This window comes from Topomyia yanbarensis, chromosome 2 (assembly GCF_030247195.1).
Source record: "Topomyia yanbarensis strain Yona2022 chromosome 2, ASM3024719v1, whole genome shotgun sequence".
Classification (NCBI taxonomy): domain Eukaryota; kingdom Metazoa; phylum Arthropoda; class Insecta; order Diptera; family Culicidae; genus Topomyia; species Topomyia yanbarensis.
Window position 1 is genome coordinate 400486428 of NC_080671.1, and position 288358 is coordinate 400774785.

A 288358-nucleotide genomic window follows, 5' to 3' on the forward strand; every position below is an offset into this window, starting at 1 on the left:
ATGCAATAAATTCCGTACTTTCACTTACATAGTTGTTTTCGCAATTAAAAAACGAAGAAAATGATATATTATAAATTTCTATAGTTTGAATTTTTACCTGCGAAAATTGCGTTCAAGCGCGTCATTTGTACCCCAGTGCAACGTTCTAGGGTAGAAAACGCAAGTGCAACGTTCTAGGGTTAAAAATCGTTTTTCTGAAAAGTGATACATGGCGCTTGTCATATTTGTTTCGACAGCTTTTTATCAAAAGAAACGATTTCAATATCCTTTGAATACTTGGCAGGTCACGTTTCTGTGACGTTTGATCTAAATTGAACATTGACTTGATTTGGCTACCTGTTCATTTTACCCGCCATGTTCATTTTATCCACAGTTACCCTACCGCCTATCACTTTTTAACGATTAATATGTCACATCAATAATTTGTTGACAACCTTATTGTAATGCCTTTAATACAGCCCCCGTCTAGGCGGCCATTTTGTCCTAGCCAACATCTGCCTTTGTTGAAATCAAAACAACCCAATGCTAATGCATGGGCGACATGGGCCTAGAGCGGCTAGGCCCATCATATGTTGACTACTGTCAAAGTATGTATATCTACATAGCCGATGACAGGAGCGACACCCCAATATGAGAATGTGAGCAGTTGACAAAATAGCAGGCACGTAGTCTGAGGGGGTTGGGGGGGGGGGCTTGGAGGCTATTGCCCCTCCCGAAACTTTTGTGACAAAAACAAATTTCGACTAATCCTAAACAACTTGTAATATACTAGAGGATACTCAAGAACTAGTTCAAACATCTTAACGTGAAAATGTTGTAGAAGATGATATATAGAAGACTTTGCGATTAAATTTCTAAAAGCAATTCTAGGCCGCTATTGACTGCTACGATCATAAACAACAGATAATTACTTATGAAGACATTCAATAAAAGTTAAACTTGTTGACGAATCTAGTCATGAGCAGGGTTATCATATTCACAGATTTTTCTGTAACGTCTCAGATTTATTTTCACAATTTCTGATCACCGATTCTTTTTCACAGATGTTAGATTTTTGGCATTTTGGTAAAAATTTCACAGATTTGCACAGATTTTTGTAAATTTATCACAGATTTTGTTCCTGGTTAGTCATCCCAGATGGTAAAAAGATTTTTTTTTGGCGAAACACAGATTTCAATGTGGCATCACTGGTCCTGAGAGCCTATGGTGTTTTCATGTTAGCAAGAATTGAGTACGTATATAGTAGTATAGGACAAAATGTTTAAAGGGAGGTACTCATTCAAATTTTCAATAATTTGATTTTTTGAATTTTTTGAAATGTAAGGTGTCTACTATATTTTATTAAACGAGTTTTTCGTTTCGCGCATCTACAGTTCATTGTTCAAAGCGGTGTCCTGGCCGCCACAGGACGCTCATGGCGCTCCTCATTTAGAAATTTTTCATGACATTATGAATGTTCTTAGAATGCTTCGCGTTGCACTGTACATATGTATATGTTTCGAAAATGTATTTCACGGCTTAATCTGTATAGGCATCGCAGACTAATCGTGAGTTATCAAACAACCACAGAAAACGGTGAAAAACGAAATATGTTGGTCAAAATTGTTTAAGTCACATTTTAGTCAGCCATATTAGAACGTCAATTTTTATTGTTTTATACACATAAACCCAAATTCTTGTTTATACATCACAAAACCTTTTTTCTCGATTTTGGATGAAATACTTACAGATTGGATCGGTCATTTTGAATTTAAAAAAAACGGACTTTAGATTCGTAATCAGCGATGTCCAAAAACCACAATTCTATGCAATATTGGAATTCTACACGAATAATTCATCGAAAGTGTTCTCAAAACCTTGTTCAATGGAGGAAAGACCTATAAAATCTACAAATTCTTTGATGAACTATATTTAATGAAGTCCATAAGTTGAAAAAAATCGATCTGAGATCGCACCAACTCGTCAAATTTTAAATTTTTATCCGTTTTTAAGAAGGTCCTCCAAAAAAATTAGGCAAAATAGTCACCATAGGCGCCATTTTGTTTTTTGTCTTGAAAGAGTTTGTAAATGAAAACAAGAATATAAGATTTTTGAATCCTAAAACTATTTTCATCTATCTATATCTTAGGTAATTTTATCATGAGGAACTTATTGTTGCTATCAGTGGCAACATTTTACTCGTTTTACACGCAGGCGCAATGTATGATAACACTAATCAGTCAAAAACCAGTGATGACCAAGACAAACGTATTAGTCAAAAGCTTCGTCCGGTACTCCCAAATAAATAGCCAGCAGGAAGCTAATTCCAAATACGGCTTGTGATCCGTAAGTTGAAACAAGGAAGAACATCTGAACACGATCACCATCACAGTATTGACGATGGCGATAACGGCATCGAGAGTGATTTGGATGACCTCCAAGGTACAGTCGCGAGGAAGCCCTTGTTTCTCCCAGATGTAAGAAAATTTCCACGCCAAATAGCAGGTTGCGTGTGCGTTATCTGTCGGACACCCACTGAAATTTTTACACATTGTAAATATCTGATAGATCCATGGCTTCGTTAAGCTAGCGCATTGAGCCGTCTTGCGAGTGTTTAAATATTTAAGTTGATCGCAAATACATAGACTTAGACAGCGACGATACTTTTCGAAGATGGAACACTTTGTGAAACATCGCTACTTGGCTTTAAAGATGTCTAAAGTTACTATCAGGTCCTATGAGTCATTAAAATTTGCAAGTTGCCGATACATTGTGTTCTTTTACGCTCTAACCAATTCAGAATCATCTGACTAAAATACTATTAACAATTTAGTGTATGTACTATTTAGAAATAAGCCGTTTATTTTTAATTGCGGTTGCGCATTATTAGTATTGTGGTAATAAAAAATTCACAAATAGGATCAAGAGTTATCGAATATGTATCACGTGAGTTTACTGAGCAGATTAGTTTCATTTATGTTTTAGTATTTACCACCCCCAATTTTGATATTAGCGTATGAATTAAGTTGGATAGTCTATCGGCCCAGGCGATAATTCAAACATTTACTTGTTTTAATTCAACCAAGATTAAAAAGAATTGGAAATTTCTCTCGTATAAAGAATGCAAAAAGTTCTCCTGCATTAGATGTGACAAGTAGAATTCAATGCCAGTTTTACCACACCTATAAATCACCCACCAGACAAGAATTTTTTTTTGGCGAATTTCTAAATGTTATTCTTTTGAACATACTCTGAAATGCCTAACTTATTCTTGTTAACGAAGTAAACTAAAGTTAATTTTTGCACAAATTTTGTCATCGATGTAAATCGAACTGGAGAGTAACTGCAATTTTGAATATGAACTTTTGCGATGAAAATTCGGTTAGTTGCCTCTTGCCAGGAGCGGATCCAGAAAAAAAAGTCGGGAGGGGTCCGAAATTTTGATTTTGGAATGAACATTGTACAATACGTTATGCGTCCAAGCCTCATTTAATGAAAATCAGTTTTGGTGCTCAGATTTGGTTTCAAATAATTTTAAGCTTGAAACTAATATAGAATTGCCACTGTCTCCTGCACCTTATTTTATTTTGCAACTTGTAAACAAGTGTTGTTTCCATTTAATGAAATTTCGAAATATCATTAGGTTTTCTGGGACTATGTGCTCGGTCATCTTAAATCGTAAACACTATTAAAAATACATATTGGTTAGCCCCTCCCGAAACAAAATCCTGGTTACTGGCCTGCAAAATGGGTACCCTTTAGTAGATACCTTTATAATTACATGCATTCACACAGAAAAAGGATTTGTAGGTTCAAAAAAAAATGGATTAAATTCAGAAAATAAAATTATTGCTTGGGAGACAATAAATTTATTTATTGAATTCGCAAAAAAAATTATCGTTCCGGTTTTTAATTATTATTTTACTAACTTTTTTATTGAAAGCAAAAATTTGTTGTTCTAATAAAAATATATTTTCAAACCAATAAGTTTGTTGGTTAAAGTGATAAGCAATAAATGATTGGGCACGTTGTCTGGGTATGCGCCGGGTATTTGGACGCCAGGTCTCAGTTAAAGGATTCCCTTCGGGCCCGAGGTAGACCACCCAATGTCCCAGTCCGAGATATGCTGGCAAATCGTGATTTCCCCTATATGTCCCTTATTTATACTTTCATAAAAACGATAAATATCCCAATTTAGCCCCTCTCTTTTTTTTTTCACGTTTTTAGAAGTTTCCTCTTGCCGTGTGGAACCGATATGCTTCAGACTGCCACTATGTAACCGCCGTCGCCCTTATCACTACGGAATCTGAAGCGAGAGCGACTCGAGGTCCGAAGGATTCCCTTTGAAGGATTCCCCGCGGGTCCGAAGAATACCATCTGCCAATCCGACCTACTAGACTGAGGCGCAAATTTGTTTCGCTGATCTCCCGTTTGCCCGAAAGTTGCAAGTTTTGCTCTTCTCTACCGGTCACCATCTACGCCTTCTCTCCCCTGTCCTTGATACAACTATTTCTACAACCGATTTTGGAAATGACCAAGCATAAGTATCCGATAAAAAATCAAATTTGTATTCCGTATTCCTAGTTTTAAGATAGTTGTAATTTCTACTCTTTGTTAAAACTATTGTCCCCCATCTTGTAAATAGAATTGTATCCCTAGTTTTAAAACATCTGTGAAATTTTTCATAAATATTTGTTCCCCCTTTTGTGTACCAAACTATATTGTTAGTTTTAAGATAACTGTAAATATTTCCTAAAAAACTATTACTATTGAATTCCTTGTTTTAAAATTTTTCATAAAAAAAAATCTTTTGCCCTCTCTCTTATATATAGATTTTTTTTTCTAGTCTTAAGATAGCTGTAAATTTTTTCTCTTTTATAAAAAAAATATTTCAACATTGTAACCTCCTAGTTTTAAGATATTCAAAATGTAAAAACAAAAGAATTCGGCACCGCCAAGCTAACGCATTTGTGCCTATCAAATAAACGAAATGAAAAAAAAAATGATTGGATTCAATAACACATTGTTTTAGTTAAAATATGCTAAATCTTTCTGCGTGTTGAAGTGCATCTACACGGTACGATTCCAATGAATTGGCCTTTTCATGCCTATTGTCTATATTTCTTTTCGCCGTTTGTTGTTTATTTGCATTTGTTTGAATACGACACTCATTAATCTGACATTGTTCTCATGATTCCACCTAACTCTCAATTTATTTTCGCTATCAAATTCATAAAATTGCGCACCCCTTCGATAGCGCAAACATGAAAACAAACACCGATATCGGTTATCGGATTATCCGCCAATTGCATAAATGTAGGCTGATTGCATCTTCCATCTGATCGAAAACAGACCGAAAAATGCCGTTCTCGCTTCCACCAAACAAGTTAGATTGTTCGTTATAAAGCCTACCTTTCGGCTTACGTTCTCATACGGGATAATCCCATCAGCCAGCCGTTGTATGTAGGACGTAGGATACGATAGGGTCCTACTGCCTATGCTAGTTAGTGGCTCTATGTCGTTCTGCGGAAGTGTTTACACAGATAGTCGAGAGTTTTTTAAAGGGCGATACTAGCAACGACTACATTGTAGACAAGCACATCAACGCATGTTTATATGAGTGGGTTTTGATACATATTTAGGAACGTTTGTGTTATTTCGTTTTAGTTCGATTAACTAATTTCATAGTTGACCAACCCATTTTGAGCATGTGATTTTTCCTTGCATTAATTGAGTAAATTTCGGCAAATTTATGATAAGGGCGCAAAGGCTAATAGTCAAAATTCACTTTGTTGGAAAATGCCAGTCGAACCGTTGTCGGGTAAGCATTGCTCCAAACAGTTGCACACTAATCATAACTTTGTAGGAAAAATTAACGTGCTCCTTGTTCTTTTCTGGATCTACCGTAGCAGTAAATAAAATTTCACTTCTTATCCTGTACTATCTACCCATGACTGAATTAATCAAAATTCCAAAAAAGAATTGTTCTCTTATTTATTGTATGTATTACTTCAATCGAGAGATTCTCTATTACTTTTGGTATTTACAGTAACGATTATCTGAGAAATATCTTGTTTATTTTGCAACGCAATCCTTTTACTTCCATTCCTAGTTTAAGTGCAAAAGGGCTTGGCAAAACTCAAATAACTAATCTAATGTGCTCCGGTAGCGTGACATCATTGCAAATAGGACGGAAGTAAATGTGTTAACCGGCTGTAGTTTTTATAACATCTTTTTTTTCGTAATTGAATTGAAAAGTTTCTCGTGCCGCGCGCGTTCATTCCGGAAAACACACTTCGTACCACCAGCGAGCTTATGGTAGATCAGGATTTTCCTAGAATAGCGGAATAAGGTTAACATGATGGGAAAAACTATTTTTATACTCGAAAAAGGATAGTGTTTTATTTAGCCACCGTAAGAGAACATTGTATAGCGGTTTGGCGGACAGTGCACAGAAATTGGAAATGTGTCGAAAATGCATTTACAACATTAGTTTTTGTATAGTTTCAGAAACATTCTGAAAACTGCTAATAAGAATACAAACTTTTTCTCAACACTGGTAAACTAAACTAGGGGGAAAAGGGACCAAGACGTTGCTGCTAGCTATTGGCGTAATGAATCTTGTGCAAGCAAACACATTTCGGAGAAGAAGTGATAGTGCAAGAGTGCACCACAGACTTCAAAAGTTTCGATTGAATGTGCCAAGAACATGCAACCGCATCTGTACGGGTAGTAATTAGAGTTGAAAGGCGGAGAAAGAACTTTTTTGATTTTCGCATGAGATGCCGCTGTAAAGTCAATATTGTACGTTTCGTTGGAGAGGCGCTTTTCAAGCATTTTGATGCTATTATATCGGAGCGTTCGTTAATAAATCCAAAGAAACTTCGAAAAATGTGTATTAGCCAGGACTTACTTGTGCTAAATGGCAACGACAACTGTAATTGTTTACAGGGCCGGCGGAACAATTTTTTCCCGAATGGGTAGTAAGATTCAGAGTGATTTTCGTAACCCAATTCCCTGGATAACAGCATATAGCTATTTGGTAATACCCTTTGTTAACGAGTTGTATGACCGATGGCTCAGCGAAAATGTGTTTGTTGATTACTGATACTACAAATGTTGCACAACTAAGTATGAGTAATGGATACTTAGTTGTTATATTCTTTTAAATTTCGTCGCGTTAATTTTCCGTTCCCACCGACAGTGATGGCATTTCACCCTAGTGATGCACTGGCGCGTAAGTGTGATGCCTACACAGAGGATACAATGATCACACACCACAGAAAAAAGCAGAACGCTCTTTCTTTCGGAGCTGTATAGACCGATTTCAAGTGTGCGCTGGTGTTGAGGTAGTTGGGTGCGAGATAACCGTGCTCTCTTGCTCTTTAAATTCTCTGTGGTGCGCTCAGATAAAGTCACCACCGCGCGCGCCCCAGAGTCGCTGTGGTGTATTCACTGGCGTGGTTTCACTGGCGTGTATTCACTGGCGTGTGATCTTTGGTTTATTTTCGTCTTACAAGCAGCATTGCGACTGAGATTAATTTGATTTGCACAGGTTGTTGCGATTGATTTGATTTACACAGGTGTTGTGTGGATGGTGGTAGCTTATTTCAAGCTTATATTATTTTCTACTGAAGATTTCATACAAGTTGCTTGGTAAAGCGAACGAGTTTATAAAGTATTGTTACACTACCTGCAAAACTAAAAGTACTCAGTCCTCGGAGCAATTTGGGAAAACTTTTTACGTATCATCGTATAGAGAGTTTTATAATGACCAGAGGAACCTGATATGCAAACTCGTGTTATAAGTATTAATAGTTTTATTATAACTTAATCCTACAAGTTTAAAATTAGGTATACGCTTGTGACGATAATTAATTTACATACAACATCACAATTGAGCATACACCCGTTATTCATTTTTTTATTTGTCTATTATTTTGCGTGGAAATAGTTTAAACAGCAGGCGAAAGCGAATGTTTCAAGAGCATGGGAGCTAGGACCGGGATTCTGCGCGTCAATGAGTGAAATAAATTGGCTCAGTTTCGGGGTCAAGAAAAAAGGTCACTAGTGTTCACGCTTATTTTAAATGAACAATGAATCTTGTGTTCCATAAAAGTATGTTATAAATGGGTCAGCAGCAACAATGTTTATTATACGTATTCTAGATTTTTGCGTCAGTTAGTATTTTAGACCGTAATTATAATGCACGGATTCATTGCACGTAATATCAACAGCAAAACAAAGTATTAGGTATCTGGTAGTATCTGTCGGAATCTCTGTCAATCTCTATGAAATTTTCGTATTTTCAAGTAACAAGTAAGGTGTTTCCTCAAGTTTAAACAAGCGATTTTTGTGTGATAAATTATTCCTCATTATAACTTTCTTGAATGAGGTGTTTTATCAAAAAGGTAGTGTTGGGAAAATATCAAAATATCAATGTTCACAACAGAATCTTTTCATCGCCGATTTTCTAATAAAAAGTTCACTGATATAAAATATCGCTACGGAAAAAAATCGTCAGTGAGCTTCAAGAGTGCCGATGTTTGGGAACATTATTCGGTTCAAGCAAATATCGAAAGAAGAAAAGATCGCTTGCGAACTTTTATATCAACGAAAATATAGAAAAAAGTTCGCCTTATGAAAACATCTTGCACGATCTTCGAACAGGGGATTTCCGAGGGATTTTCAAAGATTCCAAAAACCTTTAGATTAACATGATATAAAAAACTACGTTCTATAATATTACGGCGACAGCTCAATAGGAGAAAGCGTCAGGCTACTTCAGTGTCAACGAAGCTTTCTTCAGAAGCCATCGTGTAAAAAAAACATCAATCGACAGAATTAAAATGGGAAAGAATTAAAATGGTGCTTGAATGGTATGTTGTCAAAATATATATATATATATATATATATATATATATATATATATATATATATATATATATATATATATATATATATATATATATATATATATATATATATATATATATATATATATATATATATATATATATATATATATATATATATATATATATATATATATATATATATATATATATATATATATATATATATATATATATATATATATATATATATATATATATATATATGTGGAAAAAGACAAATTCTGGTATGGTGGCCGGTTCTTAACAAAACGGTGTTTGTATGACCGAGTATGAAAGTTATATATAGTTGAGCTAATGTATCTATAGTTGCATGTCCCATAGGAGCCGTAATTAGCAATGGCTATATTAATGATACATGGTAGTGGTAATGGTACAAGAAGTTTCACATACATAAATTGGTTAATAAACAATCTTAACATTTTTTATCATTTTTGGGATTAAATGCTTTCGTTTAATATATTGAAATCGCCCATAGAACTTCATCGATTTTTTAGCAGAATTTTCACTCAAATATTCTAGTTCTTTGCACACATACCAAAGATACGTTGAATGATTTCCCATATTTGCAATTAAAATTCTAGGGCAGTTCATAAGACACGTAGAACAACTTTTAACATTCTGCTTTTATTGCACTATATTATTAGTCTAACTAATGCTATCGTTGTAATGCAGTACAAGTGTAGATTTTCAAAAAAATTATATTAGAATTAGAACGAAATATTTTTTTTGCATCGCTATGTCGCTCGAGAATAGCCAAAAAAGCGTAAAATATTTGGCTTTTACTGACCCAAGCATGACTAAAATGCGACTCACACCTTAAGTGCGGAACTATTAAACTATTATGTATTTACTTTGTTAGCATTACTAGAGCATTCGAAATTGATAAATTTTGAGAAGAAAATGGAATATGTTGAGGATAATTAGTAATGTCTGATATAATTTTACTAAATATCCATAAAAACTTATTTCATCAGGAATCAAATCCTATATTTCTGTTTATCAGAAAATTTGAATCACCTAATTGGACTAAGAATAAAAATCACGGAAGTGTACTCGATAACGTGTATGCATGAATACTTACATGTGAATTGATTAATATATGTATAGAATACGAAGTTTACGTTAATTTTTGGGATAAACGTAGATCGTATTCCTTTTTCGGATCGAAATGAAAACAAAAGCACATCCTCACGTCACGAAATCAACTATAGGTTCAAGGTTTACACAAGAAGATTTTTATTCGGTGAGGTCATAAACATCCTCTGATACATAAACTTAATATTATAAGTTTTACAAATTATAAAAACACGGTAAACAGATAAACGTTCTTTGGAACAATTTAGTATGCACTGCAAAGACGGTGGATTTGCCATTTTGAACTTCTTTGCTATACTCGTACCCGAACATGTTAGGTTTTAATTTTAATTCTCTCTCTTATTATTCCATCGCATGGAAATTCGAGAGAAAACCAGCTAATTTATGTAAATGATGGCACAGAAGAAAAATGCCATCAAAAGATTCCAGAACTAATTATTGAGGGGTTACACCACTATAGAGCACGAAAAATAGGCATATTTCGGGAATTTATCTTGACGCAATAATGAGATGAATCGAGATCTTGTTTAACTTTTCGGCAGTGCACGCTGCTCTGAAAATCTAGCGAACCCGTCTTAAAGCATCAGCGGCTGCTCGTTCAGTGGGCCATAAGTGCGACTTCCAGAGGGTTAATGAGATATATAACATTATTGCAAAAAAAAAATGATTTATTCGAGTAATTTCGTCACAAGTTGGCGGCTGTGCAGCACTTTCCCGTCGGGGAGTTTTTTTTGGAAGCGGTCCACGGCCGGAACTCTATGTCCCGTAATTTTTGATCCAGAGCCAAAAACCAAAGCTTTTTAAACTTCTTAGAACGACAGCAAGCAGCATACGTAAGAAGCCGTGTGGTGTCCGGCGGGCTGAAATCTTTTTGCACTATTTCAGCCAAGAATAGAACCTCTGGGAACTGCTCCCATGTCGTAAGAGGCGACTAACAACATGCTAGAAGTTCCTAGGTCGAGGTATTGCTCCGTACCGAAGACTTAACCTGGGCGAACCTTAAGGTTCAGAGTTGTTAATCGATAATTAATCGTCATCGTCGATAACGTTAACCACCCGTCAACGTCATCGGAAACTCCGTTAACGATAATGTATCGTCGGATTCATCGTCATCGTCGATAATTCATCGGTGGTTATCGCGATACATTTTGCGTTACTTTCCCGTTTATTGGAGTTGAAGTTGATGCGGTTAAATTTCAATTGTTTGGAAATAAATAACTATTGAAGGACATGTTGTTGGCAGTTGAAAATCAATAGTTTTGGACATTTTCTAAGCAAAGGGGGGGGGGTCCGACGATGTGTCAAAATCGAATTTTTTGTCAACTTTTCGGGAGTGTTTTATATTGAAGGGAAAGTTATTGGTAGTTGACAATCAATAGTTTTGGACATTTTCAATACACAGGAGGTTCGACGATGTGTGAAAATAGATTTTGTTCAACTTTTGGGGAAAGTTTATTATATTGAAAAAGCTATTGGTAAGTGAATAATCAGCTCCAATAAGACTTTAATTTGAGTAGTATCGATGAACGCGGATCAATACGTACTGAAAATTCGCCGCGTCTGTTTTAATGAATCTAATTTCAAGTTCCGTTTCTGGTAACAAGCCCGTCCATCAGGTTAACGATCCTTTGTATTTCCCTTCAATGTTCGATATAATCGTTCGTATACATGTATTTCACAAACAATCCGATATTAGAAATAGGAAACACTTTCGCTGATTTATAACATCTAGAGCTATCATAACTCTTTGTATAACGTGTTATCACTCGATAGTTTGCAACCCAAAAAATATATCGTAGAGAAGGAATAGCGAAGTTAGTCTAAATAATGTCGCAATAAATAGTGATCCGGCCCATTAAGCAGATAAGATTAGTTTTTCTGGGCAATACTGCCACGATCGGCTGTGTGGAGTTGAAATTGCTTTTGTTTAGAAAACATAGGATACTCTCGGTAGCCGGCTACCCAGATTTTAGAAGAACAAAAAACTTAACAAGATCTTTTTCGAGCGATCGTGTTTTCGAAAACTAACTGAACTACAAACTAAGGGATCATCCATAAATGACGTAGCATTATATGGGGGAGAGGAGAGTTTTGCATTTTGTGATGATGTGTGACGACTGGATGGTAGGGGGTCATGTCAGGCTATGTAGCTTTTTCAAAGGGGAATAACTAACATCGGTTTTTATTTAAAAAAATCACGGGGACAGGGGGGGGAGAGTTACCGTCAAGCTACGTAATTACCAGGGGGTATTTAGAGGTTTGTGACGAAATGCTACGATGGGGGAGGGGGCTGGTAAAAATTGCTCAAAAAATGCTACGTCATTTATGGATGATCCCTAATAAACTATGCTTTACAGGTCGCATCGCTTGCTTGGAGCGAATCCTAGACCCTATTTCCTTCCAAACTACCAACTCCGCGACACCTATGGAAGAGTCTGATGAACCTTCGGTATAAGATTCCTCATTTTATTCAAACGATCGCCGGGTAAAATCAGCACCGACACGATAGAAACCACGAATAAATTCGTCGCGTGATTGAATATTATTAAAAAATATAAGCAGTGCTCCTTATAGCCGGCTATCCGGAGTTCAAGTTGCTTATTTTGCTATTCGTATTAATACAACAAATGATAAATTTCCCAAATTCTCGGCAGCCGGCTGCCCAGAGCAATTATTACATGATAACGCTATTGGCACACTTACTAACAACTCTCCCCTTCCCGTGATACATGTGGAGATGCAGAGGATTCCTCGGTCTCTAGTAGCAACATGTATCGGACTAACATTCCTTCCTTTCCCAGAAGATCTGCATTCGGACGTAGCCGGCGTCGGTATTGATCAGCATGCAGGGATCGGAATAGATTGTACAATGTGGCTCATCATGTTATTCCCAAGCATGTTGTTCCAATCAACATTTTGCAACCTAATTTGGTTCTGGTCAATAACGGAGTAGCAACTACGGGCGATCTCTTATGCTTATGCTTATGCTTATGCTTATGCGACAGCAAGCAGCATACGTAAGATTTTTTCTATGTCTTGATTTTTCGCGAAATGGCACATTTTTTAGTCGAAAAACGCTGAAAATGTGTTAAAAATCGACACAAAATTTGCTTATTAAAAATTATGCAATGAAAAAATTAAATCCCTCGTACATCGCTGGAGAAAGTAATCTTGAACATTTACAGCAATTTTAGACTCATCAAAAATCATTTGTTCGAGTTACATTTCCGGCCAGATCAAAAAAAAATTATTTCGAGAAAAATACGGTTAACGTTTTCAGTATACTCGAGGTATACATAAGGGGCGTTGCGAAAAAAATTGAATATTTATTTATTGTTTTCGCGATTAATTTTTTGGAATATCATTTTCAGCATTCTAAAGCACCAGTAAACAAAATTCAACCAATAAATAAAAATTAAATGTTTTAAAAAATCTACAGTGCTGTAACCCCTTGAAAGCACTGTACCGGTCAAATAGAAGCGCTTCTAAATTGGCACGTCATTATTTTTAATAACGCGCTACAGAGAAAAACAAGTAACAATGTGAATTCTCGTGAACGTTATTTTGTTTTATGTGGACTTTATCTCGGAAAAGTTGGACATCGGATAAGCCTCTTCTCGCGTGAGTGAGAGAGAATTACAATGCCTGCGTATGATAATAATCGAAAACGTGTGTAATACCAGGACATTACTTGTAATGGATCACTTTACTTTTTGGCGTCTCCAAATTCGCAATCAAAATAAGTTAAATTACCATTGAGTTATTCAGTCGAACAAAAAATAGGCCGTTCCTAATGTGGATGTACAAATTCCGTCTTACATCTGTTATACGATTAATCTGATACTACAGATCATTATAAAACTTTGTTTATATCAGCCGATACATTGATACGTAAAACGTTTTCCTTGTTTGCCCCTAGGCTCGAATACTTCAGGTTTCCCACGGTAGTGTAACAACACTCTATAAACTCGCAAGCTTTACCAAGCAACTATGAAATCTTCAGTAGAAAATATATAAGCTTGAAATAAGCCACCGCCATCCACACAACACAACGCAATAACCTGTGCAAATTAAATCACTCACCCGCAATGCCGCTTGTAAGACGAAAACAAACCAAAGATCACACGCCAGTGAATACACGCCAGTGAAACCACGCCAGTGAATACACCACAGCGACTCTGGGGCGCGCGCGGTGGCGAATTTATCTGAGCGCGCCACAGAGAATTTCAAGAGCTCTTCTCCACACTCTAGATCGTTCCAGTGTTGGGTGTATGAAAATTTACCTCTGCCATCAACGTGCGCTTACACATATCAAATACGGTGGTGTATATGAACGAAAGAGAAGCGCTCTCGTTTTGCTTGCCAGAGTGTGGGGAGCAATTTCAATTTCTCTTTACTGCACAGAGGATAGGGACATCACTGCCCACCGATAGAATCTTATTTTGGAGGGCCATACACTAATTACGTAAGGGCATATGGGGGGAGGGGGAGTTTCAAAATAACTTACAAATTCTTATCTATATATCATAAAACAAATTTAATAAATTAAATCCATAAGGAAAATATTATTTTTAATAAGAAAAGGGAACTATTTTCATTTGTACCATATAATCCTTGTATATCAAACAATATGAGTAATGTTTTGGCTCTTGGTTGTACATTGTTCTGCTTGGGAACTGGAGTCACATATTCGCCTTACAAGTTAAGAAGTGTTGATACCCTTCGTGTTGTTAGACCGACTTTGTTCTTTCCAAACGTTCGATTCAAACCCGCAAGGTATCTGAAAATGTTCTAACATGCGATTGTCAAAGATCTTGAATGTCTAATATTTCCAGAATGTGAACTGTATTTTAATTCAAGAAAATTCGAAGATGGTTAACTCGGAGCTATGCGTACGATAAGCGTCACAGCTGGAACTCAGAATAAATTCATGCCAGAAAAAGTTAAAAACTCTTTTAAATATATATATATATATATATATATATATATATATATATATATATATATATATATATATATATATATATATATATATATATATATATATATATATATATATATATATACATATATATATATATATATATATATATATATATATATATATATATATATATATATATATATATATATATATATATATATATATATATATATATATATATATATATATATATATATATATATATATATATATATATATATATATATATATATATATTCTACATCACAAGAAAATAGATTCAAAGGAAGTGGAATATAGCAAAGCAGATCATGTGGACCAAATTGGAGTTACTAAATATCTGACAATAGTTATTCTTTCTACTGGGCGAGATTGGCATGCAATTAAAATTCTGCAGATGATTACAGATAAATTTTGTCATGAGTTTTCTTGTAATATTTCTATACATATCGTTTTCGCTATCTTATTATTTGATGAATTAACAATCCGATTTTTTAATTACGATAATCATGATAAGATCTTATGTAGGGGGAGGGGGAGTTCACCAAAATCTTACGAACTCTTATCTGGAGGGAGGGGGAGGTTGAAAAGCTCTAAAAAAGCCTTACGTAATTAGTGTACGGCCCCTTGGCGGGTACCGAAACTTGCATGATAGTGTCGGCTAATGGACTTTCTTCGAGGACCTGCAGCCCCTCAGGCGCAATGGAGCTCTATTTGAATATTTCTCCGATGGCAAAAATAATACCGAGAAGTGTTCTTTTCGATACAAATTATATCCATCTAATACAACCGGCTCCTGGATGGTCTACTTCCGTACCAAAAATAAACCATTTAACATCATTGATATATGCGTGATCTAACTAAACAAGACACGGCCGTGTACGAAGAGGTATCTTGTATACGTACCAGCCCGGGCAGTACAGATTGACGGTGTAGTCTCCAACAAAGGCCTTAAATTCGAAGTATGGGGTTAGCTCCTTCATGAACCTTTTGCTTCAGTCAGCTAAAAATTTTGGATTGCAAGCAATTACGTTCAGCAAAAATCGAGGAGTAAAGGAAAACAACTTATTACCCATCAGCCTCAGCTCGAGTCTTTCGCCGGAACTACTCTTTCAAAATTTGTTTTTTTGAACGGGGCTAGTCTACCTGTTCGCCTTATTGTGCCACAGGGATTGAATGGCCTTCGTTTCAAACAAAACTTTTGTGGCTGAACTATGGTAGAATACACTTAGTACTGTAAATTCAAATGATTTTTTTTCAGTTGAATGGATGTTACTAGGGTAGTGGTACCGGTAACACCGGTACCGAAAATCCCGGGAATTCCAACCCATTTTTGGTACCGTAATACCGGTACTGAACAAAAGCCAGTACCGGTATTTTCGGTACCATACAATTTTTTAATGAAAAATATGTGGACTCTCTAGGTGGACCTGTTTCAAAATATCGGTCTACTAGATGACTATTAATTATATTCATTACCTTCTAGATAAATCGTTGAGCAACACCTTTGTGGGTGAATGAGGTGGGGCCATCATCACAATAATTCTAAAAGTTAAACATTACTAGCTCCCGTTGTACTGAAGGTATGTTTTAATGCACTATTTTGTCGAAATAAATTTGTAATGATCTTGTATTAAATTTCAAAATATTCACATCTAGCGTAAGAGACGTAAAAATTTGCTATGATTTTTTTATTAGCGACATTCTGATTGCTTTCCATTGTTCACTGGACGGCGCGTAATAAGACTATGGTCTAAACCATGTCTGTATTTGGTTGGCTCTTAAACCTTTATCTATAAAAGAACGAACAGCGATTTTGTAGCTAACAATTTTAGACTTGCAATAGTAATAGTAGGCAAACGACGTTGAGGTCGAAATCACTTTACAGAAAAGCAAGAGAGAAAATACGAGCAACCTGCTCGGATTTACTGCAATTCTCGCTTTGATTTACTGTTGTTAATAGGGTTTCTTACATTTACCATCTATTGAAGTCGACAAAAGTCGCAGTTATTAATTTCAAAGTGGCCTAGATTTCGAAATAAAAGAAGGCGCCGCATACGAAAAATATCTTCTGCTGAAATGAGTCATGCCATTCCGAAGCAATTAAAATCAATAAACATGTTTTTTTTGATCAGCACAAATCAATCATCTGAGAATTAGGTTATCGGTTTGAGCATTTAATTTCACTTTGAAACTTTTTTTGAACTTTTTAAAAAAAATATTCGAGTACCGGTACTTTACCGGTACTACCGGTACTGAGGGCTTCAGTACCGTAGTACCGGTTCTCGCCAAAAAGCGTCGGTACTGCGAACCCTAGGTGTTACGGTCAACTTTTTTTGGTTTATTTTTCGTCGGTCCCCGTCCGCACTGAGTGTCTATCACTGACACCAGAGATATGACTCCACAACCAGCTGTCGGTTCATCAACACATGGACCGGGACAAACGGCTCTACTTCCCTTGCGAAAGAAGACTTGATGCAGCGTTTTCACATCAGAAAATCTCTACGGATTGAACCCAGACCCACTCAGCTGAGTAGCAGTCACACTTACCACTCAACTACCGGCGCAGCCTATGATCAAAATTTGGTCAAACAAGAATGCATGTAAATTGATTAATTTTTTATAGAAAAGCATTTTTTTCATAAGTTCAATTAGTAGGGGAATCCGGGGCTATTCGGACCTACCTATACAGATTGCTCTGTTAGGTGGAAAGATGCGATAGAACTTATCGGCCAAAGCTCCTAATTGTTAGTTTGAAACCTCAGCTACATTTTGGTATTAAAGAAGTTCATTTCCACCACTTTATGGCAGGACTAGGCGATGATTTGCAAAACTACGTTTTTCTATCCTTTTATAATGTAGGGGTAATTCGGACTTCTCCACGGGGCAATTCAGGCCGCCATTGTTTATTATTTTTTTACAATGGAATTTTGATTGGAGAAACTCCTTAAGAAGCAAAAAATAAATAGAGAGACAAAAACTTAATCAGGTAAGACACAGCTGTCGATTAGCGCATCATGTATTTTCTTTGCTGTGGCGTGTGCAATCGTGTGCGTAGCCGCATGCCGCTGAACGGTGGTTGATGGAATAGGGGGTCCGCATAGTCCCGTACGCTCATTTCGCACAAAAGTGGTGAGCGTCTTAAAGATATCTGTGTTTTCACCCAAACAAAAATTATTTTATAAAATAAAGCTTTCCAAAATTCCTGTTACTTTTTTCACTTCTAATTGTTGATTCAATGAAGGTTTTACCAATATAATGATTTGAGTATGGAAAAAAATAAAACACGTTATGCCTCATTTCTAAAAAACCAAAGAATTAGTTTCAGCTGTCGAAATTAATGTTTCAGAATAGCGGTTCAACGAACATGTACGACAGTCAGAAAGTCTTACGATTTTCTGAGAAATTGAGGGAGTCCGAATTACCCCCACGGTCTTAATGGCCCTTGGTCCCCTAATACTTTTCTATAGTCCTGCGCAAGTATGTCAATTATTTTCCAATATGCAATATTATACTACAACCATTCCCTATATTTTATCGAGAGGTGTTCTACTGGAGCAGCATAGCGTGGGTCTCAGCAGAGCTACTAGTCAGAATCACTCACTACAATTGCAGACGTCGTGGGAGATGTCACCAGCTAAAACACTGCTTCAGACCAATTGCCGTGATTCTAAATGTGATATTCATTGTACGGTTCAGATAAGTGCGGGCGTAGGGACATCCTGATCGCGTGTTTCAACGCGAAGGGCACTAGCATTTGTACGTTAACCTGTTCGATCGCCTGGGTGTTTGTTTGTCACGTATACTAGCGTGTATGTAACTTCGCATGTATAAATTCGATTCTATATCTGTGTTTCAATTCGAATATTCGCGTGTGTTCTTGGATGATCGCGCGCGGACCCTGAAATTGATACTTAATTTTCGGTATGCGGTGCAGATGCTGAAGGGGAGTGAGTTCTTTCATATCACTAGAGTTCTCCGTCATGTCGCCATGGAACATGTTGTCTAGTGGATTAGAGTGTCCTTTTTTATTAGTCCAACTGTATTCATGATCGCGCCAACACGGGCGTTTGTAGGTTCACTTTTGGGACCGCGTTTGTAAATTTATAAGTGCTAAAACATTCACTTAGTCGCCGGGGTGTTATCCTGTTTGCGAGATAGCGGACGTAGATGTGCGCGGAAGATCGCGAAGGGCTCGAGCGTTCGTATGTTAACGTATTTGTCGCATACGCTAGCGTGTAAGTAACTTCGCGTGTATAAACTCGATTTTATAACAGTATGGTCATTCTCATATTCGCATGCATTCTCGAATAATCGCGCGCGGACCGTGAAAATAATGCCTAATTTTTAGGGTATGATACAGATGCTAGAAGAAAGCACTAGAATTTCCGGTGATGTCTCCATGGCACGTATTGTCTAGTGAAAATAAGCGTCATTTTTTGATTAGTCCAACTGAAGGCATAAGTCTAGGCTGCGAGGAGCGAGGGTTGAGACTTCCGGACGCGATCGATTCATGATCGCGCGAGCGGTGGGTTAATGCTTGAGAGCGCGTTTGTAAAATTATAAGTGCCAAAACGTTCACTTAATCACCGGGGTGTCTTAATGTTGGTGAGATCGCCGGTGTAAGTATATGTGGATAATTGAAATTGCATGTTCGAGTTTGTGATCTGTTTTGTGTTATCGCGAACGCCACGAGCGCTTGTACGTTTGGAATGAGAGAAATTGTGAATGTATATGGGAGATTGAGCAATTTATTGTGTTAGTGAGTATATGAATCTAATTTAAGATATAGTAATGAAAGGGAGCATAACATACCGAATAGAAGAAAAAAACGTGCAAAGAGAACAACACATGTATTCTATCATATACGCCAGTTCTGCATCCATTCTCTGTCCTAGCTGTCACAAATACTCAGACGAACACATACACAATTAGACGTACGACTAGCACATAACAATTGTATACTAGTACTAAAAACTACAATTATTACTACTCTAACACTCATAGGTCTCTACTTTTCCATTTCTTTAACTAGCCTGTGCATAATGACGAAGCCGACCGATAAGTTGACACACAATGACCTCCAGTGCGAGCCGTATCCACCAACACAGCCATTAAGCTGTTGAACAGTGTTTGCAAACACGGCGCACAGCAAAAATCAATCCACGGTGACCCGCCAGTCGGCCGCGCCAGTGTGTACAGGCTGTAAGATGACCGTTAGTTTGGTCTGGTGCAGAACATGAAAAAACACAAAACATAAAAAGGCTCAAACTGATAAAATAGTGATTTGTTATACTTTTTGAGAATATTCTTTTATTTTTGTGTTGAAAAAAAAAAACACAGGAAATGAAAATTTTAACGGGTATTCAATAAAATATGAGAATAATTTCAATACCTTTCTTTTCGCTTGGATGCTGTCAGTCCAATCGAAGATGGCGTCGAAGCAGCAAGCACTCCGCGAGCGTGTTGTACGGTTTTACGAAACGCATGGTCATCGTGGAAAAAAGTTTACGGTAAACCACTTTCGACACAAAAACGTGCCCGTGAATACATTTTACCGGATCTTGCCATCTCTGAGCATGGAGCGGAAGGCCAGTAGCGGCCTTCCGACGAAGATAATGACGTAGAAGAAGAAGGAAGCATTGAAAAAGCTGTTCGACAACAAGGATGGAACGGGTTTGCCGGCCGAAAATATCACTGCTCCCATAGCTTGATTCACCGAACCCTCAAGATGGAGGACATCATCTGTCGGAAGAAGACTCGGTCCCCCGAGTACACGGACGAGCAGATAGCGATCATGAAATCGCAGTGCCGAAGAACTACCGCTGGACGTCGTTCGTGCTGAACGACGAAAGTTACTTTCCGCTCTCGAAAACCCACATTCCAGGAAATGACAGCTACTATTCCAGCAAAAAGTGGGCCACATCCCCCAAAGTAAAATATAAGTTTTAGCATAATTTTGAAAAAAAAGTTATGCTGTGCATCGCCATATCGGACAGAGCGATTTCAAAGCCGTGGTTCAAGCCGAGCCTTCTGGCCATCAATCAACAAGTGTACCAGAAGGAGTGTGGACAATTCTTCTGCATTCTTCAAGGAGCATTATGCGGATGGGAAGTACGTCTTCCCATTACGCCAAGAAGGCACTGGAGTATCATGAGCAGAAAAAGATACCGTACGTGCCGAAGGAAAGGAGCCCGACCAACTTGCCTAAGTGCCGTCCCATTGAGTATTTTTTCGGCTCCCTCAGTGCCATAGTATACAAAGATAATTGGCGAGCCAAGGATACGAAGCAGTTGACCACCAGGATCCGGAATTGTATCCGGAAGATGGACGTCAGTCCCGTTCACCGCTTTTGTGAGACCTTCGCGACTACGTTGCGTCGTACGGCTGACCAGGGCCCCTTCTCCAATATTCATTGACGTTTTTTTGGAGAATAAACATTATGTTTTGATAAAAAATACTGAATCAGTTGATTTTTTTGTTTTTTAACTGCATGACTGAAAAAATTCTCATTTTTTTATTGAACACCCGTTACATTGTCTTTTTTCCTATAGTTCCTAAAGTGTCTGTTTTCTCTGCAACGAATAATAAATTTTATTTGGAATAATAAATTCCTATCGAGTTTTTATTTTTCTTTATACACTGATGCAGTGCTGAGCTCCATCACGGTACTGATGGAAAATCTGCTCGACAAAAGAGAATGAAACGGTTAGCAGTTAAGGTTCAAGTTACCTTTTTTAAGCATGTGTTAGAATTGAACGCTTGGTAGTGTGCGTAGGAAAATTTGTGTTCAGCTTTCCCACCGGATTATCCATTTAAACCTTTTTAAAACTCTAAAAGAAGAATATCAGTCGATTTATTAGATCATCACGATTCAATTCATGCAAAATACCTGCTGGAAAAACCATCGGCTTAGCTAAATGGTGCTTTTGAAAAAGTGGCTGTGGTTTTTTCATTGCGCAGTTGTGTTGCGTACCCCAGCTCGGTGTGGTAGTGTGATAAAAAATCACAGCCACTTTTTCAAAAGCACCATCCAGCTAAGCCGATGGTTTTTCCAGCAGGTATTTTGCATGAATTGAATCGTGATGACCTAATAAATCGACTGATATTCTTCTTTTAGAGTTTTGAAAAGGTTTAAATGGATAATCTGGTGGCAAAGCTGAACACAATTTTTCTTACGCATACTACCAAGCCTTGAGGTAACTTGAGCCTTAAAACAATAAGTAATGCTTATTGAGTTACAGCTCTCATTCTAATGAATTGACAACAGTCAGACGGTTCTCTTTTGAAACTCTCACTCATTGGAATCATTATTGAGAGGAAGGCAAACTGACCGTCATTTTATTAACAATATAAATACGGTTATGACGGTCATCTTATTACAAACAACGAGCTAGAATTAACAAATAGACGGTTTCACATACAAGCTATGCATAAAATAAACTGAAAAGTGGAGAAAAAAGGAGCTTCTCTGAGAGATAGTTAACTGAAACACATCCATGGAAAACGGAAATGAATTAACGGTAGATTTTGTGGTGATACGGTCACTTCATATTTACCGTCACAATTCAAAGACCATCGGGAGACTGCCCAGCACTGCACTGATGTACCAAATATATTTTTAGAATCTTACAAAGTTATTTTTTTTTTTTTTTTGGGAAACAAGTTTACTTTTTTTTAAAACTATTTCAAGTTTCAATTTACAGCACTTTTTTCTAATCAATCCTTCAAAACGGTAAAATGAATGTAAAACATTAATTGATAGACCACTGAAATAAAAGTAATTTAGCGGTTGAAAATGTTTTAAAATTCTTTTACTCTCATTGGACATGAGTTGTGTGATTTTTGGTGAGTAAATTTTTACAAAATATTCCAATACTTTGTTCAATTCAGATTGACATATATTTCACAATGAGTAGCTCTGCAAAATTAGCTCTTGAAACTGAATCAATTGGCCCATCGCTAGGCACATACAGGAACAAGTAGAGCTTGAGCGTATTTTATATACTTTTGTAAGAAATGTAAAAAAGTCAACTTGAGCGCATTTCCGCTAAAGTTAATTCAATCCCTCGAAAAAAATGATCAGTCTATCAATAACCGCCTTCATCAACTGATTGGTTGGATCCAGTCATCGCACATAATCCAAAATGATACCAAGTGGCAGAATAAGCCCGCAGCAATGTACCATTCTTCTAAATCCATGCCCCTCAATGGAAAGTGAAAACAACGCCACAATGGTGATTAGGACGAACAGTAATCACTGACATAATCGAAAAAAGCCGTCATGATGGGACTCAGTCGACTATCGACGGACTGCTGCGCAACGAGGTGCCATAAATCAATTCCGATCGTCACCAACCAGCGTTTGGATGGCGGGTTGCGAAAGCTGCCGTAGAACATGGAACCACCGAACCCCCCACGCTACGCACTCTCGCTGATTGACAGATTCCATTGTTAAGCTATCAAATTCAACACTCGGTCCTTCGTCGATTGGACGCCAATTCGTTGTGGCTTTCAAATTGGCATTGACGTTGCGATGCTCTCTCGGCGACTTATCTGAGTCCGGTTTGGGGGCACCTACTCTTATCGTTTCGTATCAAGTTTGATTTCATCATTTGGACATGTTATTTATTACAACTGTCCAGAACTGCCTGTTGGTATCAGTAGACCATCCGTTATGCATGTGGCGACAGCATCTACTCTGTGCTTAGCACTGGATTTGCTTAAACTGAATTTTAAAACAAAGCAAAACTAAAAATTATAGCACTGGAAACTGTTGGGCTACAGAATGAAACTTGGTGGTGGCATAGTCGATAGTCTGGTTGATTAATTGATTTTATTTTACTTTGTGGCTTGTATTCAACTAACCTGGTTTCGGTTTTCAACTACCGCACATAGAGTGGGACATTTTTCTAACATAAAAAAAGCAAATGACTATAATATTAACTCTTTAATAATTTAAAACAAAATTAAACATCTACCGGTAATTGTTCACGTTTGAGGATCTATATATTTACGATTTACTCTACAAGGATATTGACGCAAAAATTACAAAAACGCTCGATGTTGGTTTATGTTTACCTATATTATCAAAATTCTGCCAAAATCGTAGAACAATTTTCCAAAACGGAGGAGATTAAAAAATTGTGAAACGAATTTTTATGGCAGTTCCGTGTACTGGAGCGTTAAGAATTCGAAATTAGAATGAAAATTACGTTTAAATGATTTCATTTATAAGAAAATTGGAACGGTGGTAAATCCATAATTTCATTTACCGACGCATAAAAAAATTGTAAATGATCAGAAAAAGTGTCCATCTAATACAAGTATCATTTTGCTTCAAATTTTAAATCAGTAAAGAAACAGCAAAAAGTGAACAAACACAGCACCATTCCGCATGGAAGCTTTCCATTATGTCACGCGTGACTATGAAACTGCTGCCGTTTTCCATGCCAATAATTCGCGCTAATTCATCGGAATTAACTTCTCGCGTCGTTTCAATCGTGTGGGGTTTCGCCCAAGGCAGGCAGGGTTATTGTGCAGTGATAAAGCGCAAGCAAAATTGTTTGTTTACATGCCGCTTGCACAGTGCCATCTAACTGATTGGGTTACCCGAGGTTCGCAAATGGCAAGCTGCAATTTCGGTCGTGGTTCTTCGGGGGGCTTTGCAGAAACAGTCTTATATACATTATTCGCCTGCCAAGTGAGCGGTAAAGTTTTTTGCAACCAGATGTTGCAATATACTAATAAATTGGAAATGCCAAATCATTATTAGTCACAGCTTTGGTACTTTTGTGCTGATTGGGGTTTTTTCGGTTGCCCGGATTTCGTAGCTCATTCACTTCCGAGACATCTCTTTATTTCCTGGTAGACGCACCCTAATTTATCTGATTCTCTCTATTTTTATGAAGATTTAACTTTAAACAATAAATACAACATCTCTACAAAAAATCAATCATTTAAGGAGTGGAATAAATTACTTAAAATTTTGCTAATCTCATTCTTCAAATTGGCATTGGATAGTTATTCGAAAATAATGAGATCAATTCGTTTTTTCCATTTCAGACTATGAAGTTAACGAAGAGATGATTTTATTCACAGGCGGAATAAGAGAGCCACTAAGAGTGGCAGAAGGATAACTCCCTATCTGAGGGAAGCAGAGAAGCTTCACCATTCAAGTGATTCAATAAAGAGGACCGATATCCTACCTGATAGCGACACAGCAGCGAAATCATTTGGCAGCAAAGCAGGAAGTAGGGTGGTGACTCAAGAGGGGACGAGAAGCTGTTTTGGAAATTTATTTTAAGATCGTCATAGCAAAACTATAAGTATTGTTTTCCCATTGTTTTTAAACTTATATTTGTTTGTAAATTTTGTTGCTTTTTGATTTATTTAAAATGGTTGGTGATCCAGGAGATCCTTCTGCATGATCATGATCTTTCCATTCTTGAAAATGATACTCAATTTTCTATACCGAATGGTCAAAATTTAGAATCTGGAATTAGAAAATATCTTTTATCAGCCAAAGGTTTTTTTTCTGTTTATTTCAGGAAAAATGAAAAACCAATTAATGTTCTCTTTATTTCTGCCGAAATTTATAAACAATTAGAAATTAAAAGAAAAAAATCTCTTTAAACAAATTAAGAATTATTTTTTCTGATTATGATGAGGCAAATTTATTAGTCACTTAACAACTTTTTGCTAATATATACCGTGTTTATATTCCATGCAATCTCGTTGAGATTGATAGGGTAATTTTTGATGAAACTATTGACTGTAATGATATTATTAATTTTGGAACAGGAATTTTTAAAAACAAAAACATTTCTTCCGTTCAAATATTACAAAGTGAACGTCTATATAAAAATCAAACGAAGATATTAATCAAAAGCGAAATCGACCAAAAATGTCATTTTTCACCAAAAAGATGCTATTTTTCAAAAATGTCACAAAACATTGGTTTTAAAGTGTGAAGTCCCGTTCCAATTTTTTCAAAAATTTCTTCACTATGATTTAGTTGGAACCCTAAATCCCTGCCATCTTTTTATTTGTTCTGCTCCCGAGCTCAGTTCGTTGGGAAAATACGATCAAAAATGGCAATTTTCGCCTAAAACATGCTATTTTTCAAAAAAAAAAAATGACAAAACTTTGGTTTTAAACTGTAAAGTCCCGTTCCAATATTTTTTAAAAATTTCTGCACGATGATTTAGTTGGAACTTTAAATTCCCGCCATCTTTTTACTTGTTCTGTTCCTAAGCCCAGTTCTTTGGGATTTTTTTTTGCAATCATAAGACATTTCAATAAACTTTCCGATTTTCGAATCAGTTTTTCAAAAAATTCCAAGTCTCTAGAATAAAATTTAAAAAAAATGTTTTGTAGCTATTTTCGTTCGTTCTGATACCAGATGCCGATGTTTTATTCGTTTAACCAAGTTTCACAGATACAAAATATATCTACATTATTATTAACAATTAATGCTTTTAGTCTATCAATTTTGGGATCATCCATAAATGAGGTAGCATGTTTGAGTGATTTTTAACACCCCCTCCCCCGTCGTAGCATTTCGCCACAAACCTCTAGATACCCCCTAACAATTACGTATCTTGATGGTAACCCTACCCCCCCCCCCCCTTGAACCCCGTAAAAAAATAAAAAAAATGGGTTGGTAATGTCAGAGACATAACCGGAGTGAAGTAGAATACACTTCGGATTATTTATATGGATATGTAGGTTATCAACAGGATTTTTCCGGAAAAAGGGAAAAACTTCTAATTAATTCTTCATTAAAATAATGGTGGTCCTGAAAAGGACCGTTTATGTTCGCTTTGGCGAGTGATGCGCTGGATTTGATTCTCGTTGGATGCTGCTGACTTTTGCTCTTTATTTCCGGATTGAACTGTTGTCCATGGGTGAGATACTGACATGATTGGTGTAGCTGTAGCGTTATAAACCGTTTATGATTTCTTTCTGCATCGTATGGTGAAAATTTTAAATTGCTGGATCAATTAAAAAAAGATGGCGTTTGGAAATTTTCAAATGATTCGTTATGATAAATATGGTTAGGAAATTAAAAAAATTAAAACTGGGAATTGTTTTCCATCGTCAACTAGTTTTCTTCCTTTCAAATCTGCAACATTCTTTGAAAATATTGTTGAAATTTTATTGATGAAGCGCTGAAAATGCGTTTGGCAACACTGCCCACTAAGTGGATGGTGGGGGAAAGACGCGTATTCGTTTAGGTTATGCTAGTATTAGTAGCAGAAAGGAATGAAAAGTGCATGGCACGAAAACGAGCGAGCAAGAGAGTGATAGTAGTGCGTATTCGTGCGTAAATATTAGTTTTCTCATCATTCGTTGTACACCAGAATAGCAGTAATTTCCGCGCCATAGCCCGTACCAAACAGACCGTCCGCAAGCAGACAGCAACGAACACCATCCGCGAAAGTACCTCAACCGTTGGTGACGTTGAGGAGCCAAATACTACGGAACAGGAACTGTCACCCTGTGAGAAATTCGCCGCTATCGGAAGTGAACGGTATTTTCCTCCCACGATAAAACAAACCAATGGTCCTTTTCAGGACCAACAAATTATATTGCAAGAATTTTTAATTGAAACTCCATATCACTTCGGTTGTCAGACTTTACATGCTCGTCTTTTTTATTGGAACTGAAAAGTGCATAATCTGTTTACCGAGGAGAAAAATCCGCTAATTATTATCACAATTTGTTCGAATAGGTGAGCGCTGGTCAGGCTAGAAGCATTAAAAATAGCATTAACTGAAAATTTGCACTAGTAGATTTTGTTAGTCCAGCATTAATTAGCCGTGCTTTGATTGGTGGTTTACTTGTTAGCGCCGCCTTTTTGACGATGAACCACATCTGAGATAGGTAAAACGAATTGTCTATAGGAAAATGTTTTCAGTTTGCATTTGGTCCAGGGATGCCATTATGCCAGATTTATCTGGCACAGCAAGAATTTTTTGCAGCTTCCAGACAAAAAGACGAACCTCTCATTCTGCCAGATTTTTAAATTAAAGAAGTGTTTGGACTCACATTTTGAAAATTGGGGGCATATTTTCCAAAATTTATCAAAAATCGATTGGTAAATATTGATGACTTTGAGATTTTGCCAGACATTTTTAGTTAATCTGCCAGATGGAAAAAAGTGGCAGCACTGCCAAGTCGCTAGAAGGTGTTTTTATTTTTCTCCAAACTTTTTTAAAGTTTTTGAGTGAAATACAGTGTAATTTATCTAAAAACGAAACCAACCATTCACTAGGTCGTGTCTACCATTAACCCTTGTGAAGGCAAGCTAAAATCCTAACATTAAAGGGCAAGCCGGGCCTCTCAGGCCCGTCTAAATTCAAGCTCCTTTTTGCCGTTCTCATATAGAAAGGTTACGCAATCGGTCGAAATTTCGACTTTTTAACCGAGACCCGCAGGGCCAAATCTCTTATACCATTCGACTCAGTTCGTCGAGATCGTAAAATGTCTGTATGTGTGTGTATGTATTTATATATGGATGTATGTATGTGGCAAACAATCTCACCGATTTTTCTCTGAGGGGACTTGACCGATTTGTACAAATTTAGTCTCAAATGAAAGGTGCAGCCTTCCCATCGGTCGCTGTTGATTTTTTTATTGATCCGACTTTCGGTTCTGGAGTTACGTGTTGAAGAGTACAATCACACAGCAAATTTTCATAGAAACTGATACCACCATGATGTCCAAATAATGCAATATATATTAAAATATGTGCAACATTACTTGGCTTTGCATGTCTAGATCATTAATGACCCACCGAAGGCACTTCGACCACATTGGCCAGCTATGGCGATTCTTGATGCCCCGGGGGAACTTACCAAGTTCCTAAGATAATGTCATACCTATTTCTCAGCGAATTCTTTACCGATTTTTACAAACATGGTTTCAAATGAAAGGTACAGAATTCCCATTGGCTGCTATTGAATTTCTTATTGATCCGACTTCCGGTTCTGGAATTACAGGATGATGAGTACGAATACGCAGCAAATCCCGATTTCAGTGTATAAGGCGATGGATGTAAAAAGGTCAAAATTTTTTTCCAAAAGGTGAGTACTCGGAAGATCACGTCGATTGTCGATTGGTTCTGAGCTCCATTTCGTTTGAACACGACCAATAAATGTTTCTGGGTTGCTATTAATTTCTTCTGATGCATAACCGGATTACATATTCATATTTTTCTGCATCAGATTCATCGTCGGAAGCAATATTATTCACATCTTCTTCTGTTGAATTTGCTCCAATTTCTTCCATTATTTCAGATTCTTTGGGACGATTGAAAACATGGGCATATCGTCTTATAACCATTTGAATTTTTGTTGCTTTTAGATCCTACAATTTGAATAATTACGACAACTATAACACAAAGAATTGACAACCAAAATAGACAATAACGACAGAGTTAGGTTATGTTGTATCCAAATAATTGTCAAGTAGACCACAGTGGGTGAAATAAAAGTATTTACCCAAAAAAATATGACACACGTCATTATCGTATGCTATTTTTACATTTTTTTTATAAAAGAAATGAATAGAATTCGCTCAAACTTTCAAGATTTTTTTCTTATAAAAAAAGGTAAAAAGATAAAATCAATCAAAACATGAAAAAAAATCCTGCTAATATGAAGATGAACTCATCAAAATGTTTTTTTCCGATAAATATTAATGTATAATATATTCCGTGGTATTCTTAGTAAATATTGCGTGCATACCGGGCCTACCAGGCCCGGCTTGCCTTTTTGTGCATGTAAAAAATTCAAACATAACTGCGCATCACTCCATAGATGAAAATTTCCCAATTCTTTATTTTTGTGATAGATTTCAAAGCTACTTATCAAAATTTCCATGCCCAGGCTTATACTGCATACACATTTTTTTGTAACTAAAAAATTGTAACGTGCCGGGCCTCTGAGACCCGGTTGCCTTTTTGAGGGTTAAGCTGTGTATTAGTTGGTGAAAATGTCGCGAGAATAGCGCAATTTAACAAAAAATATCGTTATTTTACCAAGTACGGGTGTGATTCTAGCCACTAAAATACACTCCCGTTCGTTCTATTCAGTGCCTGCAGCGCCATCTAAACCTGACTTTAGGGTTCATCGCTTTGGTTGATCGATGATAGAGGAGAAAATTTCGCAAAGGAAAGGCATCCCAGTTAAACCCATTCCGGAACCGGTTCGGATTTCTGAATGGAGTCGGAGTGGATTCCAGCTCAAATGCAGCAACCGATTCCGAATCAATCGGTTTCGGCATCGGTTGTTGCGTTTGAGCTGGAATCCATACTGACTCCATTCAGGATTCCGAATCAAATTCCGAATGGTTTGACCGGAATAGATTGATTGATTGTCGGTGAGATCGTTTTATTTGATTTTTGGGTGTATAGGGTAGTGAGCCTATTTTCACCCTGTTTCTCTTATCATCCTACCTATTTAAAACAACAGTTTCAGCCGACAGCGAAATAAAAAGAACAGGTAGCTTCTAGGGAGATGGACGGGTGTCGATGGCCAACCTACCCCACAGGAATATACCATACGGGAACTGGTTTTGAAGAAACCAGCGGAAACTGAAGGAGGGATTGCGCTGTACCTGCAAATGTGAGAAAGAGAAAAGATTGCTCGGGCTGTTTGATGCGTGAGAAAGAAGCTGGAGATTTTGAGGATATCTGGAGAAGGTTTGGAATGGGACGCAAAAAGGATACGCAAGTATCAGTCACTCGCGTAAGTAGGAGATGAGGAAGGAAATAGAAAAACTGGTATATTTTTCTACAGACATATTCTAATTTATATATACAAAAATCAAATAAATACACTAAATACGTGTCGATTTCTTACCTCACGTAAGGAATCGAAAGTCTTATTGTAATGTTATAATCCATTTGATACAAACATTACAGTAAGGCGGGGCTGGTTGATGGAACGATGACCTCGGAATATGTCTGGCGCTGTACACGAAATGGGTCATCGGAAAGTCAATTGAGCTAACCTACCTAAATCCTTGAACCAAGTTATTTGCATGGATATGTTAAAATACATGCAAACATCTTTTTTCTGTAAATCACTACCAGCTAGTGGGAGTTAGAATGGTTAACACACACACATTTTTAGTTAATCTGCCAGATATTCTTTGAAAAATAGTGGCAACCCTGATTTGATCATCGTTGAAATCAGTTCGTTTGTCGCCGGCGACCCGCTTCGTTAGTTCCTGGAAGGAATACTCCCCGTTAGCAGCAGCAAACAAAGGCGCTCTCAAAATTGCCTCCATCACTAGACGTGTCCAGAAGTCGCAGTATTTTTGCAACGAATCGGCGATATAATCACAACAAACGGTCCTTATTAGGACCACAAAATCGTTCTCAGAAGAACTACAAATGAAATTTCCATTTCGTGCTTTGGAAAATAACTTCCCTCTTATCGGGTTAGTTATTTTTCATAATAATATCCGAAAAATGTGCGATAAAACAAATAAACTGACCAATTTGACGGAAGCAAGAAAATACCTACAAAAATTTGAATCAGAAAAGTGACATTGACGGGAAAATGATTGGATCATTTCTAAGTGTTTGGCAATTGAAGTTGCAGATTTGTTTTCCAACGTCAATTATTTGCGCGGTGCTGTACAAACAGATTTTTGCGCGATTTGTTGGGAAATAATCAAAACAATGTGTAGTAGATTCCGTAGAGGATACGATTTGTTACCTTTTGTGTGTAGTCCTAAATAAGTCGATGGCATTACAGAATGTATCCACGAATAATATGGCTGGCTTACAAAAATGGTCGCAATTTTAATGTCATCGTGGTCGTGTCTTGTACACAACCCTTTAATTTTTTCTTTTACATTTACCATGCTCTATTTTTATAGCGGAATTAACAGCTTTGTTCTTCGTATACACGTATATCGTATTAGCATTGAATTGTCAAAATTCTAACAAACCTCATCATGAACATAATTCATGCTACTACGTTCCACTAAAGTTGCTCTTCTAGACATTGAAAAAGCTTTCGTCAATGTTTGGCACAAACAATTAATTGCCAAAATGTGGGATTTCAATTTTCCAATTTACATAATAAAGGTCACTAAAAATAATCTTACCAATCAGACCGTCTAATCAGAATTACAAATCTAATAAGTTACCCGTTAAAGCACGCGTCCCTCAAGGGTCAAGCGTTACTTCAATCCTATATAATATGTTTACCTCTGATCATCTTAAGCTACCCGCAGGCCTCAGATAAAAATTTGAAAGATGTTTTCAATCGACTACAACGAAGTTTGGATATTTTCAATGACTACCTGATGGAATGGAAAATTTCCACTAATGCGGCAAAAACACAATTGATTGTGTTTCTGCATAAACCGAAAGCTTCTTATCTTAAACCAAATAATAAACACATTATTAAATTTAATGGTTTGAATTTAACGTGGTCATATTTAGGATAAAAAGCATACTTTTCACATTGAAGAAATCCAAGCAAAATGCAAAAGATATATAAAATGTTTATACTCCAATCAAAAAACTTTATAAACAAATATTTAGACCGGCAGTGCTATATGTAATGCCATTTTCGGTAAGTTGTTGAATTACCAGGAAGAAAACGCCTTAAAGGATTCAGAACAAAATTCTGAAAATGGTTTATAAGCGTCCTGCCTTGTTTAGCACAAACGAATTGCACAGACTCGCAAACATAGAAGCATTGGCAATTATGTATTATAAGCAATTTCCGACAAAAATCGTGCTAATCATCAATTACAGCGATGTTCTTTTTATAGTTTTACTGCTCTGCTGTCCGAATAACGGAAAACGCATACACACAAAAGAAGGGAAAAATGCTCATACCTCGACGAGGTGGGGAACGCGCAAGATAACCTTGAAAGCGGATTAGCACTATTTTTTATATCGTTACACTGCATGGACTGGAAAGATCGACTTATCGGTCCGAGAGTCACCAAACAAATGATGAAGTGAGTTTATTTGTTTGTTTACCTTTTGATTGATACTGTACCAGTATTCGAAATTCTTGTAGAAGCATTTTGACCACCCTGTCACATAGAGTCAGCCGGGCAAGTGAATTGAAACCTTAGCCGCTACTTGAATCATTCTGCCGCCCAAAACAGCTTATTACACAGGGACTGATAAGAAATAAACACAATAAAAGTGTTTCTGTGTACTACTACTTTTGCCATAATACGATAAGAGGGTAATTGAAATATGACATAGATCCATCTAAACAGTGCGTCAGCCTTACCTCTACCAAAAGGATATTAAGGTTAATAGTTTATTTGTTGAAGATATTAAAATTTATAATTTCTGTTCAAAATCCGGGTCCCTCCAATAATCCATCATTGTATTTCCCTCCCTCTCACAAGGCGGTCCTGATTATGCTACACGCTTGTAACGCGCCAATTTCATGCAAATCCGCGAGCTGCCAATATTCGCATATGACTATGGATCGGTTCAATTAAGGAGACTAGAATAACAAAAAAACGACATATGTTCCATTTGAAATTGCAATTCAGCGACTGAACATTCACAGCTGAGTTGAAATTCCAAATGAAACCTGTCGTCGCTTTGTTATATCTACACCAGCCTCTTCGGTTCAATGATATTTTTGCCTCCTGTCGACACGGTTTGCCTATAGGTACGTGTGCCAATCCATTGTGCCACGCACGACTAAATCAAATCGAATCACATTCAGACACAAACTTCGAGGTACATAATTGTCACAAGCGTGTCTGCATTCAGGAACTGGTCGGTTCATTGTCTAGAGAAACTGCAGTGTATTGAAGAGAATGTATGCGAATTCTGTTTCTTTAATGCTTCATTGATTTTGTTGGTTTTCAGTTGACACGTTCAACAATGGGTTCGATATCCTGGTAGAGTTCAGTTCAGAACACGGACTATCGAAAGAATCTACTTCAATGCAATAATACCTTCCAAAATATTGTATTATGTCATTTTAGACATTTATCTACTCAGCGTTTCCTTTTAAATCGTTCGCCATTAATCACTTCACCGTAGCTTAAGTCTGAGTAACATTGAAAGGGTCATGCAACAAACTGCACCGTCACCAGGGATTTCCAGACCTCAAGGCTCCTGCCGCCGGCGGTGGTTAATCTGAGGCAGCGAACGTACACTGTGAGCAATGGTTTTCTTGCTTGCAAGTTTAAGCGCCACTAAACGAGTTCCCGCGCAGAGGTCACGGCAACGGTAATTCCAACATAATCAGCAATAAACACCGACTTATACAAGCAACTTTACTACTTGAATCGTAACACAATCAGCAATTTTGCGCTTCGTGGCGCGTGTTGATAACAACGAACGCACCGGGCCGGGCGAACGGAGAATCCCACGTTGCGCGTTGCTCGATTGTGTTTTGCGCCTTCAGTGCCGCCACAGATTCTATACACGTTCGTTCTACGCTCTCTGCCGCTCTCTCGCTTACTCACCGCTTCTCTTCTCTATAGATAAAACAGAGGCGCGCGGCCGGCGCAGTGCTAACTAGTGCCGAAACGGTTGGGATCGCAGTGACCCGGCCCGGCCCGGCAGTGCATCAGTGAGTCGGGCTCCTCGTGAAAAAACAGCAGAACAGGTAGGTGGTACACACCGGCCGCAGCAAGCAAATCAGATACGCACGACGCGGTGGTGGCTTTGGGTGCTTGGCTCGGCTGCCCGATTCGGCTCAGTTGCCCTCAGTATTGTTTGACACGTGATCGCGATCAATTGTGCGCGCGGCGAACAGGTTTCGGACCTTTTCGCGGTTCATTGGCTTTCTTCGGCAGTAGTGCGGATCGTTATCCTATCGCATAACGTGTCGCCGTTCGGCAGGTTTTCGATTGTGAACTGTCTAAAAGTGATATATAAGTGATATACTGGAAGTAGCTTAGCAGTGGTCGCCAATTTCTGACAGCAGCAAGAAAATCGCGCATGTAAGTGTTGTGTCTTATTTTGTCGGATTGTTCTAAAACAAAAGGTTAAGTGCAATAGGTATAGTTAATATCTAATAGAGCTGTAAATACGGTTGAAGAGTATCGCGTGAGCGGCCGGTACCGCCTCTCCGAGGGCAGATGATATTGGATAGTGTGTTTTGATCGATAGTTAACTTTGCGAGTGTATTTAGCAAATATATGTCGGATCTGGGTGAAAGCACGCGAATAAGACACGAAAGATTGATTATCATGTTTCCTTCGTGCGGATGTGGGAGATGGATGAGGTGATCTTGTGATTATCGGTTTTTTTGTTGTGTTGCATCTCGCCGGTTTGTTATGCAACAACGCTATGACGAAATTGTATCATGCTTTGTAATACAGGATTGTTGAACCAAGTAGGAATATTGTTGGTAAGGTTTTCAAACTCACAAACTGTGAGTTTGCGACAACGAAATAAAAATCGATGATCGTCAAATGATAAAACGGGAGTAATTTGACGTGGTAAACAATAAAAGTGATTGATATTTCCCTTGAAAACCTGAGATTGATCAAAGGAAGAAGGAATTTGTATAATAATTAAAAATATACCGGGGAAGTATACCTAAGGCCGCAATTAAAATAAATGCCGCGAGTATCAGTTGAGTAGCGTTTTTCATTGAAAAAGCGTCGGGGTAGTTGCTTGAACAGGTGTTTTATTTTCGTGCAAAAATGTAAATGCAAAATGACCGTGGAGTCTGAAGTGCACAATTAGGGTGTCAGAGCAAATACAGACCAATGCGTAATCAATTTTTGCTTGAAAGTGCAATGTTAATGATATTAACTGCACCACCGCTGTTCGTCAATAACATACGGCAAAAATTTGCGAGGAATAAAAATAATCAAAGCCAGGGAACTGCGATTCCTTTGAGGACTGTTCATCTTCCTGTTTCGACAGATTTCTCATCCGTTTCTTATTATTTTTTGAACTCCGCTTATGAGATAATTGGAAGCAAATGTATTTCGCCGCACTGCAGTATTTCTAGGAAAATGCTGGTTAATCCAGATTGTTACACTCCGCAGCAGTAATTGCACAAATTTTCGAGCTGAAAGAAACCAGTAAAACAGAAGTTTATTTATAAACTGTATAATCCCTTTAAAAAGTTGGTATTGAATAAAGATACTAGAATAATAATGAGACGCCATGTTTCGTTTGGAGTTTCAATTTAACTGTCAATATCATTCCAAATGAACAAGAGAGTTGTCAATCGTAAATGCTATAGCATTGTGGCATTGTTTTACATTTCTTATAAAAGAAATATATAGAATTCGCTCAAACTTTCAAGATTTTTTCCGAGGCCCGGAGGGCCGAGTCTTATATACCAATCGCCTCAGCTCGACGATTTGGGACAATGTCTGTATGTGTGTCTGTGTGTATGTAACGGACAAACCTTTATTCGTGTTTCTCAGCAATGGCTGAACCGATCTTACCCAAACCAATTGCAAATGAAAGGATACACACCCAGAGATAATGTTATTAATTTGTTTTTGATTCTGATGTTTAGTTCCTAAGATATGGATGTTTGAATGTCGAAAAATGGCACTTTTCGCAGTTTTTTTTTAATTTTAATAAACACTTCTTGATCACTTATCAATGTGCAATCTTTCCTTTGCAAGCACCTTCTGATAGCTATTTTTTTTTTAACTTATGACCATTTGATAGATCTAAAATATATCTCGGAAAACGAGAAACGAAATAAATGGCTTCAAGTAACTGGAAACAAAATCATTATAAACTCGTCCACAAGAAACTTCTTCGAATACTGTCTACTTGAGGATTATTTTTGAGGATATCTTTTTTTCTATTGCATCGAACTATACCAACTACACGATTTTTGGTTCTTTGTTAACCCTAGAACGTCACAAAACGATCAACAACTTCTAACCTGATAGCTTACACTGCTGAGTTGTTTCCCGCCGTTGAGAAGCGTCATCAGGTGGACGCAATTTACGTCGATTTCTCAAAAGCTTTCGACAAAGTACCGCACAACATCGCAATCTTGAAATTAAAGCGTTTGGGATTTCCCACCTGGCTGACTAACTGGTTGCAGTAGTATCTTTCCGATCGCTCGGCATTCGTGAGTGTAAAAAACACGCGTTCAAGCACATTCAGAACACCCACAGGTGTCCCGCAAGGCAGTCATCTGGGCCCGCTTATTTTTATTCTGTTTATTAACGATATCTGTAGTCGGATCAAGTCATGGAAATTGCTGTACGCGGACGATCTCAAAATCTTCCGAACTATCGCTTCTGCACTTGACGCCGTGCACGCTTAACGGAATGGAAGTCAACGTTAATAAATGCAAAGTAATCAGTTTTGGACGCTTGCTTACTCCAGGACGTTATGAATACAGCCTAAAAGGAAGAACAATTGAAAGCGTCGACTCGATCCGTGACTTGGGAGTGCTCTTCGATAGGAAGTTGAGCTTTTCCGACCATATCACCGCGACAACAGCTAAGGCTTTCGGAATGCTGGGCTTCTTAAAGCGGAACACGGCGGACTTCGATGATTTCTACGCACTAGAAGCACTCTACTGTGCCCTGATCAGTGTTCTGGAGTATGCTGTGCAAGTGTGGGCACCATACCATGCCGTTCGAATTGACCGACTAGAGCGCATACAAAGATGTTTTGTGCGATTCGCCCTCAAGAAACTTCCATGGAATGATCCAGTTGTGTTGCCTCCTTATGCCGATAGATGTATACTACCCGGTCTGCAGGCTCTGGCGATTCGCCGTATCTTCCTGCAAAGAGTTTTTGTTTTCGACTTGCTGTCAGGTAATATCGACAGTCCCGATCTTCTCTCGGGCGTTAATTTGTATGCGCCTTCTCGTGTTCTCCGTAACCCCACTCTGTTGTGGATCCCTAGACACCGTACTTCATATGGGCAAAGTAATCCCCTGGAAAGATGTTGCCGCAGATTTAACGAAGCTTCTTCAGTGTATGATTTCAACGTTTCCAAGCATAGATATAAGATATTAATAAGAAATATATAGTCTTAAAATGCGTCTGTACGGTGTATACCGAAGATAAGGAAATAAAATAAATAACTTGCGCTTTTCACCCTAGAACGTTGCACTGGGGTATAAATGTACCCCATGCGTTTGATCGCAATTATCGCAGGTAAAATGCTAACAAAATAAATGTCTAATACATAATTTTCTTCGTTTTTTAATTGCGAAAATAGCTGTGTAAGTGAAAGTAAGGAATTTATTGAATCAATGATACACAAATTGGTTTGAACAAAATAAAAAAAGAAAAAATCGCGGTTTTGACTTTTTTCACAAAAATTACTATAATTTTGCGAATTTTCAACCGATTTGCAAAAAATCAAATGATTCTTAAAGTTGAAAGAATGGTATTGAAGCGGTTAGAAATGGAATTTCGATATTTTTGAAGAAGTGCAAATATTTTGAGTGTGTTGAGTGAAAGTTTAAAAATCGTGTTTTGGAAAATACCACAAAATGGGGTGGAAATTGAAATGAAAAAATATTTCTGACCAGTAATACAGTGGTAACACGCAACGTTACTGTTACAGCAGTTACTGTGCGCAAATTATACTTGCGAGCCATTGCTTTGAAAAACTATAAAAAATAAACAATAAAACAATAAGAATCTGCAAAAATGAGAACGATTTTTTATTCCGCTTCAAAATTAAATTAAATTAATTAAATAAATGATTAAAAACGATTATATAACACTACGTGTTACTTACGTAGTAAAACAACTGGTATTTAAACTGGTATTGTCACGAATCACCTGACCTGATAAGACGCTAACGGCAACCGTACACTGGGGTACAAATGTACCCCACGCTAACTTTGACACCTGCTTCCACAAAGGCTATAAGCAAACTGGCTATACCACCTGTTCCTACTCTTACTAGGAACTTTAAATTGAATCATGGTTAGGGTCCCAGGTCGGTAAATGTCGAATTCTCGTCTTCACACGGTTCCAAAGAAGCCGTGGGGTGCATTTTTACCCCAGTGCGACGTTCTAGGGTTAATAGAATAATTTCACGGTTTCTTTGAAAATTTGGCGAACTTTCTTCCATTTGTTCATTTTAGTTTCTGTTAAAAAAGTGTCCTAAATTAATAGGTGGTAGACCTCTTTGGAAGACAAAAAAGAGGTTTGTTTTCATGATTTTTTGAAAAGGACAAAAAACGTCCTAACTTTTTGGTAACTCATGTGTACTCGTACACACATTTGGAAAGTTGAAAATAAAAATTTTCCTTGGAAAACTTCACACAAAGACGGAGTAGATGAATATTTTCTTACTGGAAAAGTGAAATCAGGCTGCGATTTCCAACTGATTTCGATACTTTTGTGTGTTTTGGATTCAGGAGCTTCAGGACCTCTTTTAGACTTGGTAAAAATGAATCAGGTAACTTCATCCGGTTCCCGATAATCCGGATTACCGGAGGAATGTTCCAGTGCTGGGATACTATTTGTGAATTTAAAGGGAATACTGGCAATATGGGTATCAACATTTTTGGAATTGCTTCAGTAGGCTGTACCATTTGGTGATTTGATCCCAGAACGGACATTCTGGAGCAGGTTCCCGGGAGGCCGTGAGTGGCCAAATTGCCATATAGACCTGTAACAATAAATAACAGACGTCCGAGATAATTTGAAGAGTTTTGATACTCATATTGCTAGGACATTAATAAAATTTACAAATCATACCCTAGTACTGGAAAATTACTCCGGAAAATCCGGATTACCAAGAACCAGATCCATTCATCCGGTTCAATTTCACAGAATCAAAAGGTGGACGAGTTCCTGAATTAAAAACATCCAAAAGTGTCCAAATCGGTTAAAGGAAGCCATAGTTATGAACATTTCAATTTGTGGGTACCCGGGTACCCTCGTCGGCCTGTTAAAGGTGTTTTTTATTTACACATAATGGTTAAAGTTTTTAGTACACTCAGGGAATACAGACAGAACAAGCGTTGCGGCAAAAGTGAAAATTTGAATATTCATATGTTATTGTCGCCTTCCATATTTGGACATATTACTTTTAAGATATATTTTAGGCAAATGAATAAAAATTAGATTCTTTTAAAAATTCCACTTTTATTAAGGGGGTCTTCTACTCTCATGGTTTCGGAAATTGATTTTTTTTCTTTGTTTAATTTCATTCTATATGTATCTGAGCATACGCCACAAAAAAGATTTGGTGAAAATCATATTCCTTGGCATGTTTCTGGGAACCGAAACCATTTCTGAGATACTAAGCACGGCGCATCACGATGGCGCTTGTATATACAAAAATCCTTGTTTAACGGACCACTTCAAAATAAACTGTGAATATTTACTTACTGCATATAACGATTTTTTTTCACCGTACGTACGGCGCTGACGGCATTCAAATCACTTCAATACCTAAAATAGAGCATAGAAAATATTTTAGAATGAATACAAAATTCATTAATTCATTATTAGCAAAGATATCCTGTCCAGAAAACTAAAGGCCTAGTATAGATTGCAATGCCATAGTATTACCTGACGCAGCAATTTTCTGGGCAGTTTATCTAAGCCTCTACCAAATAAATAGTACTCAACTCACCTTGATCCCTTTGTGACACCCAAAGAAAGCTCTTCAAGTCAGCAGAATCCATCAAAAAGGCCCTTGAATCGGAATTTCCTGTCCGAAAGTTCTATGAAAGTAACCTTTTGTTTACATTCATATCGGCAACACTATGGAATTTGTCAAAATTAGCGCGCACTGTGTGCATTTTGTTGTAATGTGGTCAGAATTCAATATTGAATCCTTTGAGACATAACTTTTGAAACATTATTAACTTTATACATGGACCAATGCATCGACAGTACATTTTGTCATGAAAAAACAATTTTGAAGCGTATTTTTTTCGATTTACAATGTTATTTACAATTTGTTCGTTTGTTACAGTGTGAAAACACGTTTCATAAAAATTATATCCCATGGCCATCTACCCATAGTTTCGCTTATTTGTTGACACACTTTCATCGCTGTCAAACGGTTTATCTAGTGAGCTAATTGAAAAGGGATTATATCAAATTTATGGAACCGATGCGGCAAAACATGAACAAATGCATTTGCCGGTATTTCTGGTTCTAGTAAAACTCTATATTCAATGGTGAATAAAGATACTAAAAGTAGTATATAATCGAAACTTATGCATGGGGCAGACATCATTTGTCTCTAAAGAACATTTGTAATGTAGCCAATCGTTTTTTGGAGTGCCTAAATTTGTAATAGAATTTTTTTTTTACATTCAGTCTAATAACTGATTGCAACCGTCGTAAGGTAATAATGATCGCATCCGGCGATGGTATGTGAAAAATATATTACAGTCTTCGGTAGAAGTGTGATGAAGAGTTAAGTTACTTATTGAAGAGAAAAAGCAAGTTATTCAACTACCAACGTATATACGCCAACGAACGACAAACCCGATGATATGAAAGGGAGTTCAACAAACGTGTAGACATGACGTACGAAGAGTACATAAAACATGGCGTGAAGCTAATCAGCGGGGTGGAAAATGCAAAGGTCGGTAGGGAAGAATTTTTTCGCCTAGTTATTGGCGATGAGAGTCTCCCCAGAACCACCAACGACAGCGTAAACGTCAATATTGCAGCAGTCAGAAAAATGGCTATGTGTAATACTTAGTACAACAAAATATTCGGAAACGCATTTGTAGACATCCAAATGGTGAAACGTGTTTTCAAAACAATCAGGTTTTGACAAATGGCTGTTTCGTTGATGTCGTCGATGTTAGTATCTTCCAAAAATCGTCGATTCTGACCATGATGTGCTGGGAGAGAACTATTTACATACTTGGTCAAACAGTGACTGTTGAATCAGGATGGTGCTAAAGAATAAGTTGAAAAGCTCAACGAACGAATAATTGAGCTACTAATAAGAGATAAACTAAACACAGCAAGGTATCAGGTTCACGAGGCGGTCTACTACAGTCACAAAGTGTTAAAAATACAAAAAGGCATCTGTGGAACGGCTGGATCAACGTTGAATGACCAATAGCGACAAACGAGAAAATCCATACTGTGAGTCGAATGCTTGCAGCGCCTACACAGGCAACTTACACATTCAAGTGAGAGCCGGTATAAAATTTTATCGATGTAAGAAGGGGTACTTCGAGAAAAAAGTTTCGAAGTACGAGGTAAGCTTTTGCTGGAAAGATTTGAAAAAAATTTCGGGACTATTTTCAGCGCAAAAAAGACAAGTTCTGTGGGATCAGATAGGATCAGGATGAGAAATCTGTTATCAAATTAAACAAAGACAACTGCCAGCGGTTGTCATAGAATGGGCAATCAAATAGAGAATGAAAACACAGAAAAAGGATTGATGATGAAAAACAGTTTATGAATCTACCCTCGCTAGAAGAAGTTGAAAATATTGCGATAACATGTTTGACAATAAAATGATATCAGTTTATAAGCTGTCAAATGAGTAGAACGTAGAGATAAGCATTGCGTTACAAAAGAAACGAAATCACATCTGATCATAAGCCAATTTTCAACTAGATTGATGGTTTGAGTAAGGGTCGTTATTACAGTTTTACAAATATCTTTTATAAAAATAAATGGTTACAATTTTTTTTAATTTACTAGATATATGACGGTGAAAAAATGTTTATAAAAATTAGGTAGCTAAATGATAATTTGAATACAACAGAGGCTGTATAAAACTTACCTCCTCTCTACAGCAAAGAGTGTTTCATCAGAATATTTTTTTACTGTACCCTCGATGGCAAATTCTACAAAAATCCTTATCGAAGCACTAAAATCACCAGACCTTTTATTTTTTTGATATTTCCTCTTCTTCAAAAAAAAACTTTGCTGTCGGTTGTAATATTCTAGTCAAAGCACTGACTGGACATTGTAAACTCAATTATCACATGTTTCCTACTCAGCGTGCTGAGTATTATTTGTGTGACAGTAAATTCGATTACGGAACTTTAAATCTTTTGATATGTAATTGCTCTACAGTAATGCAATTACGTAATCGGATTTTTGGTTCTATATACATACACGGACTTTTGTACAGGAAGCTAGTAAGGATATGCTATAGTTCCTAACCCAGTGTGGCAAAGAGCTATAGACTTTGTCAGTAGGGTTAATTATTCCTCTGGGAATGAAGAATTCATGCTGTTTACTGGTTTGTGTTGATTGTATTGTGTTGTCATTTTCCATTCCCCTTCCTTTTGTCTCCTTTCCCTTCTTATTAGGAATCTTATAAGGGGACATGGCTTGGCACAAATGTTCGAATAACATGGGGTGCGTACCAATCGAGTCAATATATACTGATTCCAATTTTACGATCAGTAATAAAATAAAGATTGTATCATCCAAAAGGGCAGAGTTCTGCTGTTTCTTTGCGTGTACCATCTATTCTGTGTACCGTTACCTTGCCTTGTATAAATCCGAAAAATCTAATATAAAACTAATGGAATTATCATAATAAATGAGCCACAAGATACTTTGACCAGTTCCAGTTACGCAGTACTCAAATTATAGGATATAATCTTATTTTTGCACACCGAGTTTGTTGTTGAGCACGTTGTGAACGTTAGTGAAAAACGACTTTTTCAAATGAAACGCTAGATTTTTGTTTGGCTTGTCTTGTCAACGCAATCAAAGTAACCAACAGTGTTCCTGGAATATTTTCACTTTCAACACATTATTTTCCATTGAAGTGGTCCCTTAAAGAATTCACCGGTCCATTCTGGACGGTTTATGTATATGTGAATGGTTTCTTGTTTTCTTTGGGGACGAGATTATCGTACAGAATAAAGAATGCGTCGGAAATGTTGAGAAGCATATGGGAACGAGACTACGAAAACTGAAGAAAGAAAACAAAAGGTATCAGTGGGAAAGGAAAGGGAAAGTTGAAGGACGAATCAATCGGCCGGCTAATAAAATTTTATGGGCTGGCGATTTGGAGAAACTCAGATTCTGTAGAACATATTCGAAATACAGTCTGGGCTTCCCTCGAACACTGCTCGTCATCGAACGAAAATCTTCAACACTCCAAGTGTTCACCCGACGAGGACAGTTGGTGCAAGTGGCGTCAGACTGAAGTAAAAGAAACTTTGGAAACTTTCGAACATTCCAGGATTTACGAAAGTCTATCATCTAATGATTTATTAGAAAGATGCGTAGGAGCTCACATCCAAAACATCAATGAGTCTCTGAATAGCGAAATCTGTTCCTTAGCGCGAAAATACATAGTATATTATAGCATAGCACGAACACTTACACAAATTGAGCATATCTATTGTCATATCAGACTTCGCCACGATCTACAATGACGTAGACTCGCTTAACTTCACACACCTGGCCACGTCCTTGCAAGCGTTTTTATTTCATTATAATCTTAACACGTACTTACGGAAAAAGCTCGGAACCGAAACAGTTTTTAAAGATGACGGAGATGTAAAAAGACGAAAAAATGTGATCTGGGGAATATATAAATTCATATGTTATATATACTTCAATGTAAGTTGTTTGATACACCTACACATTTTAGCGAAATGTCTACCTTTTTGCATTCATCGCGGTATCCGTTTGAATCGGAATTTTCTATGTGACCACATGCCATGATCCGTAATATCGGAACTGTAAGTCAGATTAGAATGAATTTATTCCAAGTTTACGGGGTTGTAAAAACTTTCATTCAAGTTTGGTCCAATCGGTCTAGCCATCTCCGAGAAACCGATGTAATTATTATTCTTGGATACTTTCGCCTGGGCTTCTGGATCCATAGATGGTGGTTGTGACGACCCCTTGGTCAGCGCGACTCACTGTATGGAACAATGCGCTGTTCGTAGCAACACGTCATGCCGAGAGGTAAATGACGTACTTACAAACTGTCACTAAGGATGATGACTGGCGCAATTTTCGGAAACCATGAGTAATCTACTTGGCAACGAAGACGTATAGTGCATTAATTGTTTTCCGCTAGAATTATACGGTTCATTATTTGTGAATTTATTAGTTTCTTCAGCAGCAGAAATTGGCTTTCGGACGGATGTGCATTGAGTAATGTAAGATAGAAAACTTATATTCGTATCACTTAAACTGCTAATAAAAGTTATACATATGTAGGTTGAAAGGTTAAGATTTGGAAGAAAGGAAGAACTAAGATAGTAAAGAAGGAAGAAGAAAACAGAAATAGACTAAACGTAAGTGAATTCATTATGTGAAATAGGGATGAAATCTAAAAGATGATGAAATTTCAGGATTTTTTTTAACGTGCAATAATATACGTTATTGAATTGGAAACCCGTTTCTTCTTCTACTCCGTTTCGTTGACCGGCGCGTCAACAGTGGTCAATGTGGCCAAAGAGACTTTGAATGATTGTTAGTGACCTAAAACTACAAATCCAAGCAGTTGTGGTCACCTTTATACATTAATCGCAGTATCCGTTGAAATCGGGATTTTCTGCGTGATTGTACTCATCATCCTGTAATTCAGGAACTAGAAGTCCAATCCACACAAAATTCAATAGCAGCCGATCGTAACGTGGTACCTTAAATTTAAGACTAAGTTTGTGATAATCGGTTTAGAAAATTTCGAGAAACCGATATGGACAAATTATAACAAGATTTTCTATGTAACCGTACTCCACAGCTCGTAGCTCCGGAACCGGAAATCAGAATTAAATGAAATTCAATAGCAGCCGATCGGAACCTTGTACCTTCCATTCGCGACTAAGTTTGTAAAAATCGGTTCAGCCATCTCCGAGAAAATGATGTGGACATTTTGTTAATATATCCGCACATACACACACATACATTTTCCGATCTCACACACAGACATTTTCCGATCTCGATGAACTGAGTCGAATGGTATATGACACTCGGCCCTCCGGGCCTCGGTTAAAAAGTCGGTTGTTGGAGCAATTGCATAACCTTTCTACATGAGAAAGGCAAAACATCGCGAAACATCATGTTGTAAATGTTATTAATCGTTATAATATCCGAAGAGAGTGATAAGTGTTATAAGAAATGTCTCATCACACTTTTAGGTGCGTTAAACACGTTTTCTAGTAACAATTGAGCATTTATGGCACATTCGAAGCCCTTCTGAAAACTCGGAATCAAAGTTAAAAATAATCGAAGCTCTTTTTTGACGGCTGAAAATGAACCTGATGCGACTGGCCGTGAATAGAAAAAAATATTCATTCAAATATTCATATTGTTCCCGAATGGCAACCATACGTAAATCAAATTCCGTAAATTTGAACAAACTCAACGCAAAAACGATAATTCAATTTAGAGTCCGTTAAATTTTCCCTGCCGATTGGACACGATATATCCAACTTCATCGATTGCTTCATTTTACTTACGTTTAGTATTTCCACTTATTTCCGTCACTTCCGGGAAATTGTCTCGTACGGTCGTCTAACCCTACATATTTTATTGTTATTTAGGTTTAAGTTTTTTAAATATTTGCTTTACCTTATCATGAGCTCGGTTACCTGCGATGCTTCAATAGCACGAACTAGCTGTAATAGTCCTGTGATAAATTTTAGGTTAAATTCATTCCTTTTTTATCTTTATAGCACATTTTACCTCTAGCCTTTAATAAACTCAACCGTGCTATTAATTATAAGAATGCAACACCGTACTTTTAGCTGTTAATCCACACCGTACTACTATATATAAGCAACCGTAAAACAATCCTAAACCGTACTTCTAGCTATTAGAGTTTCAATTTAATTTCGCTTTAATAACTATCTCAAACCACTTTTTAATCTCTATGCCTTTCTTCGCCGTCGCTATCCTTTTTTTTGTTTGTTTACCACTGACTTGTCAGTTACCCGCTGTCCCGCTTGCAGCTGGGGCGGCTGACCTCGTTGAGGGTAAATTGATAACGGAGGCGCGTTCGCATGTTGCGTAACACATATTATTCATTCGTTTGTCGTTTTCAGCTGCGTCACTGAATATAGAAAATGAATGCGGCTGAATATGATCAATTTTCATTCAATGAGTTTGAATATTTTTAACTCTGCTCAGAATACGCTGTTAGTGTGCCATAAAACCAGAATTGGTAGTTGGGTTACTGTCAAATTCAGACTTTTCTTTCAAATTATATCCACCATGATTTCTATCTTTCCTTCATATCCTTACGTTTTCACTTTCCGTCTGGTTCTAGGCCTGTGCGTAAATAAACTCTCCTGAAATGACCTAAATGTTTCTAAAATGGATTTCGAACAAGATTCGTCATCAACGACACCGAGTTTCAATTCAAAATCAAACACATTACCCTGGGTTCGACCATATCCGATCTTCTTTCGGATCAAAAATAGTCCGCTATGTAATTTATTATTCCACAAGACGTAGAAATATTCAGCTATGCAAGATATCTCGAAATTTCGCCTAGATAAGCTCAGAATTGTGATATTTTGTCTAAAGTATATAAATGACGTTACTGGCGACAAGACTTTTATGGAGGACTAACGCGTTTACATGCCGGCTCTCAAAGTTGACATCGATGGTGTAGTTATCGATTCGAACTTGGCATGCGTGGATCTGTGGGGTACCTGGGCAACCCCCACAGTAAGCGTCCCTTACCACGTTAATGCGGAGCTCTGGCGTGGCGGACATTTATTCTCGCGCTACTCGTGGGATCAAACATGGAGTCAACAAAAAACAAAAACAAACAAACGGAGGTGCCAAACCCCTTTGCCAGAGGTGGTTTGGCGAGGTCCCCCCCGTGGGGAGAGTAGTGGAGCGACGAGTGCTGCATCTGATAGCACCAGTGACCCCCCAGTAGTGGTAGGAAATAGCCCTACCAACGCACTGGACGAGACACTATCCGCGATGCGCAAAGTGGTGGAGCAGCTCGATTCAATAATCGAGTACACTAGCGCAAAGCAAAACATAAGCAAGGAGTTAAAACAGAGTCTCCTGGAACTCCGAAAAACTGTTCGTGTCGCAAGACAGAAACAGCAGGCTTATGCCAACATGGTGGAATGTCAGGAGAAGTCCAACAGAGAAACCCAGACAGTGGCCTCCAAGAGGGAGCGAAGAGAGAAGGTCGATACAGGCACTCATACAGTGGCCTTCACCTTCGACGCGGCGGCCGAGTTCCCCTCGAAGGGAAAAGGCAAGGACAAGGGCAATCGTAAGACGGCGTCGAACGCGAAGCGCCCTAGGAAGTCGCCAGGCGAGGGTGCAAAAACTGACACCACACGGCGTGCAACCGTTAAGGCCAAACGCCGTCTGGCCGAGGTAAGCGAGGGCGAGAGTGACCTCGCTGAGCAGAGCGTTGGTACCAGCAACCCGGCGCGACCGGGGCAGGGGGGCACAAACCCCTGGACGCTGGTCACCAAGAAGAAGCCGGCACCGACACCGGAGGTACCGCGGCCCGCGAAGAAGGCCAAGGACAGAGGCGAGGCCTTGTGGTTAAAAACCGACAAGGACAAATACGCCGATGTCCTAAAGTCGATGAAGGCGGCCGAAAGCCTTTCGGCCCTTGGGCAAGATGTGCGTAGCGTGAGACGCACCAACACGGGAGAAATGCTTCTGGTGCTGAAGCGAGGCGCACAATCTAGTGCGGTGTACAAGGCCTTGGCCCAAGAGGTCCTTGGAGAAGGCGCCCAAGTCAGGTCACTAGGGGCGGAAATGACTCTCCAGTGTAAGCATCTGGACGAGTTCACGACCGCAGAAGATGTCGTCGCAGCCGTTAAGGAACAATGCGACGTCACAATCGAGCGGGCCTCACAAACAAATTGTGATTTTCCGAGTACTACAGAGCGAGTAAAGGCGCTTTAACCTAGGCTTATTAGCCAGGGCAAAGTGTAGATACCTTTGTCCCAATTTTTACGGTACGGCATAGGGTTATCTTCTCGATAATAGATGATCTAACTTACTTTACTTACTCTTTGCTGTAGCTTTGAAAATGTGGCCTGCTTTACTAACTGTATCGTAAAGTAGTCTTCTGACGGCATTGGTAGAGTATTTTTTAGTTCGACTTTCAAACATTAAAAACCGATTTAATCCACCTAGCAGTGAGATGAGACATTTTTTACACATAACTGTTGGATCATTCATTAGTTTGCAGAACTCATGCGAAGTAGTAAATCAAAATTATAAAATACACGAATCAAATTATATTAGCTTAATTAATGAAAATTTAGACTATATTTAGAAATAAGTATAAGATTAATAGAATAAATTGACTCAAACTAGCAAATTGAATGAAATAAATAAATGGAATGACTGAACCTGAAATGAATAAAATTAAAGATATGAACAAAATGAATTAAATGAATCAAATGAATCAAATGGATCAAATAAATCAAATAAATCAAATGAATCAAATGAATCAAATGAATCAAATGAATCAAATGAATCGAATGAATCAAATGAATCAAATGAATCAAATGAATCAAATGAATCAAATGAATCAAATGAATCAAATAAATCAAATAAATCAAATAAATCAAATAAATCAAATAAATCAAATGAATCAAATGAATCAAATGAATCAGTTGAATCAAATGGATCAAATGAATCAAATTAATCGAATTAATCATATTAATCAAATTAATCAAGTGAAGCAAATGAATCAAATGAATTAAATTAATCAATTTAATTTAAGGGTTTAAATGAATAAAATGAACAAAGAAAATAAAATGAATAAAAAATAAATTAAATGAATAAATGCAACAAACGAACCAAATAAACAAAATGAAGCGAATTGACAAAATGAATAAAAAAGAAGAAAATGCATTGATTGAAATTATAAATTAATCGATGTTGTAAGGTTATAATTTAATAAAAAAATAAATTGTGTCAAAACAATTATTTGGATGAAAAGAGTAAAACTGAAAAAATAGTCAGGTTAATAAAATGTTCTTCATTTTGAACAAAATGTATGAACTGGAAAAATGAATAGAATGCATTGAATGAAAACAGTGAATAAAATAAGTGAAATGAATGTATGACTAAAATGCACGAAATGAATTAACTGATCGGAGTGAATCCAAATGATGAAACGAATAAAGTAGATTAAATCTGCGTTCGAACAAAATTAATAAAAAGATGCTGCATGAAACAATTAATTAAAATGCAATGATCATTTAAAGTTAAATTTAAAAAACATTTTTGAATAAAATAAGAAAATAGATAATCCAGATTGTACGAGTTTGAGAAACATTGCATCAGAAAGATATGAAATGATTTAGAAAATTTTATCTTACGAGAAAAGGCTAATTAATATACAATGGGATTTCTAGGGCTTCTGTCCTTTTTTGTTTTAGTCTTTTCGTTTTCACGCTTTTTTACTTGACGGCGTCGTTTTAAGATTATTTAGTGTTTCAACATTATTGATGGACCGTAATTAGATATCAGGAACCTGGAACGTTCAATTTGCTTTGGAATTCAAAGTTTACTTTTTGGTCACACATTCCCGAAAAAAATGTGCAGAATAGAATTTGCTGGTCCAGTGATTTAACACGCAATTGAATATAGTAAAGTAAGACAAGATCACATGACACATTCTTTCGTGACGTTTACAACGATTTGCCGGATCTTTATTTGACAAATGTCATAACTTTATCAAATGAACGCCTACATCAAAACTTATTACAGTTTCGGAAAGAAGACAAAATCTCACGAAAGCCCTTTGAACAGAGAGCAAAAGATGGAGAATGCGATTCGTAAAAGAGACATGTAGATATTTCAAAGTTTTCATTTGAATTAAAATAAATAGTGTGAAGTGTCTAGGCTATGTCGATAGCAAAAAAGGCGTGCATTCAGTTGATTATAATGCAGTCTCTTTCCAGTCATTCTTATAGCTTGCATATTGTTTCGTTCGGAATTCTCGTTCAGGAAATATGGATAAATAAGCCCTGTACAATCCAATACTGTGAAAAAGAAATGGTTCAAACTGTCAGGATGGCAAAAATATAGTCAGATCAACTATCTGTCCAATGCATAAACTCTGAATGTAATCCTCACTAATTTACTTGTACAATATGGAAAACTCGAACGAAACGTGTGCTGAATTATCCAACACCTCACTACTAATTGTGACTTCCATTGAAACATCAATTGGAATGTACTCAGTATAGAGCAGATATGGACGACGATAAGTTAGAAGACTTTGAGAGACTTCTTTTCCCGGATCTAATTCGTGGATATTTTTGGGCTTTGATCCGTTATTTTTCATGAAAGTTCATACCAATACAATGTATGTGCATTTTCAATAATATCATCACAAAAAAAGGTGTTCTTAGTTTTCACATGATATATTTGAGCATATGTTTTATTCAAAATTCAATAGAGATACGAAGAGTTGAAATATCGCACGTGGAATGTCCCAGCTTCCAGTTAAGCCACATATTTTTCTGAGATAGCCATGAATTTCCTTTATTATAGTGTTTATTCAAGCTTTGAATAGAACTGAATTAAATTTGAGTTGATGTAGTTTTCGATGGTCGCCTGTCTACCGATAGTGCAACGTTTCGAAATACCAATTTCACCTTGAAAATAGTTATAGTTTTCCCCTAAGGCAAATATTTTGCAAATTTTCTCGGACTACAAATATTTTATTTGACATGTAGGATGTATTATTAAACTTGTTTCCGCGAGTCTCTTGTACACTAAAATGCAAAGAAAATGATTGGGTAACAGACAAAAAATAGGTTTGTTTTCTCAAACCTTCACAATTTCATCGCACACATGAAATTAGCTTGAATAATAATAAAAATTAGCAGAGAATCTTATCACACAGCTTAGAAATGGATAGAGAAATAGCAAAGATAGATGTGAGTCGTGACAGTTGCCACCAACACGAAGAAAGAGAGAGAGAGGGAGAGAGAGAGGAAGAGAAAGAGAGAGTGAGATAGAGATGGGGAGGGCATGTGAGGAAAGGCAAATGATGGTTCATGCCGAGACCTTATTTTTATAGGTATATTATGCGATATATTGATTCCTTACATCCTTATTATAAATAATGTAAGTAGTAATTTTTGCGCTATAACCAATATAATCTAAATTTTGCAAAGAGCTAAGTTTTTGCTAGAGTTTTGGGATTCAAAAATACAGTTTCTTTCGGTGATGCCACGAGTATAATTGTATGAGAAATATTTTATCTCACTACTAGGTGAATTACTTGATGATCTGTATAGTTATATACCATCCAATATTTACTTCATGATTGAACGCAACGCCTAATCCAAGGGATAAATACATGAACTCTAGAAAAAAAATTCACTATGAACGCATTATTTTGTTTTAAGCATAAGCATAAGCATAAGAGATCGCCCGTAGTTGCTACTCCGTTATTGACCAGAACCAAATTAGGTTGCAAAATGTTGATTGGAACAACATGCTTGGGAATAACATGATGAGCCACATTGTACAATCTATTCCGATCCCTGCATGCTGATCAATACCGACGCCGGCCACGTCCGAATGCAGATCTTCTGGGAAAGGAAGGAATGTTAGTCCGATACATGTTGCTACTAGAGACCGAGGAATCCTCTGCATCTCCACATGTATCACGGGAAGGGGAGAGTTGTTAGTAAGTGTGCCAATAGCGTTATCATGTAATAATTGCTCTGGGCAGCCGGCTGCCGAGAATTTGGGAAATTTATCATTTGTTGTATTAATACGATTAGCAAAATAAGCAACTTGAACTCCGGATAGCCGGCTATAAGGAGCACTGCTTATATTTTTTAATAATATTCAATCACGCGACGAATTTATTCGTGGTTTCTATCGTGTCGGTGCTGATTTTACCCGGCGATCGTTTGAATAAAATGAGGAATCTTATACCGAAGGTTCATCAGACTCTTCCATAGGTGTCGCGGAGTTGGTGGTTTGGAAGGAAATAGGGTCTAGGATTCGCTCCAAGCAAGCAATGCGACCTGTGAAGCATAGTTTATTAGGGATCATCCATAAATGACGTAGCATTTTCTGAGTAATTTTTACCACCCCCCCTCTCCCATCGTAGCATTTCGTCACAAACCTCTAAATACCCCCTGGTAATTACGTAGCTTGACGGTAACTCTCCCCCTGTCCCCGTGATTTTTTTTAAATAAAAACCGATGTTAGTTATTCCCCTTTGAAAAAGCTACATAGCCTGACATGACCCCCTACCCTCCCGTCGTCACACATCATCACAAAATGCAAAACTCTCCCCTCCCCCATATAATGCTACGTAATTTATGGATGATCCCTTAGTTTGTAGTTCAGTTAGTTTTCGAAAACACGATCGCTCGAAAAAAATCTTGTTTAGTTTTTTGTTCATTTAAAATCTGGGTAGCCGGCTACCGAGAGTATCCTATGTTTTCTAAACAAAAGCAATTTCAAATCCACACAGCCGATCGTGGGAGTATTGCCCAGAAAAACTAATCTTATCTGCTTAATGGGCCAGATCACTATTTATTGCGACATTATTTAGACTAACTTCGCTATTCCTTCTCTACGATATATTTTTGGGTTGCAAACTATCGAGTGATAACACGTTATACAGACAAAGAGTTATGATAGCTCTAGATGTTATAAATCAGCGAAAGTGTTTCCTATTTCTAATATCGGATTGTTTGTGAAATACATGTATACGAACGATTATATCGAACATTGAAGGGAAATACAAAGGATCGTTAATGGACGGGCTTGTTATTAAAAACGGAACTTGAAATTAGATTCATTAAAACAGACGCGGCAAATTTTCAGTACGTTTTGATCCGCGTTCATCGATACTAGTCAAATTAAAGTCTTATTGGAGCTGATTATTCACTTACCAATAGCTTTTTTAATATAATAAACTTTCCCCAAAAGTTGAACAAAATCTATTTTCACACATCGTCGAACCTCCTGTGTATTGAAAATGTCCAAAACTATTGATTGTCAACTGCCAATAACTTCAATATAAAACACTCCCGAAAAGTTGACAAAAAGTTCGATTTTGACACATCGTCGGACCCCCCCCCCTGTGCTTAGAAAATGTCCCTATTGATTTTCAACTGCCAACAACATGTCCTTCAATAGTTATTTATTTCTAAACAATTGAAATTTAACCGCATCAACTTCAACTCCAATAAACGGGAAAGTAACGCAAAATGTATCGCGATAAACACCGACGAATTATCGACGATGACGATGAATCCGACGATACATTATCGTTAACGGAGTTTCCGACGACGTTGACGGGTGGTTAACGTTATCGACGATGACGATTAATTATCGATTAACAACCCTGAACCTTAAGGTCCGCCCAGGTTAAGTCTTCGGTACGGAGCAATACCTCGACTTAGGAACTTCTAGCATGTTGTTAGTCGCCTCTTACGACATGGGAGGAGTTCCCAGAGGTTCTATTCTTGGCTGAAATAGTGCAAAAAGATTTCAGCCCGCCGGACACCACACGGCTTAAACGCATTATTTTGTTTTTGAAATGAACTTACATATTAATTTTTAAGAAATAGTTCAATTATTGTATAGGTAATTCACAAAATGTTTTCAAAATCAAATTCCTTAAATCACGTAGATGTGTTTTCATACCCCGATATTCAAAATCGGTTTAGTTTTGCCCCTAAAACACCAGTAAAGCAATACTCTATATGAAACGGTCTCCTTTTTAATTAGTGAAAATTGGTAAGCGAGGAATAGAAATACAAAATGTTTAATATCTCCGTCGCTCGTGAACGGATTTTGACAATATATAGCTTGATAGAAAGGTATTTTTAGAAGGTTTACAATTTTGAGCAGGTTGTGGGACGTTTTACATTTCTTATAAAAGAAATGTATAGCATTCGCTCAAACTTTCAAGATTTTTTCCGAGGCCCGGAGGGCCGAGTCTTATATACCAATCGACTCAGCTCGACGATTTGGGACAATGTCTGTGTGTGTGTGTGTGTGTGTGTGTGTATGTAACGGACAAATTCTCATTCGTGTTTCTCAGCAATGGCTGAACCGATCTTATCCAAACCAATTTTAAATGATAGAACTAAAAAACAGTATGAACGCTATTAATTTGTTTTTGATTCTGATGTTTAGTTTCCAAGATATGAATGTTTGAATGCTTAAAAATGGCGTTTTTTGAATTATCTGCCGAAATTGACAAAATAGATTAACAATTTATATGTTTTTAGACAGATTTAACGAATACCTTTCGAACAAGCTATAGATTGTTGAAATCGGACTATTATCAAAAGAGATATTTATCATTAAATGCGGACGAAAGATTTTTATCATTTCCCATTGCCAGAAATATGACCAAAAACATGTAATCTATTATTAACGCCAAAACGGCTTATTTTAGGTCAATAGTATCTTCGGAGAATTTAATGGAGGAAATATGCCCTTTCTTTTGGTATTGTGCTTTTGCTGATTAATCCCCCTATGAGTGAGATATTTTCACAAATTTTCTTGGAAGTGATTATATCGAAATGATGCCTTCTACAAATTTGTAGCTCTTACTTTTGCGAATAACTTTACTGAAGACTTCAAATATCTATTTTGAATACTTTAAAAGTTATGGCTTGTTGTTTGTGGATTACTTTGTGTCGCCTATTTATTGTTCAATATAGAAATAATCCATTGAAATAAGCCAAACATTATTTCGACAAATCGAATTTTGTGTTTCATTTTTCTATCTACAACCGCTAGAAATAATCACCGCACCGAACACTTCCAAGTTGTCTGGAAGGAACTTGATAACTTTTCAGTGCAAAAATGTTCATTTGTGCAAACCTTCTGACTGCAATTTTTCTAACTAATGACCATCGGATCGATCTGAAACATATCGGAAAATGAAAAGCCAAATAAATAACTCCAAGCAACGGCGTAGCCCAGAGAAGGTTTTGGGGTTTAACACCATATAACCCCCCCCGACACACCCAAAAAAAATATTGGATTGAAGTTGAAAATTTATTGATGCAGACTGATTTAATTCAATATTACAATAACAATTATCTGATCCGTAGATTGATAACCTGTTGTTCTAAACATCATGAGGACTTTTGATAAATTGTCGGAATGGGGTCCTGATATGTAACTGATCTATTGGTCTTGATTTCACAGTTGTCTAATAGCATCAATATCAAATTCCTGCCTGAAAACATTCCAATAGAAAATTTCAGAGTTCTGTAATCAATGATAATCCTCAGATTTATTTTCAAATCTAGCTCGTTTTTGTAGAGATGTACTGTAATAAGGGTCTTTATTTAATAGGAAGAGAAGTTAAAATTGATTTAATGTCTATGAAACATAGAACTGCTCACCAAAAAAATGCATAACTTTCAACATTTGCCAAAAATGTTTTTGCCTTTCTCATTCACTCTAAAATTCGTCAATCTAATCCCGACCCGGAGGGCCGAGTGTCATATGCCAATCGACTGAGTTCGTCGAGATCGGAAAATGTCTGTGTGTGTATGTATGTGTGTATGTGGAAAAAATGTGACCTCTGTTTCTCAGAGATGGCTGGACCGATTTGCACAAACTTAGTCTCAAATGAAAGGTACAACCTTCCCATCGGCTGCTATTGAATTTTTATTGATTGGACGTCCGGTTCCGGAGTTACGAGTTGAAGAGTGCAATCACACAGCAAATTCCCATATAAACTGAAATAAAAAAATTTCAAAATCAAATTTGTATTTTGACTTTTTTTGGACTTTGGTACATTTTTGTCTTTCTCATATAGAAAGGTTATGCAATCACTCTAAAAATCGTCAATCATACCGGCCCGGAGGGAGTATGCAGCGAGGGGTAGCTACTTTAAAATTAAAACTAGTTTAAAATTTCTTAACAAGTTGAAAATTTTCGGCAGGATCTGGAGCTCCCGGACCTTTCTCCATGATCCGCCGCTGGTTTCAAGCGATGTTTCAGTATCACATAGTATCTCAAGATCGTGGCTGTCGATCCATTGTATGTATGTGCAAATCGTACTGAACATGTAATATTCATTTCCACCATTGCATTGAACATAACCAGCCATGGAATCGTAGTCTGGACAAATGAGACAAGCACAATTGCACCACTAGGTGGATTAAGACAGGTTTTTTTTGGGAATGCGTCGAGTTGAGACGAAAACGTAATATGATTAATAACGAGGATAACACTTTCCGAATGTAGAGAGAAATTTATGAAAAATAACGATTTCCATTCCATTCTAGCAGGTTCTGATCGATTTTGATGAGCATTTGATTTTTGTTGTATGACCAATTATATGTATAGGTCAAATGTTTAAAATCAGTAATTTAAGGTCAAGATAGCATCATTTTGAAACCGCCAACTTCGGAGGTTTAGTATCTTCGATGAGTTTTACAAACGTTAAACAGCGCATCATTTGATAAAATAATTTTGACGGTATATCGTCCTAGAAGTATTTATGGTAAGTTTCTCAGGTTAATATCCATGACTACAATAAAGTCTCAACAAATTCGCTAGACACGAACTCTGTTACTTTTTTCTGAAAAATTAATTCTGCATAATTTTAAAACTTCAAAAATTACGGTTTCGGAATTATGCCGTTTGGACAGTATGATCGATTTTCACCAAACCCCCACCAAACCGAATTTCTGGCTACGCCGCTGACTTCAAGTAAGTAGAAACAAAGTCGTTCTACACTCGTTCACAAGAAACTTCTTCGAATGCTGAATATCTATTATAATACATTGAAACCCTGATTTTATCAGCCAAATATGAACATATGTTTGATGGGCTCTAGCAGACGAACAAGACTGAATTCGAGTAAATCCTTTCTTGAGCATGTTTTCCTTATCATGAAGATGGAAATATGCAAAAATAAAAAGTTCATCATAATCAGAAATAGTTATCAGACTACATCAAGGGACGGGAAGAATATTTTAACAGCTTCAGTTTATTATAAAGAAAAAAAATTGCCCGATTTAGTCAATATCCCCATTTTGTCAGCCTAAAATACACCATGAGACTGATAAAAATGGGTCTTTATTGTATGTATTATTCACTGTGTTTCACATTAATAGGTACATTTCATTTTTGGGGATTTTTTATTGTATCGAACTACAACAATTTTTAGGTAATATTCAAGGGGTTTTTTTATAGACTTCTTCCAAAATTTGGCGAACCTATTCCAATTCGTATACCAATTAATTGGTATACTTAAGGGTTAATATGTTGCAGATAGAGAAAATACTGAAATTTTCAGCTTTTTTCTTACACAATATTACGAAAGATTATTAAACAATTTTTCTTAATAAATTTGTGAAAATTATAAACTATTTGAAATTTTTTAATAGTATAATTTTTTTTATTTAACCGTGATTTTTTAATAAATAGTGACCATCGCTTCACAACGTAGTCTATTTTTCATGGCTTGCGGTGAGCATTGCATTGCATTGCATCGAATTGCTGAACTTAAAATTATGGAATAGAAATTAATTTTTAGTATTCTTTACTTTACTCGCCGCGCAGATAGCTCTGAATTAGACCCGCTGGTGCCCTAAGACGATTTCGCTAGATTTTCAGTGCATTAACGCAAGTGACGGAAGGTTATCGAAAAGTTTCGTGAAAATGAAAATTCCAGTAATGATGATGATTTTCCCAAACGGTTCGTTTTCGAGAGGTTTTTATTTGTTCTTTGGCATTAGGATTAGCGATAATAATTCAAATCAAGGATACTACTGGGAAGTCACCTTTAGAAAAAGTCGATGTCGAAGTAAAATTTGGAACTATGCACGCATGCACTTCAGAGATAGCGTGATATCCGGAGCTGCGATTTCATTTCAACCCTTTTTTGTGACAATGGCGATACTTACAAATGTAAACATAAGGCTTTTTTCATACATGCGAATGAGGGCTTTGAAACGCAACCAATTAACCTAAAAATTTTGATTCTACGATATTGCTTTCTTAAACTACAGCAAAAAATACAACGGGCGAAACTGTATTTTTGTTTGTTTATTTCCACGCTCCATGCAAACAAACAGGGCGATACTTTTTTTGCTAGCAGTTTAGAAGCGAAACTGTCATTTTCGTATTTTTTTAGGATTATCAAGCTGATATCAGCTGTAAATAGTAACAATGATCGCTATTGAAAAAAACCCGGACGAAATCGGTGGTGTAGAACTGTAGTTATTGTAAAAAAACGTAAGAACGATACTTCAATGCTGATAGGTGGGACCGAAAAAGTAAACAATCGCCAAAGGGTAAAGTATAAACTTCAAATCGATTAAAAAAAATGCGATTTTTTTGGCTCAGCACAATATATAACCCCTTTAGGAAAATTCAGTTTTCCCACCACAATTTAGATATTTTATTAACAGAGCATTAACAATAATTCGTAGCTATGTCTATTTTATGGGCCATTTTTTCGCTTCCCATTGATTTGATTTGAGATTTCTAGCACTGATGTTGTCCTATGCTGATTTGAGCGATTCTCTGAGTCCTGCCACTTTCCCATGTAGTATGTGTTATCAAAAACATCGCGAAGCATTAAGTTCTAAATGTTCTCAAACGATATAATATCCGAAGAGAGTGATAAGAGTTATAAGAAATGTCTCATCACACTGTTAGGTGGATTAAAAGCGTTTTTTTGTTTGAAAGTTATTTACAAAAACCTGCAATGTTTTGACAAAATGACCTATATCTCATAAAGTAAACAACATATCGAAAAACAAAAATAATAGTGTCAAATGGGCACGTTAGGCCTTTCATTTGAAACTAGTTTCATTAAGATCGATTCAGCCATTGCTGAGAAATTACATGACATTTTGTACATACATACATACACACATACACACACACATACAGACATTGTCTCAATTTGTCGAGCTGAGTCGATTGGTATATAAGACTCGGCCCTCCGGGCCTCGGAAAAAGTTTTCAAAGTTTGAGCGAATCCTATACATTTCTTTTGTAAGAAATGTGAAAATGTGTGTACATGGGAATAATACTTCTATCCTGACTTATTTTATGACTTAACCTCGCTTATTTTATAAAGCAGATCAAGATTTTAGCGTCCCCTAAGGTTGGTACCCTTGGCGGGGGCCAATCCGGCTAACCGCACGATTCTGAGTACTAAATGGTAAATGTCAACTTTTTACTACGATTTGATGGCAGATTTCGTTAGGACAAATGCCTACAATCAATGCTATAAAGTGCGCTTACTTCGGAAGAGCAACATTCCTACCAATATAGACAACTACACGGTATTGAGACACTTCTCATCTAACAGGAAATACTTCAACGGATCAGCATTGAGCATCACAAAAAATTAGTTATTTACGGACACAAAACATGTTCGTTACGTGACTTTTTGCTTCACGTGTCTGTTCGGTTAGGAATTCCAACAATCGCATTAGTTCGGCTGCTCTGGTAGAACACTGTCTGGTTCAGTTGAAAAACTTGCTCCGGTGAACTGTACTGCCCATAAAAGCATAAGGGTCCCATATTGAAAAACAGCAAGCCGAGAAAAACACTATTGAAGATTTACATTCTCATTAAGCCTTATGGATGGGACAACCATGTTTTGGTATTTTTTCGGTATTTTCGTAACAAACCTGGTAATCTTATTTGTTCATTGTGATTCAGTGGTGATACAGAATACAATACAACCGATAACTCATTTTCGACAATAATCCATATGGGACTCTTATGCTTTTATGGGCAGTGTAGCTGTAGCTTGAATGGTGACACCCGACTTGCTGTTTAGTATTGCTCATATCCTTCATGGTGGATTGTGGTTATTTCGTGGTTTGAAACAGAAGATCGAAATTCCGCAGCGGAACTACATATATACTAAATAATTTAAAATTGCTGTTTTGTTCCAATCGACATTGCATTGAAAAGTGCTGCTGACTCGATGCCATACTAAAATACACACTTTACAATTGCTATTTTCGGTAATCGGTGATGAGGGTAATTTACGTTCTAAAATAGCACCGAACATGACACAACGTCACACTACAAATAGGTCAAAGTGACAACAATGCCGGTACCGGTTAAATTAAAAATAACAGTAACTTTTTTGGACTTGCTCTCATTGAGAAAATTTGCGTGGAGGAAACAGTCTCGCGACTGTCTGTCACTGCGACAGCGTGACCGGCCATTTGGGAAACTCGTGACTAATGACGGCGGAACTGTCTGTATCTTCGTTTTTCTTCAAATAGCACATCATTAACTGAACACCCACAATCGCGTTTAAATTGTCATATCTCATGTAATGCATAAAGTTTGTCAAACTTATCAAATATTCAATCTGTCAACAGCGGATGACTAGAATTGTCTTTTTCACATGGAAACGAAATCATTCATTATGTCAAGTGGTCACCACTGGCACATAGAAAATCACATTTTAAATTAACCTTATCGTGTTCAGTAATAATTCAATCGACCACACCATTTAAAGCATACATGGCCTTTTCTAGACCATTGTTTTGTATCTGTCATTCCGATTACAATCCAATTTACCGACTGTCATAGCCACTATTCTCTCTCTAATTAGCAGCCTCTCGGAAAATCATATTTTTGTTGTACTCTACAATCAGTGATTGAGAACAATGTTTCCGTCTTGATTCCACACAGCTACCGATGATGTTGTATACACTTCTCTTTTGCTGATGTATTTTATTAAAAAAAAATTGTAAATAGTTTTCGAATTGTTTGACCATTTGGTGTCTGGTTTATTCTAAAAAAGTACAATTTCCATATTCCAACGATTTTTAAATTTCTCTTTGAAAAATTCAGGGAATCCCGCAAATGTTTTTTTCTTCAATTTTATTTCGCAAGATTTTATTTTTTCAAGCGTAATTCAGCAGTAAATATTTCGATCAGAAAATAATAAAAGTTGCTAGCGTCGATTTTGTTATTAAGCGCGATGCACAGTGGGCCGGATGCTACATTCGACGAACAAGACCTCTAGTGCTCTTGATATGTATCCGAGATGTTTGATATCGATACATTGCAACGGATCTAGATCAGTTCTATCTTTTAAGAAAGACGTTATAAAATTAACTTCTATGAAGTTGTTTATTTTAGTACTTCTATACTTTATGTATTTTAATTCGATCCAGCTTCACTCGCATTAACCGCGTCGAAGAATATGCCGACACTATGTACACATGTCCGAACCAACGAAAACATCAATCACACTGTCCGACTATTGTACATTGTGATTGAGCGGTAATCACGATGTTTATACAAGTACTCAAACCATTGACGATGGTTGGCTTCTCATTGTTACACGATAAAGTGATCCATTTAAGCCTCTTACACCCGACGATGGCCTATCTTATCTTGTACAAGGCAACAATCTGATGATGGTCGATTGTTCGTCGGGATGATGACGACGACGACGACGACGAGACGCCTCCATTCTAATACCAAAATGCAGCAGATCTAGTAGCTCGACAGGCAGCCAATCCACCATCAACAAGGTAAATGTCTGTATTTGAATGGAGCACCTCTAATGTCAGGTCGGTTTCTTCGGTGTGGAACGATAAGACATCATCGGTTTATCGTTTGAGCGGTTGACGGTAGTTTGCCCAGTTTTCCGTTCGACTGAGTAAATGATAGCTCTATCATTGTGCAATAATGGTTGTTCATACTGCTGCAGTATGATATTCAATAATTTTCTGCGTGACCAGTTCGTGGTTTTCAATAAAGATTAAACACAATTGCGAAGCTGAGTCTCACGAGTCAATATCATGAAATAAATCAAAGAAAACAAGGATTCAAGAGGCCATTTTGAAACAGCTCGAACTCCGGTGGTATTAAGATCACATGGGAAACCAGTACTCTACTGTTTGCGAATACGATAAAAACGGAATTTAATTTTTTCTTGGTTCAAGATTTTTCTAAACTAGCGATCAGTCAACAGCATACGTGTTTATTAGCAATTGGTCAGTGGTGGCTTTATGAACGTACAAATTGTATGGTGTTTTTGAACCATCAGCAAAAAGGAGAGTTGAAAATTCGAACACCTGACTAACTTATGCAAAGTAACCTTGCAGTAGTTAGTATTCACTGAAATTTTCATGGCGATCTTTCATCAAATACCGTTGAACCAATCGATCTGAATTTTTCAAATAGAAAATGACAACCCAATACAACCACAACACAAAACAGTAAACAACCTATATTTTCCACTAGTAAAAATAAAAAGTAAAAATGAACCCTACTGATAAAACCTATAGCTCTTTATCGCGCTGGGTTATGAGCAAATGCTTTCTGTGTATAGTTCCGTAGATGAACGGGACACCAAAGTTACATATCAAATGACTTAAGGTTGCCACCCCAGCGGTTTTGACTCGCAGACTCCGGTTTTTAGAGAAGATCTCCGAGCCTCCGGGTTTTACATCAATTTCTCCGGGTCTATGGAGACGATGAATAATTTTACCAGAATTCGTTTCTTGCAAACGAATTCTTCTGGGTTTTAATGTTGTCTGATCCTGTCGCGGTCTTTAACAGCTGGTCAGGGAGAAAAATTTAGTTCCTTTGTCGGAAACTCCCTAGCGACTGATGACGAATAACCGAATTTTTCGCACCCTGGCAAATAATGTCGGAAGACACCGTAGTGTGCTTCCCAGACATTGCCGCTTTTCTACCGGCTTCACTCTATTTCTCTGGTGACTGTGGCAGAGGGCAATCCTTGTTCGGTTTATCCTTTACTGCGAGAGTGGTCGGTGCTCTTGGTTTTTTTTTATTGTTAGCCGGGGGTGTGGAATTCCACACTTATCTATCTTATCGACAAAACGGTTCACAAATGCGGAAAATTTACTGCTGAACGAGAGAAGTTCACTAAAACAAAGCACCAAACAGTGAATATGATTCAATTTTGACCATCGATACATCGACGAGTGACAAAAAGAATGTAAGAGTTTATACTTTTCTCATTTAAACTCAGCAGGTAGGTCTGGTGCTTCTATAATCTTATATCTTCTATCTATCAATGCCAGGTTAGTAAAAAATCTCCGGGTGGCAGCCTCACCGGAGGTGGCAACCCTAGATGACATGAAATACTGATATCTGGTTCCGTACGAATAATACTCAGCGCACTGAATTTTAGCTATGTGATATTTAGTTAGCAAAGTCCAGTGAGTGCACTGACTAGAATACCGCCATTGTGCATGAAAAAATGCAACAATTTTTTTGACATTTTTGGACTCACAGAAAAGTTTATGTTTAAGTACAAAATTGCAGGCTACATCAATGGTTGGCACGTTCGGATGCAACGGATTTTTACGAAAACAACGGATCGAATCGATGTTCCATACCCGTAAGACAAATAAATTTGCAACCAGGGAGGCTAGGTTATATTTCTTGAAATCTATGCTCAGCATTTGTAAAAATCTGTGTCAAGACAAACGTACGAATTTGTCGCAAAACAAAAAGTGGCGACTTTTTTTTTGTTTTTCCTTGAGTCAAAAATTGAGGAATCTGTGCTAATCTGTGCATTATTACAGAAAACTGTGCAAATATGTACAGTTTACAAAATCTGTGCAGAACATTGCAAATCTGTGAAACACAGATTAATCTGTGTACCTGGCATCTCTGTTTGCAACCCAGTGCATTGGTTGAAAACTTTCTGTCGGTTCCGACAGCAATAAGTGCGTAGTTACTTTACGTTTGGTCGGGAATGCCGCAGACTCAGATGATTCCCATTCGATAAAAATGCCAAAACATCCCAACTCCTGCGGTAGACGACAAAGTGTTAAGTCGTCGGAAAACTCTGAGCTTGCTAGTATGATCCTATTCCACGCTTTTCTAAACTTTCTTCCTTCACATCCTTGCTCTTTCGTGAGTACTATGGCTCTTAATATTGAAATACACATCTTCCAGTACCTTGCTAATTAAATGTCGTCACAACATAAAAAATGACTCAATCCTAGTCGTTAATAAAAAATACAATGCTATTATTAGTACGCGGTGTCAGGTCGTGTAGCTTTACTTCAATAGTATCATTCTCTATAGATGCTGGGATACTGCATAAAATATCGTTACATTTGACGACGTGTTTCAAGTTGTTCGGCGATCATTCGTTGTTCGACTTGCACTCGGATTATACGTGTGCTAGTACCTTCACAGTTGTTTTCCTCCATTCGGTTTGTTGGAGACACTGATTAGATTTTGATAGAAACCCGCGTGTGACTTTAAACTACGAATTGATTCAACTAGATTTATGACCAGATACTAATTACTATTCGCATGCACTGATTCTAATTGACGTGACCCGTTGATAATGTTGTAACGACTTAATTTTAGAAGTTAGGTATAGGGTAGAAGAACCCTTATTCATCTCATTAGTCAGGATGTCACACTATTTCCACAGACTAACAGACATAACACTCAAAAACAAAGCTTCGCCCGCTTTAACGATCATTTTAAATATATTTGTAGTTGGGACTGTGGCCACATTTGAAATTATGGCGCCACTGACATATGAACAAGCATATAGGGGATAGACTACTAGTGAAAAATTGTTCCCAAACCTGAGGGGTAGCCCACCAGTAAATGAGTGTTTGGGACTGTGAATAAAAGATGGAGCTAGTGTTCTGGTAAAATTGTCGGATCGATGTTTTTTGAGGGAATTCCCTCATAGTGTTATGTCTGTTAGTCTGTGCTATTTCGTTGACAACTCGACTTAGAGTGACTGGATTGCGCTTAAGTAAGTATCATCATCTGTGCTTCGTGCCTAAGAAGCAGTACTGTTAAATTTTTGCCTGGAAAATGTAAACTGCTCGCGTTTGAGCGAAGCGAATAGTCGAGTACAACGTACCCTTATTCATCCTACCATTTGAGCTAATGCGTTGAATGGAGATAGCAGAAACTGCTCTAACTAATGTGTTCAAATGGGTGGAATGAATAGGGGAGCTAAGATGAATTATGGAGCAACAATCCTATGTCCTTGCAATCTAATTTTTGAGCAAAAGCAAAATAGTGCTTAAAAATGAGACTACAAAGTCATACACCTAACCTAAAAATTGGAAACAGTCGGTTCCACTTCAAAGACTAAATTTTATATTCCATATACCGTACTACCTACCCTACGATCAGTGATCGGTGATAACGAGAGCAAGAGAGGATCGAGAGAATGTTAGGCCGAAACTATATTCACCACAGCACTTTATGCTTGGTCTTCTATGGCTGCTAGGTATCGACTACGACTAAGGCTAAGCTTTGAGACGATCATGTCTTTGTCACGTCCTTAAACTACTCTCCTCTTCGTCACTCCAACACGGTTTTGATTGCGTCCAGTGCTCAGCGCAGTGTTACAGCTAGTTGAGATTGCTGGGCCTTGGTTTCCGAAAACAAAGCGTGTCGTGCTGATGCTGTCAGCCAGTTCCAGCGAAGTTAATCGGTATTTAAAGGATAAGTGCCAAAGTTTCCTTTATATTATTAATATGTTTTTATTTTGTTCTTCATACATTTCGATACTGTTCTTTTCTACGGTTATTTTGCGCGACGTGCTGAACTCTCGCTAAAATGAGTCCCCGTGTGTTCAGTCTACCGTCGATTGAATGTTTGATGAAACATTCCCTGATAAACCACAAATAAATTATTCGGGGCGAGCATAGCGTAGTTGGTAAATCGATTGCCTTGTACGCAACTCACCTGGGTTCGATTCCCAACCCCGCACATAGGGTTAGAGATTTTTCCAAAAGAAATTACTCTAACCCGAAAAGAGGAGAATTAGCCCTAAGGTTGAAACATCTATAATAAAAATAAAAAAGTAAATCATTCGATATTTTGAAAATATCACGTGATCTAACAAGTTAAAAATTAATGTTAACGACCTCGAACAGGCTAATGAGATTGATTCCTGTAATCGCTTTACGCGGCACTATATTGTATATGTATCGTGTGTGGATGAAGAGATCGACCGTGTCAACACCGAAGTGAGTTTGACATGCGAAAACGTGCTGAAGTATGAGGCTGGCTGTTTCGATAAACCCCTACTCCGATCGGTAAAATGGACCGCAAGAAATGGCACATACTCGCCGGAGACAAGGAATCATGTATACCGTCAGACTCACTTCACCGGATCATCTCTTCCAAATTACGGCCTTTTGGATGGGACTTTTTTTCTTCTAGTTACTTCAATATAAGCGAATTCAGATGGTTTATATTTTGGATTCCATCAGAACGCAAATTACCTAAGTTAAGGAGTATTTCTCTAGTGCTTTGGTTGTTTGATTATTGACTTCTAATTTATAGTAGGGGGACCAGTGTCTGCTGGCGATGGTTTCACTTATCATGTTTTATTTTTTAATTTAAGAAGATCATGTAAAAGAGAATTTTCGAGATTCTTCAGGTGAAATTCCGAAGTAAACAAACAAAAAAGAACAAATTTTGTTTGTGGTTAGGTATATTGTATATACGACCACGGAATCATGTAATGAGCCTATTTTCGCCCAAACCATGTGAAGCCGGTGGTTAGAGCAGCGTTAGCCATCTTTGTTCAACGCATTGGAAAGCAAAGATACTGGTGCCAATTCATACGCATTGCATCAACTGTATTCTGAGTAATTAATGAAATGGTGAGGCACCCTTCCTAATACGACTAAAATGGGCTCTTCACTCTAATATACTCGAAAACTTAACGCTTAACGTGAACGAAACAGAATGTAATGCAACATAAGTACATGGGAGAATGTATTACACAGTACTTGAAGTGCAGGACTATAAACAGCGCCATATGTCTAATACAAAAGGAGAAAAAAATTCCGCCAACTTTCCCCAGACTCCCCTAAATATAATTAAATGATAAGGACATTCATATTCTAACAGCAGCATTCACCCAAAGATTTTAAACATGCTTCTTTTCAGTTAAAATTGCACATAAAGCTAGTTTCGGTACGATAAGTAATCACAAAAGACTGAATTTTTTTGCCCAGGTGCCCAGCACCGCCTATATGCGGGCAAAGTGTTTTACCAGCCCGGGGACAACTTGACAGCTCCTATATATTGAACTCATAAGCAAATTTTGTGGTGATTTGGTGATGTCATGGCGGCTCGTATGGAGCAAAATTTGAAAAAGGCGCATCCCATTTATTATTTTCGAGCTGTTAGAAATAAACAATTTAAGCATTCCTATCATCAAATTTATTTCGTTGTTCAAATCACAAACTATCCTCGTTTCACCATATCTAAATAGAAACCTAGATTCCATTTTGAATCTAAAATATCCAAAATAAAATAAATCAATTTTCGGAAATACAAGAAGATGACTTTCAAAATAAAGGCACTTCCACTTATATTGGCATTCCGAAAATCTTTCGGATCGAATAAACATCTTTCCAGGCATGAAATCCTCTGGTAGATACCGTTCCGTTAGGTTTCTATCAGACTAGAGTAAAATTCCAGAATAATTCCGTACCTTATCTTCCGGACAGAATTATTGCAAAAGTCAAACAAAACTCTGGTAGGAGTCGAACAAAGGTGTACATTCCTGGCAGCTCCCCTGCTGAAGCCGAGTACTACCGGTTTGCTGCCAGAATTCTGATAAAAGCACACAAATTGTATTCAAAACCAATTTTGCTAAATAAGTAGAAAATCCTACATATACTGTTTATTTTCTCGATCAAAATACTAGAATTCTTGACGTTCTTAATGAACATGAAACAAAATATCGTAGGCTCACGAATTGTTAAGCTTGGTGATTTACTTTCATTGTCCAAAATATTTTTCATTTAAATTTTTAAAGAAAAAAGCACGAATGCTTTACCGACTACAAACTTCACACAACAAGAAAACCAAAATCGTGACGAATGAATTTTTTTTAAAGTCACGTAAATAAAAAAAAACAAAAAAAAGAAAACCAAAACATTTTGAGGAAGTAAGAGTGCCGGTTGCTAAAAACAACGACTTCCAGCAAAATTTATAATAAGGTTTATGTAACTTTGCTGACAGTTTCCAGGAATAAATTAATTCTCTAATAATAGTTTTCTTTAGCCACATTTTGGAATACGCTTTTTCTAAATGTTGTTCTAGCTGCATTGACGGCATTCATAACACACGTAACGAATCACGCTTTTCACTTGAAACTTTTTCGTTTCGTTGTTCGTGGTACTCGTACAGAGAAGGCATACTAGCGCCACCATCAAATCGGTGGTACATATATGAAACAAGCACTATCTGTCAAGTTGTTCCTGGGTCGTGTTTTACCAAAAAAAGCTAAACTTCCGAATTATTCCACTAAACCAATTCGCATCTACAGTAAAATGCTAACAGGCTACTCAAAAATATTTTTTTAGTTATTAAAATTTCCCAAAATAGTTAAAATTTGTTTAATGAAGATTACCACTAAACACAAAATAGTTTTTTTCACGTTTTCATGGAATTTTCAACTTTGAGCTTCAATTACCTTTAACAGAAAGTTACGATTATTCAAACAATGTGTGTGTATGAAAGGTGTGAGCGTTGGGAAGACATACTAGTGCGGATGACATACATACGATACGATCATGTTTTAGAAGCTTTATTTAGATTTTTAAAGAGACCGCCTAGAGGCGGCGTTGGGAACTAGAGGGTTAAAAAGTACTATTCTTTCAATAGAATCAACCTCTCTTTGCCACCAGGCGTTGAAGTTGTCGCTGGTCAAAAAAGGATCAAAGGCGCCTTTGCATTACTTCCATCTACATTCCTCCTAGAGCTTTGTAATATCACGGAACTCCTACCGGCACCACGGCTAGTTCTAAGAGACTTTAACTCGCATGGTAAGGTATGGGGTTGTCTCCACGATGATAACAGATCAACATTAATCTTTGCGACAATTTCAACATGATGCTCCTAAACACGGAAGAAACGACGCGGATTCTTACACCACCAGCACGTGCAAGTGCGTTGGATTTAACGCTCTGATCGACATCGCTACAGTTAGATTACATGTAGAAGGTGATAACAGATCCCCGCAGTAGTGACCATTTGCCTATCGTGATTTCAATTGCTTACGGTTCAAGACCATTAGAAACAATCAATGTATCGTATGACCTAACACCTTGATTGGAAGATTTCAAGAAAAATTGATTCACTCAAGTACTTCCTCCGGAGGAAAAGTACAGCTTTTTGGCTGGCTTGATTCTCGACAGTACAAATCAAGCTCAGACTAAACCAGTACCCGGTACGAACACTCACGGACGATCTTCCATCCCGTGGTGGGACAAAGAGTGCTGTACGTGAAAAAGTTATCGCTATATCGCTACCCGCTATAGTTATCGACAGTACGCGTCGCTAGAAACGCGAATGAAGTGTTTAATGAAAGTCAGGAAACGCAGTTATTTGCGCCGGTTAGTCGACGGGTTAACGAGAGAAACAGCGATGAGCACTCTTTGGGCAACGGCTCGATGTATGCGTAACCGAAACAAAACTAACAAGAATGTGGAATATTCAAACCGTTGGATATTTAATTTTTACCATTTTTTTGTTAACCATTTTTTGTTATTCAGTCAATTTGTCAACTGTTGTTACGGCATTTAATTAGCAAGAGACTTGAAGGTGAAGTATATTTTTCAATATTAAGAGCCATAGTACTTAAGGGAGAGCAAGGAGTTGAAGGGAGAAAGTTTAGAAAAGCGTGGAAGGGTCATTTGAGCAAGCTTAGAGCTAACCGGCGACTTAACCCTTTGTCTGCTACCGTAGGAGGCAAGGTCTTTTGGCATTAGAAATACAAATCACCTGAGTCTACGGCATGTCCAGACAAGCGTAAAGTAACTTGTTACTTCATGCTGCCGGAACCAACAAAAAGGTAAGTCACGGTAAAGATGCTCACAATAATCAATAAAATAAAACACTCAGGAAGGCAATTTGTGAGGGACCAAAAAACAAAAAAACTAGCTCATTCAATGAGTTTCAGCGTCGCAAATGCTTAGTGTGGAAGTTTACCGTGATTTAATCTGACTCCTACGGTAGCAGACAAAGGGTTAGTTCGCCGGTAAACTCTAAGCTTGCTCAAATGACCATTCCACGCTTTTCTAAACTTTCTCCTTTCAACTCCTTGCTCTCCCTTGAGTATTATGGCTCTTAATATTGAAAAAAATATAGTTCACCTTCCAGTCCCTTGCTAATTAAATGCCGTAACAACAGTTAACAAATTGACTCTATAGGTCATTAACAAAAGAATGGTTAAAAAAATGGCAAAAAAAAGATAAAGGAAAGCATGGCAAATTCACGGCGTTCTTTGATTGTTTGTATATTAATGAGCATGCAACGTGCTTTATAGGATGGAAGAGGAAATGTCGTCCAGTTTAGTTTACGAAGTGCGTACAAAAGAAATTGTTTTCGGACTGATTCGATGCGTTCTTAATACAGAACAGTGTATGGGTTCCATACTATGCTGCATTATTATGTATTTGGTCTGACATATGTATTGTATAGTGATTTTATTGTGTAGAGGGTCTTCAAAATTGTAGCTGAAACATTTAATAAACATACTATTTGTTTTATTTATTATTGTATTGTAATGTTCCACAAATGCGAGCTTGGAGTCTAGGATAACACCTAAATCTCGTACAATTTTGCATTTTTCTACAAGTTGGTTGCCTAAGTTGTATATCTATGGGAACATTTGAAGTTTTTCTGCTGTAGGTTATTGAATTGCATTTCTTTACGTTAAGTTGGAGTAGACTTTTGCTACACCAAGTGTGGAATAGATTGATTTCGTTTTGGAATATTTCAGTGTCTTTGACATTTCTTACTTCCATAAAAAGTTTCATTTTGTTTGCATATATATAAGCACTTTAAGATGTTTGAGTATAAAGGTAATGTCATTTACGTTCACAATATAAATAAGAGGGCCTAAGTGGGAACCCTGGGGTACGCCAGAGGTGACAGGAATTAGTTCCGAGAGTATATTATGAAAGCGAACTGTTTGTTCACGTTTCGTTAAATATAATTCGAGCCATTTCAAGATTTTGTTTTCTTTGCCATATTTTTGCAGTTTGAAGAGTAATAAAGGTACGTCAATGCGGTCGAATGCTTTACTAACGTCTGTATAGAGTGTTTCCACATGGTTACTATTGTCCATTGCATTTACAGTAAATGTTATAAATTCTTAAAGGTTTGATGTTGTTGAACGGCCTTTATACATGTCACGCTACTTGCTTGTTATTTGATTTTTGATTTGTCATTTACTAGTTTTTCGAATAATTTTGGAATGCATGAGATAATGGCAAAGGATGATTTCCATATTTCTGGGAATGTTCCATTTTTTAGTGACATGTTGAAAATATCTAGTAATGGTTGAGTGAATCCTTCTGCTAGATTTTTTAAAAATATTGGCGCCGTCAGGTCCAGGTCTTTTTGATGCGTCTAGATTTTTTGTGCAGTGGTAATTTCGTTTTCAGATAGTACGTGGACGGATATGTCATTTGAAAATTCAGGTATAAATGAAAAGTAGTCGCGGTCGCGGTCTATTTCGGAATATTAAGTATAGACTTCTTGAAAGAATTTTCCAAATAAATTGCAAATTTCAGTACTGTTATTTGCTACATGTCCGTCAAAATGCATTTGGGATGAAAAGTTGCTACTTTTCAATTTCGTTTTCACGTAATTGAAGAAATTTTTTTGGCAGGTCTTGATTTCATTTTTTTACCTTCTAGATAAATCGTCGAGCTAACACTTTTGTGGGGGAATGAGGTTGGGCCATCATCATCAAAATTCAATATGTCAAACATTACTAGCTCCCGTTCTACTGAAAGGTATATTTAAATTCCTGCACTATTTTGTCCAAATTAAATTTTAACGATCTTGTACTAAATTTTAAAATATTAACATCTAGCGTAATAGACGTAAAAATTTGCTATGACTTTTTTTTATTAGCGACATTCTAATTGGTTTCCATTATTCAATGGGTGACGCGTAATAAGATTGTGGTCTAAGTCATGTTTGTATTTGGTTTGCTCTTAAATCTTTATCTATAAAAGAACGAACAGCGATTTAGTAGCTAACAATTTTAGACTTGGTGAATTGCTTCTAATGGGGCGATTTGTAATTATGATCTGGTGATCTGAAAATTCAGCAAAACTCCATCGTTTACAGAAAAGCAAAGAGCATTGGTATGCATTAGAGAATAGTAGACAAACGACATAAACGTCGAAGACAATTTACAGAAAAGCAAGAAAAGAAATGCGAGAAACCTGCTTGGATTTACTGCCATTCTCGCTTTGATTTACTGTTGTTAATAGGGTTTCTTACATTTACCATCTGTTAAAGTCTAAGTTGAAAGTCGCATCGCTTAGCAGTTATTGATTTCAAGTTTCCCAGATTTCGAAATAAAAGAAGGTGCCGCATACAAAAAATATCTTCTGCTGAAATGAGTCATGCCATAGAGAGCAGACATCCATGAACGAACAAAAATATTTAAAAACGTGTGTAAACATTTGAATTAATATACGATAAACACTAGCGCAACCATACCAACCTATCCCAACTATCCGTCAAATCCATTCCGGAACCGGTTCGAAATCCTGAATGGATTCAGTATGGAATCTTGCTAAAAAAAACAACCGATTCCGACTCTATCGGTTGATGCATTTGAGCTGGAATTCATGCTGGAAAACCGAACCGGTTCCGGACTAGTTTGACTGGGTAGAGGAATAACCGCTATCAATTCTGTCGAACTCAGCCACAAAAAACATGACGACAGTAGCGCATCTGGTTTGGAAATCCCAACTACCTTCGAAACCGTTAGAGATTTTACACAAGTTGAATGTTGAAGATGGACGTCTGTTCTCTGTGGTTATGTCATTCCGAAACAATTAAAAACAACAAACTTGTTTTTTTTATAAGCACAAATCAATCATCTGAGAATAAGGCCATCAGTTTGAGCAATAAATTTCACTGTGAAGCTTTTTTCATTTTTTTTTTTAAATATTCGAGTACCGGTACTTTACCGGTACTGAGGGCTTCAATACCGTGCCGGTTCTCGCCAAAATGGGCCGGTACTGCGAACCCTAGTGTTAATGGCTTTGTCGCGTTGGGAGCAAATGTCTAAATAGTTTTGCCGATTTGCAATGCTATGTTCTTTCTTGTAAATTTTATGTGCCTTTTGTTTTCTATTTTTTAAGTTTTTCAGATGTTGGTTGAGCAGTCATGAGTTAGTTCTTCTAATCCTTTTTATTGGTACTGTTTCAGAGATTAAATTCGTTACAATTAAATAGAATTTAGTCACTGCTTCGTTCTATGGTAGATCATAACTCGTCATCATGTTTTACCGCCAACGCCGGCGGTAAAACATGATGATGAGTTATGTTCTACCATAGACCATGCGGTAGACTTGGGTGCAATGCCCAACTCCTACTTAGCACATTTCCTTTCGATAATGTCCATATGAGCCTGCCTAGTCCTAGTTTTCCGTTCTAAGCTTATAACTGATTCGCTCTAGAATACCTATCCGTCTTTCAATTTCATTGCTTTCATTTCTCTTAGTCTCAAATTTACCGAAAATAACCAATAAAATCGATACAGTAGAACCCTGCGGCAATTAAAAAACATAGTAACACTTGTAAATTTTGTTTGTTCTCGCTTTTGGAAACGGTTTTTTATCGATCGAAAAAAATCTAAAAGCACTATCCATTCTCGCTGTGGAGGACAAGGTGTACGAGCAGCTCCACAGCTAACAGTCAAAGTTAATCAGACAAGCGAGTGGCATAGTTTGGAAAGCACAGTGCGGTGTTTTCCGGGATTCTTTGTGGAGAGAAAATCTGGTGATTCGTCCCCACAATCGCTAGGGAGGTATGAACAAACAAGCAATTATGAATCACTGTCGGAGCAATCAACGATAACATCGGAAAAACTCAATTGCTTGACCGTTCGGAAAACACCACCTGTCTTCCACCAAGCAGGAGCTGCAGATTAGCAGCAGTGAGTTGATTTAGTGAAATGAAAGGACGCTGTCTTTTTGAAACTATTTTGAGCGACTTACTGGAATGGATAACTACAACTTTAGCTAGTAACGGAACATTTTTGCCGGAATTTGCTATATTTTTCTCCTTTTATACTCCGCATACGAAATTTGTAGTACTTGGTAGATACATCTTGACCACCTTTGAGCGCCGAAGCCCAAAGGGTAAAATAAATCTGAACCAAAGTAGTGGTAAAAAAATTATATTGCAAAACAAAATACATTCAGTTCTAAAAAAGTTTAAATTATCTGTTGTCTTATCCGAACCGGAGAAATGGAAGTGAAATCCGGAGGCCCGGAGATCGCTCCCGAAAATCCGGAGTCTCCTGGTCAAATCCGGAAAGGTGGCAACCCCAACAAAACACAAATTGTGTCTTTGTTTTTGGAGCTAAAGTCACTCCGGCACTAGCTTACTTTTGGCACTAAGTTAGTGTTAGATTCTGATGAAACAAAACCAAAACGCAAAGTCTATAACTAATTTAGTTAAAGGTGTTGTACCTTTCACGCGCAAATGTGGTTTTATCAAATTTTTTCCTTAGCGGAAAAAAACATTTTTTCCCAAATTTTTCTCCTTAGGGAGAAATATAGCATAAAGCCCTAACAGGATTACTAAATGAATTTTCCAATCATTGCGCAAAAAAAAAGAATATTTGCAGCAAAAAATCCGCATTGCACACTATAGTATTTATCAAAAGTTATTAAAATATAGACGTACAACTCCTGTTAATTATTTGTATGTATTATATGTATGTATTATCTTATGTTTTGTCTATTCCAAACTAGGGTAATAGTTCCCTAATTCATCTTAGAATATATCAGAATATATTGGCTTAAATGGCACGTTCCCCGTTTGTCGTCGGGGATTTGTGCCACCTCTGTTCATCCCATCCATTTGAACACCAGCTTAAATGGAAAGATGAATAAGGGTGCGTTGGACTCGACTTTTCACTTTGCTCAAATGCGAGTATTTCACATATTCCAGGTAAGATTTTGGATTGCATAACTTGTTAAGAACGAAGCAAAGATGTTAAAACCTATTTAAGCGCAATCCAGTGACAGTTGGCCGAATTATCAACGAAATAGTGTGATATCCTGATTAATGATATGAATAAGGGCTCGTCTACCCTAAATAATAAATTTTTATTGTTATTACTGCGTTATTTACTGATGTTATGCCCAAATGGTTCCTACACTTGTCTATTTCAATTTCTGAATATGTTATTCTTCTGAATGCATCACCCTCTGTAAAACATGATTTTAGTTTTATTATCTGTCAGCTTCAATCTCAATTTCTCCATAAAGTTAATTATTTCGGTCACATGATCACAGCGATAAAGACCACAAAAAATTACAACCGATCAATCATACAGCTCTGATTATCTGAAGGCCCCAAAACACTCAATTCCCTTGCTATTGATAATAATCCACTCCGCCATTAGACAAAGCTCCCCAATCAAACTCATTAGCGTCGACGTTGTTTTGGGACACGAGTTTGCTGTCAAAGCCAAAAAATTAATGGGAAAAAATATCTCATACAGTGCGTCAATACATACGTCCGTCAGCTGATCCACTTATCCGATAAGAGGTTCTTATTCAGGTAGCAAAGTGTGGCGAGTGGTGAAGGGTCGATTGGATTTACGACTTTGTTGCTCTGATAACTAGATGAAATCGAACTTTGATCAAGTTAGTGGATTTTTTGTGATCATTTAGCAAAATATGTATTAATTGAACAGGATGTAAGGTTGCTTTGCAGTCGCGTCAAATTTTGTCAATCTTTTATCAAACATTTTAATGTTCAATTTTCCGAGCACATGTTGGTGCAAGAAATAGCTGAATTATACTACCTATTTGAGTCAGGTGTTATTTTCGGTCTCTGCCGATGCAGTGGTAATTCAAGATTTAAACATTCTATTTATTTACTTTTGTAAAATATTAAATAAATATTTCCATGGGAGTGAATTAACAGGTTTACTCATAAATTAGTATTAATATTTGCGTTTCAACTTCGTCTCATCAGAATCCGACACCAACTTAGTAATAGGACTAAGCTAACGCCAGATTGTCCTTAGCTCCAACAAACGGAGGCACAATTTGTGTTCCTGAGCTAACCCCTGGTCAACCATGATGTCCATTCGACCACCTTGACCCCACTCCATACTGCTTTAACTGTTAAAAATGTGAATGTGGTGGAAACCATTGTCAAATAAGACCGATAATGTCAAACATTTACATGGAAACTCATTGTAAAATGGTTCTGAAGTTTTTCGGCATGAGAATATATCATTAAAGCTATTTAAAAAGTAGAGCCTCACAGATATGTGCTGAGTATTAATAACAAAAAAAAATTATTCTTCATTTAATGACCCAAGTGATTTGCTTAAACTTGATATGTTTAAGCACCAAACGAATCAAAGCTGACCACGGAGATTCTACCGGTCAAGATCTAATTTTAATTTTGTCGATAATACGCAGAAAATTATGCATATTTAAACCAAAAATATTTGTTATTGAATCCAATCATGTATTGTTTATTACTTCAAACAACAAACTTATTGATCTGAAAACATTTTTTATGAGAACATCAATAAATTTTTGCTTTCAATGAAAACAGTTTTAATTTCAATACAATAATTATTAAGAAAGGGAATAATAATTTCTTCTATTGAAACTATAAATAAATTTTATTAAATTCAATAACTAAATTTATTGTCTCACGACCAATAATTTTATTTATTGAATTTCTTATATATTTTTATTGGACCATCAGTTCTTTTTTCTGTGTGAATGATTTGATAATAGGGACTGCCTGCAGGTTTATAAAATTAGTTTCAACTATGTACTGCTAATAAACTCATTAATTGAGTTCGTTGCCGAAGATGTTTTTGTAGCCATCGTTTGGTGTAAAAATACCTATGTCTGAGAGGTCAGGCAGCCTGTTTTTTTTTATTTTAGCATGCCCCGGAATTTTAATTATTTCCTAGATAACTAGTTCATTTCCCACCATAATAGGGATATGACGTGAGAACACTCTTATCGCACCATCATGCAGAAGCTCGTTGTTCCTGAAATTACACGAAATTGCTATTAAAATTTTCAGCAATTTAGTGACCGAGATTAATTTTCGTTGAACCATTGATCCATTAAATGAGCATCACCCTCTGCTGATAGTATTATCCCCACCAGCGCAGCAAATAAGGTAAAATTTTAATTACCGCCTTCTGTTTTGTTATTTTCTTCTCGACTGATTTTTCAGATCCTATCGCTTAAAACCCACGCACCTCCATCAGCATCAGTACCAGCCAGCAGCGGGGCGAAAACAACAAAACAGGCGGCAATTGGTTTCGCTCGGAAGCATGACGACCACCTTCAGGATAGGATGGATCCCGCGACAACGACGACGGCGACGACAACTGTTGCCTTTCTCGTGTTTACTGGTGATACAACTGAGCGTGCTGTCGATGACAGCACGTGCTGCCCCGAGGAACGAAAATTTCCAGCTGGTTATCCTGCACAACAACGATATGCACGCCCGCTTCGAGCAAACCGGGGCCTACGGGAATGACTGCCAGCCCGAGGACGTCGGCAACAATCGGTGCTACGGGGGATTCGCTCGGGTGGCGCACAAGTGAGTGTACGAAATTGTGTTTATTGATAGAGGATTCTTGCGGTATTTTGTGCTGCGAGTTTCATATATTTGGCTTAGGATCAGTATTAAAAAAAATGAGTGCGTAGGTATGTTATTGGAGCTCCACGGTATGATCAATACACGTGAAATGCCTCTTGCATGTGTACTTGCTAATATTGTTATTCAAGTATGTCTCAGATCCACATAACCATCGATTTACCGACCTATATCTCCGTAACCATGTGTCTGATCAGTACAATTGAAAGATTCTTACATAAACATTGATTTTGAGGATGGTTGACGACATTATTCATGGAAAAGACAATTACTTTAAACTTTAAACTGTTATGACTTAAGGATTCCACAAGATTTGTTTACAAAAATAAGTAAGCTAGATTACTGGGGATATCACCTTTTATTTGAGCACTCACAATTGTTGGTATTATTAAAAGAACTGAAGTTATTGCAATTGAATTGATCGGATTCTGTTGAAGCAGTGCTGCCAAGGGCAGTTTCAGTTAGAAATGAAGTTTTGATATAACTTCGCTGTATTGCAATATTACTGAAAACTGATAAAGCCGGCCAATTTAGACTGACTTTGACTATCTTTTCCATGCAATTGGAGTATTGTAAATTTACTAGGAGAACTGCATTGAGCATTGGAATGTCAAAATTGAGTGCTAGTAGCACTGCGAAAGAAGCACATATCTTGAGCAAAACAGGTTTTTCGTGTTTACGACTGTTTAACGACCACGGCAGATGGCAAGCTAACGGGAGGCGAGATGTCCCACCTGCCAACACCAATCGCTTCCATACATGCAGGCAAGTGACGGGCGAATGAAATACAGGCTCAGATGCAACAACCAGGTGGGAGGCTGCGCTCTTTGCTATGAATATTAGCCCCGCCATTCGCACACCATTTTGAAAAACAATGATTCAATAAAAAAATTAGAATTTGTAAGTAGGGCAGGGATGTCAACGGTACCGATAAACTACATTTTTTTCGATATATTTACATTTGCACAAGCCGTACAGCCCGCTACAGCGACGCATCACTACAGCTCTTGCCAGAACGGTAGCCAAACCGAGTACATTCTCCCGTACAGCAGTAGAATACATTTTTGTTTTGCTGCTGTACTCCGACTGCTCGGTGAGAGTGTGGCGTAGTAAAGTTTGTTCTCTCGCTTTGTACATTTTTCTCTGCATAGTCAAAGGGAGATCCCCGCACACGAAAGCGTTGATGCCGGCCGTGGTGTAAATGAGCCGCATTCATTGTCGTCATTTTTGCATAAAAATATTAAAAAGATTGAAAATATTAAAAAATGTAAAATAAGGAAAGAGAAGCTGTACCGCTCGCGTCTGGTGGCTGTACTGGGGACAGTAGTTTTTTGTCATGTTACTGCTTTGCATACAGGCAGCCGTACAGCGCTGGGCGTCCTGCACTAGCGAATGACAGCAGCATCGAGAGAGAAATGAGAATGCAGGCAGAAAAAATACAGCCGCAGAAAAGGTAGGCATTTTGCATCCTTGAGTAGGGGTTTGCCCACTACTCGGGTTCTTGGTTGCGCGGCGAACCCTTCTTTTCAGGGCGGTTTACCGTCTTTACTTTCCACTATCACTCTCCTCCACTGTGCGTTTAACTGCTGCTGCTACTGGCGGGTTCCCTCCGGCCGGGACAACAACGGCCGTGTATCTGGATTGTTTCCGTCGGCTGCTCCGGCAGCGGTCCTTTTTGATTAGCTAGGAAGGTGAGCAAGGCTCTTTTGTTGGAACCTCCCTAGCGACAGGACGACTAATCGCCGGGTCCACTCACTCCCCGTGAATGACCCTGGTAGATACCGCAGTAAACTACCTCAAGTGGATCCGTTGTCCTACCTGCTTCGCCCTCCTTTGCGATTAGCTGTGGAGGAGAGCAATGCTCGTTCGGCTGATCCTCCACAGTGATGGCGGCGTGGTATCACTGGGTCCTTTGTAGTTAGCCGGGGGAAGCGAGTGGCTCCTTTGCAATTAGCTTCCCTTCTCCGGCGACCCAACACCACAAACTTACGCGCCCGAACCACGGGCCGGCACTTTCGACGGGAATCTACCGTCGCACACGCGCACTAAACTTTTCGTTACGGTGGCGGGAAACTGTCCCGAAGAAAAAAAACAATAATCTTATGGACGTCTGATCACTACCGTGGTTCGTCGCTTTCTAAAATTTAAAATTCGTGTATTGAAAAACTACAAATGCAAAAATCGTAGAAATAAAGTATAAAAGAATATGATATTAAAACATAAAAATTCGATAAATTTGAATATTCAAAACATTAACGAATTTAAAGCTGAAAAAAGTATAGAATTGGGAACTTCAAAAATTCAGGAATTCAAGAATTCAAATGTTGAAAAATTAAAAACTTGAAAAATTTAAGAGTTCAAAAAGTAATACCCAACAATTCAGGAATACAATACAAAAAAAAATATATAAAAATCAAATATAAGAATGCAAGAACACAAAAATTAAATAATACAAGAACAGAAGAAAATAATACTAAAATTCAGCTATACAAAAATACATATATAAATAGTACAACGACGCTAGAACATCAAAATACAAAAAGGAGGGCGGGCATAGCGTAGTTGGTATATCGATTGCTTTATACGCAGTTCACTAGGATTCGATTCCCAATCCCGGGTTAGACATTTTTCTACAGAGATATTTCAAACCCGAAAAAGGAATGACCCTAAGGTTGAAACCTCTATAATCGAAATAAATAAACACAAAAACACTATAATACAAACGTACAAAAGTACAAATAGTAAATAGTACAAATAAATATAAAAATTCGAAAAAAAAAACATGAATCTGAAATTCAAGAACTTGAATATTTAAAAATTAATGCATATAAATTAAAAATTTGATATCAAAAATTTTCGATTCGCGAGATTTTTGAAATTTGGAAATCCGATAATTCAAAAACTTAAAATTTGAAATTTCAAAAATTTAAAAGTTAAAGGAATTAAAAACTTAAAAGTCAAGCATTTCACAACCAATAATTTAACTAGTTAAAGTTTAAAGGCTTGAAAATTTAGAAATTTGAAAATTTCAATATTTTAAAATTCTTATATTCTAACTTTATAAAATTTCGAAAGTCTAAAATTTTGAAATTCAGACGTGTTGAGATTTTAAAAATACACAATTTTAAAAATTCGTGATTTAAATATTTAAAAATTTAAAGTTAAAAAATTCGAAGATTTGGGAATTTTAAAATCTCAAAATTTGAAAATTTTCGAATTCTGGGTTTCAAAAATTCAAAATCTTAAAAATATTAAAGTTTAGGAATATTAAAATTTTAAAATTCTTAAAATGTACGAATTCAAAACGTTAAAAAAATAAAGAAACTAAAAAATCAAAAGTATACTCAGAAATTAGAAAAATTTTAAAATTCATAAAAAAACTAAAAATCTTGCAATTTTAAAATTTTGAAATTTCAGAATTTAAAATTATTTTGAATTGAAAATCCTAAAATTCAAGATTTAGAATTTTAAAAGTTTAATGCTCAAAATTTTAAAATTTTGAAATTCAATAATTCAAAAATTTAAATATATTAAAATTTTAATACCCAAATACTTCAAAGTTTGCATGTTTAAAAATTTCCAATTTCTGTATTTATTGATTTCCGTATTTTGTTTCCTGTGGTTTGGTATTTTTGTGTTTCTTTCGGTTTCTGTCTTTATATTTTTTGTTTTATGTATTATAATAGTTTTGCAGCTTCTAGTCCAACATTTAAATTTTTGAATTTGAGAATTTGGCAATCCTTGAATTTATCACTTTTTGAATTAATGCATTGTTGGTTCGTTAAAAAATTCGAAGATTTAGAAATTTTAAAATCTCAAAATTTTAAAATTTTGAAATTCTAAAATTTTAAAATTTTCAAAATTTGAGATTTTAAAATTTAAAATTTTGGAAATTTCAAATTTTAAAATTTTGAAATTCAACAATTCAAAAAATTTAAATATACCTAAATTTTAATATCCAAATATTTAAAAATTTGTGCGTTAAAAAATTGCCAATTTCTGTATTTATTGACTTCCGTATTTTATTTCCTGTGGTTTGGTATTTTTGTGTTTTTTTCGGTTTCTGTTTTTATATTTTTTGTTTTATGTACTATAATATTTTTGTAGTTTCTAGTTCAACATTTAAATTTTCGAATTTGAGAATTTGACAATCCTTGAATTTATCAATTTTTTAATTAATGAATTGTTGGATCCTTGAATATTTTAGTTTTTTAGCATTTAAAATCGTAAATATTTACATTCTTAAACCACTAAATTTTCAAACTTTCAAATGTTTAATTTTCGAATTTTTTGATCGCAAACTTTTGAGGTCTTTAGGAAATCCAATTTTTCGAATTAAGTCAAGAAATTTTATGATCATGGAATTTTTAAATACGTAAATCTTGAAATTTTCTTCAAATATTGAAGCTCTCAAATATTTATTATTTATTTTTTTTCTGATTTAAAAATTTTAAAATATTAGGATTCCAAAATTTTAAAATTTAATGAAAGGAAGTTTTAAATATGCGCCTATTTAAATATCCAAATATTAAAAAATTTGTATTTTTGAAAATTGTCATTTTTTGTAATTATTTATTTTTGTATTTTTTCTGTAGTTTGGTGTTGTTTATTTCAATTTCTATGTCTTTATATATTTTTTGTTTCCTAATAGGATATTTTTGCAGTTTTGATTATCCGATATTTAAATTTGAGAATTTGGCAATTTTTGAATTCATGAATTTTTAAGTTATTCAATTTTTAGATTGTTGAATATTTTAGTTTCACACATTTAAAATTTCAAATATTTAACTTCTTAAATTACTTAGTTTTAAATTTAAAGGTTATTTTAAATGTTTTGATCACAACTTTCTTAGGAATTTAGGTATCAAATTTTTCAAATTAAATCATGAAAATTTTAAATTTTAAAATCCTTTATTCTTACAATTTTCAAAGTTTTCAATTTTTAAATTTTGAATTTGTAAAATCTTGAAACTTGAAAATTTGCAAATTTTCGAATCTTTAGACTTTCAAATTCAAAAATTTCCAATTTTTTAAACATTTAATTTCAAAAATTTTAAATTTCTTGATCTTAAAATATTTTGAGTGCTCATATATAAAGAATTAAATATTTGGGAATTTGAATGATTAGAAATTTTAAAGTTTGAAAATTTAACGATTTAAAAGTTAAAAAAACTAATTAAAATTTGAGGATTTAAAAATTTGAGATTTTAAAAACTAAAAAATTCCACAAAACAAAAAAGTTTTCAAAATTGAAGGTTTATTTTTTTCTACCATATTTGAGGATTCATATATATGAAATTAGAAAATTTAAGAACGCAAAAATTTTAAAATTCAAGCCTAGAAAAAATTTAATGCTTTAAAATTTAAAAATTTGCAAATTTATGCATTGCAATTTTCATGATTCGGAAATTTATAAGTTTATAATTCAAATTTTTAAAATTTTATTATTTAAAAATTGAGATTTAGAAATATGAAATATCAGTCGATTTGTGTATTATGTCTTTACTGTATCTTTTTCGGGTATTTTGATATTATTGCATTTATTTTTTTTTTAACTTCTTGACTTTTTAAATTTTGAAATTTGGAATATTTTAATTTTAATAATTTTAAATTCCTAAATTTTTGAATTTCGATATATTAAAAAATGAAATACTTAAATTTTAAAGTTTAGAAGTGTTTAAGTATTTAAATTTTCCAACTCTTGAATTATAAAATGTTTGAAGTTTAAAAATATTTTTGAGTTTTTTAATCCTTAGATTTCCAAAATCTTAAAATTTCTAATTTTTAAATTTAATAGTTTTAAATTCTCTAATTTAGGAATTCTTCTACCTAATTTAGAATTTAAAAATATTGGATGCAAAGGATTTAAAAAATTGGAAATTTAAGAACTCAAAAATTTGGAAATGCAAGAATTCTAAATTTAGAAAATTTAAAAAATTTAAAAATTTAAAGTTTAAATTTAAGGACTAGAAACTTTAAAAATGCAGCGATCGTAAAATTCTAAAAGTTTTAAATATTGGAATTTAAAAGAAGTACGATTTCAAGCTTAAAAAATTTAAGAATTTAAATGTTTAAAAATTGAAAATGAAAAAATTTAAAAATCTTCTAACTCGAATATTTGAAAATTGGAAATTTAAGTATTTAGAAATTTAAAATCTCCGGAATAAAAATATTTAAAAATTTAACCGTCTTGAGAATATTAAAATTTTAAAATTTGAGCATCTAAAAACTTAAACATCTATGCGTTTTAAAAATTTAATAGATGAAAAATTACGATCTAATGTCTTTAAATGTCATAATTTGAATTTTGAAACATTTGAAAATTTAAAAAACTAGGGCGGGTAATATCCGGTACATAACCGCTATGTCAACCTATGTAAAGTATAGTAAAGGAAGACGTACTTTCCGTCAGAATACAAATAAATTAAAAAAAAGAAATTTAAAAATTAAGGGAACAGAAAATACGAGAAACTAAGAATTCAAAAAATTTTAAAAATAAGAATTTAATATAAATAAGAATTTGAAAAATCAGAGATAATGAAAACAAATTCAAATTTTTTTAAAAATCTTAATCATTTAAATTTATTTTACTATCTCTGATTTTTCAAATTATTATTCTTATTAAATTCTTATTTTTCAAAATTTCTGAATTCTTAGTTTCGTATTTTCTGTTTCTTAAATTTTTAAATTTCTTCAAAGATCTAAAAATACAAATTTTCCAAATTCAAAATTTTTGAGATTGAAAATTTAGAATACAACAATTAAGGAATTTAAAATTATGAAATATTCGAAAACATATGAATATATATGCATCTTTGCATCTTTAAATTTTTAAATTCGCGATTCATTAAGCTCTAAAATTTTAAAGTTGTTCGATTCATGAATTTTTAATTTAATAACTTTAAATAAAAAATTATTAAAACTTTGAATATTAAATGGTCATGAATTTTTGAATATTTAAATATTTAAAATTCTCTTTTCTATTAATTTTAAGTGCATTAAACTTTTCAATTTTGATTTAAAGACGTTATTTAAATCTAAATTTAAAAGAAAGATAATTAAAGAATTCATTCTTAAATTTTCAATATCAGTATCTTAAATTTTTTAATTTATAAATTCTAATATTTTAGAATATGTGCAAATTAAAGTTTCCATATTTTGAAATTTTTATATCCTTGAATTTTCCAAATTTCAAATTTCCAAATATTAAAATTTTTCATTTCTTGATTTTTCAAATTTTTAAGCATTGTGATTCGTAAATTTTCATGTCAATAAATTTTAATCCTTTTGATTTTCATTACTTTTAAAAAATTTAAGATAAAAATTTTGGAACACATTAATTTTAAATTTTTTTGAAATTCTGAATGGTATTTTCTTTAAATTTCCACATTTTCGAATCTTTAAATATTTAAATTTAAAATGCTTTAAATATTAAAATTCTTATTTCTTTAAATGAGTTTACATTTTGGGATTCTTATTTTATCAAATTTTTAGATCTTAGAATTTCCAAATCACGATTTTTTGCATCTTTAGGTTTTCAAATATGTTGACATAAATTTTTTTTTAAATTTAAATGTTAAAGTTTATTATTTTGCAGTTTTTTATGCTCTTATTTTAACTTTTTTAATTTTTTATTTTCAAAATGATTGAGCTTTTAAAGTATAAAATTTTTAAATTTTAATAATTCTAAATCTTTTTTATTATATTATTAAGTTATAACATTTAAGTTTTTTTTATACTCCTAATTCTTAAGATGTCAAATTTCTAAACTTTTAAATTATTAAGTTTTTAAATTCTTAAATTTTTAATCTTATGTCCATAAATTTAAAATTTTAATTCTCAGCACTTAAATTTTCAAACTTTAAAATTTTTGAGCCTATAAATTTTTGCATTTAAAAATAATTTAATTACTAGATTTAACATACTTTTAATTTAAGTTCCAATTTTTAAATATTTAAGTGCTTAAATTAAAAAAAAATGCATTTTTAATTATTAAGCTTTTCAGTTTTAAAATCTTTGCATTCCGGAATTCTTTCACATTTTCATACTTTTAGATCGCAGAATTAAATTTTGAATCTTTGAGTTTTCAAATATTTAAATCTTATTATGAGTTTATTAATTTTTCAATTTTTTAGATCGTTGCATTTTATAATTTTGCAATTCTTAAATTTCGAAATGCTTTACGTTCTAAATTTCTAGGTTTTCGATTTTTAATATTCTTAACTTTAAAATTTTTCAGGTTCAAAGTTTTTGAACTTTTTTATGTCTAAATTTTTAAATTTTCTGATCTTTTAATTTTTTTTGACTTTGTAATTTTGCAATTTTGAATTTTAAACATTTAATATGTATATTTAAATTTTCTAATTCTAATATAAAATTTTCAAAATATTCATATTTTAACATCTTTAAATAATTTTTTTTTGTTAATATTGATTTTTAAATTAATATTTTCTTGTTTTTAAATTTTTAGAACTTAATTTTGTTTTATTTTTTCGTGATTGCTAAATATTTAAGTTTAGGAATCTCGAATGCAATAAAAAAAACTACACCTGTACACAAAGTCGGCCGCAATGATTTACTTGATATCCACTTTAAACTTACAATGGAAAGCAATGAAATGATTAATAGTTGTAAATGTATATGTATGCATCTTGCAGCGATAAATAGATTCTCCGAACATAAACATGCTGAATCCGTTTATCTCTCCGTGACTGCTTTTCTCGGGCCGCTAACACAAATATTTATTACACTAAACTTGCGGATAAAAAACACAAGCTACGACTTTAAGAGGAACGATGGTTGCAAGAACAGAAAAAAGCCCCAAACCTTCACAAAACGACTAAGTGTCGGCCGACAGAAAATAATTGCAAGAGGGCTGCGCTATTGCGATGTTCCCCCGCCATTTACTAGCCACTGGCGGACGAAAGCAAAATTTCATTAGCCAGCATGTCTAAGCAAAATATGGGAAGGAGAAATAGTTTCGAAACCCTATTTATGTTAGTAAAAAGTTGGTCAATAAAGGGTTAAGAACAATCCTAGTCCTGGTTCATAAGCTGAAGTTAGCGAAGCGATTGATTTCGAGGACGGTGTGATTTGTCCAATTCTTTGCCTCTCCACGCACATTTCTGAGATTCGAAATTCCATATGAAAATCGCAAATAAAATATATTTTACATAAATTAATAAATTGCATGTTTTCAGGATTCGCGAGTACCGAAAAGAGGAAGCAAACGGTGGACTACCCGTCCTTTATCTGAACGCTGGAGATACCTACACCGGGACACCTTGGTTCACCATTTTTAAGGATAACATAACCGCTGCCTTTTTGAACCTGCTGAAACCGGATGCGATTGTAAACTAACCATAGTTTCTTAGATTACTAAAATAACTAACTTAATCTCTGTACAGTCCTTAGGTAACCACGAATTCGATTTAGGTGTCGAAGGTTTGGTACCATTCCTAAACGAGGTGGACTTTCCGGTGCTGGCCACCAATCTAGATCTCAGCGAAACGCCATCGATGCAGAACACTAAGTCATTACATAATTCGATTGTATTCGTTAAAGAAGGAGTCAAAATCGGAGTCATCGGGTACCTTACGCCGGAAACGAAACAGTTGACTCCAAGCAATACTGTTCTATACACGGACGAGATCCAGGCCATCAAGTAAGTGGGTTCTACCAAACTTAAGTGATGATTTAATCAAACATTTTCAATTTCAGCAAGGAAGCAGCCGTTTTGAAAGCACAAGGCGTCAACATCCTAATCGCTCTCGGTCACAGTGGTCTGGAACGCGATCAACAAATTGCTGCCGGTTGTCCAGATATTGATCTCGTCATCGGAGGTCACTCGCATACGTTTCTCTACACGGGAGCTCAACCGGATAATAATCCTCCGGAGGGACCATATCCGGTAATGGTGAAGAACTTGGCCGGTCGAGATGTGCCGGTGGTTCAGGCTTACGCTTACACCAAATATCTCGGACACATGAAGCTTGAGTTCGATCCAAGCGGCAATCTGGTGTCATTCGATGGAAGTCCGATTCTGTTGAATGGAGCAGTGGCCAGAGATTCCGATGTGCTGCAATTGCTGGAACTGTATCGACCGGGGATCCAAACGCTCGAGGAAGTGATTGGACAGACCAAAGTTCTGCTGGATTCTACGAGATGTCGATTTGAGGAATGTAACATCGGGAACATGATTGCGGATTCGATGGTGAAGACTTACGCGCTGTCGCGCGATGAAAAGAGTGAGTACTGGACAGATGCATCGATTGCGTTCATACAGGGTGGAGGAATTCGTGATTCTATTGTACCTGGTGTAGATGGAAACATTACCAAGAAGGATTTACTAACTGTGCTACCATTCGGAAATGCAGTTATTCTGGCCGAAGTCACCGGGGAAATAATCCGGTTAATGTTGGAGCATAGTGTGGCCCGATATGACGGTATTCAGGGGTATGGTGAATTCTTACAGATGGCTGGCATCCATGTCGTGTACGACCTGAGTAAACCGCCCGGTCAACGCGTTGCCAGCATTGAGGTTCAATGTGCACATTGCTCCATACCAACCTATGGCCCCATCTATGATTACGATCGGTACAAGATTTTCATGAACCAGTTCCTGTGGGAAGGAGGCGATGGTTACGACATGTTTAATGGGCGGAACTTTCAAGTACTTGCCTGGGGCGAGTACGATATGGCTGAGGAGTATTTGAAGCGATACTCTCCCATCTATCCGGCTGTCGAGTGGAGAGTTACGCTGCAAGGGAAGGTCAATCCGGATCACATGACCACTACGACCGATAGTCCTGGCTCGACGACGACAGCCGAAGATGATGGAGGGGCTGCTGGAAGTCTTAGGGCTACCGCAGTGACTGTTGCCGTGTTTGCATTTATTAGTATACTACAGAGAGTGTTATTGTGAAGTGTGTATGTTGTTGACTTTAGTTAAAGCTGTTGTAAAAAGTATTCCTATCGGTCTAAGTACAAAGTAAAATTGTTTGATGTAAGAACATGATTGTCTTTTCATTGACGCTAGCTCTAGAAAACGAAAACAATATTTGTGTTTCTGAGCGAACTCCCAGTCCTACGTGATATACTAATTTATAGTTTTAGCAGGAAATTTTACCCGTCCCCTTTCGGTACTCCATCAGGAATTAGAATAAATTGGCTCAAATGGAGAGTGTAGAAGAGTGAAAACAGTAACGACACGTACAGTGTCGGACAAGACCACAGGCGCTCTTCTCGAATATTCTCGGGCAGTAGATTATCGCAAGCCATTGTGCTCTCGTTTTCACGAACCATTTAGCTCCTGGTTCCATAAGCAAGCTCCCAGCATTATCGTGGTCTACTTGGATAATCCCTGACGGTGTTTTCTTATCTTATAGTAAGGTTTAAAAAGCTTCAAAAGGCTGGGGCGACATTATGGAACCATTTCGAATCGACTTTTTCATACAAGCTTGCATACAATAAACCTTTCGTTTCGAGATGCGTAATGTCATCCCTGGTCTGTATTGTATTGGCACTGTGTGAGACTCACGACTCACTTTCGTGCGTAACCACTAAACCAATCCTTTCTCTTTTTTCGCCCTTCTTTCCCACGGAACTGCATCAAGGAATCACCTCGTGGGGGAGGAATCGTTGTGCTTTCGTCGCACCTCTTTCTTTTGATCACGATTTTTCCGTTTTGCTTTTTGTCTTCACCTATTACGTCGTTATTTAGCTCTCGTCTCAGTGAGCCATTTACCTGTTGATTTTATGACTCATTTGGCTCCCGAAGGAAATGAATCGTCCGAACCTAAGCAAATGTTCCTGTAATTCATAAGAAAATACGAGATTTGTTCATCCATATCTAGCTTTCTTGTTTCTGGTCAAGCAGGAACTTCTTCAGAACATCTTTAACGCTCTGCTTGGCCATTGCTTTCTTGATGGTAGGGGGATTTTCATAACGACTACGTCCTGTTTCTTAAAAAAGTTTACAAAATGCTCAGAATTAAATGGCGGGCCTCCATCTGTTACAATCACGTCCGGTAATCCGTACCCGATCAGAACGACATAACAGAAATCTATCAAATTTATATCTCATATTGATATTTATTACTCACTGTGTTATTTTTGTGATATCCCAATCAGCAAGGCGAGCAAACATATATCAAGATTATATCTTCTGGTGATATTATTGAACTGCTAATACGATATTAATGTACGCATACAACGATGATGTTATAATATGTTATACATATGTTCTTTCACAATTATCTTTGAACGCTAACGGTAAACTGTAAAGCGGACAAATGACCATATGGTTAAAGCCCCAATAAACAAATCAAACAATCAACTGTGAATGATTGTTACATTACACAAAAGACCTTCAATTTACTAATATGCTGAAGTCTCTTTTCATGCATCGTTATTAAACTTTTTAAAGCAAATTTTCGAGGTTTTAGATGTAAGTGGTCGGAAAACTTGTCAGTAAGGTGTTTGACTTACTTGGTTGCATTTTGGTTAAGAGATTATTTATTTTCTGAGACACTCGTCTGACACACAATTTCGAATATGGGACTAATCATTTCAACGCCTTTATTCAAACAAATTTGGAATCGTAAAGTTATCAACAAGATATTCTAAAGATTATAATTTTCATATAAAAGTTATTTTGAAAAAAATGCAGGAAGTATCAAGCACTCCAGATGAAATAATAAAACGCGAATTGAAAAAAAAGCATTTTTAAACTATTTGTTATGGTTTAGTCAAATGGTTATATAATTAATTTTCTTTAACCGATTGTGCATATTGCAAAAACGAATTTTCAGAGCTTAAAAACTTTCTGATGTATACTGATTTCTACAATATCGTTATGTATTTTGAGGATCTTCGAGGATGTTCAGTCCGATTTCTCCAATTTATGCAGGTTTTCATAAACAATTAAAATTGGCCAGTTTGTGCGTTCTCCGAACTACCAAAGCATTGCATTTTTTATTTAAACTTCGCATAAAAATGTTTGACTTTACTTGATTATTGTATCTTTTCATTCCACGTAAGATAAGTTTGTCATTTTACGGTTGAACTGACAATTGCTTTGAATGCGCAATGTTCTAATATTTCCGCTGTATTCGATGGTTTTCGTTCCTCTTAAAAAATCATCGAGCTAACAAATTTTCGTAATAATCATATACTTGATACATTTTGTAAAAAGTTCAAACAAAATAAAGCTACCTGTTCAAAATGTTGAAAGATTAATATTTGTGAGTGTGCTGCATAAAGCTATAATTATTTCAAAATGGCTTGGAAATCTCTGATTATATACATATCCCAGCTGGTATTATTGTTCGCTGTTACAATTTAAATGTGTTTTAAATAGTGCTTGAAGTAGCTAAAAACATTCATGTAAAAATATTGAATAATTCCCCTTAAAAATAATAAAATTTGGAATGGAAAATGCATTTTAGAAAAACATAAAATATTCTACCATTCGCCACACCGAAGAATCCTCAACAATATCTCGAATTTTCTGATTATCTGTTATAATATTCGCAGTTGATAGATTGCGCTACCGTAAAAGATTTGTATTTCTAGGAATTTGTTAGGTTGAGATAATTGTACTGGTTTGCTTAATCTTCCCCATATTAAAAGTGCTAATAACAAAACCTCTTGAAATTTCAAAAATCAAACCTCAAAACTATGGTATTTGTTTCTTTGAATCTATTCGGAATAATAAATAACATTCGTCGTATTCTCCGTTAAATAATGTACGTAAATTATCCGCTCAATGTTACCATATCGCATCGACATTATTACTAGAAATCGTGTAAAACATGTTAGCGTACAAGAGAAGCACCGAAGTGCACTATTCAGAATCTAAAAATAGCCCACTTTCCTAATCTGCAAAGATACTATAAATCTATTCAGTCTATCGTAATATAGGCAGCTGCAGTAGTGAGTAAAACTGCATGAAAACAAAGCGTATGACACAAGGAAAACAAACAGTCCTTAGGCTTTGGCAAAGTGCAATGTGTGCGTTCTGGAAACAAGATGCATCTATAATCATTTTGCCCTTGACGGATGCGAGGAATATTATGCTAACATTAAACATCAGTCGAAAGCAACGTCGTTGGTTCATGCAGGAAACATCCACATAAAACTCAGAATACCCAGGTTCAAATCGCTATAATCCACAAATAACCATCAGCGTGTCATATATTCGTAATAACCATCAGCCAGCATGTATGCAATCATTTGACCAAACTATAAAAAGCTTTTGCTACATGAAGCTTTTTGCTGCCAAACGAAAACGCCTTAATGTATGCTATATTTTTCTATTCTATTCTATTTTTAGACCTGCACGCTAAATTTGTTGATACTATACAGTAGGTAATACAAGCTATATTGGCCGTGGGAGAACCTAACAAAATTTGTTATAATTCTGATAGAAGCCTATCACAGGTTGTCACATTTTTGATATATACTAGAAGAATTGCTGTTATGTTTTCTGTTATTTTACCAACTAACGAGACCAGAGTTATTACACAACTTGTTATCATAACAAAATAATACAGTATGTAATAATTTTATTTCTTTCTGATCGGGTATCTAGATAAAATACTAAGGAATATTTGTATCACTTTCCTACTATCTGCGCCATACCAGCCTTCATCTGCTCCACCTCCACCCATTTTGTATAACTATCCACTATTACTAAGAATACCATTTTCTCGAAAAAGAAAAAATCAGCATGAAGTCGGCTGAAAGGTTTTTTTGTGGGAGTCCAAGAGGAATAAAGTGGGCGATTGATTGCATTGGTTGAAAACCAAATCGCAATCAGCACTCCAATCAAAACGTACGTTCTTTTTCAAAAGTCGATAAAGAACTCTGATCTGGGAGCACAAATTTGGAATAAATTTTGAGTAATAAGTAATCAAGCCAGATAAGGCAGATTATCTACAAAAAACTTGCATTTTTTAAATTTTACCTTTATATTGGCCCTGGCCAGTCTTTCTAGGACCAAATAAAGTTTTCTTTTGCAATCCTCGAAATCCTTACCGGCAATAAGAACGTCGTCTAAGTAACAGAATACATTGTCTAATCCTTTTAGCAACTGGTCCATCACTTTCTAAAAAAAATCAGACCTCGATGATGCACCCTGTGGGAGTCGGTTATACGTGTAGAGGCCTTTTATTGTGTTAATCACCATAAACTTCTTTGATCGCTTTGAAAGCATAAGCTGAGAGTATGCTCCAGCTAGGTCTAATGAACAAAAGACCTTCGATCCGGAGAGTGTAGCGAACAAATCTTGTGGTAAAGGTAGAGGGTATTTGTTTGGTATAATGAGCTTATTTATTGAGTCTAATCCCTTGATCTTTCTTTATTACCACTATCACCGGAGAAGCCCATTCACTTGCCTCTATTGGCGTAATGATACTATCTTTCTTCAAATAATCAAGATGATCAGAAACCTTATTCCTTAACCACAAAAGTACCTCATATGATTTCTTAAATACGGATATATCATCCTTAAGTATTAAGTCGCCCTCAAAACCCACAATCGGATTTAATAAGTTTTTATCAAAAAGTATTGGAAACTTACGCATTGCATCATCAATCACGTCCTCTTTTACGATATCATCTGTCACGGTATTAACACGTTGATTTTGCATCCGCGGCTCCAAGAAGGCTCTACGCCATCCGTCGAAAAATATGTCCAACCAACTGCGACACATGAGCGAGAAAAAATCATTAGTTCCTTGCAATACAATCAGACACTGGTCACTAACTATTCCAGCTGCTTAGCTGTACCGAAATCTTCAGTTTACCCAATATATTTAGTTTATTACCGTCTATAACATATAGTTTCTTACTACTTTTTCCAAAGGGCATTTACTGAAGTTTCGAAGAAAAAGTATCTCTGATATCACACTTTCCGCGGAACCACAATCTACTTCCAATAAACGCCTCTTCTCTACCAATGATTCCACGTAACAAGCGGCCCTATTCTGCGCGGCGTGTGACGTGAGACGACTAATCTCACTCACTTTACGTGACTTTTCTTACCCTATTCTGAGAGTCGACTCGGGTGATGTGAGATTCCCCATTGCGGGTAAATGGGTGTCTCACGTCACCCGAAGTGACTCTTCAGAATTGGGTGATAAAAGTCACCTAGAGTGAGGTGAGATTAGTCGCCGCGCAGAATAGGGCCGAAGGTGCATTCACCCTACTTCTGGCAGAAACCATCATGCAATGAATGTCTTCATCCTCAGAATCAAACTTATCCAGGTCTTCTTTAAGGCGTTTAAAAAGTCCTGAGGGATGAGAGGTTGAAGGTTTAGGAGAGTCGATAAACTTAACAGCTGGCTTAGATTTACGAGGGCTTATTCGTTTTAGCCTATAGCAAAATTTCTTGGTGTGTCCCGGTTTGTGACAAAATGAGCACGTAAAAGTCTTTTCACTATTACCATTGCCGTACCTTCTACCTCCGCTTCTGTTTTCAGAGTAATAAGATCAATTACGATCACAACTTCTACTTCTACTCCGAAAGTTTTGCCTTGATAAATCACGGTCTACTCTTCTACCCAGCTTAGCAATCACACTCATACTACGTTCACACTACGAGTTAAAACGTATTTTTACGCTATCTTGGTGACATTTTTCTTGTTGCTAATTATTATAACATGTTTTAACTCTGTAGTGTGAACGTAGTATAACTCTGTTTTCATCATCTCTATTAACGACGCGCGTGCTATTTGATGACAGCTCTTGGTTAACTATTAACTTATCCGCTTTCGCAGCTTCCAAATCATCCTCATCGAACAATCTTTTCTGTAAATTTCTGTCGTACGTTCCAATAACCAACGCGTCACGAATAGCTCGTTCTTTGAAATTTCCAAAACTGCATAACTCCGCCATCTGCTTTATTGCAAATACGAAATCCTCTGATTTCTCGTCCTGCCCCTGCCTGCGGGCCCAAAACTTATATGTGTGTATTACGTCAGAATCTTTTTATCATATCTTTTTTGTAATTCGTCCGTTATTTGTTTGTATGTTAAATTTTTAATATTTTGTCCTGGAAAAAGCAGCTTAAGCTGACTATAAACTTCTACGCCGCAAACGGCCAAAAAAGAAACTTTATACTTTTCGGCAGAATAATTATTGTCGTTGTTGTTAAAGTCATCCTATCGACACGGAGCTGCAGTAGTGTATAACAGTTTTCACTCCCAAACAACAAAAGCAGCCAACAGCAGTTAGCAAGCAACAACAGCACTCTTCAGGTCACAAAGGCTACACACAGCAGCAAAAACTTCCGAACTTTTCAACGCCGTAAATGTCTCCAAACGGTTCCGTATTTTCACCAGCTGATAATCCACAGCCCAAATGTCAGCAAGATTACAAAGGTTGATGCTCCAAAATGAGGTTACTCTCAAACATCGAAAACAAAGAGAATAGTGAAAGAGACGAAGAGTGAAAATCAGTCAAAACGGCAACACTCCCTTTATGATGATTGGGCCCATATTATTGGCTCTAATCAAAACTCGTCGAAATGTCAATTGACGATAGGTTCATCCGGAGTGTTCATTTGTGTTTACATTTTGCTAGCGTTGCCAATTTTATTTTGTGTCCAGCACCCAATGTGGCTACGCCACATCGCTTTTGCGCGTGCTGTCCGACTTCGCTACCGCTCAGTCGGACTTAAACTAGGGATAGCCCCTATGTTTGAGTAAGCCGGGCAAACGAGTGGATCACAGGTTCGCTTGCTTCCGACGGCGGGTCGGTGGCCACCTCGCCCTCTAGGCCTCGGTTATGCGGCTAAGCCGCATCGAAATGGTACCCCTTAAACATTCTAACTTGAATCGGTTGTGTCACCGGAGCCGGAATACGAATTAGAACCAGCCAGCATTCCGGCTGTGTTAAACTGGGAAGTTTAGTACAATTTGATCTGGAAATAAAATTTTTCTGGCAACGCTCCAGCACTCCGTTGATTTCACCACCTGGGCGCCAGGTTGACGATATGAAATGAACTTTGTTTACTTTCGACAAGTTTTGATTCGAGCCAACAACATCCAGCCTGATGATTTCAACACTAGAATTTTGGCAACCGCTTCCACAGGCAGCACTTTACATGACTCCTATTATATTTTGAAAACAAACCGTATGTCGATCGTTGGATTTGTTTATCAAACGATGCGCATTTCGAAACAAAGAGATGAAATAATTCTAAAGCTTGTTTTTACTCATACATATACTCTAGAATGCACCTCACAATCACGATTGAACCAAATTCTGACGAAAATTTAAATTTCTTTTTTAATAGATGTACAATACTTATCTCCTCCAACTCAGGCATGAGTAATGTTTATTTACATTGCACGATTGGTCTGCTTAATAAGGTATTTGTGGCTTCACTCTATTCGTCTCTTTCCCTATTCTCTTTGATCGAAAACACTTTGCGGCGATGTTCACTTGCTATCGTCGCTTTTCGCGATATATACAGTAAAGTGGTATTATCTCCTTTCACCACTCGGTACCACAGTTGATCACGATTAATGCACTGGTACTTGGCTGTGGACGCAAGTAAAATGGTCAGTTGGAAACCAATAAACTGTAATAAAAGAAATTAGTTACAATAAAAGCGAACAAAAATGTCCTGCCTTCAAGCTTTTAGAAGCAAAAAAACCTAGTAACAAAACTCGTTTAGCGGATTATTGGACAAGAGCGTTTTTTTTGTTTTAAACAACGCAGCACTAGTTGACAAAATGGAGGAAATATAATAGACTTACACCATTTCCGGAACAAAGCAAATGGTTTGCACGCGCTATCCAACAAAATGGCCAGCTAAACCTTGACTACGTCGTATTTTATTAAAAAAAACTTACGCCGAAAACTCAATCCAAAAAGATTCACAGAATTCACAAGCGGCCGTAAAAAAAGGTGTACTATGAACGGTTAAATTCTCCACGTCTGCCACTGTAATATGTAGTGATTCACAATTGTTAAATAAAAACATACATGTGATCTTGTCAATAGTCAATTTACTTCTACTTTATTCTTCTTTCGATGTTCGACCGGAACTCTAATTTCTCAATACTCCCCACTGAGACGTCCAAAAAATTGTTTCAAAATCGTTCAACACAGGTCCAACGATGGACGTTCGTTGAACGGTTATTTGGACGTCGTCCAAATTGGTCCAACGAACGTCCTTCATTGGAATATTTTGAAACCAACCGTTCTTAGAGGGTCTCCTCGATAATATACGGGCCCATAATATTGGCTCGAATCAAAACTCGTCGAAATGTCAATTGACGATAGGTTCATCCGGAGTGTTAATTTGTGTTTACATTTTGCTAGCGTTGCCAATTTTATTTTGTGTCCACCACCACCCGCTTGGAAGAAAAACGAGCAGCCAGCAAAAGTCCGTCAGGATTCCGGCAGCTGTCAAAATTATCAAAATGGCGCTGCCAGAATTCAGCTATACTCCTTCCAGTTATGGCAGGCAGATTCGCCTCACCGGTTCTTTTTTGTTTATCGTTGTTTCCTTTTCGCCATATTTATATTTTCCCAAGAAGGATAGTTTTGGAAGATGAAAAAATAGGAAGAAACAAAGATTTTGGTTTAAAACAAGGTAAGTAGTATGGATTTCATGTCTCCAGACATGTTTTTATTATAAATTTACATAAAATTAAAAAAAATTAAGAAAAAATGCAAGCAATACCTGAAGCGGTGCAAAACCGGTCCTGCCGGTGCGTGCCTGGCAGAAATCCGGCAGAAAAAACCGTTAATAACCGTAAGGCGAAAAATTCTGCCAGAAACGGTTGTTGCATTTGAGCCGGCCGGCTGGGCAGCGCTCTGCCAGCCAGACCCCCAGAAATTCTGCCAGAGTTTTTATTTCGCTACCGGCTATCTGGGGGGAATCCTGCCAGGCACGTCCGAGCGGGCAAGTGTGGCTACCAGCCCTCTGTCAAGGACGACGTCTCTTTACAGACAGCATCACTGCCATGAAAGGCAAAACATTGATTTTGAACCGAACGATTAGAAGCTGTATTTAGTTACAAAATGTCGATTTTCTGAATGATATGATATTAAATTATCCCACAAGATGCAAAACGTCGCGTGGAATGCTTGAATATCGAGCATAGTGCCGAACATAATTCTTTGTTTGGGGCTTTATAGCTATAACGCCCCATATATGTAGGTCGCTGTCAAACTCCATATGATGGTATAGGGTTGCCAGGAGGCTGGTGGCTACGCCACATCGGTTTTGCGCGTGCTGTCCGAATTTGCTACCGCTCAGTCGGACTTAAACTAGGGATAGCCCCTATGGTTGAGTAAGCCGGGCAAACGAGTGGATCATAGGTTCGCTTGCTTCCGACGGCGGGTCGGTAACCACCTCGCCCGGCGGATCTTTAGCGGCTTTGCGCCGCTTCGGTTCGTAGGCCTCGGTTATGCGGCTAAGCCGCATCGAAATGGCACCCCTTAAACATTCTAACTAGAATCGGGTGTGTCACCGGAGCCGGAATACGAATTAGAACCAGTCAGCATTCCTGCTGAGCTGAACTGGGAAGCTTAGTAAAATTTAATCTGGAAATAAAAATTTTCTGGCAACGCTCCAGCACCCCGTTGAATTCTAACGATTCCACCACCTGGGCGCCAGGTTGACGATATGAAATGAACTTTGTTTACTTTCAACGAGTTTTGATTCGAGCCAAAAACATCCAGCCCAATTGGGCTGGATGTTGTTGGCTCGAATCAAAACTTGTCGAAAGTAAACAAAGTTCATTTCATATCGTCAACCTGGCGCCCAGGTGGTGAAATCAACGGAGTGCTGGAGCGTTGCCAGAAAAATTTTATTTCCAGATCAAATTGTACTAAACTTCCCAGTTTAACTCAGCCGAAATGCTGGCTGGTTCTAATTCGTATTCCGGCTCGGTTGACACAACCGATTCAAGTTAGAATGTTTAAGGGGTACCATTTCGATGCGGCTTAGCCGCATAACCGAGGCCTAGAGGGCGAGGTGGCCACCGACCCGCCGTCGGAAGCAAGCGAACCTGTGACCCACTCGTTTGCCCGGCTTACTCAAACATAGGGGCTATCCCTAGTTTAAGTCCGACTGAGCGGTAGCGAAGTCGGACAGCACGCACAAAAGCGATGTGGCGTAGCCACATTGGGTGCTGGACACAAAATAAAATTGGCAACGCTAGTAAAATGTAAACACAAATGAACACTCCGGATGAACCTATCGTCAATTGACATTTCGACGAGTTTTGATTCGAGCCAATAATATGGGCCCGCCCAATTGAGTTCTACAAGATGACAACACGAATGAACTCATAATGAATGAAGTTCATGTTTGACAATTCTCGGTGGTTTGTTTACTTTGTCAGATGCGTGAGTGCGAGCGCAACGGTTGCTCATATGTTACATTCGAACTCACGTAACTTCCATGTAAACAAACCACCGAGAATTGTCAAAAGAAGTTCATACGGCTCGTTTTGTGGGGTTATGTCGGTTGGTGTAAAACCTAATAATACTCTGAGAACCCAACAGTGGGTTATTCCTATTTACCGAACAGTGGTATCTTTCGCTTTGTCACTACAGTGATCTACTCGCTCTAGTGTCCAGCGGTGTCTACCTCGACCCGACCTCGACGGTTAAGATGGAGCCGGACCTCCGGTACGCTGACGACCCAAACCTGGTGTTACGTCACGTATTACTCAACTGGTCCATGTCGGCGGAATTTCTCCCAAACCCGATTTGTTGTTTCGCGGCGGCTTTCTAGCCGGCGCGCGGTGCTACTTTGTTGGTCCCTTTGCCACTTTCTCTTCAGCCCGGAGAGTACACTTTTCAAGTAACAATTGAAGTTTTATAGCACGCTACAAGTGCAATCTAAGTTTTATGAGTGGCTATAAAACTATCATAAAACCACAATTGTTACTAGGGTTGGCCCTACTCTTTTGACGGCATCCCAGATATGCTCGTCGTGGTACATTTGTTCAACGATATTGTCGATTGTCACGCCAAGCATACCCCTTCAAACTTCTTCTAGGATATGGTCTCTACAAAAGCCATAACTCCGATAGCAACTCAGATGAAGCGAATCCGTGCCGCTACTGCTAAGATCCAGTTAGCACCCTAGTCCAACCGAAGTGCCAACCGGTACGTTAGGATCGATACCAGTAGGATCCTAATTATGACATAGTACCGGCAGAACACGGATGTGTATAAGAATTTCATCGAAGTTGAACCACGGACCGACAGCCACGCCATTCCACTTCTCTATTAAGGATGAGTGAAACTTCCCTGAAATGGCTAGTTGGCTAATGATACTGGTTGACCTCGTCCCGTTAAAACCTCGATAGGTCTACGTTCGAGAGGCGCCATATTAACCTGTGGAAGTAGGCTCAGTTGAACGTTCCTGACTAGCGCCGATACGCACCCCATGAAGGACCGCGTCAACCCTCGCATGCGACCTCATTGCTTACAAAGGCAACGATGGGAGCAAGTGCAACTGCTAACACAACCGCAACATCAGTCGTAGCCAAGGCAACCCAGGGAGATCGTACCGAGCACGAGCGGCGACTAACAAATAGCCAGGGAAATCTAGTATTACCCGAAATCAAGTATTACCCAAGAAGACCAGCAGTTTGGGTGGTAGAGGAGAGGGAAAAAATAGAAGAGCTCTATGAATTCGTGACAAGCAAGGGCACTGAAGACCACGAGGGTAGCGAATGTAGAAGCCTATGAGACACCGAAGGGTGAACGGTATTCCCGGTTCGTGAAAATAGTACGCAAACACCAGAAGAGTAGGAGGAATCGAAGGAGCCCAAGAAGATCGACGAAAGACAACGAAACTACCGACAAATGGGGAGTGATTGGCGAACCGTAGAAACCGCAGAAGAGAAGAGGAAAAACAAAAAGAAATGAAAGACGAGCTTCGGATGCGCCTAGAGAGGTATAGGGGAGACACTCTAGTCGTCAAATCGAACGACGGAGTGACGTACGATACGATCCTCAAAAGGGTGAGAGAGGATCCCAAGCTGAAGGAGAACGTAGTAAGAATGAGGCGCACTGAGAAAGGTGAGATGCTCTTCTAGCTGAAGAAGGATCCATTGATCAAGAGCTTGACCTATCGGAAACTCGTGGCAGAAGCGGTGGGAGGAGAAGTGAACGTGAAAGCCTTAGTTTAAGTGCAGGAATCTGGACGAGATAAATACGGAAGACGAAGTGAGGAGCGCACTAGTAGAGCAATGTAACCTGGAAAAAGAGCAGATGTTAGTCAGGTTGAGGAAGGCGTATAGTGGCGCACAGACAGCAGTGATACGCTTATCGCCAGCCGTAGCTAACCAGCTTATGTTGACCAGTAGGATCAACGTCGGATAGTTGGTGTGCTCGTTATGATTGATTTCAAGATCCTCTAAACAAACGGAGAGGTGTTTCAGGTGCCTGGGTTTCGGCAATCAGGCAAGGTTATAGGTTATAGCAGGCTGACCAACGCAAGAGGTTACAGCCTCACTGGCGAAGCTGGACGTAAGGCTGCGCAACGAAGGTTCGGCTATTCTGTAAAGACGGCCGGGAACCCATCGACTTCCACAGGAACGGTTTTGTGGAAGGTTTTTCCCTGAAGCACGCCAACCACATACCCGCATACACCTTACGTTGATGCAGATGGTGGAAATGCTGGTGAAAATGGAGTCTCCAACGACGAGCTCTTATAGTGGCAAAAGGTCTGAAAGCGATGAAAGCTCTCGGACCGGATGGAATCCTCAACGTGGCACTGAAGACCGCGATCCTTGCGTTTCCGGACATGTTCAGGCTAGTTCTACAGAAATGTCTGGTCGATGGCTTCTTCCCGGAGAGATGGAAGTTCCAGAAGCTAATGATCCAGCATCATATCGGCCTATATACCTGCTGAATACTCTTGGTAAGCTCCTGAAAAGGGTCATCCTCAACAGGCTGACGACCTACGCTGAAAGTGAGAACGGATCATCGCAGAGGCAATTCGGGTTTCGGAAAGGAATCTCGACGGTCGACGCCATACGCACAGTCATCGCAAGCGCGGAGAACGCATCGAAGCAAAAGAGAAGGGATAATCGCTATTGCGCCGTGGTAACAATAGATGTGAAGAATGCATTCAACAGTGCTAGCTCAGGGGCGATCACTGTAGCGCTGCACGAAATACGGGTTCCGGACTATCTGTGCAAGGTTCTGAAAAGTTACTTCCAGAACCGAGTTCTGGTCTACGAAACGAACATGGACCAGAGCTTGATTAGGGTCACGGCAGGAGTACCTCGGGCTCCATACTCGGCCCAACGCTCTGGAATGTAATGCACAACGGAGTGTTTACACTGGAACTGCCCGTGGGGAATTGAAATCGTCGGATTTGCAGATGATGCAGAGATCGAGGTAGCGCTGGTCAGCAACCGTAAAAAATCCACAATGTCGAGGCAAGGATCATTTCGAATCACGGAGGAACAAGAGGCAGCACGGGACGTCTCATGGCGGGTGTCTCATCCTCAATATTGAGGTATGGCGTACCGGCCTGGGCTGCTACACTGAACTCAAAGCGAAACTGGACGAGCACATTGCGCCTAATGGCTGTTGTGGGTGCGTACAAAACGGGAATGGAAGGTAGACGAGGGCTACACCCATAGCGATCATTTAGCAATTCGCTTTAGGGTCAACTATGGTGTGCAGCATCCGAGGGCGGGAGATCCCTGTCAGGTACTCGGGTGGAAGTCCAATCACTTCGACATCGAAGCTTTCACCGTGGCCCTGGGACTGGAGGCCAACACCGACAGTCTAAGCGGGGATGCGCTGGTAGCCGTCTTATCACGCGAGTGCGACGCCACTATGCCGAAGAAAACCCTGCCAAGAAACGGCAGACGCCCGGTATACTGGTGGAGTGCCGAGATTGCAGCTCTACGATCAGCCTGCCTCAGAGCTAGACGTAGGATGCAAAGAGCCCGCACCGAGGATGCAAGAGAGAACCGCTGTGAAGTGTTTCGAGCTGCGAAATTGGCCTTTAACAAGGCCATTAAAAGCAGCAAGAGGGTGTGCTTCGACAACCTGTGTGAGAGTGCCAACGCGAATACGTGGGGTGACGCCTACAGAATCGTGATTACCAAGACCAAAGGGGGCGCTTCACCTCCAGAACGGTCTCCGGACCGGTTGGCGACGATTATCGCAGCACTCTTCCCGTCTCGAGCCACAAACCCCATGGCCAACTGCACTACGAGACAGTGTGGGCGCTGCCGAAATGGTGGCTCCGGTGACGAATAATGAACTACTCGCAGTGGCTAATTACCTAGCAATGAACAAAGCTCAAGGGCCGGATGGAGTCCCAATCAGCGCTCTCAAGGCAGCGATCATAGCGAACCCGAACATGTTCATGCTAGCTATGCAGAGATGCCTTGACGAGTACCGCCTCCCCGATAGATAGAAAAGGCAGAAATTGGTGCTGTTGCCGAAGCCCGGGAAGCCGCCAGGCGACCCATCGGCGTACAGACCAATCTGTTTGATCGACACGACTGGCAAATTGCTTGAGAGGATCACCCTCAACAGGCTAACCCCGTACTCAGAAGGCACGGACGGCCTGTCAAGGAACCAGTTTGGCTTTCGGAAGGGTAAGTCCACAGTGGACGCTCTCAACTCAGTGATAAATACTGCCGAGATAGCGATCCAACGAAAAAGGTGAGGCATTCGATACTGTGCGTTAGTGACACTTGACGTGAAGAACGCATTCAACAGCACAAGCTGGGATGCCATCGCGCTCTCGTTACACCGGCTTAGCCTACCGGTGGGTCTGTACCGGATCCTGGAAAGTTACTTCCAGAACCGCGTACTGCTATACGAGACCGATGCCGGTCAGAAAAGGGTTCCTATTACCGCCAGAGTCCCACAGGGCTCGATCCTAGGCCCGGTGCTATGGGACCTCATGTATGACGGGGTTCTGAGACTGAAGTTCCCTCCTGGTGTCAAGATCTTCGGTTTCGCCGATGATGTAACCTTGGAGGTCTACGGGGAATCAACCCCCGAGGTAGAACTGCCTGCAGCACACGCGGTCAGCACTGTGGCGGAATGGATGAGCGCGAGAGGCAATGGAGCTCGCTCGACATAAGACGGAGGTCGTTATCGTCAGCAACCGTAAGTCGGCACAATATGCAGTTATCCATGTAGGAGAAGTCGTGATCACCTCACAACGGAGTCTGAAGTCTCTCGGAGTCATTATAGACGACAAGCTTCGGCAGCCATGTCGACTATACATGCAACAGAGCGTCGACTGCTGTTGCGGCATTATCGAGGATGATGTCCAACAGCTCAAAGATGTGCGCCAGTAGACGTAGGTTACTGGCAGGCGTTGCCGTATCTATTTTCAGGTATGGCGTCATGGTCAAGAGCACTGAGGGTAACCAGTTACCTACAGAAACTGGAGAGTACCTACCGTTTGATGTACCTCAGAGTGATATCTGCTTACCGTACGGTATCACACGATGCATCCTGCGTGATAGCGAGCATGATGCCAGTCGGGCTGGTCATCCGAGAAGATGGGGAGTGCTTCGAGCTACGTGGAAATAGTGGAGTCCGCGAGCGCACCAGGGTGGCTTCGGTCGCTAGATGGCAGCGTGAGTGGGATAACTCCTCGAAAAGTAGGTGGACCCACCGGCTGATACCTAACATATCGAGCTGGGTGGGCAGACCCCATGGGGACGTTCACTTCCATCTAACACAATTCCTGTCAGGCCATGGCTGCTTCCGGCAGTACCTCCGCAGGTTCGGGCACGCGGAGATCCCCGTCTGCCCTGACTGCCCAGGTGTCGACGAAACTGCCGAACACATACTGTTCGTATGTCCTCATTTCGACGTCGAAAGACGAACCCCTGATACCCTTATTCAGCGAATTGTCAAGCGGTGGGGAAGTGGAACGCAGTCTCGACTGCAACCACCCAGATTGTCTGCAGGCTACAGGGATTCTGGCGCCCCGAGCAACAGACGACGGGCACGGCTAACTAGTGATTGGTTAGTTGGAGCGAAAAAGGCCGAGCGCAAAAAAGGGAGTGAATGGACTGCTCATGCTAACGCAGGTTTGGCGCAGCGACTGGCAACCGCGTAAGGGGTAAACCCAGCCACCCGAAGCAAGACAGAAGAGTGAGTGTATATGCGTATAAGTGGACTGCCTCATGCCAAGACGGGAGGGTCGTAGCGTAGTATGTTGGGACTTAGCTATCGATGCCTCATTGCGTGGCAGAGGAGTGAAGGGTGAGCATCCAAGTCAGCCTCACATGCTATGTTAGAGGCGAGCACAAAAGTAAGCCTCATGTGGAGTGTTAGAGAATGAATCAAGGTGTGACAGAGAGAGCACCCAAGTAGTGAGTGAGTAAGTACATCAAGTACAGCCATCCCCCAGAAGTAATACCGAAAGGTAGTCCCTGGGGCAAACACTGGCGGTGCCCAATGGAGTTTAGTCGGTATTATCTAGTCATAGCGTCACCATGAGAGCCCGACACTCCAGTACACCCCGTGTGGTAGCTTGGCATCTACTAATAGCACGTGTACTGGGTTAGTATGTAAATTGTATTCTCCATTGAAAAAAGCGGACACTTCTGGGATGAGTCGGTGAGTCATCCCAGAAGTGTCTGCGTGGGAAGTATGAAGAGTTCATCTCTCCATTTGAAACGGTTTTTTTTCTGAGCACTGATGCTTCCGGAAGTACCTACATCGGTTTGGACACGCTTAGTCACCCCTTAGCCCGGAGTGTGTGAACGGGCAAGATACACTGGAACACGTAGTCTTCGAATACCCTAGGTTCGAAGGAGTATGCCTAGTGTGACAGTTGACAATATCGTCGAAGAAATGTGCCACCACGAGCATATCTGGGACGCTGTCAACAGAGTGGTTATGAGTATACTCTCCGAACTGCAGAGGAAGTGGCAAAGGGATCAACATAGTAGCGCCATTGGCTAGAACGTCACGGTGAAACCACAAATCGGGTTTCGAGAAAATTTCCGCCGCCGGAGAACTCTTCGTTGGTGTAGACTAGGTTCATCGCCGAGGACGAGTTGAGTAGTGCGTGACATAGCTCCGGGTCGTCCAAGCGCCAGTGAACCGAACGTCAGGCTTCACCGAAATCGCCGGTCCGACATCGACACCCTACCGGGTAGCTTGTGAGTAGGCTAGATCCAGCGCCGGAGATTAGACCGAGTAGACCGCGTCAAATAGCTAGCAGCGGGTCGTTGGGGCGCCAGTGAACCGGAAGTTACGCTCCACCCGGAATCGCTGGATGGACCTCAGCACCTACTGGGTAGACCGTTGAGTAGGCTAGGATCGAGTAGATAGGGACGCAGCGGGGAGCTAAATGGCTCACGGAAACGAACAACGGTATCAGGAGAAATCTAACATGCTTTTATTAAAGTCGGGAGCTGAATGGCTCATAGGAGAAGTGGAGCTAAATGGAACGAGAAGGGAACCAAAGGGCCTCAAGCAGTTGCGGTGCTAAATGGAACTAGACAGGGAGCCACAGAGCTCAATAAGTAGTGATGCTGAAAACAAAGAAGAATCGGTATCGGGAGACTCAGTAGACTGCGACAAAACACGACCAGTCGCGGGTCGTTAAGGCACCAGCGAACCGGACGCCCTACACCACTGGAATCGCCGAACTGACCTCGGCACTTGGCTGATTGGCTCGGTTTCGGGTGAACTTCTCTCGCCAGGGAACACTTTCAGAGTAGGCTAGGTCCACCGTCGGGGACTATACCGTATAGCTTGCGAACAAGCCGGGAGCTCCATGGATCAATGGCACCAGACAGTGATCCATAGGGCTCAAAAAGTTGCGGCGCAGAGTGGAACAAGAGAATAGAAGGGCCCCGTAAATTAGAAAATCTAGAGTTTGCCGCCCAGATTATCCTCGTAGGGGAAGAGCACAAATTCTCGTCACACAGCTAGCTTTCCTACTGCCATAAGGAAATTTCCACGTTGTGTGGATGGTCGAAAACTGGTAGTGCGTCGAGGAGGTGTCCTGTAATCCTACTGAAGAAACTAACTACTAATTAGTTGGATTAGAGTGTGTGCTACGCACATAAAAAACTCCTCCCCAAAGTAATGCTGTGAGGTAGCGCCGGAGATGAATCAGGTTCCATGCAAGAGTAGTTGTTCTAGCCCAAATCAGTTCCCTGAGTTGCTGGTCTTTTTGCACGTTTTTCCTGCTCAGTGTGCTTTCTAAAATATACATACATATATACAGACATATATACATATATTGAATATAAATGTACGCAAAATATATCCCCCTACCCGAAAATTTTTATCACTACGCCACTGTCTATTGCTTCTCTGCTAAATGAAACACACAACCGATTTAGTTAAAATAAAGTACAGCTTTTATTTCTGTTTTCTTAAAACGGTACTGTTCCGATTTGTTTTTATCACTGTCCTGATGGGATACGCCTTATGTTTCACTCTTCTTATTACAAGCTAAACTTCCATACAGTCTAATTTTTCTCTTGAAATGTTTTGATTCTGTTTTCTCTTCTCATCCGATGTTAGTAAAAACTGGGTCTCTTTAAAGTTTAATTTTATTCATTACGCTTACTTACTTGCAGTAGGTTGTTCATTTCAATAGAGTCTTAAATTAATCGTAATCTAACAAGTTGTTGTTTTTTTGTTTGTTTGTTTTCCTTTTAATTCTTAAACGAGGACACTCCGTTTCGCTTGATTTACTTGGTAATAGCATGAACTGTCATCATAAAATTGGTTCTCTTTCTCTCTCTCCAGTCGTTTTTTTTTGTTATTGTATTTTTCTACTAAAAAATGAATTAATGGATTTTTTTTGTTGTGATTCGCTGACACGGAATGTCATGAACGAGGTTAATTAAATATTCGTTTTTTTTTGTTGTTTGTTGTTTTTGTCGTTTTCCCATCGACTATGCAACGAATTATTAATGAAATGGATGTGACATTCTACATACTAGTGGATGTGAACGGTTCGAACGCTGCACGGAATTTTGATTGATGAGCTTTGTTCGTGGAATGAGATGCAACTGGAGCCCAATTACGACGCCAGTGGCAGGTGTTTTCGGGAAGTTCGCGTGGCTATTTTTGCGTACGTCCGCTTATTGTGAGTGTCGAATAAAAGCCGAAGTCAATTAAGTAGGCAACGATTACTTCGCTGTTGACTTTCCCTCGACAACAGTTTTGAGCGGATGAAACCAAAAAGTCACGTGTTGTCCCACGGAAAACACCGGAGCGAATTGACAGCTGACGAAGATGACGGATGATAACACGGAAATGACCTACATACTGCGAACCTAGAAGCTACGGGTGCGATGATGGTGATGATGATGATGATGATGATAATGTGCAGGGATGGGATGTGTGGGATGATTTTATGAGATTCAAATTTTGGCCGACCGACTTTCGCCGTGAGTGATGGTTTCGCCGAGGACGTGCATCGTATTCGAGTAGGAGGAATCGATTTGCGGGATGACCTTTTCCGCCGGGCGAATGTTTTTGATCAGATCCGACAGGGACAGAAAACTCTGACGACCGTTGTCTACGTCTCGATCGGAGTGGGACATTTCTTCGATTTCCCGGGTGATCTGCTTCAGTTTTTGTTCAACGGGGATGTCGTGCTGGGCTACAACTTCTTCCTCTTCCTGGGGATGTTCTTCTACACCGACTGATTCGTCTTCCTGCTGCGAACGTCCCTCGGATTCATCATCCTCATCAACCTCGTGTTCTTCGTCGTCGTGTTCTTCCTCTTCGTCCAGCACGGCTTCCTCGTCGCTGCGGGACTCCAAGCTACCTTCTGATTCGGATCCGGAATTGATGGAATTACCACTTAGCAGTGCTGCCAATGGGGAAGTTTCCTCCACTGGCAGAGTGGCGGTCGTAGTCGACGAATGTATCACAGGAGTCGGCGTGGTTTGAACTCGGGCGGTGGATGCGCTCTGATAGAAAGCTGCCGGGGTCGTCGATGTGGTGATGATTGGACGGCTGGAAGCGCGCATATAAAACAATCGATTAGTCAAACATAACACAGTTTTACGTCAAAACAAAAACAACAGATGAGGTAGGGGAACAGTAGGAAGGAAAAGCGACACCTACAAGCCGATAGGACAACTACGGTTTCTGTTTTTTTTTTTTTTTTGTTTATTCGAACAATATCAGCGTTCGCTCTACAGTACATGTATACAGCTGTTCGCTTGGCGGGACCACGGGGGAAGTGTCCGTCCAGTGCTCGTAAAATTGCCACCAACCGATGGGACGGTGGCTGGCTTCCCGCGTGTTCGCCGCGCTTTGCCACTGTTAGGATCCCTGCCGAATCGCTAGAGTATAATGCTGTCGGTTTTATTTGTTTATCTGTGTAATGAACTAACTCCAACCCCACCAACCAAATGTTAGCAAATATAATTGAATATGTAATCTCTGGTGCTGGTTAGTAGAATTTCATTTCCTCGTCTCGTTAGCAGTGGTGTTGCAGTGGGTTGGTGAGTGTGTTTACGTGTGGGTGGGTGAGTGGGTGTAAGCCTAGGGACCATTGGTGGGAGTACGTTGTCGCGTTGTCGCCTTTTCGACAGGTGTGAATTTCGTATTTCAGTAGTGAGGATAGTTTGTTGTGAAATTAATTTAGAGGAAAGCGTGATGGTAATTGATATGTTTACTTTGATCGGCGAGGGATCCGAGGTTGATCTGAAGATAGTATTGCGTTGCGGTTACAGCGAGATTTGGATAGATTTGTTTGATACAATTGAAGCAATTTGCCGCCATCCAAGGAGTTGCCTGCTAATTAAATGTGTGCTACTGTTTGTGCATGGTCCGAAGTGGAAATGCTAATTAATCCCCATGGAATGATGGAAAACTTGTTTTTGAGCAAGATTTTATCGTTTCTTCGCAGAATTATGATATTGTTGATGTGAGGGGTGTAAATCTGAGTTAATGCCAAACTGAAACTTTTAATCTTCAAAGATTGTGGTGTTCGGAAGCTCTTGAAAGCATGGTGTAAACAGACCGAGTTATTGTAGTGTCGGTGTGGAATTAAAGTTATGTTTAAATTTTAGATATTGAACGTGCTTTGTTGGAGTTGTGACCATACCTTATCCATTGATCTGTTAACTATGACCTTAGGGGGGCGCTGAAATCCTGATCCGCTTTATATAATAAATGAGGATAAATGTTAAAATAACTCAAACTAATTTTTGTTCGAAAATCGAACTGAAAAAGAAAGCCAATGTAATTATCAAAGATGCGCACATCTTAGACTCCACCAAAGGTTCCAAAAGATTACCCTACGGTCCTTTCAGTCTCATCCAGATTTATTTAAAATATATGGAGTTGTTCTTAAAAGAAAAGTAGATAAAAGAAAAAAACAATGAACATGCTCGAGTTGCACAATACGAAAATTTCATCGCTTCTTTACTCAGATTCATAAAAAAATACAATGGGATAGATTTGTGGTCATAAGTAATGAAGCAGCCCTTCTCCTTAAAGTTGTAGCAAAGATCGTGGAGTAAGCTAGATCAATTGTAATCGATAAGACAACCCTACGGCGTACCGTAAGAATTGAAGCTTACTCGATGCCTCAGCTCAGCAATATCACAAAGTTGACGATCATCACCAAGTTCTGCACTAAATTTAATCTCTGGTTGAAATGTCATATGAGATTTTTGGTATTCCTGGAAGCGCCGAAAACTCCTCTCAAATTTCTAAGATCAAGAACTGTTTATTTCGGCTTTGTGTCAGAGCTCGCTCGAGCTGGTATATTTGGTGGCCTCTCAAGAGAAAAATTTAAGCTTTGGTAAGGAATCAGCGAAGAGAGCATAATGATTTGTCGTGGTGAGTGGCGTAGCTCCTTTTAAAATTTTTGCAAGAGTACTCAGAGCGCTTTTTAGGAGAATGCTTCAGATTTCTCGTACGATGTACAAACACGTGTGCGCTGGTGGCATGGTTATATGGAATCTCCTGCCAAAGGTTACTTGGCACAAGTTTAAAAGGATACACCATTTTGTCCCGTCCAGTGCAATTGTTATTTAAAATCTTTGCTCGTTAGAGCAAGGAGTCAACTTCGTGCTTCAGTAGATCCAAGCATGACAATCTCGAATCGGTGACTGCACCGTCGATCTCAACGTTATGAGCGGGCATGTAGACACGGTAGTCCTTCATAAAAGGCCTATCGCCAGTAACGTATTTGCTTGTCAGAATAACACAGTTCTGTGCTTATCTGGGCGAACTTCCGAGAAAACGGTCACGATGAGTATTCCTGCGACAGTTCTTTCGAAATCTTTAGAATATTTAGCGAATTGTCAACGATCCAAAAAAAGATCAGAGTTCAATGTGTATAATTTAAACGGAAGTCAGAGGTAGATTCATCAAATTTGCATCGAATTTAAAAAATGCATCTAATGCCCATTTTTGCATCAACTTTAGACTCCCTCGCAGACAAGTCTGTTGAACAAACGCCTTACGCCGATCCACTTCGATCGATGTTTTGATGGATGCAGAGCAAGTTTCTTGCAGGGCTTTGACGTCTTACACGCTACACTAAATACATTCTAAATTTCAATTTTGATTTCGAACTGCGTCTAGTTATAAAATTTGATGATTATTTTCCTTCCATACAAGCTATTGGAATCCTAATATACAATCTCTTGAATAGATGCTTCCTCCATTGTCTCCAAATACGTCAGAACTAGCGTCAACTGATTTAATGAATATACAGATTTGTGGCTGGAACTAACATGAAATGAGCGACGGTCAAATACAAACGAACGTCGGTCGATTTTTTTTTTTTTGGAAATCGGGTTTTTCTGTATTTTTACCAGTGCAACCGATTTACCGATGCTTGGAAATCGGAAATAAATTTACTGAACGGTGAGTGAAGGAACAAATATTCAAATAAAGTCTTCGAATTGTTGTGTGATAGAAGCGGGTTGAATTCCCTAATAAATCGTCAGCTCAAAAATTTAATCTACACATGGATGTGTGTCTTGCGGAACGAATTTTATTCATGAATCCCTTCAATCCTCGTGAACTAATTCATGATTCCTAATATATTAGTCATGATCTAATATCCGTGCTCGTGAAATAGTTCACAAAATTATGAAGTATTTTTCATATATTCGTGAACTGGTTCATCAATCCTAGTATAATAGTCACGAATTACCATTCATGCTTCGGAAATAGGTCACAAAATCATCAAATATTGATCATGTATTCGTGAACTAATTCATGATTCCTAATATATTAGTCACGATCCATTATCCATTCATGCTCGCGAAATGATTCACAAAGTCATGAAATATTGTTCATGTATTCATGAACTGGTTCATGATACCTAACATAATAGTCACGACTTACCATTCGCGATCGTGAAATAGTTCATGAAATCAAAAAATATTATTCATGTATTCGTGAATTTGTTTATGATCCCTAGTATACGACTGACAATTCGTGCTCGTCAAATAGTTCACAAAATTATGAAATATTATTCATGGATTCGTGAACTAGTTCATGATTCATAGTACATGATTTACGATTTCTTTTGTATGCATGCAATATTTAAAATATATTCCTTATCATTTTCAATTTCATGCAACATGGTAATGAAATGAATGGTAATAAAATGAATGGTAATGAAATTTGAGGTAGTATTCGTGAATCATTTTTTTTCCATGCACTTTTTCATGAAATGTACAGCTGCTAGCGTCCAGTAATGGATATGAATAGTAGATATAAGAGAACTATTAGGGCCTCGAGCATCGTTATTCATTTGATAAAGTTCAGTGTGATGTCTTGACATCAAACAAAAGCTGCGTTTAGCACCACAAATCGAGTTGGTGAAATAGTTCACAGAATAAAACTGCTGATATCTTAAACACGAGTAACATTACACCGCCTGTCAAATTAAAAAGTAAGCGCTATAATAAAATATCAGGATAACATGAACAGAAATTACGAAAATCGTAACAAAGAGCTTGATATCATGAACATAAACCACACTATTCGTGACAAAAATGTCAAAAATCGCAACAAAAATCCTGAAATCAAAAACATTAATAAAGATAAATCTCTACTCATGACCAAAATATCACGACGACGTAAATAGAAATCACGAAAATCATGACAAAGTTCCTGAAATCATGAACATAAATCACAATACTCGTGATTAAAGTATCAAAAATCGTGACTAAGATCCTGAGATCATGAGAGCATGAATCACTCTACTCATGACTAAAATATGACGATAACATGAATAAAAATTATGAAATGCGCGACTATGATCCTGAAATCATGAACGTGAATCCTGCCAGTCTGACAGAAAATTCCGATAGTAAACTCATGAATAAAATAGCACGGTAACGTGATGAGAAAACACAAAAAGCGCGAATAAACTCCTGAAATCATGAACATCGTTTGACTGTCGGCTGTGTATTCCCATATTATGAACAAGAATCATAACAAAAACTAAACATGTCTAGGGAACAACAACAGTAACCCAACCAAACATTCGAATGTAACGTCATGTATATATTCGGGGTAAACTAGTTTTTTAGAAACACAAATAGTTTCATGAATACGAGGTTTATTATTCACAATTTCAGGAATTTGGTCACGATTTTCGTAAATCGTTCAGTTCACGAAATCATGATCTTTTGTTCATGGATTTATGAATGGAGTTTTTTCCGTGTAGCGTCAACTGATTTCCCAAAGTCTTCCGAAAAAATGATCCATCCGTAACCGGATTTTGAATAATATTATATTGAATAATATTAGAGACAAATCTGCATCAATTCATAGAACTATAGTGTTTACGGTTAGATTGGTTAGACAAATGCGCCAGAAGGGCATGCTACGGCTCTGCCTGTAGGTACAGTGTCGGACATAAGCTAAGCAACTAGAAAGTAGAAATGATTATGCTATATTTAAAATATATTTTTACTTGGAAACACCCACTCACAGAATGTTGGCAGCACTGTTTGGGTGTTTGAAAATATGTATTTGCACGGGACAGAAGTTAAGCAAGCGGAGTGCGAATAGCGTAGTTGGTAAGCCAGCTGTCTCATGCGCAGTTCACCTGGGCTTGAATCCCTACGCCGTACATAAGGCTACATTTTTTTCTTTCCCGTAAATGAGGCGAATGACCAAAAAGTGAAACCTCTACAATCGAAACAGAAAAAAAAATTATGGTAATCCTGCAAACTGATTTCACGAAGTTGTTATTATTGCGAATTTTCGGACGAATATGTGGAATTATCCGGAAATTGTACGAAATTATCTATTTTAGTGAAGAGTCATCCTAATTTTTTTCTGTCGAAAAAGAATCGAAATAAGAACATTGGCAGCACGTCGCTGTTGTGCTATCTTATGACAAACGCCATTTAGGGGTAAACTGCGTTTATAATTCCATGATACAAAATTCTAAAATCTCTACAAAGTGGCGTTTCAGAATTTTTAAATTCTGTGGGGTTACTGAGATATACCGAAACATGATTATGGCAAACGTCAATTTCTCGTTTGATCGAGTTGTGCTATCTTGTGACAACAAAACACCAGACTAGAATCCTAGCATCAAGTAACATAATTCTTATACAGATCTACCATATTCATTAGCTAGGTCGTGAGTAAAACTTTTCCCACCATAATTTTCTCCGCGCTTGGTTGGCTTACGTTTTCATGACAATTGAATAAATTTCCTTTCTGGATTTCCACCAGTTTTGGAAAGTATGCCGAAAAGTAATGATGGATTATTCAAAAAGAGCATTTGTTTCGTCTAGTCGCCTGCTCAGGTCTACTGTCCTTGTTGAACCGATCCGGAGGTGTCGGCCATAAGGATTTACATCTGTTTACAACCACCTTTGCCGGGATTCTTATCGTTCTTCGTGCTAGTCGTTCCTATTTATCTGCTAGCTGGTGCTAAGAACTTCTCGGCGGCGGTATTTCACCGTATACCGATGCCGATTTTCGCGATCCATTTTGCTGCCACTCCAACGGAATAATCATCGGCGGTAAAATTTGTCTAGACAACGATATCCCGATTTTCTCCCACTTCGTGTTTTTCCGCTTTAGCTGCCGTAGCTAGCCCGCTGATCGTCATCTGCTGTCTACTCACTACTGTTGCCAATATCAAAGCTTGCCGAAACGTGAACCGATCCTTCAGAGAAGTCGTCCAACTTGACATACATCCCTTTCCAGCCACCCTCGCATGGTTTTGTCCTTGGTTTCTTCATTGACTTGTTTCTAGAGAGACCGAACTCAAATTACATTTCAGGTGTCAAAACGGTTTGCAGTTAATAAATTTTTAAAAGTAATTCAAAACCCTCATGGGGGGGGGCTGAACCCCCAACACCTCCCCCCTATGCGCACGGGCATGATTAGCATGAAATTTAAAAACATGTATGAGGTTATCAGTAGAAAAACTCTTTTAACGATAAGTTCTCCATCACACAATCATATTCAAAATGTTTCTTTTCTTTTTAGGTTTGTGATGACAAAATATAAAAAAATAAAAAATTGTTTTTTTTGTAATTTAAGTTTTTAACATTAATTTTTTAAGTGTATATATTTTTCGTACAGAAGTATTCATTCTTTGTAACTCCTTCTCATATAGTTTTGCAGTTTAAAATACAGTAATCGGACAATTTTTAAAAAATGCATTCACGCAGAAATGTCTACGCTCGTTTGAAAAATCGCTATTATATTCAAATATTGCAATTGCCAGAGAAAATCATGGAGATTCATAAAAAGAACACAACTGCAAAGTTTCGTTCCAATTGGCCAGTCATATTTTGCTACCGATCGGTTTTTTATGGAATCCCTTTTTATTCTTAAGCTTACTAGCTTACACGTGGAGTGTTATGACTCATTTCCATGATATCAGCAGTTTTTTCAATGTTATATACAACCTCTCATTCTCGCACATGCTTACAATAGGACATTTTCAAAAAATCATTTGAAATTCAAAATTAAATAAATTTGTCCGGTAACCTCCAATCATTATGAAACTTCGACATAGTTGTTCGTTATTAGAAATGCTACACTACCTAAATATTTGAGGTATGCAGAATAACTGTGGAAGTTTTTATTGAATTTTAATTTTTTATTTCTGATTTTCCATTTATTCCACCATAGAATCTTCTAAACTCTTGTAAGTGTACCATAGCTATAGGAAAAAGCTCATATTTCGCATGTGGTTTGTAGAGCTAATTACCACTTGATTTAGCAATATTCCGAAAGAGAAGTTGAATAAAGTTGCCGGTTTAATGTTCAGTCGTGCCTATTCTACAAAGTATCATGAACCAGTTCACGTATTCGTGAATAATATATGAATAATGTGCCTAAATCTATTAATTAAATCTCGAGTCAACCTTTGGTTCTGTGAATAATGCTAATAAAGTGGTGAACTAATTCACGTATAGAAAATCGATTCGGTAATGACGTGGCGGAAACCATGACTGAAGTTCACAAAACAAAAACAAATATTCCTCGAGAACTAATAAAAGCGTTATGCGGGCGTTACTAAAGGGAAATTAAACATAATTATAAAGCACATGATTTTTGTTCATGATCCTGCTTTCGTAACGCAAAAACGTGATTGTTCCAGAATTCATGGCACTTTATTCACGATTTCTGGAAGAATTTTTTTCCGTATAGTGACGTGGAAATATCTTCCATTGGGCTGAAGTTCAATTAACTTGTTGGCGCATTGTTTTCATTTGTTAACTTTTTCTTTCCTACTTAGAAGTAGAACCCGTAAACCGCTGGTACATTTATGTTTGATGCATAAATTAACATCATCTCATCAATTCAATGAATTTTAGGAGCTGCTATCTGTAATATGCGACATGATATCAAATGAAAAACGGAATGGATAGGGTAAGAGTGTATAATGCGCCCCACCGGGCCAAAACGCCCCACTTCTTTTCCTAGGATATCATAATTATTTGAAGCGTAAAAATGACTGATAACAGTATCATTTCATGATATCAACGTACGAATATAGTTTGACATTTTTAATATTCCGCGAAACAACAATATACGTAAAATTTTTAAAAGAGCAATTTCGATGTAATTTGCCACCATTTTTCCATAAGCGTTTCAATCAATTGGGAAGGGTCGGATTTGGTAGAACTATTTCGAGCGACTTATTGGAATATATAAATTCATATCTAAGTTTTTGAAATGGTTTGAAACTATGTGTGCGTGTAGAATTATTCATGTTTTCACAACAGCTCACCACTGATTTTCTTTGGGCACTTTAAGGTTTCATACCATGTATGACCTTTTTAAGCATGATGAAAATTTCTATAGTTCGATTGGGGCATACAACCCTATTGTTGTGGGGCATATTACACTGGAACTGGGGGCATTCTGACAGCTATTTCTGCTTCAAAGGGGTGTATTAGACCAGTTTACCCTATAGGTTCCTGGAGTATGTGCAAATATTTTTAGAGCGTGGGTCACTTATACATATACGAATGCACATGTGTACCAGTTAATAGCTTCTATACATGTGTATTAGTGCCATTAGTCATTTGAAACCAATTCTCTGATAATGTTGAATTCACCAATACTTTTACAATTGTGGGTTGAAGGGCGCCATCGCATTGTAATACATTTTTGTACCGGACCAATATAGCTTAATTCGCATTATACCAGTTATAATGCAATATTCGTTTTTGAATCATGCATATATCCAATATATTGCCATGTAAATCATTCGGTTCGTGTTTAGGATGTAGTTGTCAATAAAATTGTAGGTAATCAAGTATTATTCTTATTTTCCATTGCAGCTGTTTTCTGACGCATGCAAGCCGTGTGGTGTCCGGCGGGCTGAAATCTTTTTGCACTATTTCAGCCAAGAATAGAACCTCTGGGAACTGCTCCCATGTCGTAAGAGTTCCTAGGTCGAGGTATTGCTCCGTACCGATGACTTAACCTAGACGAACCTTAAGGTTTTACATCATTACATATGGTCGGTGTTAAGTCAGACCTGACTAAGTGACAATATATTGATTTCGAGAAAAACGAGTTTAAAGTTTCAATCGCTGCATCCTTTGCATTATGATTGGAAATTTATTTTTGTCATAATTCTTGTTTTTTGTTACATATTTCAAATCTGGCAAAAGTCGAATGTAGCTGACGATATTCTTTATCCAGAGCTATCATTATCTCATTTTTTGATGTTTTGCGACTTAGTCCGGTCTGACTTAACACCGACCATATAGTCACCTTTTCTGATTCGCTATTCTCGATTGTGTACTAACGTTTTGAGTTTCTTCTGACGGTTGAATAATAGCCGGAATAGGACGAAATCTAATTCTACTCTAAATAACAGCCTATACCGGCTCTTCCACGCCAAGGTTTAACTTCCAAAGCTTTGGTTTAAAACCTGCTTTTTTTAAAAAAAAAAGTAAACTTTCATGTAGGAAATTTATTGAATTGGCCTAAGATGGAGCTGTCGAATTGCACAAAAAGTTTTTTTTATGTTGCAAGCGATCTGTAGATGTGTTAAATTAGTTTTTTTTTAAATCTGAAACCGTCTACCAACAAATCTACATTTACGAATACCTCCAAAAGTGACTTCTTGAGGTCTCATGAAGGCCTGACACTAGCTTTATGATACTTTTCCTTTCCTAAACAGTGATAAAAATCTCAACATTCCAGAACTTTACTTTGTCAGAAAATGTAGGGCCATCGGAGGCTAAAACTTCGTAAAATCGCACTCCTGGTCCTTTCTTCAAAATCATCCAGTGCAGTACTCTACGTCACTCGTTCGAATTTGAACCGCTCATATGGAAGTCGGTATTTGCTAGTATTGCTGTTCTCCCATCCATTCTTCTTCTGGATCACCAAGGGATCCCCTGTCGTAGTGTTTGTTATATTTGTTACGCATAATAAACATGTCGTTTGCAATTGATATTTAACCCAATTATGGGAACGTGTCTGATAGGGAGAGTGGATATGCCAGCTTGTCATTAACATTTCGCAGTGAATTTTTTCACATTCATTTGGGATATCTTTTATACATTTGTACGCTTTCTTTGTACTGAAAACTTTGAAAATGATTATTGAAGTGTTAATAAGAAGCATTACTCCCGATGGCCGGCTGTTCGGAGTTCAAATTGTTCGTTTCGAATTCTCGGAAATTGATCGCGAGCGACTTCATACATATTGCTAAGATCATATTGTCTATAGATGAATAGACCTCTTTCATATTCCACGTGGCTTTATCCTTTCATTACGTCCCACGGAAGAATAATTTTTAAAATGCCTATTTGAATGGATTTATATTTCTACTGGAGGTCGCACACCTAAAAACTTTGATCGAAAATGAAAAGACAAAATGCGTGAGTTCTTAGCTAAATCACAATATCTACCAAGATATATCCTGATTAATCTCCCTACCTACTAACACCAATCCTATCCTGTGACACCTGAGGATGATGCAGAGAATTCCTCGGTCATAATAGTCACAAGTGTTGAGCTAACATTCCTTCCCATCCCAAAATTGACCTGCATGGGCGTGGCCATCTACGTTATTGATCATACTATAATCTTAGGGGCCGTACACTAATTACGTAAGGTTTTTTTAGAGCTTTTCAACCTCCCCCTCCCCCCCAGATAAGAGTTCGTAAGATTTTGGTGGACTCCCCCTCCCCCTACATAAGATCTTATCATGATTATCGTAATTAAAAAATCGAATTGTTAATTCATCAAATAATAAGATAGCGAAAACGATATGTATAGAATTATTACAAGAAAACTCATGACAAAATTTAACTGTAGTCATCTGCAGAATTTTAATTACATGCCAATCTCGCCCAGTAGTAAGAATAACTGTTGTCAGATATTCAGTAACTCCAATTTGGTCCACATGATCTGCTTTGCTATATTCCACTTCCTTAGAATCTATTTTCTTGTGATGTAAAATTTAAAAGAGTTTATAACCTGTTCTGGCATGAATTTATTCTGAGTTCCAGCTGTGACGCTTATCGTACGCATAGCTCCGAGTTAACCATCTTCGAATTTTTTTGAATTAAAATACAGTTCACACTCTGGAAATATTCGACATTCAAGATCTTTGACAATCACATCACAGAAAACAGACATCCTTGATCGAACAAATATATTAATAAAATGTGTGTAACCATTTGAATTTATATACGATAAAACTCTAGCGGCGCCGCACCAACCTATCCCAACTATCCGTCAAATCCATTCCGGAACCGGTTCAGAATCCTGAATGGATTCTGGCTTCAAGGAAACAACCGATTCCGACTCAATCGGTTGATGCATTTGAGCTGGATTCCATACTGAATCCACTCAGAAGTCCGAACCGGTTGCGGAATGGTTTGACTGGGTAGAGGTATAACCGCTGTCAATTCAATCGAACTCCCTCCCTCCCCCTCTAATAAGAATTTGTAAGATATTTTGAAACTCCCCCTACCCCTATATGCCCTTACGTAATTAGTGTATGGCCCCTTAGTCTCTTTAGGTTGCACGTTGAGTATGATGAACTACTCCCAAGTATCATACAATTGGTTCAATATGCAGTTTCAACAGGCTTTGATCAATAACGGGAAACTCACGGGCGGTCAACTAAGCTAAGCTAAGCAGCTATTTTCTGACGCATGCAGTGCCACCTTGTGGTTAAAATGCAAGCTAGTTGAATTTCTTCATGTAAATTGCCGAGAAAGTAACATACACAAAGCATATCGGTTCAATACACCTCGGTGGCGCGGCTGTCATCTACATACATTTGTCTTGAAGCCAAAAATTTTGGTTCTTTGGTTCTACTAGCTGTCAAGAAATGCGTTTAAGCTATGTTCATATCTATTTTTGTACGACATCGTCTCTGTGCGTAATAAATATTTACTAAACAATTAATTATTTTATCCGTCATTATGCTAACTGAATATTGTTTAACTTCATATAAATGTATAAAATGATGGTTGGTAATAAAATCGCAGAGCAACAATATTTGAAGAAACAGTGAATTATTTTATTGATAAGTTTCGTGTTTAAAATTTATTGGCTTTCCACGTAGCTTAACAACTTGTTGAAAAACAATTACTGCAAGCAAATTTCTTCCCTCTGATTTAACCAACGATTCGATTTTTGCACAAATAACAGGGATAAAACATCTCAAGTGACAGATAGTAAACAAATCTTTCTGGGGGTTTGAAATCGATTCCGATCGACCGACTTTTCACAATTCTCAGCAAACATACGCAATTTCATTACAACAGTGGACTGCTGTTGTAACTACTGTCAAATGTCACTATTGGCATAAGCTTACTTTTTCATTAGATCGTGTTCTATCAACAGCGTTATTAGTATTTCTGTAATTGGCGATTTAATTTTTTTCAAAAAATGTCTCGTTTGTGGTTGTGGTATTTTAAATATTTTCGGGTCACCATCATGTGTGACTAGTTGCACGATCATTACATTTCCTCTATGAACCATCCTCGACAAGATCGCATGAATCAAATAATAACTCCTTGGGGACATCCGCATACACTCAGTTTCCTAATCTTTACTTATCTTGAAGATGCTAGGTTAGATTGCTTATGCGAAAAAGCTTTACTGATGTTAGATAACATTGTAGTGTCAATATCCTATGTAGAATTTCATGTCTAATTGAAATATTGGAATAAAATCCCATATCCTATTTGTAATGTTGTTAAAAATCTCTGTGCCCCTGTTAAACTAAAGCCGGGGACATAAAATACTCCTTCATGTTCAATTACAAAAATAATTCAGCTGATTAAGGTCAACTATTTTCCTCGACCTATCAGAAAATTATAGTAGGTGGATCAAAACAAATCGTTAATCACACTAATACAGCTACAGTTTGGAAAATACTCTATACCCCTGAAGATTCTTATCACACCGCAACGTTAGAGTAGGCTTATCACATACTGCTTCTTCAATCGATATTTTTACTCGTTTTTTATTACACCTAAATTTTTAGCTCAGTCTTTGTGTCGAAACAAATGCAATTTATTCGAATAACATTGAAAACCTTTTAATAGATTTTCATATTTCTGAATGCATGTGCGCCATACGTAGGAACAGTATGAATGTAGCTTAATAATTTGTTGACAACAACGCCACCACAACAATAAACGGAGGTTTCAGGAAACTATCACCGTGCCACCGGGGTGGTTCAATAGCTATACTTCCCACTGAGACGTCCAAAAAATTGTTTCAAAATCGTTCAACACGGGTCCAACGATGGGCGTTTGTTGAACGGTTATTTGGACGTTGTCCAAATTGGTCCAACGAATGTCCTTCATTGGACGATTTTGAAACCAACCGTTCTTAGAGGGTTGGTTCAATCGTAGAGCAAACATTTCTGGTGGAACTATGAATTGGCTCAAGGGTGGAACGATTTTGGTATGTTGTTTCTTATCAGATAAATTCATGAGGTTTAATAGTAAATTTACTGTGTTGCAATAATTTTGCGCACCATTACGGTTTCGCTCAGAGTGTCCAATTTTGGAGTCATGTCAATGGGCTTACTTGTACAAGAAAGCCTATTGAAGAATCATGGCCTGGAGGTATTGGCGTTAAAATTTCTGCACGTTCGCTAGTGCCGTCTGGCGGGAGAGTTCCATCCCCAGCTCAGCCACTTTTCCGGTAGCAACAACTTTCACATTTAATGCTTCCATAAGTCCCCGTTTAAGCAACCAATCAAAACATCTAAGCACCAATTAATCGGCAGCAAAGTCCCGGCAATTCGATTGGCAGACTACAAATCCATCGCATTTCGCTTTCACTAGTAAAAGGCCTCTGCGAGGCACAGTGGCAACATGTAGCGAAAACTTCTACGTGGCAACCTTTCCTTTTAATTGTTTCGTTCTATTATTGTTATTTCTCTCAGATTTCCCCCCGGCAATCAACACGTATTGGCCATTTTCCAAATAGCCACAGGATCTAAATTCCCGTATCTCGTAGTATCTAATCAATGACTATCGCGAGTGGGTGTCGAATCCCAGACAGCTTGTTAAAGTTCGCAATCAGCAGGTATGTAGGTAATCATCATTTGTAGCTTCCTGCAAGGCTTCGGATAAGTCAACGTATTCAGACGTGGGTGGGAGAAGGTGTGCGTGTTCGATCGAGTGGGCGTCTGTTTTTGCTTGGGGGGCTGCTGTTAATCGACTGAGTAGGTGTTAATCCGTGATATGACGGAGATGGCGTTAGTGCGATAATTGGAAAAACATGTGAAAAAGCGAAGATGATAATAAAATGATACACCTAGACCAGTGCGAGAGAGAGGGTGGAAATTTAATAGGAGTGCAGTTCCACGACAGGGTGAGAATATACAACGGTTAGAGCAATAACATATAGATGGTGGAAATGGCGTTAGCTCACCTATTGGTGGTGGTTGATCGTTCTTTTTTGCTAGCGGAAATATCTCTACCGTTTATTTTCGAAATCGTACAAATATTTGCTTTTAACGATTGCTTTTTTTTTGCTCTACACGCTTCTAGTATCTTGTGAATATTAGTTTCTCTTCTGTGCCGCCGAATAGGATCCTGATGCACACGGATTTTTTTTCTATTTATGTTTTGCTATACTCGAGACTCGACGAACTCTGTTTTGATCGTGTCTTTTATGGTTTGTTTTTGTTCTTCTACGCAAGGATTTCATTTTTTTTATTAATATTTTCTCAGAGTGGGTGAATTTTCAATTACGTAGCAAATGACGTTGTTGATTGTTTCGTAGGTTGATGCGATTGTGAGCTTTTGCTTTCAAAAGTTGTTTGTTTGATTTGAATGGAAAAAATTGGAACTATATTTACCCCTGCGCCGATGAGACCGGGATGCTACCGTAATTGTAGTAGTAGCATCTGGTCTGTTCGCAGATGAAATCTTTCACCGCCAGGCAGTCTTCCGGTTCCCACCGGAGCGTGGGGGCCTTCAGGTGGACGCATGCTCGCTCGAGACCGCTGCTGCTGTAATGTCGAAAAAACGAGCGGTTACGAATTGAAAAGTCTAACAGACAGCAACTGATAGTGCAAGATACCTGTCGCGAGCGGTGCGCTGAGGGGAGGTGTTGCTGTTATGATCCAGTGGGTCCAATCCAGCCGAAGCGTCCATGTTCGTAGACTCAAAGTAGTCGAAGGTAGCGTTGAACGGCAGTCCGGTGCTCATCCAGAGGAACATTCCCGTGCCGAGACGATTACCGGACGTCCAGAAGTTGTACTTGCTATAGCCTAAAGAAAAATATGAGTGAGTTTGTTGGAAAATGTTTTAAAACTAAAATATAGACTAACCGGCATTAGCCAGGTACTGCGTCATCGATTCAACCTTCTCCTTCGTTTCGAACGAGGCCAGCTGCAAACCCAACGAGCGGCAGTACTGATAGGCGAGGAAGTAGTTCAGCTCCGGCGAGTAGGGATTCATCCGGCTGACAAAGTACTGGACCCCGTCGAGCTGGATTGTGGTGATGCGTTGTCCTGGAAGAAAAATGGCAAAAAGATGGGTGGGTAATGTCTGCGACATAACCGGAGAGATGTAGAATACATAAGGAACACGTTCTTCAAATATGTTGATACTCATTGGAATTTTCGGAAAAAAGGTGATTTAGGCGAGGAATATTTCAAATTATTCTTTACAAAAATGATGGTGGTCCTAAAAAGGACCGGTTTTGTTGGCGTTGTTGGCCTTGGTGAGGGAGATGGCTAACGATGAAATTAATTGTTAGCATGAGGAAGTCGCGTAGTACTGGCCAATGGAAGAACAGATAATAATTTATTCCTGAAAATCAATTTTTCTTTATTCATGTAAATTATACATGCTTACAAATCTAACAGAAGATTCCTGATCATATTTCTGAATCATTAGTGCGAACATTGTGTAATTTGGTTAAGTACAATGAAAGTTACAAACTTTCCAAACTCGACCTTCTGTTCATTCAGAAATATTGAAATGGGGTGTCGTGGTCACAATAAAAAAAGATGGGTGGGTAATGTCTGTCACATAACCGGAGCGTCGTGATTTCAATTCGAGACGTTAATTTAAATCTAATAATATTCAACAGAATCACGTTTGAATGGGAAATTTTCAAATAATTCTCTATGGTAGTAATGGTGGTTCTGAAAAAAACCTTTGGTATCGGCGTTGGTGTTGATGGTGATGCGCTGGATCGTTGGATATTTTTGGCATGATAGTTACGTGCCTGGCGAACTGTTTTGTAGCCTCGAACAAAACGACAAGACTGGCTTCTTCGGGTACCATTACGGCTGAACTTTATAAGCTTAGCTCGACTTTGAAATCCTGCACAATCTCACGAATCAGACACTGGTAGGGCCATTTTGTTTGCTACTAGCACGGAGCTGCACAAAAAAAATATTTAATGCAGTTAGTTCACAGAGGCTGCCAAAAAGCTCGAATAGAAGCATGCGACTTCAACATTTCTCTTAAACACATGCAACAACACATTCGTTTTGGTAATACTGATAATAACAGTAGAAAGGAATGGAAAAACAGTGCACGAAACGAGCGAGAGGATAATTTAATTTTTTGTTCCGTGTGCAAGCTGCTTCTTTCCACACAACGTATTATGTTGATTGTTGAAAATTTGTTACACACCTTAAAATGAAAGTTTCAGTTTAACTCTCACTAGAACACAATTGATTGGTCCTGAAAAGAACCGTTGCTTTTATTATAATTTACGCCCACTCCCAGCGGACACTGTGAGCCAGTTTGATTTCTTTTGCGAGAAAGTTACGTACTTGGCGCACTATTTTGTATCCTCAAACAAACCGACCAAAAAAGGCATCACTGGCTTCATTACGGCTGAGTTTTGTAAGCGTAGCTCGACTTTGAAGTAATACCCAACCTTACGAACCAGACGCTGGAATGTTAGCCAGCGGATTAGTTTCTTTGTTGCCCTTTATTTGGGGCGAAATACTGGCATGGCGACAGTTCCTGATCGGTAGTTGGTTGCGATGGGCCACCAGTAGCTGGGGCACTTTTGCGGACCGTCATCATTGCCAACTGCTTTCCTCCGGTGGACTGGCTGCTTGCTAGCGCTTGAACGAATACGAATGATGAGAAAAACCGACCGACCAATATTCATATATGAAAACACGAGAAAGCACTACTATCACTCTCTCGCTCGTTTTCGTGCCATTCCTGTGCCTTTCCTTTCCGTTCGGCTACCAATACTAGCATAACCAAAACGAATATTCTGTCTTTCCATCGCCTTCAATCTAGTGGCCAGTGTTCAGTTTTTCAATAACAACATTCCAACAATATTTTCAAAGAATGTTGCAGATTTGAAAAGAAGGAAGGAAAAGATTTTCACAAATTTAAATTCTTTTGTCTTATTTGTTAGCGGTGATACTGGCCATGGGATGGTGGGGGAACACCCACATTCGTTTGTTATGATGGTATTAGCAGCAGAAAGGAATGGAAAAGCAGTGCACGAAAACGAGCGAGTGAGGATAATTTAAATTCTCTTTCTTTCTTTCCACACATCGTATTTCTTATATAGCTTTCTGAAAATTATTTGTTATACACCATAAAATGTAAATTTCAGTTTAACTCTTATTAGAACACAATTAATTGGTCCTGTAAAGAACCGTTTATTGTTTTATTGCGGGAGCATAATTCAGACGCACTCCCCGCGGACACGGTGAGCCAGTTTAACTCTTATTAGAACGCAGATTAGTTTCTCTGTTGCCCTTTAGTTGGGGCGAAATTCTTGCAGGGCGACAGTTCCTGATCGGGTTGCGATGAGTCACCAGTAGCTGGGGCACTTTTTCCGACCGTCGTCATCGCCAACTGCTTTCCTTCGGTGGGCTGGCTGCTTGCTAGCGCTTGAATGAATACGAATGATGCGAAAAACCGACCGACCAATATTCATATATGAACACACGAGAAAACACTACTATCGCTCTCTCGCTCGTTTTCGTGCCATTCTTGTGCCTTTCCTTTTCGTTCGACTACCAATACTAGCATAACCAAAACGAATATTCTGTCTTTCCATCGCATTCAATCTAGTGGCCAGTGCTAGCAAACTTGCATGTTCAGTTTTTCAATAACAACATTCCAACAATATTTTCAAAGAATGTTGCAGATTGGAAAAGAAGGAAGGAAAAGATTTTCACAAATTTAAATTCTTTTGTGTTATTTGTTAGCGCTGATAAAGGATATTTAGTTTGCTACTAGCAAGGAGCTGCACAAACAAATCGATTTATGTAGTTAATCAACGGAAGCTGCCAAATAGTTCAATAAAATAATTCAAATTGTAATAGCGACATGCAATTGTGGCAACACTGGCCATGGGATGGCGGGAGAATACGCACATTCGTTTTCGTTATGATGGTATTAGCAGCAGAAAGGAATGGAAATGCAGTGCACGAAAACGAGCGAGAGAGGATAATTTAAATTCTCTTTCTTTCTTTCCACACATCGTATTTCTTATATAGCTTTCTGAAAATTATTTGTTATACACCATAAAATGTAAATTTCAGTTTAACACTTATTAGAACACAATTAATTGGTCCTGTAAAGAACCGTTTATTGTTTTATTGCGGGAGCATAATTCAGACGCACTCCCCGCGGACACGGTGAGCCAGTTTAACTCTTATTAGAACACAGATTACTTTCTCTGTTGCCCTTTAGTTGGGGCGAAATTCTTGCAGGGCGACAGTTCCTGATCGGGTTGTGATGAGTCACCAGTAGCTGGGGCACTTTTTGCGACCGTCGTCATCGCCAACTGCTTTCCTTCGGTGGACTGGCTGCTTGCTAGTGCTTGAACTTGAACGAATACGAATGATGAGAAAAACCGACCGACAGATATTTTTATAATCGCGCTAATATGCACTACTATCGCTTTCTCGCTCGTTCTCGTGCCGTGCGTGAGCCTTTCCTTTCCGTTCGGTTTCTAATGGCCTAACCAAAGGAATATGCTGTCTTTCCCCCACCAGCTGCTCTCGTCAAGCAACCCAATGCGAATAATCATAGGAACAAACATGTAGTGGACCTATATATAAACTTTTCATTATTTTATTGTTCGGTTGGTCTACCAAAGTGACGGCTGTGTGCGGGATGGGCTGAAAATTTTCACTTTTCCGAGTCGTTTTCGAAAGATTTTTCAAAACACATTTTTTTGTTATTAGTGCATGTTATACATACTTCAAATTTTAATACAGCATAGAGGAACATATTTTCAACAAATTGGCCTAAAAATCAAATCATTCTGTTAAGTATGATAAAAGTTATTAACGTTCAAAATCTGACGCGGCGCCGCAGCCGATATTTTGAAACGGGACCCCTATATTGAAAGCTTAAATGTATTCTACATTAAAATATAGAATATGCAAAGTACACTAGTCGCATGCTTTTATTCGAACTTTTTGGCAGCCTCCGTTGATTAACTGCATAAATCGATTTGTTTGTGCAGCTCCTTGCTAGTAGCAAACTAAATAGCCTTTATCAGCGCTAACAAATAACACGAAAGAATTTAAATTTGTGAAAATCTTTTCCTTCTTTTCAAATCTGCAGCATTCTTTGAAAATATTGTTTGAATGTTGTTATTGAAAAACTGAACATGCAAGTTTGCTAGCACTGGCCACTAGATTGAAGGCGATGGAAAGACAGAATATTCGTTTTGGTTATGCTAGTATTGGTAGCCGAACGGAAAGGAAAGGCACAGGAATGGCACGAAAACGAGCGAGAGCGATAGTAGCGCTTTCTCGTGTGTTCATATATGAATATTGGTCGGTCGGTTTTTCTCATCATTCGTATTCGTTCAAGCACTAGCAAGCAGCCAGTCCACCGGAGGAAAGCAGTTGGCGATGATGACGGTCCGCAAAAGTGCCCCAGCTACTGGTGGCCCATCGCAATCAACTACCGATCAGGAACTGTCGCCGTGCTAGTATTTCGCCCCAACTAAAGGGCAACGGAGCAACTAATCCGCTGGCTAACATTCCAGCGTCTGGTTCGTAAGGTTGTGTATTACTTCAAAGTCGAGCTACGCTTACAAAACTCAGCCGTAATGAAGCCAGTGATGCCTACTTGGTCGGTTTGTGGGAGTGGGCGTAAATTACAATAAAAGCAACGGTTCTTTTCAGGACCAATCAATTGTGTTCTAGTGAGAGTTAAACTGAAACTTTCATTTTAAGGTGTGTAGCAAATTTTCAACAAGCAACATAATACGTTGTGTGGAAAGAAGTAGCTTGCACACGGAACAAAAATTTAAATTATCCTCTCGCTCGTTTCGTGCACTGCTTTTCCATTCCTTTCTACTGTTATTATCAGTATTACCAAAACGAATGTGTCGTTGCATGTGTTTAAGAGAAACGTTGAAGTCGCATGCTTCTATTCAAGCTTTTTGGCAGCCCCCGTGAACTAACTGCATTAAATGGTTTTTTTGTGCAGCTCCGTGCTAGTAGCAAACAAAATGGCCCTACTAGTGTCTGATTCGTGAGATTGTGCAAGATTTCAAAGTCGAGCTAAGCTTATAAAGTTCAGCCGTAATGGTACCCGAAGAAGCCAGTCTTGTCGTTTTGTTCGAGGCTACAAAACAGTTCGCCAGGCACGTAACTATCATGCCAAAAATATCCAACGATCCAGCGCATCACCATCAACACCAACGCCGATACCAAAGGTTCTTTTCAGAACCACCATTATTACCATAGAGAATTATTTGAAAATTTCCCATTCAAACGTGATTCTGTTGAATATTATTAGATTTAAATTAACGTCTCGAATTGAAATCACGACGCTCCGGTTATGTGACAGACATTACCCACCCATCTTTTTTTATTGTGACCACGACACCCCATTTCAATATTTCTGAATGAACAGAAGGTCGAGTTTGGAAAGTTTGTAACTTTCATTGTACTTAACCAAATTACACAATGTTCGCACTAATGATTCAGAAATATGATCAGGAATCTTCTGTTAGATTTGTAAGCATGTATAATTTACATGAATAAAGAAAAATTGATTTTCAGGAATCAATTATTATCTGTTCTTCCATTGGCCAGTACTACGCGACTTCCTCATGCTAACAATTAATTTCATCGTTAGCCATCTCCCTCACCAAGGCCAACAACGCCAACAAAACCGGTCCTTTTCAGGACCACCATCATTTTTGTAAAGAATAATTTGAAATATTCCTCGCCCAAATCACCTTTTGTCCGAAAATTCCAATGAGTATCAAAATATTTAAATAACGTGTTCCTTATGTATTCTACATCTCTCCGGTTATGTCGCAGACATTACCCACCCATCTTTTTGTTATTAGTGCATGTTATACATACTTCAAATTTTAATACAGCAAAGAGGAACATATTTGCAACAAATTGGCCTAAAAATCAAATCATTCTGTTAAGTATGATAAAAGTTATTAACGTTCAAAATCTGACGCGGCGCCGCAGCCGATATTTTGAAACGGGACCCCTATATTGAAAGCTTAAATGTATTCTACATTAAAAAGATGGGTGGGTAATGTCTGTCACATAACCGGAGCGTCGTGATTTCAATTCGAGACGTTAATTTAAATCTAATAATATTCAACAGAATCACGTTTGAATGGGAAATTTTCAAATAATTCTCTATGGTAATAATGGTGGTTCTGAAAAGAACCTTTGGTATCGGCGTTGGTGTTGATGGTGATGCGCTGGATCGTTGGATATTTTTGGCATGATAGTTACGTGCCTGGCGAACTGTTTTGTAGCCTCGAACAAAACGACAAGACTGGCTTCTTCGGGTACCATTACGGCTGAACTTTATAAGCTTAGCTCGACTTTGAAATCCTGCACAATCTCACGAATCAGACACTAGTAGGGCCATTTTGTTTGCTACTAGCACGGAACTGCACAAAAAAACCAAAAAGCTTGAATAGAAGCATGCGACTTCAACGTTTCTCTTAAACACATGCAACAACACATTCGTTTTGGTAATACTGATAATAACAGTAGAAAGGAATGGAAAAGCAGTGCACGAAACGAGCGAGAGGATAATTTAAATTTTTGTTCCGTGTGCAAGCTACTTCTTTCCACACAACGTATTATGTTGCTTGTTGAAAATTTGCTACACACCTTAAAATGAAAGTTTCAGTTTAACTCTCACTAGAACACAATTGATTGGTCCTGAAAAGAACCGTTGCTTTTATTGTAATTTACGCCCACTCCCACAAACCGACCAAGTAGGCATCACTGGCTTCATTACGGCTGAGTTTTGTAAGCGTAGCTCGACTTTGAAGTAATACACAACCTTACGAACCAGACGCTGGAATGTTAGCCAGCGGATTAGTTGCTCCGTTGCCCTTTAGTTGGGGCGAAATACTAGCACGGCGACAGTTCCTGATCGGTAGTTGATTGCGATGGGCCACCAGTAGCTGGGGCACTTTTGCGGACCGTCATCATCGCCAACTGCTTTCCTCCGGTGGACTGGCTGCTTGCTAGTGCTTGAACGAATACGAATGATGAGAAAAACCGACCGACCAATATTCATATATGAACACACGAGAAAGCACTACTATCGCTCTCTCGCTCGTTTTCGTGCCATTCCTGTGCCTTTCCTTTCCGTTCGGCTACCAATACTAGCATAACCAAAACGAATATTCTGTCTTTCCATCGCCTTCAATTTAGTGGCCAGTGCTAGCAAACTTGCATGTTCAGTTTTTCAATAACAACATTTTCAATATTTTCAAAGAATGTTGCAGATTTGAAAAGAAGGAAGGAGAAGATTTTCACAAATTTAAATTCTTTTGTCTTATTTGTTAGCGCTGATAAAGGTTATTTAGTTTGCTACTAGCAAGGAGCTGCACAAACAAATCGATTTATGCAGTTAATCAACGGAGGCTGCCAAAAAGTTCGAAAAAAAGCATGCGATTTGTGTACTTTGCATATTCTATATTTTATCAATACTAGAGAGGATCAATAAAATAATTCAAATTGTTATAGCGACATGCAATTGTGGCAACACTGGCCATGAGATGGTGGGAGAACACGCACATTCGTTTTAGTTATGATTGTAGTAGCAGCAGAAAGGAATGGAAAAGCAGTGCACGAAAACGAGCGAGAGAGGATAATTTAAATTCTCTTTCTTTCTTTCCACACATCGTATTTCTTATATAGCTTTCTGAAAATTATTTGTTATACACCATAAAATGTAAATTTCAGTTTAACTCTTATTAGAACACAATTAATTGGTCCTGTAAAGAACCGTTTATTGTTTTATTGCGGGAGCATAATTCAGACGCACTCCCCGCTGACACGGTGAACCACTTTAACTCTTATTAGAACACAGATTAGTTTCTCTGTTGCCCTTTAGTTGGGGCGAAATTCTTGCAGGGCGACAGTTCCTGATCGGGTTGCGATGAGTCACCAGTAGCTGGGGCACTTTTTCCGACCGTCGTCATCGCCAACTTCTTTCCTTCGGTGGACTGGCTGCTTGCTAGTGCTTGAACGAATACGAATGATGAGAAAAACCGACCGACCAATATTCATATATGAACACACGAGAAAGCGCTACTATCGCTCTCGCTCGTTTTCGTGCCATTCCTGTGCCTTTCCTTTCCGTTCGGCTACCAATACTAGCATAACCAAAACGAATATTCTGTCTTTCCATCGCCTTCAATCTAGTGCTAGCAAACTTGCATGTTCAGTTTTTCAATAAAAACATTCAAACAATATTTTCAAAGAATGCTGCAGATTTGAAAAGAAGGAAAAGATTTTCACAAATTTAAATTCTTTCGTGTTATTTGTTAGCGCTGATAAAGGCTATTTAGTTTGCTACTAGCAAGGAGCTGCACAAACAAATCGATTTATGCAGTTAATCAACGGAGGCTGCCAAAAAGTTCGAATAAAAGCATGCGACTAGTGTACTTTGCACGTTCTATATTTTATCAATACTAGAGAGGATCAATAAAATAATTCAAATTGTAATAGCGACATGCAATTGTGGCAACACTGGCCAAGAGATGGTGGGGGAACACGCACATTCGTTTTAGTTATGATGGTAGTAGCAGCAGAAAGGAAAGGAAAAGCAGTGCACGAAAACGAGCAAGAGAGGATAATTTAAATTCTCTTTCTTTCTTTCCACACATCGTATTTTTTATATAGCTTTCTGAAAATTATTTGTTATACACCATAAAATGTAAATTTCAGTTTAACTCTTATTACAACACAATTAATTGGTCCTGTAAAGAACCGTTTATTGTTTTATTGCGGGAGCATAATTCAGACGCACTCCCCGCGGACACGGTGAGCCACAAAGCACTATTTTGCATCCTCGAACAAACCGACCAAGTAGGCATCGTTGGCTTCTCGGGGCATCATTACGACTGAGCTTTGTAAGCGTGGCTCGATTTTGCAGTCCTGCACAATCTCACGACCCAGACGCTGGAACGATAGCCTACTCTGTTGCCCTTTAGTTGGGGCGAAATTCTTGCAGGTCGACAGTTCCTGATCGGGTTGCGATGAGTCACCAGTAGCTGGGGCACTTTTTCTGCCGTCGTCATTGCCAACTGCTTTCCTTCGGTGGATTGGCTGCTTGCTAGTGCTTGAACGAATACGAATGATGAGAAAAACCGACCGACAGATATTTATATAATCGCGCTAATATGCACTACTATCGCTTTCTCGCTCGTTCTCGTGCCGTGCATGAGCCTTTCCTTTCCGTCCGGCTTCTAATGGCCTAACCAAAGGAATATGCCGTCTTTCCCCCACCAACTGCTCTCGTCAAGCAACCCAATGCGAATAACCATAGGAACAAACATGTAGTGGACCTATATATAAACTTTTCATTATTTTATTGTTCGGTTGGTCCACCATTTTGACGGCTCTGTGCGGGATGTGCTGAAAATTTTCACTTTTCCGAGTCGTTTTCGAAAGATTTTTCAAAACACAATTTTTTGTTATTAGTGCATGTTATACATACTTCAAATTTTAATACAGCATAGAGGAACATATTTGCAACAAATTGGCCTAAAAATCAAATCATTCTGTTAAGTATGATAAAAGTTATTAACGTTCAAAATCTGACGCGGCGCCGCAGCCGATATTTTGAAACGGGACCCCTATATTGAAAGCTTAAATGTATTCTACATTAAAAATTACACTTGTGAATAAATTGTTTCGCGGTATATCGTTAGGCATAACTGCTTTAATAAGCGATATTTGAAACCGGCGTAAGGTCAGTATTCGTATTGTACTCTAGGTGGGACAAAATTAAATTGCTCTTCCGAAAAGTTTTTTGGGTACTATTTGGGTTCAAGGCATAGGCGGCTCTGGCCGGATTACAAAGAGAAGGGGGGGCACCCCTTCTTGACAAAATGGTATCAAATTTTGGAAACTCATATTCAAAGTTGGGAAATAGTTGGATAAATCACACCATCCTAGAATTCAATCACTATTGTTTTTCCTCTGCTAATCTTCAGGGAATCATTTCGCCAATGATTTTTTTTACAAAAACACTGCGTGATGAATCTTTTTGTCAGCTGGTCAAGTCTAATCAGATGGAATTGATCAGAATACAATGGGTGATCTAAAGGGTTTCTCTATATTATGTCTGTTAGCGATACATACACAACAAGCATTTTCAGCATAGTATCACAACAGTACGTACAACGTATGTTTTCCGTACAAAACCAAAGAGGGGTGGGCGTAGCGTAGTTGGTAAATCGATTGCCTTGTACGCTGCGCACCTGGGTTCGAGTCCCGGCCCCGCACATAGGGTTAGAAATTTACCATAAGAGATTTTTCTAACCCGAAGAGGCGAATGACCTTAAGGTTAAAACCTCTATCATCGAAATAAAAAAAAAAGTACAAAACCAAACCGATTGCACAAATAGAAATTCTGTTTGATGACATAGGGAAAATATTTTGGTTTTGATTTTGTATTTTTAAGATTTAAAACGCTAACAACCTGATTAATCGTAGAAGTCTTTTATTGCCAGTCCTTACACTCTAGAACGACAAAGAATAATGCAAATCCGCGTTCAAGGTTATCTTGCGAACTCTCCGCCTAGTCGAGGTTTCAGTATTTTTTCCTTTGTTTTGTGTTTCTGTTTCTAAGTACCGTTAGCCGGTCAGTGACCAGTGAAGCAGTGTTCTTTTAGTAAGCCGTCTCGATACCGTTACATACACAAGCTAAGTATTAGTCAACCCAGGGACAACTTGACAGATAGTGCTTGTTTCATATATGTACCACCGTTTTGATGGTGGCGCTAGTATGCCTTCTCTGTACGAGTACCACGAACAACGAAACAAAAAAGTTTCAAGAGAAAAGTGTGTTTCGTTACGTGTGTTATGAACGCCGTCAATGCGGCTAGAACAACATTTAGAAAAAGCGTATTCCAAAATGTGGATAAAGAAAACTATTATTAGAGAATGCATCTATCCCTAACTGGAAACCGTCAGCAATGTTACATAAATCTTATTATAAATTTGGCTGGAAGTCGTTGTTTTTTGCAACCGGCTCACCTCCTTCCTTCCAATGTTTTAGTTTTCTGTTGTTTTCTGAGGCTGTTGTGTGAAGTTTGTAGTTGATAAATCATTGGTGTTTTTTCTCGAGAAATATAAATGAAAAACATTTTAGCCAATGAAAGCACATCCCCAAGCTTAGCAATTCGCGAACCTACGACACCTTGTTTCAAGTTCATTAAGATCGTCAAGAATTCTAGTATTTTGATCGGGAAACTAAACAATATATGTAGGATTTTCTACCTATTTAGCAAAATTAGTTTTTAATAGAATTTGTGTGTTTTTATCAGAATTCTGGTAGCAAACCGGTAGTGCTCGGTTTCAACAAGAATGCTGCCAGGAATGTACAATTTTGTTCGACTCCTGCCAGAGTTTTGTTCGACTTTTGCAATTATTCTGTCCGTTAGACATTGCGATGGTTTTGGTACGGATCCCTTCAGAAGTATTCTGGCAATTTATTCCAGTCTGAAAGAAACCTAACGGAACGGCATCTACCGGAGGATTTCATGCCTGGGGAAATGTTGATTCGATCCGGAAGATTTTCGGGAATTCCAATATAAGTGTAAGTGGCTTGATTTTGAAAGTCATCTTCTTGTATTTCCGAAAATCGAATTTATTTTATTTTGGATTTTTTAAATTCAAAATGGAATCTGTGTTTCTGTTTAAGTATAGCGGAATGAGACCAGCTTCTAATTTGAACAGCGAAATAAATTTGATGATAGAAATGCTTAAATTGTTCATTTTTTACAGATATTTCCATAATATATGGGTTGCGTCTTTTTCAAATTTTGCTCCATTCGAGCCACCATGACAACATCAAATCACCACAAAATTTGCCTATGAGTTCAATATATGTGAGCTGTCAAGTTGTCCCCGGGCTGTATTAGTTTACGTTTCCTCTTCTCGGTTGTCTTACAAATGTGCACTGGGCAATAGGCCCGTGCAAAAATGACTTCCCTGACAGCGGTTCATCTCAAGGTGAGATGGGCGTCGAAACAAAATCGGCTCCCCGGCTCAAAGTATATCCTAGTTTGGCCACCTGGCCCTTCGTGATCTTCTTCCGGACCAAAGATAAAAAGTGTTTGAATCTGTTGCAGATTTCTCGAGCTCTGACGGATCGGTATTCGGCCGTGATAGAAATATCGAGAATTCGCCCTGATAAGCTTCGGGTGGTTGTTAACAGCTTAAATCAGGCAAATGATATTGCTGGCTACGGGCCTTTTACGAAGGAGTACAGGGTGTACATTCCAGCTAACAAGGTTGAAGTCAGTGGGGTCGTTTCCGATTCGAGTCTGAGTTGCGAGGACCTGCTAAAATATGGTACTGGCTGTTTCAAAGACCCCATGCATAAGCCAGTGAAGATACTAGAGTGCAAACGTTTGCATTCAGCATCAGTCGCAGCTGACGGGAAGAAAATATACGTCAACTTAGACTCTTATCGGGTGACCTTCGCCAGTTCTGCTCTACCCAATTACCCCCTCTCTGACAAGGTTCGTGTACCTGTTCGCCTCTTTGTGCCGCGGGTCATGAACTGTACTAATTGCAAACAATTTGGACATACAGCCTTCCATTGTAGCAATAAGGCCCGTTGTGGCAAATGCGGTGGGAATCATGCGGATGATTCCTGTGGAAGAGATGTCGAAAAGTGTCACTACTGTGGGGGGAACCCACATGATCTCCCTTCATGTCCCGCGTACAAACAGCGCGAGGAGAATCTTAAGCGTTCCCTTCAGGGACGCTCTAAGCGATCTTTTGCAGAAATATTTAAGATACCTACGCCACCTGTCTCTACGAACATCTATACCAACTTGTCTACTGACGAAGGCGACTGTGATGAACCCTCGGAGGGAACATATTCTGCTGTACCTAGAAGCAATAGAAAAAGGAGGAACATTTCCTCTCCCAAGCTTCGTCGTAAAAGCCAGAAGGTGTCTCTTCATGCCACCCCCCTAAAATAATGACTCAAGGAAGCACTGGTGCAAAACCGAAGCAAGTCGCTCCCGGTCTCAGTAACCAGAGCTCAGAAAAGGAGTTCCCAGCACTTCCAGGAACATCAAAAACCCCAAGTGTTCCCATATCTCACCCAGAGAAAGAAAACAGCGCTGGCTTAATAAATTTCTCTGTCATTGTGGACCGTATTCATACAGCTCTAAATATTTCTGACCCCCTTAAAGGCATCTTGATAAGCTTTCTTCGCAGTGAAAACATTCTCCTCACCGCACACGAAATATTGATTGGAAGAGCTACGCGTTTGCGATATCCGAAAAAGTATAATCGACACAAGAGCTTCCTCCGGAGGAAGAGTACGGGTTCATGGCTGGCTTGATTCTCGATTCCGCGATTCAAGCTCAGACTAAACGCATACCAGACGCAAACTCTCGCGGGCGTCCTCCCAACTCATTGTGGGACAAAGAGTGCTCAGACGTGTACGCGGAAAAGACCTTCCGGGACCACGGCCTGCCAGCTAGCTACCGACAGTACGCGATGACGGAAACGCGCATGAAGAGTTTGATTAAAGCCAAAAAACGTAGCTACTGGCGCCGGTTCATCGACGGACTAACAAGAGAAACATCAATGAGCACTCTTTGAAGTACGGCCCGACGCTTACGAAACCGAAATAGTACTAAGGAGAGCGTGACATATTTAAACCGTTGGATATACGATTTTTCCAAGAAGGTTTGTCTGGATTCCAGCACAGAAGATCTACCGCGCCGCGTCCCCTCACGATAACGCGAACAAAACACCATGTTTGATGGTGGAGTTCTCACTTGCACTCTTGACATGGAACAATAAAGCCCCAGGGCCAGACAGAATCAAATTTAACTTGTTAAAGAATCTGCCGGATTGCCAAGAGACGCTTGTTGAATTTATTTAATATTGTCCCTCATGACTGGAGGCAAGTGAAGGTAATCGCTATTCAAAAACCAGGAAAACCAGCCTCCGACCATAACTCGCATCGACCGATTGCCATACTGTCCTGTATCCGAAAATAGTTCGAGAAAATAATCTTGTCTCACCTCGACGATTAGGTTGAAGCATATGGATTACTGTCAAATACACAATTTGGTTTCCGCAAAGGCAAAGGCACGAACGACTGTCTTGCGTTGCTCTCAACAGAAATTCAAACGGTATCGATTTTGTTGGCTATTTTCGGCATCATGCTCATATGAGCCTGCCTAGTTCTAGTTTTCCGTTCCAAGTTTATAACTGATTCGCTCTAGAATACCTATCCGTCTTTCAATTTCATTGCTTTCGTTTCTCTTAGTCTCAAATTTGCCGAAAATAGCCAACAAAATCGATACAGTAGAACCTTGCGGCAATTAAAACATAGTAACATAGAAATTCAAACGGCCTATGATAGCAAAGAGCAGGTGGCATCAGTTTTCCTAGATATAAAGGGAGCTTTTGAGTCAGTTTCTATCAAAATTCTTTGTGAGAAGCTGCGCCAGCATGGTCTTTCACCGACTCTAAACAACTTTTGGTTAAATTTGCTGTCTGAATAACGCAAATTTCGAAAGGCTTGTCGAGCTCAATTCTCAAACCCGTTTTATGTCCTTGTACTTCGATTACATGGCACAAAATAGCAATCCTTCTTCATATTCTTCCAACCGTGTCAATCTCCTACACGCTTCTGATTCAACTGTATTCTTCGACACATCAATGAAAGACGAGATTCGTAGAATCCCGGATCACATTCTTCCGCAAGTGATCCCAAGCATATTTCATAGTAAATTTCGAGAAGTCGACCGCAACAAGATGTTTTACACCGACAGGTCCAGCCTCGACGGCTCCACTGGCTTCGGTATATTCAATCAAAACCTCACCGCCTCATTGAAACTCAATGATTCTGCTTCAGTTTACGTCGCAGAAGTTGCTGCTATTCAGTATACCCTTGGGATCATTGATACTTTGCCCACCGATCATTACTTTATATCTCGGATAGCCTCAGCTCAATCGAGGCTCTCCGTGCAATGAAACCTAGAAAGAACATTCCATATTTTCTGGGGAAAATAAATCTGGGAGCGCCTGCGTGTTTTGTCTGTAAGATCGTACCAGATTACCTTAGTTTGGGTCCCCTCGCCTTGCTCCATTCTAGGAAGTGAAGAAGCGGACTCTTTAGCTAAGACGGGCGCTTTACTAGGTGACATATATGAAAGACCAATTTGCTTCAGCGAATTTTTCAGTATTACTCATCAGAGAACCCTCGAAAGTTGGCAAACTTCATGGAGCAATGGTGAACTGCGAAGATGGCTACACTCGATAATCCCTAAGGTATCTACGAAATCTTGGTTCAAGGGGATGGATGTGGGTCGGGATTTCATTCGCGTGATGTCTCGGCTCATGTCCAATCACTACACGCTGAACGCTCATCTACGGCGTATTAAGCTCGTGGATAGCGGTATTAGCGCTTGTGGCAACGGTTATCACGAGATCGAATATATTGTCTGGGCATGCGCCGAGTACTTTTCTGCCAGATCTCAACCATTGGATTCCCTTCGGGCCCGAGGAAGATCACCCAATGTCCCGGTTCGAGATGTACTTGCAAGCCGCAATCTCCTCTATATGTCCCTCATATTTACATTCTTAAAAACCATCAATGTCCAGATTGAACTGCCCCTATCTTTTTTTTTGTGATCATTCTCAGAAGTGCCCTCTTTCGCCCACCGTACCCCAACGATGGTTTGATGCGACTCCAAGACGAGACAAAACATCTGTCGAATGACCTAACAATACGAGACCTACAGTACAACATCACACGCGCAACGCGGTGTGTTTTTCCAATCCGCATCTGAGCCGAACTACGAAATTGTCTGGAGGAACCCCTGCCGGCTCAAGGAAGGCCGCCCGGTGTCCCAGTACATGATGCATCCATCCGAATCTGTAATCCTTGTCGTTGACTCCCGATGCCGGAAACTTAAAGAGTATATCTACCCTCACCCCCCCCCCCCCCCCCCGTTCAGCCTTGTTCGCCCATGTCTCTGATACATAGATGTAGGACTTCACCCATCCTTTCATTGAATATCTTCCCAAAACTTATGTGCCCCCCTATCTTCTAATTTTAGATGATCAATATTTAATCTCGTTTAGAAATGCCCAACAGTACCAATACTTAAAAATAGCCCTAATTAATCCCCCCTAATCTTAATAAAATTGAACCACTCCCTCTAATTATTTCTAGTTAATAAGCTTGTAAGATAATTAATTGCTCCAACAATCTCCCTTCTAAAAATCATAAAGTGCATTGCTATTCAAAGAACACACAAAATGACCCGTCCCCCTGATCTTACAAATATTATATTATCCCCTCTTGTATATGTATAAGTTAGTTGGAAAGTTTTTTTTTAGTTTCATTGTATAAAAACAACATAATATTGAAATGTATAACCCCCTAGTTTTAAGAAATTCAAAATATAAAGCAATGAAAAAATGGCACCTTTAAGCTAATGCAAACGTGCCTTATCAAAAAAAGAAATGAATAAAAAAAGATTTTAACCATAATTATGTTGTTTCATAACTTGACAATTCCAATGAAAACAGAAAAACTGATTTATGTTCCAAAGAGAATATATCAACTATTTCCTGATCTAAAACTGAAAAGTATTAAGTGAAGTCGCTGAAAAAACGCCCCATGGCTCCTACTCAGCTCTTTATTACCACGAGAAAACAATAGATCTGAATACTGGTCGCAGTGGTTGGTCTCCCATAAAAAAGTCAAGAGAAAAATAAAATTTCAAGATAGCAAAACACTACAGTAATTGGGATTAAAAACGAATCCAAATTTACGTATGATAATTTCTCCAAAAAAATGAATTCTGGGGGGTAAACTCAAAATCTACGGATCTGACCTCATTCAAAAGTCGCCTGGTCCAGGCTGTTTACTGTTTTATTGTATTGCATTGCCATTGTTGTTTTCTCTGCCTCTTTCTTGCTTTATTTCCCCTTCCAAGCAAAAAAATTATAAGACGACATGGGAAGGCACAAATCTCTGAGTAACATAGGGAACGCGATAACCGAGCCAATATATTCTGATTCATGATTCCTGATTATCCCTTTTTATGAACCCTGGTTATCCCGAACAATTTTTCACTAAAATTATTAGATTTATTAGATTTATTTTAAAGTATAAAATAATCAATTTTTTCAGCGAAAATCTGTTTCTTTTGGCTTTAAAGTGCTACGAAAAATTGAAAATTATGTGAAGAAGCACTGTGTAAAAATTCAAAATGGTTTGTTCAGTATATTTAGAGTTATGATGTACATCGCAATACAACCTTTATTCGAAGCGCCAACGAGGATTTATTGCCCCGCGCCCCTCGAATATATTGTAACGAAAACTATAGAAAATAACCAAATATATATATCAACACTCAATGTGTCGCCAAAATAAATTCTAAAACAACTTTTCCTCATATAAATTAAGTTTTGCTTTTTTGTGTTTCGAATTCATCTCGTCAGTAACTAGCACCATCTGGGTGTCAAGTTAGACGATGTATCTAAACTAGTACCCAAATTAGCACTAGTTAGACACAAAAAATTCTAAACAGTTCACACGACATATCGTCGCTGTTGTGCTATCTTATGACAAGCGCCATTTAGCTCATTTCGAGAAAAACGATTTTTAAAGTTTGAGATTGAATATCTTGAAAATTATAAATGGTATAAACAATTCAATGAAGACACTTGATGCTTCTATCTATTCTTTATAAATCTCTCAAATATTATGAGGATCGGTTGACTATGTTGCGAGTTTTGACTATAAAGGTAAACAAAAGTCGCACTCACACGTGTCATAGGTGTGTATAGATGACAAAATTTGTATGGCGTGTCATAACCGTGCATGGAAAATTTTCCATAGAAAAAAATCATCACTTTTTAACTTTTATTCATATCTTTGGGTTCATATGGTCTATAAACATTCGGTGAAATGCATTTTAAAGGAAATGAGTCAGGGAATCTAGAAAAAATGGTTATTCTCGATTACAGTGTTGCCAAATATATTTTATTTCCAGTTCAAAAGTAAAACTGTGTTTTTCTCACAACTCGTATAATTTTCTTTCGAAAATGTTTATGCCATTGTGTTCCTCAGACATTTTCACACATAAAACCGTCTAAAACTTCAATATAACTTGAGCCAATCCCTAGATATAGTGATTTGAAGCAAAAAACTCACAATTTCTTATCATGTTTCTAGCTATATCTAAGTAACCAAGCAGAATTTCAAAATTCTGAAAACGCCACTTTGTAGAGATTTTTCAAACAAGTAATGTGGCATATCTAACTCAGTTTACCAAAATGGCGTTTGTCATAAGATAGCACAACAGCGACGATATGTGAACGCCTAAAGCCACATGTCCCGAGTGATGTCCCGGAAAGCAAATATAGCTCTGGTTTGCTGACGAGAAAGCGAAGACGAACTCTTGTCTTTTGGTTCAAGAAACCAAACGCCTGGTATTATGCAATAAAATTGGACTAAACCGTTTTGCGTGTTAAGGGCACAAGACCTAATATAAATTAAGTTTTACTTTTTTGTATTTCCAATTCATCTCGTCAGTAACTAGCACCATCTGGGTGTCTAGTTACTGACGAGACGATGTATCTAAACTAGTACCCAAATTAGCACTAGTCTAACTGTGCCCTTAACGCGCAAAACGGTTTAGTACAATTTTATTGCATAACTTTTTCTCGTCACCGCGATACCACATACTCATCCGATTTTCATAAATTGTGTTTTAATTTGTTCGTATTCACATTCTCGTGTACTTGAACGGTTCATTTTCCATCCAAAAATCTTCGATTCTTCGTAATGAATTTTTGTTCAAATTTTGAACATCTAAAACATTGAGCGAGTAATGGCGCTATGACCCTGGCTCATTAGCCAGGGCAAGGCTAAATACTTGAACCTAGGACCAAAGGAGTGACATTAACCCTCTTAGCAAAGTCACTCCCAACGATTTATCAAACCCCCATCAAATTGAAACGGTTGTGTACGGTTGTCCACGTTTCTTCCTTATTCATGGTTCAAAATATTCCGTTGATTAAATTATTCATTGAATGAATAATTTGATTGCCGTATAATTTTGAATCGTCTTTATTTTGTACGCTGCACAGTTGGCCTGGCCGCTTTAATGCTTGTGTCATATTCCATATGTGCCACAAACGTTAATAATGACAAGAAAAATTGTGGACGAACGTCTGGAATTTTCCAGGATTCCTACATGTATTGGCTGTGGATGTGTAGACTAGACTAGACTAGAAATTTTGAACATCTAAAACATCAATTTTATTGTAAACACAGTTTTTTGCAGCAAAAAAAAATATTTGGGAAACCGAACCATTCAAGTACACGACAATACATTTTCGTTCAATTATTTTCTTACTTTTTCGATTTCAGTTGACCGGGAGAGTGTTCACCGCAGGCCTATGCGAAAAAAATCGCTTCGGGGGCGAGGCCATATCTTCGACAATTCACAATATTTTTTTAATACAACTTGTTCTTATTTTGTTCGATAGTGCTACCAACAAATTGCCTATCTCCTTTTAAACAAAATTTGCATAAAACTCTTTAAAAAAATCACGAACTTAGCATACTTTTTTGCATCAACTTTGTATATGACCTCTTGCGCTTTTTTCTCGAAACATTTTTCGCATCAGTGGTTTGAGTTGGAAGCACAAAATAATTCCAGTAAGTAGCACAATCGTCTCGCAAACAAGCAGTCACTAGAGCTTTATGTAAATGGCCATTCCGGCACCGCGTCAATCTGCCTTCAGCTTGTATGAAAGCTTTTTCCATCTACGTCAGAAGATCGGACATGTAACAGACGCACAACAGCTTTTCGCTACTTGTCCGGTGCTGAAGGATAAAATGGCATTCTTTTGCTTATTTTTAGTGGATTACAATGACCTAGATAAGCACTTTGCTATTAACTTTCTGTACAGGAAAAGGCGCGACACCATTTATTTGAATTCCAATGTTTTCAACTTTGTTTCCTCGGTTCCGGATGTCGGATATTGTGCATTTTTCCATCCTTATGAAAGTTTGATCGACATTTATCCGGCAGGACACAGATGAAAAGGGGATTCCAGTTGTTTTGACGTGACAACATTGTCAAACTACAGTCAGTGTTCAGTGTCAATTTTCGATTGAGTGCACTGCAATACTGTGACTTTGATTCGCTATGCCCGGTAAAAGTGTGTAATAGATGAAATTCTCTTTCTACTTAAATTTTTGCAGTATTGGGTTTGGAATCGAACCCAGGTGAGCTGCGTACAAGGTATTTAACCAACTACGCTATACCTGCACTCAATATATTCCCTTTTCCCACTTGACCCTGGCAAGTTTACCGACATGTTCTATCTAAATCTAAATTATGTTTAAAAATCATAAATTGTCGATCAGGGCCGCAGAGGGAAAATACGGGCCCGGGGGGTCCAACGTACGGGCCCCCACCACTGTGTATTGCCTGAGTACAAAAAAGTCAATGTTTGAAATCCATTGGAGTTCACTGATATTATGTATAGTACACTGAAATTTTATATTCATGTACCATTTTTTGCTCTAGTTCTTTGTAGTACCAATGAAGGAAAAAACGTAGAGTTTTTTTTATACTTTGGGAGTTTTTAATACCTCTTCGACAGTTTTGACTTTGAAAAGCGCCATTTTTGTTATTAGTATTTGTAAAAGTAAGGAAATTGCAAGATGAAAAATGTAGTAATTACAAAAATTAAAAATATTCGAAGGGCGACCAACGGCAAAAGATAAAAAACAATAGGAAAACTAAATATTAAAAGAATGTACAAAAGAGCTAAAAATAACAAAATCAACCAAATAAATAAATTAATGTCAATTGTCAAAAAAGGTTTAAGCGAGAAAAACCAAAACAAAACCGATAAAAAATTGATAAAGGAAAACAGGAAACTAGAAAAACATATTGCGAAGATTGAAAAAGTCGAACGTTATTGAACAAATGGTGAAAATAATGAAAAATCGATAGAGAAGCAGGAAAAATTTTTAGAATCAATGAAAATGAAAAAAAACTACTAAAAAGAATACAAACATTAATATAAAAAATGCATAAAACTGAAAAACTCGATAAATCAAGAATAACAAAATTTATTTAACATTAAAAACAAGACATATTTAAAGCAATAGAAAAAAATAAATAAAACGTTAAAAATGCATAAAACTAGAGGAGTATATATAAAAGACAAGAATAAAATAACCATAGAGAAATTAAAAAAAATGAACGAACCAGAAAATTTTGAAAAGCTGGAAAATTTAAATGATGAAAAGATGAAAAAGTAAAGAAAATTGGAAGTATTGGACAAAAACGGAGCAAACAGACAAAATGGAAAACAAAAAATAATAGGAAAAAGCCAACATGGTATACTATAGAAACACAAAAATGAAGATATTAACACGAAAAAAATGAATAAAATGGATACTATTTGAAGAATAGAAAAAGCACTATAAATGAAATTTGAAATAAATTCAAACAACTAACTAAATGTAAAATTAAGAAAAAGTGCGCATAGTGTTAAGAAAAGATAAATCAAATGTTTTTAGGAAAATAAAAAAAATCAATGTTAACGTATAGGAAAATGGTCAACTGAAAAAGTACTTTCAAAATAGGTTAAATGGATAACATGAAGAAATACCAATAACGAATTAAATCTTAAGAAAAAACGTATAAAATATAAATAAAATTATATTAAATGAACAATGGGAAAAAATAAAACTACGATAAACGGAAAGCTAAAAACTAGAAAATGAGGAAAAAATAGGAGAAAGGTAAAAAAATAAATAATAAGACAAATTGGAACGAATTTGAATAAGTAAAATTGCTTTTGGAAATGCTAAAAATATGAAAAAAAGGAAATAGAAAAACGCTATGACAAGAATAAATGTAGCAAATAGACAAATTCTAAAAATTAGATGGAATGACAAAAGAAACAAATAAAAAAGCAAGGTATATAAATATGAAACAATAAGAAAAAAATTAAGAAAGCAGAATTTTCTCAAAAAAATGCGAATAATATTAAATAACAGAGAAAAAACTATAAAATAAAGTTAGTGTTACCAATAGAAAAAAAGCTAAAGAAAGGAACGTAAAAAATGGATAAAATAAAAGTATGCAAAAAGATAAAAAAAGGCAGAATCGTACAATTGTAGAAATACAAATACAATACAAATCCATGTAGGAATAAAAAAATGGAACAAAAACGAGAAACATGGATCAAATTTCAAATAAGGGTTTTAGTTGGATTTTACGCTATGCTGGTTTCGAAAACATTCATAATCCTATAAAAACATGGATTGTTCTTTTATTTGTGTTGGTGTGTTAGCACACCAACACAAATATTTTACTAGAATGTTGTAACTGATTTCTAAAAAATAGTTCAAAAATAAAAATAAAATCGTTACGTTCAGGAAGCGACGTTCAAAATCTCACGCTCACTCCTCCAAAACGAAAAGATTTTGTATGCGAATTTAACTTGCTACATTAGTTAGCTAATCTTGCTAACTAGTTGATTTAGTTTGGTAGCAGAGTTCAATTTTCTCTTCGAAATCAATCAAACACAATTTAGCAATTTAGTTGAACGTATGCATCTTAGAATCATTGGCAGCTGAAGGATTGTGAACTGAGAGATCTTCTCTTCATGATCCATGACATATAAAATTTAAAATTCAAAACAAAACTATTAAAATGTTAGTAGAATTTTCGCTATTCTAGTTACCTCATACACAAGATATTGAATTTTTAATTGTATTCTCAAATAAATTTTTGTCGAAAAAGTATTTGTCAAAATTTTGGTTTCTGTTAAAAAATCCGGGCCCCCTTCAAAACTCCGGGCCCGGGGGGAAACACCCCGGTCCCCCCGGTGCTAGTGATTTCGTGTCATTCCCACGGTTTTGCCGGTACATATTCTTCAGCGAGCTTGTACCGTTGCTAATCCCGGTTAGCTATGCACTCTGCTCTATTAGCATGCATTTATCATGTCAACGAGTGTGTGTTTGCCTACCGGAGTTGTTGAGAATGCGGTTGTTTATGAGGGAGCACGATCGGATGCCGGTTATTTTGATTGATGTTTCGCGGGGCAGTTCCGTATTTTAGCAAATTGTTCGGTGTCAAAATGCGTCTCGTATTAGTTTAAGTAGGATGATCAGACGTCCTGGTTTCCCAGGACATGTCCTAGTTTTCAACTGTTTGTCCTGGCTATTCGGAACCTCAGCAGGTCCGTAGCGAGGATTTTGTTTCGTGAAAGGCTTTAAGAAATTATTGCATCAATCTTTTAATTCTGTTGACTTGTGATAATCGCTAAAACTGAATGAAGTTTTGAAAAGTTCCTAATGAAAAAAACTTCAAATCTAAGACAACAGAAACTAAAAATCCTATAAACATATTTCTTGTCACAAGAAATGCTATAGTACATCGGCAAATTATTGATAATGAATTTGTTTTTTATTATTTATTTACTAGTTACAATTTACTTTCGGTACAAAGCGGTATGCGCTAACCAAATCCTTGACGGTGCTAGAAAATGCAAGGTTTTAAACGCTAAATCGAAATGAGTAGAAAAATGCTCATAAAATATTCGAACTAAGAGAATGTCGAAATTTGCACTAAATCTTCTGAGTTAGCAAGCAATTTGTAGATGCGCAGAAACGTTTCCTCTTCTATTTTTTTGATCTGGTGCCTCCAACTATTACCAGTTCTACGGCATCAACATGTTTTGATATAATCTGATTAAATGTAACTATTTTCAAGACAGGTCTTGGCCGAGCAGATCAGGGCCCCCGCCAGGAAGGATTCGTGGTGATCAATACAATCAAAACACATATTTCAATGATTTAATCAACTAAAGAAAACTGCCAAGAATTTAACATATTAAAAAAATTGCCTAGAAATTGGCCACAAATCGAAAAAAAAACATTTACTACTTATTACTAATAGCTTCTAATTTACGTAAAATTTGTTAACTGCATCATTGATGGCACTACCACAATAACTAGAAACAATAAATATATATATATATATATATATATATATATATATATATATATATATATATATATATATATATATATATATATATATATATATATATATATATATATATATATATATATAAGCTCAATAATTTCTCTTGCTTCCGACACATGGAAGGGAATACATATATAGCACTTACTTCCTCTTTGCGAAAGACTTTCTATGACGATTTCGGTTACACTTTCTAAATCAAATTGTTAAACAAATATATCTATTCAGTAATTGGTTTGCTTTTCGAATAAAAGCAAGTTTTTATCAATTACCACAAAGATTGCAAGATATTCGACTACTTGAATAAAGCAGTAGTGTCTGTTTGATAGCAGGTTCACTCTATTACAATTTGAGTAACGGTTTCAATTAAACCGTTTCACCATCAAAATCCTACGGATAACGAAGACAAAAGCGTCTTTCGAACATGAAAGGATCACAGCGCAATTCCGAAAGCACTAGAATAGAGTTTATAGAAAACATAGAAGAAGTGCTCTTGAGTCGAATGACTCTTTTTACTCTCTTTCCTCTGTGATTTTTTATCATTTCTTTCATTTAATTCCATTACGAACAAAAATAAAACGAAAGATTGTCATATAATGAAATCATGAAATCGAAACAATAAACCAAACTTATTGACTTATAGACTCAACCAGTTACAACATTTTAGTCGCTCTCCATGATTGTCGTCTGATGTCTGTTCGCTGATTCATCACGTTACTTTCAAATTGAAAACCATAGAAAGCGAATAAAAAGCTGCTGATGGTAGGAACATTACGTTCATTATGATTGGGTGATTAATATGTGATTTACCATCCATTGACATCCAATAGAAAGTAAGAACAAAATCACGACCAAGTAATCATAAGCATTAAGCCATTGCACTATATTGACTATACATTTGCACTAATGTTACATTGAAACTCCATTACAGCATTAACAATGCAATTAAGCTCTATATTAGCATCAATAATGCATAACTGCACAGCCGACATATACCATTTTCGCTTGCTCTATATGCGTATATAAAGCTTATGTAACGCGTACATGCTTCAAGGATCTTTAAAGCATGTAAGCTTTACAAGTGCGTTTAGTGCCATTATAGAGCAAATAAAAAGCCGTTATAATGTTATTGTAATGCTGTGGGTTTATTTGCAACTCTTCTTGAAGATTATATTCGGCATGTTTCATTTCAATCGAACATATGCAATATAGTCCAGGGAGCAAACGCAGAACACTTACCGTAAAGGACGAAACAAGGTACCTCAGTTCGAGACTTACTAAAGGTAATTTTCGTGAAACATTCATATCTCGAGTACTTTTTCAAATGGACGTAAGTAACAATGAGAGATTCTCTTTGAGGTCTTTCTCTTCTGTTCATTACTCGGCCATTTCAACATTTACTACTCTACTCTTTGCATAATATTGTAGTAAAAACCGTCGGCTTTCGATATGTACTGGAAAATTAGTACAAAGCGTTGTAATGACGTCGTAATAAACGAAAGAGAAAGTAAACAAAGAGAGGCTCTCAATGTTACTTACGTCCATTTGAAAAAGTACTCGAGATATCATGTGAGAACGAAAACCCATTAAGGATACAACAATGCTTTAGAAGAGAGTCAATTACGGTTTTAAGCAGAACGTTTTATTTTAAAAATTTTCCTTTTTGCTCATCATACCGAAAGGAAACATAAGAAATGGTTTTAAAACCATGGCGGACAATGATAGCCAACTGAAGCTTTTCAATAGCATTAGTAGTGCCAATATTAGGCTTTCGAATTTGACATTTGTACGCTGGTGCTATATAATAGCATTAGTACTGCAGAAACGAGCTGTCAATCTCTGCACAGTAATAGCACTATATTTCGCCTTTTCTGGCATAATACCAGCATTATATCAGTATTTAGGGCTTCACGGCTCTTTAAGACAACTTTATATGTTGATCTAAAGCAGATATTAGGCTACGTTATAATGCTTATTGGTTACTTGGGTAAAATGCCATTAAATATTAAGAGAGATTCCATGAGAAACCGGCGGACCACAAAATATGACCATCGTCGATTGGAGCGAAACTTTGAAGTTGTGTTCGGTTTATGAATCTCCATGGTTTTCTCTGACAGTTGCAATATTTTGATACAAGAGCAATTTTTCAAAAGGGTGTAGACATTTCTACGTGCATTAATTAAAAAAAAAATATTCGATTACTGTATTTTATACAGCAAAACTTTCTGGGAACGAGTTACAGGGAATGAACAGTTCTGTGCGAAAAAAATATGCACTGAAAAAAATATTGTATCATTTTTCACAAAAACAAATTTTTTTCCACAATATATACGCGAACGGAGGTCTTAGTGGAATGTACGTAATATTTCAAAGGTTTTCCTCAATTTAATTCCACTATGTTTGGAACATGAAACATAGTCGAATTAAATGGAAGAAAACCTTTGAAACATTTCAAAAAAAATTGTTAAAAAATTTAAATTGCAAAAAAAAACATTTTTTCTATTTTTTTTTAATTTGAATGTTTCTATTTTTTTAAATTTTGAATGTGATTGCATGATGGATAACTTATTGGCAAAAATTATTTTATAACTTTATACATGTTTTTAAATTCCATACCGAATGACATGCAAAACTAATTTTATTACAGAATATAATTCTAAGTATCGTTTTAAATTAAAATGCTTTTAACAAAAAAATCCAAAATGCGATAGTTTTCGAGATATTTAGAATTTTTCCCACCAAAATAGTTTATTCGTGTGATGATTATGCCCTTTTTAAAATTTATTCGCGTTAACCTATCATAAACATCTAATGTTTATCGTTTTAAATACGTAAGAGAAACTTTTTGAGTGTATTTGGATCATGGAGAATAAATTTTCAATAGAAAGGTTTTCCTAACAACAACTTTTGACATATTTTAATAATTCATACTATTTGCAGTAAATAAAAATACAATTTTATTTTTGAATATGATTCTATACGCCATTTTAAATCAAAATGCTTACAACAAAAATTTTCAAAAATGTAGTAGTACTAGAGATATTTTAAATTTTGTTTTAACAACACAATTATTTTATTTTATTACGACCATTTCAAACGTTGTTTGCGTTTCTCTTTCAACAACAATAGGTTTTTCAAAAGGTCCATAGCATTTCCTGTAGCTTTCTTTTTGACATAAAGGCGATATTATAAACCATTAGAAAGCTACACGAAAAACATGCAATAGAATTTAAAAACATGTATAAAGTTATCGATAGAAAAACTTTTTTACCGATAAGTTCTCCATCATACAGTCACATTCAAAATGTTTCTTTTCTCTTAAGGTTTTTGTTGACAAAATATTAAAAATTAGGAAAATGGGTTTTTTGTAATTTAATTTTTTAACAAAAATTTTTGTTTTTGTGAAAAATGGCACAACATTTTTTTCAATGCACATTTTTTTCGTACAGAAATATTAATTCCTTGTAACTCGTTCTCAGAAAGTTTCGCTGTATAAAATACAGTAATCATTAAAAAAAAAATGAAATTTATGCGCGTAGAAATGTCTACGCCCTCTTAAAAAATTCCTCTTGAGTCAAAATAATCTTACTGATTGTGGAAAATGTTTAGTCTTCTATACCGGTGAAACGTGTAAAGTTTCATATAGGAATCTAAAATGGTCGGTCGCGATTTTAAAGATTTTCGGGGAATCCTCAAAAAGCTAAATCTCAATCATGTGTATGCATAATGGACCAAATAAGATACCCAATTATCCAATGTGTCAAACTGAGCTCTATTCAACGTATGGAGTTCTTTGTTATTTGCCACTCAATTAACCCATTAATCTTTGTTTGCTATACTATACATACCTGTGCCAGTAACGTTGCAGTGAGTTCTCACTAATAATTAAACCCGTTGACGGGTAAACACTGTCGTTCGATAGTATATGTGAAGACTTTTTTTCATTAGGTCCAATCTGCAAATGAGAGCCCTCGTTTTTCGCTTTCTTTTTCGTTTATTACCATAAAAAAAAACAAACGCAAAACCATAAAACTTTTTAAACATTTATCAGTATGTTTAGAAAGACCAAGGTTTTTACTAGCTTATTATGCTAACAGTGCAGGGGGAATCAGAAAAGTGATCGAGTGATTCGCGGAAGAGAAAATAAACAATGAGAGGCTCTCTTTAGTAGATTGGACCTATTGAAAAAAAGTCTTCATGTATTCTATTTGTTTTAGCTTGAATAATTTTTTTTTAGACTAGTGCATTGGATGAAATATCCCATTCAATCTAATCCAGTTGGGTTAGAGCAGACATTTGTAGGACTCGAATGTCAAAGTAAACCACAATTGTGTCTCGACCAACTTATGGTTTTTTTACAGCTGTTGATAGTAAACAAAAGAGGAAAGTTTTCTCTTTCGTTGAGTGCTGTAAACGGTGTTCGGCTAATATCGATTTTTAAGGATTCTCCCTTCAAAGTGAATTTTGACAGTTGGCTTATAAACCCTAATCATAAGTTTGTCGAGATATTTTTGTTTAAAACTCATTCACTACTGAATAATTTAAAATTAGAACCTTGGCTTTGATTGTTTTTCAAGAACTTTTTAGTTTCCGAAAAATGTTGGTCATTTTTTTAAACAATAGAAGATAAATTCTAGATACTTTTCAAGTAATTTGAAAATCCCTCTCATATCAACGAACAAGAGAGCAAGCACGAATTTGTATTATCCTTTCTATGATTTTAAGATCATGTTTTCCAAAAATATAATTATAATAATGTTTGAATATGTAACTTATAGGCTAATGATACTTTTGATATGGATTAAGTACCACATTTTCGCATATATTACAAAACTTTCGCCCTGCGGTGTACAATTATCGTTTGGTATAGGAATCAGTGTATCCTGCGGCTGCTACTTTCACCCAGCCTACCCCGTCGTGTGGTGTGGTGTGATTTTTTTTTGTGGTGTGGTGTGATGAGATTAGCTTCATTTAGTTCCTGATTTATCGTTCCTCCAAACAGTAACGAGCCCAGTTCTGCTGAATGAATTATTCCATCTTTTCAATCAGAATGGAATAGTGTAGCTAGGTACCTGAATAGGCGGCAGGCACCCTGCGGTGCCAAAATCTGCGAGTTAGTGGAAAAGACGTTCAAAGAACCTTTTGTTCATCATGGGTCATAACATGTACTAGGAAATAGGCCAATACGGGAAGGGTTGGAATGCTGATGTGGTGAGGGGGGAGAAATTGAGCGCGGCAGGAAATTGTGTTTGGCTAGTCCCGGTTGAGTGAAGTTTCCATTACGGGTGATGAGCTTGCAGATTAAAATTTGAACTGGTAGCCGCCAGAGGGCATAGTGTAAGTAGGATAATAAATGACACTTTGGTTGCTGTTGAGCGATGAAGTTGGACTGATATGTTGAACGTTTCAAGTATTTGCGAATCGTACCTGGAAAGAAGGTGAGAAAAAATAACATTACAAAATTGATTGATCAAGTTTGAAGGTAGTGTTAATGATTCAATATACAGCTTCGTTTTAACAGCCAAGTTTGTATTGACTGATGATTTCTATTTCCGTAATTTACCCAACTGTGATGCAATCCATCATCATAGTTATTTACACTTAATTCAGCTCGGAAAACACGTCGATAGTACGCTACATTGTTTTCACGACAAAGTTTAATGAAATTCTCAAAAGTAAATATTAAAACACACTGTTTGATCGGGTAATAATCTTTTATAATTTAAGTCCTTAATTTTCAATCAGCAGGTAAAGGTCAAAAACTCCACAAAACTCACATATCAAGACCGTCTGATTTTTGACAAGTAATTTTAATTATTTGCCATCATGGCGACATGATGACATAGATAGGAGAGGGTTTTTATGCTTTCGCTAGCTTCTTTCGAACCCATTTCACAATATCATTCTGGTGAAAGTGCAAACAGCAAGATCACGGTGAAATAGTTATTTAGCCGCTACAGTGCTTCACGACATCATACATCGGAAACAACACCGTGGAATTCAACATATATTCAAACGGAGTGTCTAAATAAAGCTTCAAGCTAGAAGTTTAAATGACTATAATATGATTCTCAAAAAGTGCACTTCCCCGTCAGTTCCAGCGTCACAACAATTGCGTTATCGCCATCTAATGGTCTGGAGCAGTTTTAGTTCCCCGTTTGGCATTGAATTCCACCTTTCTGCTGGGATGACGTGCCGGAATTGCGGGTTATTATTGTTGTACCGTACACCGATATACGCCGCGAATTCTCGCACGCGAGAGTTCCGCGTTGTTGGTACCTACCTAACCGTCAAGAGTGTCAAACAGAATCTTTCGCCACTGACGCAGCGATGTCTGGCCTAATTTGAAAAGTTTCAAACTTTTCGTGATCACATCGGCTCGTTCAGTACAGACAGCAATCTTTGATTTGGCAAACTTTTCAAACTGTCCGTCAGCCTCACTCTGTTTGAGCTTTGACGCTCGTGAATTCATTGCAGCACTCTTTCTTGTTTCTGTTGACTCAGCTGGCGAGTTGCAGGCCAACTCGAATGTCTATTTTTTTAACAAACACGTCAGCGGAAAATCACCTGAAGCGGTGCTGATGGTAGTCATGACACCAACAGAACTGGTTAGCACTTGATTCGTTCATTCTTTCTTTCTTTCTCCCTGCGGGGAGGGGGTTATTTTTCAGAATTCACGGGAGAAAAAAAACGCTGCATTTCTTTATTGTATCCGAACACATAGCGCACTATAAGCCGTTACTCAGACCAAACCAGATATATTAGCTTGGCTTGGACATCTCGCGAAGCGAGAAACGAGAACATGGTGGAACGACGCGCGTGCGGCGGGAAAGAAAGGCTCTGAAGTTTGTTGTTCAGTTTTGCTGCCACTGACTGGTGAGATGTGAAACAGCACTGTGGATCTACACTTTCAATGCGGTAACGGTTTTTGTTCCGTTTTGCACGTGTTTGGGGAGAATATGCATGCATAACTGAAAGAAGACCTGTGTTAGATTGATGATAACCATTCGCTGTCGTCTGCCAACCAACCCGTCGTCGAATACTGGCTGGACGGTCGGGATAGAAATAGAAAAACTAAAATATCTGGTAGCAGCTGGTTATTGCTTGGAGTTCTACGTATTGAGATACCTGAGTTCTCGAATTATTATACTACCGTCCTCCCCTTGAGCCCAGCGGTATGTTTGCCATCAAATTTAGACATCAACATAGCTTACTATCAACGCAGCTGCAAAGGTCTATACGGTTTTGCGTGACAAATCCATCGAGATTAACAGAATTGTTTGAACATTCTGATAGCTGAGATCGCGTTTCAAACAGATTGATTGAATATTGACTTTTCAAACCGAGAACAGAACTTCTTCTCTGAAGCAGAGGAGGAGCTGCTGATAAAATTAGTCTTGAACCCAGGCCCGACGAGAGGGGGAGGCAGCCAGGGCAATTGCCGAGTTTTATTGCTTGAATCGGCGGGATATACTACAAAATATTGAGAAGCCAATTCAAAGTATTTTCGAAGAAAGCGTCAAACAGAAATGCGAGGGCACGGACAAACGCATCAGTACTCTTCTACGTTCGCTTCTTTGCTGATTGTGCCGGTTGTTGGCTTGGAGACTCTGGGTGTGGTTGTTGCTGATTGAATATTTGTTCCTGTCAGATCCGTAGATATTGATTTTGTAGGCTTTTGTGGTTTGGCATAAGATAACGGTGTGCTGTTTACGCTTATAGTAGGTGGGCTTTTCTAAGCTGCTTTTGCACAAAGTTTTCCGTTGTGCAGTATCTTTTTCTAGAATTCACGCATAGAAATCTACCATGGTTGTATAACCAGTATTGTCCGATGAAACGTTTCATTTTCGGTTGATTCGCATAAGATGGTTGCGTATGAAAAAGTTGGTTTGTACGGAAGCATTCTCATCACAATAACAACGTTTGGGACACCCGATGTTACAGCTCTTATGGAAGCCACTATCTTGAGCCGTATCTTGACATAAATTTGTTAATCACGATGTCAGGGGCGTGTGGAGATAATTCGTGTAAGCACATCTCTCTAGAGCTTTGCGGAGATGATGTTGTTAACGTGGCAGCTTTCGGTGATGTTCTGCACGTTGTTCCGCGAAACAAACGACTGTGTTGATTGTTTGATATGGTACATTTGCAGGGCGTTAACTTCTCCCAGATTTAGCACAATCTGCACATTTCGTAATTGTTTCACTTCACGAATCGCTGGTCTTACAAGACATTTCCATAAACCAATAGCAACACAATTCGTCTGCAGTCGTTTTTGCCATGTATCTATAGCGGAACGATTTTTAGTTTCTACTCTGGACGAGATGAGAAGGTAGACTGACCTTAATTTTTACATTTTTGTATTTTTATAGCACGTTTAAGGAATTTTTCTTCTAAAAGTGCATTGTGTTGAGATAGAACGGTGATTTTGGGCCTCGCCAAAGATGCGTGTTTAAGAACCTAATTATAATGTGCGAAATAAAGAAATTTAATCAGTTCAGTTCATCCAACAGCAGCAGTACTCCGTTGCCCACTGTTCTCGCAGTTGTTTAAGTTGTTGCGTCTTATTATTGCGTTCTGTGTCTATATTGCTGTCGGGTCCTCCATATTCTCACAGCATATCAAAACCGGCTCCTACGTTAGACATATCACATTGATTATTAATTAAACCTGTATCAAATCTACGATTAGAAACAATTTTTTTGGATTCAATATGAGATAAACTTATGTAAATTGAAAATCTTTTTGATTTCATAATTTTAAACGAGAATTTCGAACAGCATCTGCTACCTTCTCATTTTGCTTACAACAAATGCTAGAAACTGCTCCATTGCTACCAGCAAATAAATCAATCCGTGTGTCGTTTTGTCTGCACTGTATAAAAATATCGTATTCCAAACCACTATGTCGAAAAAAATGAGTGACGATTACAAGCAGAAAGTGGCCTATTGTGGTCAAACTGTATTCTTGTTTACTTTTAGAGACGTTCCTTAAGATCTGTAGCTAAAGATGGCCAATGTTTACACCCTACAATTTCACCATGTTAGACTTAGCGTGCTGATTATGTTTCAGACCATCAATCAAACAGAAAACGGAATATATCCGATCATCGTTAAAAAAAAGTTCTAAATCCCTCCGGGGGTTGGAAATATTATTCCAGCTATTGTATCACCTGCAGATCGTTCAGTATCCTTCCGGGGGTGCAGAATGCTCTGTTTTAATTATTTTGTGTCGTTACCCAAGTAACCATAAGCTCTAATTTAAAACTCTAGATAAGCTATAAGTTAGCATTTCCATTTCTAACTAACCGAAGTTGCACAGGGAATCAGTAGTTAAGTAATGCCTGGGAGTAGCAAAACATCTTTCAATGTGCAACTCCTGGAAATTCTAAAGCGTTTATTGATCAATACCGGCGCCGGCCAGGCCCGAAAGTAGATCGCGAAAGGAAAGGAAAGGGATATTAGTCCGATACTTGCTTTTTCTAGAGGCCGTATATACTATTGCGCACTCCGCAAGTATATTCTACTTCTTCGTTATCGACGCCAGAGAGGTGACTCCACTATCTGGACTAGATATCGATCCATCCTTCTGAAGGACGACGGGACCACAGATTTTTTCACCTCAGAAAAATCTCAACGACATCGGCTGGGATTGAACGCAGGCCAATTAGAATGAGTGGCGGTCACGCTTACCACTCAACCACCGGCGCCGTCCAAATATACGTATGCGTTGCGATGATGCAATAAACTTAAAATCAAAATGTAAATTCTGCACGATTTTTCGAAGAAAAAATACAATTGCAAATATAATCCACAATTGACGATTGTGTAATTTCAACCAAACATTTAGGATTAAACCAAGTATACATGCAAATCTTATCACAGATCAGTGATCAAACGCGCATACCAAATTGTGACGCGGTTTTAGACTGCGGATCGAATCCCATTTCTATAGGCACTAAATCGTCAATTTAAATAGTGGGCATGTCAAACGAAAGAAGAGAGGAAGGGTGCGTACGTTATTGAAAGTTAATTTTTTCTTTTGTTGTGTCGATAAAGAAGGGAAGAGTTTTTTTTAAACACTGAACTAGTTCTATTCTGGCACACTGATTCGCCTTTTTGATCACTAAGTGTGCTTTAATGATCTCTATAGAACTATGAAGCCGTAAAGAATATGTTTAGTATGCGAATATAGAACATTCTAAAGCCATTGAATAATGCTTCGTGGTCACTTGGGTATATTCCTTACCCCTAACTTTAGCACTTCCCCAATCCTTCCCATCAGGGAAATCGTGAAATGATGATTCATGACAAGGTACAAATCTCCGATCAACATGGGGAACGTACCATTTGAGCTAGATGCTACTGATTCCTGATTCCTAAGTACCCACAAATTGAAAAACTCGTAGCTATGGCTATTTTACTTGATTTGGATACCACGGAATAAGAGGCTATCGAAATTCGCATGTCTGGCACGCTATATGTGGATGTGGCAGTATGAGTCAACCGGAGACTAAAGGAAACCACGGACTCACATACTGAACTAGAACGCTTAGGTTAAAAGGGCCTGGCAGTAATACAAGCCTTGGGGCCCGACGCGGCTCTCGACGGCGCTGCTTGAACCGCAAAAATATCATTGAGTGTAAATCCGGCAATACACTAATCAATGATGATAAGGTTCGTGCGTGGGAGGACATCGCTTCTCAATTCAATGCAAGCTGTCTCAATGTGTTTAGTGGAATGTTGCAAGCTGTCGGTAAAATAATTGAAAATCATAATTTATACAGTAAAGTAATGTTTTCTATTATATCACGGTCGGTCTGTATTTTAGCGTGATATGTTTTAAGTGTGATGTACAATAAAGACCCGTTTTTATTAGAAAATCTCTAGAAAGAGAACTACGGAGACTCCATTTTCGATCGATTGGATTCGCATTTAGCTGTCCAAAAATGAATCCAATCGAACAATGCCCATCCTTATAACATTGGACGTGTTGCCATACAATGCCGGGGCATACGTTGCCAAAAATGCTGTTTTTCTCTCCGCAGTGCTCTTACTAGAGTTTTTCTAGTTTTTATCAGCCCTTTGGTGAATTTTAGGCAGAAAACACGGGGCCATTGATAAAATCAGGACAAATACTTTTTTTTCCTTTTAATAAACCGGAGCTCTTAAAATATTATTCTTTGGTCCCTAGATATGGTCTCATAACCTAGAAAAGGTTATTTAGTTTAAATTTCCCTTAAGGGAGTCTGACAGCGCAGAATTTAAAAAAAAAAAAATAAAATGTTTATTTTTGCATATTTCGAATCTTTAATGTCGTTTTTCATTAAAAAACACTGGGGCAGTGGATTGCACTGGTTTTGCACTTTCTAGCAGAAGTGGGAATGAAACACATCTAGTGGCCTGCTCTTCTGCTAGAAAATGCACCACCAGTGCAATCCACCGCCCTGGGGTTTTTCAATGAAAAACTACATAAGATTGGAAGATTCGAGTAGGCTGTGTTGGAGAACGGACGTTTTCGTTTGACGCATGATATTTCATTCCCAAGAACTTGTATATAACTGTGAAAATCTCAACATTAAAACACTCCCACCACCATGCATCAAAAAAAGTCGGTACGGTATTTTCAAATCGCTATATCTCAGCAGTCGCTTGACCAATTTGGACAATTTTGGTATCAATGGATTTTTTGGACTCTTTAGATTATTTTGAATTAGTCTCAATTTAAATTTGACCACAATTGATCTTTTTACGACAAAAAAAGTCGGAGCAAGTACTACAAAATTTCCAATATTTGTGAAGAACTTAAAATCTAGCGCGATGACCTACGAATATTATTATGTTAAATTCTTTGGATTGATGTAAGCAACCAATTTGTAGCAGATTGTTCATAATTTCTTATGAAAGGAACTACAATATCTTCACAAAATTGCATACAATACAGAAAATGACAATTTTCGGAAATATTTCAAATTTCATAGCGATGACACGCATATATTATATTGTAAAAATGTTCGTATATATGCGAGTGACAATTTTCAAGAGCATTGTTCATAGTTTTTAATTCAATGAACTACAAAATCTTCACAAAATCACGTATTTTACAGAATATTTCTTTATTTTCCATTGTAACTTGAAATTTTCACAATAATTATCTCATTTCATTATATCAAAATGTTCGCAGTTATGTGTTAGATGTGTTTTCATAACATTATTCATAGTTTTAAAATCACTGAACTACAAAATCTTCACAAAATCACGTATTCCATAGAACATTTCTTTATTTTCCATTGTAGCTTGAAATTTTCACAATGCATATCGTATTTTATGATGCTAAAATATTTGCATTTACGAAATAGATAAGTTTCGAGAAGATTGTTCATACGTTTTAATTCAATGAACTACAATATCTTCACAAAATCACGTATTTTACGGAACATTTCTTTATTTTCCATTGTAACTTGAAGTTTTCACAATAATTATCTCATTTTATGATGCTAAAATATTCGCGTTTACGAAATAGACAAGTTTCAAGAACATTGTTTATAGTTTTTAATTCAATGAACAACAAAATCTTCCGAAAATCGCGTATTTAAAGGGACCTGCTATATTTTCCTTTGTAACTTGAAATTTTCACAATGAATATCGCATATTATAACGCCTAAATATTCGCATTTACGAAATAGACAAGGTTCAAGAGCATTGTTTTTAGTTTTTAATTCAATGAACTACAATATCTTCACAAAATCACATATTTTACAGAACATTTCTTTATTTTCCATTGTAACTTGAAATTTTAACAATGAATATCGCATTTTATAATGCCAAAATATTCTCATGTATTCAGTAGATAAGTTTCGAGAACATTGTTTATAGTTTTCAACTCAATGAACTACAATATCTTCTCAAAATCACCTATTTTACAGAACAATTCTTTATTTTCCATTGTAACATCGAATTTTTACAATGAATATCGCATTTTATGATGCTAAAATATTTTCATTTACGAAATAGACAAGTTTTTGAAAGATTGTTTATAGTTTCAAATTCAATGAACAACAACATCTTCACAAAAACACGTATTTTACAGAACATTTCTTTATTTTTCATTGTAACCTGAAATTTTTACGATGAACATCGCATTTTATGATGCTAAAATATTCTTGTTTACGAAACAGACAAGTTTCCAAAACATTGTTTTTAGTTTTAAATTCAATGAACTAAAATATCTTCACAAAATCACGTATTTTACGGAACAATTCTTTATTTTCCATTGTAACTTGAAATTTTCACAATAATTATCTCATTTTATGATGCTAAAATATTCTTATTTACGAAACAGACAATCAATGAACTACAATATCTTCACAAAATCACGTATTTTACGGAACATTTCTTTATTTTCCATTGTAACTTGTAATTTTCATAATAATTATCTCATTTTATGATGCTAAAATATTCGCATTTACGAAATAGACAAGTTACGAGAAGATTGTTCATAGGTTTTAATTCAATGAACTACAATATCTTCACAAAATTACGTATTTTACAGAACATTTCTTTATTTTCCATTGTAACTTGAAACTTTCACAATGAATATCGCATTTTATAATGCTAAAATATTCTCATGTATTAAGTAGACAAGTTTCGAGAACATTGTTTATAGTTTTTAATTCAATGAACCACACAATCTTCACAAAATCACGTATTTTACAGAACATTTCCTTATTTTCCATTGAAACATGAAATTTTTACAATTTTATAATGCTAAAAAAATCGCATTTATGAAGTAGACAAGTTTCTAGAACATTGATAATAGTTTTTATTTCAATGAACTACATTATCTTCAGAAAATCGAGTATTTCACAGAACATTTCTTTATTTTTCATTGCAACTTGAAATTTACGCCATGTATATGATATCAAAATGTTCGAATTTATGTGGTGGACAAGTTCCTAGAATATTATTCAGTTCCTAATTTAATTAACTACAATATCTTCTCAAATTTGCGTATTATACATAATTTTCCTTTATTTTTCAGTGTAACTTTAAATTTTCACAAGGAATATTGCATACTCTAATACAAAATGTTCAAATTTATCTAATAGATTAATTTGTGGAACATTGTTCCTTGGGTTTGATTCAATGAACTTAAATATCTTTACAAAATCACGTGTCCTAGAGAACATTTCTTTATTTTCTATTGGAACTTAAAATTTTCACAATGAATATCGCGTTTTTATGCTAAAATATTCTTATTTACGAAACAGACAAGTTTCCAAAACATTGTTTTTAGTTTTAAATTCAATGAACTACAAAATCTTCACAAAATCACGTGTTTTACAGAACTTTTTTTTCTCCATTGTAACTTGAATTTATTCAATGAATATCGCAACATTTTTATATCTAAATGTTCGAATTTATGTGATACTCAAGTTTGTGGAACATTGTCCGTATATTTGAATTCAATGATATACACAATCTGCACAACATCACGTATTTTACAGAACATTTTTTTCACGGGTAGCTTGAAATTTTTACAATGAATAATGCTACGACACCAAAATGTTTGTATATATATAATAGTCAAGTTTGTAGAACATTGTTGATTGAATTAAATTTAATTTGAACTACAATGTTTTCAAAATCATGAAATGTTCTGTAAAATACGTGATTTTGTGAAGATATTGTAGTTCATTGAATTAAAAACTATGAACAATGTTCTTGAAACTTATCTACTGAATACATGAGAATATTTTAGCATCATAAAATGAGATAATTATTGTGAAAATTTCAAGTTACAATGGAAAATAAAGAAATGTTCTGTAAAATACGTTATATTGTGAAGATATTGTAGTTCATTGAATTTAAAACTATAAACAATGTTCCAAAAACTTGTCTATTTCGTAAATGCAAATATTTTAGCATCATAAAATGCGATATTCATTGTGAAAATTTCAAGCTACAATGGAAAATAAAGAAATGTTCTGTAAAATATGTGATTTTGTGAAGATATTGTAGTTCATTGAATTAAAACCTATGAACAATGTTCTCGACACATTTCCGCTTATTACATGAGACTATTTTGGCATTATAAAATGCGATATTCATTGTGAAAATTTAAAGTTTCAATGGAAATTAAAGAAATGTTCTGTAAAATACGTGATTTTGTGAAGATATTGTAGTTCATTGAATTAAAAACTATAAACAATATTCTCGAAACTTGTCCACTGAATACATGAGAATATTTTAGCATTATAAAATACGATATTCATTTGAAAATTTCAAGTTGCAATGAAAAATAAAGAAATGTTCTGTAAAATATGTGATTTTGTGAAGATATTGTAGTTCATTGAATTAAAAACTATAAACAATGTTCTCGAAACTTGTCTATTTCGTAAATGCGAATATACAAGCGTTAAAATATGCGATATTCATTGTGAAAACTTCAAGTTACAATGGAAAATAATGAAATGTTCTATGGCATACGTGATTTTGTGAAGATATTGTAGTTCAGTGATTTTAAAACTATGAAAAATGTTGTGAAAACACGTCTAACAAATAAATGCGAACATTTTGATATAATGAAATGCGATATTCATTGTGAAAATTTAAAGTTACAATGGAAATAAAGAAATGTTCTGTAAAATACGTGATTTTGTGAAGATTTTGTAGTTCATTGAATTAAAAACTATGAACAATGCTCTTGAAAATTGTCACTCGCATATATGCGAACATTTTGACAATATAATATATGCGTGTCATCGCTATGAAATTTGAATTATTTCCGAAAATTGTCATTTTCTGTATTGTATGCAATTTTGTGAAGATATTGTAGTTCCTTTCATAAGAAATTATGAACAATCTGCTACAAATTGGTTGCTTACATCAATCCAAAGAATTTAACATAGTAATATTCGTAGGTCATCGCGCTAGATTTTAAGTTCTTCACAAATATTGGAAATTTTATAGTACTTGCTCCGACTTTTTTTGTCGCAAAAAGATCAATTGTGGTCAAATTTGAATTTTAACTATTTTAAAGTAATCTAAAGAGTCCAAAAAATCCATTGATACCAAAATTGTCCAAATTGGTCAAGCGACTGCTGAGATATAGCTATTTGAAAATACCGTACCGACTTTTTTTGAGGCATGGTTGTTCGTGTAAATAAAACTGGCACGGTTGGAGGAGTGTTGAGAAAGCTTACCATTGACACAAATCACGCTGCTTGGAGTGTCCTTTGCCCGGTCTACACTAAACATTTAGAAAAGCGGAAAACATGATTGATTATTCAAAGTAGCAATCATTGTACAGTTCAAAAGATCGTACCATCAACCACGTTCATCTGCTTCCCACGGAACTTGCCCGTCATGGCAGCGGCCTTCTCCGGTCAGATCCACAATTGCAGCATGCCGATGGGTGCAATCAGCCCGATTCCATCAACGACGTTCTTTTGGTTTCTACGAAACTTGAATGTTATGACAGCGACCTTTGCCGGTCAGGTAAAGCTAAGGAGGGTATATGTCCTCCCGAAGCTACTCAAGATACTGCGCACCTTAAACTAGATCCACAATTGCAGCATTCCGACGGGTGCAATCAGCCAGATTCCATCAACGACGTTCTACGGAACTTGTATGTTACGGTAGCAAACTTTCCCTGTCAGGTAAATGCAATGAATGTATATGTTCTTCCGAAGTAGGACATACAGATACTGCTCCCGCTGAAAACCCACCCCCATTACAGGTGGACGCCATCGCCGCTCATCTTTCTACCGCGCAACCGTCAGGACATTACTTGTAGGAACATCTTAGTATCTACTATCAGAACGTGAGAGAACTACGCACCAAAATTGACGAGTTCTTCATCGCTGTTTCAGACGCCGAATATGATGTTATTGTTCTAACCGAAACGTGGCTGAATGATCAAATCAATTCACTCCAGTTATTCGGCTCAAAGTACACGGCTTACCGTAACGATCGCGATCCAGACAGTACAGGGAAAAAACGCGGTGGCGGTGTGCTTATCGCAGTGTCCAACCGGCTCTCGTCTAAACATAAAACTGCTAGAACCGATCTCGAAAAACTATGGGTAGATATTCGCGGTCGCGATACTAATATTTGTGTTGGCGTAGTGTATATAGATATTATTCAGAAGCACATAGACTCAGCACTTGACATCGCAACTTCCATTCAACCCAACACGGCTCATCTACTGTTTGGTGATTATAATCAATCTGGACTTCTATGGAAAAGTACCTCCTCCGGCTATGCCTTCCCAGACCCTTCTGAATCAACCTTCTCTAGAGCGAGTATTGCCTTACTGGACGGAATGTCTGTGTTGAACATGCTGCAAATGTGTACAGTAAATAACAGACGAAATCGAACCCTGGACCTCCTTTTCGTTAATGAAGAAGCTTCTATTAACTGCACCGTTTCAGAAGCCCTTGAGCCGTTAGTTGCTTGTGACGCACACCATCCTCCTCTTCTAGTAACGCAGATCTGTCCCCAGTTAGTTGTTTATGACGAAATGCTAGATGTCAGGGAGTTCAATTTTTCAAAAACTGATTTCAATAGGCTCCAGAACTCACTGCAGGCTATCGATTGGGAGACTTTGCTGAATTCCGCGATCGATGTAGATGTTGCCGTAGAAAAACTTTCACTGGTCCTAAAACAACTTTTCAAACTACATGTTCCCGCACCACGTCCCCGACCAAAACCAGCGTGGTCCAATCGTCAATTACGTAAACTGAAAAGACTGCGAGCAGCTGCACTTCGGCATTACACCAGCCGACGAAACCCCCTCACAAAACGAGAGTTTGTTGAAGCCAGCAACAGTTACAAGGCATATAATAGATTTCTCTATTCAAGACACGTCGCACAAACCCAATCGAACCTGAAACAAAATCCAAAGCAGTTTTGGTCTTTCGTTAACGGGAAACGTAAAGAAAATGGGCTTCCTTCCAGTATGTTCCTTGCAAATGAAACATCAAGTACCCCAAGCGGCATCTGTGACCTATTTGCGCAGCATTTCTCAAGTGTGTTTAAAAAAGTCTCGGCCAACTCCACTCAGATTGAGCATAGTCTTCAGGATGGCCCTCATGATGTAATTAATTTAGGCATTATTCAATTTACTGACGAAGATATTCTAACTGCTATGAGAAAGCTAAAGTCTTCAACATCGGCAGGACCAGATGGTATTCCTTCCATTATACTTAAAAGATGTGTACGCCTTTAAGACTAATTTTTCACCAATCGCTGTCGCAATCGACGTTCCCCGCCTGTTGGATAAAATCAGTTATGTTTCCCGTTTTTAAAAAAGGTGATAAGCAAAATGTTGCGAACTATCGTGGCATAACTTCACTCTGCGCTGGCTCAAAGTTATTTAAAATATTAGTAGGAAATGTGTTGTTTCGTGAGACCAAAGCATATACATCAAAGGACCAACATGACTTTTTCCAGGTAGATCGACAACTACTAATCTAGCCCAATTCACGTCGCTCTGTATTAAAAATATTGAAGTTGGATCTCAGGTCGATACTGTATACACGGATCTCAAGGCTGCATTCGATCGTGTAGATCACTCTCTTCTACTGGCAAAGATGAAGCGGGCGCTTCGGATTATTTTATAGGGTGGCTTAAATCATATCACGTAAATCGTTCTCTGTGTGTAGAATTAGGAAATAACGAGTCATACAGTTTCATCAATTTGTCGGGAGTGCCTCAAGGGAGCAATCTAGGACCGTTGCTTTTCTCGTTGTTCTTCAATGACGTTTGTCTTGTTATACCTCCTGGGTGTAGACTTATATATGCCGATGATCTCAAACTATTTCTTATTGTGCGGTCAATAGAAGATTGCAAGGAACTACAGCAACACTTAGATGCTTTCTGTAGTTGGTGTAATCGCAACTTGCGGGCTCTCAACGTGTCCAAGTGCTCCATAATATCTGTTACACGTAGAAAAAATCCAATACTGTGGAACTACACCATCTCCGGGGAATCACTGGAGAGAATGATAGTTGTCAGAGACCTCGGTGTACTTCTGGACTCACAACTGACATTCAGAAATCATTACTCTCATGTTACATCACAGGCAAATAGAAATCTCGGTTTCATTATAAGAATCGCCAAAGAGTTCACTGATCCATATTGTTGGCTGGCACTCTATTTTTCACTTGTGCGATCTATCTTGGAAGCTTCAGCACCCATTTGGTGTCCTTACACAAGCATTTGGATCAACCGAATAGAAGCAGTGCAGGCAAGATTCCTCCGTTTTGCTCTTAGAACTCTGCCGTGGCGTAACCCAACAGAGCTACCACCGTACATCGATCGCTGTCGTCTGCTCGATATGGAAACCATAGCCAAAAGGCGGAACACATTTAGAGCAGTATTTGTTGGGAAGATATTAACTAGCTAAATAGATGCTCCAGATATTCTCTCACAAATAAATGTCAATGTGCCCCCTAGAAGTCTCAGATCGCAAGACTCGAGTTTCAACGCACCGAAATACCAACCGTGGCGCTGAAAGCTGTGATCCTGGCAATATCCGGGCTAGTTCAGGATGCTACTGCTGAAGTCTTTAGACGATGGTAATCCCCGAAATGAGGAAGGTGCAGAAACTGATATTGCTGCCAATGTCAGGGAAGTCACCGGGCCATCCAGCCTCGAATAGACCAATGCCGCAGCGTGGCATAAAAGAATGAGCCAGATCCTGAAGAGCTACCTCTAGAGTAGAGCGCTGCTGTACCAGACGAACAAAAGGGCAGAAGGCAATGCGAGTCGCAGCGGGCGTTACTCAGGGCTCCATTCTCTGTCCAACACTTTGGAATGGGATGTACAATGCACTGATAATATAAATTCGTAAATATAATGAAATCGATCATGCAATGCACGAATTCATTCGTCGTTTTCTGCAACGAAGTATTTTCGTGCATTGTAAATAGTAAGTTTCGTTCATTTCATAAACAAGAATGGCCGTATGGTGAACGAAAGCTTTCGTAAATTTTACAACTTTAATGTACACTGCACGAATGTTATCGTTGATAACGACATTATTTTTCGTGAATGAAATGAAATGTTTTGTTTATTTTAATAAACATTTATGTATATTACAAACGATTTCGTTGGTCGCATTCGATCTTTTAGGATCGATGTCTGACAGCACCGATATAGCTCCGGCAGAGAAAAACTCAAAATTATTCATACAAAATCAACGAGCAGTTCGCGACGGCTCAACTGATTCTGTACTGCTCCAGATTCTGAATCAACTGGAAGCGAAAGAGGATCAGGAAATCTTCCTGCAACCGGCGGACACGGATACGACTACTAAATAGTCAGACAAAAACAATTATCTGACGAATAGCAACAATGGCTCCATATTGCTCTTTTGACGTGGACGGTTTGACGAATGGTGCTCGTAAATATTATAAAGATATTCGCATATAACAGCGAACGACTCGTTTGCTAAATGAAGCTGTTTCGTAATAAGCCAACGAAAGTCATTTCGTGGTTTTCACGAAAAACTCGTAATAAAAAATAAAAGTGTTTCGATAGAACTACGAACGAATATGTACGAAAAATTCGTATATTTTATGAAAGTTGTTTGTACGAAATTAATTCCTAGCGATTTACGAATATATTCTATCAGTGTGGGGTCTTAACACTGCGGCCGCCCAGGAAAGTGAAAATCGTTGATTTCGTGGACGATGTGTCAAAAACGGTGAGACACTTGAAGAAATGGAGGTGTCGGTGACGGAGACAATAGATGCGATCGAGAGCTGGATGAAAATAGCTCACTACAATACGGATTTGTTGTTGGACAGCAACTGCAAAGCGGTTCACCGGATACAGATCACCATCGAAGGGCATGTGAATGCATCGAAGCGTGCACTGAAGCAATTGGGAGTGATAATCGACGACTGATTGCGAAATGTCGGGTCTTTATCTAGTGTTTCGTCATTGATAGTGCGATATGGGGCTCCTGCTTGGGGTGCGGCGCTGAAATCCAGATGAAACCGCGAAAAGCTAAACAGGACGCTTAGCCTGCTGGTCGTACGAGTTGCGATTGCGTACCGGAGGCAGTATGCCTTGACGCCGAGATGATCTCCATCTGCATTACCCTGATGGAGGATATCAAGTGCTACAATGAACGAAACGTCAGAAACGTGAGGAAGATGATGAGAATCGATTCGATGGTGACGTAGCAGCACGAATGGGATAATATGGAGAAAGGAAAGTGAACCTATCCAAACCTGTCGACGTGGGTCAATAGACAGCACGGAGAGATGACCTTCCACCTGAAACAGCTCCTACCGAGACACGGCTGCTTAAGGAGTATCTTCATCGGTGTGGGTACGTAACGTCAACACTGTGCCTGGAGCGTCTTTGAATGTCCGAGGTTTGAAGTCTTTGAATGTCCGAGGAGAGTCTTTGAATGTCCGAGGTTTGAAATGACGTGCAGGGAGCTACTAAAAACGGGAGGACCGGATATCAACCCGGATAATGTAGCCTACAGAATGATAAGCGACGTAGAGACGTGGAATGCAGTAAACAAAGATATGATGTAGATCAGTGATTCTCAACCTGGGGTCCACGGGCCCCTAGGGGGCCGCGAAGTTATTGCTGGGTGTTCGCGAAGAAAAATATATTTTCCGAGTGCATATTGAAATTTCAAATCTTGTTTCCTAACAAATTGAAAATAACATATTGATAGCATACGAAATTGATGTTTATCTGTGGGGGTCCGCAGCAACCCAGTGTGGGGGGTAAGGGGTCCGTGGTACGAAAAAGGTTGAGAACCGCTGATGTAGATCATGACCGTCTTACAGCGGAATGGACATCGAACAACGGTTTCGGGAGAGCAATCACCGCCAGGGAACTCTCCGCAGGTATAAGCTAGATCCACCGCCGAGGACTAGTCGAATACAGAGCAGCGAGTATGAGTCGTCGAAACGCCAGCGAACCGGACGTCACGGCCCATACGGATTCGCCAGACCGACCACGGCACCCCACCGGTTGTTCCGATAGAAAAATAGCTAAAACCAAAGAAGAATCGATATTGGGAAAACTTTTTTCGCCAGGGAACTCTCCGTTAGCGTAAGCTAGACTGAGTAGACAGCGACGAGACACCACTAGTCGCGGGTCATCGGCGCACCAGTGCATCGGATACCCTGCTTCACCAGAATCGCCGAACTGACCTCGGCACCTAGCTGATTAGCTCGATCTCGGGAGAACTTCTCTCGCCGGGGAATTCTCTGTCGGAGTAGGTCAGGTCCATCGTCGGGGACTAGACCGAGTTGTTCGCGAACAAGTCGAGGACTGAATGGCCCAAGAAGAGAATTAAATGGCTTAAAGGAGTTGCGGTGCTAAATGGCACCGATTACGGAGTCAAAGGGCTCAAGAAGTTGTGGTACTGAAACCAAATAAGAATCGGTATCGGGAGGATTTCTTTCGTCTGGGACCTCTCCGTCTTACTACGCCACTGGTTATGTTTTAAATAGTTTTTAATAAAATATGCGGTTGGTGTAAGTTGGCGGTACTATTTACAGTGCAAAAAAGCCATCAAAAATTTTTATTTCTGGAATTCACTCCAAAGTAAGAAAATCTTTTTCTTTTGTATCTCGCCAATGTAGGAGACGTTTATTCCGGCCAATTGCATGAAGAATTTCAAAAATTTGCTTTTGAATAGGGAGTATGCGTCAAAGTCAAAATGACGGAGTATTGAAACTGATATATAATAGCAAATGTCGGTTAATATACAGTTTTCTCGAAAAGACATTCAGCATGTTCCAAAAGGACCCTTGACGTAATTGAATCTCCATTTGATTGGTGAGTTTTTGGAGTATTCTCACATACCGCCAACTTACCCCGAGGCCGGGGTAAGTTGGCGGGTTTTCCGCTTCACATATTTTTGTCTCTAAAAATGGAGACAATGCATCTAACACTTTAAAAAAATCAGAGATGTTGCCAACAGTCTGCTCTTTCATGCCGTGTCTACATCAAAGCGGTAAAAATTGAAAACTGAAAACACCGCCAACTAGCCCCGGTCTCCCCTATATTAGGTGCCAAGTGAAACATCAATGTAACAGACGTTTCCAAAAATATAATCAACCATAAAGCCGTAGATTTCATGAATAAGGTTATAAACTAATATCCAATTCGAATAAGCAGAAATGCTGGGATGTATTAAGGATCATTATTGATCATTCAGACCTATAAAATGAACAGCTATGACATATATCGATAGCTCTTAATCAGAAATTTGTTATGCTATTAGAATCCATTAGAATTAATTAAACAAGTTATGGAATTTGCCTTTTTAACTTCGTCTCATCAGAATCCGACACTAACTTAGGTGCAGGACTAAGCTAGCGCTAAATGAACGCTTGCTCCAAATAAAACAAACACTAGTTGTGACACAATCTGTTTTTTTTTCTCTTTTTGGAGCTGGGGTTACTAAGCTAGTGTCGGATTCTGATGAGACGAAGTTGTTTTTAGCATGACGCGATAATATTTCTCAGTATGAAATTTATAGTGTAAAAGAGCTCTCTCATATAGTATTGAAAGTACATAAAAGTCTAGAATAAATTCTATTCTACCTAATGCAATCCTGAAGCGATTATTCTCATTCTTTACAAATGAACGTAAAACAAAACAAAACCCTTCGTCTCATCAGAATACGACACTAACTTAGTGACAGGACTAAGACGAATCGACGCTAGCTCCAAAAAAACGGACACTAATTGTGACAAGATCTGTTTTTCTTTGTTTGATTTTTTAGCTGGAGTCAATCCGTCACTAAATTAGTGTCGGATTCTGATGAGATGAAGTCGAAACGTAAATTCCATAACTAATGCAGAAATGAATGTGTACAAAATACGCGACTTGAGCTTGTGCGACCAGACCACCCCTGGCTGCTACTCCGTTATCGATCTGGACTAGCTGAAGTTGCACAGGAAATCAGTAGATAATTATGCTTGGGAGTAGCGAAACATCTTTCAATGTGCAACTTCTGGTGATCCTAAAGTGCTTTTGATCAATACCGGCGCCGGCCAGGTCCGAACGTAGATCGCGGAAGGAAAGGGAAGGAATGGTTAGTCCGATACTTGCTTTTACTAGAGGCCGTATATACTACTGCGCACTCCACAAGCATCACGGGAGGAGGATATTTGTTGGTAAGTATAGAAGCTGGATTCTAGTTCTTCTTTACCGAAGCCAGAGAGGTGACTCTACTATCTGGACTAAATATCAATCCATGAACTCATGGACCGGGGACCAACGGCATTACTTTCCTTCCGAAGGAAAAATCCCAACGATTACGGCTGGAATTGTACCCAGGCCAACTGGAATGAGTGGTGATCACGCTTACCACTCAATCACCGGCGCCGTCAGTACAAAATAATTAACGCTTTTATTGTAAAAAAACTTATTTAATAAAAAGTTATTCTCAACTATTTATTTAAATGCTAGTAAACGTCATTGAACTGTAAATCCACAGTCTGCATGCGAACTGTTTCATGTCCTACTTATAAATACGGTAAACCAATCCTAACCAACCAAAACTTCCACAAACAGTCCGGCTGCTTCGGTTAACCAATTCATGACTCACTTTGTCTACCAGATAAAGCCAGCACATGACACTACCTTCATGGCTGACTTCCGGTGCCGATGAGTTTTCCTGTGCCCATATACTTATAGCAACGCAACGTCACTCAAATCAATCAACGCTGGTCCGGGAACCGGGCGTGCAAACATTTATTTTTATGTCGCTTCGTCGCGCGAATGATGACAATGAAATGGCGCGTGGTTCCAGAAAGTCTATCTAACCGCTAACAAGATCCTGCCGGCACCGACCTAATCATTCCTCAAACTCCAGTAGGCGGATTTGGATAGGCCGGCCAACCGGTGTCCATAAATTGTCTATATGAATAATTTCACTGCCACCCGTTCTCCACCTATTTCTTGTTTGCGGCGAAGACTACTGCCGACTGTCAGCAGCGGTGATGTTCCTTCATTATTTTGTTCCGCAGTGTTCTGATGGCTAGATTTTTGCTTCTTCTTCTTTCTAATTTCCCGTTGCATTGTTCCGTCCGGTTGCCTCTGATTCGTATTTTTTAATTAACAGTTTGGCCGGTACCGGTTTCCGATCCCCTGGTCGGTCGTTGCGGGACAGGCAAGTGGGAGGAGTGTTTGTATATGCATATAGCGGTTGAAGTGTAAGATATTAAATTAAAAACAGACGACTTCCGAATGCTGCACGCTGTGTTCCCACCAGAGACGGTTCCCGGTTTCTATTTTTATGTTCGCACGATATATTCACTGGAAATTGCAGGTCCATTAGCTGAATGGGTCATTAAGTCTAATGTCGTTTGACCGAATGGTATTTGGTCAAAAGAATCGCTAAACCGCAAGCTAATAGACTGAAAGAGCAAGTCACATGAATTCTATTTGGCTGTTTAGCTAAATGCCATTTGGCCGAATGAGTTAATAAGCCGAATGCCATTAGTCTGAATGCTATTTGGCTGACAGGGCTGTTTGGCACAATTTTTTAAATAAGCTTTTATTTTTTATGAATTATATAATTTTTAAACAATTTGGGTAGTAACAAGATGGTTGGCTTCGTTAACCAAATAACAGGACACCCTGTTCAAAGATGGTTTAAAAATAGTTTTCGTTTTTAACTTCGATTCTGGAGGGTTAATCATCTTTCAGTTTAGATAAATTCCGATATGCGAGGTTTGGGAATTGATCCCATGTGCGCCAAGTACAAGGCAATTGACTCACGTGTAACGATGTAGCCCATAACAGCTAAATTTTCATCAACATTTTCAAAGTCTTCTAAAAAGCCATCCCTGAAAAACTGTCCCGTCGAATCAGAACAAAGTAACCGCTTTGGTCTTTGAACGCAAAGAGAAAGCATCATCTTATTTTTTGCTTGTTTTGCTTATTGACAGTAGACAGAATGAAATTAATTTCCGCCACCACATCCTATTGGTTCGCAAGCCTGGTAGAGCTGCCTGCGTGGCTGAGAACTATTACGGGAAAAATATTGCCCAGAGAAAACATCCGACTCAATATAGAATAAAAATAGTTGGAAAATATGTTCGAGCTTTAATCAGAAAAACAAATTCATGGGGTATTATACGCGGAAAGTTTTGTTTGATTATAACTTTTACCCAATATCCTATGAAATAGAAATTATGCTGACGGGGAATAGACATTTAGCGCACCTACTCGCTGTTGATGAGAATGAAAATGTTTTCGGTATTCCAATCATAACGAGAAATCACATAATACTGCAATTTTTTTACTGACTATGAATGAGCCTTTTTCCATTTTTTCTGTTCTGATGATATTCAATTAGCAAGGGACTGTAACGAAGGAAATGTTTATTTAGAGCCATGGTTCTTAAGGTGTAGCAATGGTTTGGAGGAATAAATTATAGGAACAGGGTCATGAGAAACAATCTTAAAGTTTCTCGAGGATGTTTTTTACTGCAGGAGACAGGCATTTTTGTTTTCGATTTGGGGTGTACTTTGCAAATTCAACAAAATTGGTATGTAGCGAAAAGTGGTCAGGTTTTAAATTAAAAGTTATAATTCAGCCATCTCGCGATATTGTACTTACTGATATTATGTATATTAAACTGAAATTATATTGTTATGTACCAGTTTTTTGATCTAGTTGTTTGTAGTGCCAATGACGGTAAAAACGTAGCGCTGCTAATACTTCATATTACTTTGAATACCTCTTCGAAAGTTTTGGTGACTTTTAAAAGAGTCATTTTTGTCAATAGTATTAGTAAAAGTAAAGAAATGGAAAAATTGAAAATGTAGTAATTGCAAAAATTAAAAACATTATCTAAACGGAGATCAATTGTACAAGAAAAAACAAACGGAAAACTTTATATTGAAAAAGTGTACAGAAAAACTAAAAATCGCAAAATCACGACATAAACAAATTTAAGTCAATTGTCAAAAAAAATAAAAAATCGATAAAAAAAGGAAACTAGACAAAAAAATATCAAAAATTAAAGAAGTCGAACATTATTGTACAAATGGGGAAAATAATAAAAAAAAACGGTAGAAGTTAGAAAATTTTAAGAATCAATGAACAACTAAAAAAATACGAATATTGATACAAAATAAAAATGCATAAAACTAAAAAGCTCGAAAATAATAAAATATATTTTAAATTAAAAACAAGAAATATTTAAAGCAACAGAAAAAGTAAATAAAACGTTAAGAATACATAAAAGTAGAGGAATAGATATAAAAGACAAAAATAAAATAAACATGAAGAAATTAGACAGAAAGATTTTGAAAAATTGGAATGATGGAAAGACGAAAAAATGAAGAATTTTGGAAGGTATGGATTGAACAAAAATGATCAAAATGAAAAACAAAAACTAGTTAAAAAACCAAAATGGTATACCATAGAAACACACCAAATCAAAAAAAAAAATAACAAGAAGAAATTGAAAAAAATAGATTAAATTATTTAAAGAATGGAAAAAAGCATTAGAAATGAAACTTGACAGAAATTCAAACAACAGCCTAAATTTAAACGAAGAAAAGATGCGCATAATGGCAAAAAAAGATAAATCTAAAGTTTTCTAGAAAAATAAAAAAAATTAAAAAAAACAAACCTAATGGAAAACCTAATGGATGGAAATCCACTTGAGAATATAAAAATATTAATAATTGTCGAAGTTATAGCAATTTCCTGAAAGTGCGTTTTTTTCAAAGAGGTTTGCCGTGACTACGATTCCAGTCCAATAACTCAACTGAAAGCATAAAAGTAAAAAGAATTCATTAGTATATGTACCTATGTTGTCCTTGAAGATCGATTAAAAAAAAATTTTTTGGAAACGGGGACGATTTTAAAAAAAAAAACACTATTTTCACATAAAAAGAATTGTTAAAAAATTCATAGCATTAATATGAAAATTTTCTTTAAAAAATGGGATCGTTCAAGGACACGGCAGTTAAATTACGAATAAGCTGAATTTTTTTTGACATCGATGGAAAGATTTTTCGGCAATCGTAGTCACAGCAAAGACGCTTTTGGGAAGCATGATTTCGAGATAATCGCGTTTAAAGTTTCAAGTATAAGCCACGTCTCCATGAGGGAGCAAGATGAAAAACGCTATAACTTTGCATCCACTACTCCGATCTCTACAAAAATTTGAGACAACATTCTTAAGAACTGAACTTTACTGAACTGAAAGATATGATAGAAGAATAAAAAAAATCGATATTTGGCCCTCCTCAACATATGTAACCCCTAAAACGGAAAAACAAAAATGAACAAAATGAAAGATTAAGAAAAATGTGTTAAAAAATGAAATTATGTTAAATTAGCAATGATAAAAAAATAAACTACGGAAAACTAAAAACTAGAAAACATGGACCAAAGTGCGAGAAAGGTGACATTTTGGGATGAATTTAAAAACAAAAGAACAAAAACAAAAAGAAACAAATAAAAAGTCAGGGTATTAAAATATGAAACAACAGAAAAAATAAAATAGAATGGAATTCTCTCGAAAATGGCTAATAAAATGGAATAACATAGAAATGATTACAAATTAAGGTAAGTGGTAGTGATAAAAATGCAAAAATGAAGAGCGTGAAAAGATGGACAAAATAAAAATATGGTAACAATGGAAATAGATAAAAAATGCAGAATGTTGAAATTGCAGAAATACAAAAAAAATCTACAACTTGAAATTTTTTTTAACACTTTCTTTATGATGTCTTCCGTTTTACTTCTACTATTTTATGAAAACTGCAAAAGCGCACAGATACGTATTACGCCTACGACTTGCAGCCTTCATCAGTGTTTTTATCAATATGCGAAAGACATCAAAAAAGAAAAATGTTTAATATAACATTCCACTAAGCCGCCCTAAAACAATGCTTTTGACAGTGTTGAAAAAAATTGATGAACGAAATTTTAACAAAATTACAAAAAATCCATGTAAAAATAAAAAATAGGGATAGCGAAACATGGATCAAATCACACTATCACACTTAAAAATATTTACATCTCGCAAGATGCACATAAAATGAGCGTCACAATTCACTTGAATTTACATTCAAGAACATGTAAAAATACACTTTGTTCACAATTCCATTCAACCGAGTTACATCAAAAGCGACACAATATTTTATTTCACATTCCAAAACATGTAAAATTCCATTATTAGACAGCAAAATACATCGCAATATTATTTACATCAAATGTAATTTTCATTTTTTTAAGTGTGCTGCTTTATTTCTTATGTAGCTCGTAGCACAAAATATATCATATATTCTTCACATTCGCCGCAGAGTGTAATGTTGTGGTAGAGAATTTAGGTGTATTTTTTCGCATTTGTGAATAGTTTTGTCGATTTAGTGGGGGTAATACTTCACATCCTTGAATATCCATAAAAAAATCAAAAAGCACCAGCCACTCTCGCTGTGTAGGATACCCCGAGCGAATTTTGCTCTGCCCTACAGTAAACAAAGACAGGGCGTAAATTCACACTTCAGTGTCTTTCGAGAATCTTTGTGAGGAGCATATAATCCGTTGATCCATTGAAGTGAAGGTCCTGTAGGGTAAAGTAAATCTGAACCCAAATGGTGGTGAACACTTTTAAAAATATTGGCCAACGCCGAGAGGGGCCCTACTTATCGATTAGGGTCTGCAACCCGGGGATGATGTTTATGATGGCTGTGTGCTAGACGATTTATAAAATGATCCTGATGAAGAAAACATTGTAAAATCGGGAGAAATCCGAGTTCGCTAAAATATTGGATTTTTTGTTGAAAAGTATTGGCCAAAATTTTAGTTTCTGTTAAAATTTGGGGCCCCTTCAAAATTCCGGGCCCGGGGGGAAACGCCCCGTCCTCCTCCCTCTCGGCGGCCCTGGTTACATGAGCGTTGGAAACACCTTGTTTCGTTTCAAATGTCTAAGATCAGTTGCTGTTTGCTGCGTATTTGTAACAGAGCTCCCTCTTGCTGGTATATTTGGCGGCCTCTCAAGAGAAAAAAAATATTGCAACAAAGAACAATTTGCTTGTAATTAGTGCAATACTGCATGCATGATGCGCGGCACAAACAACCGATCATACAGACAGTCTCGCCAAAGCCGACACTAGTTTGAAGGCATACACCATTTTGTCCCGTCCTTCAGTATATCCACGCATGCCAAGTTCGAATCGATAACTAAACCATCGATCTCAATTTTGTGAGCCGGCAAGTAAACGCGTTAGTTCTACTTAAAAGTCTTGTCGCCCGCATCGTCATTTGTTTGCTTTAGACCAAATATCACAATTCTAAGCTTATCTAGGTGAACTTTTAAGAAATCTGGCACAGCAGAATATTTTTGCGTCTTGTGGAATATTAGAATACTTAGCGGACTACCTTCGATCCAAAAGATATGGAAAGATATTGTCGAACCTATTTCAATGTGTTTGATTTTAAATGTAGACTCGGAGTCTATGATGAAGAATCTTGTTCGACAACCATTTTAGGATCATTTCGGTCATTTCAGGGGATTTTATTTATGCACGGGCCAGTAATCAACAACCCACCAATCAGTTCAAAGTTTCTAAAACTGTCTCCTTAGTATTCTTGATATACGGTAGAGTGGCAATTTATTAATTATCATTCTGAATTTTCAAACCGGACAAAACTCAAAAGTATTGGCACCTTGAGAAAGTCCCCATGCAAAATTTGAGCGGCGTAATCAAAAACAATTTCATGAAGCGTTGAGATCCGGTGTAATATTGAAAAAATGCCTTTGTTGTACAAGATAAATTTTTGAAATGAGATGTAACTTGAGTTGGGTAATGCAGCTTTTATTTTTTTGTATGCCAAATATTTTGAAAATTCATGAAATTTCGAAATCTGGTGTCAATTCGAAAAAAAAAACATTTTTTTCAATTTTTCTTTGAAAATCTTAGCTTAAAAATTACAAGTATCATAGGGACATTTTTTGTCAAAACTTTGAGAAGATACAAAATCCATTGTTTTGTGTGCATTTCTAAGACATTTGGCATAGAAAATAATATAAATCAGCCTTTTCAAACCCCAGTATCAACTCAAATCCAGAATTTTTCAAGTTTCATAAAGGCTTTCTTAAAATATATTTAGGGGTGGCAATAGATCTCGACATTTTATTATATCCTAAGCTATTGAGCATCAAAAATTCGAAATCAATTTTCGAATATTCTATAGGTCCTTTTAAGTTTTGTTCACGGGTTCAAATATTTTGCACTTTGTCCGTTTGAGTCCGATTGAGCTAAAATTTTACAAAGAGACTTTTTTCGAGGCGCGAATGCCGTTGAGGTACGTCTAGCTATTAACTTCGATGGTTACCTGTTTCCCATACATGCCATTGACACCCCAATATACAATCATCTGAATAGATGCTCCCTCCGTCGCCCAGTGTCAATTGATTTAATAAATATACAGTAAAAGATTTTTGGCTGAAATTTACGTGAAATTAAGTAGGGAGTAGGTGTGCCATTTCCATGAACACAAATTATTTTTTAAAGGTCGAACTAAAAAGAAATCCAAAGTAAACAGAAAAGGGTCGCAAAGCTGGAGACTCCGCCAAGGTCACCAGAAGACCACTCTACGGCTCTGTATGCAATGTACCCTCAATAAGTTGAAAAATTCGTCTTTGCATGTTTTTAATGAACGAGTATTCCAATTGAATAAATACCCGATCAGAATAAAATTACAAGATTATAACAGAACACATTTTTTGTAACATATTGTGTTATAAAATAGGTCTCGTTAGTTGTTAAAATAACAGAGATTTGTAGCAAGTAACAATGCGAGATATAATTTTGAAATATTTTTGTTATGTGTTTCTGATCGGGTATGAATGATTATTTAAAGTCATTAGTAAACTATGAATTCATTAAAATTTTGTTAGCAAATTCCAACCCAGTTTAAAAAACTTCAAACATGGAGCTAGAATTTAGCATTGCAGTCATCAATTGAAACATTGATTGATGCTAAAAACCTATTTTTCCGTTTAATTTAACGACTAAGAGTGAGTTATTTTTTTCATTTTTATGTTGCAACGACATTTAATTAGTGAGAAACTGAGAGCTGTGAAGCATTTTTTTAATAATAAGCCATATGAGCAAACTTAGAGTTTCCCGACGAGTTAATTCTTTGTCTTCTACCGAAAGAGTCAGGATATTTTGGCATGTTTATCGCACGCGAATCACCTGAATCTGCGGCATGCCCCGACAAGCGTAAAGTAACTTAGCACTTTCAGTCGCTTGCTAACTGAATGCCGTTATGACATAAAAATTCAATATATGCTACCTAAATCGGTTGGAGTAAGGGAAGCGTTGTGTAGAGATGATATTTGAGGTGCAGAAGCATGGTGTGACTGAGCTAGAGACGTTGTATTTCAATTTTGAATCTGATGAATATTCTAAAACATGCTTTGTTGAAAGGTACCTGAAGAAGTAGATAATAGAAGTAGATAATTTTGCTTTAGTTGCTCTGTACGAGAATTTATATTTTTTTGCCTTTCTCGTGCAGAAAGGTTTTTTCGAATGGAGCATGTCCAGAATTTTGATTTAAGGTTTCCGCTATAATTAGCGCATTTAGTTTGTTCCGCCGTACAAGCGTCTTTTGTGTGTATCACCAAAAATCATACATTTGGGATCTAAATGACAATTTTTAGTGCCGTGCCCAAAGCCGTGGCATCGATGACACTGGAACAAATTTTGATCGCTGCGCCATGTAGTTTATATCATTCCCGCTTTGCCCACACGTGCAATATAAAACATTTTTCTTCACACTGTTCTTCAAGTAATGACGGGAGCTTTTCATTTCCTTTATCGATTTTTGAATTTTTCGTAGTACTTTGAAGCCAAAAATCTGGTTTTGCTCAAATAAACTAGTTGTACACGGAAAAAAAATTGTTCCCAAAATCGTGAATAAAGTGCCATGAATTCTGGAAGAATCCCGTTTTTACGTTACGAAAACAGGACCATGAACAAAAATCTTGGCTTTTATAATTTTGTTCAATTTTTCTTCAGTAACGCCCGCATAACACTTTCATTAGTGGAAATATTTGTTTCTGCTTTGTGAACTTCGGTCACGGTTTCCGTCAAGAACTAGTTTACCACTTTATGAACATTATTCATAAAATCAAAGGTTGACTCATGATTTTTTCATAAATATAGGAACATTAGTTCACAAAATCAAAACATTCTGGCTATTTTTTCGTGAACTATTTCACGAAATTCGGAATTTTATTCATAAATCCATACAATTTCGTAATCCCCAAAGATATTAGTCACGATCCAATATCCGTTCTCGTGAGATGGTTCACAAAATCATCAAATATTATTCATACATTCGTGAACTGGTTCATGATTCCTAGTTCACGAAATCATGACATATTATTCATGTATTCGTGAACCGTTTCATGATACCTCGTATAATAGTTACAACTTACCATTCGTTTTCGTGAACTAGTTCATGAAATCAAAAAATATTATTCATGCATTCGTTAACTGGTTCATGATTTCTAACATATTAGGCCATTACAAATCTTTTTTAAAAATTATGTCACCCTCCCCCCCCCTTCAAAATTGCTAGAAAAAATCAGGGGGCAAATAATTTTTGTTAATAACCTCAATTAAAAAAATTGTCACTTATTATAAAAAAACAATAGCTTTCATAGAGTTTTGCTTTTCGTCATTGAAAACTATTCTAGTAGTTTTGGAAATTGCCATCCCATGATTTTTTTTATTTTGACCAAGAATGGTCAATATGGTAGATAGGACATCCGAATAAAATCGTCGATCCAGTCTAACATCAAACGAAACGTTTACTGTTCGCGGAAGGAAGGAGCCGCTCGTGAATTCTCAAACAAACATGTCATGGCAAGGCTAACACACCGACTTCTGAATCGCAACAGTCGATAGAGATCGGTAGTTGCACTCTAAAATAATTTCTATAAGGAAACAATCTGAATTCACATAAGACTCCTGGCGATTTATTTGTGGTTTAATATTCAATATGCATGAGATTTACCGAAAGGCTTTTGAAATTTAAAGATTTAATATGGGATCGCAGTGTTCATACTGTATTTCCCCACCCATATGTGCGATTCGTATGAACTTTACCAGATCAAAGTCTGCTACTAAACCTTCCATTTAAGACTAAGCTTGTGAAAATCGATTTAGCCGTTTTCCAAGGAACCGAAGAGACTTTAATTCTGAAATATTCCAAAAACTAGGAACTTGCAAAATTGTCGAGAAGGACGCTGGAATCAAAAGGACTTTGTCTGACTATCAGCGATCAAGAAGGCTTTAACAAAGCTAAATGTAGATCTTACAAACAAAGGTATCATCAGTACCGGGAATCCATTATCCATGTTAATGTTTGTAGCCTTGGAGTGACAGGAAAGATGAAAAGTGTGCGAGGATATACCCACAGCGACCATCAAGCGATCTGGTACAGCACTGGTAACCGGTAGACCTGTGCGCCGCCGCGCCACGCCGCCGCCGCCGGTAATTTTTAACGTACGCCGACGCCGAACGGTAGATCGGCGGCGCGCCGCCGATGCATTTTTCCCGCGCCGACAATTCGCGAGCTCTAAAATTATTGGTTCATAACTTTATCCACAAATCTAGGAACATTGTCTATGGACCGAATATACGACGTTAACTGATTCATGATTTATCACGTCTTGATAATTATTTGGTATTAGTGGTCGTCAATTGGATTACAAAATTAAAATAATCTTGATATTTTCTCTAAAACCACTACACGACACTCGCTATATAATTCAAAGATCCATTCTTGCTTCATCAACTGGTTATGATTGTGAGCATATAAGTTTCCATTCACCATTCGTGTGCGTGAAATGGTCCACAAATTAAAAAAAACTTCCACTTTCAAGATATATGTGCCTGAAATTTACGATTATGTGCCTGATCCTAATCTTTGCACCTAATCAATTTCACTGAAACGCAGTGTATTATTCATTGATTTTTTAACCGATTCTTAATTCCTAATATGCTACACACGATTCACCAGTCGAGCTCGTGAAACTGTTCATGATGTAATTCATGAAGTAATTAATTTTCCACATAATTTTATTATACTTACGTAAAAAATTACAAGGAACTCAGACTATTATTCATGGATTATTCGCTCTGCTTTTTGGTTTTGAAATTTCTATGTGAGCTATTGTGTACAACTGCTAACAACCAGTCTCATAGGCACGAGCATTAGATACAAAGACATTACTAGGACCTGTAACCCTGTTATTCCTTTGTTAAAATTCAGAGAAATGTTCGGAATTAAATGAAACTGCGCTGAGCAAAATACATTACCTAACCACAATTCATGTCCGTGAAATAATTTAGAAAACTATAAGATATGTGGCTTTGTGTAAAAAATCCAACGGTAAGCTCAAGACTAAAATATCACGATAACAAGACGAGAATTTACGAAAATCCTTGCACGTCGTTCAATTCTTGACTGTTTTAGTCAATAAAGATAATAAAAATCAATGTTTCATCGAGTTATGAATTAGAATCATAAAAATATTAAACATATTCAGACACAACCACCTACTAAACATTTGAGTATAATGTCATCTTTTTTTGCGTGAACTAGTTCTGTGAAAACATAAAAATTATTTTCAATACGTGGTTTATTTAGAATTGATTGAATCGTTACCTATTTTTAAAAAAAAATTCTCGAAGAATAGTTGAGCAAAGTGATCTTGACTTTTCGCGACGCTGGTGCACAGATGTGGCGATGCAGAGGGTAAGATTTCTAGTCTCATAAATTATGCATCGTATGATCTAGCCCCACTCAAGAAAGATTTTCAGTGATTTGCACCAGCCCGGTATCACAGACAAATAAGACGTAACACGAGATGAATTTTCATCACTCGTAGAAAAAAGGTCGATTTCAACTACAAATCGGTGGCGTTAGTGAAGAGATTTTGACACAGAGCTAAATGCGTTACTTAGTTTCCGCACCCACCTGAAAACGTTACGGTCTTTTTAATCTAATGCAAACCAAAACAAACAATATGGGCCGGTAATGTGAAATTCATTCTTGTCGCAGTGCCCAAGGTGGGAGTTGTTCACAACCATTTCTCAAGTTACAACACGATGCCAATCGATGACTAAGCACATAACAGTATGTTAGTAATTTAATTGATTCGGTGTATCGAATGTATGCAATGGATTAGAATTTGTTGGTCCCCGGAACTGCTGGAGAAATTGGCGGGATGCAGGTGCTACGAAAACTAGAGATACGCTTAGGCCATTTTCAATCAGACTTGTTTAGTGATCAGTTTCAACCCAACAGGAGCTAGCACGTCAAGTCGTGGAATGATTATGATTGATAGTAACTGTATATTTAGGTTTCGTCAGGGTGTAGAAATGTATGATTGCAGCACATCGAGCATACTTTGCACTCAAGATAGAAGCAGATCGTACGTTGTAAGAAAATGTAGTACCAGGGAATCGTATTCCTTATCATTGTGGCGATTTTGTACTTACAAGAAGTAAAAGTAAACACCAGCCTGGAAAATGAGGTAATGTGTCTACCTTGAAAGGTGTCCTTACACGATCATTAAAAGTGACATTTCTACGCAGTAATACCAATAATAACGCCTCGTATTAGGGTACCTGATATCTGCGGGATTCTAAAAGAGCGATGGTAAACAACCCATGGACAACTTGACAGATAGTGCTTGTTTCATATATGCACCACCGATTTGATGGTAGCGCTAGTATGCCTTCTCTGTATGAGTACCACGAACAACGAAACGAAAAAGTTTCAAGAGAAAAGCGTGTTTCGTTACGTGTGTTATGAACGCCGTCAATGCGGCTAGAACAACATTTAGAAAAAGCTTATTCCAAAATGTGAATAAAGAAAACTATTATTAGAGAATAAATTTATCCCTAACTGAAAACCATCAGCAAAGTTACATAAATCTTATTAATATTTAGCTGGAAGTCTGTTTTTAACAACCGGCTCTCTTCCTTCCTAAACATGTTTTGGATTTCTTGTTGTGTGAAGTTTGAAATCGTTAAATCATTGGTGCTCTTTATCTCGAGAATCGTAAATGAAAAACATTTTGGCCAATGAAAGTACGTTCACCACCAAGCTTAACAATTCGTTTTGAATAGAATTTGTGTTTTTATCAGAATTCTAGCAGCAAAAAAAATCGCCATATCACCCCCAAAATTTGCTTATGAATTCAATATATTGGAGCTGTCAATGGTCCCCGGGCTTACGGTAAAGATGACTAAATAGAAACAAAAAACAATGAAACGACAACAACAATTAATTTCCTCAAACAAAACAAAATTTTTTTACCGTTGCTTAATTTCCCAAATATAGAACAATAAATAATTATTATGGGTCATTGAAATACAGTCGTTACTCTGCATTCTTCAAATTTGTCAATTGCAATCATTATTTTATGCGAAGTCGTAGTATGCGACATCGACAATTTTTCTATTTCGTTCTTCAAATTTTACAACTGTAAAAATAGTTCCACCTTTCATTTATTATCTTGCATTTGGCAAGCAGGGTGGGCAGTATTGGAGCTTCAGTTGAAAAAAAATTCGATATGGTTGCGAGAATTACATTTTGTGCAATGTGTTCAACAGATGTCGCTAGTACATCGTGGGCGATGATTTTTTTAGATTTTCTTTAAGCTGTAACGTTTGTTTGTATGTATGAAGTCTGTTACAATAGAAACCGAAAATTTGGGAAAGGAATTGTACAGCCAAGAATTTTTTTTAGTTACATAGGCGTCAATATTCGTCACGCCGACACACGCCGGCGCGCCGCCGCCGGTAGGGTCCAACGGCGTGACGCCGCCAACGCCGCCGCCGCCGGCCAAAAATGTCGCTTACGCCGCCGCCGATTAAAAATGCATCGGCGCACACCTCTAGTAACCGGACACGGTTTGAATAACGAGTGAAAGTGGAAAAGAGCTATCTTTCACAAGGACGTGTCCGTCGAAGAATTTAAATTTGGGGACATCCTCTTCAACCTAAATGCGACGATACCGAGAAATGGGAGACCGAGAAACGCTCGTCGGCTGTAATACGACGATTACCGATTTACGTATAAGTTATTCCTACCTTGGAGAAGAAATTAGAGTGCTCGTAGTGACACCGAAAGAAAAGCTGCACGAGCCCCTTTTAACAGAGCAGTCGAGCTGAACAAGAAAGCTTGAATTGATGAGCTTTGCCACAAAGCCAACGCGAATTCTCGAGGAGACGCCTACAAAGTTATGCAAAAAAAAAGGTAAAAGGCCCAGCTGCACCACCTGAAAGGTGTCCGAAGCTAGAGGTCACCATCGAAAGGTTTTCCCCGCAACTTGAACCAATCTTCGCCGTACAGTGAGGAGGATGATCACGAAGAAGAAGCTCGAATTACCGACAAGCAGCTGATCGAGATGGCGAAAGCCATGAGTGGAAGGACCCAGTACCAGCCTCTCATATATCGCTGAAAAAAGCGATATATGAGAACCCGGATATGTTCAGAATGATCCGATAACTGGAAGCAACAGAAGCTGATGCTGCTTCCGATGCCAGGAAAACTTGGAGATCTTCCAGCGTATAGGTCAATATGTCTCTTGGTACTGTTAGAGAGAGTAATCCTGAACAAGATAACTAAGTACACGGACCGTGAGAACGGCTTGTCATGCAACTCGACTTCGTTATAGGCAGGTCTACAGTGAATTCCACCCGAACGGTTGTGGGAGCTGTGATGACAACAGAGAAAAGGATATCGCTATTGCGTGGTGGTTACCTTAGACGTGAAGAATGCTTCAATAGTACTAGCTAGGAAGCAATCGCCCATTCGTTGTACAGCATAAGTAATTCAGCAGGATATTACAGAGCTACTTTCAGTACCGAACACTGATCTATGAAACAGACAAGGGAGAATGACAACTACGACTGACGTTCCTCGGCCCAACGCTGTGGAACGCAGTGTACGATGGAGTATTGAAGCTGAACCTTCTCAGAGATGTAACGATTTTCAGTTTCGCGGATAATGTGGTGTTCCAAGTAATCGGAGAATTACTAGAAGAGCTGGAGGCACTCGCCACGGAGACGATTGCCCATGATGAAACAGAGTTGGTGTTTGTGAATGTCTGAACTGTTGTCTAGAAAGGAATCGCGTATTACCTGTAGGACAGTTGAAACCTGTAAGAGGCAGAGTCAAAGATTGCTTGGATTAACTGCATATGTTGTCACTTACGATGAGTGCAAGTGCACAGTGTGATTCCGTAGATGTCCGGTATGGAATGCACTGTATAATTAGAGCTCTTAAGTAACCCACCAGGTGTTTACTAGCAGCCGAAAGACAGCAACAGGCGAAAATCGCTGTCGGAGAACATATCATCGACTCGAACTTTTAAAGACACGACGATAATACTAAGGGGAAGACTATGAGAGTAATCACAGCTTTGGTTGAGGCGCCAGTGTACCGGGCACCACGAACCATCTGGAATCGCCGGACCGAAGCCCGTGAGCAGACTAGTTACACCGTCAGGAAGTAGATCGAGTGAAGCGCCAGCGGTTGGTCGTCGAGTTTTCAGAGAACCGGAAGCAGCGAACCAGAAGCTACGCTTCATCCGGTATCGCCGAACCAACATCGCCAAGTACTGGTTGGCTATTTTAGTAGGATTTATGGACTATCCGAGTAGATTGCGACAAAACTGGGAGCTAAATGACTCACGCAACGGGCATCGGTATCGGGAGAAATTCCGCCGCTGAGGAATAAATGACTCACTGAGATGACTCGCGTAAACAGAAACTAAATGGCTCACAGAAACTAAATGGCTCACGGAAGTTCTCAACTGCGATTAACCAACTAGGTGTTCGGAGCTAAACGGCTCGAATGTATGCTCTATTGTATCATTTTGTCATAATTTGTCCTGGACAATATATAATCATTTTTATACAAAGACATACCTTAAGTACCACCATTAAATGTGAAATAGATTGTTAAAATCATGTTAATGGAACAAGCGAAATGGAAATTTCAACATAAGAACATTCTATTCGAAATAGCTCGTGATCTATAAAATGAAATGAAATAAAATGAAAGAATACTTTTTTTGTTTTAATAAAAATAAATATTTATTTTTTGTTTGCCACCCCCTTCAGAAAAAAAATTGTACTTGGACATAATTTTTAAAAAAGATTTGTAATGGCCTTAGTTACGACCCAATATCCGTGCTCGTGAAATAGTTCGAGTTCGTTTTCGTGAAAAAGTTCACGATGTCATAAAATATTATTCATGTATTCGTGAACTGATTCATGATTCCTAGTGCATGATTTACGATCTATCTAGTATCTATTTGCGTGCTTTTGATATTTAGAAGATATCCCTAATCATTTACAATTTCATGCAACATGGTAATGAAATTTTTTCGTGAACTTTTTCACGAAATTTGAAGTATTATTCGTAGAATCATTTTTGTTACATGCACTTTTTATGAGATACCCAGCTGTTAGCGACCAGTAATAGGTACGAGCAGTAGATATATAAATAAACTATTAGAATCTCGAACATCGTTATTCATTTCATAAGGTTCATTGTGATGTCCGGACAGAAAAGAAAAACTGCACTGAGAACCCCAAATAGTGTGCGTGACATAGTTCACAAAACCAGATATCGCGAATGTATCTTATTTTAAAGATCCAGCTCATATTGTCACGTTATTCCGGGTAAAAAAAACCGTTAGTAGCCAAAAAATAACAGATCACGATAAGGCGAAAAGAATTTACGACTACTATGATAAAAATGCTGAAATCATGAACATTAGTTACATTACTCTTTGAAAGTAAGCTCTAACATAAAATATCATGATAACATGCACAGAAATTACGAAAATCGTGACTAAGATCCTGAAATCATGAACACAAAACACACAACTCGTGACAAAAATATCTAAACACGCGACTAAGATCCTGAAATCATGAACATAAATTGCTCTATTCATGTCTAAAATATCACGATAACATGAACAAAAGTCACAAAAACGGGACTAAGATCCTGAAGTCATGAACATGAAATGCCCTATTCATGACTAAAATATCACGATAACTCGAACAGAAGTTACAAAAATCGCGACTAAGGTCCTGAGTGCATGGACACAAATCACACAACTCATGACAGACATATTTAAAATCGTGACCAAGATCCTGAAATCATGAACATTAATCACTCTATTCATGACTAAAATATTACGAAAACGTGAATAGAAATTACGAACATCGCGAATAAGATCTTGAAATCTTGAACTTTAATCCCGCTAACGTCATGAGAATTCTCAAGAATCGCGAATAAGCTCTTGAAATCATGAACAATGTTTGACTGGCGATTGTGTATTCCCAAATCATGAACAAGAATCACAACAAAAACTAAACATGTCCACTGAACAACAACAGTAACCCAACCAAACATTCTAATGTAACGCCATGTATATATTCGGGGCGAACTAGTTTTAAAAATCACAAATAGTTTCATGAATACGAGGTTTATTATTCATAATTTCAAGAACTTGGTCACGGTTTTCGTAAATCGTTCAGTTCACGAAATCGTGACCTTTTGTTCATGAATTTATGAACGGATTTTTTCCGTGTATGTTATAAAAAAATAATAATGTATTATAAAAATAATAATGATAATCAAATTAATAATTTTGTAAAACGCTCCTGTTGTTACCTGGGCAACGATGCGAAGAAAAAGTGTGCGAAGTTTCGAAGCGATTGGTTCAGAAGATTTTGAGTTATGGTGTACATTGCATTTTTGCGATGTGTCTCCGTAAGATTCGCTCGCCCTATTTTCAATATTTTGCAAATTTAAAACAATATGATTCAAATGTTCTGTTATTGAATGGAAATTGACCAAATAGACTAAGATTTTCTGTAACGCCAAATTTTTTTCCATCGAAAATACTTTACACCACCAGGGATTATAAACCGAATTCCACAAAGGAATTAAAATTAATTAATATTTTGTCAGTCTTTTGGAAGAAATGTTAACAATTTCCATTAATTAAAGTATAAACATCATTTGAATCCACCCAATATCACTGCGGGCAACTATTAGAGAAGAAATTCCAACCTGAAATCCGCAGTATTTTGATCTTATTAGGGACCGATTTGCTGATAATCAAAATCAACATCGCATTTTCCCTACCAAACGGGATCAAATTCTAGCTCATCTAGAACATGAGGTAAAACGGTTACAATTTTAAGCGCTCGAACAAAAACTTTTTCTCCGATCCAGTCTTTGCCGCGGAACCTAAAGTGGCACACTCTTTCGAGCCACATAAAAGCCCATCTCCATTACAAAACCACCTCCTCAAAACGTTCTATCCGCATCGAGTGGAACTATCAAATATTTACTTAGGACACGGAGTCAAGCCCTCGTCTTCTTATTTAAACACACCGACAAACATGGGAGAACATACCTGCAACACACGCCAACACGAACGAGACACATAAAATTATCGACTTCATTATTAGCTGATGCTGTTTTTTTCCTCAGAATCGTTTCCTCCGGCACTGCCTCCTTTAAATCTTCCTTTCGTTACTTTATAAATTGTATTTTTCAAACACTGTATCGGCACTTATTCCTCGATTAGGATCAACTTGCCTTTGCTATCACAACTCTTCAATTTAGGATCACAGGCCAATCGATCACTGAATTCTTTGTTCACCCGAACTTTCGGCCTCCAGAGAAACTTCACGGTTTTCCGGAATTCTTCACTTGTCGTACGAACAAACAGAGAAAAAAATCCCAGACCACAAAGTACCTACAGCTCTCACAAAACAGTTTTTGGACAAAGAAAGGAACCCACTCTGCGCAATCAGCAGCTAGACCAAATCCAACATATTTCTTCGAGCGATCTTGCACAACTGATCGACGACCTGAGCTGCTAGCGACGATTAACTTTCCTCGTACGGATCTGCTTTGCGCAAAACCCGAACCCGAGGGAACCTCCAGCCAACCAATCGACCAACCAACATACCACCAACCAGCATTTGTGCCGCCACCGTCTCGCTCACTCTTGCTCGCTCAGGTGAGCTTACCTTTCTTCGTTCTTTCATTCCGATCTCAACACGATCATCATCATCATCATCATCATCATTAGCATCATCATTACCATCATCATCATCAAGCGGTGGAAATCTTCTTTAATTCTCCATTCTTTCCGTCGACGATCGACGCAGGCTTTCTTCCGTGGGTCGTCTTCTTTTCCCTTCTTATTGGGTGCTTTTTTCCTGCCGTCACCCACCGTCTTTAACGCAAACCGTACCCGTAAGCCTAAACGAGCCATCCGCGGCCGTGCAGACATCATCCAGCCCATCGAGCGCAGGCAAGATTTATCCTTACGCTGCTGCTGCTGCTGCCTGGTAGGTTCACCACGATCATCACCACCACCAGCACCGTCCCCGTCGTCGCCGCTGCCTTTCCTAGCGGGTGGAAGATGGGTACGTTCAAGTGATGCCTTTGCCTTATTAAACGTTACTTCAACAAGTTCAGAAATCTTCGTCCATGGTGTCTAGGCTAGAATAGGAATCGATACTCAATTTTCTCCGCAAATCTAATGCAAAATTTTTACCGCACATTCTTCCAAGCCACCTCTTTGTTCCCTCTTTTGGCGCATTTCTTCGTTCTTCCACCGCACGAGATCCTCACAGCCGGTAGCAGCCTTTTCGCGAGGAGAAGATCGCTTCAAGCTTTTCCGTTTTCAACTCTTTGTTTCTTCCTTGGTTCACAAGGAGTGAGGCAAGGTACCGCGCGCGGTGACGAAAGCGCGGCTTTTCAACTCTTTCTCACTCGTTTTTTGTTGTTGTATTTCGCGTTTGCTCTGACTCCCCACCGCCTGCGAGAGCAGCCATCCACCTAGTACCACCTAACGCATAAAATCATCTTCCAGGCTCAAGTCAAGTCATCGCTCACTGAAGACAACGACGACGACGACGACGACGCGGCAGATTTCGTTCCGATCGTACCGACCAGTCTATCAATGCAATGTGTGGATAATTTATGTCTATCGGGTAAATGCTCGACAGGACCAACCATCAGCAGAGTGGAGGATCACATTTTTCCTTTCTTCTGCCCACCCGTCCGGTCTGTCATGACGACGCACGTCCCTGCATTGTCTTCCGTTCTTTCCTTTTCTTATCCCGTGGTGGCACACATGCATGCTGAGACCATGTGCATGCGAGCTGGAGATTCACCGGAATTGAGTTGCGTGCTGGGTCCGGATTACTGCCCCGGGGGAGGAGGCGGGTAATTCTCGCGGGAGAAGAGAAGCACCAAAGGAATTGATGAATAGTTTATGAAGTTGAAATCGCTTTATAAATGTGCGCCGCGAAGGGAATGGACGGAGCGATAAATTTAACTATCGAACAGACGGATTTGTATGCATGAGGTAATTGTTTATCCGTGAAGCGCTTATAATTAAAATAGTAAATGTTTTGCTATGAGCTGGTAGGTTTCGCAATGTATGGAAATCGAAAAGAAGGTAAGGCCAATATTTTGTTATTCAATTTGATAGAAATCAATTTTTTACCTTTCTTATGAATGGCTCAAACTTTAAATATTTTTTTTATACACGTTAGAGAATATGCACTACACAGAAAAAAATATTTTGTAATTTTAAGTTTATATTCATGCACATATTTGGAGCATGAATATAAATGTAAAATTGAGTTCCACCACAAATACACACGACTTGTCGTGCTTTCTTCGTCTAATTTTATTATAATTTTACACGTGGATTGAAAATTACAGTTTCTTTAAACGGAAAACCAATGCACTTCAATGTATTATTACACGAATACTGCTGTAAAATGGATGACATGTAATATTACACGAATGAAAGTGTAAAATTGTATGCTGTTTGATGCTCCAATTGATTTCAACGTAATTTTCAATCAAATTTTTGATTCAATCGTATGTTTACATTCGTATTGATTTACATGTCGTTTAAATTTCATTATTTTTTGGTGTGTAACGCGATTGACTGTCCGAGTTTCTAAGGGTGGACACCAAGCTCCCATCTTTTCGTCAATGACTGTTTTCTTTGCGGGACTTCATCGAAGTATTATTTTGTTTGGAAACAGATTTCCCGGCAATTTGAGCCATTTATAATCCTGCACCCCTCCATTCATGTTTGTTTACTAAAGTTTTGTTCTTAAGTTCTTCTGCGCACTGCAGCCATTCAGCTCCTAGCTGTGGTTGCAATGAACTCGGATAGTCCCCGGCGTTGAATATACCCTACTCCGGCTGAAAGTTTCTTACAGGCGGAATTTCTCCCCATTTGGACGAACGTTTTCGTAAGCCAAGTACAACCTCTCAGTTGGAGTCGCGATCTTGTCGGATAGTCTACCCGACTTCGTCGAAGCAATACTTGGTGGTAGATGTACTCCACATTTCGATTCTCATTTTTCTTCGACTCTGTGTTAGGGGGATGCCAGAGTGAACGCGATTCGCGACGCGACGCGATGCGAAGCGATTTTTGACAGATCGCGCGACGACGCGCGACCGAGCTCCGTTCATTTGTTTCCTGCAAAATAATACAGTACATGCCAGAGTGGAAGCGACGGCGATGCGATGCGCTAAGCGATTTTTTGCGCGACGCGCGACCAACCAGTACGTGCACAGGTTTTTCGCGCGAAAAGATGCTGACAAATTCAAAATTTGATGTTACTTTGGTGGCAGAGGATGTTTATGTCGATGTCGAAGCACACACACCAAAAAATAATGAAATTTAAACGACATGTAAATCAATACGAATGTAAACATACAACGATTGAATCAAAAATTTGATTGAAAATTACGTTAAAATCAATTGGAGCATCAAACAGCATACAATTTTACACTTTCATTCGTGTAATATTACATGTGATCCATTATACAGCAGTATTCGAGTAAAAATACATTGAAGTGCACTGGCTTTCCGTTTAAAGAAACTGTAATTTTCAATCCACGTGTAAAATTATAATAAAATTAGATGAAGAAAGCATGACAAGTCGTGTGTATTTGTGGTGGAACTTAATTTTACATTTATATTCATGCTCCAAATATGTGCATGAAAATAAACTTAAAATTACAAAATATTTTTTTCTGTGCACATTGGAGCTGTCCTCCAAAGGTGTGCACTGTGGGACCAACAACCCCGCCATTAACGGCATCGGATTCTTGTGAACCAATGTTGGAAATATGTTTTGGATTAATGGGGAATACTTGGTAAGCAAAATTGATGGACAATTTTTAAATTGTTTTTTATTAATGGGTACTGTGAGTGACCGACATTTTCTCAAATGCTATACTTGCTCTAAAATCTATATTTTTTTTAAATTTCAGACGATGTTGCAAAGAAAAGGTGTAAAAAGTTGCGTGACGCTTTTGGTCGCGAACTGTGCAAGCTGCCGGTGTTCAGATCCGAGGATGCTGGTGACCAAAGCGTTTGCTCTAGCTGACCGCATTTCAAAAGTCTACTTTTTACGGCAACAAATGTAGTCCAGGCAAGCAATTGGCAATCTCAAGCCCCAATTTTACAACAGCGAGGTATTTGAGGACGTCAAAGCATTGGAAGGATTTTTTGAAATCCTACCAAGTCAACTAGAAACAATGGAGGTAGCTGATACCTTCACTGGGCGATCATCAAGTGCTCCTGTCTCGCTTCCCACCAAACGATATAAAAAGAATAACGAAAAGAACGCTCAAGCAGAATATCTTTTAGAGTTTGAGCAAAGGAAGCTAAAACTGCTTGATATAAAACTTTCTTTGAAACTTTCTTTCGGCTTCGAATTGTGCTGCAATAGACAGGATTATGTGTGGGCTTTTGAACGTTTTGTAAGAAATCTTCACTCTTCCTAATAATATCTATACATCCTTCCCTATCAATGATAACATTGTGACAAATACAGAAAGCTTTGGTAGTATCTTAGGCCGTTCCTTTCAATTGGTTTCCATAGCAGTCTCCATTTAGCATTTATTGCCCCGTCAGCACACTCGATCGATTTCCTTGCTTTTGAAAGACTAGAGTTAAAATATTCTTCTGAAACAGTGATATCTCGTTGAGCATATAGTCGCAAAACATGTTTTAACAACGGGCGAGCTTCATCATGGATATGTTTGATTCCGGGGAGATTACTTTCTGATGGAATGCCTAATTGTCCCGATTCCATCAAGTACAACCAAAAAAACTTTTTGTAGATTTAGAACATTGTCTTAGAGTGTGGCGGATATTGCACTCGAATGTGCTTTCCATCAATGCTGCCACAACAATGGGAGAAGCTCCACAAAGTCCAGTAATCTTGTGCACTTTGTATAAATAAATGTTGGGTTATAGCTGTGGCATATGAATTGGCTGAAGCTTTATCCATAGTGCAAGACAGGTCTCCTTAATGATTTTAGCGGCCGTAGATCTTCCAATACGAAACGTGTAGGATGGTGCTTTGAACGACAAACCCGTTGCCAGAAGCCTAGAAATATTGCACTGTATTGGTTCTTAAATAAAACTATTTAATAATTCAATCTAAAAACAGTTTATAATTTTGCTAATATGCCACGATATATCGTAGGGATTGTAGAATTAATTTGTGGTATTCTACTAATTCAACATTATTTTTAAGGGGTGATTGCTTTGCAATTCGTGAAGACATACTACGACGAGGAAGGGAGAGGTCTAGCATTACCTTAGCGTGATTATAAGTTTCTCTCGTGGTTCTATGGGAGTTTTAATAACGTTGGTCCACTCTTTAGTGAGAACAACTTCAATATGGCTTAAAATGTAATCAAATCTTGGTGCAGGTGGAGATACGTCTTCTCTTTTCCTATTGATCGGATGAATTCCAAAATCTTTATGGTTTCTGAAAAAGAAATCGCGTACGCATTCGGACATGAAATATTTTTCGTCTGAGCTCATTTTCACAGAAACTTTTCAGCTCGCAATCCGTTCGACACTTCAACGCAATTTTTGTTTACGTATAACGCATATGACCATCGCTTCCAGTCGTGTTCACTCTGGCTATCATGTCGTGTTGGAAATCGCACGCAGTTCGCATCGCATCGCGTCGCGTTACGCATCGCGCCCACTCTGGCTTCACCCTTACATGTTCGTGTGTTTCCATCCTTAGCTACTGTTACTAGCTCACGGTCCAAAGCTTCCTGTGTAGCTGTGTAGTCTGCTCGCACGTGTCACTATAATCGGAACGTGTCAAGGGCCGATCCAGGGATTCCGGCCAACTTGACTTACATCCCGATATAGGGTCCTTCTTAGAATGTTTGTCATGACTACTACTTACCTTTCAATATTGGGCACCCATTTCAAAATTTCGGAAGAAACAGCCGGTGAATTTTTGAATGCTAGTCACTTTCATTGTATTTTGATTGAACCCTGTTTGTACTAATGAGTCGGAGAAATGAGCCTCATTATTAACTATTACCTTTTGAAGAATACATTATTTCTATAAAAAAAACCTGTTTTAATCCACCTAGCGGTGCAATTGTGCCTTTCTTAATCATGCACACGAGAATTTTTTAGTTTCTTATATTTATTAAAAGCTTTCAAATGTATACATTACAATTTTATTATATTTTATTATGACTTGACAACTATGTACAGGATACGTCTCCCAACCTTTGAACAGAACGGGTCGTTATATTTCACAGTGGTGTTCGGTGTGTGAATTTCAGTGAGTGAAGGTCATCGTTTGTTCGTTCGTTAGCTGCCGTTCTGCTGGTGCCGGCAGTAAATCCAGTACATTGTTTTCGCTGGTGCGGAACAATCGACGTTGTTTGAAGATAAGTTTTGCTTGATTTTTTTCCTTTGCTTTCTTTCCTTTTCCCTACTTTTACTCTACCTTGTAATCAAATAATAAGACATATTCCCATTTATATAACGCTCTGCCCTCGTGCTTAAATGGCCGAGGGCGAAATACCATCTGATGTAATCATGGAAATCCCTGGTCCCCCTAACACTCGCATTGCTCCCCGTATAAAGCAGTACCCAGAAGGTTCCTCTGGGCCATGGGTGGTATATTTTCAATATATTAAAACTTTCTCGAGATCTGACTGCTAATTACCCGGCCGTAACTCAGATAACACGTGTTCGGGCAAACAAGATACGTGTTCTAGTGAATGATCTCGGCCAGGCAAACGCGATTGCTTGCTGTGAGCGCTTTACGCGGGAATTTAAAGCGTACGTGCCTTGTGTGGCCGTAGAAATCGATGGGGTAGTGTCCGAACCGGGCCTGAAATGCGAAGAACTGTTGGAGCACAGGGTTGGCTGCTTCAAGGACCCCTCACTTGAACAGATTAAGATCTTGGAATGCAACCAATTGTATACCGCAAACACCGAGGGAGGTAAGACTACCTACTCTCTATCAGGCTCGCTTCGAGTGACATTCGCCGGGTCCTCTCTTCCCAACTACATTCTCCTTGACAAGGTTCGCCTACCAGTTCGCCTGTTTGTACCGCGGGTCATGAGCTGTAGCAATTGCAAGCAGTTGGGCCACACAGCCACATATTGTGGAAATAAGAAACGATGCGGCAAATGCGAAGGAGAGCATGAGGATGACTCTTGCGACAAAAAAAATGAAAAGTGTATTTGCTGCGGGGGCTAGGGCATCGCAAAAAAAAAAATTTGAATTCTCAAAGGCCCCCCCTCTCATATTGTGACAAATGTCAAAGTAAGCTCAAATGCCAAATTTCACATCATTTGGACAATTTTAGACCCCCGCCCACTTCGCTTGAAATTTTTTGAAATTGGTGCTATGGGAAAATATGGAGGAAAAATACATTAAATGCAATAACTTTTTAAGTAGCAATCAGATAATTACAATTTATACCTCTTTTGAAAGGAAATAATTTTAGTATTTGAATAAAGGTATATTTGTTTCTAGAAAAATACGGGAAAGTGGGGTACTGGGTCATTTTGGCCCCAAAATCCCCTATTTTTAATTTTTTCTGCTCCGTGATGCAAATCATACATATTTTGTAGTTTTTCTAATGTGAAAAAATCTCAGAAATCGAACGGAACCCTTTTGACCTTAGTCCGAATACGAGAAGTTGGGGTTATAGGGCTTTTTGTCAGTCATATTAAATTTTATCATTTTCTCATGCATGTATCTCTATTATTCTTCAATCAATTTTCATAAAATGTAACTTATTGAACGTGTAAAATTCTGAGAAATAAAACAAAAATAAAAACGTTAAAGGTAAAATTCAGAAACATCAATCTTTTTTATATTTACTCTACAAATCTCATTTTTTTCATTATTTGTCCTAATACCTCAACTTCCCCTATTTTTCCAGGAATGAAACTTTTCTCATGTGATCCCTAAGCATATTTTACACTAAAAGTAGTAAATTAAATAAGAATTTTGTTGTTAAATGGAGTTAATATGTGCGATTTTATGATAAAAATGTGAAATCGACACTATATGTCAGATAATTTGATGTTCCTGAATTTTACCGGTAACGAATCTATTTTTGTTATAATCCTAAGGATTTTCCACGTTTAACAAGGTATAGTTTATGAAAATTGAGTGGAGAATAATAGAGATATATTCACGAGAAAATGATGAAGTTTAATATGAATGACAAAAGGCCATTTAACCCGAACTTCTCGTATTCGGACAAAGGTCAAAAGGGTTCCGTTCGATTTCTGAGATTTTTTCACATTAGAAAAACTACAAAATATGTATGATTTGCATCACGGAGCAGAAAAATCTTTAAAAATAGGAGATTTTGGGACCAAAATGACCCAGTACCCCACTTTCACGTATTTTCTAGAAACAAATATATATCTATTCAAATACTAAGATTATTTACTTTCAAAAGAAGTATAAATTTTAATTTTCTGATTGCTACTTCAGAAGTTATTGCATTTAATGTATTTTTCCTCCATATTTTCCCATAGAACCAATTTCAAAAAATTTCAAGCGAAGTGGGCGGGGGTCTAAAATTGTCCAAATGATGTGAAATTTGGCATCTGAGCTTACTTTGACATTTGTCACAATATGAGAGGGGGGGGCCTTCGAGAATTCAAAAAAAAAATTTTTTTTGCAATGCACTAGCGGGGGCCCTTCACATGCTCTTAAATCATGCCCTGCGTACAAGCAGCGCGGGGATAAAATTAAGCGCTCTCTTAAGGAACGCTCGAGGCGTTCTTATGCAGAAATGCTAAAGAATGCTTCGCCATCTGTCCTGACCGAAAATCCCTATGCTGGTTTGGCTAACGTTGAGCAAGAATCTGACGACCCACAAGAGGGAACATCTTTGGTTAACACAGGGGAATCCAGGAAGAGGAGAAATCTAGCCTCCCCTAGATTGCCTCGTAAGGGTGCCAAGGTGTCGTCCCCTCAGAGTGCGCCAACTACAATCTATAAATCCAACGGAAGTGATGCACTAAAACCGAAGCAATTTGCTCCAGGACTTGGAAACATTAATTCTAACAAGGAGTATCCACCACTTCCAGGGACACCAAAAACTCCAAGTGTCCCCTTTTTTTTCAACAGACACTCAGTCCAGTAACGGACTAATGAAATTTTCTGACATAGTGGACTTAATTTTCACAACTTTCAATGTTACTGATCCTCTTAAAAGCCTTCTGATACATTTTCTCCCTATAGTGCAAACATTTTTGAAGTAGTTGACTGCTAAATGGCCCCTTCTTGCAGCGATCGTATCCTTCGATGGCTAAATCATCAAACGAGGTCACTTATTCGATCACTGTCTTACAGTGGAATTGCAGAAGTATCCTCCCGAAAATCGATTCCTTCAAATTTTTACTAAACATTTTAAAATGTGATGTTTTCGCATTATGTGAAACTTGGTTAACTTCCGATATAAATATCAACTTCCAAGACTTTAATATAATTCGTCTGGATCGAGAAAACCCTTACGGAGGAGTACTTTTGGGGATTAAAAAGTGCTATTCTTTCAACCGAATTAACCTCCCTTCGACACCAGGCATTGAAATTGTCGCTTGTCAAGTTCTAATCAAAGGCAAAGACCTTTGCATTGATTCCATCTACATTCCTCCTAGAGCCTCGGTAGGGCACCGAAAGCTTTGTAATATCACGGAATCCTTACCGGACCGCGGCTAGTTCTAGGACACTTTAACTCGCACGGTATGGTATGGGGCTGTCTTCATGATGATAATAGATCAACATTAATCCAAGATCTTTGCGACAATTTCAACATGACCATCTTAAACACGGGAGAAATGACGCGGATTCCTACACCACCAGCACGCGCGAGCGCGTTGCATTTATCACTATGCTCGACATCGCTACAGTTAGATTGCATGTGGAAGGTGATCCCTGATCCCCACGGTAGCGATCATTTGCCTATCGTAATTTTAATTGCTAACGGTTCAAGACCATCGGAAACAATCAATGTCTCGTATGACCTCATACGGAACATTGATTGGAAGAGTTACGCGACCGCGATATCCGTTAAAATCGAATCCACCCAAGAGCTTCCTCCGGAGGAAGAGTACAGGTTTTTGGCTGGCTTGATTCTCGACAGTGCGAATCAAGCTCAGACTAAACCAGTACCCAGCGCGAATACCCATGGACGGTCTCCCACCCTGTGGTGGGATAAAGAGTGCTCAGATCTGTACGCGGAGAAGTCCACTGCATATAAGGCCTTCCGGGAAGACGGGTTACCCGCTAGCTATCAGCAGTACGCGTTGCTAGAAAGGCGAATGAAGAGTTTAATGAAAGCCAAAAAAACGCTGTTATTTGCGCCGGTTCGTCGACGGGTTAACGAGAGAAACAGCGATGAGCACTCTTTGGGGTACGGCTCGACGTATGCGTAACCGAAACAGTACCAGTTGGATATTCGCTTTCGCCAAGAAGATCTGTCCGGACTCTGTCCCAGTACAGAAAACGTGCCGCGCCGCGTCTCCTCACGATACCGCGAACGAAACACCGTTTTCGATGGTAGAGTTCTCACTTGCTCTCTTATCATGCAACAATAACGCCTCAGGGTTAGACAGAATCAAATTCAACTTGCTGAAGAATCTGCCTGATACTGCAAAAAGGCGCTTGTTGAATTTATTTAACAAGTTTCTTGAGGGTAACATTGTCCCTCATGAATGGAGGCAAGTGAAGGTCATCGCCATCCAAAAACCAGGAAAACCAGCCTCCGACCACAACTCGTATCGGCCGATTGCAATGCTGTCCTGTATTCGGAAGTTGTTCGAGAAAATGATCTTGTTTCGCCTCGACAATTGGGTTGAAGCAAATGGCTTACTGTCAGATACACAATTTGGCTTCCGCAAAGGCAAAGGGACGAACGATTGCTTTGCGTTGCTTCTACAGAAATTCAAATGGCCTATGCTAACAAAGAGTAGATGGCATCAGTCTTCTTGGATATTAAGGGGGTTTTGACTCAGTTTCTATCAACATTCTGTCAGAGAAGCTGCACCAGCATGGTTTTTCGCCAATTTTAAATAACTTTTTGCTAAACCTGTTGTCTGAAAAGCACATGCACTTTTCGCATGGCGATTTAACAACATCGCGATTTAGCTCCATGGGTCTTCCCCAGGGCTCATGTCTAAGTCCCCTGGTTTACAATTTCTACGTGAATGACATTGACGATTGTCTTGCCAATTCATGCACGCTAAGGCAACTTGCAGACGACGGCGTCTGGTCTCTGTTACAGGGCCAAAGCTGCCGACTTGCAAGGACCATTACAAAATACCTTGGACAATTGGTCTGCTTGGGCTCTTCAGCTGGGTATTGAATTCTCCACGGAGAAAACTGAGTTGGTTGTTTTTTCTAGGAAGCGTGAGCTGGCGCAACTCCAGCTTCTATTAATGGGTGCAACGATCAATCAGATTTTCACATTTAAATATCTCGGGGTCTGGTTCGACTCTAAAGGTACCTGGGGATGTCACATTAGGTATCTGAAACAGAAATGCCAACAAAGGATCAATTTTCTCCGAACAATAACTGGAACATGGTGGGGTGCTCACCCAGGAGACCTGATCAGGTTGTACCAAACAACGATATTGTCGGTGATGGAGTACGGGTGTTTCTGTTTCCGCTCCGCTGCGAACATACACTTCATCAAACTGGAGAGAATCCAGTATCGTTGCTTGCGCATTGCCTTGGGTTGCATGCACACGACCCATACGATGAGTCTCGAAGTGCTGGCGGGCGTTCTTCCGCTAAAAAATCGATTTTGGGAACTCTCATATCGATTGCTCATCCGATGCGACATTCTGAACCCGTTGGTGATTGAAAACTTCGAGAGGCTCGTCGAGCTTAATTCTCAAACCCGATTTATGGCCTTGAACTTCGACTACATGGCACAGAGCATTAATCCTTCTTCATATACTCCCAATCGTGTTCGTTTCCTAGATACTTCTGATTCTACTGTATTCTTCGACACATCCATGAAGAAAGAGATTCGTGGAATCCCGGACCATATACGCCCGCAAGTGATCCCCAATATATTTTATAATAAATTCCGAGAAGTCGACTGTGACAAAATGTTCTACACTGACGGATCAAATCTCGATGGGTCCACTGGCTTCGGTATCTTCAACAATACTATCACCGCTTCATTCAAACTCAATGATCCCGCTTCAGTTTACGTCGCAGAGTTAGCTGCAATTCAGTACACCCTTGGGATCATCGACACTCTGCCCACAGATCACTACTTCATCGTTTCGGACAGCCTCAGCTCTATCGAGGCTCTTCGTGCGATGAAGCCTAAAAAGCAATTCCCGTATTTTCTGGGGAAGATACGGGAGTCCTTGTGTACGTTATCTGAAAAATCTTATCAGATTACCTTTGTTTGGGTCCCCTCTCATTGTTCTATCCCGGGCAATGAAAAGGCCGACTCATTAGCAACGGTGGGCGCATTAAATGGTGACATATACGAAAGACCAATCTGCTTCAACGAATTTTTTAGTATTTGTCGTCAGAGGACGCTCAACAGTTGGCAAACCTCGTGGAGCAATGGGGAACATGGACGATGGCTACATTCGATTATCCCAAAGGTATCAACGAAGCCTTGATTCAGGGGGATGGATGTGGGTCGGGATTTTATTCGTGTAATGTCCCGACTTATGTCCAATCACTACACCTTGGATGCGCATTTGCGGCGTATTGGGCTTGCGGAAAGTAGTCTGTGCGCTTGTGACGAGGGCTATCACGACATCGAGTACGTTGTCTGGGTATGCGCCGGGTATTTGGACGCCAGGTCTCAGTTAAAGGATTCCCTTCGGGCACGAGAGGAATGTACCCAATGTACCAGTCCGAGATATGCTGGCAACTCGTGATTTCCCCTATATGTCCCTTATTTATACTTTTATAAAATCGATAAATATCCCAATTTAGCCCCTCTCTTTTATTTCTCGTTTTTAGAAGTTTCCTCCTGCCTTGTGGAACCGATCAGCTCCAGAGTGCCACTATGTAACCGCCGTCGCCCTTACCACTACGCCTGCATAGAAGGAAACTGAAGCGAGAGCGACTCGAGGTCCGCCTTTTGAAGGATTCCCCGCGGGTCCGAAGAGAACCATCCGCCAATCCGGTACTCGACGACTTACTAGACTGAGGCGCAAATTTGTTTCGCTGATCCCCCCCCCCCCTGGTTGAGCGAATGTTGCAAGTTTTGCTCTTCTTTCTCTGTCACCATACGCCTTCTTTCCCCTGTCCTTGATACAACTGCTGCTACACTGATGTGGAAATAAGCCACTCTCTGAATATCTTGACCGTTAAAAAAAATCAAATTTGTATTCTGTATTCCTAGTTTTAAGATAGCTATAATTTTTACTCTTTTTTGAAACTCTTGTCCTCCATCTTGTAAATAGAATTATATCCCTAATTTTAAGATATCTGTGAAATTTCTCATAAATATTTGTTCCCCCTTTTGTGTACTAAACTATATGGTTAGTTTTAAGATGACTGTAAAATATTTCGTAAAATACTTTTACTTCCCCTCTTGTATATCAAACTGAATCCCTTGTTTTAAAGTCTTTGATAAAAAAATCTTTTGGCCCTCTCTTGTATATTGAATCTTATTTCTAGTCTTAAGATAGCTGTAAACTTTTTTTTCTTTTGTAAAAAAAATATTTCAACATTGTAACCTCCTAGTTTTAAGATATCCAAAATGTAAAAACGAAGGAATTTGGCACCGCCAAGCTAACGCATTTGTGCCTATCAAATAAACGAAATGAATATAACGCCCAACAATTTATACAATGGCCGCCATACATTTCCCATTCTTCCAATATATCGAGTACGTTTGCTACATGGTTACACAGAGGAAAGAGGTTTGTGAGTGTGGCGTAGGAGCCATGTTATGGCTTACTTGCATAATGTCCTTAACACAAAATAAAAAGAGCACAATCTCCACTGCAGTAACACCTAATGGCTGCCCCGCATGGGTGAGGATGGCGAGATACAAGATGTTTAGGTTTAGTAGGTAGGCTTAACTACTACAAACCAATCCGACATTACCACGAGCCAGTAGGCAGCGGTGTCTGTCGAATATTCCTTCTCGATAACAGACATTTACTCAATCTGTCGATTGGTACACAAGACTCGGCCCTCGAGGCCTTGGAAAAAAATATTCAAAGTTTGAGGATTTCTGTACCTTTCTTTTCTAAGAAACGTAAAAATAAATTAAAAACCTTCTTTTAGGAATTTTCTGCGCATGGGTCTGGGTAGAATATTAAAAAGATTTTTTTCACTGTTGAAATAGTTGATCCTGTGAAGTTACGTTCTTCGTTTAAAGTTGAGTAATCAGAAAATTAGATAAATAGAGGAGCTGCGATGAATTAGGGAGCGTCCACCTTACATCAATAAAATAAATATCACATTCTCCATTTGAACTTGACATACACTGCTGGCCAATAAAATAGGTGTGTTATAGATTATTTTGTTTTTCTCTCAATTATACCTACCAAGCTACAGCAGTCTCAATCACACCTACCGCACACACAAGCCTTGGTATCTGTCAAGTTACTAGTAGGTTGTTGGCGCTGATTATATTTGCAATCTTTGTCAAGATGCAAAACAAGACTGCCACTGGCTTTTTTGTGTGGTCAATATAATAGGTGTGTGAAATATATTAACTGGTTATTATTTTACTCAATATCATTATATGTTTAATTTGGTAAAGTTTGTATTCTGCGTGCTAATGAATGTATTTAAATGTTGAATAAGTCAAAGATTTGTTATTGTTATATGTAGGGTGACCATATCAGACGAGTAAAAAACCAGGACAGTCGAAAGGGTACTGAATCCCCCGTTACCTCTCAATCGACATTGCCTTTTCCAAATGTTTTCGGCAGTTAAAAAGTTCTGGGGTCTGGCAGGTAGAGCTTGCACAGTAAAAAAAGTTATGGGAGTCTGGGAGGAAGAGCTCTGCCAGAAAGTCTTTCATCGGAATTTCACAGTGACAGTTCTTGGTACACCACCATAAGCAAACGTTTAATGCTGAGATGGTCTATGCAGTACCGGCGAGGAGTTTTCAGTACTAAAAACACGACATGAACGTAAATCAGAAACATCAGTGATCCCAAGTAGCTTCCCTGCGCTATGCCTGGCAATCTCCATTGACAAGCATTATCTCTCGACTTGAGAGCTGCAAAACCTACCGTTGTTACCAAAAATTTCTCCGACATTGACATCCCTGCGTGAATTTGAAAAAAAAATTCAATTCGCGCACGTCGCGATGAAAGAAATGTTTGGTTCGTTTCCCTCGTTTTCGTTCATGCCATTCTCGCTGTTAATGTTGTATGGGCTTTCACGATTACCTGGTTTGAGTTGCTTGTGGGGCCTACGGGTCACGATCGCGTATCCGTGTTCTTTGTTATTTACTTTAATATCGGTGGTGCTGGTAGTTGTTTGGGAAGTAGTAGGCACATCACAATGATCGCGTACGCACGCTGTGCGTACGTTCTGTTGTTCCAGTATTCGTTGGTGCCTGAGCTGCAACTCCGATGGTTTGTGATTTAGTTGATGTTGATGAAGGGCTGTGTGAAGGGTATGCTTGCAGTTGATATTGCTTCGTTAGAGGTTTGTGTACATGGTTTCTCGTAGTGTGTCTTCTTGTATAACAACGTAGGACACGCAGGAGTCTGTCCTTCATACGTGCACAGCGTGATTTGAGATTTGGTCACGCGTTTTGCTTTGAATTGAAAGTTTAGATATGAAGGAATAGGTCATTCGCATTCTCACGAAATAAAAACCGTTGGAAATACCTAATTTTTTTCCGGGTTTCAAACTTAAAGGATTCCACCGTTATGTATTCCGACATGATGGTTGTAATAAATTTATTAATAGTACCCAGGTGTTGATCGTGCAGACGCATGTCAATCTTATCATTGTCGATATAAATGGGTATCTTGGTCCTATCATACTCAACGACGTATTGCATGTTGTCTTCCATTGCGTAGCTTTCCGTTATAGTCACAGTTTTAAATGTTATCAGTAATGAGTGTAGTGAGCTTGTATAACGACGACTTCCGACAGTCTAAACGGCATTTGCAAATTTGCTGTTGAGTTTCAAACATCTTGAAATGAATGATCGATATCGTATCGATGAAATTAACGGTTCTTTATTGTTCACCCCGGCTTTGGACGATATTTATTATTCGATTGCTTTGCTTGTTTATAGTACTGGCACGGTACATATAGACAGCAGGCTTTAGGTAGAAACGTTCGTTTGATTCACTGCACTGTTGACAAGCAGAGCGACTGATTAGGTGCTATTTTTCTTTTTATGGAATGGATTTCCAGTAAGACGAAAAAAAGTCACTAGCAAGAGAACTCAAGTAGAAGCAGGAGCACCAAAATGCCGATGAGTGTTTTCAGAGGTACCAAAGGGAATTCTTCGAGTCCCGGATTGAATGACGATTTAAGCCAAGGAGTAGCGCTGGTAACCATTGTTTCATCGATATTGACGAGGTACTCTTGGGAGATTTAAAGAACCATCGAAAGGTACAATTGGGAGATTCGATTATATTAAGTTTTGTTTGTCACATTCCGATTGAGGATGAGTATACGTTGCAGTTATGGTTGCAGTCAGTCGTTACTGCGATCTAGAGCATAGTGAAAATCGAACGTGTTTTGCTAAGAAATTTTGTTACAGAATATAAGACGTACAAATAAATCGCGAATACACTTTGGCATTCCGAAAACTTCTTTACAAATTCCTTAAAACCTTTGAAAAAAGAAACACGTAAAAAAACCAAGAAAACATCTACAGCAGCTGACCATTGTATTGCATTATTAGGGAAATCTGATCCATTCGCGTCATCCAGGACTATTACAGCACAAATTGGAAATGTGGTAAGTCCGAGAACAGTTCGCCGTAGGCTGTAAAACTCCAATCTTCCAGAAAGAATTGCTAAAAAGGTTCCACTCTTGCGAAGCAAAAGTCTTCGAAGAAATATGCAATTTACTTTTCAACACTGTTAATGGGCCTGGTTCAGAAGGAATCAAAAAATGGCGACATATCCTTCGGAGGGACGAATCAAAGATAAACCTGTTTTCCTCCGACGCACAACGAAACGTTAGACGTCCAAAGTGCAAAAAGTTTGATCTGCGACACACGCAAAATATGGTAAAGTACGGATGCGAGTACAATGAGGTTTGGGGCTACTTTTCGTGGAATGGCGCAGGTCCTATTTTTCGCAACACCACTATAATGGCAAGATTCGAATGCAAGGCTAAAGGATGAACATCCTTAAGGATGTCATGCAGTCCTATGCCAAAGATAACGTGCCTTTATATGCCAGTTTCAGCAAGATATTGATCGAAAACACACATCGAAGTATGTAAAGGAATGATTTCGGGATAATAAAGTGACTATAATTTCGGACCCTACCAATCGCCTGTCATTAATCCCGTAGAAAATCTACGGAATGTACTTAAAAAGAAGTTATCCGGTCAAAATTTCAAAAATAAGGGTCGTTTGTGGGAAGCAGCTTAAAAGGAATGGTACACTATGCTAACGGAAACTTATCAGCGTTTGAATGACTCAATGCCAAGGCGAATGGATGAAATTTGGTTGAATAAGGGAGGTTACACAGGCTACTAGTTGTTAAAAATATTAAAGTCTTAAAATCATTGGATTTGAAAAATTTTAATGCAATGGATTGCAATACACCTATTTCATTGACCAGGTGCTTTTTTGGATTTCACGGGGAAGAGAGAGTTCCGGTAATGCATAACAATTAATTTACAAATAAAAGTGTTCTTTTTCATATTTACGACTGTGCCTAACTATAAAATATTGGAATAAAAAAAATATTTTTAAAGAAAACTCAAAATTTCATGTATTTTTATCTCACACCTATTTTATTGGCCAGCAGTGTACATGTCATGCGCAAGCGCGATGAGCAGATTCTTCAACCAACATTTCACGTCGCCAGCAGAAGGGCGAATTTGACACAACTTAAATTCGACCGCTACAGTGTTTATTATCAACGGGTTAATCACTTGAGCTTAACACATTTCGATTATCAAATTTTTCCCAGTAGGAATAGGTACTATGATAAACGAATTAATGTTCCCGTCGTTTCTGAGGATCAGCCTTGTACGATTGTACTGCTGTATTCCCATAATAACCGCGGTCAACCCCTTAATTTTATTCCCTCATCACATTTTCCAGTAACCTACTTGCATTGCTTAAAATGGATATCCCCAACGATCGTTTGATGATTGAAGTTTATCGATTCGACAAACACAGTTTTATAGATCTCGATACTCCAAACTCTCAAAGATGGTGCTCAATGTCGCCATTTCCCTGGCTCACGGTTAGCGAACCTAAACAACGGTGAAAGCGTCAGCTATTTCGCAGGAAACATTCACATCCCCCCTTTCGAATGCAAGCTGTAATAAAATTTCAATCAATTAGGATGACTTGTACAATCGCGATGAGATTGTTCATTGTACAATGTGTTAACAATGATGTGATGGTCTTGATAGAGATTCGGCGGTCGGGGGACAGCGCATTGAAATCTCTGTTCGCCCCAAATTCTTGCCCGCGGGTGCAATGGGTTATCACTTTGCTCGGATCTCATCGCGTCGGGCAGGTCGGAGCTAAACTGCAACGATTTCACGAAGTCAAACGGTGACTCGTGTTGGGTGGGGAGGGAGAATACTTTAAAGCTTATTGTAATGGACAGCGGGAGACGATAAATTTTCAACGCCTTGATAACGGTTCTAGGCGTCGTCGCCGTCGTCGTCGTCGCCGTCGTCAGCATAGTATCTCATCGTTTGACCCAGCTGGTAGTTAAATGGCAGACACCGAAGTTCGAGTTGAAAAAATTCCCAGCCCCTGTGGCCTCAATCTCGGTGTGGCTTTAATTTGGTGAGTTAAATTTTGTAGACTGCCAATTAGTCAAGCTTTTAATCATCGCTATCAGCTGCATCGAACTCGATTGGGATCAGATTTGGCTTAGTCGCAAAAGTGTCAAAGTAAATTGAATTTTTTAATGACACGCTGCTGGCTGGCTGGCTGGCAACGATTTTCGTGGCGCAAGGGATGTACCGTTAGGTGATATAGATCGGGAATGGGACTGTTGAACCTTTAAGATTGAATCATTTGAACATTTGAGTGCCGATTCTGTCTGCTTGCAGCAATCGGTGGCGTAGCGAGTACAAAGTAAGCTGCGCTTCAACAAATAGAAGTTAAGAAACTCTTAATGCATAAATTGGCTAACAACACACCAGCATTTTTTTCACGAATAGAACTTTGCAATCTTGTTCGAGTTGACTATCAAAATTGGCACCCAGTCTGAGTTAGCGGAACAAATTCGAGGGTACTCCGATTTCAACCAAGAAAAGACCCAACCGTCCGTTGCAAAATTGTGCCACGCCACTGACTGGCTGATCAATGTAAAATTTGCTCGAAAATTCGCCCACATTCCAACCGCAGCTATTCAAGCATTTCAATCACGTCCAAAATGCTCACACAAATTGCCAGGGACAGCTTGTGTTGTGCTGCAGTGGTTTGTCGAATTGAACAGACGGAACCCGTGACCAAAACCAGAGCGCGTGGCCAAGGCAACCGATACACCGACCGAACCGACGATTGTTGGCTAATTGTGATGGTATTCCCGTTCGGTTGCGTTTTGCAAATCGCTAAATATATGTAGCGAAGTTGCGCTGGGCAATCTGAGCAGCAGTAATGTTCTGGGAACATGCCATCACTACCCCGCCCCGCGTCCACTGGCAGGGAGGCAAGCTAACTGTTCTTCGCGCTTTGGTTTGGATTATTATTTGCAAGGGGTACACCACCATGGCGATTCGCTGTGGGTATTGTGGTGGGGAGTTCTGTTGTGCCTCTCTGTCTCTCTCTCCCTACGCTTCCCCCTCCCCGGAGCAGATATGTTACGATCGGGGATTGGTCGATCGAATCATAACTGGAGGCATCAGAATAGCGTTGAATAACGCGATGTCTAGTGTTAATATTAATTGCTATGCGAATCATCGTCGATTCTGATGAGCAGCACTGAACCAATGAAGCCGGTAATCGATTATACATAAACATTCGCGTTTCGTTGCGCTGCGATTCCGTTTATCAATGATACCATTAATTACGTTCGCGTCGGTAGGCAATCACTGCGTCGAACAAAACACGGTACATGGAATTCGTTCGGAATAGTATAAATGATATTGCACTCTTGGCAGAAAAGCCTATCGTAATCTACCTCATCAAGCTTTAAATGCGGATAAATTCTGTAAGTTTTTATTGCTCATAAGCCCCACTGTTCTCGATGACGGCGGCAAACTCTGAAATGGTTAATCCAGGCTTCTATTTCTTTATTAGTACACGAAAGGAACAAATCAAGTCTACGGCTAATTTTTGGTTCTGTTTTCAGATTATTTAACCCATTCATGCCCATGTTGTTTGTGGACAAAAATGTTTTTAAACAGCTATAACTTTCGATTGAGGCAAGATTTGCTCACAAAAACAAGTAAAGCTAATAAATGTGACTATAGTCTTTCATTTGAGTACTAACAGTTACAAGGATCAGCTCTAGAACTGAAGTTATTGCTGTTAGGGATCATCCATAAATGACGTAGCATTATATGGGGGAGTGGGGAGTATTTTATTTTGTGATGATGTGTGACGACAGGGGGTCATGCCATGCTACGTAGCTTTACCCGTTTCATCTAACTAACATCGTTTTTTCATTTTTTAAATTTTTTTACCGTGCCAAGGGAGGGGGGGGCGGAGGTTTACCGTCAAGCTACGTAATTACCAGGGGGGTTATTAGGGGTTTGTGACGAAATGCTACGATGGGAGAGGGGGGTGTTTAAAATCACTCAAAAAATGCTACGTCATTTATGGATGATCCCTAACACACATTTCACCAAAATTTATCTGGTACTAATCAATCCAACATTTTTATCACATACTTCATGTTTCTAGCAAATTTCGCCAGCATAACAGCCTATTCATCAGAATCAAATTTGCAACAAAAATATAATAGAGATAAACGTACTACCAAATAACGTTTTTGATTGCAACCAGTTCCAATAAGCTGTTATTGCTAGATTCATTATTTTCGTATGAACTCTGCGAATTTAAGAAATTTTGAAAAAGAAATATGATAGCCGCAGTATGCAATCATAATTGTACGAAGCTGTCAAATTCATTGCTAAAATCAAATATGTAATTTAGCTATTTTTTTTGCACCTCAACCAATAGCTTCCTGTGTACAATTCCGATGACATGGTAAAGGGGTAAAACACTTCCACACTGGTTCAATAGGACCACTTTACGAGCACAGTCTACAGATACGAGAATAGTCGATGTTCTCTTTCAGAAAGAATTCGAAAAGGTTTTGCTCGATATAAATGCTATAAATAGGTCATATCGAAGGTGGGTTTATTGATTTGAAGTAACCAAAAGGCGCCATATTGGATTGATTGATTGCAAAATGTCCTCAATCATCAGTTTCCGTCATCAACTGACCATCATTGCAAAAGCGATATAGATATATACTGCCGCTATACGCATAACTGTCCCATGTGCTATGGGATTCCCTATATACATGAGACAATTATGCGTATAGCGGCAGTATATTGATCATGGTTTTTACTGTGGTGGTTACCGGAAACCGCCATCTTTGTTTTCAAAATGGCCTAAATTTATAAATTCCGGTATTTTATGATTACTTTAAATGATACCCATATTGATAGTTGTTTTCACAGTTTCTTGGTCACTATAGGCCTATGCTATATTTCACCCTAAGGAGGAAAATTTGGTAAAAACCAAAATTTCTCACTAGGGTGAAAATTTGTTGGTAAAAACCAGTCTTTGTACAGGAGGGCACAAATCCTTATTTCATACTATGTTGCGTTTCGGCTTCGCCTCATCAGAAACCGACACTAACGTATTGTCGGAATAGATTAGCGCCGGCTTGACGCAAATCCCTTAAAACTAAAACACACTATGTGTTTCAAACAAACGACTGATCAAACGTGATGTCCCGTTCGAGCAGAAGTTCTGTTTATGCCGATGAGACACAAGTGAAGCCGAAACTTGTCTTGGCTTAGCAGGCCTATGCGAAAGCACTATGCCGATGACAGATTTAAGCTGCAGATATTTACAGATTTTTGAATATAAAGGCTTTTGGTTACACTAGCTTTCCTGACATCCTTTGTTCTTCCCAGACTTTTAAAATTATTATTGCAGACATGTACCTGGCATTTCTGCAGTGAGTGTTCGTTCATATTCATTTGTGAGTGGTTCATTGGAATGGTTCACTGCCATTAGCTGAGACCGTGCTAATGTGAGGTTGGTTTTCAATAGAAACTAAACAGGCAAAAACGTCAAATGACCAGAACCTGTTATTCAATTGATGGTGAACTCTGAGTAAATCAAACGATGACGGCAGCAGAACTCAACTTATATAGTGGTGGTATGTTTACAGTGAAATGCTCGCAGTTTCACTTGAAACGATTATTTTTGTTTGAAATTGATATTTTACCGCGCTGCTTCTAATAATAGTGTCATCGAATCGACAATTCTTCAGAAAAATCGCAAAATTCTGCAAATAATCGATTCCTCAAGCAAACAAATCTTCAAAAAATCGATTCCAAAATATTTGATTCTTCCACTAATCTATTATTAAAAAACATCAACTTTTTAAAAAATCGATTCTTCAAAAAAATCGATTCTTAAAAAAATTATTGAAAAAATTGATTTTTGAATAACCGATTCTTCAAACAAATCGGTTCTTCAGAAAATTTATTCTTCAACAAACAAATCGATTCTTCAAAAACGATTTTTAAAGAAAATCGATTTTTTTAAGCGTATTCTTCGAAAATTCGATTCATTAAAATAAATCTACTCCCAATAATCGATACTTCAAATTTTTCAAATAATAGATTATTTAAAAATATCAATACCTAAAAAAAATCGATTCCTTAAAAAAACGATTTCACAAAAAAACTTCATGTAAACGATTTTTCAAGAAAATGGATTCATCAAAAACAATTGGTTCTTCACATAATCGATTCTTCGAATAAGCAATTCTTCAAAAAATCGATTTTCCGAAGAAATCGATTGTTAAAAAAATCGATGCTGCAAATACTCGATTCTTTAAAAAAATCGATCCATAAAAAACCGATTCTTCAAATTATCGATTCATAAATAATGGATACTTTAAAAAACTCAATTCTTCAAACAATCGATTATTCAAATAACCGATTTCCAAAAACATAAATTCTTCAAAACTAGAAGTGTGCGTCGCGCCGCCACCACCGCGCCAAATCGACGATTGCAGGTAAAAATAGATAGCACGCAGGCGTGGTGCCGGCGCGCCGCCGATTTTTATCTGAAATCAGCGGTGTGGCGCACACCTCTATTCAAAACAATAAACGATCGATTCATGAAATTATGGATTCTCCAAATAATCGATTTCTCAGATTATCGATTCTTAAGATAATCGATTTCTGAAATAATCGATTCTTGAGATAATCGATTCGTGAAACATCTGATTTTTCATTTAATAGATTTTTTGAGTAATTGATCCTTGAAATTATTGAATCATCAAATAAGCGATTATTCAAATAATCGATGCATGAACCAATCGATTCATTTTATAATCGATATATCAACTCGCCGATTTTTTCAACTCATCGATTCTTCAACTAATCTATTTTTGAAATAATGGATCCTTCAAATAATCGATCCATGAATTTTTTTCTTTTTAATATAACCGATTCCTTAAGTAATCGATTCATGAAACAACATTCTTAAAGTAATCGATTCTTGAAACAATTCTAATACAGTCGTGATTCGCTGGTTGGACACTTTTTAACTGGATCGCTTTTTAGTTGGACCTCCGCTAGTTGGACCATTGTCCAACTAAAAGCATCTAAACGTCAAAATCTCATGTCAAATTGGCTTTGACAATCTAACAATCTTCTACACTGCTAGTGTCTTCTTTGGATAGTTTTTGACATTTGTCAGTTGGTCCAACTAGCGAATTAAATTCGTTAGTTGGACAAAGGCTGTGGCCCAACCAACGAATCACGACTGAACACTCAGGTTTGTTTACGCAGGGGATAAAGGCCGCGTGAATGAAAACCGCGTAAATTTCAAAATTCGGGCAAATGAAAATCGCGTAAATTTCAAAATCCGCGTAAATGAAGACCGTGTATCGGAACCTCGTTGATAGATACCGTGTAAATTAAAAAATCCGCGTAAATGAAAACCGCGTAAATCAAAACCGTGTACATTTCAAAATCCGCGTAAAAAATACCGCGCAAAAAACAGCATAAAAAACCTGAGTGATTACACTCACAGTGATTCTTGAAAATAATCGATTCTTCAAATAAGCGGTTCTTCAAAAATCATTTAAATAATAGATTCATAAAATAATCGATTCCTCAAATAATCTCTTCTTCATATAATCAATGCGCGAAAAATTCAATTCTAAAAATAATCGATTCTTGAAATAAACGATTATGTAAATAATCGATCCTAAAACATCGATTCTTCAGATAAACGATCCTTGGAATAATCGATTCTTGAAATAAACGATTATGTAAATAATCGATCCTAAAACATCGATTTTTCAGATAAACGATCCTTGGAATAATCGATTCTTGAAGTAATGTATTCCTGAAATATTCGATTCCTCAAATAAGCGATTCTTGAAAAACTCAATTCTTTAAATAACTGATTCATGACAAAATCGATTGCTGAAATAATCGATTTTTCAAAAAGTCGATTCTTGAAATAATCGGATCATGAAAAAAACGATTCTTGAAATAAACGATCCATAAAATAACCGATTCTTCAAATAATCGATTTCTAACATAATCGATACTCTTGATAAATAATTCTCCGAAAAAAATTCAAATAATCGAGCCTAATAATTATAAATTGCTAATTGTTGTTAATTGTTGAAATAATAGATTCCTCAAAAAAATTATTCTTCAAATAATCGATTCTTCAAATAATAGATTCTTGAATTAATAGATTCATGAAATAAACGATTCTTCAAATAATTGATGCATGAAAACATCTTCAAGCAATCGATTCGTCAAATAATTGACTCAAGCAATAATCGATTGTTCAAATAATCAATTCTTCAATAAGGCGTTTCTTAAAATAATAGATTCTTCAATAAATCGACGCAATAAATAAACGATTCTTCAAATAATCGATACTTGAAATAAGCGATTCTTTAAATAATCGAACCTCACAACAATAGAATCATGAAATCAACAATTCTTGAAATAATGGATTCTTAAAAAAATCGAATCTTCAAAAAATCTATTCTTCAAATATTAGCATCCCGTAATAATCGATACTTTGAATAATTGATTCGTCAAATAATCCATTCTTGAATAGGGACCATTCATAAATTACGTAACGCTTTTAGGGGGGGGAGGGGGTTCGACAAGTTGTTACATATTGTGACATAGGGGGGAGGGGGAGTAAGCTAGATTGTTACGTAACATGTTTTCAACGAAGAAAAAAAAATTTTTTCAAGGATTTTGTTACGTAATAGGGGAGGGGGGGATAAATAAATTTGTGACAATTTGTTACATGGGGGGAGGGGGAGTCAATTTTGGGCAATTTTTGCGTTACGTAATTTATGAATGGTCCCATAGTCTACTCTTGAATTAATTCGATTCTGGAAATAATCCATTGTTGAAATAATCCATTCTTGAATTACCTGATTCATGAAATAATCGATTCTGCAAAGATTCGATTCCGGAAATAATCCATTTGTCGAATCATCGATTCTTCAAATAAGTGATTCTTCAAATAATCGATTCTCGAAATAATCGATTCTTGGAATAGCCGATTCTTAAAATAATCGATTCTTCAATTAATCGATTTTCCATCAATCGATTCTTCAAATAATCGATACTTCAACTAATCGTTTCATAAATAATCGATTCTTCAAATATCCGTTTTTTTTCAAATGATCGATTCTTCAAATAATCGATTCACCAAACAATCGCTTGTTGAAGTAGTCAATTCTTGAGATAATCGAATGTTCAAATAATCAAACCTTGTAATAATCGATTGTTTCAATATGCGATTCTTGACATAATCGATTATTGAAATAACCGATTCTTAGAGTAACCGATTCTTAGAGTAACCGATTCTTTAAATAATCGATTTTTCAAACAATCGATCGATTCTTTGAATAAACGATTCTTCAAATAATCGATTGTTGCATTATTCGATTCATGAAATAATCGATTCTTAATATAATCGATTCTTTAAATAATTGAGTCTTCAAAGAATCGATTCTTAATATAATCGTTTAGCAACTAATCGATTCATCAACTAATCGATTCTTGAAATAATTGATGCTTCAAATAGATGACTACTAAAAAAATCGATTCTAGAAATAACCGCTTCATCGAAAAATCGATTTTTTTAACAATAGATTTTTTTAAAAATTCGATCATTAAAAAATAGAGCCTACAAAAATCGATTCGTCAAAAAATCAATTCTTCAAAAAAATCGATTCTTGAAATAAGCAATTCTTTGGAAACCGTTTCTTAAAAGAAATTATTTCTTTTTAAAAATCGATTCTTCAAAGAACCAATTCCACTATAAAAACGGGTTTTCAAATAATCGGTTCTTCACACAATTCTTCAAAAATATCGATTTCAATTGAACGGTACTCGAAATAATTAATTCTTGATATAATTCGATTATCACAAGATTCGATTCTCTAATAAAGTCGATTCCTAAAAAAACCATCTTCAAAAAAATCGATTCTTCAAGTAATCGATCCTTCACAAAAAATGATTCTCCCAACAATCGATCTTCTAAAATACCGATTCTTTATAAAAATTTGATTCTGTCGTAAAGAACAAAAATTTTTGAAAAAATTTCGAAATTTTGTAAAAATTTAGAAATTTAATAAAAATTGCAGAATTTGTAAAAATTACCGCATTTTGTAAAAAATGCAAAAATTTGTAAATATTAAAATTTTTTGTAAAAGTGACAATTTGTGTAAAAATTGCGCCATTTTGTAAAAACTACAATAATATATGAATATTACGAAATTTGGTAAAAGTTACGAAATTAATATAATGTGACAATGGCAAAAGTTTTCAAAATTAATTTTTTTTGTAAGAATCACGAAATGTTTCAAGGCAATATATTTTCTAAGAATATTTTCAAAAATTAGGAATATTTGGAAAATATAACAAAATTTTGTGAAAATACGATAATTTGCAAAATTAACAAAATTTTGCAAAACTTGGCACTTTTGTAAAAATTGTGAATTTTTGTAAAAATAATGAAATTCTTAAAGATTACGAAATTTTATATAAAAAACGAAGTTTTGTAAAAATTACGAAATTTCCTAATTTTTTTTGTAAGATTCGTAATAGTGCAAAATTTTTGAAATTTTATAAAAAGCAACGAAATTTTGTAAAAGTTACGTAGTTTTTTTAAATCAACCAAATTTTGTTAAAATTACAAAATATTGTAAAAATTTCGAATTTTTTTTTAAATTACAGAATTTTTTAAAATGGCGCAATTTTGTAAAAACGTCTACATAAATTTGACAAAATGTGCGAAGTTTTGTAATAATTACAAAATTTTTTTATGCGGTGAAGTCCCGATTTTATCAGCCCCCGATTTTGTCTATCTCCCATTTTATCAGCTTTTTCAACCGATTTTGTCAGTCTCATATGAAAATTGATAGTTGGTTGCTTTATGGGCTCTAGCAAACGAACCAAGTTGAATTCCATCAAATCCATTCTTGATCATATTTTTCTTATCCTACAGATTCGAAATATGCAAAAATAAAATTAATCAGAAAGGGCTACGAGGCTAAATCTAGCCACTAAAGAAGAATATTTCAAGAACTTCGGTTTATTAAAAAGAAAGGATATATATCCCGATTTTGTCAATGTCCCCGTTTTATCAGTCTAAAATTCACCAAGGACCTGATAGAAATGGGTTTTTACTGTATAACTGAAGTTCTTAAAAAAATTAGAACAATAACGAAATTTTGCAAAATTCACAGTATTTTGTAAATCGCAAAAAAAAATTCAAAGATGCAAAATTTTGTAAAAATCTCAAATGCTGGAAAAATCAGGGAATTTCTTAAAAATTACAAAACTACTAAGATTAGGAAAATTCGTAAAGACTACGACATTATTTACAAGTTTTTGTAAAATATGCGAAATTTTGTAAAAATTACAAAGCCTAATAAATTACATAATTTTGTAAAAATTTCGAAATTTTGATGAAAAACACTAAATTTTGAAAAAATTACTAAATTTTGTAAAAATTAAATTTGTTTTAAAAATCACGAAATTTGGAAAAAATGACGAAATTTTGCAAAAATTACAACAATTGGAAAAATACAAAATTTTGTAAAAAACATTTCGTAAAAATTACGATATTTTGTAAAAATTGAAAAAAATTGCAGACATGATTTGCGTTGCGTTGCGTTGCGTTGTGACGATGATTTTGGCGGATTGCACACTGACTTCATCATGTTTGACTGCTGATTATCTAATAAGAGTTGCTTAGGAAGTGGTAAGTAGGAATTCATACCAATCCGACCCATATTAAAACCTCAACAGCATGATAGCCATCATTGCCGGCCGCCCCCATCTCCATCGTTCACGGGGAAGGATAAAGGATAAGGTAGACAGGAAGTGTTGATGCTCCACCTACTTAACGGAAGGACGACGATTCATCAGACTCTTCCATAGGTGTCGCGGAGTTGGTGGTTTGGAAGGGTATCAGGTCTAGGATTCGCTCCAAGCAAACGATGCGACCTGTAAAGCATATTTTATTAGGTAGTTGTTTAGTTAGTCTTCGAGTGCACCATCACTCGAAAAAGAGATGATCTTGTTTAGTTTTTGGTTATTTTTAAACTCTGGGCAGCCGGCTACCGAGAGTATACTATGTTCCCTAAACAAAAACAATTTGAACTCCACACAGCCGATCGTGGGAGTATTGCCTGGAAAAGCTAATCTTATCTGCGTAATGGGCCGGATCACTATTTATTGCAACAGTATTTGGACAGAACTCGCTACTTCTTCTCTACGATATATTTATTGGCTTGAAAACTACCAAGTGACAGCATATTATACTGGCAAAAATAGCGCGAGATGTTATAAATCAAGGAAAGTATTTCTTATTTTCCATATCGGATTGTTTGTGGAATACAAGTATACGAGCGATAATACCGAACACTGAAGGGAAATATAAAGGATTGTTAATCTGATGCACGGGCTTGTTAGCAATAACGGAGCTTTAAATTAGGTTCATAAAAACAGACGCGGCGAATTTTCAATACGTATTGAGCCGTGTTCATAGATACTAGTCAGATTAGTCGTATTGGGGCTAATTTCCGATCAACTATTCATTTTTACGGCAATGTTTTCTCGACTAGATCTGTTCGCACCCTCTCATTCTGTTCGCACCCTCTCATTCTGCGGTCTAAGGACCAAATGTCATCAATAGACTTAGAATCGCGTGGAGGCATGAGATAGGAAACTTGTAAGAATTTTGCTATCCCACCGTTTGACTACCAGAATGGATGGGAGAACAGTAATACTAGCAAATACCGACTACCATAAGAGCGGTGCAAATTTGAACGAGTGACGTAGAGTACTGCACTGAAAAAAGGACCAGGAGTGCGATTTTACGAAGTTTTAGCTTCCGACGGCCCTACATTTTCTGACAAAGTGAAGTTCTTGAATGTTGAGATTTTTATTACTGTTTAGAAAAGCAAAAGTATCATAAAGCTAGTGTCAGGCCTTCATGAGACCTCAAGAAGTCACTTTTGGAGGTATTCGTAAATGTAGATTTGTCGGTAGACGGTTCCAAATATAATAGAAAAATACCTAATTTAACACAACTACAGATCACTTGCAACATAAAAAGCTTTTTGTGAAATTCGACAGCTCCATCTTAGGCCAATTCAATAAATTTCCTGCATGAAAGTTTCCATTTTTTAAAAACGGTTTTTAAGCCAAAGCTTTGGAAGTTAAACCTTGGCGTGGAAGTGCCGGTATATTAATATATTCTGTTACTTAGTGTAGAATTAGATTTCGTCATTTACGGCTAATATACAACCGCCAGAAGAAACTTAAAACGTTGGTACACAATCAAGAAAGGCGAATCAGAAAAGGTATATGTCAGTGATTCACTAAATACAGACTGGAAAGAGGGTAATATGGAAAACCTTAAGGTCCGCCCAGATTAAGTCTTCGGTACGGAACAAAACCTCGGCCTAGGAACTCCTAGCATGTTGTTAGTCGCCTCTTACGACATGGGAGCAGTTCCCAGAGGTTCTATTCTTGGTTGAAATAGTGCAAAAAGATTTCAGCCCGCCGGACACCACACGGCTTTGAAAAAAATTGCAGACATGATTGTTTAAAAACTAAAGGAATTTTGTAAAAATTACTTTTTTAAAAAATCACGAAATTTGGCAAAAATTGCAAAATTTTGTAAATATCACGAAATTTCTTAAAAATTACGAATTTTTGTTAAAACAGCTTTTCCAACAAAAAAATCGATTCTCCAAAAGTCTATTTTTGAAAAATTCGATTCTTAAAAAAAAAAATGATTCTTTAAAAAATCGATTCTTTCGCAAAATTTTGTAAAAATTACAAAAACTTAGTAAAGTTATGAGTCGACTTCATCCCATCAGAAACCGTACAAATCAGTGGCGGATCCAGGGGGAGGGTCTTGGGGGTCCGGACCCCCCCGAATATTTTTAAGTTCTTGAGAAATTTTAAAATTGTTTCTATTTTAAATTAATTCCAAGTTCAAAATCATTCAAAACTAGATTCGATTACCAAACCTGATTTTAATTAAATGAGGGTATTTCATATTACGTATTGCACAATGAACATTTCAAAGTTGAAATTTTGGACCCCCTACGAATTTTTTTTCCTGGTACAAACGTACAAAATTTAATTAATACAAAAAAATGAATTGATAAAACAGATTAAGTGAATAAAACTAATAAAATTGAATATTTGATGAAATAGAAGAAGACATTCTTCATTTAATGATCCTATTATTAAACTTTGTATAATTTGCCATTTAAACGTTTGTAAATTGCACCATCCATCAACTGTTTCAAAATGTTGATGACTCTGACATAAGCCATTTCAAGAATATTTACTGCCCGCTGGCCTAAGGGGTTTTCAGCGATTTGAACCGGCCTTCCACAACACCAGCCTGACGCGGTTTGTAGATAATTGGTTACAGTCAAAGGGGAACTCATTTTCTATCAGGAAACGAGATTTGTTATGTTATACATATGATTATGTACAGCATCAAGGTCTGTGGGGGAGGGAGGCTCCAATGACTAAAGGCTAACGCACGCACGCAGTAATCAGTAATCGATTCCGTCCACCATATTAGTCATGATATGTTGAAGTATAGCGTCAAACAACCGAGAGAGGGGTACCGAAAGTAATTGCCTCACTATACCCAGATGAATTATTTGTTATAAAAACGAAGAATAAACCAGACTTCTCCGATTCTGAACGTAAGATGTTGGCCATTTATGTACAGATAAAATGATGAAATGAAAGATGATTGAGTATTAGGTTAAATGATATCTGTTGTTTTCAAAATATTATCGTTTTTCCCTATTCGAAATGTACCGAGAATTTCCACGCAGTTTCTCAAATCGGTTGGACACGACGTATTTCTACTACCAAGAGGTTCAAATTTAATTGGATTGGGAAATTTATCACAATTCGCTACAACCCATTCTCGGTGGTAGTTGTAAAATCAACTAAACGATTGAAGTATATGTTCCTGTTTAAAAGCAATGGTCGTCCATGACAGATGTCAGCGAAATAGCAATTTACTATAGTAGATACTCATTCCACAAATAATCATAAAACGACAGATAATCTGGTTATTAGCGCAAACCGAGCAGATTTTAAATACCTACTCAAAACTTTTAACATTAAAAATGTCGAAAGTTTCGGGTAATGTCCACTGTCTAGGGCTAGGCGTCATCCTAAAATCTAAAATATCTCTTATGGAACGAAACTATGTAAGGTTAGCACGCTTACAAATCCGCTATCATGAATACGCCAACCGATTTAGAAACGCCCAACTTGAATATTGGTAATAATTTAATATCTATGCGACAAAAGCAGTCTGTCTATTGAAAATCGTTAAAATTGAAAAAAATCACGAAAAAGAGAAAATTTCCATCAACGAGGAAGCTATTTCAGGCAGAACCGTAAATAGGAAGCACCTAAGTGGGCCAATCAAACACTAAAAGTTAAAAATAGAGATGTCGCGCCTGTGTTCGAATCAGTTGTTGCTCTTATGCCAAACAAGCAACATCATGTCTATAGCGTCTGGACAGTCAAACTAGGCACGCATTTTTCGGGTACCAGCACGGTGTCGCAGGATGCTTTGCAAAATGGCTTTGGATTGCGTCCAATACAGCAGGGTGTGTGTACTGCTTGAGCAATGCGAAGGCTCGACAAGTTCATAGAGTTTGGCTACTGCATGTAGAGACTGGTCACGCGGTGGAATTATGAATTTGAGAAAATTTCTCAAATGGAAGAAAAATTACTATTGGGAAATGCATTAAAATTATGAACACCATTTAAGCATTATTGTGATCGACACCACTCCTAAACAAATTCGATTCTATTAGTTACGTTCTCCATGTGTTACAATATGTATAACGTAGGGAATTTCAACATTTTAAACTATTGAAAAAAGACCAATTATCACCGGTTGCTATTCTACTCCAATTCGAACATCTTCACATCTTCATTTATCGACGGCCAGCCTGGTCCTAAGTAGGTTCATTTTCGATATTCGCCATCCTTTCAATTTAGCACGTTATGAGTTTGTACACCGCTGACACCAATTTAAAATTTGGATTACGGTTCTTGCTGCGCTCTTTGGATTGCAATCTGGTTTCTTCTCTTTGGCAAAAATGTAAAAGCCATTCAAACGATTACAATTCACACAATTCAATTATCTTACACTTGACCTATCTTGACTTCGGCTCTCCGCGTGAATTTGATCTTTCCTTCAGTGTGCCCCCATCGTCCGTGTGTGTATCAATAAAAAGCAATCACACAATTCATGACTGGAATGGCTGAATGAAAGCAGCCCAACCGAATTATCAAAGCGATCGCTTCCTCATAAGATATGCAAATTGGGCGACTCTTTGCTATCGACTTTGGCAAGGCTCATTGTGCAATCGGACCAGCAGAACCGTACGGGACAAAGGCATGGACAGGAGCTGTACAAACACAGTGCGCACAGGTGTGAATGACCATTCGTCGTTGCCTGATCCGGTGGATGTAGCTATGTGTGTGTGTATGAGTGAAGCTCATTAAAAGCACCACACGAGCGCACCGGTTTTTCCCAATCCTCCACCCTTTGCCGCCCACTCATGTGCCATCCCATTACGGAAGGTAATGTGTGATCGTTCTATTCAGCCGCGGTAGGACAAAACAGCATTAGCTGCTGCGGACGGAGACGGAACGGGGATGCGGCGGATAGCAGATAGAACAACTGTGCCGTTTTCCTAAAGACTTAATGCAGATAGAGGGGTAGGACGATGAAGATGATGATGTTGTTGGACCGCCTGGACTGGTATGATCCCGGCATGAATAAGCAAACTCGAGTGTGGCTAACCATCGTCATCGCCTTTTGTGTTGATAGTCATTTGCCCACTTACTCGGGAAAAATCTGCTGCCTTCAGGTAGGTAGCCAAGTCCAGCCCCGAGGTAGGCAGAATGTTGATGGCTTCTGGTAATTTTTTCAGCATAATAATCTTGCTTTCGAGTAGCCTATCCTATTCTGGAGGATGTTGCCTCCCATCAGGTTGAATGCCTGGTCCAGGAAAAGGGGGCCGGAGGGCGGTTCACTCGTCCAGATGTTGAACATTTATTCGAGTCTGTACTCGTCTTTTCAGGCCCGGTCGATGGAATGGTCCCCTCATTTCTTGATTGCGTACTTGTTCGGTGAGATTTTTTATTGTTTTCAAGCAGAAAAAAAAATCGCGCAAAGCACAGCACAAAAAAACGTGTCGAAAGCTAGCCGAAGTGGACATTCTTGGGAAGCGCACAGGAATGTGGCTACTGTACGGACTAGAAGGCATTGCACCCGAGCGGGAGATTGTGGCGATTACACAACGTCGCCACTCAGAAATGGTTATGTCATTGAATTCTGCAATCTTGCCACATGGTTTGGTCCGTTTGACAGGGCAGTAAAATATTCCAAAAGTTGGAGCCTGATTTAATTTAGATTATCATAGAATCTGCTGTTTTATTCAACCCAAGCCTAAGATTCTAGGTGTGAGAAACATGCTTGCAGCAAATACAAACTACAGTGTCTTGAGTAGAAACCGAACAAATAATGAAGGATCTCATAGTGAAAGGAGGCAATGCATTCGATCTCTACTGTTTCCCAAATGTATTCAAAAGTTTTTTAAATCTTTTTTTAATTGATTGTGCTAATATTTATATGAACTCGTTCGATGGATTAGTCATCGATGGATATAGTCGCTGGAAGGAGGGACCGTTTTGCAGTGAACTGCATCAAGAATGTTTGAACAATTGTTTAAGGAGCTTTTGTAATATTGTGTAGGAAAAGCTGAAAATTTATGAATTCTGTCTATCTGCAACATATAAACCCTTAACTATACCAATTATTTTAGGATACCCTTTTTAACATAAACTATCGCACGGATGGGAATAGGTTCGCCGAATTTTGGAAGAAGTCGATAAAATAACTCCTTAAAAACTACTTAAAAATTGATGTAGTTCGATGCAATTGAAAGAAAATATCCTCCAAAAATGGGATGTACCGATTACTGTGAATAATAAATACAGCAAAGACCCGTTTTTATCATCTCCATGTTGTGTTTTAGGCTGACTAAATGGGGACATTGACTAAATCGCGACATTTGTTTTCTTCACAATAAACTGAATCTGTTGAAATATTCTTTTCTTCCATTGATGTAGTCTAATAACTATTTCTGATTATTTAATATAGTCTTCTAGCGCAAAAATGTAAAACGATTGATTTTTTTATTTTTGCATTTTTAAATCTTTAAGATAAGGAAAACATGATCAAGAAAGGATTTACTCAAATTCTGCTTTGTTTGTCTACTAGAGCCCATCAAACCTATTTTCATGTGAGGCTGATAAAATTGGGAGCTGATCAAATCGGGTCTTCAATGTATTATAATAGATAGGCAGTATTCGAAGAAGTTTTTTGTGGACGAGTGTAGAACGACTTTGTTTCTACTTACTTGGAGTCAGCGGCGCAGTCATAAATTCAGTTTGGTGACGATTTGGTGAAAATCTAACTTACTGCCCAAATGGCATAACTACGAAACCGCCATCTTTGAAGTTTTAAAATTATGAAGAATCAGATTTTCAAAAAATTGTAAAAGAGTTCCTGTCTTTTGCGAATTTGTTGAGACTTTCAATTAAGACAACTTTATTGTAGGTATTAATACTACGTATATGGAGTATATCGAGTTATAAAATGATATTTACGAAGTGTTCCTTAATGTAGTTTTTTTCTAAAACAACTTCACAAACTCAAGCTTTGGACAAAATGTAAGTCTTATCGTTTATAAACAATAGAAGATAATCATCATAAACAGTAAAATCATAATAATATAATTTAAAATTAAATAGAAATAGCCTAAAATACGTTAAAACCTTGAACACATTCATGTCTTCAACAAAGTGGTTTGAAATAGCACTCCCCAAAATTTTGCTGAAGACATTAAGTCTGGAACTAAATTTGTTAGAAAAGTAATTTCGCCATAAATACTTCTTGGAGGATATAACGCTAAAATTATTTTATCAAAATTCATCGAAGAATCTAAACCTGTGAAATTGGCGGAATGGAAAACGCCATTTTTCATACATTCCCCTACTATTGGAAGGTTTTCTCGTTATTAATTCTATATCGTTTTCATCTCAACGACGCATTCCCAAAATAAAAACATTTTCAGCAAATGTTGAAAGTTATGCAATTTTTCGGTGAGCAGTTCTAAGTTTCATAGACCTTAAAGCAATTCCAATTTCGCTTCCTATTCAAAAAAGACCCTAATCCATATTACAGTACACCCCTTTAAAACTGAACTCAATATGATAGGAAATTATTATGATTGATGATTATGATTATGATTGGATTATGATTATGATTGATTTCAGAACTCTGGAATGAATTTATATTGGAATGTTTTTAGGCAGGTATTTGATATTGATGTTATTAGACAACTGTGAGATCAAGATCAATGGATCAGTTGCAGATCAGGATCGCATTCTCACAATTTTTCAAAGGTCCTCATGATTTTTTTTTCCAATTCGTTTATTTGATAAGGCACGCTTGCATTAGCTTAAAGGTGCCATTTTTTCATTGTTTTACAATGTACAATTTCTTAAAACTAGGGGGTTACACATTTCAATATTATTAAAAAAAAAACGTTACAGCTATTTTATACATATACAAGAGGGGATAATATAATATTCGTAAGATTAGGGGGGGGGGGTGATTTTGTGTGTTCTTTGTATAGTAATGAACTTTATGATTTTTAGAAGGGAGATTGTTGGAGCAATTAATTCTTAACTAAGCGGAATATTTTACAAGCTTATTAACTAGAAATAGCTAGAGGGAGTGGTTCAATTTTATTAAAATTAGGAAGATTAATTATGGCTATTTTTAAGTATTGTTACTGATGGGCATTTCTTAACGAGATTATATATTGATCAACTATAACTAGAAGACAGGATGGCACATAAATTTTGCGAAGATATTCAAGGGGGAGAAGGGGGGGCGGGGGGTGAAGTCCTACATCTGTGTATCAGAGACAGGGGAGAGAGGGTGGACAAGGTTGACAGGGGGGGGGGGGGGAGATATAAACTTTCGGTTTCGGCATTGGTAATCAACGGCCAGGATTACAGATTCGGACAGATGCATCATGAATTGGGACGTCGGGCGGTTTTCCTCGAGCCGGCAGGGATTCCTCCAGTCGATTTCGTAATACAGCTCAGATACGGATCGGAAAAACACGCCGCGTTGCGCGTGTGATGTTGTACTGTAGGTCTCGTGTTGTTGGGTCATTTGACAAATGTTTTGTCTCATCTTGGAGTCGCATCAGACCATCGTTGGGGTACGGTAGGCGGAAGAGGGCTCTTTTGGGAGTGATAAGAGAAGCGATATTTTCTCAAACAACTTTCGGATACAGGACAGCATCGCAATCGGTCGATACGAGTTGTGGTCGGAGGCTGGTTTTCCTGGTTTTTGAATAGTGATGACCTTCACTTGCCTCCAGTCATGAGGGACAATGTTACCCTCAAGAAACTTGTTAAATATATTCAACAAGCGTCTCTTGGTAGAGTCTGGCAGATTCTTTAACAAGTTAAATTTAATTCTGGCTTTATTGTTACATGACAAGAGAGCAAGTGAGAACTCCACCATCGGAAACGGTGTTTCGTTCGCGTTATCGTGAGGGGACGCGGCGCGGTAGATCTTCTGTGCCAGGGCGGAATCCGGACAAACCCTCTTGGCAAAATCGAATATCCAACGGTTTGAATATTCCACGCTCTCGTTGGTACTGCTTCGGTTTCGTAAGCGCCGGGCCGTACTCCAAAGAGTGCTCATCGATGTTTCTCTCGTTAGTCCGTCGACGAACCGGTGCCAGTAGCTACGTTTTTTGGCCTTCATCAAACTCTTCATGCGCGTTTCCGCCATCGCGTACTGTCGGTAGCTAGCTAGCAGCCCGTCGTCCCGGAAGGTCTTATACGCAGCGGCCTTCTCCGCGTACACGTCTGAGCACTCTTTGTTCCACCATAGATTGGGAGGACGACCGCGTGAGTTCGCGTCTGGTACGCGTTTAGTCTGAGCTTGAATCGCGGTATCGAGAAGTGTAATGAAGTTTGTTTACATCGTGTTTACGTTTTTTTTGCTCTGGAGAGAGTTCCATTTTATCTGTGTTTTACTAACCGTTTTTCGGCGAAAAAATTTTCAGTCGCTTGACGGACATTCTGTTTTGTATCGTGTACTGCTCACCAGTGAAATCATTGTGAAAACTTTGAAATCCTTGTGAAAATATTGTGAGGCTACGGTGAAATTGTGAGACTGCAACCTGTGTGTAATTCCCCACAAAAAAAATTACGCGCTCACTTCGCCATCTGCACGCGAGTAGTGGAAAGTGTTCCCCACACTTCAACTTTGCGCACAGCGAGACGAAATCTCGGGTGGGTTTTCAAAAGGTTGTAAGCGACAAAAGGCGGGTTGAAATCAGCCATGAGTTATAGTTGCAAGTCATGCGACTCTCCCGTAAATGGGATTGAGAAAATTGCATGTCGCGGCCATTGCGAATCGATTTTCCACCACACCTGTATTCCCGGTATGCAGCGATCCGCACTAGAGTTGTTGTCTAGTTTCAACAACAACCTGTACTGGCTCTGTGACAATTGTGCTCGCTGTTTCAACGAGTGGGTGCAGCAATCCGTTTCCGCTGCTCCCATTGTGGACACAAAAAAATATGTGAGGCTGAAGATAATTTGAACACGGTCGTCTCAAATCTCTCGAGCCGTATTGAAAATCATTTTCCGGCCAATTATGGTTCTGTAACTCAAAGGGGGCTGTTTGTCAAGTGACTTCCGGAGGATCTGCCCACTCCGAAACGACGTCGCGAGAATAATGCTACAATTCGTGCCACTGCAGCCGCTGTCTGCGGTTGCCATTCAGCGGGAAATCAGAACAATTGCGGATGAGCGGGAGCAGTTTTGGGTCTATTTGAGCCGTCTTGACCCGAGCCATACAGTGAAGGAAATTGTTGCCATAACCCAAGAATGCCTTGGAATAAGCGATGCACCCAAAGCAATTTTGTTGGTCAAGAAGGATACCGATCTCACGGATCTCAACTTCGTTTCTTTCTGAGTTGAGCTTCCGAGGGAACTAAACGACACTGCACTCAAAGCGTCTTTTTGGCCGACTGGAGTACGTACCGGGATGCACCGCAGCTTGTATTATGGAAGCCCTCGATCTCCCCGCCACAGTCCAGCTACTGCAGCCAACGTTCACCAGTCGTCCCGGTCCTGTGTGCGGGAGTAGAGAAAGGGTCTTCCAAATTTCCCTCTGCGGCAAGTACCCATCCTTTCTGAATAATTCAAGCGCTGAAATGTTCCCCGATTCCAGTTCTCCGTTAATTGTACCGTAAAAGCACCAGATGCCGTTCTTCCTGTCTGCGAACCGCAGCTGCTTACGAGAGACACCTAGTACAGCTGCATTGCATACATCCCACGTAATGTCGTCTCTTCGGTCACCGGGACGCACACTTGCCGCCAGCCGTGAGAAAGCCCTTAGTCCCCCCACCACAGTCGAGTCCTTCCTGCCAGCGACCAGCAGCCGCCCCGGTCCTGTGGTGGAAATGGGACGAGGGGTCTTCCGCAAACCTACCTCAGGCAAGTACAATGCATCTGTGAGCTCTTCCTTGCCTCAAAGCTCTTCGATTTCCAGCATTGGTCAACAACGGGCTTAACTGCTGCTATACTACCAAAATGTTGGTGGTATTAATTCAATCGTTGAGCAATACCGTCTTACAGTCTCCGATAAGAGTATTGACATCATTGTCTTCGTCGAAACATGGTTGAACGATGACACGCTTTCCATTCAGGTGTTTGGTACTGAATACGAGGTGTTTCGCTGTGACCGGAGCCCAAGAAACAGCCAAAAATCCACCGGAGGCGACGTATTAGTAGCGGTTAAAACTAGCTTGAAGGCAAGAATCGTCGAGGACACTTCTTGGGATTGTCTAGAGCAGGTTTGGACGCTTATCGAGCTTGGCGACCGTAAGTTGTACTTGTGTGCGTTGTATGTTCCACCCGACCGCGCTCGTGATACCGAATACGTTGAAGCACACTGCAGCTCAGTTTTTACTATCCTCGAAGATGCTAACGCTGTTGATGAGATCATGGTACTAGGAGATTTTAATCTTCCTAGCATTTCATGGAAATCTTCCCGTAATGGATTTCTTTATCCGGATTCGGACCATACCGTTCTCCACCCATGTGCAGTGAGGCTACTTGACAGCTATAGCTCAGCCACGTTACTACAAATCAATGCTATTACCAATGAGAAAAGCCGCCATCTCGATCTTTGTTTTGTCATCGATCAGGTTTCCACTTCAATAGTGACGGCTCCTTCTCCCCTAGTAAAACCAGTGGCATATCATCCTCCACTGATCCCCACGATTGATAGCTCTGTGGTGCATGACTTCGATATATTACCGCTTTCTGTCTCCTACAATTTCCGTAAAGCTGATCATCGCAGTATCGCAGACCTTCTTTCCACCATCGATTGGGAAAATATTCTGGACCCCGAAGATGTCAAAACCGCAGTTCAAACCTTTTCAAATGTTCTGGTGTACGCTATTAACAGGCACGTTCCAAAGAAAGTTCACCATCGGCAAACCGGCCCTCCATGGCAAACAAGTACACTACGACGGCTGAAGTCTATAAAGAGAGCTGCCCTGCGTAGGTTTACCAAGTATCGCACAATATCACTCAGAGACTTACGTCGGTCTCAACCATGCGTACAAACGAGCCAGTCAACACTGTTTCTATCGATATCAGCAAAATATTCAGCGTAATCTCAAGTCGTATCCTAAACGTTTCTGGAAATATGTGAACGAGCAGTGAAAAGAATCAGGACTGCCGTCGTCTATGACTTTCACAGCTACTACATCTCGAGACATATGTGCACTTTTCTCGGAAAAATTCGCGAATGTATTCACAGATGAGGCACTAACTATTGAGCAAATCTAACTCACTGCTAGCAGAGCTCCACTTGTGGGTCACACTCTGGGTGCTATCGATTTTAATGCAACGATGATCACCAGAGCTTCCTCTCGACTTAAGTCATCTTTCAATCCGGGACCCGACGGGCTCCCCTCCGCGGTACTAAAAAGGCACATCGAAGTTTTGGTTGCTCCGCTTCTTCAGATCTTTAGAGCATCTATTACTAGAGGTATTTTTCCATCTTGCTGGAAATCAGCGAACATGTTCCCAGTTCATAAAAAGGGCAATAAGCGAGACGTCAATAATTACCGTGGGATAACTTCATTGAGTGCTGTCTCGAAGTTATTCGAGCTGGTGATTATGGAACCTCTTCAGGCTCACTGTAAGCAGTACCTAAGTGACGATCAACATGGCTTCACGTCCGGGCGGTCAACTGCATCTAACCTATTATGCTTAACATCCTACATAACAGAGAGTATGGAACGTCGCGCTCAAACTGCCATCGTTTACACCGTCTTATCTGCCGCTTTTGATAAGCTAAAACACGATATCACAATAGCAAAAATGGAGAGATTTGGAATAAATGGTAGTGTTTACAGTGGTTTCGATCTTACCTCACAGACCGAGAGATAGCGATTGTCATAGGAGATTGCCAGGGCCCTATATTCACTTCTACGTCAGGAATACCTCAAGGAAGCCACTTGGGACCGTTGATGTTTCTGATATACTTCAATGATGTACATCTAATTCTGAAGACTCCCCGATTGTCCTTCGCGGATGATCTCAAGATTTTTCGCATAATTCGTACGATTAAAGATTGTAGATTTCTCCAACAGCAGCTTCAAGCCTTTGGTGAGTGGTGTACCATGAACCGCATGTATGTAAACCCGAAGAAGTGCTCGGTAATATCATTTTCACGGAAAAAGGATTCGATCCATTTTTAGTACCGTCTTCTAGAAACAGAAATCGAACGCGTCAGTCACGTGAAGGACTTGGGAGTGATTCTGGATTCTCAACTCACGTTCAAACAACACGTCTCCTATGCAGTCGGTAAAGCGTCTCGAGCGCCAGGATGCATCTTCAGGATAGCTAAAAACTTTACAGATGTTTATTGTCTCAAATCGCTGTACTGCGCTTTATCCCGATCAATCCTAGAATATTGCCCTGAAGTGTGGAGCCCAAACTATAATAACGGCGTTGAGAGAATTGAAATCGTACAGCGTCGCTTTTTACGTTTCGCGCCCCATAGATTGCCGTGGAGAGATCCTGCCCGATTACCTAGCTATGAAAACCGGTGTCAGCTGATTCAACTGGAACCCCCTTTATGTTCGAAGGAATACAGCAAGAGCTTTGTTCATCGCCGACACTTTGCAAGGTCATATAGATGCCCCAGCTATATTAGAACAAATTAATACAAACATCGCACCACGAACATTACGCAACAACATTATGCTTCGATTACCGTTCAGACGCACTAATTATAGTATGCATGGAGCCATCACTGGTCTACAAAGGATTTTCAACCAGGTTGCTTCAGCTTTCGATTTCAACGTATCTAGACAAACTCTGCGTCAGCGATGTTCTAGATTTTTTTAATCAATCTTTTAACCGCATTTGACCTTTTTACCTTTTTTTGTGAATTATTGTATGACCACTATTTGTGTATATGACTTGAATGTTAGTAATAAGTTTATTATTAAGACCAACACCATTGGGGCTTTGGTATGCCTGTTGGTGTATAAGACTAATAAAGGAATAATAAATTTAATGAAGCCAGCCAGGAACCCGTACTCTTCCTCCAGAGGAAGCTCTTGTGCCGATTCTACTTTTTCGGATATCGCGGACGCGTAGCTCTTCCAATCAATATTTCGTGTGAGGTCATACGAAACAATGATTGTATTCGGTGGGCCTGAAACGTTAGCAATGTTAATTACGATTGGCAGAAGGTCGCTGCCGTGGGGGAGCAGAGGGAGCAGTCTAAGACGCTCGGACGCGCTGGAGGGTCTGGAATCAGTGTCATTTCACCCGTATTCAAAATGGTCATATTGAAGTTGTCGCAAAGCTCATGGAGTAGAGTAGATCGATTATCGTCATGAAGGCAACCCCATGCCGTGCCGTGGGAGTTGAAGTCACCTAAAACTAGCCTCGGTGCGGGGAGGAGTTCCGCAATATCGCAAAGCCGTCGGTGGCTAACTGAGGCTCTAGGGGGGATGTAGGTGGAAGCAATGCAAAGGTCTTTGCCTCTAATTCTGGTTTGGCAAGTGACTTCAATATCTGGTGTCGAGGGGAGGTCGATTCGGTTGAAAGAATAGCACTTTTTGATCCCCAAATGTACTCCTCCGTAAGAGTCTTCTCGATCCAAGCGAATAATGTTAAAATCATGGAAGTGTAGGTCTATTTCTGAAGTAAGCCATGTCTCGCATAGTGCAAAAGCATCGCATTTCAAGTTATTTAGTAAGATTTTAAAGGAATCGATTTTCGGGATAATGCTTCTGCAATTCCACTGTAGAACAGTGATTAAATCCTTGACCTCGTTCGATGAATTAGCCATCGAAGGATACAATCGCTGAATGGAGGGGCCATTTCGCAATGAACTGCATCAAGAATGTTTTTACTGCGGGGAGAAAGCTTATCAAGATGCTTTTAAGGGGGTCAGAAATATTTAAAGCTGTAAGAATACGGTCCACAATGTCAGAGAAATTTATTAAGCTTGCGCTGTTTTCTTTCTCTGGCTGAGATATGTGAACGCTTGGGGTTTTTGATGTTCCTGGAAGTGCTGGGAACTCCTTCTCTGAGCTCAGATTACTGAGACTGGGAGCGACTTGCTTCGGTTTTGCACCAGTACTTCCTTGAGTAGTTATTTTGGGGGGGCCATGAAGAGACACCTTCTGGCCTTTACGACGAAGCTTGGAAGAGGAAATGTTCCTCCTTTTTCTATTGCTTCTAGGCACAGCAGAAAATGTTCCCTCCTGGGGCTCATCACAGTCGCCTTCGCCAATAGACAAGTTGGTATAGATGTTCGTAGAGACAGGTGGCATAGCTATCTTAAGCATTTCTGCAAAAGATCGCTTAGAGCGTCCCTGAAGGGAACGCTTTAGATTCTCCTCGCGCTGTTTGTACGCGGGACATGAAAGGAGATCATGAGGGTTTCTCCCACAGTAGAGACACTTTTCGACATCTCTTCCACAGGAATCATCCGCATGATTCCCACCGCATTCCCCACAACGGGCTTTATTGCTACAATGGAAGGCTGTGTGTCCCAGTTGTTTGCAATTAGTACAGTTCATTACCCGCGGCACAAAGAGGCGACCAGGTAGACGAACCTTGTCAAAGAGCAGGTAGCTGGGTAGAGCAGAACCGGCGAAGGTCACCCGATAAGAGTCTGAGTTGACGTATGTTTTCTTCCCGTTAGCTGCGACTGGTGCTGAATGCAAACGTTTGCACTCCAATGTCTTCACTGGTTTAAGCATGGGGTCTTTGAAACAGCCAGTCCCATATTTCAGCAGGTCCTCGCAACTCAGACTCGAACCGGAAACGACCCCACTGACTTCAACCCTGTTAGCTGGAATATACACCCTGTACTCCTTCGTAAAGGGCCCGTAGCCAGTAATATCGTTTGCCTGATTTAAACTATTAACAACCACCCGAAGCTTATCAGGGCGAATTTTCGACATATCTATCACGGCCGATTACCGATCCGTCAGAACTCGGGAAATCTGCAACAGATTCAAACACTTTTTATCTTTGGTCCGAAAGAAGATCACGAATGGCCCGGTGGCCGAGCTTGGATATACTTTCAGCCGGGGAGCCGATTTTGTTTCGACGTCCATCTCACCTTGCGATGAACCGCCGTCAGGGGAAGTCATTTTTGCACGGGCCTATTGCCCAGTGCACGTTAGTAAGACAACCAAGAAGGGGAAACGTAAACTAATACTTAACTTGTGTAGGTAACGGTATCCAGACGGCTTACTAGAAGAACACTGCTTCACTTGTCACTGACCGGCTAACGGTACTCAGAAACAGAAACACAAAACTACGGAAAACATACTGAAATATCGACTAGGTGCAGAGTGTGCGAAATAACCCTGAACGCGGATTAGCACTATTTGTCGCTATAGAGTGTACGGACCGACAACAAAAGACTTCTATCTCGACTGAGTGCTCGATAACGAATGAAGGTTCTCATGACGTTCAAACAATAGGTTATCAATGTACTGATCAGATAATTATCATTGTAATATTGAATTAAATCAGTCAGCATCAATAAATTTTTAACTTCAATCCAATTATTTTTTTTTTTGTGAGGGAGAGGGGTATGGTTAATCCCCAAAGCATCCTCTTGGCTACCACTGCTTGGAGTTATTCATTTCGCTTTTCATTTTCCGAGATATGTGTCAGATCAATCCGATGGTTATAAGTCAGAAGGTTCGCGCAAATGAAATTTTTTGAACCGATAAGTGATCAAGTTCCATCTAGACAACTTGTTCGGTGGTTATTCTAGCGGTTGTAGACAGAAAAATGAAATACGAAATTCGTTTTATCGAAATAATACTTCGCTCATTTAAATGGATTATTACTATATTGAACAATAAACAGGCCACAAAGGGTAATCCATAAACAACAAGCCATAACTTTCAAAGTATTCGAAATATGTATTTGATGTCTTCATTAAAGTTGTTCGCAAAAGTAAAAGCTAGAAATTTGCCGAAGGCATTATTTCAATACAAAGAAAATTTATGAAAATATCTCACTTAAGATTAATCAGTAAAATCACAATACCAAAAAGGGCATATTGCATGCTTTAAATTCTCCGAAGATACTATCGACCTAAAATTATCCGTTTTGGCGCTAATAATACATTGAATGTTTTTGGGAAACGATAAAAGCTATGGGAAACGATAAAAATCTTTCGTCCGCATTTAATGTTAAATATCTCTTTTGATAATAGTCCGATTTCAACAATTTATAGTTCGTTCGAAGACATTTGTATAAGCTTTCTAAAAATATATAAACTGTTAAGTTGTGTCGTCAATTTCGGCAGAAAATTTCACAAAACTGCAAAAACACGCTATTTTTGTACCTTCAAACATTCATATCTTGTACACTAAACATCAGAATCAAAAACCATTTAATAGCGTTCTATCTGGGTGATAGGCCTTTCATTTAAAATTGGTTTGGATAAGATCGGTTCAGCCATTGCTGAGAAACACGAATGAGAGTTTGTCCGTTACATACACACACAGACATTGTCCCAAATCGTCGAGCTGAGTCGATTGGTATATAAGACTCGGCCCTCCGGGCCTCAGAAAAAATCTTAGAAGTTTGAGCGAATTCTTTACATTTCTTTTCTAAGAAATGTAAAACGAAGAACACTACTTTAAATCCATTGTATAACGTGTTTGTTTACTGTAGATTACCTAATTATCGTGCACAAAACACCATACGCCTCCATATCAGTAACAAAACTTTAAAATCTCTTTAAACCCGTTTGCGCACCTAGGCGCAGAACGAGTAGAGGTGTGCGCCGATGCATTTTTAATCGGCGACGGCGTAAGCGACATTTTTGGCCGGCGGCGGCGGCGTTGGCGGCGTTGGCGGCGTCACGCCGTTGGACCCTATCGGCGGCGGCGCGCCGGCGTGTGTCGGCGTGACGAATATTGACGCCTAGGTAACTAAAAAAATTCTTAACAGTACAATTCCTTTCCCAAATTTTCGGTTGCTATTGTAACAGACTTCACAGCACATACAAACAAACGTTACAGTTTGAAGAAAATCTAAAAAATCATCGCCCACGATGTACTAGCGACATCTGTTGAACACATTGCACAAAATGTAATTCTCGCAACCATATAAATTTTTTTTTCAACTGATGCTCCAATAGTGACCACCCTGCTTGCCAAATGCAAGATAATAAATGAAAGGTGGAACTATTTTTACAGTTGTAAAATTTGAAGAACGAAATAGAAAAATTGGCGATGTCGCATACTACGACCTCGCATGAAATAATGATTGCAATGGACAAATTTGAAGAATGCAGAGTAACGACTGTATTTCAATAACCCATAATAATTATTTATTGTTCTATATTTGGGAAATTAAGCAACGGTAAAACATTTTTTGTTTTGTTTGAGGAAATTAATTGTTGTTGTCGTTTCATTGTTTTTTGTTTCTATTTAGTCATCTTTACCGTAAGCCCGGGGACAATTAACAGCTCCCATATATTGAATTCATAAGCAAATTTTGGGGTGATTTGGTGATGTCATGGCGGCTCGAATGGAGCGAAATTTGAAAAAGGCGCATCCCATTTATTATTTTCCATATCTGTGGAAAATAATCAATTTAAGCATTTCTACCATTTCTTTTTGCTGCTAGAATTCTAATAAAACACAAATTCTATTCAATACGAATGGTGGTGATGTACTTTCATTGGCCAAAATGTTTTTCATTTACATTTCTCGAGATAAAAAGCACCAATGATTTAACGGTTTCAAACTTCACACAACAAGAAAACCAAAACATGTTTAGGAGGGAAGAGAGCCGGTTGTTAAAAACAACGACTTCCAGCTAAATGTATAATAAGATTTATGTAACTTTGCTGACGGTTTTCGGTTAGGGATAAATTTATTCTCTAATAATAGTTTTCTTTATTAACATTTTGGAATAAGCTTTTTCTAAATGTTGTTCTAGCCGCATTGACGACGTTCATAACATACGTAACAAAACACGCTTTTCTCTTGAAACTTTTTCGTTTCGTTGTTCGTGGTACTCATACAGAGAAGGCATACTAGCGCCACCACCAAATCGGTGGTGCATATATGAAACAAAATCAATTATCTGTCAAGTTGTCCCTGGGTTGTTTACCGTCGCTCTTTTAGAATCTCGCAGCTATCAGGAACCCTAACACGAGGCGTTATTATTGGCATTACTGCGCAGAAATGTCACTTTCAATGATCGTGTAAGGACACCTTTCAAGGTAGACACCTTACTTCATTTTCCAGGCTGGTGTTCACTTTTACTTCTTGTAAGTACAAAATCGCCAATGATAAGGAATACGATTCTCTGGCACTACATTTTCTTACAACGTACGGTCTGCTTCTATCTTGAGTGCAAAGTATGCTCGATTTGCTGGAATAATATAGATCTACACCCTGACGAAACCTAAATATACAGTTACTATCAATCATAATCATTCCACGACTTGACGTGTTAGCTCCTGTTAGGTTGAAACTGATCACTAAACAAGTCTGATTGAAAATGGTCTGAGCGTTCTCTAGTTTTTGTAGCACCTGCACCTCGCCAATTTCTCCAGCAGTTCCGGGGACCAACGAATTCTAATCCATTGCATACATTCGATACACCGAATCAATTAATTTACTAACATCCTATTATGTGCTTACTCACAGATCGGCATCGTGTTGTAACTTAAGAAATGGTTGTGAACAACTCCCACCTTGGACACTTCGACAAGAATGAATTTCACATTTCCTGCCCATATTGTTTGTTTTGGTTTGCATGAGATTAAAAAGACGATAACGGTTTCGGGTTGGTGCAGAAACTAAGTAACGCAATTAGCTCTGTGTCAAAATCTCACTAACGCCACCGATTTGTAATTGAAATCGACCGTTTTTTCTACGAGTGATGAAAATTCATCTCATGTTACGTCTTATTTGTCTGTGATACCGGGCCGGTGCAACTGACACTGAAAATCTTTCTTGAGTGGGGCTAGATCACACGATGAATAATTTATGAGACTAGACATCTTACCCTCTGCATCGCCACATCTGTGCACCAGCGTCGCGAAAAGTCAAGATCACTTTACTCAACTATTCTTCGGGAAAAAATTTAAAATAGGTGACGATTAAATCAATTATAAATAAACCTTGTATTGAAAATAAATGTTGTGTTTTCACAAAACTAGTTCACGTAAAAAAAAACATTATACTGAAATGTTTAGTAGGTGGTTGTGTCTGAATATGTTTAATATTTTTATGATTCTAATTCATAACTCGATGAAATATTGATTTGTATTAACTTTATTGACTAAAACAGTCAAGAATTGAACGACGTGCAACGATTTTCGTAAATTCTCGTCGTGTTATCGTGATATTTTAGTATTGAGCTTACTGTTGGATTTTTTACTCAGAGTCACGTGTCTTATAGTTTTCTAAATTGTTTCACGAACATGAATTTTGGCTAGGTAATGTATTTTGTTCAGTTTTATTTAATTCCGAACATTTCTCTGAATTTTAACAAAGAAATAATAGGGTTACAGGTACTAGTAATGTCTTTGTATCTAATGCTCGTGCCTATGAGACTGGTTGCTAGCAGTTGTACACAATAGCTCACATAGAAATTTCAAAACCAAAAAGCAGAGCGAATAATCCATGAATGATAGTCTGAGTTCCTTGTAATTGTTTACGTAAGTATAATAAGATTATGTGGAAAATTAATTACTACATGAATTACATCATGAACAGTTTCACGAACTCGACTGGTGAATCGTGTGTAGCATATTAGGAATTAAGAATCGGTTAAAAAATCAATGAATAATACACTGCGTTCCAGTGAAATTGATTACGTGCAAAGATTAGGATCAGGCACATAATCGTAAATTTCAGGCACATATATCTTGAAAGTGGAAGTTTTTTTTTAATTTGTGGACCATTTCACGCACACGAATGGTGAATTGAAACTTATATGCTCACAATCATAACCAGTTGACGAAGCAAGAATGGATCTTTGAATTATATAACGAGTGTCGTGTAATGGTTTTCGAGAAAATATCAAGATTATTTTAATTTTGTAATCCAATTGACGACCAGTAATACCAAATAATGATCAAGATGTGATAAATCATCAATCAGTTAACGTCGTATATTCGACCCAAGGACAATGTTCTTAGATTTGTGGATAAAATTATGAGTCAACAATTTTAGAGTTCGCGAATTGTCGGCGCGGGAAAAATGCATCGGCGGCGCGCCGCCGATCTACCGTTCGGCGTCGGCGTACGTTAAAAATTACCGGCGGCGGCGGCGTGGCGCGGCGGCGCACAGGTCTACGATCACCATTTCAATAATTCAAATTTTTAGTCTTGAAGAGTTGTATAATTGGTTCTTTGACATGATACACTTATCTTGTTTTGTTTTCATGTGTTTGGGTTATTGAACTTGGATATTTTTTATCTCATATTCACTAATACTAGCTCTTATTGAAAAAGTATGGCACTTATTGTACCTTTTCTTAATTTTATTCGAATGCCAGGAAAATTTTGCAGAGAAAAATGTATTAATACCTTTCAGTTAAGTGAATTTAGTATTCTTTTAGAAGTTAATTAGTTTAAAGTTTATGTTATTATTAGAATTTTCGTTATTTTCTTAAGATAGTAAATAATAAACTTCACAATTATTATCATGGAATTAATGCATCTCAGCAAGTTCTACAATTCTCCTTTTGACTCCATTCAATTATCTCTTTTAGTTTCGAAGCAAAATCATTTTGATCTTCTCGTTTCATATGCAAAAACAACGATTTCGTACCCACTACATTTGTGATGAGGTCATGCTGTGTTAACTATTAAATTGCAGCGAAATGAAAAGCGATAGGGATAAAGTGTCAAATAACAAGTTGTAGAGAATATTAAGGGGCACCAAATGAACAATAGTGACGATAAATTTGGTTGATTAATAATTAGAATAATTACAAAACTCTCCAAAAACGCAAATTTTGAGTTATTTTACCAGTAAAAAGTCATTTAGTACACTTAACTAAAAGATATCTGTACATACATCGAAAGGAAATTTTCTCAGCTTTCCAATGAAGCTCTGGTAATGGCGATATAAAGTATATTTTTAGATTAGAGTCTTTTAAGAACTTGCAAGTCAATTACAGGAAAAGTTTAGAAGTGGAATTACAAGAAAACGAGAAGAGGCAGAAATATCATGTTGAATAACAAATTATAAATCGTCCTCAAACCTATCTTTTGGATAAAAGATATTGCTATAAACACAATTTATTATTTTGAGAAAATTAACAAAAACCTCATCAAAAACACCAACTTTGAACTACTTTACAACTAAAAGGTAATTAAAACTAATCAACTGAAAGATATGAGAACGCCATTCAATAAAAAAATTTCTCACCACCAATGGAACTAAAAGATTTAAAATACGAGGTATACTTCTCGAGTTAGAGGTATTTTAAGATAAATAAGTTTTTCACACAAAAAGTTCAATAACTCTGTAACGGTTGAGATTTGATGGTATGTGTAGAACGATTTTTTTCTCCAAACATGACAATCACCCCTCGAGAGATTCTTAATCATGAACCAAACACCCTTTATATAGCATAGTAATATATTCGCACTTCCAGAATGGAAAATATTTTTGATTCTGCAACTTATTTACGAAAATGAAAATATTTATGAAGGTAGACAAGCATTGAAAAATGTCATGAAACGATCTCACCAGCTCTGAATAAATAAATTCATGAAATTTTGTTAAGAATTGTCCTCCATCCGTGAAATTGTTGCAACAGCTACTCAGGTCCAGACGGCGCTGCAGGCGCTAAGCGGAACGAACGGGTGTATTTTTTCGCGACTTGCTTCACATACTTCAATGGCAAAGTTGTGCCGATAAATCACTATGCAAAATCACACTTTTCTCGCAATATTTCAACCTACTAACACATAACTCAACAGGAAAAACTATCTACTTAACGAATTACTTCATTTTACTGTTGAATATACTGTATATCACTGAAAAACTTTGAAAAATATTGGACATTAGCGACAACACGTCCGGGAGGTTCACCAGTGCTGCCACTTTCATTTCCCTACAAAATGAGATTAGTTGTGCTAAAATCAGACCAAAATCAAAAGAGCAACATGCTTTTGAAGTGAATATAGAAAAGAGATTATAACTACTAGAGGTCGCATGTCTCTGTTAACACTGAAAATTTATAATCACGCTCTTACAAATGCTAGGCCTATTAGTTTGACAGATATTTCCCCGGGTACGCACATGTCAAAGTAATGGGATACAATATGCTAGAGCGAGACCCCATGTTTCAGTCCGTGAATACATGGAGACAGTAGCGCATTGCTCCATCTAGTAGTTATAATCTCTTTTGAACATAGCAATTGTGGTTTCGGAACTGAAAATCAATAAAAAAAGCCCCGGACATTAGGTTTGTTCCAGTACACGGAAGTCACTCCGGAGTAAACAGGAGCAAAAAATCTTTGCTCCTTTTTACTCCGGTTTGCTACCAGAATAAGAAAAAAGAGAAGAAGAGAGTACAGGAACGATTTTCTCCGGAGTACTTCCAGTTTCTCCTGGTACTGGAACAGACCTATTGCTACATTTAAACTGATGCTAAAAATCGTGTTCCTATCCAATGATCATACAATTTTGAATATAGGGGAGACTGAGGAGACTTGATCCCCGGGGAGACTTGATCCCATCATTGTAACTCGAAGGCGGATCAGAATACATTAATCGAATATACTAGAAAGTTGCGCAGTTTTATCTAAACATAAATTTCTTTAACATAAAAAAATAAATTGGACATGTGTTACCGAATTTTTACCGATGCAAAGAAAAAAATCTCGGAAGAACTGAAGAAGATTTATTTTATAAATTTTCAAACTTTTATACAATTGATAAAGTCACCCACTACATACTATATTTTTGCATTCAGAATTACAGGAGAATGTCAATTATGTATATGAATACGTTATGATTGAGCTGATTTTTTTGTTCAACTATATTTGTACTAAAGTTTGCTGAAATAGATGCTGTGCTGTGGGTTCACTTGATCCCTTCAAATTTGTGGAGATTTGATCCTCTTCGCCATGCTTCATACACACCACTGAAAATAACCAAATTCACACCAGAACAATTGAAGTCATTGTCGCCATAAAATAACAAAAAATACTGTCAGAAATGAACGCTTCATCGTACAGAAACTTAACTGTAATTGTTTACTACAGTATACGTAGCAACCATGCATCCCACATTTCTTGAGCGTTTTTTCAAAACGTCATATCTGCAATGAGTTACTCTTTATACTTTCTCTTTCGATTTTTACGGTGTCACTATAACACTTTTCACTTATTTTACAGTACAGATCGAAAGACGGTGGTTTTAGCTAGCATATTATGCAAAGAGCTGAGGGATAAATGTTAAAGTGACCGAATTATTAACAGAAGAGAAAGTAAACAAAGAGAGTAACTCATTGCAGATATGACGTTTTGAAAAAACGCTCAAGATTTGACGTTTCTCAACCATAATAACGACATTGCACAGAGATTTGGGGAATTCGCAAAAAAATCTTGTGAGAGATGCGTAATATGTAGTAACAAAAATAGTAATATGTAATCACAACAATTTAATCAATACCACAATACATTTATAACATTGAATATTTTTGTCCTATTAGGGAGGGTACCACATTATTTCATTATAAATTTTATTATTTCAGCTTCTTTGCTTTGTTATTAGGAGCCATTTTTTAATTCTATTATAGAGGTTTTAGCCTTAAGGTCATTCGCCTCTTATTAAGAGCCAATATAATAACAAAATTGTCTTGAGAATGGTGAAAATCTTCTGTTTGAGCGCAGCAAAAACTCTAATCGAGTACCCCAATTATCGCAACAGCATTTGAGCCAATGCGTTGAGCAAAGATGGCAGACGCTGCTCAAACCAAAGGCTTCAGATGGGTAGGATGATAATAGAAAAGGGTAAAAATAGGCTTATTACTCTACATGCTCTTTTAAACACGTTTTCAAAAAATAATCAAGTGTCCCCAAATTAGGGATCGAGTCTCCACTAATCAAAGAATTTTCCAGTATTTTTTTGTTTTCCAAAAATGCTCATAGCTCATGTCCAGTATAGGGTGACCATACGTCCTGGTTTCCCAGGACATGTCCTGGTTTTTCAATGACTGTCCTGGTGTCCTGGGAAGTCGAAGAAAACGCTTGATTTGTCCTGGTTTTTGCCCTGTAAGCCTAAAATATTGTTATTGTATTGAGTCTTCGCTTTATTTCCTCAGGTTCAGATCGCAGTCTTTTTTAATCTCACAACTTTCTTCTCTTACGTGGAAATTGAAAAGCAAAAGATCAAGCCGTTCGTATGTACATAGTATATTAATGACCTGTAGTCCGTTTACAAGGAAACTTGACAGTCGAATAAATCGAAATGATTCCAGTTGTGGACCAAACTGGCCGCTATCAATGGCGATGAAACAGTTTGTCTTCACATCCCGCACAAGTGAAACAGTCAAATCTACCTACAAGTCGATTGGTGCCTATCGCACAATCAGTCCATATCGTATCAGTGCACAAACAATATTGTATTGTTGTGGAGTGAAATGAGTTTGCCAAATGAAACAAAAGTGCCCGTGCTACGGGATAACACGATTTCGATCAACTTTAATAAAACTCGTGTTAGACCCACAGTTCAGGAAGTGGAGCAATTAGTAAAAGTGAAAATGGAGCTTAATCTCGCTGAAGTTACGTACATCAGCTACATCACGTAATAAACTGTGTTTCGATCACGTTTAGAAGCTTAGCACAGGCCGAAAACTTAATTGCAAAGAACAACATGCAACACGAGGTCAAATTTAATAACACCAGAATAAAGATCCACGTGCATATGGAAAACGGCATGGTGGACGTGCGTATCCATCATTTGTCCCCGCGCACTAAGAAAGATGACATCAAACAAATCATGTCGCAATATGGAGAAGTAGAATCTATTACGAATGACACCTGGAGAATTTTTATCACCGGCATTCCAAACGCCGTTCGTATTGTGAGGATGCAAGTGACTAAACCAATACCTTCTTACATGACTATCGAATGCAAATCACCGAGGGACGGCGTAACCTATAAGCAAACAACGCTAATCACATATCCCAGGCAGACCCCAATATGCCAATTCTGTAACCATACAGCCCACTACAGAAAAACATGCGCCGAAGCAACTAGTCAAAACTCATCTACTACAGCCAACTCTAACAAGCAGCCACCGACACCTTCAGATAAACCAAAAACAACGATCCAATTAACCAATAATGCAGGTACAACGACCACGACAACCGCTCCCAAACCAACAACTAACATCGCCAATAAAGAAGAAAATACCGATGAAAACGGATTTACAACAGCGAGCCGCAAGAACAAGAAACAAATAAGAACCTCTGATCGTGAACAGCAAGAAAGCAGTACCGATGATGACATGGACGGGAACGATAACGCGAGAGAAGGCAGACTGAATGACCCTCAAGCGGCTTCACCGCCAAGGAAAAGGATCTCAACACGCAGCAGCAAACTGCGTCAACAAGATCTGAAAGACCGACATTCTTAGCATTTTATTTTTTATTTTTACTTATTGTAAAAAATTAAAAGACCCGCGGCTTTTAAAACGCACTGGTGAACATGGTTTAAAAGTTAAGCGAGGGTGAACAAATCGGTCCCAAGTGCTCTCTCTCTAACTGGTGATTGAGGAACCAATTCAGGGTCAATGGAAACAGTACCTAAACCACGATTAACATGGCTTCACGCCTGGACGCTGAACGGCGACTAACCTGCTGAATTTAGCATCATACATAACAGGGAGTATAGAAGGTAGCGCTCAAACTGATATTATTTACACCAGCCGATTCGCTGTTTTTTCTTATAATAAGTGATAAAATGGAGAAATTTGTAATCAACGGTAGTTTTTGCAGATGTTTCGATCCTTAATTTCAAATCGAGATATAATGATTGTCATTGGAGATTGTTAGGTACTTATTTTTAAATCAGGAATAGCGTTGGGAGTTACTTGGGACCGTTTACGTTTCTAGCTTACTTCAATGACGTGTGTTTAGTGCTGATAACTCCTCGCCTGTCATGCACAGATGATTTTGTTTCATCCGCTTAATTCATAAGTTACGAAAGAAAAGAGCTCGGTGATCGAATTCCCATGAGACTTTTTGGCTTAGATATGCCTCCCCGACCCCAGAAATGTATTACTGCAGTAGCTCTGCCTGCCAGAACTTTTTACCTGTCGAAAATCTAGGGAGCAGGCACAATCGATTAAGAGGTAATGGATGTAGCTAGTTCCCTTTGAACTGTCCTGGTTTTTTACTCGCTTGATATGGTCACCCTAGTCCAGTATAATATTTCCATGTAATTTTTTTATGATTATCAGTCAACCCTAGAAACAATATAAAACTACAAAAAATACATAGTTTTTGTATCATTCCGCGGAGTAGGATTGAAAAATAGAAAAGGGGATCAAGTCTCCTCAGTCTCCCCTACATAACTCAATATATGAGAAATCTAGGAAAAATATAAAATATCAATATTTCAAACATAACTTTTGCCCGGCCTCCAGACACTGTGCGTCGGTGCTACTCTGCTACAACTACCTAACGCTGCGGCAAATGACACGCCATCAGAAGTTTGTGTGCCTGAAAAAGGTTGTTATTCATGGATACCAAAGTTTGACCTGCATTGTAAGCTTGTTCCAAATTGTATTGTTGGAAGCTGCAGTTGTAGAATGAAAACATTGTTTTTGCTGCCTGTTGTTTTTTAAATTCCATATCTCAAAATATATATCGTATACAATACTAATACTGTTCAACTCGGTCTAAGCTTCCTTGTGGTTTGATATAACTCACCGAAAGTCAACAATAAATATTGTTCTGCAAAGTTTTGTTCAAAGCATTCTTGCAGCACATTTTTCTCATCCCTCCACATTTGAATAACGTGTAATGCTGCAAAAAACATATTTTATGCAACAGCGAGAGAAAAAGCCAAAAGAAGAAACATCCCGAGGAATTCCATCTCGTGACCAACCAGTCATGTTAATCATGCATAAAAGTGATGCTAAAGCAACGATGAAACAGGCGGCAGGAGGAACTGCCCGTAGGTACCTACATATGGAAACAAAAAACGAGCCCATCGGCTAGTTGCATTGCCAAGTTGAACCCAACAAAAGACGGCGCAAGAAAAAAAATTGTTTCTTTCTCAGCCCTTCGCCGCTTAGGGTCGATCGGTGGGCCGACCCAATCAACCATGCTCCGCACCCGGGCGGGGACGAGCGCGACTGAAGCGAAGCTGAAGTTTCCCATGAACTTGACTTTGAAAACACGATGCCATTCCCCCATTGCCCCCGGGGCTGGTTCAGGCACAGGCACTGAGCACAGTGGGATGGAATCGTGGAAGGCTGCCGATGAAAGGTCAATTTTATTTTTTGCTCCTCGCGGGTATTAGATGTAGATATCGCAATCGTATTCAAGTAATGGGTCTGTCAAGTTCAACGCCAATTGGAGATTTTCGCTCTAGAGGTTCAAGGATGCTGCGCGATTCTCTTCACTACATCTTCAAGTAGAACCCACAGTTTGATCCGGATCTGTCTAATACCTTCCCACTGTGCATCCCTAAAGGAACACAACAGCACAGTAATCCATCGCATCATCACGCGCCCAAGAGTTCTGTTGGTGCGCTTTGTGGCCCCTCGGGCCAGGAAGGTTTCGCCACTAAAGCAGAAGATATGCGCGCTGTCTGTGAATACACGTAATATTTATTGTTGTTATTAAACCGTACACCAACTCTAAAATTTTCATTCGCTCCGGCTCCGAGTCGTGCAATGAGAACCCGACCAACCGGCCTCTCCGGGGCCGGAACGTTTGCCTGTTCCTTTTTTTTATTTCATTTTAAATGGGAATTTAGATTTGCTAAAGCTCAGCACTAAATCAACTGCCGAGGTTCACAACCTGGCTAGCACGAAGTGACCTCAAGCCCAATGACTCACGTCCCGCGGAGGGTTTCGGGTTTGAGTGGCTTAACAAATATGTAACGTAGCACGGGATGTAGATTAGCAGACGGAATATTTCAATTTGAAAAACGAAACAGATTGCGGCTTTGCAAATGAACGACAACGGTGGACGGTCGAAGTCTCGCGTTCGTTTGCCACCCATTTGCACCCTCACTCCACACTTTCTAAACACACTAAAAAAATATTAGTATTACATTTAACCGAAGACTGCATACCAAGAAGACTGGCAACTCTGTCCGGAATCGGGAGACAGTAACAGCCACGCCACTTGCGGGTAAAGGTGGTACTTCCCATAGTGATGCACACACACATATACACTTTTACATTAAGCTTCCTACCTTCCTCCAATAGAGGCACTGTAACCTCTGTCGCTTCTCGTTTGTACGGGGAAAGGAAAGAGATATCAGTCTTCTTAATATGTAGTCTTCGATTTAACCTTAACAACTTCGCCTCGCAATTTTCTAGATGATCACACATTTTACTTATTTTAACCTGTAAAATCACGAGCCGCAACTCGATGAGTTTGTAATAGATAGTACTCTAGTAAAGTTTATGTATGCCATTTTTCTGTGTGTTATTATGTCTCAGTTAGTAAAGTGGCGTGGTCAGTGACCAAATATTTGCCGGTTGTCGGCTCGAATCTCGGTGTTGACGGTTGCCATTTTCTTTTTAATAACGCTATGGTCATGTAATTTCCATATTACACGTAACATTCCGTTATATTTGATGGATGCTTATTGTTACATCTGATTCAATGGAAATTTTTAAACTGTGTAGACTACAGGAACATCTGCTGCTGCTGTTCCCGCCACCAACTACTTTGAATAGTGCCTTGTTCTGATACTGCCAGCAGCTAACCCGTCACTATTTCCGCTTGATTTCTATCTGTTCCATTATCAGCCTTAATCGCGGTTTATGTTTTCTCCAGGCAGTTTAAACACTTTTACAAAGTAACATTCGCAAAACCTGTAATGATAGTCAACTCAATGAGCATACTTTCTTTGTTTTACGCCATCATCGCCAGCCGCGGGCTTTCTGGTTTCCCTTAGCTATGGGAACATTTTTCCCGTCCCTGTTCCGAGTTGTTCTGTGGCTGGTTCTACCGGTTCGTAAATGTGCGGTTGGCATCCAGCTACGGGAATTTCTCTTCAGTGAAGTTATGTTGCTATAGAGAAAAAAAAAATAAATAAGAAGAATCGTGTCGTCGCTTGTTTGTCGTACATTGTTTAGATAGATACAGGGCTGAGAAATGCGAACTGGGTTGTAACTGAGGGAACCGTTCTTGTGGAGTTGTGGGAAATAATCCCGTAACTACTTTGGATTTGTTTATCGTGATTTGCCGGAATTAGATCAATTGGATTTCAATTAAAAAAAATTGATTTCCGTTTTCCTTGTTCCTTCTTCTTGTTTTGATTCAAAAGTACACTGTACCAGACCATGGTAAGCACCCGCGCTCCCACTTGCCTTTCCAACTTCTGAGAACCAATAAGCACTCATCATAATTATAACATACGCTGAAATGAACTGTCATTATCAGTGCAAAATCTATTTTCACATTTCGTGCCGCCCCTTTTGTGGGACAATAATGGGAGTCTATAAATCTCTAAAAATTATGACGAAGATGATGTTTGTGGAACGTCTCCTTTCGCTCGGTGGCACAGAATGAACGGTTGTTGTTCAGTCTGGCGCAATAATGACCAGATAATGACAGATTGTCGAGGCTAGCACCGAGGATTGTTTCGCCTACAGTATGCGCCATAAAAAACTGTGAAAACTGTAATTGCTTCTCAGTCGATATCTTTTCGGCACCACAAATCCGGTGAGCTATAGATAAGCTTCTATTACTTTTTGATGCGAAGATTCTATTATCTTTTTAATAATAGACCAGACAAGTGCACATTTTGGTAAAATACCTCTACGAGAGCGAAGATAATAAACGGTGGAATGGCGTACTTCTAAAGACAACCTCGACTCTGTTCATATCCGGTGTCGATTAGTTAAATTTATTTCAACGGGATATTTCCAAGATCGATATCATAAAGACATATTTTTTGTGGTAACTCTGTTTTACCTAGTTTTGATATAAATTAAGCATAAATTTTCGTATGGAGACAGTATAACCAGGAGTTATTCATTAAACTGATTGCCATTTCGTCGAAAGTATAGCCAAAATTCGGTTGGTAACACTTGGATAGATTCTATTATCTTTTTGGTAATATACCATGCCATTGCACATTGCGGTATTATACCTCATTATTCCGCCGTTTATTACCGAGAAGGTAATAAACGGTGGAATGAGGAATTTTGGTATTGTATTATTATCGAATCAAGCCAGTCTGAATTCTGGCTGGTTTCTGTCGAAATCCTGGTTAATTTCTGCCGGAACACAGGCACAAGTCAATCGGAATTCCGGATGTTTCAACAGTCGGGCTACCAGCCAGCGACCAGCTCAGTCGTCCCGGCCCTGCGTTCGGAGGTAGTGAGGGGGTCTTCCAAACTCCCTTCTCAGGCGAGTATTTTGCTTTAAATGACGATCCGCTTCCTGAAAACCTTCTGGTTTCTAGCATGCCATCGGGTACAACTCGTTCCGACGATTTGCTGTTGTTTGGACGAAGAACAATTTCGCCGCCATCACCGAGACTGCACAAAAAAATTCACGCTGAGCTGCCATCACCGGGACGCCTGTTATACCGTACTACGGAAGCCCCCGAGCGCTCCGACGCTGTTGTGCTACCAGCCAGCGACCAGCTCATTCGTCCCGGCCCTGTGTTCGGAGGTCGTGAGGGGGTCTTCCCAACTCTTTCCTCAGGCGAGTATTTTGCTTTAAATGACGATCCACTCCCTGAAAACCCTTTGGTTTCTAGCATGCCATCGGGTACATCACGTCCCTTCAGCAAGTCGGCACGATTGCCACGTGGCGCTGACGATTTGCGGCTATAGTACCAAAACGTCAGAGGGCTAAGGACGAATATCGAGGACTTGTACTTGGCTGCTCTTGACGGCGACTACGATATTTATGTTATGACGGAAACTTGGCTTGATGATCGTATTACATCGATGCAGCTCTTCGGGGATTCTTATGCGGTTTATCGTGCGGATCGAAGCGCACAAAATAGTGTTCATGGTCGCGGCGGGGGAGTTTTGATCACTGTTTCTTCCGCACTAGCCTCCTGTGAATTTGGCGTGGATAGTTCATCAAGCATTGATGTTGTTTGGACGAAGATTACTACGCAGACGAAGAACTACTTTATTGGAGCTGTTTACATTCCTCCTGAAAAGCGACTTGACTGCACTATTACGCAGCTCCACCTAGACTCTGTAGAACACGCTTCTTCTCAGGCAGATGCAAACGATGTGATAATAGTTCTTGGTGATTTCAACCAACCAGGACTGATGTGGGTTTCTTCTGGACGTGGATACGCTTACCCTAACCCGTTATCATCGACAACAAATCCTGCCAGCCGCTTACTTCTGGACGGGATGGCTTTTCACGGGCTAAATCAAGTAAGCACGATTTCCAACCATCAATCCCGTTTTCTTGACCTTGTGTTCGTCAGTGAGAATGCTTTGCCTGAGTGTTCTGTGAGTGAAGCTTCCAGTGTGATCGTTCCTTCGGATAACTATCATCCCGCATTAGAAATATCCATTTCCATCATTAGTTCACCACAATATGAAGAAGCTTTAGCTGTGAATCGTCGTAATTTTCGCAAAACTGATTTAGCAGCACTACGTCGCACCCTATCGCTGATTGACTGGAGTGTACTACTTGATCAAGTTGATGTAAATGCTGCAGTTGATCTCTATCCGATTACTCATTGACTGTGTTGAAAAATCCGTGCCAGAATATTAACCTCCCAAGAAGCCTCCATGGTCTAACGCCATGCTTCGGAATCTGAAACGCATCCGTGCCAAAGCCCTACGTGCGTACATAAATCGTCGATGCCCTATTCTCAAGCGATATTTCGCACTCGCCAGTAATGAGTACCGCTGTTACAATAAATTGCTGTACAAAGGATATGTGAACCGAATCCAACAAAACTTACGACGAAATTCGAAGGGATTCTGGGCATTTGTTAAAACGAAGAGAAAGGAAACGGGTCTTCCGTCTAGGATGGTCTACAATGGCGGAAAAATGCTCCCTATTTGCCAGCTACCTCTCAAGTGTCTTCACGACTGATGTGCCATCTGCCATAGAGCTCGAAAACACGACCCGTGATGGTCCCATTGGTGCAGTTGATACGGATGTATTCACTATTTCAGTACAATCGGTTCTCTCTGCAATACGGAAAACAAAATCGTCTTATGCTCCCTGACAAAGTGCTATGCCGTCTGCTGTTCTGAAAAAATGTTCCGATATCTTAGCGATCCCACTGACGCACCTTTTCAATGTGTCGCTTCAGCAGCAAAAATTTCCCGATGATTGGAAGTTTTCAGTTATGTTTCCGGTACACAAGAAAAATGACAAAAGCAACATCGTGAACTACCGGGGCATCACTTCGCTGAGAGTTGAGTCAAAAATCTTCGAATCGCTTATCAACGAGGTGCTGTTTGGACGTAGGACTACGTCTTTGTTTTCGATAGAGCGGTGCACGTTGCAAATTCTACAAAAATGGTATGTAACGAAAAGTGGTCCAATTTTAAACACATAATTCAGCCATCTCACGATAAATTTTCAAATTTTTTGCGCATATCGCCCCGAAATACTTCTAAGAATAGATTCCAATAGATAAACCCAAAGATTTTTGATATCATGGCATTAAAAATTTAAATAATGAACAACCTAGTCAAAATATCGCGCATTTACACACAGAAGATAGCGCTTCCCTAGTCCAGCACGACAGATTTGTGTACCTAGCTCGCTACGCTTCTATGGATGACGTCATCATCGACTATTTAAACGGACCGATTTCGCCGAGCCAGCTCAGTTGCTTGTTGAACGGCGGGCGAAGCAGATCACTGCGCTGTGTGTTTTCACAGCCAGTGTAGCTGAGTTAGAAGTCCGTTACACTGGCTGTGGAGGTACGTTTAGTGATGTCTGTTTTTTGCAAATAATCGATTATCCGTTAATCGAATAATTTTTGAGAGCTTGATTAATTCATTCGATTAATCGACCAAGATAATCGATTAAAATCAATAATCGATTACTTAGTAAATCCTAGCTTGTCAACAAAAAAAAAGTCGCTCGACACATTTTGAAAAATTGGGAGAATTTTGGTCATATTTTTTGCCCTGCGACTTTCATTTTCAATGCCACCCTTCAATAATTATGCTCTCGATTAATTGATAGCAGCTACTCGATTTGCTCGATTATACCGAAAGCTTGTAATCGATTATTAATTTTTCGATTATTTTAGAAATTAATCGATTATTTGCGTTAATCGAGTAAAAAAAGACATCACTATACGCTACCCTGTGCCGTCCAATAGGTAACTGCTACGCCGCCATGATTTCAAAGCCAACATCTAAAACGTCGCGTTAGGGTCGATCCACAATAAACAAATTCAATTTCATTCGACACAATTTTGTGATAGTCAAGTTCGTTTAATCTGTTGGTGCTCCATGGTATAAAGTTTTTGTTATTCACGTACATGTCCAAAACAAAACATTTCTTCAATTAGCTGTCCAAACTTTTCACTTTTTAACAAATGTCAAAAAGTTGAGTCATGCCGTACGGTATTTGACTAGTGAAAATCGAGCAACATGAGCAAAACAATTTGCACTGTCAGTGGGGCCCATAATTAGTGTGCCCGCTGAGAAGTTGACTTATGTCAGTTCAGTACAAATGAGATAGGGGTGCCATATACGTGGTAACCGCTCCAACTGCTTCCAAAATGCCGCTGTAGTGTTGCCAGTAAATTTTTGGTTTAACTAGCACATGTATTTGCTATTTTCGCTTGAAATTAAGTAATGTAGTGGTAGTAATAAGCTTCCCATTTTGGTTTAAACGCAAGGACAGTTTTTAAAACAGGATTTGATTATTTAGTTTAGCTCATTTAAGCAATTTTATCAATTCTGTAATTTAAAATGAAATTTTACGGAACTTGGTGAATTTGGCACCACTTGCAACTGGTATAATCAACCTGCACAAAGTGTTGCATAACGCAGGGCTGTTTTTTGGAACAAAATCATTCAGCCCTTCGCTATGCAAAATCACGATATTATGACAGATGGGCTAAGCGCGGCCGTTCCTTTCAATCGGGAAAGGCCGCGTGGAATTTTGGTGAAACGCGCTAATAGTGTCGTGGTGGTACTAGTTGTCTCTTTCGCTCTACCCATCATCATCAGCGTTGACTCATTTTGCATTGTACGCTTGGGTTCAATGTTTGGGGCGAATGTGTTGGTAGGTAGGGGAACTGGCGGTAAAATGAACACGTTAAGCAAAGTTATTATTATCTAACTAATAAGTGAATGAGATATTACAATCACCTTATTTTTCTTGTTAGACATGTTTTGTACATATCTGGTAAAAATACTTCGTCATAAACACATTTTTTCAAACATGATTCTTGATTTCTAAACATGTCCAAAAATGAGACATGTTTATAGCGAGTGGGTAAAATGAACATGTGGCGGTGGTAAAATGAACAGCTTCTGGTGACCTGCAAAATGTCCTGTATGTATGCAATGCGCAGCGTTGGAAAGCATTTTCCGATCAATGCTAATATCCCAACAAATCATGAGCTTTGCATACACACAGCGCATTTTACAGGCAAAAAAATTGTCACGGAAGAATTGAATTTTCATGACGTAATATTGACCATTTTACAATCCTGTGGCATCGAAACACATCTACAAACTTGGGTTTATCCATGGGTGTTTGAACTTTTAGGATCAGTTTAAGAGCAATTAGAAAGCTTGGTCTATACATGAGATGTGATTATATTGTCTAAAATTTGATTTTTCTTCACCGGTCCGGGTGTTTTTTTCCACAAACTAAGTACTAAGAAAATAAATATTTTACATTAAGTAGTATAGTCCTACGTCTACAGTTCGTGCAACCCCATAAGGCTGCCCATTGTAGTTTTTTTGCTAGTAAACATTACATAAGCCCTTGTCAACACGGATTCTTCCCTGGTCGATCGGTAGAGACGAATTCAGTTAGCTTCACATCGTTTTGCATTGAAAACATATCCAGGAAACTCCAGGTGGACACGGTCTACACAGATCTTAAGGCCGCTTTCGACACAGTTAACCCTGCTATACTGCTTGCAAAGCTTGATAAACTAGGATGTACCTCGAGATTCTGCCACTGGCTTCGATCCTACCTTGTTCACCGCGAGTGCGTCGTTCAAATTGGTGACAACGTGTCTGAATCCTTTTGTAATAATTCCGGAGTTCCCCAAGGTAGTACACTAGGTCCATTACTATTTTCATTGTTCGTGAATGATGCGGTCTTTGTTCTAATGCGTGGAGGGAAACTGTTTTTCGCCGATGACTTGAAGATATTTCTTGTGATAAGGAATGAAGCCAACTGCCGTAAGTTACAGTGTCTCATTGATACATTTTACAATTGGTGTCAAAGAAACATGTTGATCCTTTGTGTTACGAAATGTTTTGTCATCAGTTTTCATCGTACAAGAGACATGCTTAATTTTAACTACAACATTGCCGGAACTCAGCTGCAACGCGTTGACCACGTAAAAGATCTAGGTGTTATTCTCGATGAAAGACTAACTTATACCAATCACCTGTCAGAGACTATCGACAAAGCAAATCGACTTCTAGGTTTTATGTTCAAAATTTCTAGCGAATTCCGGGATCCCCTGTGTTTCAAGGCTTTATATTGCTCACTGGTTTGCTCGCGGTTGGAATTTGCAAACATCGTCTGGTGCCCTTATTATGCAACGTGGAGTGAAAGGATTGAAGCTGTCCAGCGCAAATTTACACGATATGCTTTACGTCAATTGCCTTGGAATGATCCGTTGAACCTGCCACCATATGAGAACCGTTGCAGACTATTAGGACTACATACTTTGCCAGAACGTAGACATACTTCGCAGGCCATTTTCATATCAAAGCTTCTGTTGGCTGAGTATGATGTACCCGATCTCCTTGGACAAATCAACCTCTACGCCCCAACCCGTGTTCTTCGCCCTCGGACATTACTACACATCGAAATGCGAAACACCAACTACGCTGCTAATAGTCCGATTTTAGCGATGGTTCGTCGCTTCAATGAGCTTGCCGAGCACTTTGACCTCAATTATAATTCATCACAATTTCGTCACCGTTTGCTGTTAAATTAGGTTAATTATTTTTAGTTTAGTTAATTAAGACTTAGTGTCAGATGAACACAAATTTTAAATACAAATACAAATAGGTTGTATTGCACGGTATTTTTTTTTTAAATCTACGATTTTTTGTACCAGACCCTCGTCTTGAGTTCTTGCTACTTGAGCCCGGACAAATCACAAATCCGAACCAGTTCCCGGATCTTACCCATCCCTTTTTTCCTTACCAGGTCCGGACCAGAACCAAGCCTAAACTCGGCGTTTAAATCCAGTGTCTTGATCCGGACCCTCGGTTAGAATACGTGGATCCAAAACGTAGATCTTGCTTCCCGTACATGACGTAAAGAACTGTTAATCGTTATTTCGCTAATGACGTCCGGGATAGAAAAGAGATTTCGAATCGGTTCTTCGTCCGACTATGTTTTAAAGCTGGCCTAGTATGGCCCGATCTTCAGCGCATCTTTGGTCAGCGTATTATTGTACAACAGTTGGCAAAACAAGGGTGATGAGCCTATTTTCGCTATGTTTCTATTATCACCCTACCCATTTCAAGACATTGGTTAGAGCAGCGTCTGCCATCTTTGTTCAACACATTGAGTCAAATAATAGGACAGCAATAGGGGCACTCTATTCGAATTTTCGTTGCGCTCGCTTTCAGGGCAAAGCTCAGGCTGTTTCTAGTCACCAACGACACTGGTCACGTTCAAAAAAGCTCCCCGTCGCGTTCGGTTCGTGCACGCTAAGCTATAGAAACCCTATACAAAGACAGCAACGTTATTGTTATAGTGAGCATTGTGCGGAATTTGATGATCGAGATGTCTCAGCCTGTGTACGATGAGTTCCCCTTGAGGCGATGTTTCACAGCGGTCATTGACTTCAAAACATATGGATTTCGTGCCCGCCCGTGCAGGAAAGGGAACGCTTACTACAGAAGAAAATGTGTATTAGAAGATATGATGTTAGACTCGTTCAATTTCATCATGTTCGGAATGTGGTGTTAGTGCAGTTCAGTGCTCGTGTTTCACTAGATCAATTTGTCCACAACATGTGTCATTTCATTGAACATGATAATGTTAAGGTCAAGGTCCCAGTCTATATGAAGGACAATGCTGTCAATGCTAAACTACACGATTTGTCTCCTGGTACACCTGATAGTGCAATTCGCAGATTCATGTCGCTATATGGCGAAGTGGTTTCCATTAAAGATGACGTTTGGAGAAATTTCTTCCCCGGTATTTCCAACGGCGTTCGGGTAGTAATAATACGACTAAAACGCCCTATACCATCCTTTGTGACAGAGGGAACCTGGCACCCTCTATGCACAGACCACACTGTGCACATATGACCAACAAACTGCCACGTGTCAGTGCTGTGAACAATCCGCACATTATGGAATACAGACAGCAAGGAGGAAAGCGACCGTAGCCAGCAAAACGAAAAAGAATAACAAAACTATCAGCCGCACCTTCAAGACAACAGCAGCGATGAAACTATGGACGAAAGCGACGACCAAAGTACCAGATTGAATAACCCCCAGGCGTTGTATGGCGGTGTCGACAATACTCCAATGCCTAGGAAAAGGATCTCCGGTCGCAAAGGTAAATTGCGTGCAAAGGATTCAAAGGTTTGTGTATATTACGAACGATTGCGTTGGTCGCACGAATACGATTCGTTCATCTAAGAGAAGTTTTCGTATTTATTAACATTTTTTTTCATTCGATCTTTTGGGATCGATGTTTGACAACACCGATTTTTTTTAATTTAAAAGAATCGATTTGTTTGGTGATTATAATCAATCTGGACTTCTATGTAAAAGTACCTCCTCCGGCTATGCCTTCCCAGACCCTTGAGCCGTTAGTTGCTTGTAACGTACTCCATCCTCCTCTTCTAGTAACGCAGATCTATCCCCAGTTAGTTGTTTATGACGAAATACTAGATGTCAGGGAGTTCAATTTAAAACAACTTTTCAAACTACATGTTCCCGCACCACGTCCCCGACCAAAACCAGCATGGTCCAATCGTCAATTACGTAAACTGAAAAGACTGCGAGCAGCTGCACTTCGGCATAACACCAGCCGACGAAACCCCCTCACAAAACGAGAGTTTATTGAAGCCAGCAACAGTTACAAGACATATAATCACTTTCTCTATTCAAGACACGTCGCACAAACCCAATCGAACCTGAAACAAAATCCAAAGCAGTTTTGGTCTTTCGTTAACGGGAAACGTAAAGAAAATGGGCTTCCTTCCAGTATGTTCCTTGCAAATAAAACTTCAAGGCATCTGTGACCTATTTGCGCAGCATTTCTCAAGTGTATTTAAAAAAGTCTCGGCCAACTCCACTCAGGTGGAACATAGTCTTCAGTATGCCCCTCATGGTGTAATTAATTTAGGCATTATTCAATTTACTGACGAAGATATTCTAACTGCTATGAGAAAGCTAAAGTCTTCAACATCGGCAGGACCAGATGGTATTCCTTCCATTATACTCAAAAGATGTGTACGCCTTTCAGACTAATTTTTCACCAATCACTGTCGCAATCGACGTTCCCCGTCTGTTGGATAAAATCAGTTATGTTTCCCGTTTTTAAAAAAGGTGATAAGCAAAATGTTGCGAACTATCGTGGCATAACTTCACTCTGCGCTGGCTCAAAGTTATTTGGATTAGTAGTAGGATATTAGTAGGAAATGTGCTGTTTCGTGAGACCAGAGCATATATATCGAAGGACCAACATGGCTTTTTTCCTGGTAGATCGACAACTACTAATCTAGCCCAATTCACTTCGCTCTGTATTAAAAATATTGAACTTGGATCTCAGGTCGATACTGTATACACGGATCTCAAGGCTGCATTCGATCGTGTAGATCACTCTCTTCTACTGGCAAAGATGAAGCGGGCGCTTCGGATTATTTTATAGGGTGGCTTAAATCATATCACGTAAATCGTTCTCTGTGTGTAGAATTAGGAAATAACGAGTCATACAGTTTCATCAATTTGTCGGGAGTGCCTCAAGGGAGCAATCTAGGACCGTTGCTTTTCTCGTTGTTCTTCAATGACGTTTGTTTTGTTATACCTCCTGGGTGTAGACTTATATATGCCGATGATCTCAAACTATTTCTTATTGTGCGGTCAATAGAAGATTGCAAGGAACTACAGCAACACTTAGATGCTTTCTGTAGTTGGTGTAATCGCAACTTGCGGGCTCTCAGCGTGTCCAAGTGCTCCATAATATCTTTTACACGTAGAAAAAAATCCAATACTGTGGAACTACACCATCTCCGGGAAATCGCTAGAGAGAATGACAGTTGTCAGAGACCTCGGTGTACTTCTGGACTCACAACTGACATTCAGAAATCATTACTCTCATGTTACATCACAGGCAAATAGAAATCTCGGTTTCATTATAAGAATCGCCAAAGAGTTCACTGATCCATATTGTTGGCTGGCACTCTATTTTTCACTTGTGCGATCTATCTTGGAAGCTTCAGCACCCATTTGGTGTCCTTACACAAGCATTTGGATCAACCGAATAGAAGCAGTGCAGGCAAGATTCCTCCGTTTTGCTCTTAGAACTCTGCCGTGGCGTAACCCAACAGAGCTACCAGCGTACATCGATCGATGTCGTCTACTCGATATGGAAACCCTAGCCAAAAGGCGGAACACATTTAGAGCAGTATTTGTTGGGAAGATATTAACTGGCCAAATAGATGCTCCAGATATTTTCTCACAAATAAATGTCAATGTGCCCCCTAGAAGTCTCAGATCGCAAGACTCGAGTTTCAACGCACCGAGTACGGTCAAAACGAACCCATTAGGGTGATGGGTAATGTTTTTAATAGTGTTTATGGCCATTTTGCCTTTTCTGTATCTTGTGATGTTTTCAAAAAGAGACTAAGAAGGTTGACTTAGATTTTAAGATTCATTTTTTGTAATATTTGTATTTTTTATTTTTGTAATGCTGTGTACTATGTGATTATATTTTATTGTAGTGTGAACCCATTGTAATCAGGTGTGAATATATGAAAAGATAATGGGTTTTTACGCCCATATGAGGATTGCTTCTGAAGTATATCCTGAAATGGGCTTTTCCCATTCAACTACATTTCATGTAGACCAAAATAGGTCAGATGAAAAATAAGAATAAATAAATAAATAAATAAATAAAAATAAATATTTCATAGGAAAACATAATTCCATTGTAACAAAAATTGTAAAAGGATGGAAAAACGTAGAGTTTTGCAAATCGTCACCTAGCACTGCCATGGAGTGTTGCAAAAGAACTTTTATGGCACTAAAATGTAGCTGAGGTTTCAAATTAACAATTAGGACCTTTACCGATTTTTTTCACTTATATTCACCTAAAAGGGCGATTTGCTTAGGTAGGTCCGAATAGCCCCGGATTCCCATACATCCTACTTGGCAAAGAAAATATATTTTCCTTGGGCATCCCAAAAAAATATTCCACGAGTGTTTTCTGAAAACTCTTCGTATCTCAATTGCATTTTGAATGAAACATATGTTCAAATGCATCGATTTTTGTTAAATGGATTTTGATTTAAAAAGATATTCAGAACTATATTCTGTAATAAAATTACAGTTTGTACAGTATGGAATTTAAAAACATGTATGAAGTTACTGTTAGAAAAACTTTTTTACCGATAAATTCTCCATCATGCAATCATATTCAAAATGTTTTTTTTCTCTTTAGGTTTCTGTTGACAAAATACAAAAAAAATTAGAAAAAATGGTTTTTTTTTGCAATTAAAGTTTTTAATACAAATTTTTGTTTTAATGAGAAATGACAACATTTTTTTCAGTGCATATTTTTTCGTGCAGAAATATTCATTCCCTGTAACTCGTTCTCAGAAAGTTTTGCTGTATAAAATACAGTAATCAATCGAACAAAAAAATTTAAAATTAATGCGTATAGAAATGTCTACACCCTTTTAAAAAATTGCTCTTGTATCAAAACATTGCAATTGTCAGGGAAAATTAAGGATATTCATAAACCGAACTCAACTTTAAAGTTTCGTTCGAATCGACGATGGTCATATTTTGTAGTCGGCCGGTTTCTCATGGAATCCTTCATATATGATCATTTCTTTTTAATCATTTTATTCAGTATTCTTTTCATTCATTTTCTTCATTTGGGTTCATTTTATCTATTTTGTTTTATTTTTATTCATATTATTCAATTGCTCAAGTTCATATATTTTAATCAGTTTCTTCGTTTCAATAATCTGACAAATATTTTCAGGCATTCATTTTATTCATTTCATCCAAATTATTAAATTGACACAATTTAACTTATTTTATCAATTTTAAAACCTTTTTAGTATCGTTTAAAGTTTAATTTTAATCATTATCATATAAACTGCTTTTTTCTTCCGCTTTATATTAATTTTAGCAATTCTATTCATTTTGTTTACTTTTTCATTTTATTGATTTCATTAATGTTATACATATCATTCATTGCATTATTTTGTATTTTTTGTTCATTTATTTTATTAATTCCATTTATTTTTTATTTTGAATATTTCATTTATTTTATTCATTTTATTCGTTTTTTATTGAGTCATTCCTCTTATTCATTTCATCCAATTTGCTAGTTTGAAACAATTTAATTTATTTTTTTAATTTATTAACTTTAATAGCAAACATTAGGTTGTGGAACTATGGATACTTGCAGTGTTATGGAGGGCATCCGCATGAGGCTACGGATGATACGTTTGTGTCGATACATTTTTGTTACGATAGCTCATCACAGTACATGAAAACTCTCTCTCGTATCAGTCAGTTTCCGTAGATGGGCGATAATCAACATGGAAGTAGCACTTTTCGAATAGTCGTTTTCTGAATAATAAAAAGCATCATTCTTTCTTTCATGAGCTGTTCTTCAAGGCATATATTTTCCTCTTGGACAATCGAACCCTACAAGTATGTTTGAACTAATCTATGTCAATTTCCATTATTTATATCTTAATACAAATGAGCAATTTTCATATATTTTATGAAAAAATCGCGAAATAATGGATATTTTTTTATTGTTATCCCAAAAACGTAAAGTATTGTTAATATAAAAAACCTGTTTTAATCCACCTAGAGGTGCAATTGTGCCTTTCTCATTTCTCCAAACTATGATTTAATAGCTGGTTCGTACAATATATAACATTATGGAAATGTCTTTCATTCTTATTACACTTGGTAAGTACATATAAGAGCACCTTTTTGCATTCATCGCGGTATCGGTTTGAATCGGAGTTTTCTATGTGATCGCCGTTACTCCGGAGCCGGAAGTCGGATGGAGATGGAATTTAATATCAGTTTCCGGGGACGTAACACCTTTCATTTGAGACTAAGTTGATCAAATCTGTCTAGTCATTTTCGAGAAACCAATATAACCGTTATTCTGAATTTGGATGCTTCCGGATCCGTCGATGGTGGCCAGTGTGGCCAAAGAGACTTTGAATGACTGTTGGTGACCGAGATCTACAAATTCAACAGTTGTGTTTACATTTTGGAAAAAAATAGCCTTTTTACATTCATCGCAGAATTCGTTAGAATCGGGATTTGCTGCGTGATCGTACGTATCACCTTGTAATTCAGGAACCAGAACTGGGATCCACACAAAATTCAACAGCAGCTAATGGACCTTTCATTTAAAATCAAGTTTGTCAAAATCGGTTCAGAAAATTCCGAGAAACCGATGTGGACAAATCAACAAATTTTGTTTTGTAACCATACTCTTCAACTCGTAATCCGGAACAAGATGTCGGTTGAAAATGAAATTTAATAGCAACCTATGGGAATAGTATACCTTTCATTTGAATCTTAGTTTGTAAAAATCGGTTCAGCCATCTCCGAGAAACCGATGTGGATATTAGGTTAACAAATCCGCACACCTACTACTAACACTCCTGTAACTCCGGAAGCAAGAGTCAGAACCGAATGAAATTCAGCAGCAGTCAATGGCATTACTGTATCTGTCATTTGAAATCAAGTTTGTAAAAATCGGTAGAGAATTCGTTGGGGAATGGGTGTGATATTAGCTTAGGAACTTGGCGGGTTCCCTGGGGGCGTCATGAACCGTCATAGGTAGCCAATGTGGTCAAAGCTGCTTTGATTGATCATTAGTGATCCAGACCCGCAAACTAGAGTAATATTACATCAATTCTAATATGTTTTACATCATTTGAACATCATGGTGGTACCAGTTTATATGGGAATTTGCTGTGTGACCGCACTCTTCAACCCGTAACTCCGGAACCGGAAGTCGGATCAACTAAAAATTCAATAGCAGCTTATGGGAGCGTTATACCTTTCAGATGAAACTAAGTTTGCGAAAATCGGTTCAGCCATCTGTGAGAAAATTGTGTGAGTTTAACTGACACACACACACACACACATACACACACATACATACACACACACAGACATTTGCCGATCTCGACGAACTGAATCGAATGGTGTATGACATTCGGCCCTCCGAGCCTCGGTTAAAAAGTCGATTTTTACAGTGATTGCATAGCCTTTCTTTATATGAGAAAGGCAAAACACAACATATCATACCATTGTAAAGGCCTATTCTTCTTCTTTTCAGTACAACTAAAAGATTCAAAAACGGTAAAAACTGACAACGTCGCTGTTTTTTTAGTGCCGAAAACCCCAAAAAAAAATTTTTTACTGTGAATTAACCTTTGAGGGTATATTAAATTGATCAAACAATATTTTGTGTTGTAATTAACCAGACCTACAACCTTTACTAGATCACTTGAAAAGGACATCCACCTTTTTTGTTATTTAGTCGCACCGTGTAATGACCCAAAAACATTGTATCTGTAAAAGCATAGAACATGACTATTTTACGAATGGTCAATAGTGTAATAATGTTCCGCATTTTCTATGGCGCATACTGTAAACACGATGATGACTACCGTTTTCTCTTGCGAGTTGAGGTATCCGACATCGTTATTGTTGCCATCGTCGTCATCGTGCAGACTGTTGTTATTGGTTCAGATTACGAGGATCTTGAAGGATGGTCCTGTGCTGTGTTTCACACTGCCTTGCACTCTGGAACAATCAATTATCTTAATGAAGCGTTTTTCGGTCACCATGCGGACGGAAGTAGCGATGGTGATCCACAGAGTTTTTCAATGAATTCGTCCCATTTTACTGTCCTTTTTCATTCGGTACCTCTTTCCTAAATTGAAAGTTTATTCAATGAAATTTTTTAAAAAGGAACAACCGTTCCGTATCAGAACATGATCTTTTCTTTCGGTACACTTTGATGTCGATATGTAGTGTACCGAGCTAGTGTTATGATTCTATTGACGCTTAATAACTTTTGCTTGTTGGAGCTCAAACCTATGGCAACTAGCTTTAAATGAACTTGGTTTCTGCAATTGATAATTGTGTTTCTATCCCACAAGCTTGTGTAAACCGTCTCTCGTGACATTGAAAATAATTAAAATTGAGAGAACGTTAATTTAGATTTGTTTGGAAGAAAACGTGATCCGTGTAGTTTCACAAAAAGCATGAAAACCAGCTCTATGCCTTATGTAATGTAAATCTATTCGTTCCTACTCCCAAGACTCACGATTCATTCCCACAAGAGTGATTCAACATCCATCAATTAGAGATTCCGACCGACCGGAACCGACCCGTTCCTTTGTTGTGCAGTACCTACAGAGAAAAAAGCACGACATCGATCCTGTGGCAACGCAATTTCCTTAACCTTGGACCATGGACGTAGGTACGCGAGACCAGCCAGTCAGCCAGCCAGCGCCGTTGACATCTTTCCCATCGAAGCAAATCGATTCGATTTATCCATGGCCCGACAGTTCAAGCTGTGTGTACATAAATAAACGGAGTAAGTGCTTGTCTTTCTTGTGTCGGAGCTTTTTTCCGTCTAGCCAATGGCAATACACAACCGCCGCCCCGCCTGCTAGCGCGGGAGTCAAGATTCTACCCGAAACTTGGCCCTTCAGGGTAGTTGATTCTTTCTTCATCCCATGCTGTGATAAATCGTATCACGATTTCACTGAGCTAACATTTTATGCGGGGTAATTATTTATAAATTTGTGTGTGCGTTCTTTTGCCGAGATTAATGGAAAAGGAGTGGATGTCTCATGTCAATATATTTCCGGCGAATTGTAGGTACCTACCCATGTAGCTGCTTTTGTTTTGCTACACTTTAAATCTTAATAAAGATCTCTTTGCTCAACTAATTGCTAATCTTCAATCACAAATCGAAAACAAACTGTTCAACGGTTACTACTGAATAGTTTAAAAAAGACTTTTGATCCATATAATTTTGGGGAGGGGGGGGGGGGGGCGGTTGGTCCGTAGACACAACCGATCGCTACCAACTTTTTGCACAATTATCAAGGACCACAAAAGAAACCATTCGAGCCAAGTGGATCTTGTATTGTGTTGGAAAGAATTACTACCGCACCTAAATTTGAACCGGTCTATTCTACATGTATGTAATATAGAAACCAAATAAGTACAGTAGTGACAATACGAACATATACCTATTCTTTTACAATGCAGCTCATCAATAAGTCATGATCAAAGCAGGCACGAGTGAAAATGATCATAAATCATGGCTATAGTTAGTACCGGTAAATATGTACGGAACCGAAGCGGAGAGCGCTTTGTTCAACCATCATCTCATCAGATGGTACTGCATCCTTTACCTTGATCCTGAGCTTGACTTCATATGTATTACACTGAGCGAAATCGCTACATTCATATTATATGATATTCATATAATTCAGCGCTATTGGAATTTCCAATGATTGCGACATTAGACTCTTAATGGAATATCAAACTTATATGGTTATCATGTTGAAAGTTGCATTCCTCTCAAATTCAATTCTATCAGATTTCCATATAACATTTAAATTCCAGTGTCAGACCCAAATCTATCAGCGCACTATATAATAACTAACTGATAACTATCATATTAAAAACATTAGGTGGTCCAATGAAATATATGTGACACTATGTTAAATGTATATGAAATGTTTAACGTGTTAAAGCATATGATGGTTTATTAAATTTATTAGAAATATTACTTATTTGGATAGAAAGCTTTTTCCGCGTAATAATTATATGAATCTCCAATGATTGTGTTCGGATGTGCTCCAAAATTATGGTGTTCATAGTATTCCGATGAGACGATTATTTTTCGTAATGAAAATAATACAGCCATTATTTGCCTTGTAATGAAAGAACTATAATCTAAATAAAATAAAACGATAAAACATTTAATCACAGAGAACAGACATCCATGATCGAACAAAAATATTTAAAAAACGTGTCTAAACATTTGAATTAATATACGATAAATACTAGCGCCGCCACACCAACCTATCCCAACTATCCGCCAAAACCATTCAGGAACCGGTTCGAAATCCTGAATGGATTCAGTATGGAATCTTGCTAAAGAAAACAAGCGATTCCGACTCTATCGATTGATGCATTTGAGCTAGAATTCATGCTGGAAACCCGAACTGGTTACGGACTAGTTTGACTGGGTAGAGGAATAACCGCTGTCAATTCTGTCGTACTCAGCCACAAAAAACATAATGACAGTAGCGCACCTGGTTTGGATATCCCAACTACCTTCGAAACCGTTAGAAATTTTACACAAGTTGAATGCTGTAGATGGACGTCTGTTCTCTGTGATTTAAGGTTGCACAGAGAAAGCGCAAAATTCGCAAACGAAAAAAGCAGTTTTTTTCCACACCGTATGTCAGATCTTCAAAAAAATCAATCAGCGTATGTAGAATGTTGTTACAGTACTGCTGATTGATTTTTATGAAGATCTGACATACGGTGTGGAAAAAAACTGCTTTTTTCGTTTGCGAATTTTGCGCTTTCTCTGTGCAACCTTAATGTTTGATAATTCAGAACATATTTGTATATTATTATTAAGGTGCCAATGATGAGGTAAAACTTTTGATTGAAGGATTTTGATTTTGCAATTTTTTGAGGCTCTAAAGCTTTCGTGGATTACTCGTGTTGAAAATTCAACAATTAGGTACAGAACACTAGATTACGATTGTCGCTTGTAATGCCGTTTGTCTATCTCTTTCATTCTTGCAGAGCGCTCATTAGTTTGACAGTTATATACCATGGTATATAACCGTCAACGTAATGGACGCGCTACAAGAGTGTGAGTGAAAATGGTACTACAAGCGACAATTCTAATCTATAGTGTTCTGTTTCTACTATTCAAAGTGATAATTTTTTGGCATCCTAATATCTGAACGGAAATATTTTTGTCTTTTCTGAACTCTGCTAAATCAAATGGTAGTTGGCTCCACATATCATATGAGAAATATAAGCCGACACCTCTAGTTCATTCACAAGAGTTTTCCAGTTTCCATAGTATGAAAAATCAGTTCTATAATTGAACACAGAAAATTTTAAAACTAAAATTAACTCTCCCCAGCAGCAGTTTTAGAGGGTGTTCTTTTTAGTATGTATCTGTGCTGCTCTATTTATTTAAAATACTAAACGTGTTTAGCATTAGGTAGCAAATATAACAGCGGTGTACTTCAATTGAAATGAAGACGGGCATAGCGAAGTTGGAAAATGCCTTGTACGCAGCTTTCCTGGGTTCGATGCCCAACCCCGCACGTAGGATTAGAGATTTTTCCAAAAAGAAATTTCTCCAGCTCGAAAAGAGGCGATTTACCCTAAGGTTAAAACCCTTATTAGTGATGTCTGATTTTTGCAAATAACCGATTATCCATTAATCGAGTAATTTTTGAGAGCTTGATTAATGCATTCGATTAATCGACCAAGATAATCGATTAAAATCAATAATCGATTACTTAGTAAATCTTAGTTTGGCGACCAAAAAAAAGGTCACTGGACACGTTTTGAAAAATTTGGAGAAGCCTTGTCATATTTCTTGTTCTGTGACTTTCATTTTCAACGCACACCCTTCATAAATTATGCTCTCGATTAATTTATAGCAGCTACTCGATTTGCTCGATTATACCGAAAGCTTGTAATCGATTATTGATTTTTCTATTATTTTAGAAATTAATCGATTATTTGCGTCAATCGAGTAAAAAAAGACATCAGTAGCTTCTGGCTCAAATGACACGTTTAACGTTGAAAAAATCGATTAGTTCAAAAGTATAGCACAGAAAATGGTATTGTACTTGACGGCGCCGATGATTGAATGGTAAGTGGGACCGCCGTCTCACCTCAGTTGGTCTGGGCACAGAGAACAGACGTCCATCTTCAGCATTCAACTTGTGTAAAAATCTCTAACAGTTTCGAAGGTAGTCGGGATATCCAAACCAGGAGCGCTACTGTCGTCATGTTTTTTTTTTGGCTGAGTTCGACTGAATTGACAGCGGTTATTCCTCAACCCAGTCAAACTAGTCCGGAACCGGTTCGGTCTTCCAGTATGAATTCCAGCTGAAATGCATGAACCGATAGAGTCGGAATCGGTTGTTTTCTTTGAGCAAGATTCCATACTGAATCCATTCAGGAACTGGTTCCGGAATGGATTTGGGACAGGTTGGTTTGGCGGCGCTAGTGTTTATCGTATATTAATTCAAATGTTTACACACGTTTTTTAAATATTTTTGTGCGATCATGGATGTCTGTTCTCTGCGATCTGGGTTCAATTTCAGCCGAGGGTGAGCTTTTTCTGAGAAGGAAAAAATCTGATGGGTACGATATCTAGTCCAGATAGTGGAGTCACCGCCTAGTACCGGAAATAGATCGAAGGAAAATAACTAGAATATGAAGAATGGTATTGTACTTCATTTTAGGATTTTGTTACTGTTAAAGGACCATCAATAAATTATGTTTTAAGAGGGAGGGCTTAAATAAGCAAATATTATAAAATAACAGTATAGTCCATCTCTGCATTTCTCATTCTTTTTAACGCCAATATGGCACAAAAAGTTACTAGTACACTGTGAATTTCGTCGTACGTAATGGCAGTTCCCATTGCACTACAATAATTTTTTAATTCATTATCTTTCCAGTATGGGAATACTACATGACATCGTTCTAATGATTGTGTTATAATACCGACATGAGACATCGAGAATTGTGTAGTCTGACCAGTTCATTAACAGACACAGTTTACAGGAAACAAAGAAAAAAACGAAAAAAAATCGCTTTCCAAAATGCTGTAAATCTCTTTTGCCTACGTGTATTTGGAATAATTTCACTAACACAACTGGGGAAGATTGTGCTAGTTTAAAGCAGTAATACTAAAATGCAGATGATGCAAAAACAAATTACACAGTTAAACTCCCGAAATAATATGCATGGTAAACACTGAGTTTCAACTGTTATTTTGTCCATCCATTGATTCTTACGTTCCATGGGTCCGGCAGCATACTTAATGTTTCAGACTAAATGCCAACCCATTAGGAGATGATAATTTTACCCACTTTTCTCTTCCCCAGTAAAGTTCAGTCGGAAATGAGCTGGAATACTGACTGGTTCTTGTCTTGATACATATAAGGAGAGTGGCGACAACTCTTAAAAATGGAACAATGACTATTTGTCAGTGTCATTCCAAACTGGTCAAATCCATGTATTTTGAGAAGTCGTTTGTTTGTCTGGATTATCACTCACAGATAATCATGACTGTTGTATTCATTCTTCTTACACACACTCTGCTTCTAGTTATATCCAGCCAGCATTCCGGTTCGTTTTCCGGCTGAACTTAAGTGGGTCTACTTCGTGAACGTGTTTGACATTTCATACTACGGCGCACGCTAATCGTAGCATAATTGTTTATTGAGATTTAAAACCTTTTTCATCTACAAATGGCGTTTCATTTATGTCCTTTATGATTCGTATGGGATTTACTGGAGCAGACTATATTGCGATGAATAATATTTGGTTATAGCAAATTGAAACATATGAGAACAGGATAGAAAGCTAGAACGGGAGGTAGCATATTTTTACTGAAGACTATATAGTCTCCCATCATGAGATTAGTCGATAGTGAATTTTGATAGATTAAAATTCATTCATGAATTATATCACACGCTCTTGAAAAAAAAACTATATTTTTCATGCCACCCTGGTCGTGCCCTGTCCACAACTCTTCCTTTTTTCCGATTGCCATTTTGGCGAACAAATTATAGGTTATCTGGAATTATCACTTGCCCACGATATCCCAGAAGCTTCCATTCGGGTCATTGAGCCATATGCCGTTTTTGATTTTTTCCGGTCTAGCTGACGATAAAGTTAGGTAATCGACCTTTTCAACGCAAATAGACGAATAAAAATAGTTTTATTAAATTGAATTATCACGACCACACCTTCCATTAATCTACCTTGATCCCTATTCTTTTGCAGGGATAACTGTCAAAAATGCTAACCCATATGGCTAAATTCACTGTCATGTAGGACGGATAGTGTCAAACGAAGACGTGTTTACATATTTTTAGTAAATCAATTAAAACCATTCTGAGGTGTTAAAGGTTGAACTTATATATTGTTATATTAAGGAAAATGAGCTCTATCGGTTTATGAAATAAAAGGAATTTTATTCTTCATTTAATGGCTCAAATGGCAGGATATCAACGATAATATTTATCGTTCTATGTTCGAACAATCAACTTTATAATGCATGTGTAAACATTTGATCGAATATACATCAAAACCAGGGATGTAATGCACCTCAGAGCAAACAAAGAGAAAAATAAAAAACCTGTTTTAATCCACCTAGCGGTGCAATTGTGCCTTTCTCATTTCTCTAAACTATGGCACGGAGGCTTTTTATGTTCAACATAATTGTGGAAATGTCCATTACATTCTTAGTACACTTTGCACTTATACACAATGGCATGCCAGCCACGAACTGGAGTTGACGGTGAAACACTTGAAATAAAAAAATATAATACTCCATTAGCCTAATCAGCATTAGATCAATGTTATCTGCTTGCTAACTCATTTTGTCATGCGGGGGTGGGTATGTGAGGAGGGCGAAAGTCCCATGAACGAACGATTCCCGAGCTTAAATTGGTATGCTTTGTGATATAGTGGTGGTTTAAAGATGATGGGGTTGAAAGGGAGGGGTATGAGGGCTGGATGGGGTGGTGGTCTGAGGGGTGATTTAAGGAGATTTTTAAAGGAGGGAAGTGAACAGTAGAGGGGGGGGGGTGTAACCCCTCTCCGTAAACAATCAACTACGCCCCTGTTAAAATCCAGAAACCTTATGAGAGTCGAAAAAAATTTTTGGCCCTCCTTTTGAGACTAAGTTTGGGCAAATCGGTCCAGCCATCTCTGAGAAAAATGAGTGACATTATTTGACACATACGCACATACATACACACACACACATACACACACATACACACACACATGCACACACACATACACACACACATACATACATACACACACACACATACAGACTTTTTCCGATCTCGACGAACTGAGTCGAATGGGATATGACAATCGGCCCTCCGGGCCGGGATTAGGTTGACGTTTTTCAGAGTGATTGCATAACCTTTCTATATGAGAAAGGCAAAAATGTGCCAAAATCCAAAAAAGTGAATCATCGTCAAATTTTTTTTCGAGTTTGCATCAAATCTCGACGTTTCATGCACCTTGAACACATTTAACATCAAAAATAAAAATTCTATTTTTAATTTTTCCTATAGTTTATATGAGAAATTTCTGTGTGGCCGCACTCTGAAACCCGTAATTCCGGAACCAGTATTCCGATCGATCCAAAATTCAATAGCAGCCGATGGGAAGGTTGCACCTTTCATTTGAGACTAAGTTTGGGCAAATCGGTCCAGCCATCTCTGAGAAAAATGAGTGACATTATTTGACACATACGCACATACATACACACACACACACATACACACACACATACACACACACACATACACACACACACATACACACACATACATACATACACACACACATACAGACTTTTTCCGATCTCGACGAACTGAGTCGAATGGGATATGACACTCGGCCCTCCGGGCCGGGATTAGGTTGACGTTTTTCAGAGTGATTGCATAACCTTTCTATATGAGAAAGGCAAAAACGCTCTTGGCACTTTTCATGTGAACCACCGCTCTTCTCTTTCACAATAATCCTCTTCACTCCGATGTGTGTTGCTCCCATACGTGCATTTTACTCCATGGCTGCACACCTCAAAGAGCAGAAATAAATGTGAATCTTGGTCCCACGCGCACGGAAGCAGAGAAGACAATAAAAAAAACCTGTTTTAATCCATCTAGCGGTGCAATTGTGCCTTTCTCATTTCTCTAAACTATGGCACGGAGGCTTTTTATGTTCAACATAATCGTGGAAATGTCCATTACATTCTTAGTACACTTTGCACTTATACACAATGGCATGCCAGCCACGAACTTGATGAGCTACGTGTCGACGGTGAAACACTTGAAACAAAAAAATATCATACTCCATTAGCCTAATCAGCATTAGATCAATGTTATCTGCTTGCTAACTCATTTTGTCATGCGGGGCTGGGTATGTGAAGAGGGCGAAAGTCCCATGAACGAACGACTCCCCAGCTTAAATTGGTATGCTTTGTGATATAGTGGTGGTTTAAAGATGATGGGGTTGAAAGGGAGGAGTATGAGGGCTGGATGGGGTGGTGGTCTGAGGGGTGATTTAAGGATATTTTTAAAGCAGGGGCGCGAACAGTAGAGGGGGGGTGTAACCCCTCTCCGAAAAACCATCAACTACGCTCCTGTTAAAATCCAGAAACCCTAAACGAGTCGAAAAAAAAAATTGTATGTGCCGGGATTAGGTTGACGTTTTTCAGAGTGATTGCATAACCTTTCTATATGAGAAAGGCAAAAATGTGCCAAAATCCAAAAAAGTGAATCGTAGTCAAATTTTTTTTTTCGAGTTTGCATCAAATCTCGACGTTTCATGCACCTTGAACACATTTAGCATCAAAAATAAAAATTCTATTTTTAATTTTTCCTATAGTTTATATGAGAAATTTCTGTGTGACCGCACTCTGAAACCCGTAATTCCGGAACCAGAATTCCGATCGATCCAAAATTCAATAGCAGCCGATGGGAAGGTTGCACCTTTCATTTGAGACTAAGTTTGGTCCAATCGGTCCAGCCATCTCTGAGAAAAATGAGTGACATTATTTGACACATACGCACATACATACACACACACATACACACACACATACACACACATACATACATACACACACATACAGACTTTTTCCGATCTCGACGAACTGAGTCGAATGGGATATGACACTCGGCCCTCCGGGCCGGGATTAGGTTGACGTTTTTCAGAGTGATTGCATAACCTTTCTATATGAGAAAGGCAAAAACATTTTAAAAACGATCTTCCGATCAAACTTTATCTGAATTGTAGTTTGATTCGCCTTCCTACCTGTTTGCCAGAGAGGGGACTATTTGAACGAAATTGTGCAGCTCTTGGTGCACAGATCTTTATCTTTTTCTCGTTTTCAGATCTCTCTTTGTGCGATTGCTCTGCACATCGCAGTGTTTTTGAACTGCTCTATTTTTCATCGGTGTATTTCGCTCTTTGTGGCACATTGTGTGAGCAAATAACAGCCTGGTCAAAATATTTGCGCCGCCATACCAGCCTTTCCCTAGGACCGTTTGCCGGCCGTTTTGAAATTTCTATACGATCAGCTATAAATTCAGTCACACTCACCTACTAATCGACATAGCATCAGTTGCGCACTAGGTGGTGATACCTTTGAATAGGCCTTTATTTTTAAACAAGTTAAATGCTCTTTGTTGGCTGGTAAGAATAGAACACGAACTCGTGTTATTCGACACCATTATCTGATGGTATGAAATCAGAAGAAGGAAAACTTTAATATGTTATTCTAATCATATTCATATTGGCGGCGCAGAACTCAAACTTATTGGATATCACTGACGTTTAACATGAACTTTGAGTAACATTTATATGTGTTCATATAAATTCTACACATCAAATTGATGTACGATTCATATGACAAATCATATGAGTATAAAAGATATTTTCATTTCAGTTAAGATGAAGTTCAAATGAATTTCAAAACACCCAACGAAAGGGGTTCAAACGGGTCTGCAGTTTAGATCATTTTGTCCTCTCTATACCGAACATTTTACTCACTACCCCAACAACAATCCCTACTACAAAACACATAGCAACATCCGTTTCAGACTCAAAACTGGTTAGCCAGCGCTCACCAACCCATGATTTTTTGTCAAACCACGTAATCATTGTACGTACCTGTATTTACCCGTGATTTTTCTTTTTGCATCAGCCAGAGAACCGCTCCCACAACGGAGAAAAAAGTTTTTAAAAAGCAACAAATCTTCAAAATTTCTCCAAAACTCGTCGACTTTACGTCTAAGTTCAAGTTATGAACTACTCAAACTTAAGAGTTGCTCTCGGTCGGCCATTTCTTTTTTTTTGTCAGATTTCATTCCCCAACCCAGTAGACATTTGAGATAACTGAGATCATTAGCTATTCATATAACTTGAATATGCTATTCTAATCTTATTCAAATTAACCGCGCAAGATTCAAACCTATTGGATATCACTGAGATTTAACATGAACTTTTAGTAACATTCATATGGTTTCATATAAATTTTACACAACTAAGCGAAGTGCGATCCATATGAGAAATCTAATGAATACAAAAGACATTTTCATTTCAGTGTAGTTTTTGCAACGGATGGGATGCCATTCATATATTAAACTATTTATATCAGCCTAGTCAGAACAATAAACGTCTATCGACATTCGCTTTATGCGAAAAGTTTGTTAGGAAATTTTAAACTAGTGACTAGTTTTCATATTATGAACAACCGTCAGTCGAGCCGAAGTTGGAACTTTGTATTCCTACCTAAGAGAATGAAAATTTGATTAAGACTAAAATGAGCGAGGTTGTGTGTGTGTGTTTTGGTTTGCTACGTCAAATCTGTCCACAACCTGATCCAAAGGCGTGACTGACACAGATACCAGAAATCATACCAATCAAGTGTTGAATTTTCCTTTATAAGTTTGTCACCCAATTTCATGCTCCCGAAAGTGTTAATTGAAGGGAAATCTAATTCAGGCACGCCTTTCGCTATAGTTGGCAAAAAAACTAACTCGACTCCTACCTCCCTATATCGAAGGGTGGAACGAATTGAGCAAAATTTGATCAAATTTAGTGTTCGTGTTACGTATCAATAACCGTTTCCGTGTTTCGATCACCTCGTAAGTTTCGCACAAGAGTGTCCCTGAGGACCCCAAGTTGGAGTATAGTTGGATGATATAAACTTAGGTACTATGTATTTGCTGCTTTATTCACGACATACTTCACCATACGTCCATCGTAATTTGCCTTTTCGTTTGGGTAACAGAAATAGTCCCATGGGAATAGTTACGTTATGCTTGAAGTTTTCCCACATGTCATTTACCGATTTGTTGTCTCGGAAGGACGAAAAATTAATTTAGCCTACCGTAAAACGGGGGAACATTATAAGCTTCTAGAAAAGTCGTTGGAATAACTATCCTAAAATCAAGTAGATGTGAAGTTTAATATATTTAAAATAAGCGCTGGTACCAATTTGATTAAAAACGTGCATAGATTTCGTTTAATTATCAAAATAAGATATATTTGTTGTAAATGTCCAATCTTTGCTGTCTCGGGGCAACATTGATCAGCATATGCATTGCATCAACATCAAGAAACACGCACAGAAAAAAACGGTGATTGAATATCCTAATCGGTTGAGGCCAGTGTTCAGGCACGTTCAAAGTCCCACTTTGCGAGACTCCGAAAGAAAACAAACTTTATTGGAAAGTTAAAGATTACATTTATCGAACGCCAGGAAAATAATAGAAATTTATTATTTAAATAAACGCTTTTAATCCACCTAACAGTGTGATGAGACATTCTTATAACATTTATCACTCTCTTTGGATATTATATCGATTTAGTACATTTAGAATTTGATACCTCGCAATGTTTTTGATAACACATACTACATGGGATAGTGGCAGGACTCAGAGAAACGCTCAAATCAGCATAGGACAACAGCAGTGCTAGAAATCTCAAACTAAATAAATGGAAAAACGAAAAAATGGCCTGAAAAATAGACATACAAACGAATTATTGGTAATACTCTTTTAATAGCATATCAAAATTCTTCAGTCAATGCATTGTGTAGGGAATACTGAATTTTTCTAAAGGGGTTATATATAGTGCTGAGCCAAAAAAATCGAAATTTTTTTTAATCGATTTGAATACTCTAAATAACGTTTACTCAAATTTCCAACGCGACTGAGAACTAAAAGTTAGTTAAGTTAGTTAAGTTACTCAAGGTAGTCAAGTTGGTCAAGTTAGTTAAGTTAGTTAAGTTAGTTAAGTTAGTTCAGTTAGTCCAGTTAGTTCAGTTAGTTCAGTTAGTTCAGTTAGTTCAGTTAATTAAGTTAGTTAAGTTAGTTAAGTTAATTAAGTTAGTTAAGTTAGTTAAGTCAGTTAAGTTAGTTAAGTTAGTTAAGTTAGTTAAGTTAGTTAAGTTAGTTAAGTTAGTTAAGTTAGTTAAGTTAGTTAAGTTAGTTAAGTTAGTTAAGTTAGTTAAGTTAGTTAAGTTAGTTAAGTTAGTTAAGTTAGTTAAGTTAGTTAAGTTAGTTAAGTTAGTTAAGTTAGTTAAGTTAGTTAAGTTAGTTAAGTTAGTTAAGTTAGTTAAGTTAGTTAAGTTAGTTAAGTTAGTTAAGTTAGTTAAGTTAGTTAAGTTAGTTAAGTTAGTTAAGTTAGTTAACTTAGTTAACTTAGTTAAGTTAGTTAGTTAGGTTAGTTAATTAGGTTAGTTACGTTAGGTAGGTGGGCAGGGATCCTATCTTGGAACAAAATTTCATTCAAATCAAAGGTTCCGTGTGAAAGGACTTCATTTTTTAAAATCGATTATTTTTATATTTTTCTTTATATATTTAAAAAATCGACTATTTTTTTGTGAAAATCACTCCCACAATATTTTTTTGTGAGAAAATTGGTAAAAAGGTAGTAGTACGAATGCTTTTTTCTAAAGACAGTCTAGATAACTCCGCTAGCGAATGACGGATCTCAATAGTAGCATGTCTGTAATAACATACGTACCTGGAACTATTGAGAACCATAGCTACAGATCCAAAGCCCTTGTAAAGGAGGATGGTTGTGATGATCTGGGCCGCGGTCACCACGTAAAGCAAGATAGGCCATAACCCCAATTCCAAGGCGTGAAGCGACCCGTGCCGAGGGATGAGTGATCGAGGGGGTGAAAAAGATGCTCGATCGTTAACGGAGCCTGTGGGGTACCTGGGCAACCCCCACAGTAAGCGTCCCTTACCACGTTACTCTGGCGTGGCGGACATTTCTTCTCGCGCAACTCGTGGGTATTAACATGGAGGTGAATAAAAACAAAAACAACAAACAAACGGAGGTGCCGAACCCCTTTGCTAGAGGTGGTTTGGCGGAGTTTGGTCGAGGTAAGCGAGGGTGAGAGTGACCCCGCTGGGCAGAGTGATGGTACCAGCAACCCGGCGCAACCCCTGGACGCTGGTCACCAAGAAGAAGCCGGCACCGACACCGAAGGCACCGCGGCCCGCGAAGAAGGCCAAGGACAGAGGCGAGGTCTTGTGGTTAAAAACCGACAAGGACAAATACGCCGACGTCCTAAAGTCGATGAGGGCGGCCGAAAGCCTCTCGGCCCTTGGGCAAGACGCACCAATACAGGAGAAATGCTTCTGGTGCTGAAGCGAGACGCACAATCTAGTGCAGTGTACAAGGCCTTGGCCCAAGAGGTCCTTGGTGAAGGCGCCCAGGTCAGGTCGCTAGGGGCGGAAATGACTCTCCAGTGCAAGCATCTGGACGAGTTCACGACCGCAGATGATGTCGTCACAGCCGTCAAGGAGCAATGCGACGTGACAATCGAGCGGGCCTCTGTGCGTTTTAGAGGGGGACCCTCCGGCACCCAAGTAGCCTACCTCAGGCTACTGAAGGCGGATGCCAAAAAGGTTACCGAGAAAGGTAAACTGAAGATCGGCTGGTCGATATGCCCAATTAGCATACCCCAGCCGCCTTCAGTGGATAGGTGCTATCGGTGCCTTGAGTCCGGCCATAAATCCTACGAGTGCAAGGGCATAGACATGAGCAAACTATGTCGTCGCTGCGGCGAGGAGGGGCATAAGGAGCGGGGTTGCACTAAGGCGCACAAGTGCCTTATCTGCACCGCTAAGAAGCAAGCCCGTAATCATGCTATGGGCGGACCTTCGTGTCCCTTCAGTGGGACAAATAAGAAGAAGCCGTGAACGTCACACAGCTAAATCTTAACCATTGTGCAGCAGCCCAACAGCTGCTGTGGCAGTCGGTTTCGGAGTCGAGGACAGATGTCGCCCTCCTATCAGACCCGTACAACATCCCTGCCGGCAACGACAATTGGGTGTCGGACGGGTCTGGAATGGTGGCAATCTGTACAACGGGACGGTTCCCGGTTCAAGAGGTAATACACTCCTCCGCCGAGGGTGATGCGATTGCCAAGATCAATGGTGTGTTCTATTGCAGCTGCTACGCTCCACCAAGGTGGCCCATAGAACAGTTCAACCAGATGATCGACAGGCTCTCGTCAGACCTAGTGGGTCGGAAATCGGTAGTCATAGCGGGAGACTTTAACGCTTGGGCAGTGGAGTGGGGCAGCCACTGTACAAATAGCAGGGGCCAAGCGCTAATGGAGGCGCTTGCGAAACTCGCTACTGTGCTAGCTAATAATGGCTCCGCTAGTACATTCCGTAGAAACGGGGTGGAGGCGTGGATTGACATAACATTTGCCAGCCCGAGTCTGGTTCCAGGCATGGAATGGCTTTAAGATCAACTATGGTGTGCAGCATCCGAGGGCGGGAGATCCCTGTCAGGTACGCGGGTGGAAGTCCAATCACTTCGACAGCGAAGCTTTCACCGCGGCCCTGGGACTGGAGGCAAACACCGACAGTCTAAGCGGGGATGCGCTGATAGCTGTTCTATCACGCGCGTGCGACGCCACTATGCCGAGAAAAACCCTGCCAAGAAACGGCAGATGCCCGGTATACTGGTGGAGTGCCGAGATTGCAGCTCTACGGTCAGCCTGCCTCAGAGCTAGACGTAGGATGCAAAGAGCTCGCACCGAGGATGCAAGAGAGAACTGCCGTGAAGTGTCTCGAGCTGCGGAATTGGCCCTTAACAATGCCATTAAAAGCAGCAAGAGAGCGTGTTTCGACAACCTGTGTGAGAGTGCCAACGCGAATCCGTGGGGTGACGCCTACAGGATCGTGATGGCCAAGACCAAAGGGGGCTCTTCACCCCCAGAACGGTCTCCGGACCGGTTGGCGACGATTATCGAAGTACTCTTCCCGTCTCGAGCCATAAGCCCCTGGCCACCAGCACTACGAGACAGTGCGGGCACGGCCGAAACGGTGGCTCCGATGACGAACTACTCGCAGTGGCTAAATCCCTAGCAATGAACAAAGCTCCAGGGCCGGATGGAGTTCCAAACAGCGCTCTCAAGGCAGTGATCATAGCGAACCCGAACATATTCAGGCTAGCTATGCAGAGGTGCCTTGACGAGTGCCGTTTCCCCGATAGATGGAAAAGGCAGAAATTGGTGCAGTTGCCGAAGCCCGGGAAGCCGCCAGGCGACCCATCGGCGTACAGACCAATCTGTCTGATCGACACGACTGGCAAACTGCATGAGAGGATCATCCTCAACAGGCTAACCCCGTACGCAGAAGGTACGGACAGCCTGTCAAGCAACCAGTTTGGCTTTCGGAAGGGTAAGTCCACAGTGGACGCTCTTAACTCAGTGATAAATACTGCCGAGATAATGATCCAACGAAAAAGGCGAGGTATTCGATACTGTGCGTTAGTGACACTCGACGTAAAGAACGCATTCAACAGCGCAAGCTGGGATGCCATCGCGCTCTCGTTACACCGGCTTAGCCTACCGGTGGGTCTGTACCGGATCTTGGCAAGTTACTTCCAGAACCGTGTACTGCTATACGAGACCGATGCCGGTCAGTAAAGGGTTCCGATTACCGCCGGAGTCCCGTAGGGCTCGATCCTAGGCCCGGTGCAATGGAACCTCATGTATGACGGGGTTCTGAGACTAAAATTCCCTCCTGGGGTCAAGATCGTCGGCTTTGCCAACGACGTAACCTTGGAGGTCTACGGGGAGTAGAACTAACCGAAGAACACGCGATCAACACGGTGGAAGAATGGATGAGCGCGAGAGGCCTGGAGCTCGCTCATCATAAGACGGAGGTAGTTGTCGTCAACAACCGCAAGTCGGCACAACATGCAGTTATCCATGTGGGAGAAGTCGCGATCACTTCACAGCGAAGTCTGAAGTCTCTCGGAGTCATTATAGACGACAAGCTGACCTTCGGCAGCCATGTCGACTATACATGCAAGAGAGCGTCGACTGCTGTTGCGGCTCTATCGAGAATGATGTCCAACAGCTCAAAGGTGTGCGCCAGTAGACGTAGGTTACTGGCAGGCGTTGCCGTATCTATCCTCAGGTACGGCGGCCCGTCATGGTCAAGAACACTGAGGGTAACCAGTTACCTACAGAAACTGGAGAGCACCTACCGCGTGATGTGCCTCAGAGTGATATCTGCCTATCGCATGGTATCACACGATGCATCCTGCGTGATAGCGAGCATGATGCCAGTCGGGCTGGTCATTCGGGAAGATGAGGAGTGCTTCGAGCTACGTGGAAATAGGGGAGCCCGCGAGCGCACCAGGGTGACCTCGGTCGCCAGATGGCAGCGTGAGTGGGACAACTCCTCGAAAGGTAGGTGGACCCACCGGCTGATACCTAGCATATCGAGCTGGGTGGGAAGACCCCATGGGGAAGTTCACTTCCACCTGACACAATTCCTCTCAGGCCATGGCTGTTTCCGACAGTACCTCCACAGGCTACAGGCAATCTGGCGAACCGAGCAACAGACGACGGGCACGGCTAACTAGTGATTGGTTAGTTGGAGCGAAAAAGGCCAAGCGCAAAAAAGGGAGTGAATGGTCTGTTCATGCTGAGGCGACTGGCAACCGCGTAAGGGGTAAACCCCGAAGCAAGACAGAAGAGTGAGTGTATAGGCGTATAAGTGGACTGCCTCATGCCAAGACGGGAGGGTCGTAGCGTAGTATGTTGGGACTTAGCTATCGATGCCTCATGGCATGGCAGAGGAGTGAAAGGGTGAGCATCCAAGTTAGTATCAACTCCTACATTGACTTTCATTGGTTTAGTTTTTTTTGTAAATCGACTTTAAATTTTTAAAATTGATTTTTTTCAGTGTAGGAGTCGATGAAGAATTTTTTTAAATATTTCTTTTATATATTTAAAAATTGGATTAATTTTGTGACAATCACTCCTACAACATTTTTTGTAGGATTTGTCATTTTTAGACCATTTGAAAAAAACAATTGGTAAAAAGCTTGACCCTTTTCAAAAGACAGTCTAGATTATTTTTGGAAAAACAAAGTGCAAAGTGGCTTTTTTGACAAAGTCTTCATATACCAAAAGTTTCAATAAAATCTAAGAGGAAGCTGCCAATTCTGAATATGAATTAGCGCGAAATTCGTCCATAGTGCCAATTACAAAAACTTCTAGCAAAGTGGATGGGGGTCTAAAATTGTCCAAATGATGGGAAATTTGTCATCTGAGCTTATTTTGAAATTTGTCACAATATGAAAGAGGGGAACTTTACATGTTCCAAACATACATGTTCCAATCTTGACGAACTGAATAGAATGGTATACGTAATCGGGTAGACGATATTTAGAATGATAGCATAATCTTTCTATATGAGAACGGCAAAAAGGGAACAAAATTACAAACTATTATTACCGTTCTGGGAATCTGTTTTATTATATTTTTAGTAGAATAAAGTGGGGTCAAGTAGGTCAGATTTTTTTGGCGAGCTCGTGCGATGGTATTTTTGCACTGATTTCGACAAACAAGCAGTCGTTGGAAAGGTTGGAAACGTTATACATCTTCGACCGTTTTGGTAATAATAATTTTGTGCCTGGCTAAAGATTTTTCAAGCTAAATACAGTAAGGCGAATTCACTTTATTCCGATGTTTGTGAAATCTGAGGGTACGGTAGGTCACCATATTCGAGGTTAAATAAAATAATGTACACACCCAGAAAATCAGCGGTTCAACTTTCATTTGAAGAGTATGATTACGGCAGAAATTTAAAAATTAATAATAAATGCAATCCATTGACGTCATTCAGATAAGAAAATTAGGAATTGGCAAATGATGCGCAAAACCATGAAACCGCGGAAGGAAATGTTGTAAAAACATGTTTTTCAGCAGCTGCGCCTGGTTTTGTACTAGCGAATGACTTCTTCGGTGTCCTCGTCGTCACCAGCTTCAGAGAACTCTTTTTGGATTCCTTTTCGTTCTCTTTTTCGATCATAGTTTTTTCGATTATCTACTTCAACAACACCTTAAATTATTATATTGTTAGCTCACGCTAAATATCTGACGCGCTTTCATTGGTGAGCACTTTCCTTTCACACGAGCACGTAATGAACGGAACCTTGAATTGTTTAGAGGCTGATCGAATACTGGCGCCATGTTGAACAGATGCAATTACATTCCCCGTCAACTCGTTTTGGCGTTTTTCGCATGAAATTACGCACAATTTTCCTGTCAAATTAAACTAGTCACCTATAGCGCCCCCAAACAGCTGACCTATCCTGCCCCCATGCGTATGTTTCATGTTGATGTACGTAACAAAAACTCACTTGACATTTTTTACATTGATTAAATGTACTGTACTGCGGACGAAAGACATTGACGGCGCCGGTGGTTGAGTGATAAGCATGACCGCCACTCATTCCAGTTGGCCTGGGTTCAATTCCAGCCGAGATCGTTGAGATTTTTCTGAGGTGAAAAAATCTGTGGTCACGTCTTCCTTCGAAAGGGAAGTAAAGCCGTTGGTCCCCGGTCCATGAAATTGGTGGATCGATATCTAGTCCAAGTAGTGGAATCACCTCTCTGGCGTCGGTAAAGAAGAAGTATATCCAACTTCTATACTCTACTAACAAAAATATCCTCCTCCCGTGATACTTGTGGAGTGCGCAGTAGTATATACGGCCTCTAGCAAAAGCAAGTATCGGACTAACAATTCCTTCCCTTTCCTTCCGCGATCTACGTTCGGGCCTGGCCGGCGCCGGTATTGATCAGAAACACTTTGAGATTACCAGGAGTTGCACATTGAAAGATGTTTCGCTATTCCTAAGCATAATTATCTACTGATTCCATGTGCAACTTCAGCTAGTCCCGATCGATAACGGAGTAGAGCAGCCAGGGGTGGTCGCACAAGCTCAAGCTCAAGCTGTACTGCGGACGACAGACACTGTGTTTTCGCAGAACAAGATGAGTGTAACATTCAACGCGAATCGAATGACCTCGATGCATACTGCTTGATGATGCTTTTATACCAAACATCCAGGTTAATTTTGCAAAAAGTCGAGAAATTCGTGTCGGTTTGCTTCAGATTCTTCGCAATAGGGTGTACGCCTGCGGCACACACACCTGTGGAGCACAGCGGTACCATTTGATGATCATAGCATAAATGCTACGGAAGTCAACATCGCCATAAATTGCATTAATTAGCTACAAAACATTTCCTTCAAATTATGTTTTAATCGTCGATCATAGCATCATGACAAGTTGAAACACGGCGTTCACAATCGTTGAATGTTTGACACAAATTGTTCAGTAATACGAGAAACGAGGTTCGTCGCTTTGTGGAACTACATACAGCCGTCAAAGATTTGGTGCCAACTGCTTTCTACTGTGGTGAACTGCCTGCCTCCTGCTGGAACTGGGTATGTATGCTGATCCACTTTCTGGATTAAACCTCCGCATGCGTACACCGCGCACAGCTAAACTACTTTAGAAATGTTAGCATAGCATTACATACTTCCATTTCGCACGGTGGTACTTGTTGATTGAAAATTATTAAGTGTATCTGTCGGATAGATGCAAAAAAAAAAATATTTCAAAATCCTTCGCATCGCGTACTTAGGTACGAAACGAAAATCGAACATGTGACGCTTGTTGACGATGTGGTCCCACTGTTCTGTTTATAATCTGCCAGCATTACCACTAGTCATGTGTGTAATCAGCATGCGACAGCTATAAAAAAGCGAAGATAGGTCGACACACGCGAACCATTATGTTTATAAAACATGCCCCGCTAAACGGTGTTCTTCGTGAAAGCTTCCGCGCGGTCCCGTCACCTCGCCGTTGTTCGTCGAGAGAGAAAGAGATGGTCTGGTTCTGGTGTAAATCGCGTGAAACCACGCAAACCGTTAGTTTTAATTAAGAGACATAATTTTCCGTTCTTCCATAACCCGGGGCCATTTGCAGCGGGTTCAGCCCGCTTCTTATACAAACTTTATTAGCGTTTAGTACGTAGAGGTACGGGGTGTGGGGTAATTTTTATCAGCAGCTGTCTGACATCGCTCGTATATTTATGTCATCCGGAACAGATTAAGAAGCACCGGAGAACACAGAATCTTCTCGGTCAAGAAGTGAATAACCTTTTCGTTCGGCGGTATAAGGGGGAAACGACTACGATCATCATCATCATTATTCGGCGGTTCATTAACATTCCCGCACTTGGTGGATGTAGGAATGAAACCCTCTCCTTCGAACGAGAACGAGTGGCACTTCGCCGCAATCAATTATGGGTTGTACGAAAATCGATGTTGGCAAGTACCCTTGAGATGGCCGCCGCATCTTAACGATCAACGAGCTGGAATCGATGCCACCATCCATCGTTTTTCAGCAACAACCGGAAAATTAGCATTTCAAAACCGATCTCACTTCTAATCCTTGCTGGTAAATAGAGACGCTAAAAAGGCCCGTGTATTGATTGCTTGGTGTGTACTCAACCACCTGCCGGTAGCTCGACGAGGTGAGCTTCCACATAAATGTAAAGAGGGCGAACTTTTCCAAGTTACATTGCCCTTTTGCAAACCAGCCGGGAAAAGACTTCAGAAATCGGTCAATGCTTGGCGAGGGCGTGCACCGAAGAACCCTATAGGTATTTGAAAAGTTAGAACACATGTGATTTTGTTTGAAAGTTATATTAGTTTACCACAAATTTAACACGGTCCATGTGTCTTCCGGAGATATATGCTATGTGGTAGAACTGGAAAACTGGAAAATCACATTGATGCTAATAGAACCTACCCCAGCATAGCAAAGTTTAGGCAACTATCTCGGAAAATTGGATTATAAACAGAAAATTGCAGACAATATTCAATCGGAACGTAATGCAACGGCAAGCCGAAAGTGAGGTGCACTGGGGAGGATGTCCATCCGGTTCTTAAGAACCGGCATCTGCTGGATACTTTTACGCCTTGGTCCCGTTGAGCAGCAGGATGTGCTTTCGGGGGTGTCTTCCTGTAACATTGGTATAGACAGAAAATGTAAGTCTTCAGTACAAAGAAGGAATAATGCACAGAAAATTGGATAAAACTTTTCTTTCGTGATATATCTGGACGGTATGTATAGCTAGGTGCAGTCTACAGCTGCTCAAACCGGAGTAAAATAAGCACTTTTACAGAATCTATTTATGAGAATTAAATTTCCACGTATCAATTCTGTCAACATCATAGCCACCAACTATTACAACATAGCAGCCGGCATTCACGATGGTAACTCTCAAGATAACGAGAAATAGTAAATAGAAATAATCCTCGACCCAGAATAGAAAGACAATAATAGCGATGAAAGCGTGAATTGAGAATAATACTTCAGGAACAAATTGACAAGATGGTCCCCATCTACTTAGAAATGGTACATAATGACGCTCCACCTAGGGGAATAATCTTCATTCGCACAGAAAATTTGCGCTCGCAGAATCTAACGGCATTGACATATATTGACATATATTTGAAGCCGGCTCCGTAAAGCATCTGCAGTGAACTATTCAAATGAAAAAAATAACTTAAACCCATCTGCCAACGACCAATTATTCTCGTAATTTAAAAGCTACCCCATTGCACTATGCCACAGGCCAACCCATGACCTGGATACCTACTTGTACCACCAGCTTCCAAACTACTCACAGCTGTGCGTTTTACACCAGTCGCTTCACCAACCAGAGCTGCCGGCAAAGTATGAAACGGAATGAATCCTCCTGGCCTGGCCCCACACTGCGGCGGCACTGTTCGACTCCACTGAGCTGTTGTTGGCAGAGTGCAGCGCAGCTGATGCTGGGCCAGCAGCTTATGGCACAATCTTATTACAACTTCTGAAAACTGCCAGAATAGATGTCTCGGAAGGCACTTTATGGGAAAGTGTATCGGTAAATTTTCCCCGACACAGCCGAACAAATATGTCTGTGCTGTGCTGAAATTCGTAGCGCGCTTTTCACTTCCTCGGAATGGATTGTGTAGAACTAGCAAAAATGTCATTTATTGTTTAACCTCTTCACATCCAACTGTTTTCGAGAATGGATTTAAAATTATTTCTAACGTAGTTATGAGTGGAATTTCTTAAATCTTTTTTTTTTAATTAAGCTGGGACTACCCGTCAACTCTAGAAGATATATATTTTAATACTGTCTGAAGATCAATATGAATATCAGAGGATTTTTTCAATATTTTGTGGAATCAAACTTTCATTATTTTTAACAGTTACCAAAGATATTAACAGCGTTGCAACCAACGTGGGCATGAACGGGTTAAGGAAGAGTAAACGAAGATTTAGTGCTACAGCGATGTAGTTATCATACCCAAGTGCAATAAAAGGGAGACCGATTGTGAATCTCGTTTTCGGATAGCACTTGCTTAATGTTTCATACGGCTGTAACTTTTGTACATTGCACCTTTTGCCATATTAAAGATTATCAAATTACCGCTAAGCTGGACTATCTATTTGATGTCCGCAGGGATGATTTGTAAGGGTATAGCAACCGACTTATTTGTATATCCGGCTATTTCTGGTTCTGTAGGTCAAAGGGGGCTGTCTATCAAG

The 288358-nt window shown here is 38.3% G+C and overlaps 2 protein-coding genes across 6 annotated transcripts; one reads left to right on the forward strand and one right to left on the reverse strand.

Moving 5' to 3' along the window:
- Positions 1 to 34482: 34482 nt before the first annotated feature.
- Positions 34483 to 89489, forward strand: LOC131684922 (protein 5NUC). 4 transcript variants are annotated; one of them, XM_058968174.1, is made up of 5 exons: positions 34483 to 34577; positions 78049 to 78420; positions 87678 to 87828; positions 87885 to 88141; positions 88198 to 89489. In XM_058968174.1, exons 2-5 carry the CDS (start codon positions 78149 to 78151, stop codon positions 89399 to 89401), a joined length of 1884 nt encoding a protein of 627 aa, XP_058824157.1. In that variant the 5' UTR covers positions 34483 to 34577; positions 78049 to 78148; the 3' UTR covers positions 89402 to 89489. The 4 variants fall into 4 exon arrangements, with proteins under 4 accessions (XP_058824157.1, XP_058824158.1, XP_058824155.1 ...); XM_058968175.1 differs by having other exon boundaries at positions 34484 to 34577; positions 78083 to 78420; XM_058968172.1 differs by lacking the exon at positions 34483 to 34577 and adding an exon at positions 34584 to 34914.
- Positions 89490 to 107837: 18348 nt separating this feature from the next.
- Positions 107838 to 192473, reverse strand: LOC131684924 (uncharacterized). 2 transcript variants are annotated; one of them, XM_058968178.1, is made up of 5 exons: positions 191440 to 192473; positions 124733 to 124915; positions 124483 to 124672; positions 124259 to 124411; positions 107838 to 109449 (listed from the first exon to the last, which is right to left on the reverse strand). In XM_058968178.1, exons 1-5 carry the CDS (start codon positions 191486 to 191488, stop codon positions 108849 to 108851), a joined length of 1176 nt encoding a protein of 391 aa, XP_058824161.1. In that variant the 5' UTR covers positions 191489 to 192473; the 3' UTR covers positions 107838 to 108848. The 2 variants fall into 2 exon arrangements, with proteins under 2 accessions (XP_058824161.1, XP_058824162.1); XM_058968179.1 differs by lacking the exon at positions 107838 to 109449 and having other exon boundaries at positions 123885 to 124411.
- Between the last annotated feature and the right edge of the window lie 95885 nt (positions 192474 to 288358).

Bases quoted from the DNA above. Each gene is read 5' to 3' on its own strand.
- LOC131684922 (XM_058968174.1), top strand. From the start codon at position 78,149: ATGACGACCACCTTCAGGATAGGATGGATCCCGCGACAACGACGACGG. The intron at 78,421-87,677 runs GTGAGTGTACGA...GCATGTTTTCAG, and splicing joins TTCGCTCGGGTGGCGCACAA to GATTCGCGAGTACCGAAAAG. The intron at 87,829-87,884 runs GTAAACTAACCA...ATCTCTGTACAG, and splicing joins TGCTGAAACCGGATGCGATT to TCCTTAGGTAACCACGAATT.
- LOC131684924 (XM_058968178.1), bottom strand. From the start codon at position 191,488: ATGAAGTCGATAATTTTATGTGTCTCGTTCGTGTTGGCGTGTGTTGCA. The intron at 124,412-124,482 runs GTATCTTGCACT...TCGACATTACAG, and splicing joins CAGCGCACCGCTCGCGACAG to CAGCAGCGGTCTCGAGCGAG. The intron at 109,450-124,258 runs GTAAATATAGTT...GCGCGCTTCCAG, and splicing joins CCGGTCTCATCGGCGCAGGG to CCGTCCAATCATCACCACAT.